Source organism: Pseudopodoces humilis, chromosome 2, assembly GCF_049639895.1.
Source record: "Pseudopodoces humilis isolate 2021_Gansu_Grassland_sample_001 chromosome 2, ASM4963989v1, whole genome shotgun sequence".
Lineage (NCBI taxonomy): Eukaryota > Metazoa > Chordata > Aves > Passeriformes > Paridae > Pseudopodoces > Pseudopodoces humilis.
Window position 1 is genome coordinate 60,385,295 of NC_142201.1, and position 287,559 is coordinate 60,672,853.

A 287,559-nucleotide genomic window follows, 5' to 3' on the forward strand; every position below is an offset into this window, starting at 1 on the left:
GAGGGAGAAATAAGGAGAACTGCAATCTTACACGGGGATCGTCGTATGAGGATTGGGAAGCACTCAAACGGTTTGGAGGCACAATCTGCCTGCGAGCTCAGCGTGCTCAGCAGCACAACAACACCACCGAGTCACCCCTCCTGAAGCTAATACCTCATGGGGGGATTAACTGCAAGCAAGCAGGCAACAATCAGGGGCTCATTGAAATTCAGGGAGAGCTCTGTTTGACCCACACTGAAATACCCCTTCTCCATTTCGAGCTTCTCTCCCCGCTGCAGGAGTAGGTGCCCTGCCTGCGTGGCACAGGCCAGAGCCCCCCTTGTGTGCCAGTTGTCACCTGCATCGTGCCTGCACACAGGGTCACAGAGCGATGGGAGACTGTGGGACAATGGCAGGGGAGTCCCCAGGCCATCACAAAGTTGGGGCAGGAAAAGGAGAGCGGGGAGGAAGTGTGAAACTGGCAGCAGGTGGCAAGGCGGGATGCAATTCCCAGCAGAGAAGAGTCTGACGGACACGGTGCGAAGAGGGGATTTATCCCCCCCGCCTCCTCCTCCTCCCCGCAGGCCCCGGAGTAAGTTAAACAAGGCGTCAGATGTTTCTATTTTAAGAATAACCAGGAAGGCTGGCAACTACAAAAGGAAAAGGAGGGGAGGGCAGGAGTTGTCTAGTAAAATTAGCAACACATTTTCCTGCCTGCCTTCCAGAGAGCGTGCCCCCTTCCAGCAAGCCAGGGTCTGCACAGCATAAATTAATGCTGTCTAAATTTGAGCCTGTGCTGTTGTTTCTGCCAAGTGTTGACTCCTGAATGCTGTATTTTTTCAGCTGCGGATGACACTGGGTGACATGTGTCATTTCAGTACGTGCCCCTGAAAAGCAGGCGCTGTGAAATTGCTCTGACATTCTCCAAGACGGGCTGCTCACGTGTGCAGGGACAGGAGTCAGAAGGTCCTGGTGAAGAGACGAGTCTGTCCCACTGTGGCTAAACGGGACAATGGGCTGGGGAAGATCCCCGTTGCACGTGGCACCGAGTTCATGGGTCATCACTGAACTCTGCTTGGACAGATAAGATTTCTGGGCACCTGCTGCTTCAGATGGCTCTGCACTGCTGCTTGCCCCTTGAATGAGACCTGTCCTCCTCATGGCAGTGAGTAAAGCCACAACTTCATCATCTGTCACAGGCTCCATAATAACCAGAAGCTGCATCAGACACAGCACAGTCATCGTGCACCACTAGCAGTGGCTGCAAGGATGAAAGAGATGCTGGAAAAATATTTGACAGCTATTTTCATCCTCCCAAAACCATGTTACCGTTAATTCTTTTTGGCCACATGTCACCTCCCGGCAGCAAGTCCAGAGCTCTTTGAACAGATGGGATGATCCCTTTTTGGTCATATTCAAAATATTGAAAGCCCAGATCTGTGCAGTGTGATTGACAAACCAAACCAGTCAAATAGTCTGTTTTTGTTGTGTCAGGCAATAGATTTTTATGGCTGTGGATGCAGTGGCTGTATTCTGCCATTGAAACAAAGACCTCTGGCCTTGGCATGCTCACCTGGCTCCTAATCAGCTTTGGCCTCCACTTACTCGCTAGGTTTCTGTTCAACCTAAAGCACACAGATTAAAACAAACCACACATTTAAAGAGAAGGCTTTATAACCCCAGTTAGGGAAAAAAGTTTTACGTTGGTATCTTAAGCCCTGGCACGTCAAGGTTAGAAACGCTCTTGTTTCATTGCTCTGACAACATATGGCCAAAGTCAACAAGAGGCCGATGTGAGCACTTGATATATGGCAGCCCAGCATGATCTCATCCTCGGCAGGTCACGGGAACAGAGCACAAAACAGACAGATACGATCAAAGTTCGGTGCTGTATCTGCGTGAAGATGTACAGGTCTGTCACTGCGATTACGGATAGAAAGCCAAAGCTGGATGAAGGTCAGGCTGTTTGGACAAAGCCTGTGGAATCCCACCCTGTGTGGCGCCACTGGAGGAGGAAAGCCACTCATCCCAAAATGCCTCTCACTGCCATCAGCATTACTGTGCTTTGCAGCTCAGGCTCACCCAGCACACCTGTCTGCTCGAAGAGCACGCAGCAAATGGAGCAGGACATCTGTGCCAGGGAATTGGCTTCTGCCATCTTCTGCTATTTTTACATGGTGGCTGTGAAAGCTTCCAAAACGAGACGCATTGCCACAATTAAACTGAACGCGTTTAATAGCAAACTCTATCACAAATTGCAGAGTAAAGCCACTTCATATTTCCATGGGGCTTGCTAGAAAAATAGCTCCAATTAATGAGGCACATTGTAGACTTGTTTATATTCAGCTGACTCTGTTCAAGCACCAAATTATCTGTGTGTGATTATGAGGCCAAATTCACCCTGTAATTTTTCATTTAGCAGTATTTTACTGCCTGGCCTGTTCTGCTGAGCCGAGGAGTTACTCATGGAGCAAAACCTCCCTGTCCTCACTCCCAAGCTTCAGGGGACTTTACAGGTGTTGCACAAAGTCACAACCTCCTGTAAATAGCCACCACTTGGTAGTATCATCTTCCAGGCTCAGAGGCAGCAGGCAGAGGGCCGGGTCACTCTTCTGGCTTGATTTGCTTCCCCCTGGACTCCGTAACCAGAAACTAAGCAATGAGGATATTCTGGAGTCAGCTTGGATTGGTAAAATTAATTTCACAAGCATGAACCAGCTCCAGGCAGAATTTGGGCTTTGACATTTGGAGGGAAAGGGACTGATTTGCTTTATGACCTGCCCCATGACATTCCTGGTGCAGCACATCCCTGGTGTGCTCAGGCCATCAGGATCACAGTGCTGTAAGTGAAACCACCATGCCATGAAAAGCAGCAGAGGCTTCATTTCACCCCTAATCTGGCAGTTTTACTCACAGCAACAAGTAGTGTTCCCAGTGAGAGAGGCATAGGCAAATTTTCGTGTCCCTTGTGCAGCCACCTGGGAGGAGCTCTGGGCAGAAGCTTGTCCAGTCTTGAGTATTCTGGAGCAATTCAGGCCTTGTGATGATGTTTCACTACACTTTTTAGAACAGGCCATGTCCCAGCCACTCATTGCCATGGGCACACTGAGATTTCTGTGCAAGCCATGATGGAGCAAGGATGAAGAGAGACAGAACAGCCCTGTATTGCAATTCCAGATTAGGAATTGTCTTCACTTGTGCTACACAAGCAGCACCAACCTCAAAGCATCAAACTTCTCTTTTCCCTCCTCTAAGCTGCTGGAAGGCAGAGCCCAGCAGTGAAGCCCTCCATGAGGGCACCAGCACCCAGTGCATACCACAGGTCCCAAGCACAGGGACACGGGACCACTCATTTCTACAGTTACAATTGCACAGGCTGTATGTTAACAGCCTCCCACAAGTGTTCTGAAGAGGAAAAGATCACATAAAAGTGCCAACCACAGGCTGCATCTGTGTGATTCCACTTGTTGCTCAGATGCCTTTTATTTTTGGTGCCTATCCTAGCAAGCAATCTCCCCTATCCTATTTCTACCCAACCCTTCAGGCACAAACTGTGAGGACAGAGTCAGGCCATGAGTACAAACAAGCCTGTACTTATAATCTGAGATGTGAGTGGGGCCGGGTCACTGGAGCAGGCTACACTTTCCTGAAAAACTAAACGATACTTCAGTGGTCCCTGGGGCAATCAGGAATTGCCAGTCCAGTCCTGTGGGGCTGGGTCTGCAGGCTGGCACCTCACAGAAGAGCTGGGTGGGAGACACTGGCACACTCACTGCCGCAGGGCACACCTCACCCCCTCCTTGGGCAAGCCTGGGCCTCTCAGCAGGGCTCAGCAGGGGACAGGCAACACTGCCTAGTGCTAAATTCAGGTCAGACCTCCAGTCTTTGCTGTTTCAGTTTTCATGGAAATACCCCCATTTTGTTATACTGGTAAAATCATGCCAGATAACATTCATCGTTGTTACTTCCACAGGATTCAAGCGTGGGTACTTTTTTTATGTAAGACTTTCCCCTATATTACAATTTGTACAGTTTATCCATTTCTCTTCAGCAATAAAGTAAAACACAGGCAGATATTAGCAGGACATACCAGGAGCAAACTTACTCAGGAGCATTTCTGCTGGCAAAGCACACACAAGTGCTTCCTTTAAATAAATTTATCTTAGAGACATTTTAATGTGTGGGGGAAAATCCACCTCTTAACCTCTTAGGTTCAACAGGTTCTGTCCATCTCTCACTTGGAGCCATAATCCTTTCCAGTGGCAACTAGTTGGGATGTTACAAATAAAGGATTATACCTTCAGGTGAGGCAGAGCTTCTTATGAGCTTAGGGCTTAGCTATTATAGATCCTGTTCTCATGCAGAAATTACACACACATAAGGACGTGTGCATTATTTAAGATGGAGCAGCAAGACTGCAGATGGATGGGTTTTCTAGCTCAGGAAATTCAAATTATTGTTCCTCTTGAGTAGCCATCCTGTGCTGAGGTGGGGGAAACGATGCATGGGGCATTAGATGATTCCACAGACACACTTCTAAAACATATTCTTCAGCAGGGAAGCTGAAGTTATTATCAGGATATGTTTCTCATAGTCAAGTGACCAATGCTGTTTTTAGGTTGATGTTTTGACAGGTTGCAGTTGTTAACCCCACAGCTGGGCTAATCCAATTGGATATTTCTGGCATGTTGCAAGATTTCAAAAAGTGCACTTACATATTTAATGCACATCCTGCTGACACCCCACCTTTCCCTGTGGAAGAAGCAGTGCTTGAGGAGGGAAGACTAAGAAAGAAAAGTAATTCCTCTCAGTTGGATAATTCATTGATTTCATGTGCACAAGGCTAAAAAAAAAAAAATTGAAGTCATTGTTGCAATGTGTTTATTAGTTCAGTGAGTAGCAAAATGTCATTCTAAAAATAATATCAATTTACCATGGGAAGCCACACCATTTTTATCAGGATAATTGGTAAATCAGACCTCTGTCTAATGTTCCCCCTCATAGAAAATTACAGCCTTGGAGAAGAACATTTATTGCAGAGAAAGGGTATGTACTGAAGAGCTGACAGCCCAGGCTGGAGATAGAGATCGCTTTTCCTTGACAAAACAATGTTTTACCAGCACTAAACTGATTTGGACTGCATGAAAATCAAAGTAACAGCATCTACAGAGCTCAATCTGCTCTACAAGCCAAAGAGTTACAACAATTTTACATTTTCACACTTACCATTGAAACATGTAAAAAAAAAATATATATATATAAAACCACAAACTTAGAGGAAGTCCCCAATAATGCCTTGTTTTCCATCCTCTCTCCCCTGGATAAGAAGGATCTGTCACTCTGACACCAGATGAAGCCATTCCTGGCTCCTGTTTTCTTGCATCACCTGGGCACGAAGCCCACTGTGGCTTGTCTGCAACTGCTCCCGACAGCCTCGGTCATGGCTCCTGTTTTCCATTCCCTCCCTCCAAAAGGAAAGACAGGCAGCTGTTTAGGGAGCCTTGAATAAAATCTTGTGCAAGAATTTCAAAGAAGAAGGGGATGGTGTGAGAATGAGTGTGTGTGTGTTTATCCAGGTGTTGGCCCATCTCCAGCTGGCTGATGGTATGGCGCTGGCTTTCTTCTTTGTTTCCAAGATGCAACGATAACCATAAAACCCCCAAAACATAAATAATGCATTAATGGCTTGATTAATTTGACTTTTGTTCATGTATCCCAGTATGAGGGCAGCCCCAGAGATGTTTCACCGTGTAACTCTAAATGAAGGAGTTCTGTAACTGTGGAAGAGGACAGAAGCCCTGGTAGGAGTTCAAAACAGCAAATAACACCCTGCTCTTCTACACCTAAAACCTGTAAAAAAAAAAAAAAAAATTAAAAATAAAATAAAAAATAGAGATATTTCATTTCAAGGAGAATTAAATGTTCTCTGGAATTTTTTTTCCTGAGTGCCTGAGAGCAAAATAAAAAGCAAATAAACATTTCCAGGAACACTTAAGAAAATGGGTATATGCCGCCTTGGGTTCCTAAGCACACTCCTGTTTCTTCATGGCCCTGGGTGCTGCACAGTAGAAAAAGATGGATTTGTACTGTTCCTGTTGATCTTAGGACGGTCATTCTGAAGGCCAGGACTGCTCTTGAGAAACTATTTTCTTAAGAAAGCAAGTCCCAAAGAAGGCAGTAGGGAATAGTTTTTGTTTTGCTCCATTGCTTAGCTGAATTCTGGTTAATATTTAAAAAGATCAATCCAGAATCACTCAAAATTAATGTTGCTGTTCAGCTCTTCATAAGGCAGCACAAATATTGCATCTTGTCCTTGACCTGCCACTTTGTAAATTCCCCATAAATTTACAAAACTAAACTAAATTTAATTCTGTGGAGGTCTTAGCTCTGTGTCCAGCAGAACACGCACAAGCATGCACACGGCATTTTCAGGGACACAAGAAGCCACGGCTGTGATAGGCACCACAGGCAAATATCTTTCAATGATGCTTTTATTTCTCCTGCTTGCAAATGATTGCTTCTCATGGTGCATTCCCCAAATCTTACTCATATCCTGTCACCAAGCTGCAAGAAGTCATCTGTCTTCTTTCAGAAGAAATCTGCAAAGGAAGACAACCTAAATCCTGACTCTGGTCCTCGCACAGAGAGTGGCTGTGTTAAAGAAGCGTGGTTTGACATAGCCTAACATCCAGCTGCATTTTGTGCTTTGCTGGCTCTATTGGTAGTGAAATGTCCCTCCAAAGCTAAAACACCCTCCCAGGTGCCTCATTTGCTTTTCTGTGAGTTTTTTATTCTGCAGAAGACCAAATGTAGAGCAATGCTAGACAAGGTACCCAGCCTTTCTCAAGACATATTCCTAGCGCTTTCAGAGTTCGCAAGAGCAGCATGATGCTCTTGCCTTTTAATTAGTTTAAGCCAGAGGGAGCAAAGATCTGAAGTCTGAGGCTATACCAGAGAGACTGAGAGCTGAAAAGCTGAGGCAGAGCTGCTGCCACATGCCATAACCACGCCCCCCCCCCATCAAGTCCCCATCAGTGTGAAAATCAATGTGTTTACTTCCCATCATTGTGTGAAATCAGAACCCTCGTGCAATTTCTATCAACAACTACCTGATCACCCTATTTTTGTGCAGGTCTGCTGATTGCAGTGCTGTCAGGGGACGGGTGAGAGGCTGGAAGGGATCAGCCCCATTGCTTTAAAACAGAGTGCAACAGCTAGAAGAACTGCATTTTTGCAGAGCTTTTTTATTCACAGACTAAAATTGTTTCACGTTAAACAAGCTAGGCTAATAGACGTGGCAAATTAAATGCTAAGTCAAGCCTGCCTTCACCCACCACTGCAGCTGTGAATCTGATTTTTGCAGCCACCAGCTTGCTGGGCAGTATGAACACAGTTTGCTGGATGCTCTCATGGCTGGTGGTGCAATGTAAGCACAACACTTGGAATACAATCCAGCAGTGTCTCCACGCCAGTTCCCAAAACCTACTTCCTAGGCCTGCTGCCAGTGTTGTGCTATGAGTCACGAAGAGAAACAAACACAAGGAATGTCAAATTAAATAGGACGCAACGCTTTCGCAGGATTTAAAAACGGAGCAGTTGTGCTGTGGAGTACAAACCTCCCCGGACTCCTCTTGGACTGCTTCTCATCTTGGTAATAAGAAACATCCCTTTAATTAGTTCCACCTAATGAAATTCATAAGTCAGGGAGTGGGAGTTTTGCTCCTGGGTAGAAACCGAAAACTTCTCTTCACTTGATCTGCCCATTTTCTGCAGCAGTCATTAGCAAATTTTATCAAATCTCTGCATTAAACAGTAACAACTATTGTTCACTCAGAACACAAGTCCATTTATGAGCTGCAATATGACACATCTTGGAAACCCCAGACTGAAAGGCACTTCTAAAAAAAAAAAAAACAAAACAGATTAGGACTGGCAAGAAAAAGTAGTTTCAAATTGTCAAGAAGAAACAATAGAGAAACTTCTACCTGATCTTTCTGGCTGCTGATATCAGAGAAGTTTCTTTACCTTTCTGGGCTTTGGGTAAAATAATTTACAAAATTTGTCTTTCCTTACAGTTAAGGGGTACCCATTACCTCTCCAGCTGAACCTCTGAGTGCTTCATTCTCCTTGCATTAGTGACAAGTAAAATAATAGTAGGAAGCTTCAAGCCATGCATTTGCTCCTATGGAAATACTGACCCACAAACATCTGTTTAAATTCATTTTGGTTATGTGTCTCTCAAGACAAAGCAATATCCATGACAACAAACAATTTCACTGCAGAAGAGGGAGCACATCCAGAAGGAGCATGTAATCGCTCTGTTCATCGATGACTGAAAGCTTAAAAGCACAAAGTTTGGGATCTCAGGCACAACACCAGTACTCAGCAGCAGACCTGGGCCTTTATCAAGACACTTTTGCAAATGTCTGTCATAGAGGACAAAGAGGGAAACTGAAGCCTTGCCTGCTGTTTTATTTTCCAATCTTTTTTGCAAAGAGACGTGGCTCACTGTGCAGTTGTTGTTGCAATTGCCTTTTGAGAAGTTTTACAGAGGAGAATGGGACAGAGGAAGATGATGCTCTCCTACATTTGGAGACAGCAAAAGCACGAATCACCACAATAAAACAAACTGTTAGGACAGTCTGGATTTTGGTACAAACTGTTTTTAGCACCTACGGGGGCCTTTTGGTGTATCTGCATGTTTCTCTCGAAGTGGCTGCTGACCAACATGTTCATCCTGTTACTCCACACTGGGCCCCATAATTACAGAGCTGATTTGCAGGGTTGGTTATAGCTGCTATTATGGGAAGGTACAGTGTTGGACACTGCTGACTGCAGTGCTGATGGGGGAAGGAGGGAGGAAGGTGGTACGTGGCAGCTCTTGCATGAATACTTGCTGCACTGAAAAGTGTCGGCAAAGGAGGAGGAAGCTACAGCCCTCCTAGAGTCTTCCCAAGAATCCTTCCCACTTATAAAGCTATCTTGGGCTGCATGGAGTGATTTTCCAGTTTAACACTCAGGGGCAATAGCTTGAACCACTTCTGCTCTCAGACCCTCCAAGAGAAAGGTGTTGGTTGCAGGGCACACCTTGCGGGAGCTAATGGACTGCTTGGCAGGCTCCGTGCTTTCTAAGCCAGGAGTGTCTTTTGCTGCCCTGAAACCCTTCCCCTCCAAACCTGGCTGCCAGATAAGCATTTGCTCTGTTCTCCAGTCTCCACTGCCTTGAGACAAAAAACTCCCACCAGCTTTGATCAAAGCCTTCAAGACAATTTCCTGAGCTTTTGGGATCCTGCTACCTGCAAACCAGACCTAGCACTTAGTTTTAGCCTTAAACATCTGTGGAGGGCAATATGAACCTGCCTGACAGACACTGCTGTGGAGACACCCAGAAAGAGACCCAGGGATAGATTTTCCAAGCAATGTCTCGGTCACATAATCCATGTAAACGCTACACAGTCACTTGCAAATGATGTGATTGATTACAAATTACATCAGCACCATTCCATCAGACCTTCTTGTCTACAGTGGTGCTGACAGAGCACTCACCAGCTTAATTTCTGAGAACCCATAAATGCAAGAGCTCTAAGGTCGTAACACAGGCAAAAGAAGGAAGCCTTGTTTTGAGAGCCAAAGTAGCTCTATTAGGAATTCAAGGTCAAGGTACTCAAAGGGGCACACACTGTCCCCTGAAGGTGTATCCGAGCTGAGCATACCACCCATGGAAAACACAAAGAATGACACTTGATCTGTCAGGGAGAAAGGCTAATGGTTTCTTTCAGGGAGTTTGCTTCCTACACTGGGGCTTCCTGTCCCAAAGAGAAACAGATCCTACTTCTGGAGGCCAAACCTCATCCACTGAGGGCAGCAAGTTATTTGAAGATCTATACTGAATTTAGTGTCTGTAGCTGAGATCAGGAGGCGATTTTAGGGATTAGCTTCACATGAATGAAAAAACTGCAGAGGCACTGCCTCCCCTACCCATGCACTTGCAAGTACCTACAACTGACCCTCCCATATCCACCTCCCCCCACCACCATCCCTGGGAGAAACCCTGTTACTGCAGGGGTTTCCATTTCAGCTGCAATAGAGGATGGCCTCTCTCTCTCTGCAGCAGTGGTGATGTATTACCCACCCAGGTACTGACCAGGCTCCGCACATCAGCTTATCTGCCAAGGTCTGCTTCCATGACCTTTTGTCCCTGCTGGCCTGCTGAATTTATGCTCCTCCTCTGATGTACTGCTACATGTAGCTGAAGCAGTGATGAAGGTGGTGCAGCTAAAACCATGGAGGAAAAAGCAAAACTGTCTCACTTTACCAAGATCAGGTGGGATGAAGCCTTACTCTCTTTTTCTGAATGCAGCAAACATCAGTTGATCAAAATGGCTTCAGGGAAAGCATTTTTAACACAAATTTGAAAAAGCTATAAGAAAGCACACACTCTGTCTAGGGAGGATGCTGGCCTGAATTTAAAGAGCCCTCCAAGTGAAATGAACTCAACTACATGCTCCAGAGTGAAACTCTCTCCTTCAGTGGCTCGCAGTGGAAAGATACAGTGCCAAGCTAGGGTTTTATTATAGTTAACCTTTTTGATGCTTACTGCTGGAGCTATGGATTCAGATGCATATTTAGAGACTGCTGGTGTAAACAGCATCTTCTTGAGTGCAGAAACTGATGGCTGGTCACACAACTGTGCCTTGGGTCTTTTCTCCCAAGATATACTGGGTATTTATAAGTCATTGCTCTCTCATTCACTTGCCCTTAATAGGGCAACGCATCCCCAAAGCCATCTATCAGAGCTGGGCTGGCTCTGGAGACTGTGCCCTCTCCTTATCTTCCCTCCCCTCCTTTTCCACATCATGCCCTATAATGCTTCTCTTAGTGGTGGCCAAGATGCTGCTGAAGGTGACCGAATTTCAGACTACTCAGCAATCCCAGCTCCCAGGGGAGCACAAGGCACAGGCTGGAGAAGCCTCTTCTGTCATTGCTCCCCGGAGCTGTTAACAGCCAAGGAGTGCTTTTGCTGGATCCCAGCTCCTCTCCAGTTACAGCCCCACCACCCGTGACCCTACGCAGAAATCCCAGGCTTATAAAATTAAACAGGCCTTTCCCATGAGTCACTCTGGGACTCCATGCTTGGAAGGGATCAGGGAAAAGAGCAGAGACATGTCTGCTCTGGGAGCAGTGCAGAAAAAGCGGTGTACAAATACGGGCTCCAAGACTCCCTTGTCCCACTTTTTCTCATAGCTGCTAGTCAAACTGGACACAGATATAGCACAGTAACCTATTGAACCAGATCTTGTTAGCTAACTACAGAGAAAGTCTAGCAGACCATTAAAATTAAACTAAATATAGGCACACATCAAAAAAAAAAATAGTGACTCTAAATCTCTGTGCCTAATTCATCAGGGAGCAGAAAATCCCAACACATGGGATGTTCTTCAGACGGTGGAACTGCAGCTCTAGTGAGACAGGAAGCTTTAACCAGATCTCCCAGAACTGCAGGGAGGATGCTGTACCTCTGCTTTGCTGCCAAGAAGATCCAGCTTCCTGCATGCCTGGTTATTTTCCACGCTCAGACATGTGCAAGTTCACACAGCATCCTAGGGATGTTCTACCCTTTCCTTTTTCTGGAGGCTCACTTTCATTTCTGCTTTCATGGCTGGCTTTGGTAGCCCAAAGGACAGAACATTTAATTTCCCCAAGACCAGGAGTGTTGGTGGCAGTCAGTGGTGAGTAGGACAGGCAGCCATGGACAGCTTTTGAACAGCTGATGTCACCAGGACAACCTCCTGGTCTAACCCTGTGAAGCCACTGATGTCACTCCTGCTTTTGGCTCTCACTGAGGCAGTAAGGACACCTGACTAACAGTGCAAAGAAAGCATCTTTTAACTGAGACAGTGTCATGCAGTGGTCTAAGCACAGGGCTTGGCAGCAAGAGCTGTCCCCACCTACAGCCTTTGGCTTTTATCAGGCTCTCATGGGGGCAGAATGAAGGAAGGAGACTGTGGAGAGACTACCAGAAATAAAACAGGACCTTCATAGAGGTCCCACGAGGTTAAATTAGTTTGTGTGAAGACTTCAGAATCGCAGATAATCTCCTGGTTTAAATCTCCAACATTACATGAGGCATGGTGCTTTGATAAGGGCTGAATTACTCCAGGAAACTTCAAAGCCATCAAAGAATTGTGCTCGGTGACGTTTGTGTGCAGTGCTTTGAGTGAGTTTTCTCTGCTTTCCCCAGTCACCGCGCAACAGTCAATTAAAAGCGCTGCTCTCTTTGTAGCCTTCACTGCAGTACCAGGTTTATTGTCCTATTTATCACCATTGAACTGCCTTGGGCTGAATTATTTATAGCACTGGAGAAGATGAATTAAGTGGTAAATTCAAAGTGGGTCAGAGGGATGTTGACTTGGCCTTGAGACACAGATGGGTCAGTGGGCTGATGTCTTGGCCCGCTTTGCTTAATGGGATGGAGCATCATCATCTGCACTCCCACCAAAACCCTGGGCTGCCTGCATGCAGCCAGTGCTCCTGTTCCTTTGAACCAGAAGGCCTGGAGGCAGGTACCAGTAGCCTGCATTTTCCTCCACAAGTGACTGGCCCACACTTTTTTCATCTGTGCATGCTGGGGTGCTTTAATTAAGAACAGCATTGCAGCACCCTCATCAAAAAACTCCAATACAGAGCTGCATTTTTAGCATTTGTTGTGGCACGTCGGTACATCACACTGCTATTGATGTGATGCAGGGTGTGCCAAAACACCCCAAAAATTCAGAAAAAGGCCCACTAGCCCGAGGTTTTCAGTTTTTAGTGTAGCAACAAAACAGCTACTCAAGCACAGGGCTTTTTAAAGGAAATCCTGCATGTATTTCCGTCCTTAAATCCCAACAGAATCTTGTAATCCTCCAGCAAGAACAGCCTGTGCTCCACATTGCCTCTAGCTTTAATGATGACAATGAATCAGTTGTTTCCCAAAGAGGAGACTCACTTTCCACATTACTGCTGTTTTTATGCCACATCTGACTGCATAGCAAAGGCTCCAGCAAGATGCTTATGTCAGGGTTCCCCCAATATTTTCCATGGTGGAAAGTGAGGAGCAGTCCCACAGGCAAAGGGGATGGGGGTTCCTGTCTGGCGTGGCCCGGGAACCACCAATATGAGACATTAATCTCATAAATATTACAAATTTACATTATTTTACCAATATCTATGTTCAAATACGTTACCCAAACACTATTTATATCCACTTTAAAATACAGCTACATACAGGAAGCGAAAGGATGCTCCCTCCACACAGCCTTGTTCTTGGGCAACACCAGATATTGATTCTGGTCATCTTGGACTATTCTCAGGGCATGTCACAGAAGCTCAGACACCAGCTCTGAGCTCCCATGTGTGGATGGAAGTCATGGGCTCACAGACACCATGTTCTCTGAAAGGGTCATCTGAAACTGAGATGGAAATTGTGCTCCTGGCCATGAAACCAAAGGGCAATAAAAGACGCTTTTTTCCGTATTGTTATTTTCTCTCCATGGTGCAAGGGAAGACAAATTTCATTCTCTCCTGTGAGAAAATATCTATAAAGAGTATCACCTAATGACTCAAAAAAACAGGCACCAAAATTCATAATGAATTTTAGAAGGGTGGGGAGAACACCTCTACTTTTGAAAACCTGCAATAACATTTTTCCACTATATGATGCAATCAGCTTCCCTCCAATATTGCCTGGTACAATACTGACATCTTGCCCTTGAAAGTCAAAATCTCTTTGCTAAGGGACCAAAAGAAAATAAAGAGGGTTTAGATTTAAGTACAGCAGAATTAAGAGTTTTACAAACCACAAACTTGCTGAGGAATGTGTTTTTAAGTAATCCCACTGCTATTTTCCAATTCAGGTTGGGTTTACTTAGTAGCTCCAGCAAATGAGAGAGAGCGTGAACTACACACTCCATCCCTGGCAGAGGAGGAGCAGGAGCAGGTGAAGGTGAAGGTGAAGGTGAAGGTGAAGGTGAAGGAAGCATACAGCTTTGATTAACAAGAAAATAAACAAAAGTACTTGCTTGGGAGATGGGCACCCCAATGACAGGAAGCCTTCGTGTGTCCCTGACCAGGAATACTCCAAGCCTCACCTTGCCTCTCTCCAGCATCCAGTGAAATTATAGGTTTCACCTAAAACAAATGTTCCACGCATGTTATACTCTGGACAAACATAAGAAAGAAATCTCTTCTGAAATCATTACAAACAGGTGTACTTTGGCATGTTTCAGGCCATTTCTGGAACTGAAAAAATATCCTTTTTGCCCAGATCCATCCGTAAGTCAGTCCAGTGGGAAATCTAGTTATTTTACCCCAACTGTTTGCCAAGGAAACAGAGTTCAAAAGGCACCCAGCTCTGAACATATCCACTAGTCAAGAGAGCGTGGATCAGTATAGGCAGATATTGGTGCAATTCTCTTTCAGCTTTCCCAAAGCCAGCGATACACTTCCACCATTCAAGCACATCAGCCCATGTTTAGAAAGCAAGATGGTGAGACTGGAGTGGGGGAAGCAGGTTTAACAACTCAGTACATGGCTTGCTGTGACAAATAGAAAACAAACTTGTTTCCCTCCAACTGCACATTGCACTTGTTCCAATTTCTTGTTTCCTTTTCCCCAACAAGAACCCACATCAGTGTTTTCATTAAGACTTTAGTCAGCCTGAAAGAAAATTAAATCCACACTGGATTTCCCCTCACCCAAAACAGCTGCTCCTATAACCGCTTAGGAGTTTTGATGTGTCAGATACTCCTCAGCACAAGTTTTATTTTACTGAGCTGGTATCGCCTTCATACAAGAGCCCATGCTCACACACAGTCTATACAGCTTCCTTTAGGTATACAAAAAAAGATGGAAAAATTATGCCCTGCCAAGAAAGCTGTCTTGCCAAACAAGAGCCACCCCCTGAAGAGTATATTTAGAAATCAGAGGACAATTTAGGAAGAGAGTCACACAACATAAGCCAGAAGAGTAATGAAAAGTACGGAGAGTGGGAGTTTCTTTCAGGTATTGAGCATTCCCAGACTACGCCAGTGAATACCCAGACCGACACGACTCTTTTTCACCTCACCAAGTAAAAGCAAAACCCAACACTTACACAGCATTTTTCATTCATCCATCTCAAATTGCACCGCAAGGAGAGTTAAAGTGTTGGATTTAGCATCCTTCTCTGCAAATTGATGCACAGAGCTGAAGTTCAAGGTTGCACAAGGGCAAACACTAGGGACAAATGTAGGCCATGGAGTCATGTCAGCTGTCGTGGGTGATGAGTTTGGACCTTCCCTTCAATACCTGATGCAGTCCATCAGCCTTGTGCAGGCAGGCCAGCCCACAGGGTCTGTCTGCCCTGTCATTTCATCAAGGACTACCTTCACAGCAAGGGATTTGCACCAACAAGCAAATCTGAGCAGCACATCCACTTCAGCCTGCAGAGTCCCAGCGCAGCTGAAGCTGGTGAGCAGCTCTGGAGATCATCCCTCCCAATTTTCACTCACAGCAGCCTGCTCAGGGCTGCATCCTGCATCCTGTCAGGTTTTGAATATCCCCAAGGATGGACACTCCACATCTCTGGGAAATCTGTGTCAGTGTTTGATCCCTCTCATAGTAAAAACGTTTCTTCTGATATTTAAAAGAAATTTCCCGTATTTCCATTAGGGGTGCTTTTCTCACATCTTGTCCATGGGCACTACTGAGGAAAGCCTGTCTTTCTCTACACCTTTATTTCCCCCATCAGGTGTCTATCCACATGGATAAAAGCCCCCTGAACCTTCTCTTTTCCAGGCACTCTCAGCTTCTCCCCATAATGAAGATGCTCCAATCCCTTCATCACCTTTGTGGCCCTGCACTGGACTTGCAGTACGTCCATGTCTCTCCTAAACTGGGCAGCCCAGCACTGGACCCAGCACTCCAGATGGACATCACCAGCGCTGAACAGAGAGAAAGGATCACTTCTTTCAACCTGCTGGTGGCTGATCACAACCCTTTGAGCCTGGCACTTCAGCAAGTGTTCAATCTACCTCATCATCCACCTACCCAACCCATACCTCACCAATAAGGATTTTATAGGACACAGCATCTAAAGTCTCACCAAATCTACAATGAGCTCCTAATATCCACTGCTCTAGCCTCAGACAATCACGCAAGTAATCTCTCTGTTGTCGCCCTGAAAACTCAGCTTTTTGAGCTTGCTGACATAGTTTCTAAAGACTTTCCCAGGACAGTAACTGTAAACATAGATATGTATACATTCTTCCTGATACACATCTTTTGATGGACATCTCTCACGGCCAGTGTGGTTGAAAAGGTGTTAACCCGACTATCCAATCCCTAGCCGTGGTCAGAAACTTATAAATACTGAGAAAAGAAAATAAAGGTCTCTTTCTTTCACCACACCTTGAGCTGCATCTGTGTGACTCATTTCGTGTCCAACAGCGACACTCTGTAAAAGCCTAGCTGGTTGATAAAGTATAAAACTTCATAAAACACTGCTGACTAAACCCAAATGCCTTCTTGTGTGTTAGATATTAGGAAGAAATTCTTTACTGTGAGGGTGGTGTGAATTAGAATATTTTGCACTGAAGACCTGTGGATGCTTCATCCCTGGAAATGCTCAAGGCCAGGTTGGATGGTGCTTTGAGCAGCCTGGTCTAGTGGAAGGTGTCCCTGCCCATGTTAGGGGGTTCAAACCAGTATAAAGCACCTTCCAACCCTTTACAATGTCTGGAAATAGTTTCTAGGTTCTGCTAGTATCTACTCCACCTTCTGTGAGGTCAAGGTGAAGCTGATGAAGCTGTAGGGCCTGAGATCCTCCTGAACTGATCCTTATTTTCTTTCCAGTCCTCATGAACTTTCTCTTTCTCTCTTGTGCTTTCGCAGATGGTCAGAATGATGCAGTATGCCAGATAGACACCTTGAGGATGTGTCCTCATTCCATGCACATTCCATTCCATGCATACTTCTGCCTTTGACAGAACCACCAGCCCAGAGCCTGTATTTATTCCTCAACATTTTTCAAACATCTAAGATCTGCTAGGACTGCATGACTGTCATTCTGAATAATGACTGCACCACATGACTTGGATTAGCAGTCACAGGAACAAGGGGAACCACGAGGGACACCCAGTTGTGACACAGAGGACCAGAGCGTTGGCAGCAGGGACAGCACCCCACTTTGGTGCAGGGCTAATCAAACCACTCCCTCTCCTGTGCTTTCAGTGCCAAGGACTGCAACATCGACATGTAAAATCAGTTGCAAAAGCCCTCGCTGACCAAGGAGTCACACAGATTAGAAATGCCCACCACTCGTTTCCCTTACCCTCCCAGGAGCAGCTGTGTTGTAGCACAAATGATTTTCTTCACAGACAAGCCTAAATTGACTAAGCTGCACCTCCACAAATGAGTAGTCTTGATTTTTTCTTCCCTCTCTCAACTCTTCTAGCTCAGTAGGTGAGATGGGTTTAAAACAAACAAAAAAACAGCAAAGCCCAAGGGAACTGTATTTAAACTAGACGCCTACAACTACATTTTCAGTAGCTAAGTTACAAAAGAAGAAAGATAAAAAATAAAATTTCAGAAGTGTGAAGGTTGTCACTGGAATATTTTTATCTAAAGTGAGTCACAAAGACTGAGCAGTAGGATTCTTTTTTTCTTAATAACGCTGCAAAAAAAACTTAAACTACCACCCCAAATCAAGACAATGAGAAAGCTAAAAGCTACACAAAGCTTACTAAAGGCACAGGCTTCAGCAGCATGCTAGAAACAACAGGCTCTTCTTACAGACACAGAGAGGTATTTTATTTGAGTGAAAACCCACCTCTGCTAACCCAAAGCAGATAAACTGCAGGGACCAGAAAAGCCTGCAGGCATTTGACAGTACCAGAAGGTCATTATGGCACCTTTCCAATACAAAGGCTGAATCCAAAGTACTAAGAAAGCACATCCTTGATGAGCAGGAAAGGGTACGTGAAGTCTGAAGTATGTGGTCTGGAAGAACAGGAAAAGAAAAGTGCAGGAGAGGAAGGGACAGAGACCTCCCACCATGGACCAAGACCGCAGTTCAGGGTTTGACATCACTGCACTGTCTGCCTCCACATGGCTGCTATATTAGTTGGCAAAAATGGCTTGCTATGAGAAAAACAGCAGTTCTTCATGTATGCAATAAGTCTTGGGTTAAAACCTCTGGTTTATGCCTATAAAGAAACCTACTTCTTTCTATCTATATGAAACAGACTTAAAAATATTTTTTTCTGACAGTTTTTGGTTTTGTGCAAAAGTTTAATATTCTTAAGTGATAATGACAACAGTATAAAGAATTCACGGTAAAGGTTCTGTCTTTTTAAACACAACATCAAAGGGTACAGTCAAAGAAAGCTCTGCCATCACCTTGATAGGACACAGGATTGTTTAAAGTGCAATTTAATAGCAAATTCAAGACATCAATTTATTTTCCTGCAGCTGCTACTTATGCTTTCAACAGCACTCGTACCACTCCACTCTGAAACCAGGTTCTGCTCGAGTGCCAGATCTCCGTGGCTGAGTGTTCTTCATTGGTATTTTCATTGCAGTAAAACTGTAAGAGCCAGAGGCAAGTCAGTGAGATTGAGATGGCTCGTGAGATCATCATGGGAAGAATGAATCATCTGCCTTGGAAATATAAATGTTTATGATCGCTGCTTCTATTCTGCACATATATCCTTGAGACACACGACTTTTATAAGGGTGTTGGTATTTATATAATTCCATAAATTTAGACAGTGCATTGCAAACACAATATGCAGTTGTAGTTATAAATAGTGGAGCAGCAGGATAGAATTTTCAACTACTTCTTGTTTCCTATACTCCACAAATGAGATGTGTGGCACAAGTTAAGCAACTAAAGGAAAGAAAATACAGCTATTAGGCAATAAAAAAATGCTGTGTGAGTCTCCCTATTTCAGATGGTGGAATGGAAGGCCAGACTTCTACCAAAGAAAAAGAAAATGAAGCCAGTCCCTGAGAGCCAAGTGCAACATTTAACCATGGCTAAAAGACAAAGAGCAGATTCTGAAGCAGAGACTTTGAGAACAGATTATTTTTGTGGCATGTTTTCAGTGTCAATGTAACAAACTAACACCTGCCCTTGATAAGAAGCATTCTGGCAAACAAATGCACAATATATATAATCAAAAGACTAAATTTGTCTCTAAACCTTGGCTGATGCATTTTTTAGTGCTCGTAACAGTATGGATGTATGCACAAACCCATGAAAAAAAACCAATCACTGGGTGCTGTAGGAGCATCTTAACAATGTACCAAGGCATTCTTCCAGGCCAACTAATAAATTCCCAACCTATATGCAAAAGGCAACCAGTAACTCTTGGTAAGCTTTCTAAACTTTGATAATGATATTGAGGGCTTGCTTCAGGGGTTAATTTGTCAGGCAATAACTGTAACAGCAGGTAAAGCTCAATATTGGGCACCATAGGTCAACTAGCAACCCAGCACTGATGCAAGCAGTTAATAGTATCTTTATTTTTTTATCTTTTTAAATAAATAAAACCTGCATCCTAGTTTCAATTTCTCTGCTCCATGAACAACTTAATTCAGGGAGGAAGAGGCTCCTGGTACAAGCAGTACTTTTTGAGCCAGGTCAGTTTTATCTTCCATATTTTACACTGTATTAGATTTATTAGATTGTATAGGATGTATTAGATTTATATTGGATATATCTTATAATAGCTGAAGTAAAATAATGTGTGCACTGAATTGCCATTTTGAAACTACGCTGAAATATTTCTGGATGCTCAAGATACTCCACACACACCAGACCATGACTTCACATAAGGAAGATGTATCCTGCTTTGCTCTGGGGATGGGCTCACACACATTTCCTAAGAAGGTAAGAACTCTAAAGCTCTTATCAGCACCTGCTCTAGGGAAGGTCATACTCTGTGCCACTGCTGCCTTTGTGCCATGTGGGAATGGAATTACTTGACATGTTTTCCAAGGAAATGGCCACCTAGGGCAGAACAGATCAGGAAAGTGGTTTTAACAGCTCTCAGTATGTACTTTAATGATTCTTTTTTATACTGATGTCCTTCAAAAAGTATCAGTTGGATAGAAAATGTAAGCTTTTGCTTCACTGTCCGTAAGAGACATTCTCTATGGAGCTCCTTCACACTGAATTGATGGGGTTTCCCACGTGTCCTCATCTGCCAACTGAGCCATCTGTGAAGTCTGATCCACAGGTTCTTTCTCACCCTGGGCTATTAATAATACATCTTCTTCTCCTCCTTCTAACTGAAGGTCAGAGCTACAAAAACAATTAGATTCATCAGGTTTGTCCATAGAAGGCTCTGCTGTAGGTGTAGAGGACTGTTCAGTTTCTGCTTCAGCCTGTGGTTCTGTTTTAAGATGAAGTCCAAACATGTTATTTCTGATGAGGTATCGAACACACTGCAAAATCACATTCCTTTCATGTCGGATGTCCTGGGCCAGTAACTGGAAATCAAAAAAAAAGAGAAGATGATGCACATTTCCCTCTATTGCTCTGTAGCTGAAAAAAGCATAGTGCAATATACTGATCTACTCAGTAATTTCCAACACCTCTCAAGTTAAACAGCTGGCTCTCTCACACAGGTCCTGGACACATGGGGCTGGAGATTGCCATACCAGAGACAATGATGTTCTCGTATCATGAACTGTATCCCTAACAGTATGTAATACCAGGCCATGCATTCCAGTACATCAGGGTAGCAGGTCTATTATAATTTTTCACACTTTGAGTTATACTGTATCTGCAATTTAATATCCCATGCATTTTTAATTTAAACCCCCTACGAGTAAAAGATAAATACAAGGAAAGGGCATCCTTCATCAAGTACCAGACCATGGATTTAAGCAGCAGTAACTGGCTCGGGCTATAATACATACACCAACCTAATTCTAGTAATCAAAGTGCTGGAGGCCTTCCTCATTGACTTTAACCTCATTGAAATTCACTTTGGTAGTAGGAAAAAGAAACCTATCAGCCAGAGAACTAAATGAACCTTTTTCATTGTGAGTGTCAGCAGAACTCATAGCATGAACAAACAAAATCTGAGCTAAGTGGCTCAACCTGTAACTACCTGATCATTTGCAGGAGAGCCGTATTACACACTGCAGATTTGGATATGTTTGGCTTGTAATGTCACCAAGAAGCTTTTTTCATTGTTACAAGTTTGAACAGTGGTTTAACTGGCCACTTTTAAGTCTGAATATTTCTACTTAGATCAGTTGCTAAGAGGTGTTACAAGCAGCTGACACCTAAAACGAACCTTCAGGAACCCTCTATCTGAACTAAATGTACTTCAGGGCAGACAAGGGACAGCATAGCTATTTCTCATAGCAAGTTCTCTTTGTTCAACTGGGAGAAACTGGTTAATTCCCAAATGGCCAAATTAGGGCCCAGTTGGGCTGCAGCAATCACCTTATCAAAGACTGTATCTTTGTATTTAGTTTTTTAATACAGGGATGGGTATCTCTCCACTGATACAAAAGCTTTTGATTTTGTCAGCCTACAGAATGACTAAATACACATCAGTGTTTGCATGTCTACAATAAACATGTTTCAGTAGTGCCCAAGCTCACTGCTGAATGACTGCCAAGAGATACCTACAGCTATTCTCCTAATTTCCTTTTTTTCTAAAAAAAAAAGTCATTTCATTGATGCAACAGCCTTTCTTTAGCGTTCTAATGCACCTTCTGGATCGATTTTGTAAAATTTCCACCTTGCTCCCACTCAAGGTTTTTACACACTGGCCATTTCTAATGATAGTGAAACCTACCTGCGAACCTCAGGCCCTGCTCTGTGATTCATAGCCACAGTACACATTCTTTAAAAACAACTCTGAGCAATTTGAAAAGGCCAAAAAACCTCACTAAAGTGCAATTTTAAAAATGGACTATACTGGCAAGCTTCAACTCGGGTTTCCTATGTACTGCCAGCTTCTCTCAGCATGTGGGACTTCATCTTACGTTCTTCCAGAGTCATCACTGCTTTGATCACCAACAACTTTGAAGAGCAAGTGATAAAGGCAACTGCATGCTTAGGGAGCTACACAAAGGACAAACACTTCCTTTTCAGTCACTAGGAGCTTTAATTCTTGGCAGTAACGGTACTATGTGCTAAAAAGACTACTGAGGGATTTCTCCCACATCTGCAGCTTGGGACGTACCTTATCAGGTATCTCTTGCCGAAACTTCCTGTGCTATTTCAGAGCTCTGATGTCAGTGGCACCCTGCTTTCTCCTGTGTTTTGCCCACTGCAAGTCTTCCCTTGATGGAGGAGTTTTATGCTTTTTATGGAATCATAAGAGTAGTACTGCTTTTGAGTAATAAATACAATAAAAGCTCCAAGGTTTTGTTGGAGCTTTCTAAAGAAAGACACCAAACTTTGCAGCCAAATGGGTTGCTTTTCACTGCTACTGGGAATACCCTGGACTCAAGCCTACAAACATCTTTCTACCCTTCTGAGACACCACAACCTGCTGCTCTTCAAGGTGCTGTCCCTCAGATTGATCTAAACATGCCTAGAGAAGAAACCCTTCTGCAAACAGGTTGCAGCTCAACACCACTCTGTAGTTCAAGTCACCAACACACTTCTCAACAAGATCTCTTTGCATGTGGAAAAAGAACTGTGTGCTCCTCCAGCAGAGGAACATGGCTGAACAGCAAAGCTGGGGGCAAAAAGAACAGACCATGGCTGCTGGGATTACACACAAACAAAACCTACTGGATACTGCCACAGGGAAGAAAGAGGAACAAAGGGCTTGCTCCTTGTGCAGCTCATTTCAGACACATGATTCAGTTGTTATCTCTTGCTTACCGGTCAGTCATTACCTGAATGCATGCTAGGGTATTTCTATTTATCCATTAAAGCATCTTCACCTTCTCCAAGTGAAATGTTCCCTTTTACTATTCTTATACTATAGCCCTGTGCTAACTAAGGGTTAAGACTGCTCTAATTTCCTCAAGGGAAGAGAAGAAACACTCACAAATAGTTCTACTCATGCACAGGAGGCATTATTTTAGCCTCTTACCATTTCCAGCAGAGTTGGACGGCGCTTGGGAAGGCGAGGTAATGTTTTCCTGCCCCACTTATCAGGCCTTCTGGGGGGACGCGCTTTTGAATTCGAGCTCCTTAACGTTGTTAACGTTGCACCTGAGCATTCTGGGCGGTTTTGATTTGGTTTCTGACTCTGAGGAGCAGGAGTAGTTTGAGGCGTATTTCTGAGCACAGCCTGGTTTCTCTTAGCTTTTGTTGCAGTCTTGACAGGGATTTCTTAAAGAAAAAGAACACACTTTCATCTCAGACTTAAAAGCCTCTTCAACAAGCTCATATCCCCATGCACTGGCAGTTCGTTAGTATTATTCTTGCTTGCACAACCTGATGCAGAGATGTTAAAGGTTTACTTGGAGGAAGGGAGGGTTTTGTTTGGGTTGGGTTCTCTTTTTAAATAAAAGAATAATCTCTAAACGTTCACAGAAAAGAAAACAAGTTATTTCAATTCTACAGCTCAAAAAGAAAAGTAAAAGGAATAAGACCTGACCAAGATTTTCAAACCTCTGCCTTCTTATCAGTTAAGAAGTACATTGCTTCACATTATAGCTTGCTGCAAATTTGGCTGCTGGGAAAATCATGATACAGTTAGGGCAGAGGATGCCCAAATTCAATTCACTGTCTGCTAGATGGTCTCTTAACTTTGGGTAGGCCACCCAGGGCAAGTAAGGCATAGTAAATATTCACAAAAATAAGCAGCAGCAGCAGCAGCAATTCCTCCCCACACACTGATGCATACAGAGTAGCACAAAATCCAAGTAACAGAGAGTTCAACACCCAGCAGCCTTCTATGGAAAAAGCCCTTAAGGATGTGGAAATTAGTTCACAGAGGGACAATAACAGCTTTTTCCTGGTACTACTCAAACATGATTTGAAGCAAGACTGAAAACAGGTTCCCTATTTTCCCCCAACTTGGGGAGAAAAGGCTTGGGAAATTTGATGACACCCAACCTAATCAAAGACATTTTATGCCTCCTCTCTCAACCCAGGACATGCTGTTCGGAAAAGGAGAGCAAAAAAAGCCACAGTCCTGCTTGCAGTCCCCACCACCACAGTGTGACACAGGGTAGAAGGGGAGAGGAGAAGGGCAGAGGTTGTTCCTACAAACCTTTGGGCTCGCTGTCAGATGAGCTGCTGTAGTTGACCGACAGCGCGGTAAGGGCAGAGGTCACCTGCCGGGGGACAACTGTCATTCCCAGTCTCCCATCTTCCTCAGCTGCCTCATCCTTGTCAGATTCTGCAAGGAAAGAAAAGGAAAGAGGGATTTTTCCCAACAATGCTGCCAACAGCCAGCCTTGCTGCTAAATCCCTGTCTCAGCACCACACACACCTGATGTTGGGCACCACTGCTTAATGCTGCGGACTGATAGAAAACCCCCCACACTTGTCTACTCTCTACAGATAGGTGGTAGTAAACTGGTACCTCAATGGTTTACAGTCCTGCCAGCAAAGTTACTGAAACAAAAAGTTTCCTGAACACAAGCTTGAGCTTTCTGCTTCCTTCTCTGCATACCAAATATAATTGTAGGTTTTGTTATCAAGTGTAGGTAAAAAGAAAGAGAGGATTTCATAGTATGTTTTGAAGTCTTGCTGAATTTAGTTCTGAGATGGAGGAAAAGGATTTAGAAGCCAATCAGGGGGAATTAAAAAAAAAAAAAAAATGAGGAGAACCAAAAATATGTACCTATCCAGTAATATAATGTATTTGGGCTGTTCTGTTTGGTTGCTTGGTTTGGTTTTTTTTTTAATTCTATTTATTTATATTGTGTTTGTTATTATTTGTTTTGGCTATGTTTCTCAATTGTATAAAAGGTTGCAACTAGCTTTAATAATGTGTAATAAGCAAGTACTACATTCCTTCTCTACCTACTATAACAGAAGTCACTAGCTGTACTTTGGCATAATTAGACCTTTTATCATTAAGTAAAACACAGATGCTGCAGGGAAATACAGATATATTTAAGCATACTTAAGTTTCCCAACACACAAAGATTAATGGAATAAACAAATTGCATAGGGATGCTGAGTTCTTGTTCTCACTAATTAAAGATTATGTTTTCAAGAGGAAAAATTCAGCATCAGACATCTTTCCAGGGAATGTCTACCCTTGTTGCTAAAAATAGCCAGAGTACAAGTCAGCTTACATGCCATATTCTAGGAGTACTGCATCACTGCTGACTATATTATAAATAGTTAGATCTGGAGAATTTATATTGCTGCCAGCACAAGGAAATAAGACATGCTCACAAAAAAAACGCAACAAAAAACCAAATCCAAAAAACTAAGCAGCAATACTTCAGAGAACACACACATATGGAGAATATCAAGAGTAATAATACAGCAAAGAATAGAATTAAAAGTAAAATACTGACATTTTAAGTAATTCACTTAACTCATACAAGGAAATCCATTTGTTTTCACTTTCTAAATATTGTCATTTTCAAAACCACAAAGGAATATTTAACAGTCTTTGAGAATAATTTGGCTGTTGAAGTACTTAATTCTTCTTCTAGTTTTATATTTTCTTATCTCAGATGTTAATTCAGCAACCTAAGTTGGTGCTGCATGGCCTTTAGACTACTGTACAATATTTACATCAGAACATGTAAGAACAAATTTCATGTCAGACTTACAAAACGGTGACTAGCAAGCACAAAGTCTCCGCACCTGAACTTAAAACAACTATTTAAAATAAAACCTTTTCAAGCTCCTTCATCTTACCAACATCACTGTTTGCCAGAAGACCAAGAGGGTCCACATCTTTCTCATATGCTTGGCCTGCCAAAGCATTTTGCTTTTCATGTTCCTTTTCACACGTGCTGTTTTCTGGTCCATTGGCTTCATTTTGAGTTGCATGTTCATGATAATCGCTGCCATTTTTCCTAAATTTCTTCCAGAATGGGCGCCATCGTCTTCTCTTGTGTCTTCCTTGATGCCCACGGGCCTCTCCATTTTCTGGAGGTTTCCACATCCCCTTCATTTTGCTGACAAATAGAAACAGAAAGCTCATACAGATGATAAGCTATGAGAATAAAAACAACTGATGTAACCAAATGACTGAGGTCCTTGTTTAAGGTTCAGCAATACAGAACGATGCCAGGACTTACACCAGCTCGGCTAACACGAGGTGACAGACCGCAAAATCAGTCACACCTCATCTCAGGCAGGGCAATGGGACAAAACTGGAACCTGAACAAACAGTTTGAAGTTTGTGACTTTTAGTTTTTAGTTTTCAACAAGGCCAAGTGTATATGGGCTAAGAAAGTTCCTCGATAACCTGCAACATGAGGACATGACGTTTTCATTTCAGATAACACGGTCAACAAATACTAGCTTCACTTAAGCATTAAAGTCATTCAGAACAGTGGCAACAAGAAGTTTAATGGAAAGCATCTACTATAAACATTCTTTCACTGCTGAAGTCTCTTTTTTCTAGTTACAGCTCTGACAATCATCTTGCTGCACCAAATCCATTCAGCCATCTGACACCATCAGCTGCAATGACTACCTACTCCCGCCTCCAACTAACATGCCATTCAACTTTTCTATTCCAAGGAAAAGGAATAAAAGAAATGTCCATCAGGATAATGCATTTTTTAAAACCTGAAACAAAATAACAAGTCCTGAAATACAGGAAGAGCACAGCATGCTGGTTCCACTTATCCTTCATGGCTCCATTATCTTCCTGATTATCCTATAAATACATGTTGATAGGAAGATACCTGGAAAGTTAACAAATTCTGGTCGAATTCTGTAGATAAAAAATAAATGTGACCAAGAGAGAAAAGCGAATACAGAAGGGACAACTGAAGCTTCCTGAAAATATTTATTTCCAAGCAATAGAAACTTAATTCAGCTAAACAAGACTGTAACTAATCATCAGTACATTACAACAGCAATTACTACACAAGATCTCCTGTCCTGAATAAGTCCCATGGTTGATTCTGATCAGCTCTCCCTGCCTCAGTCTCACCTACAGCACGGCTGAGGTCCTATTATCCCATGTCCACCACATGCCTCATGATGCGGGATGCTGTGCTTGTGTCTGGCATCCCTAAAATCTTACAGCGAAGTGTTACTATTTTGTGACAAAGGACTTCTTTTTGTCTTCATTCTGAGGTCTAAACAAGTAATTTAGCACCCCATCCCTCCTGAGTTAAGAGAAACAGTGTATAATCACAATTTATTCACCTCTTCCACCTATGCAATTTTTCTAGGCCTCCATCACACAGCCCTTTCAAGCCGCCCACTACTTTGCCTGTTCAGATTTGTTCCCATTATCAGCATTCCTCTCTTCCATCCTTTTCTGGCCTTATCAAGTCCTTCTTGAGAAGAGAACAAGGCCTGTCATAGCACTCAAAATGACTTTATATCACAACAAAACCTATTTAATGTCATTCTCCAGTCATTTCGCTAACAGTGCCCAACACTGATTGCTCATGCCTGATGGCATCACCCACCACAGTGTTCCTGTGGCACAAGTGGCAAGCCACTGCCTTCCTGTGCATCAGTCTCTCACCCACAAAAGAAGGCTAATATTATCTCCTACGACTCAACTCCAACAAGAGAGAAAACTGCATTTCTGAATTTATACAACCAGGATCTAAATTCAGCATGTTGTACAACCCAGAAGTGTTAAACAACCAAGGGTTAAAAACTCTCTAAATTCCCTGGGGCGTCAAACATCCAGAAATAAACCTCATGGTCAAAAACATGTCCCAACAAACTCAGCCTGGCACCTGCCTTCTGCCATTCCCTCATGGAAAAGACCCTGCTCTTCACTCTCCATTCAGAGGTCAAGGATAGCTGTGCACTATTACTCAGGTGTTGTGAGCAAACAGGCTTCCAAAGAGGTCCTTCTGCACCTCTGATCTCACACGCAGGGATGTTGAGACTTAAGAGCTGCAAAGCACTTCAGAGAACCACAAATGGAAAGCACCATGGAAGTGTTAAGCATCTAATCCTTTCTAAATATTACTTAGCTATTTGCTTGAATAGTACAGCTTGCAGGGAACAAGCTGTATTCTATTTTTTCCTCACACATTAGTAAATTTGCCAGATAAGCACCAATTCCAGAATCTTTACTGCTGACATACATAGCAGAAATGACAGCTTATGGACAGATCACCAAGTCTAGAGTGCTACTAACTCAGGGGAGGGAAAAAAATAAGACATTTCTAGAATCAGCCTGCAATTTTGAGGGCTTTTTTTCTTCCCCCGAACAGTTTTCCAGATATTAAGTTACTAACAAATGTAACAGCATGGAATTGCTGATGGACATTCAAGACTACTTGATTCATCTGACTCAGGGCCACAGAAGTCAGCAAATAAAATGTGTAGACATTAAACAGTTTGTTACTGTGACAAAGAAAATCCACCTTTGCTCCTAAGAATCTCCAAACATAGTATCAGATATGTTTGCTGCTGTAGTTTCAATGCCCAAGTTTGGTTTCTCGGGGGCAAAGCACTCCTGCAACTTTATATCCTTTGAAGGAAGTTTTACTTCAGTCCTCTATAAACCTTTCCGTCAGGAAAGGCAACTGGCTGGGTGGGGGCAGGTAAGTGCCGGATATTCTGAAGCACATGCTGCAACAAGGTAATCTGTACTGTCCACATTTAATAAATTACAGTAACTTATTTTCTTTTTCTCCACTAGCTCTACCATTTTACCATGGCACAAGTTTTGTTTTGTTTGCTGTCATCCCCTATACAAAAAGCTAGGCAAACCCCAGCTTCACTTCCATGCAGCAGAAAATGGCATTTACCAAGAGCTCCTTAGGACTGAGTCTGCTCCTGCCTTCCAGCTCAGTCACTCTAGTTTAAACAAATGATATTTTAGGATTGTGGCTCATTATAACTTTTTTTTTTTTAAAAAAAAATAATCTTCCTACAGGCCCTAAAGCAGAGCTAATAAAGTTAGCTGGTTCCACCTAACAATGAAACTGAGAGAGAACAAAACCATGCTGGAAAATAATTTATAAGGCAGAGAACAGACAAAAAAATCCAAGACAAGTAAGTACTAGCTCAGAACAATGGTAGCAGATAGGTTTAACTTTATTTTCATAGAGTTGTCATTATAGCTTCAGTAGTGCTGCTTCTTTTTTCTACCCTCCATCATCTTTATCATTTTCCCTTCTTCACTTGACTACTGATTTATCATCAGAAAGGAGAAAGAGTAAGAAAAAAATCTCTGCTGGCCATTTTCAGGCAATAAAGGTTTAAACCGTGTGGAATCATTATGTTACATGACTTTTGCCCCTTACTAATTTTTCAGAGACCAAGGTTATGATGATCTAATGAGTGGCCACTAGAAAGTGGATTTCTCAAACAAGCCAGAATACCAGATTTTTAATGTAGTTATTGTTTCATTTAAGTGAAGTGGGCTTTGGAGCACTATGAAGCAAACAAAAGAATATTACATCAGCAGTTTGTCAAATGGCCTGTCCTCTCCTAAAGGGCAGCCAGATGCTGTATGCAGTGGAAGCAGTAAGTACTGGGAGACCACAGTAGGAGAGCACACTTTTGAACTCAGCAAGAGGAAAGCAACAAGCTTGGTTCAAAGCACTTACCCAAATTGCTGGGTAGTCAGCACTTCTCCCCTTTCCTCCTTCTGCATCTGCATTTCCTTCTTCCTTTCAATGTTTGCCAACGTAGGAAAATTTCTAGAAGAAAAAAAAATAGTTTCACTGGCTCCTAAAGGCTACACTGTAGTTTCTCAATCCTCCCTTTACCAAACCAGCTTCCTCTATAAACATTGCAGATTTTTAAAACTTTTCAAGGAAGTTTAACAGACTGCTTCTTTCTTAAAAAGGCATTAGTGTGGAAAAGAAACCTGAGTGCATTTATAGTTACGTATCCAGATGCAATGAACAAAACAATAAAAAATTTTCAAAAAATCTATCACATTAACATTCTTAGATTTACCAAACCATCAAGCAAGGTACAGACAAACAATTTGGTTATAGTCATGGATCCTCTCTTTGACCCAACACATAACAGCATGATTTAGTCCTCCTATTTGATTTCTATGGAGCTTCAACAGGATTGTTTGAATGACATGCCTTCAGTAAACTAACTGCTGAGCTCTTGTAAACTTAAAAAAAAAAAGGTTATATGAACAGCTTCTGGGTGCACAAGATTCCTTTAATGTGACAGGGAAAAGCACACAAGTTTCTTCTTGAGCAATAATCAGCATTGTGTTTGCACACTGACCTCAAGTTCACTGGAATTACTGCCCCTTTTTTATTCCAGGTTCAAGAAAAATTGCCAAATCATGCAGATGAAAAGAAATCTACTGTTACAACCATCTCCCAAACCATCCCATCTCTTCCATTGCCCACCTCCCCTAATGTCCTTCCCTCCAGACAAATGCCTTGCTGGTTCTAACACACAGAGCCTGGGCAGCAGGCTTTTTACCACCAAAGCCAAAAAATGGCTCACTACTTGCTCTGCAAACATTAGTTAGCTAAATGCCAGTGCTTTGAGATAAAGGTGGTAAATGAGAAACACATGCACATGCTCCCCCTACTTCTGGATAGAAACACAGAGTATAAATATTTGATGTCTATTAAAATGGAGTAAAGAGAAACGTAGAACAGCTTCTCACTAAAAATAGCTATCAAAAAAGACACATCTTTCTTTAAATATTTAATCTTATCACATGCATTTCCGCCATATTACAGCATGAATGCTAAGTGTCACATTGATTCAAGACAGCTTCAACCACATACCAAGGGAAAAAGAGCAGCATTTTCTACAAGACAAACCTAAACAAACTACAGAACTTGTCTTCTTTAAGAGGATTTGAACATGAGCTGTCAACATCTATTTTCTTTGGGTTTCTCCCAGAAATCTGCCATACAGCTCAAGTGAGCACAGGGATACCATGTTTTACCTCTGTTCTTCCCTGTTAGCTAGATTTGTTCATCCATGTTACAACACTCCCAGCACACAGCAAATGTGCAATGAACTCTTTAATCTCAAAAGCTTTGCATTGACAAAGACACCTGTGCTCCACAGTTTTAGGAGAAGGTGCTTTCCTTCAAACACAAAGGCTCCCAGGAGGACAGCAAGCTATAAAACAAGTAGTTATGCTCAAAAAATCCCCAAGCTTGTTGTAGAGATTGTGGGGCGGGGTGGGTGTTTTAAATACAAGGGAAGACCCTAAATACAAGAGCAAAGGAGTCTTCAAATGCTCCAGCACTTACGCTGATGAAGGACATATTCAGACATGCTCTCACAACACGATTTGAGACATGAATGCCTCCCACTTTCATTCCTGTGAGTTACCACTCCCTCCACGAGCCACCATAATGGACTGGACCAACACTTTCAGTTCCATTTACTGCCAAGACTGATTTCTCCTAAACCACCCTTCCAGCTGACACAGGCAGTAACTGACAGCTGGCGAGAGCTCAAGTCACAAGTCCCAGTATGCCTGCAGAAGCACATCTGAAGGTATCTATAGTGGCTGTGTTTATTTTCTCCAACTCTTCTCAAATGTTAAATGGCATTTTACTCACTGCCTTTACTGACTGAGTCTCTCTACATAAAAGGCCATATGCTTAAATCCCAAGAGCTGACTTGGATTTGCACCCTTCTAAGATGGCAAGCCCTCCTCCTCTCCTACAAAAATGATGTTTCTAAAATGTTACCTACAAACACCACTGAAGTAGAAGTACCCCAGCACTTATGCCTTGCAAACAACTTGTCAGAGCTTGAATACAAACAGCTTCATCAGTCCCCACAGGGCTTTATAAACCTAAGCAACTTATTGTAAAAGGAAGAGTTAAACTCCATTAAGCTAGTACAGCCTGAGAAGGCAGCCCTCTTTCATAGCAGCTGCAGCTCCCAACTGTACACACTTCTACGGTCCAAAGTTTTTCAAAATAAATTGATAATATCAGAAAACTGCTTTTCAGGCTAAGATGAATATATTAAATATATCCCAGCAAAGGGAGACATGCAGGTAAAGGATACCCTAAAGCTTCTAGAGACAGAGAACAGTGACACTGAGCATAATCAATAACACGTGTGTCTTAGTGAATAGATTTTTTTTACAATAAATGAGCACACTAGCCAGAGCCATGCATTTTTTTATAGGCCAGCATACTTTATCTTGCTCTCATAAACATTGGAGTAAAGCAGCTCTTAGTGAGCAGCGAAGAAACAGAGCTTTGCCAACATCCAGCAGAAAGGAGACCTGTTTCTATGGCAGTTTACACAACGAATTCCTGAGTCAAGAGCTATACAAGTTCATCATTTTAATAGGAATAGCACAGTGAGCAAAATGCCTCAATAATTTCTTGAGCTGGTCTTAATTGCATATGCACAGCCAACAGCAAAGGAGACATGGATAGCCCAAAGGGAACAAAAATGACCCAATAGAGCTGATAAAATCTTGGCTTAACTTTCCCACATCTGATTTAACCATATGTTAGCTGAGGCAGTTTTATTGCTAATCTATCCCAGCAGATCAGAGTAAACTTTATTGTATCTATGTTTACCTTAATCTACCAATACATCCCTTCTACTTTGCTTTGTCTTCTCTACTTTTACCAAGTTATAAGAAATTATTTTCCATATTACATACTTCACTACTATGAAAGCAAGGATTCCAAACTACTCTAGGATTATCATTATGCAACTAGAAAACCACAAATTAATTAAAAGTGGTGTGGTTAACAGTACTGGACTTCAAGCACTAAGCACATGCTCAGCCTGTGAGATGTACTGCAAGGAATTACAACATACAATTCCTATCTGAACAAACCAATGCCACGAGATTAAAGAAAACAGGGCAGAAAGGGGAGAATTTACAAGCAACACACAAGCTCAAGAAAATCCCGCAATGTTATATTAGGAGCTAAGCAAAAGTAGGTTTTAACACTAAAACAGTCTTGCCACATTCTTACTAATAACCATTGCTCAAGAAATGGTGAAAAACAGATGGGCTGGCAGGACCCAGATCTCAGTTGTGGAGTAGGGAAGACAGCAATACCTCATTCTGACACATCAAGGAAATGCATTGCAGATAATTCTCTTTAAGCTCATGTAAGAGAAAAAATATGCTGAAGACAGCACATTTCTCAACACTTGGAAGGGACAGGACAAATCAAAACAAGAAAAGTTGATGTCAGACTTCACAACCATCTGTCTGAAAAACACAGGGAAACCCTGAGATCCCATGGAACTTCATCTCTATTGCTCTTCACTTAATTAGATTTCTTGGCTCAGCAGGTTCAACAGGAAAACAGCATTCTGACCCAGCATGCTTCATCCAGAGATAGTCCTTACCAGCTCTCCTCCCCCTCCTCTTTCCTCTATGAGAGTAAGGCTACACTTTAAACACAAGCCCTTTCTTGAAGATTTTAAGCAGGATACACAATTGAGCAACACAGCAGCTAATTAAAAAGAAAAATCTCAACTCTGCAAGTAATTATTTATAACGGCTGAAAGAACAAGCAAGACAGGATGCAGCATGGAAACACACGTATTAAATCACTGCAACCTAATTAGAAACAAACTATTAATGACCTAAAAAGATTCATTCTTAGCTCTGATTGGAGCTGCTGGAAAGAAAAAGGTTTCTTCCTGTTACCATAAACCAAAACTGCTTAATAGCTCAGACTCCCTCTGGTGTCCCTTTTTCCCATACAATGCAATGTTTACTGTGAGTCAACAACAAACCTTCAGTACTAAACTGATGCTTTGCTGGTGACCCAATTAATGCTGTACAAAAGTTCCAGCTGGATTTCTCTCTCTGCCTGCCTCTCACCCCCTTTTTTTTTCGTTTTAATTAAAAAAAGAAGGACGCTCATAGAGCTTCCTTGCTGTACAAAGAGTAACAAAAGCCACCCAGGTAGTCATTCTACACCCATCCATCACGGCTAAACACGATGCCCACAAAAGGCCTGAAGTAGAGATAAGGCACTACTCCATCTAGTGGCCTTGGCTCAGGCAGTCCTAAACCCATTCAGCCTTTTCTGGCTGGTGGCTGTGACCACTCGACTTTATTTCCTTTGATTTTACTGTGGTGCAGCAAGCAAAGGCTTTCAGCAATGCTGAATCACAGACAAATTACATTAATCTGTAAAAGCAACATGAGACCCTTCAGAAGCTCAGAAAAACCATCTCAGGCAGAGCATCACCCTTACAACTAAGTCTAGATAAAGGCTGCTGTGATTTGCAGCACCCACTCCCCAGACAAACAATATCTTATCCATAATTTTACGTTATATTCCCACTTCTCTAATGTTCTAGTAGAGCACATACTGACATATACACCTTAAACATCATTTCAACACTTAAACCTCAGCATCAACTCCTAGACAGGAACTCTCCCGAACACCTCCCAAAACAGAGAAGTGTACGAAAAGTTGAAAATTAGTAGCAAAAACACTCTCAGAGACTGCATATGAGCATGGATCTTCTTCCTTGGAGCTACCATTAGAAAATTAGGTCACCAAAAAACCACAACAGCAATATGTAGACTGAAAACAAATAAAAACCAAGCCCTCAAGCATCTTTTGAATAAAAAGAAACCTTGGAATGAAAACTAATCTAGCACCAAAACTTGCCTAATCTAACTCCAAACTCTTGCACTGATCACAACCAATTTTTATCTGGTTAATGATGGCATTTTAAAAATGGGAGAAAATAATCTCTTGTTTCTGTATCAAATAAAGCTGCTTTTTTTTTTTTTAAGAACCTATGGATTATTTCCATTTGTAAAAAGTGAACAGCAGGTACGATACTTGACTGCTGTGATGTGCTGACACAGTGGTAAGATTCCCCTTTGCCCTCCTGAAATTTGCAGAAAAAGCTGAAAACACGTCCAAAAAAAATTTTAAATCTCCAAGAATGAACTCACATGGGGAGAAATTTTGCCTCTCCATACAGGAAAAAATGGATGAGAGTCAGTTAAAAAATTTTACAATCAATTCCATTCATTTCTCTTTTTCAACAAAAACAGTGTAAAGAAGTATTAAGTGAAGTGAAGTTCAAAGCAGGAATGCATTAACACTGCCTTCTGACATGGATGCAAGGTGGATACATCAGTAAGATTCCATCAGACCACTGAGTTTATTTCACTAAAAAACCCACATGTGACTAGTACACTGCCCTAGTGCATCACCACTGATCTCAAAATTACATTTATATCACTTCGCATTCTGCATGTAGCACTCTTGCTCATGGAAACAAAACTCATGCACTGGTCACTTGCAAGACCATGTTCTAAATTATTAAGAGAATTGAGGAAAGCCTGCAGAATCTTTCTCCTGCTGGGAAACCATAGATTTTAACCTGTTGAATTTACTTTTTTCTCTGAAGGAAAAAAGTAAATCTGGAACATAAATACTTCAATCCCAGTAAACAAAGAAAAGTTATACCCTGTTACATCACAGGGTAAGAAATAGTGAGAAATACTGCTTATAGGAGAATTTTACCTTGCACCCTGCATACAATGTAAGTTAGACTACCTGAGAACTTATCATTCATGGTTTCTGTTCTCTTTCACTAGAAAAGCATCAAGCAACCTGGAAAGCCCTTAAAAAATTAGGAAAACTCCCTGGTGTGGTCTACTGGGACAACTTAAGCTGGTGAGATCAGCACACAGTATTACAATTATAGTCAGTACAATAGTTCCAGATTTTTAAGCTATTAAAAACCACCACACAAACATTTCTGACCTAAAATGTGATCAGTGACCAGGCTAAAAAGAATGAGACATTCACCTAACTTAGGGTACCACATCAAGCATCTGGGAAAGCTGTTTCCTTTTCTCAGCTGATACCTTGCTTGGTATTATAAATTATTATAGTCTCTGCAGCTCAAATTCTTCTGCCTCAGGCATTCTGACACAGATCACTGCTGCAAGTTTTGCAGGGTCAATGGAACAGCAGAAAATACAAGTTATGTGCTGCTTCTGCCCTTCAGCTAATACCATCTAATGCTCCCAACAGGGAAAATACAGTAAAATAAATCCATCTGCTACAAGTCTTACCTTTTTCTTTCTTCTCTCCATCTAGCAATCTCTTCTGGACTATCTAATTTTATTCTTTTAGCATGAGGTGCATGTGCCTAAGGAAAAAGTATTTCACAGGTGTTTAAAAGAGGAAGGAAAAAAACCCACAAGTTAAAAAAGAAAACATCATTACATCAACTACAGTGGTTGGTATCACACTGTTTTCATCTCCAAAACTGACGAGACTGTACATGGAGATGATAAAATGGATCCATTAAGAAACCCGCATAATATTTAATGTATTTTCATCTACAACATTGTCTTGAAACAGATTCTCCTCAGAGGTGATATATTTTCTTTACAGATGCATAAAAGGAAACCACTGAAGAATGAGAAAAGGGGCTATAGCAAAGATGGCACAGACTCCGATTTTGGACCCAGGGGATTACCTACATTCTTCCAGTGTATCTGAATGATCTTCTCATGTGCACTGAAATTGCAACCTTCTTCTGAGCACTGCAAGACAAGAGGGTGAACTTTCAACATACCAGTTTACACAATGTGCAAACAAGCTTTTGAGCACAATTCAAATAAACTCAGTGCCTGCACAGTTTGTGGCACAGGCTGTGTAAGCTACCCAATTTGCTAACAAAGGTGATTGTAAAAACAGCAAGCAGGATAATGTACTTTTAAATTTCATCTGGTTTTTAGAATAACCAGTGTATGCAATGTATGTGATAACTGAAGAGAAAGTGAAGTTTACCTAAGATAAAAATTTGCATCACTCTTCAACTTAGTACTTGCAAATTTTGGAAATCTTCAACAAAGGAAATTTTTTAAGTGTTTCCACACAAAAACTGTACATACTATAGTGGTGTCAATGAATTAATTCCTCTGACTTAGTAATACTTTACAAGGAAAACAATTTAAAAGGCTTCAGTAATAAAACAAAAAATACAACTGAAGCCTTTCCTACATACAGTATCCACTAACACCTGATATACTCTGGAATCTCTTTCCTATGTCTTCTGATCAAATAGTGACTACAACTAACTGCTTGTCAGGCACAAAGGAAAAAAGTGTGAAAAAAAGCCAAACTCATTAACCTGTTTATGCTGTGAAATGTGCTCATCATACTTCTCCTGGTTTTTATAGCCACGGTCACAGGTATCACAGTAATGAGAGAAAACTGGTTCTTTTTTCTTTTTGGTCTGAAAAAAAGAAAAAAAAAAAAGAAGAAATAATGTCAGGATTGCAGTTCCAAGATGTTCCTGTACTTAGTCATGAAACACTATTAGTATTTTTTGTTAATAAAGCAGTTATATGTTTCAAAAGTTTCAAAGATAAGCTAACAACATGAAAGTTCAAATTACTTATCTTCTAAACAAAGAGTCCTGCACTCAGCTCTTCCCACTATCACCTTTCAATCAACTATTGCTTCTGCAAACACACCAGTCTGCTGGCATGGACTTCCCAAGGGCTCTGAGCTTTAGGCTAAAGCCCCACGTCTCTTCCCTACCAAGACAGACCATGACTGTTCTCCCACAACATGTACAAGTTCAGAGGGCAGCACAGACCCTGCCTTCTCCCACTAGACACATCAGTGTCATCTGGCTGTCTGGTCACATAACAGAGCATTAATTTAGGCAGTTCAGCATCGCCACAATAAGGTCACATACACCTGTGTAAGAATTTGGTTGTCATGGATCTTTCAAGAGTTACAGACTCTCGTGTTTGCTCTCTTCTAAAGACAAGCATGTTAGACAGGAGAATGGGATCCCTATAGTGCCTTGGACCAAGTCCCATAAGACTGACACCGTCACAGAATGGTTTGGGTGGGGAGACCTTCCAAGGTCGGCTGGTTCCAACCCACCCCATCACAGGCAGGGACAATCCATGACTAGGTCAGGCTGCTCAAAGCCCCAATCAATCTGGCTTTCAACACTTCCAGGGACGAGCCATTCACAGCTTCTCTGGGCAATCTGTGCCACTATCTCGTTCCCTTCAGAGTAAAAGAAGCCTTCCTTATGTCCAATCTAAATCTACTATGATTCAGTCTAAAACAATGCATTACTCCTTGTTCCATCACTACAGGCCATACTATAAAGTCTGTCCCTGTCTTTTTCCTAAGTTCCCTGAAAGTACTGCACGGGTGTTGCAGGGCTCTACCTGAACCCTTCTCTTCTCCAGGCTGAACAACCCCAGCTCTCTCAGCCTTCACAGGAGAAGTGCCCACCCCAATCATTTCCGTGGCCTTTCCCTGAACCCACTCCAACACTTATATGTCCCTCTTGCACTGGGGACCCCACTCCATACCTTTGGCTTTTTTCCTTCTGGACAGTGTTTATTAAATGCAGGCACTTGCTTGCTTTGCCATTTCTGGGAGAAATCACCATTTCCACCTTCAGAACAGAGAAAAAAAAAGATGAGCCATTCACAGATACAGCTGGTAAAACACACACAACACACACACACACACACACACAAACCTCGGTGGGCAACAGTGAGGGATCTAGGGAAGAGATAAGAGAGGGCTGCATGTCCAACATGCTTGGAGGAGAGTCCTGCAGCCCCAAGGGTTCAGGACAGCCCCGAGGCCCCTGCCTGTGTGGAATGGGAAGGAGCCCACGGGCCCAAGAGACGGCTTTCCCCCGACCCTGCTCCTCACCAGCGTGCGGGCCCTGCGGTCGCGCTCCGTAGGCGGGCGGGAACCAGCCGGCAGGCGAGGCGTAGCTGTGAGGGGGAAGGAAGCTCTCGGGCTGCGGGTAGCCCGGAGCCGGCGGGTAGCTCTCGGCAGGCTGGGGATAGCTCTCGGCGGGAGGGGTGCCCTGGGCGGGATCCGAGCTGCTCTCAGCGGGCGGGTAGCTGTCGGCGGGTTGCGAGTAGGACTCGGCGGGCTGGGAGTAGCTCTTGGGCCGCGAGTAGGTGTCGGCGGACGCGTAGGTGCTGTAGGGCGGCGGGTAGGGCACGGGGGCACCCCAGCAGCTCGTGTCCCAGGGGGGCGGCGGGAAGAAGAAGGGTGGGGGGATGCCCGGCGGAGGCAGCCCCGGCGGGGGCGGCGGGTACCAGGCGAAGGAGTTCACGTCGGGCCCGGAGAGGCCGCTCGGATGCACTCCCCGCTCCGCCATGCTCTCGCACTACCACGTGGGGCCCTCCGGCGGCGGCCGCTGAACGCGTCACGTCCGGGCTGGGAAAGGCGAACCCTCCCTCCCTCCTTCCTTCCCGGCGGGCGCGGCGTCATCCGGGAGCGCCGCAGGGGCGGGAGCAGCGGAGCGGAGCGGGACGGGGAGGCTGCCCCCGCAGCCGGTCTCGCCATGGCCCGCCAGCTGATCGGCCCCGCGCTGCCGCCCGGCTTCCCGCGCCGCGCCGAGGCCGAGCCGGGCGAGGACTTCAGCCAGGGTGAGAGCACGGGGACGCGGCGGCGGTGGGATAGCGGGGCTCTGCGGCCCTTACGCCACAGCGCGGGATGCTCCGTGGGGGGGAAAGCGGGGCCTGCAGCCGGTGTTGTGTAGCGTGAGATGCTCTGTGAGTGGGCTAGAGCGGCTCTGCCGCCCCTGCTGCCCAGCGCGGGATGCTCCGTGGGTGGGAGAGCGCGGCTCCGGTGTGTCACAGCGCGGGGTGCGCACCGATAGTGCGGCACCTGGATGGAGCGACACTTCCCGCGAGGGTTACTGCAGTGACTTTTCCAGAAGGAAAAAAAAAGAAAAAGAAAGTCGCCACATGCAATGGGATGCTACAGATATGAAACGCTCTAAAACTCGATTTAGAAAAATTGTGCTTTGAGTCGCTTACTTTTGCCCGCTCGAGTGTGGCGTGCGCTTTGAAGCCTGTGCTCTTCAGCAGCTCCAAGTGTGAAATTAGCGGGTAGAAAAGGAGGAGGCTGGGCCTGTGCAGCGTGCTTTCCTCTGCCAAGCCAAACCACTTCTTCAGCTGTGGCTTTCCATGCAGTGTACCTCGGGATGTGGAGCAGACTGCCGGCCAGTAGAGCTGTGCTGCCTCGCCTGCCAGGGTCTCTCAGGCTGAGAGCCTTCACATCAGAAGTGGGATCCCACTGAGACCAGCTGACTGCCAGGCTGGCTCTTCTGCCCTGGAGCTCAGTTCCCCCACTAAAATTCTTGAACCTTCTCTGTCAGTAATATCTCTGGAAGCAGCACTTTGAGTGTTTACACTCCTTTCCCTTAAAACAGGTTCAAGGCACTAGTACATATATTCAGTTTCTAGCAGTCAGTGACCATTTGGTTACTCCAAAGGAAGTCTTTCTGGCTCCTTTCTGACGAGAAAGGTTTGTTGTGCTTGTCTGCTCTCTAATTTTTTAATCCAGAAGAGGGAGCACTAGCAAGAGGGACAGAGCTGCTGCATTAGCTGACACCATGGCAACATCAAGCTCTGGGTGCAGATCTCGGCTTTGTGCAGAAACCTTGACTACGCGAGCTGGTGCCATTCCTGGCCGTATCTGTGTTAGTGGCTTATTCACTTTCCATCAACACACTGATGCATGCTGCAAGTATCTGTATCGTGTATGAGCAAAGCAAGTCAAACTTATCCTTAGGCCATGGGTTTGTGACACTCGGTGTTTCGACAGTGTCTAGTCTAGGTTACTGAGCTGAATTTGTCCTCTCTTTGTCCCAGTGTAGATTGGTTCCGTGGTATTACACTTGCACTGGCGACTGATCCAAGATCTGCTTGGAAATTTCTGTGTGAAGTGGGTGAAAGAGTTTATTTGCCTTTGAAAACTAACAAACAAAAACCCCAAACTCCAGCTACTGGCAGGTTGTTTGTTTTTATAATTTTCACAAACTTTTCCTGACTCTGACTTACAGCAGCTAAGTGTCCCTGCTCACCTCTTGAGGGAGACTGCTGCAGTGCAAAGGAAGAAAGGAGAGCAAGTACTTTGGCATAACGTGCTTTGCTGTACAGAACTACAGCTCCATCTGGAGCCCTGCACCTGGAGTGACAGAAATCACACGGTGGGGCTGCCACCAGCACCTTCTGTGCTGCAACACTTGCTGGCTCTTGAGTCAAATGGGCCTAGAATTTGTTCTGTAACAATTTCCCTTGTGTTTTCTAACTATTTTAAGAGATGCTTCACCTTCTAAAGCTGAACAGCTTTTCCAATGATTTTCCTGTTGTAATAGTCTCGCTGATATTTGAGCTTCTCATTGAAGCTTTTCTTGAAGAGCACTTGTCTTTTTAGTCTACTTTCATAGTTTCTGTCTCCCAACAGCAACAGAATAGGACTTTGAGCAGCCTGTGGCAGGGAAGACTCTCAGGCACAATAGAACGCTCTCAGACACAAGAAATGGGAGAGTGATTACGTATAATTATGATTAGATTTATTGCTAATATATTCCTTCTGGAGGCAATCCACCTGTGAGCTGTCTGCAGCCTTATGAGGCTAGTTGGCCCAGTTTCCAGCAGCTAGTTCTCTAGTGCAGGCTGATGTGTGCCACAGTCAGTAGCAAATATCTCAGCCCCCTTGAGCCCCACTCCCACGCCCCCTCTGGATACGAGTGTCCAAACACGTTCTCCTGCAATACCCACTGGTGTTCTTACTATGGGATAAACCCCATTGCCCATGGACTACCTCTGGTGTCAGAGAAGTGATGCTGGTAATACTTCTGTGACCCTTAATCAGGAACAGGATGGAAGCAAATGGTAGCTGGACAGACCCGAAAGCTCATCCCTGGTAAATCCTTTACCTTCTTCAGCTTGTCCAGCCCATGGGACGCACTCATTTCCTGATTCTTCACTTCAGTGAAGTGCTTTGAAGCTGGACTAACTGTGCTCCTGCTGGAAGAATCATACTTCCTTTGGCCATTTGTCCCTGCCTCGGGGCTGTCCTTGTACCAGCAGGAGAGATGTGCTAGGGAAAGGCTAAAAATAACCAGAGACGCAGAAGGGAGTTTTGTCTGTTTCAGCATTGAGGCCACATTTGCTACAATGTGCATGCATGTGTTGATATGCTGGAGCTGAAAGGCCTTTTCTGTCCTTGAGAGCTTCCCAATATGTGTCTGATGGTGTGGTAGATTGCTTAGAATCCTCAAATAAAGCAGAAATAACCCTAGCAAAACAAAACAAAAAGTAGCTTTTAATTTGGTTCCTGAATTGAATTGACTTAATTTTCAGGCAGATAGCCACCAGAGCCAGCTCATTAGTAGGATGGTCACTTCTAGTAATGGTGAAACATTCGCTTCAGTCTCACTTGGTCCTGTTCCTCCCCTCACTATCCCCAAAATTTCCTTCTCATACTTTTTTATCGTACTATTTTATTTTATTATTATATTTTCCATTGTCCTGCTCTGGATTGTTCCAAGCTCTGGTTACTTCATCACTTTCCTGTTGCCCTGCCATTGCTACCTGCATTTATTCTCCTCATTAGGTTTGGTTTCCTGACTCTTTGAGCTCTCCTCTGTTCCTCCTTTCATCTGTATTTTTCCACTTTTCTGTGGCTTCTGGGGAATTTCACAGACTTCTGATTAGATCTTTGCCTCCGTCCTCACCCTTTTCTTTCTTTGCTCCCAGAATTTTTGCTTAGCAATTTCCATTCCTGCCTTTCTGCTCTTTCTTGTGGCTCCCCAAACCATTCTGATCCATAGCTGTATCTTTGCCTGTGCTGATTGTTAGTCTCAGTGCCATGGTCATATTAATTTTTAATCTCAAGTCTCTTTCCCCTCCATTTCTTTTCACCATGTCCAATGACTTTTTCTTCCTCAGGCTTTAAATGCCATTTTCCTTTCATTAGTCACTCTCTGTCTTTATTTAATTTCTGATTGTCCTGCTTAGGCTGCAGTTCCACGAACAAACAGTTCTTTCAGGGAAGTGCTGTGGTTTGCAGTGTTATTTTTATGCCTTTTAAGTTCCTTGATCCAGCTTATTGCACAGCCCATGCAAACCATTTTGCCAACATAACAGAGAGGAACTGGGATAAAAATATGTGTTATCCCTGTTGTTGAACAACATGCCAGTGGGACCAGACTCCTTCCTTAAGTTGTTTCGGTTTTACTAGTTTTGTGCGGCTCACAAAGCTACTCCTAATTTCTCTCTTCCTCTCTATTTTCAGAGTCATCAAATTATATCTGAGTTTGTTCCTTCCACTCCAAGTCTTTTCTTTTACATTTAGAGCAAATGAAGTCTGCTTGCGTGATGTCAGGGCACCAAGTGGATGGAGAAAGCAGTTGTGCAGGATTTGTCTGGGTTTTAAGTGCTTTTATTCAAGTGGTGCTTTTTGTACCAAAAGAGGACACTTCTTGATAGCAGATTTTATTCCTGCTAATCGTTCATCTGTTTCTTTCCTTTCATCTTGAACTTATTTCACCTTTATAGGCTAAGGTGTTATGTTTGGGGTTTTTTGGAGTGAGAGAAGTGGTTTGTTGATTGGTTTTTTTTCCTTCCTAGTGCTGAGATGGATTTGTATGTCCCAGTTGAAGTCTTTTCCATTAAAACAGGAAACAAAGAAGTGGCAGATCTGCCTGGATGCTTTGTAACTAGTGGACTGTCCTTGTGTCTTGCGCTAAAGATGATTAAAAGCTTCGTGATTTCTGCCTAGGCTTTGTCAGCTAACAATGGAACCATAATATGTATCAGGTTGTATTTTGTACTATCAAAAAGTTGTAGTTCTTCAGCTGGAGATCTAATTTCCTGGTACTATTTATCTTTTCATCTGACCCTTGACTATTCATAAGGGGAACAATGTCTTTTCCTCACCAGAGCACCTCTCTGTCCTGCAAGTCTTGTACTCAGTGCTTGAGGTATTAAGAGGAGGAATGGTGTCTGTGTCTCAGGCTGCTAAATCATCAGTAGAATCAAATCTCCGTTACATGGGAACGTGAGCTGTTTGTACTGTGTTTGTGTAAATAGGGGCCTTGTCCTGGAGTGGGAAGGCCCCTTACCTTGGGACTGGTTTTTGCTTGCTCCAGCTGACTCCTTGTTGATTGAGCCTGTGAGGGTAACAGTGTTAAGGGTCTTGTTTGGGGGGCTGGTAGTATCAATGGCTAAGCTGCTTCTGGACCCACTGCACATGGTACTATAGCCAAATAAATCTATAAAAAGCAGTATCTGCTGGTGAGTGCCAGCTCAGGCCTGTTAGCAGTGTTAGTGTCTGAATTTTAATTTTGCTGAGATATTACCCCAGAGGGTGAAGGTTTGAGTGGAGCATAAGAGCTCCATCCAATACCCTGGCCTTCTGACAGCAACAATTCTTTGAATTCATTCTCTGAATGCCTAAGTCATCCCTTTTTCAGCAGAGTACTTAAATCTGTCCCTGCTATTCACATTTAGTTGAACTGAGAATAACCTTAATCATTAAACCATTCCTAAAGCAGGCTGGGAATTAATTTAATACTTTATGGTTACAAATGCTCCCATTGAAGAATTTATGGTCTCCCACGCTGTGTATGTGCAGATGATGTGTTTCTTTAATAGTAAGCTTCAAATGCTTTATTAAAGATGGTAGTTTCTTTTAAGTATACTGGTTTACGCCACATTCATTGTATATTTGTTGTTATATAAGACAGGGGTTTCTAGTCCTGTTCCAGAACACGCTTATATAGTAATGTCCTAAGTCAGAACAGTTCAGAGTAGGTTGTTGAGGGAAATAAGGTACTGAAAGAAGTAACTTCTAGAAGGCTGTTTAGATAGATATCTTCTAAATGCTAGAGACAGCAGTGATTGAGTAAGCTTAATTCCAAGTAAATATGTTTTGGAAATGCCACCATGGATCATACTTATTTGAAACATTTAGCAGGTATCCTTATTAAATCTGGTCTAGTAGAAGGTTTCCTGCCCATGGCAGGGAGATTGGAGCTAGATAATCTTTAAGGTCCCTTCCAGTCAAAACCATTCTGTGATTTTATGATCCCATATAACTCTGGATATTAAGTTGCAGGACCAGCACTGCCTCCAGACTACAAAAGCAGCTGTAGCTCAGAAACTCCTGACAGTGATGATGACTCAGAATCTCTTCCTCTACCCAGAGACGCAAACAGAGATTCTGAAGAGGAGACAGAAGGAGATCCAGCACCCAAGTGAGTATGGTTTTGGATTATTTTTGTATTTTCAACTTGTATTGCAAATGTAATGTGTCTAAGTTTGGAAAAAGGGACATTACATGACAAAGTTGTGTAAAAAAAGGTGAACTCTCTACCTGTGTAAAACTTCTGATTACATGTTCTTCATGGCCAAGAATGTTCATCTGACATGTCTGACACCCTGTAGTGGAATTAAATTATTTGGGGCAGTCAGATCTCTGCATTTATATGTTTTATTTTAGTTCTGCAAATCTGCATGTTTTTGCTAGGGACAGACACCACTTACCATGTAGATAAGTATTTGGTACTTGAGTTTTGCCCTGGTCTTGGAATACTAGCTCTCTTTGAGAGGCTGTAAGACCTGTTTATGGACATGGATTTAGGCATTCAGTTAAGTCAATTCTAATGAAAAAAACCTGAATTGTTAAACAAGTAACAGGAGTCTGCAGATACTGTCATTTGTTGGGTTGGTTACTCACAGTTGCTGTGTTAAGAATTTGTGTGTGTTTGCTCTAAGGCTTGTATAAGAGACTTGAAGGCCATTATGGCATCTTAATGAGTGCTAGAGTAATTATTATTCAATTTTTTTCTTGTTTTCTTAGTCAATAGTTTTTCAGCTAATTAGAATTGAACAAGAAAAATACTACTCAAAATGCAGACAGTGTATAAAAATGGAGAAAGAAGTGTACTGAATTTTAAAGTAATTTGTGACTAGAAAATGGTGTTTCAACATTATACTAAACTTCTTTCTCCAGCAAAAGCATTCTTAATGTTGTTTTTTAATTTTTTTCTTTTTTTAAATGTCAGAACATTTTTGAAGTGAATCTTATACTCTCAATTTTTTAATTGCTTCAAATAATTTTGGATCCTTTTGCACCGTTTCCTTGGTAACAGCAGGATATTTAGTACAGAAGACCCTATGAAATAATTTTATGTGATTCTTTTCCTTTTTGAAATGTAGATAATTGCTATGCATGTCAAGGTAATTATTAAGTGAAATCTGTATTTGCAGGAAGCCAAAAAGAATTCATGAAGACGATGATGATGATGGCTTTTTTGGGCCAGCTCTTCCTCCTGGATTTAAAAAACAGGATGATTCTCCAGAGAGGTAATTAAAATGGAATTATATTCAGATTCTTTTCCTTAAAACACAATTATTTTTAGATTAAATATTTTGTGTCACTATTACAGAACATTTCAGTTGTGCACTTGATATTCAGATGATTAGAGGTAATGCTTTCTCCATGTTCTGAGAACAAGAACAGCATTCCCTTGACACAGAGCACACAGCCCTCCTAGACCAGGTTGGAAGGAGAGTAAAAGAACTAATGTAAATTTTCTGAGATGTATTTTGAATGTCAAATTTCCTCCATTTCTTTTGATAGGCTACAGATCAGTGGATAAAAACAAATTACAAGTACGAGGACCCATAGTTCTCTACTCCATTCTGATCTGTGAGGGACTGGGACAGTTACCTTGTGTGTGGTGCAATACCATGTCTTTTGCTAATGCATCAAGGATTGTTGTTTGCATGTCTCTAGGTACAAAACTACTCTGAACACTCTAGGTTTCTACAAAAGAGGCTGTTAGGTCTACACAAATAAGCATTATTTATGGTCTCTGTCATGAGGCTTTGAAGCTTTGAAGAATTTGATTGCTTACAGTTATAAAATACTTCCCCCCCAAAATATTACATGGATTTTCTGTACAGAACTGAAATGCGTCTCACAGCCTTTTAGTCTTTACATCAATCTGTGCACTTCGTTCTACAATTTGAAGTTATAATTCATAGTGGAATTGGTGTTTCCAAAGGGATACTTGCTAATGAGAAGTACAGTGGTCCCTTGATCACTTTTATCTACCTCAGAGTAATAGGGAGTTGGTGGATAGAATAATACTTGCCTGTCAGGTATGAGTTTTCAGTTCCAGGAAAGTGACTCAATTTACTGTTGAGCTGTGTGTGTAATATACCATCTCAAATGAAATATCAAAGTTTTTTTTTTAGTTTGCATAAATTTTTATGATGCTTGGCAGCATAAAATTTATGTAACTAAGCAAGAATTTATGTAACTAAGGTTATTTGGAAGTATCTTTCTCATGTACATTTGGTTACACTTTGCTGTAATCAAAAAACTTTTGTAGCTGTGGGTATCATGCTCAGTGGGATCATTTGGTGCTTTGATGGTCCCACAAATAGCTAATTTTTTTTTCTTTTTCTTGTGTTCTGTATGCACAAAGTATTATTTTAATTAAAATTTTCAGCAGGTAGGTAAAAATAATGTATTCTCTATTAAAAAAAAAAAAAAGCTTGTAACTTCTAATATCAGCAGAGATAGCCTTCTTGCTTTCTTGATTTTTGACATGAATCCTTGTGGTAAAATGGAAGAGGAGGGGGCCATTCACTCAAGAGTTGGACTTGATGATCCTTGTGGGTCCCTTCTAACTCAGAACGTTCTGTGACACAGAAGAGGAGTCTGTGACAGGCAGGAGTCTGCTCTGTGTCTGTGGTAGATTAAAGCAGTAGAAGGCACTTGGCACTCACTCTATTGTTTTTTCCTGCCTCACCATACAATTGCTCCTAGCACGCACTGAGAAAGCAGATTGAGGAGAGCTGTTTTGCACCCAGCCTGGTTCCCTGAATAGGTGGGAACCGTGTGATGTGTGGGAAGATCCTTGTCTATCTTCCACCCCCCGCACACCTGGGAGTCTGGGAGGCGTGTGAGCTGTGCAGGGCACAGACACCGTGCTGCTGTCTGCCTGCTGCATTGCCCTTAAGCCTTGAGCAGATTGCCAGCTGCCAACTGAGCCATGAATAATTGAAACAAATGCAGGTCGTTTGTTTCAGTGTATGGACAGGCTGTTTATCAGTTCTGTGTGACATACTCGTTCTTTTATAAAGCTTTTATTCTCTTACATCTTTTCCAGACTTGTGAAAGCAACATGGTCATGATTAGGGGCAGCTCGTGTGGCAATCTGCAGCTTGTTGAAAATGGTTTGAATCATTCCAGCATAAAATATATATGTGAAAAGATTTCCTTCAGTTTTGAAGATTTTATTATTGTTTATCAATGTTAGACAGAAGTGCAGCACTCATAAATATTTCTGAAGTGTTCACACATCAAGGTAAACAGTGAAGGTGATCATAAAAAAATTTATGTTATAGATCAGAAGAATGCTGAAACACCCATCTTGAAATTAGCATTAGCAATGACTTCCAAGTCCAACAGCAGGAGAAAGTTCTTTGCCATATATGAAATGCAGTAGTCCCTAAATTAAAGCTTAGTCCATAAGTTTGGGGGATATTTCTGAACATGTATAGGTACTGAAGTTGCCTATAACAGTAAAATGTGTTTACCAGTTATTTACTAGTAGTTAGTATATTATTCGAGTAAATATATTATCAGAGTTAAAATATTATTAGTATTTAGATTCAATTCACCTGTTCAGAGACCCTTTGGACAGCCAGGAAACTGTTAGGGATCATGTCACCTGTGTACTGCTGAGGAATGACTGAAGAGATGTTCATGTGGGGGAGAAAAAAAGCATAAGAAGTGGAAAGCATGGGAAGGATGAATATGAGAACTACTTTTCTAATTCCTAAAGAGCCTTTGAGCTGTAACAAAATCAAGACAAGAGCATTTGAGATTCGTTCTTTTTCACAGATACAGCCTACAACAGAGATATTCATATATATTTTAGTAGAGAGCTTTTTTTATAGTTTGGTTTATCTGTCTCTCCATGCAGAATAAAAATACTTGCATGCTAAAATAAAAGATTTTTTTTGGCTGTATCTGTGTAAGCTTAAACTCTTTACATTACATTAGGAATTTAAAACATGGTCTTAACAAGAAAGTAGTCAGGAAGGAAAGAAGGAAGATAAAACTGCAGCAGCTAGGTGGGGGTGGAACTTCAAAATTAACCCAGACTTCTTGCCTGCATTTAAAATCTCACCAGTGCCCTTGTCCTGGCCTGAGCTCATATTTATTGCTCATGTATGTGTATCTGTGGTTGGTTCTTCAGTGAGAATTTGTGTCTTTTATTTCCCCTCTTTAAACACTGACAATAATATCACTAGAGCAGGTCTGTACTGATTAGATTACATGGGATTGAGTAAAGGCCATAATTAGCAAATTCAGTTTAGGTGTTGTTACTTTTACTAACCTAAAGCTCACAACTGAAGGTCAAAATAAACAAAGTCTCCTGTTACCTTGGGAGGATACAGGTGACAGGTGTTTGGGTTTGTAATTAGCTTTAAAGAATATTATGGTGGATTATTAAGAGGAACCTGCATTCAAAAGGCTTTCAATAGAGTAAGCACAGTTTCTTTGAGCAGAGTTTGCAGTATTCCTTTCACTGAAAAGAGATTCTCACCTTTCTGTGTTTGTGGAGACAACTGAGTTACATTGCTTGCAGAGCTGCTGCTTAAAAACAAATCAGTGAAGTTACCTGGAATCACAAAACTTTTCTATTTCCAACTCCAAGGTAAAATAAAATCTGAGCAGTTCACTGTTTCTGCTTACCAAAGGACAGTGAAACTGAGATGCAAAACAAGAAGAATGAAATTGGGTTGGTTGAGTAAGAAAGAGTATATATTTGTCTTACCACCTTCCATTGCTCTTGAATCTGGTGAAGGAAGCTAGGGAAGAAAAAAGTGGCTTTTCTTGACTAAATGTTGTAGCTGTTTTGTTTTTTTTTTGCATCAAAACTGTCTGTACAGGATCTGCTAGAAAATGGAGACACTCAGTTATTTCTACAGTATGTGTTCACAGGGGCACACTTGGCATGGGGAGAAAGTCACACTTCTCATCAATGTTTGATTTTTATTTTTATATTGACCTGCTACATTTTTTTCCCCTCAACTGAAAAATCAAGATTTTTTTTTTCTTTCTTTTTTTCCCTGCTGTCAAGGCCCATTATAGGTCCTGCATTACCACCTGGCTTTAGGAAACCTTTAGAGGACACCAGGAGTAGCAGATGTCTCATAGGACCGTCCGTTTCATCAGAATCCCGTCCCCAGGTTTGTGAAAAGAGAAACCTTTTGTTTTAGCACAAACTATCTGAAATGGTTAAACAAGTTGCAGCCTGAAAGAGACTACCAGACATCTCAGGATGACAGTTTAATTTTGGACCAGAAAGTGTCTGGCATGTTTTTGCTAGAGTCAAATACTGGAGCATAAATAAGCCTTAAGAAAAAACAAAAACCAACCAAAAAAACCCAAGAAGACTGGTCTGGTTTGTTGTGCTTTTGCTGTTGAATAGATGCTGCACTCACTGAACACAAGCAATCTTGACATCCTAAATTGCAGGTAGAAAACACATCTTCACCTCCTTAAAGATGTTTACTAGCAGCTACAACCTTTAAATAAGTTTGTCCAAAAGAATACCATCAAGAATGGCATTACAGTGTCACTAAATTGTTCTGAAAAATTGCAGGATGGTACCTGTAATGGGGAGTGAGGTGCAGGACAGTGACACTGACACACCTTTTTGGTTCATGTTTTCTGACTTTTCTGGTCATCTTAGGTAAAAGCTAGGTAGAAGTCCTGTAGTCTGCCATCCCTAGTTGCAAAATAATGCATATGCTACTAAAGAACATTCAGGAACAAGATGTGGGGTAATATACAGCCATGGGGAAGATTGAATTCCCTAAACATGGGCTTCCAGTACTGTTCTGAGGAATCCAAATTGCCTATGGAAGGGCCTGGCAGGCAGGGAGCAGCACTTTCAGAGAAGGTTGTGCACTTCTTGAGCAGCACCTTTTAAGCCAGGCAGGAGACCCTAAAACACCAAAAATCATGCTGGATACCAGCGCTTAAGCAAGTGAATCTTTCTCATGCTATGATAAACTAAATATTAGTTCTTTGGGAGAATTGATGGTTATTCTGCTTACTTTTAAAATACTTACATTTTCACATTTAACTCCTAGACACTATGGGAGATGCTAGACACTCTAGGAAGGAAGGATGCAAAGGCTGCTCTGAAATTTCACTTTCTTGGTTAGTAGTTGCAAAGCATATAATTCTCCAGCCTCCTACAGTGAGTGGTGTTGTAATTCATCATGCAGAAAGATTATCTGACATTTCTGAGGTACTCATAGTCTTATAACTCCAAATAACGATTAAGCAATTTATCATAGTGACAAATCTCTTGAGGCAGAGATGTCAAAACTGGTCTGCTTTTATATTTTGCAAACAAAAAAGTCTCTTTTTTCATAAAAACATCTTCTAGCATCAGCTTTTTTTACAGGTATTACAGAACTTACCATTTTTCCCTTCCTAATAATTACGTTTTTATTACCTCTTCCTAATAATATTCTTTTTCTTATTTTTGAATTAGTAATTTCTTGTTGGCTTTTTTAAAAAATAATTTAATTATTTTGTATTCAAGTACATCTTTAGAGGCATGCTGACTCTTCACTTTGCTTTAGTGAACCTAATGACTCACCACCTTGTGTATTCTCAAGTAATGCTTCGTGCTTCCTGGCTACACAGCCTTGTCATCCTACTCCCATTGCTTTATCACGCACAGTCAGACTGTAACAAAATTTTTACACTTCTGTAGATATTGGGCACCTTAGCTTTGCTCCTGAGGCACTGTGGCATCAGCATTTTCTGTCTAGTTTTGCTTCCGTCCACACCTGTGTTGTTTGAACTTGGAGGGAGGCACCAGTGAGCTTTCTGTACAACCCCTGGCAAATAGGAAGATTTTTATTGACATCTAGTCCCTAACAAATTTATTTTTTTAGCCCTTCTCAAAAAAATTGCTTAGAATGTGATGTTAGAATCATTAAGCTGGAAAAGACTTCCAGGATCATTGAGTCCAACCTTTGACTCATCACCACCTTGTTAACTAGACCGTGGTACTAAGGGCCACACCCAGTCATTTTCTGAACATTTCCAGGAATGGTGACTCCATGGCAGCCTGTTCCAGTGCTTGATAACCCTTTCAGTGAAGAAGTTCTTCCTGAAGGGATCCATGAGGGATCAAAGAAGTGAATGACAGAGCCAAGGGATTTGTTGGAGATGCTGTACATACAGGGGCATAGTACCATGTGTGCCACTGGTACCCTACCCTGCACTTTAATCTTTCTGGCATCCTTACAGAATCTGAGCTTGAGACAGTTCTTGCAGTGTGAAATTGTGATCCTTACTAGGGAAAGACATCCAAATATTGATAGTGATGGTAAAGCCCAAAATATGAAAGCTGTATGCTTGTGTGTTCCAAATTTACCCACGGCCAGAGAGGCTGTGTGGCTGTATGCAGAGCAATGCAAAGTAGCAGGGCTTTGTGTGCTGCCACTGCCTTTATCAGCAGTCTTGCCTCAGACAAGAGATGCTGCTTTTGGCAAAATGGAGATGAGGTATCCATGTTCAAGTGCTAGAAAAGGTCTAATCTGGAGTTCTAATCCAGGTTTTTGTTGTCTGGGAGAGACGTTGCATTGGGTTTATATGCTCTTCTAGATAAAGTCATTCTAATTCTATAAAGCTAAAGTGTTTCTTGATGCTCTTGACACTATGTTTGAAAGAAATGTTTTATTTTTGGAAGCTAACAGATAGTAGTGAGGACGAAGACAATTTTATAGGCCCAATGCCTGCAAAAGGACCAGTCGAATCTGATGTGGCTCAGGATTTTGAACGCAGAGCTCAGAGAATGAAAGAAAAGCTTACTTCAGCAGACAATGTAAGTTGGATTTCTTTTTTCTAGCGTTTTGTTTCTGGAGTGTATTTGTCTTTCTCTTCACCTGTTTCTTTGTAAACCTGGTTGCAGTTCCACTTGGGATGCTATGTGTGTGCAGGTGTCAACACAAAGGAAAAAAAAGTCTGTGATTTCTGCTGGAAGCCAAGAGATTCAGACAGTAATTTTTTATTATGTTTTTTTCACTCTTCCCTCTACCCCTACTTCTTTTGCAAAGGATGAGCCCAAACAACTTGCCAGGGAATCATGGATGACAGAGCTTCCACCTGAATTGAAAAGCTTTGGATTTGGCCCAAGAACATTCAAGAGACGAGCTGATGACAAATCAGGTGATAGATCTATTTGGACAGATACTCCAGCTGACAGAGAGAGAAAAGCCAAGGTGAACATTTATTTATTCATTCATATGCACTTGCAGGCAGTAAGTGTTACTGATGTTCTGTGAAAACAAAGTAAAGATACTGTGGCATGTTCAGTGAAATTTTCTTTTGCAGATTTTTCTTTGTTATCAAGATTTACTGATTCAGGCTTTACTAATAAAGGCAATGAAGTAACAATATTAAATATCATTGATATGCATTTATTTATCCTCCCTTTTTGCAGTAGTCAGATACTCTGTATCAGCTCATTGACTTTCCAATTAGCATGTCCAGTTTCTTCTATCAAGCTGAGCAGAAAGTACCTGATGGCTTCTATCATGGTGTTTACCCTCCAGATTTAATTAAAGTAGATATAGATTTGCTTATTTTTTACTTCAGACATTCTGAATACTATAGCATGTGATTTTCTTCTACTCATCAGGAAAGAGAAGAGACAAAAATGTCAAGCAGCAAGGATAATGAAGAAATAGTATTATCTGGAAGGGACAAGAGGCTTATTGAGCAGGTGACTTCATACAATGTAAGTGTAATCACAAAATACTTTATTTCCTTTAGTTCTTCACTCTTATTCTGGTTCTCATTTCCAGTGCTGCTGGTTTCCATGGTGATGCCACTACAATTTTCCCTTTTAGTGCCCAAACCTACTGCTGTTTTAAGGCATTAGAACACTTGGCATTAATGCCAACAAGAGCAGGATTGGGTACTCTCCAAAGTGACAGAATTTGGGTCTGTGTATATTGCCTCAGTTTTCGATGGTGCTTCCCTTCAATCATCCTCATGTCAGGACATGGTTGCTGGGACTTTAGATCAAATATTACCTTGCTTCACCCAATTACTGACATCCCAAGAATAAAACAATAGTGCAGGTATGACTTTTAGGCTAACATACGCACTAACCTAAAAGAGGTCTGATGGGGTAAGCAGGTCACTGCATTAATTACCCTCTGTCATTAATTACATTAACTACTTATTACAGTAACTTCATAACGTGTAGGTTTTTTTCAGTCTCTACAGGAGCAGATAATGTTCACAGACTGATGTTGATTACTAGAAATCTGAACTCCATGTCAAATTTCCTCTCACTTTTCTCTCTGTCTGCCCTGTCCCTCAGAGTGTGTAGACCACTGCCTGCCTTACAGCTCTTACTTCCTTGATGTATGGCCTGAACTCTTATGGAAAGCAGTCTTGTTTCTTGAGAGGACAATTAACTTGAGAATCACATCTTTGGCTTATTTTATGTGTTTATCTGGCACTTCTGATAATTTATTTGTGGTTCATTAAATCATGTTTCTCCCAACTTAGAGACTTGCAAATCCAGAGCTATTAGCATTCTGTCTTAAGGTTCTTCTTTAGTGTCTGTTTCTACTGTCACTATGAATACAGTAGAATAATTTTCATGTAAAACTATGGTTTTGTTCTCTGCCATTGCTGGAATAAAACATACCCAGGCCTTTGCTGTTCCTAAGATTCATGGAGTTGTCTCAAAGTTTAAAAACAATGTTTCTTGGGTTGTTTTGTTGTTTGTTTTTAATTTTTGTTAAATCGGCTCTTTTTTTGATTTTCAGGTGGTTGTTGTGGGTATTTTTCTTTTAAAATTTTTTTCCTCTATTCTTTCCTATTTCTTTCTTCACTGACATTTACCAAGGATACTTCACTAGAACAGGTTTCATTCTTAAAGTAGTTTCTCCTTTGGATGCTGATGCGACATACATTCTCTGGTGCAATTTTGTCAACACTGACAGAGTTACATCATGAATAAATATTGTCTTATTCTCCATGAGAATCTTTTCTTAACTCATGCCTAAGCTATTATTTGCATGTGTGATGTAGTGTTTGCACAAGAAGTGAAGGGAAATCATGAGAAAACAGAGCTGCTCAACTTTCACGCTTTCTGATGAGAGAATTAGTTTAGATACACAAATGCACTGTACCTGAGTAAATGAGGGGCCTTATGGTCTTGTGAGAGCTAATACTGCTCCTGTGTGAAATCGGCAGTAGTTTTAGGTTGTGTTTGAGTTAGAGCAAGCTCTCTAAGAAATGCAGCTAAAGCCCTTGAGCTGGCAAAACACATGCTCCAGCTCAAACCCATGACTTCATCCTGTGGGCTTTCTACAGATGATTCAAAGTTAGGAGCACACATTTAAAAACCCAGCGTAGTGCATAAAAGATTAAAAGGGTGTCTAGCTTGTCCCTGCCCCTACCAGTGACCAAATCCAGGTGTTTAGGGAAAGTTTATAGGAAGCTAGGTCTGTACTTAGAGATATTTCTTTTGACATGGTGTTTTCATTCTGCCAATAATGTCAGAGCAACTTTTGTATTTCTTCTGCGTTATGTATATAATTTATCTGCATTGTCTGCAGTGATTCAACAGCATCATAGCTATCTACAACGTTATGGCCATCTACATCAGTGAGTTATTAGTATTTTAGCCTAGACAAGATTGCACACACTTTCTATTCCATGTATGCTAAATTTGTCATTCTGTATCCAGTTACTAAGCTGTCTTCTTTTTCTGGAATTTTTAGCCTTCCTGACTTCAGTCTTTCCATTTGGATTTCCTGTATGTTGTTGATATTTTTTAAGACTTTTCTTCCTCTTCCTCCTCATTTTTTCCAGGAGTCAAAAAGGTCAGAGTCTCTCATGGACATACACCAGAAAAAGCTGAAGAGCAAAGCATCTGAAGAAATGAGCAAACCTCAGGAAAGAAGGCCATTTGACCGAGAGCAGGATCTCAAAGTCAATCGCTTTGATGAAGCACAAAAGAAAGCTCTTATAAGAAAATCCAGAGATCTGAACAGTAAATTTGAGCACAGTAAAGGCAACATGTTTTTATAAGATGAAAGCATTAAGCTTTTTTTGAAGTGAAGTCAATTAAAATTTGAATAGTTAATTTTTGTAAGTATTTTTCTGTAAATATTTGTATGCAAAATAAATATCCAGATGTTTAACTATTTTTTCTTGTCTGTAAATACCCTCTTAGATCTGTAAGTACCCTCTGTATTAAAACTAAACTGTTGAAGGAAAGTCCTGGTATAAAAAACAAAAATATGAATTTGCTACTTTAAAACTTTGATACGATATTTTTTTTTTCTTGTTAGCATAAAAAAATTAATTAAAATAGGTGGGTTTTTAAGGAACTCTAGATTTAATCTTGCAAGGGAGTTGGCAGTTTTCCCTTTTCTCCTGCCATGCTGAAGATGCTCTTTCTGAGCCTGACCTGAAGGCCATGAAAAAATCACCTTTATGTGCAGAACATTGCCTGACTGGAATTCCTGCTGGGGAGTATAAACTCAAATGGCAGCTTTTACATTTGCCCAGTGCTTTTGTTTCTGTGATTCTATGTCTGTACATAAATACAGGTTTATATGTATGCAGTATAGTTTCTGTACTATAGCAGAAAGAGCAGGAGTAGTAAAACCTCAAGGTTTTCAGAGTTAGTTGTAAAATGGTAGTATATGAGAAGAGAAAATCTAATTTGAGTTTCAATCTGTAGGGATTGTCATCAGAAATACATCTTTTTTTAAGCACATACAAGGTGAATATCAAAAGAAGGCTTATTTTGTCCATTAATTTGCAGACCAGAACAGCTCTTCTGTAAGGAAGGAAATAAATCTGACATTTGAAAAAGTGTACATTCATGTTTAGATTTCTTTACCTCTTCTGTGGGTGAGCAGCAGAAAGGGTTGTTAAACCTTGCAGTGGGCTGCTCAGAGAGGTGGTGGAGTCAGCATCCCTGAAGGTGCTCAAGAAACTACTGGATGTGGCACTTGATGCTTTGGTCTACAAGGTGGTCATTGGTCAAAGGTTGGACTCGATGATTTAGAAGTCTTTTCCAACCTAAATGATTCTGTGTTAATTATTTAAAATTAGACCTGTGTTTTTGCCCTTTGTCTCAAATGTTTAGGATCTTTCTTAAGCAGTTTCTGAAAGTATCTATACATGGAAACAATTTTATATATGAGATGCTGGCAATTTGTTTGGAAATATAAATACTGTGGGGTTTGCTGTAATTTGAAAAACATTCCTGTAATTTGGAAAAAGGCTACCCTGAGAGATGGTGTCTGGGTTACTTCATGTTTAATAGAGCGGTGACCTAACAAGCTCCAGAAATGAATAGTTAAAAACTTGGTGTTATTTTATTACATTTGTGTGTGAGCTGGAGACACAGGCTTCATGTGCTGAGAAGTCTTGGAGAGTTTCCAATATTGCAAATGAGTGCTTATGTGGAATGTATTTAGATACCTTTTTTTTTTTTTTTTAATGGACAATTTATTTTGCCAGCTGAAAAATCTGCTGCCTTCAGGAGAAAGAGAGACTGATTTTGTATTGTCTTCACTTTTTATCAGTTTTCAGTTTCTGAGCCTTCTGTTTTGAGGTGAAAGGAGGGTTTAAATAGGGGCTATTTATTTTTCTTCTCCTGATACAGACTTCTATTGCCTCATGCTTTTTTAATTCAGCAAGGCCTCGTTAAGATTCTACTTTCTGAGCTAATGTACATTTCTTTATTGGAAAAGCAGTATTAGAAATGTCTGGGATTTTTTTAGGCAACTGGAGCGATGACAGGGTGAGCATAACATGACTAGCTAAATCTTCACAGCTGAGAAAAAAATTACTTGATGAGCACATCATGCAGTCCTTGCTCATTCAAAGTCTGGAGCAAGGATGAGGTCTGCTTTTATAAAAATTCTGTTGTTGTTGTTCTGTGCTGTTTTGATTTTTCTTCTTGGATCCGGTGGCCAGCTCCAGTTGGCTTCCTGCTGTTTGCTCTCTGCCCTGCCTGGCCCCATCATGATTTCCTGCCCTGTCCAAGGCAGTGTTTGAGAGGAGGCTCTGCAGTGTTGCTCAAGAGGAGAGCTCTCATAACGGGGGTGCAGCAGCCCCTTTGCCATTGTGCACTACTCTTCCATCTGTGGGACACGTGGTTCTAATTAATGAAGCCTTGGTGTGAAAACTTGGTTTTGACTCTTCTTTTTTTTCCCCCCACCCTGCGGCAGCTTCTTAGAGATTTGATGATATCAGTGTTATGAACTTGAGGTGGGAAAGTGGAATTGTTGGGAGTTCAAGTTAAGCTTTTCATTACTTTGTGTAAATTGCATGAACTTCTGCTCTGACTTAATACACAAACTCATCTCTTACTCATGCCAAGCCATTCCCTCAAATAGTCATTAGAACAAACAGTAACTCAGTAAATTACAAGCTCTGTAAGCTTTTATAGGAAAAGATGAGACATCTTCTACAATTTGGACAAGTTGTAAAGTATTTCTGCTGAAATGTTAGGAGGTGTTTTTTCAGAATCTCATTTGAAAAACCAGAATCTATTTCACAGAGAATCTTCACCATAATTACTATGCAGTGTTTCTGGTAACCAGCTCCCAACACAGATCTAATGTATGCTATTGCTATTCTGCAGTGCCAGCCCATGTCACAGCATACTGACTCCAGGCATATCAGGAAATCCTGTTTTGTAAAACAATAATGTCAGGGAGGTTTTCCTGGATGGGAAAAGTCTACCAGCCTAGATTTTAGTGTGCTTGCCTTTGATTTGTGCTGGTGTAGACATCCTTTATCTATACTGGTGTTGAACATTCCTGGTCGAGAGAGAGGTCTCCTGCCTTCTGAAATGTTAAACAGGTGTGTAATTCATAGTATAGTCAATAAAAAGCAGGTTTTGTAGTAGGTGTATGATAAATTGGGTGTTTAAAAGGAATTTTAAGGAACATTTTATGTTAATAAAAAAAAGGGAAGAGAACCAAAAAACAATTGTTGAGTTTGCTGTTACCAAGGAACAATTAAAAGCAATAAAGACATTTCAAGAAAGCTTACCAATTTTTTTTTTATGTGTCTTCAGGAAAAATATATTGAGCTACCATGCTGTCTGAGATGGAAAATTTTGTTAGAATATGATACAGTAATACCTGGCTAAAATCTCTGTCTATGCTCTTCCAATTCAAACACCTATTTGTGGTGTTATTTTTTGCTTTTCCTGTTGTAGAACGGATATTTGTGGATCCCCTGTGCGTGTTGGCTTTCCTGGAATGACTGCATTACCCAAATAATCAACATCAATAGAAATGTCTTTTATTTAGGGCTTTGATGGCATCATATTGGTAGCACCAAAATGGCACTGTAAAAATATCTTTCTTCCGGAAAGAAATATTGAGATGAAATATTGACATATTTCTGTCCAATAGGAAAGGGGGTTTTCTGCAGAATGCTCCAGAAGATTCTGAGAGTCCAGGACTAACTGAGCTTGAAACGTAAATTTGTTGTTATTTCTGTCCAGCCGATTGTAAATCACATGTTGATTTAAGAGTCATATAGCATTAAAAATCAGAATCTGAAAACTTTCTGTGCATGCATCCTCAACTCCTGCCACCCACCTTGTGTACAGTGCATATAGTTTCTAACTACATAATCACCTAATTCTCAAATAAAAAATGTGCATGTGTTTTCCTGTCCTTATGAATTGTGTGCAGTGCAGTTTATATGCTGGGAGTGGAAAAACCCAACAAGTTATGCAGTGTCTTTCAGACAACCTCTTCAGATTTTTCTCATGTGCTCACAAAGATGGTTGAGGAACACAATTGCAGTTCCCTGTCGTTGTGCACCTCTGAAATGCATCTTTCTGATGTTTCCAGCTCTGGCAGATGTATGGGAAGTGGTGGCCCACAACAGTAACTCACACAAATGTGGCATTTCTGTTCTTTTCAAACATGACATGAAGGCTGCAGCATTACCCATGCAGAGCTGATTTTTTCATAGCAGCCACTTCTGGTTGCTCAGAAAGTGGTTGTCACTTGCAACAGCCACTGGCTTAGTGCATCTGTTCTCTTAAAATGGTCCTTAAACCTCTAATAAGTCCCACTGCTCTTTGAAATTACACCCATTTTGGATCAGCATGGAAATCAAGCCTTAGTTTTAAAAACAAAGTCTTTCTTTCATGGTAGTAGGAATTTAAGGTCTCTCGGAGACAGCAGTACAGATTGTCACTTCAGCAGGAGCAGATGCAGCTGTGACTTCTTCCAAATAACTATTCCAAACATAAATATTAAAAAACAACTCGCATAAACAAAATTAGAGGAAGGAGAAAAAAATAAGTGTCTGACCCAGGCTCTCAGCTGCTTAACATTGCAACCACTTGCTTCACTTCACAGGGCTGTAAGCCACTTGTCCTTGCACATGTGACACCTGGCCAGGAGTTTGAGAACTTGGGGCAAATTACATCTTCTTTCTGTCCTTACCTGTCTCTCTCAGAGAGCCTTGCTAGTACCTGGACATGCAAGCCCCCAGCTCACAGCCCTGCTGCAGCTGCACCACTCAGCCCTCTTACGCTGCTCGCCAACCAGTCCAGCATCACATTGGCTGTGCTCACACACACCCACTCAGATCAGAAAGAACACACTGGTTTAAACCAGATAAAAATAGGTTTTAATGAGAATACAGAACAGATTGGAGTATTCAAGTGCAGGCAGGGCTCAGGCAAGCACACTGACCTGCTCTTTTTATACTTTTTCTCTCCCACACTTTCTCCTTTCCAATCCACCTGAATTCCTTCCTTTTCCCACTTTTGATCCATCCCCAACATCCTGAACTAAGTCTTGTACATTCCCTTGGCCCTCCCAAAACAAGTTGTAGGCAATCCCAAAAATGTTTTTCCCACCACATCCCTTAGTGAGCCTTATACCCATCATCTTACTGTAAATACCTCTAGGTGTCTCTCCATGAACCACAAGAGGTTCATGAGTCTGCTCTGCAGGGCCTCACACACCACTGGCACTGAGGCCATGGAAGCTGAATGATCCTTTCCACTGCCTGGGGTTCCCCTTTTTTCTGTTCAGCTGCTTTGCACCTCTCCTGTCAGGGCAATGAAGGGTTGGCCTGGCCTAGAGGGACATCTGAGCTGAGTGAAAGCAATCAAACCAAGCTCCTGCTGCTGCTTCCCAGGGCTGCACCACTCCCCATCTGATGCCCCACAGCACCAGGAGATGGTAAATCGAAGAGGTTGATTCCCATCAAGACAGAAAAGGCACAATGGAAAATCAGCAACTTCAGGAAAAGGAGACCAGCTGGCTGCTGGTGTGGTACAAAGCCTGTAGCCAGGGGGAAGCTGTCTAGAATCCATAAAGGTGTTCCTGCTGTTTCCAAGGTAACTTCCATCTTCTGCCACCCAGGTGAGGCTCAGCCTTTATCATCATGTGAGCAGAATACAAATAATGGGTCTGATGTGGAAAACAAAGTGCACACAAAATGCCATGTGTTACCCCAGCTGCTCTGATAGTGGTTTCTCACCTTCCAGCCTTCCACATCAGCCTACTGAGGCAAAGTGGTAGGAACAAGAAATTCATCCACTGCAGCTGAACCTTCCTGACTCGCTGCCAGATGGAAGTCAGCTAATTCAAAATTATCATAGGTGGCTTTCCAACTGGAGTTACAACTCAAGAGCCCAGGAACCTCATCAATGCACAGCTCTTTTGTGCCCATGCCACATGGATCTGACCTCCTCTGCATGCTCATCTGAGAGGATCCATGAGTTCTCCACCTTGCATTGGCACCAGCTAAGCTTGGCTGTTGCCTAAAAGGCCATCCTGGGATCATCTAGGGATATAATGGTGTGAGAGCTTCTCACACTGCATCTCTCTGGCATGAGAGAGCTGAGCTGCTGTCACCAAACCAAGTGGCACTTCTTGTATGGAGTCACACGGGTCAGGTGCTATTGACCTCTGCACCACCTGTGACAAAAGTCACTGGGTTTTAATTGCCTCTTCAAAACCAGCATGAGAGAGGAAAAGAAGAGTGAGAGTATGTGCCCACAGCCACGTACTGAGTGCGATACTTTAACCCTTTGATGTCATCATTGTCCACAAAGGGAGTTTCCAAGAGCAGAGAAATCACTGAAGACTTTGTGTAGTTCTTCATGTCATTATTATGCTGTGCACTGGCAGGGAGCCCACACCAAAAATGCCAGCCTCTCACAGAGCCCTCCCAGGACATAATCCCAGGCTGTGGCCCTGCTGCTGCCCCTGGTCCAACATCTTCTCTCCAATGCCTTTTCAGAACAGAGACCTCAGCGGGGAGAGGGACACAAGTGCCAGGCTGAGCTGTTAGGGCAGAATCTAGCACCAGACCATCACCACAGTGCTGAGGGCTATGTAGGATAGTCTTGAGGAGGTTTCCACTCAGTATTGATACTCTAGCAGGACAAGCGCATGGCCAGGAACCAGAAGGGGATCTGCAGTGACACTAAATTCAAACATTAACTGAAAAACTTGGCAGCAGGAAGCCCTCCTCTCCAGGTATTTGCTGCTTTCCTGGAAGCCGGCATTATCTACTCCAGGTGTCAGCTCTGATTCACCCACAAGACTCTGTGTCACAAAATGTCATATCAATGTGACTCTTTTAGAGTATTTCAGAGCATAAACCTCAGAACTGCCAATATTGAAGAGTTCCTAGCACTGTGTGCTAAAATGCTCTGGTTTGGAATATGGAATTAAATTTGGGATTTTTTTTTTTTTTTTACCAAATATACCCCCACCTACAAGCCTTTGACCTTCTCAGATCAAAAAAGCTGAGAAGAAATGTGTTGGTGCCTAAGAAGCAGCTCCCCAAGACCTGCTCTGGCAATGCTGTACCCCAGGCAAGGAGGCTGGCTGAGGTCCGCTTCCCCATGCAGGAGCTGCAGCAATGCCAGGATGAGCAGATCTGTGAGCAGGGAACCTGCCCATGCCAGAGGATCAGACTTTTCCATCTGTCTGACTGACCTGACCAGGAGGAATCTTGTGTCGTTCTCTCTTATAGGACGTGGAGAGACCCACCTTGCCTTGTCAACTTCTGGGATGAAATGAGGTATCACAACCAGCAGCTGAGGCAACCAGTGACACTTCCGTGTCCCACACCTATTTGTCAAATCCTTCTCATCAGGGTCCTGAAAAATTGAGTGTGGAAGGACCTGAGTGGTCACCTACCAGCTGGTGGTGATTTTCTCTAGCACTCAGAGGTGGGCATTGCCCAACAAACTGGTATCTCCTGGCACATGGACAAGAGAGCTTGTAACCTCTCATCTAGGCTTAAGCACACAGAAAAAGCAGGAATCTCAACCAATATCCAAATAGCAATAGCAAGTGAGATGATAAAGGCAGCTGAGGCATCATCCTATTTTGACTGCTGTACCCCCTCAATTAGCAATTGAGTAATCTTGGTTACAAAGTCATATTAAAAACTCTTCACCAGGAGGAATTCTTGGTTTAGCAGCTAATATGAGACAGTGAAAATCTGCCAAATGCTTGGGAATTTGAAATGCACTAGGCACAACTTTGCAAAGGCAAGAGAAAGCTTCTTTCTCAGCCTGTCAAAAGATAGTCTTCAGCTCTTCAAAAGCATCAGCTGGGATGAAGTGCTTCCAACAGGCAACATTTCTTACAGTGTAGTTGTTCCATTTCTGATCTTCCAGCCCTTATTCTCAAAGAAAATCCTACAATATCTTTGTGAGGTAAATCTGGGAACTGTATCTCATTACTTTCCTGAATACTAATGTTTTAGAATACATTACCTCCTCTCTGCACCTTTCCCAATTATCAATCTCCCAGTGCTCTACATCATGCTACTATTATTCTACAAATTACCTGCACCTCTTTTCCCCCTAGGATATAACCACCAATATAGTCTTTATATTCCACAGGTGCTGTCAGATGTCTAGCTCAGACACAGGTTTAATTAAACCCAGAACAATTGTTCCCAAGATGCAGTTAGTTTGAAATTCACCTCATCTTTCCTGAGGAGCGTACACGCCCCAAAACTCATCTGCTCTCTTCAGAGATACTAGCTGGCTCCAGAAAAGCAATTACACCTACATAAAAATCTTTATCTTGAAACCTTTGGCTCTTACAATACTGGCATGCCAAAAGGCTTCACAGACTGCAAATGGGAGGGGCAGAATGTGACAGGGTCTGGTTTCTAAAAAATAGAGGTGTGACATTATGACATGCTCCACAGAAGATCTTAAATTCTGTTTCACAGGACACAGTGGGGTTTGAGCACTAATTTAATATAGGTGCTCACTTTTGAATAGCAACAATGATCCATAGCTACAAACTCCTGTAAAGCTCAAACTCCACTCCTTCAGCCCCTACTTGGAAGAAACACCTCTGCACTCCTTCAAGAGGCTCCTCTCCATAAGGGAAGCAACATTTGAGCTGCCCTTTCATGGAGCCTCAGTTTCCCATCTGTAGAATAAGGAAGGGGGACAGGCTCAGACTTAGCCACTGCAGGCTGCCATCTCCCCACTGCTTTTCCATTGCTGCTTGAGTTTGCTCCTGGCTGTGGCCAGTCTCTCTCCAGACATGCCCCCAAGGGAAGTGCTGACAGTGTGGGAGTGAGTCGTGCAGAAGAGCAAGTAGCTCTAGGACCAGCAGGAACCCAGCCTGCAGGGTGACCTTTTGAAGGAGAATCACCACAATACATATTTATCCCATTTAGAGAACAGAGGAGGTAAACTTTGACTGTGGCCAAGGTTTTTATAAAGCATGAGACCAGCTGAGGCCTTTCTCATACCTGTAGTATTTTAAGCATTCACCTCCCTCAGGTTGCTCTGTTAGCTCTTAATGTCTGGGTTTACACTGCTCTTGTTCTCTCTCACTGCATCTCTAACAGCATCTCTTTCCTCAGTTGGGTCTCTAATTTTCATAGATTTATGGCAGTATATTACCTTTAGGCTTTGTTTGAAACTGATGGATGGTTTCAAAATTTTAGGGATGAAGCCACTTTCAAGCAGACACCTACAGAGACAACGTAACCCCAAGAGCTTCCTTCCTGCAGAAAAACAAACTAAATGCTATGTAGTTATGACGTTCAAAGCTCTATTATAATGCATAAACATAGAAGTACAGAAATAATGGGGTGAGAGCAGCCTAAACTTTGGCCTTCTTTAATGTTTGGATACTTGACTTTGCAATTTTAATGACTCTTTCAAGGAGTTACTTTTATATTCAATGCAGCACTTTGTGCGATCGCATGTTAACTTTGATGGACTCTGTTTAAGTGGGGGAAGATGCCTTGTAATTTTCTGTTGATTTTCACCTTTTTTGCATTTTTTCCTCACACACTCTCGCCCACTGAGAGTAGATTCACAAATCTATGCACAAATATGCAGGGGATCAGCAATGCAAAAGCCATCCACGTCCTTGTCCCCATGCCATGGATGACAGGAGGCCGATGAATATGATCCTGAAGCCTTGCACAGACAGGCTTACTGAACTTGAGAGTGCCACTTGTGTGCAGGGAGATGATTCACTTGAGCAAAGGCTGTGGGATCTGCCCCTACTTGTTGAGACACTTTCTTCATAGCAAATGCTGGCTGTTCAAACAACACTCACGTTTCTATTTTGAGTCACTGTTTACAAGTACAGACTAACAACAGTTGGAGAATGGAAATCTGCTACCAGCCAGCACTCTCCTGGCACTCTCAAAAGCAGTTTACAGAAACTACATTATTGGAGAGGATCAGAATGGACAATTGCTCTAAATACATTAAAAAGATGTTATTATCTGCCAGAGACTTCACATTTCCTAAGAGGAAGGTGAGTATCTGGCACTTTCACTAACAGGTTAGAGGAGTAATTACTAGTGCAGAGACTTAGACTCTTATCTTTGACAAGTTGTCAAGGATTTCTGAGACCAGTGAAGTATCACAATGTTTTCAAAATACCATCAAATTTTCTAGTGAAGAGCTGTAGGTTTATGGGTGCTTGACTGAAGCACCTCTTAAAGGCTGTCAGAAGCAATTTGCACTGTCGCTCAGCAGAGGCAATGGATGGTTTAATATCCAAGCCTTTTGCTCTGCACAGGCATGTCACCTAAGTACATATTGTACCCCAAGGAAATTGCTACCCATTCTTTGTACATTTGCTCCTCTTTGTGCGAAATCGGCTGCTACTCCAACAGTTCAAAGACCCTCATCAAAACCATAATTTGGGTTCAGTCAACAGGGTTTTACAAGAGGGAAAATTTCCTTACTAGAAGTGTTCAAAACAGATGTCATGCCAAACTTACAACTCATCAAGGTGCGAGGACGCTTCACGTGACGTGCCTTCATTTTCAAAAGCTGACTTTTATTGAGCAGTAATCTCAATGATTTTGTGTTGCTCTCCTTTCTAATATAGCAGTGGGTTCCTTTCTGTGAAGGATTCTGTATGCCTTGAATGCCCATGATGAGCTGGCAAGCACAAGTGGCTTCTTATGTCTGGGTTTTCTTCAGCAGAAGCATGGCTGATATGTCACTGAGATCAGAACAAAAGGTCAAGGAAAGCATTACTAAGAAATTTAATCTTGAGTCTCCTGCTCATCTCTCTACATGGTGAGAAAATTGGTATTTCCCTTTTTCAGTTTCAGCCCTCTACATGTTGAAAAGTATTATACATCTGCTAACATAGTATTAATACCTAAGACTAATAATGAGGGAAAAGCCTATCTCAGCTGAAACAAGGACTCAAAGTCAGTCTAATGAGATTCCAGTGGAAGAGAAATCAGACTTCGTCATTCCTAGCATTGTTAGAAAGATACCTCCTCTTTCACCCCAGAAGTTCTCCGTGTGAGCAAAGAAAGTTCAGGTAATTTAACAAAGAGATTAGCATTCAGCTTTGTTAGAAAGAGCTTTAGTGACTCATCCTCAAGAGTATATGAAATGAAGAGTTGACCTGATCATGTGGGGAGTCCAAAAATGGCAAGTGTGTGTGAAGCAGGGGGTGAGCTTCGGGAGGGAGGTAGACATATCCTACAAGCTGTAAGTGCTGATTTGAGGACTGCTGCTACCAAATGCTCAGTCTCCAAAAGAAAGTGTTCTCAGTGGTAAATCTGCAGTTTTCAACAAGAAGCAGGCTATCAAGAAATGGTCTCTGATAACAAATAATCCTAGAATCCTTGTGTTTCTTCCCCCAGCCCCATGTGCCATTTGCTAGAAGATAAAATGAAACAACAGGAGGCCATCAGGACTTGCTCTGTTCTCTGCCCCTCTCATGACCATTTGGCCCCCAGGTTTTCATTGGATCTTCTTAATCTCTTTGGATTTATTTTCTGTTTTCCTTGGTTCCTTTTCTGATAATTTTCCCCCCATTTGACTGAAATGTCATTTCTGTTCTTTTTTTTTTCATGTTCAAGCCATAATTATTAGCTAGAAGGCAAAATTTCAAACCTTATTTCTCCTCACCCATCAATAGAAATCCAGTAAAATGTTATCCAATTGCAGATGTCTTACCCTGTCTACTCATTCCAGTTTATTTATTTCAGTTTGGTGGGAAAGCTGTTCTTTGTGGCAAAGAGAATGTATTTTACTCTGGTCTGTAATAACATGGTTAGCTTATGCTGAAAGGAGACACACCACTCTTGCATAATCATATTTATCAGATCGTTAGCACTGTTTTAGAGAAGTGCCAACAAGCGACACATAAGGAAAAAATCGAGTTATCAGCAAAGGCCATTAGGTGGAAAAACTTTGGAAGGAACCTGCAGGCAGCACGCAGCAGTAATGAAGCAGACATCTCTGATGTCTCTAGTTAATTATCTCAGTGAGAGTTTGTTGTGAGACGCTGCTGTGGCTAAGCTGCAGCTAGGTACAAGGGTGGGACACAAAGCTGGATGTAAATGCATGTGATTTGTTTCCTTTAATGACAGCACTGACACATGTGCCACTGAAGGGTCCCAGAGTGATCACTTCTGAAGCTGTGACACCCACAAACTAGATGCCTTTGTTGCATTTATATATACACACGATCTCAAAATTATATACACCTCCCTATGCTTTCAGGCTGGCAGGCTTCCCAACAGAAGTGTCCTGTTTTTCTTTAGGAGACTTGTAGATTTGTTCTTCTGGTCACTAATGTTGTTTTTGTTCAGTTTAGTCACACAGCCTTCTAGTCTCATTGGGAAGCTCCCTCTGCAAAAGAATAGTTCATTAGGAGATAATTTATGCATCAATAACATACCTAGGTGACTGTGCATTGTCTATACCTACAAAATAAGGGGAATGAATATCAGTGACATAGAACCAAGTTTGTTAAATTATAACACAAGGGAAATAAATCCATTGAAAGCAATTTTTTGGTAGCTGAACAGAAAATGTCTTGCTCTTCACCAACTCATTAGTGGAAAGTCCAGGAGATGAGTGACTGTAGATGCTGCTGACCTTTTGTGCTGAGGTAGTACATTACCAGAGAAGAGGATCAGAAAAAATGTCAAGGAGTGCAGGAGAACAGGTAAAACTCAGTTCTATGCAACATTTTCTATACACCTACAATGAAAAGGCACTTTAGAAAACGACAAGTTGCTGAGACCTCACATTACCTTTGTACTATTACTAGGTTGAAAATATTGCATGCTTAAAGCTCCTTCTTGAGAGACACTGGTGAAAAAGGCTAGATAATACTTTTTCTATGTCTGAGAGGCACAAAAAGTACCTTGAGTTAAAGAGACAATGCCAATTTTACGGTCATTTAAAAAGAAATTATTTTAAATTAGGTTCAAACTAAGGATCTGAAATTCTCTGACAAGTGTTTTCTTCCTTTGAAAAAAAAAATAATTTCCAGTTGTGTCTTTCAATTCTCTCTCTTCCCCCACTCCTGCTTCTTCCTTGATATGGTGAAAATCCTAGCAAGCAAGAGTCCAAGCTGCCTACAGTCAAATTTACTGCACACTGTTAATATGATGGAAGACCTGGTATGGGTTGGAACTGTAAGCAGAGGTGTAGTACCATGAAAACTAAGTGTTCTCCAATACACAGCATAGATAAAAAATGTGTGGCTGTAAATGTATAGAAATAATTAAAAACTATTAACTAATGAATGAAGGCTGCCCTCTGGTCAGAACTGCCTTCTTGTGTTGTGTTTTGCAGCAGAAGTGCCATGAAGATTTCATACTGTCTAGGATTGTACTGAAATAGGAGCTCAGCCCTGTGCTTGATGTTTTCCAACTCTTTGCCACAGAACAGATTGGAGTAAACAAGTCTGTTATTACAGTTATTTGCTCAAAAGCAGTTTGAAAACACAAAAGCTCCAACATATATGTTTTTGTCTTAGAAAGACACACTGAGAATTCTTTGCTGCCTCGGAAAATAGTTATGCAGCTTGATGGGGCATGCCCTGTTTTGGGAATAAGTTACACAGAATTTCTTTTCTCTCACTACAAAATAAATGATCATGATCTGCCCAGATGTGCTGTCTGTCTTTGCGGATTATTTCTTCTCTTTTTCCAGTTTACACAGACCTACTGCACTACAGATAAGGGAATAAAGCATTACAGTTGAAGATGTCAAAAGTTTGCCTTCCTCTTACTCAAGCAGTTCAATAATGGTAGTTTTGAGATTTTATTTTTGCATCTTTTTAAGTCCATGAGGCTTTTGCTGGCTGAAAATTCAGGCATTCAGAATACAGGAGAGGTGCTTGCTTGCTGGCAGAGCTCTGCTGTTGTTGTGCTGTACTTGTTACAGAGTACGACAAGCAATGCTGTAACAATTACCCTCCATTAGTTTTCCTCTTCCAACATGAGTATCTCGCTCACCTTAATCTGTAGATGAGGAGGTTGGCAGGCATGAATGAGTGAAGGTAGAGCATCAGCTGTTGGTGGAATAGTCTTCCTGGCTCTATGCTCCCAAATCAAAATCAGCTTCTGCAGGAGATTCTCTCTGTGCCTTGCAGTGGATCTCAGCTCTGGCTCCAGACCCAAATATTTAGACCCCATGGAGGCTCAGCACAGCTCTGCTGTACAGAGCTGAACTCAGGGACCATCCAGATGTGGGCAGCACTCAGTTCCTCCAGCACATGGAAATCTCTCTGATGGTGTCCATCACTGATATCTTCTGGGACCACCAGCTCCCAGAAGCACATCATCCCTAGTTCTTGCTGGGCTTTGAAGAAAGTACATGGGCTCCTAAATGCAAAACTCCCATCAGCTTCAACAGGGCAGCATAACGCCTTTTGCATCTTCTGCTGCACTAGTTTTCACCCAGCACCACCAGGCTGCATCAATTAGACTGTTCCTAAAATGGATGAAGAGAAATTTTGTGTGGCTGCTGATGACACTGCCAACTCTTCATCTCACCTAGTTGAACAAGGGGAAAATAAAGAGAGAAAGGCTGTACAAGTCTGAATTTGGCCATCTCTCTTCTCAGACACATCTATTTCCATGCAAGCAGGAAGAAAATGGGTGACTAACACACAGCTTTGTGGCTCAGCAGCTGGCCCCTGGATCCTCCTCCATGGCACTAAATGTGTCCCTGGCAAACACAAGGTTGAAGATTTTAAATGAGGAATTAATGAAAATGCACTCTTTTTCCTGCTTGTTGTCCCTTTAAATTCAGTTTCCATGGAAACGAATGTGGAAAGGCTGCCTGGAGGAAGCCAGGAGAGATCTCTGCCTGGCCGCCTTCCCCTCTGGGCTGCCAGCTGAGCCACCCTAATTGTCAGGCTTTTACAGAGGTTTTCGCTATTGTCATTTACACTTGGACTATGAGTGGTGACTCCTCATGGATTCCCTCTCTAGAGGAGTCCTGAGGTGGTCAGCCATGCTCCTGTCGCCTGCTGCTGGGCTCTTTGCAAGTGGAGCTCCTCTCCTTCCATCCGGTGGAGCACAGGCTCGTCTGAACTCCCTCAATGCTGCTTTGCTGCAAATGTCACCCCTGTTAGAGATATCCATTCCACTGCTTTTTTCTTTTTGAAAAGTGCTGGTGCATGTGATCTGAGTACACAGACTGAGCTGGGAGCAGTGGCAGAGGGACAGTTTTGCTGTTAATTCAGTGTTTATCCTGGGGGAACATTTGTGATCCCTCCTGGCATACTGCATCCAGTTCAGTGGATGCCAGCACAAGGCATACATGGACCTGTCGGATAAGGTCCAGGGGAAAGAAACTAAAATAGTTAGAGGGCTGCAGCACCTCTCCAATGAAGACAGGCTAAGAGATTTGGGCATGTTCAGCCTAGAGAAGCAGAAGTCCCAGGGAGACCTTTCAGTATATTAAAGTGGCTTACAAGAAAGAAAGAAAGAGAGACAATTTTTATTCAGGGAAAGGACAAGGTGTGATGGTTTTAAAGAGAGTAGGTTTAGATTTGACATCAGAAAGAAATATTTCTAAATGTTTCTAGTGAAACATTGGAACAAATCGTCCAGAGAAACTGTGCAGTGGATGCCTTATGCCTAGAAGTGTTCAAGGCCATGTTGGATGGAACACTGAGCAACCTGATCTAGTGGAAAGTGTCTCTGCCCAGGACAGGGGGTTTGGAATTAGATGGTCTTTAAAGTCCGTTTCAACCCAAACTGTTCTGTGACCCTATGAGCAGGATCTAAAGCAGACTGTAAAGTGATGGTGTTTCTCTGTGCAGATCCACTCTTTTTCCAGGTGAACAAAACAAAAGGGTCTTAGACCTGCAATATCTGGTGGTGACATAGTCCCAGAAAATGGGGCTGGTCTTACAACTGTTGAGATGCATCCACTTCCATTTTTATTAGCATTTGAGGAGCCTCTAATGCTTTGCCTCTGTGTCTATGTAAGGTAGTCTTAAAGAAAACTGAATTTTCAGTGGAAATTGACTAAATGTATAAGATCTATCCACCCTCTCAGCTGAGTTCTGCAGACAAACACAGTTCCAATGTAAAAATAAAAGGAATTTTTAAATGTAATTAATTTTAAATGTAAGTAATCCTAATCATCCTAATAGTTCAGTGTTAGCTGTTATTGCTTCAGATACATATAAAAACATTGTCCTCCTTGGTTACCTAGATGCTTGCCTATAATTAGAAAGGCAGACTATCATATCTGGGATGTAGTACCGAGATAATTTTTTTGTGAGCCAGATGAGCAATTTCTTGCATATTGTACCAGAAAAAATCCTCTGCTTGCTGCTAGTACAGTCTCAGATGGAATATAACCTTCACCGTTGAGCAACCAGACTTCAAAGAGGATATAAACTTGTACTGGGGGGAATTCAGAGAGCAACAGACATAACCAGAGGTCTGGAAAATAGACCTGAGAGACATAATTGAACAAAGTGAAATTATTTAGTATGAGAGGAGGCAAATCAAAGGGCTAGATCTCAGTAAAAGGACAAAGTAAGGAAGAGAGGAAGATAATAAAATGCTTTCCGTGCCATAGAATCATAGAGGGGTTTGGATTGGAAAGGACCTTAAAGATCATCTAGTTCAAACCCCCTGCAGTGGAGAGGGACACCATTAGACCAGGTTGCTCAGAGCTCTGGCCAACCTGCCCTTGAGCACTGCCAGGGATGGGGCATCCACAGCTTCTCTGGGAAACCTATGCCAGTGTCTTCAGCATGTCCGTGTCTTTCTTGTGGACAAACAGTGGATAGAAGAGATAACAAGGTTAAATTGTAAAGGGGAAAAACTTCTCCAGGGATAGAAACAGCCATAAAATAAGGACTTAGGTTTTCCTAAGCCAAATACCCCCATCTCAAAGTAGGATGGGCAGGCACTTTCTCTCTCCTGACACAGGATATCTTCAGTGTTTGAGATGCACTCCTATCTTCAGACAGCCTGTTCCAACACTCCCTCGTGAGCTCCCCTTCTGGGAAGTTAAGCTTAATTCTTTAATTTTTATTCCCAGTAAACAATTCCCCAGCTGTGTTTTCCTCAGTTTGGTGGCCTTTGGGCACACCATGATGCTCAGATCCCTTTCACAGGAGCTGCTCCTCTAGCCACCATTTCCCTCCCAGACAGAAGGGCACCATCATGGTAGTGCCTCCTCTCTCCAGGCTGCTCCTCCAGTTCCGCTTGATCATTTGCATATGCCTTTCTTCAGCATACTGGGATAACTCTTCTGGTACAGGGAGGGAATAACTTCCCTCTCTGCTCTGGTGCTGCCTCACCTTGAGCCCTGTGTGCAGTTTTGAGTGCCACAGTATAAAAAAGACATTAAGCCGTTAGAGAGCATCCTAAGGAGAGCAATGAAGATGGTGAAGGGTCTTGAGGGGAAGCCGTCTGAGGAGCGACTGAGGTCCCTTGGTCTGATCAGCCTGGAGGAGACTGAGCGGAGACCTCACTGCAGTTACAGCTACCTCGTGAGGGGACCCGAGGGAATGGCCTGAGGTTGTGTCAGGCGAGGTTTGGGCTGGATATCAGGAAAATGTTCTTCACCCAGAGGGTGGGTGGGCCCTGGAACAGGCTCCCCACGGGAGCGGTCACAGCACTGACACAGCTCAAGAAGCATTTGGACAATGCTCTCAGGCACGTAGCGTGACGCTTGGGGATGTCCTGTGCAGGGTCGGGAGCTGGACGCGATGATCCTTACGGATGCCTTCGAATCCAGGATATTCTGCGGTACCGGAGCTTTCTGAAGCAACCACCGATTCCCGCCCCTCCCCACAGTCCTGCCAGGGCGGGGACCCGAACGCGCGGCCCCGACGCAGAGAGGGCCCGCCCCACCGCGCAGTGCGAGCGGAAGAAGTTTGTCCCTCACGGGCCGCCGTGTCCCGGTGCGCTCCGCTGCCGCGCTCGCTGCTTGCTCGTCTCGTCCGCCGCCGGCCCGGCCCGGCCGCTGCCCCGCCATGAGCGACAAGGGCGAGCTGGACCTCACCGGGGCCAAGCAGAACACGGGCATGTGGCTGGTGAAGGTGAGGAGCCGCGGCCCCGGGCCCGACCCAGCGCGGCCTGTGGCAGCCGGGCCCCTCCGTTCGTCCCCGCCCCGCCGTGCCTGGGGTGGGCGCCGTGAGACCGGGGCTGCCCGCGTCAGGCTCGCCCTGTGGCCCGGGACAGCCGCTGTGCCTGTTCCCCTTCTCGGGGACAGCGCCGTGTTGGGCCCGGATCCCTGCTGAGTAAAGGAGACAGCCCTGGGAAAGTTGGGCTACCGGGGAGCTATCCCAGAATCAGAATGTTGAGGGGTTGGAATGAACCTTGAAGATTATTCAGTCCCAACCTCCCTTGCGGTGGGCAGGGACATCTCCCATTTGACCAGGTTGCTTTATGCGGCCTGGCTTTGAATATTTCCAGGGATGAGACATTCACAGCTTCTCTCGGCAGCCCGTGTCAGTGTCTCACCACCCTCACAGTAAAATATCTCTTCCTTGTCCTTGCTTGTGGTGTGTGATGTACAACAAACATGGCAGTATAACTTTTACTTCCCCAAAACCTTGAGAGTTGGAAAAAGTTTTGAGTGTGACTGTCCACATCCAATAAGGAAAGTGAGCGCCAATGTCTTATCATTACAGCTGCCTTTGGTGCTAGTGAAATACAGCTGTAATGGGGGGGGCTGTGAAAAGGTAGTGAGGGTGTCAAATAAAACCTGTTTGGTGCAGGGCCACACTCCAGTCTGGTTCCACCACTAACAGGCTGGCACTGCTCTGTTCCCTGGAGTGTCTTGCCGTCAAGACATTTCGTTGACAATACCAAGCATTGTTTCAGAAAGAGGAGCTTGAAGATGATGGGGGAGCATGTACCCTGCTTGCTTCGAGTCCCGTCTGGGTGTGCTACTCTTTTTCTAGACCTGCATTTATTCTGTCTTGGGAGAAACAGTTCCTTCCTCCCCTTCCTTCTTTAGGAATAGGTTCAGACCATCAACTTGAAAGAACCTGTGGGGACATGGTGGTACACAAATACTAGTCCTGGGTGGTGAGGTGGGTGTAACACCATCATACTTCAACCACCAGAACTTCTTACTGTGACCCTTTAAAGTGGTTGGGGATTTCAGACTTGCTTTGCTGTGCAGAATTTTTGGTGGGCAAGTTTCTGCATCTGGCTTTCTTTTCCGTACTGACACCTGAGTGTGTGGTACAAAGGCACAACGAGCACTGTGCAAGTGCTCTAATTGTAGTAGCTTTTCCTGGGCACTGTCAATGAATGCTGGCAGAAGAAAGCTACAGAAGGATATCATGACACGCTCAGTGACAGGATGATAAAATGGCAGATGAAATTAAGAGTTGAAAGATCTAATCTGACATGCATAGAGAAAAACTATCCTAGTTATATATATGCAGAAGCTGGGTTTCTACTGCTTCTTGTTCAGGAGTATGTTTTTTCTATACATGGGGATAATGTTATAAGAACATATCCAATGAGCAGAGTCAACATCAGACATGATTGAAAAAGACACAGAAAACAAAAGAGAAAATATTATTGTACCATCATGTTGCTTCGATCTGGAATGCTCTGTGTACTGTGGTGTCAGTGGTCCCATCCCCCTTGCTGTGGAAAGTGTACAATGGACCTGGGAACAGTACAGAGGAGAGAACCAGGTGTGGTCTTGGCAACAAGGAATGATGGCTGTGGAGGGAACTCATAAATACATTGTTACCTTTTAGGCTGGCAAGAGGATTAATTTGGAAATCTGATAGAGATCTGAAGCAATGAGTAATGCCATATGTGGATAGGGAAGTAGTGAATAGGCAAAGGTGAACAGGAAAGAATCAGTTCAAACACAAGAATTAGAGGTGCGTCATTCATTGATGAGACTCAGCGCATGCAAAGGAGGTGCTGTTTTGCACAATGTGTAGTTAAATTTTGTAACTTCTTGCAGTTAGAAGTTCTGAGTGTCAAAACTTCGCAGAAACTCAAACGTATTTAGTCAAATTCAGGCAAGAAAATGAAATTGAGAGATTAAAAAGTAATATGATGCCAAGTCCCACGTCTGCGAAAACACCCTAGAAATTAGAAGAGCATGCTGGGGAAATATGTTTTCTTTGTATGTTCCTCCTGAAGTAACTGTCATTGGCTGCATTTGGAGACAGGATACTGAAGTTGCTTGTCCTTTAGTCTGATGCAGTTTGGTGTTTCCTGAAGCAAGGAATCTTCAGGCCCATGTGTACTTACATACAGTTGGTACCACTGTTTAATGAGAAAACAGGACTGAAAGGAAAGCTGGAGTATTACTCTTCTAAGTAAACGTTGATGTAGTCCTTCATGCATGTGTTCTGAACTTACATCTGTCTTCTTGTATATTAATGGTAGTAAAAAATATTGAAAACATACTAACACTGATAGACCATAACATGGGGTATGCAGGATTTTATCCTTTGATTTCCTTCAGACTTGAACTTGGAAACAACCACATCTGTTAGTAGGACTTCCAACTCAGAGGCATAGTAACTGTACTTTTTATCTTCACTGGATAGGACAACAAGGCTGAATTTATTCGTCCTTTGAGGGAGAGAGCATTGAGTTCTGCTGGAATAAAAACCTGGCTTATTTGATTTCCTTTTAGCCTGCATTGTGTTAGCACAGGAAGTATTCCAGAGAGATTACTTAACAGGCAATAAAAAAATGTAGTGATGAGTATTTTAGAAGCATGAGCAGCAAAAGGAGGTACCATAAAGAGAGTGAGTTGCTTTAGTACAGGTCCAGAGAGCAACTGGATTTTTATTTCTGTGTTTTCAGTGAAAGCTAAGGTAGAGAAATAGTAAGAATATTTGGTTGTGTAGTTGTGGTAAAGTGAAGTCCATTTAGTGTTAGCCATTGGAATGTGAAGTTCTTGTTCCTGAGTGTGTTGGTCTATTTTTTTTATTTAATCTGCTGCATTGTTCTATATGATATATGAAATATGATATATTTATTTAATTATTTTTTGTATGTTCAAAGAAAAATTGAAACACAGAATCTGGAATCAACCTTAATTTCTGTTGTATGCACTGTGTATGGCTTGCTATATAGAGAAAGAGCTAATTTAATTTTTTGCAGAAAAGTGGAAGTAGTTTGTTACAGAGAGATGCTGCTTATGTGTTCCCTTCCAAAAGGGGGTAGGAGGCTGTGCCCAAGCTGAAAGATGAGTGGAGCAGGGACCCTTGTGTCCTACACTGCCTGCAGCGTGCCTTGTGTACTGCAGCCTGGGCAGCTGTGTGATGTGAGTAGCAGGAGGAGAACAGCAGTGGGAAGAGCTCTTGAAGTGATGCTCCTTAGTACGTCAGATTTGTTCTAGTGATTAAATTGTATTTTTTCTTTTTTGGAGAGAAGAATGTTCTTACCTGCAAATCCCAGAATAAACTTGTCCTGTTGGGCAGGCACTCTGTCCACAGGTCACTCTTTCTGTGGATATGTATTTTTCAAAATCCTTTTGTGGGATCTGTGAAAATTCTGGCCTATAAAAAACAGGTTGCTCTTGTTCTCTGTGTGTTCTTTAAAGGATTGTTAAGATTTTGAAATCTGGCTCTTTACCATAATTATGATGTTAATGTTAAAAGAAAGGTGGAAAACAAGATGTCTATGGCATTTAAGACTTTGTTTAGTCTTTCCAAATTGTTTACGTCATTAGCATGTGGGTTTGTGAGTACGCCTGGTTTTATCTGAAGTACCTATGGATAGCTGGAAGTAACCCTTTGATCACAGCCCTTCATAACCCTTTGTCTTTCTCTGTATAGCCCTTGACTGCAGTGGGCCAGCAGAAAGATGATTAAATGAAATCTTTGAGACTTTCCCATGCAACTGAAAGGAGTATAATTGATGTGGAACCTCTTAATCTGACTAAGTTCCCAGTCTGAATGTATTATATAGCAAGTCAGTGACTTTAACACCATGAGAGCCCTTCACTCCTTGTTCACTCATACTGAACGTGCATCTACCTTTATTAGGTGGCAGTATAAATAGAGATTAGGTGCAAACACGTAATAATATTTCTGTTGAGTCAGCTGGAGCATGTCATAGCAATTATCTTGACTTCAGAAAGAAAGCTAAAACTGGAATCTACTGTAGAAAGTTACCACTTTGAAAACTGAAAAAATATATATCAATAGATTGTGCCAATTCATGACTTTCTGTTGTGCTTTGGTTGTATTTTTTACCAAAGTTGTCTGAACTTTATGGGAACCTGGAGTGCCATTTAGTTTGTCTGAGTAGTTGGAGGCATCTGGATTTTGTAGTTATTCTACATGTATTTTATGGGGTGCCGTGAGTATAATGGTGTTAACTAAGCACCAGTTCCAAGGTATCTTCTTGAGTTCTTGAAGAACTGATAAACTAATAAATGCAAAGTTAGTGTTAATTTAATGTAAACTTTAGGAAGTTAGGAGGTTGTTCTTTGTCAACAAGTTATTGGAACAGGCTCTTTTTCTCCCCAGCTTCGCTTAGTTTTACTCTATGCAAGACAAAAATTAGGCTTCAAAGTGCTTCTTTGCTGCTTGAAACAGAAAACGCCCCAGGCATAGCTTAGTGCATTTATCTTTCTTCCTGGCTGTGTCTCACAACATTTTTCCACAGGGACACAGGTGTTTTCAGTAGCTGTGGACTGTGTGAGCCAGGACAAACATTGCTGTGCCAGTAAAGAATATGGCTGTAAAGTTCTGAGGAGTGTGCTGCTTGCCAGAGGCCTTTACTGTCCGTTTTGAGTCCAGGTCACCCAATGCTGTAGTTACCACAGCCTTTGCAACCAGAGGAATTAGTGTGTAGGTGAGGTAGCAGCACTGCAGCAGCTTTTAATCCTCACTTTATGCAGGTCTTGCTCCTGTCCCTGGACTAATCACTACTTTGTGCAGCTGCTCTGGAAAATGGGTTGGGGAGCTGCTTTGGTTGTTCCACCTGCTAAACATAAAATCAGCACAGCTAAAACACAAAAGTCACTCGCTCCTCCTAGCTAGATCAGTCTGCTCTTTCCATATACTGACCAGCTGCACAAAGACTTTGCCCAATGCAGTGAAGAGCTGGGAATGAGTGATGAGAGGCAGATTTGCCTAGGGTTGTTTTGCTATTGGAGGAGTGGCAATAGTCTGTGGTCTGCTGCTCAATATTTCTGTGGTTCCCAGACTCTTAAGCCTTAAGACTCCTTCCCTTCACACCAGAAATTGCTTAATTTCTCATCACTGTGATTGGTTGGTTGACTTTTCTTTCCCAGAGAAACGATAATTTCTAATGAATATTTAAAAGTATAATTTTACCGGATAAAATATTAAGACTCCTTAGTTTAAGAGTATGATGCTGATCTTTTTCTGCCTTTTGTGATTGGATAGTAGTATTTGAGACTGAAGTTACTAAGATTTTTCTCTCATTTGAGACTCTATGTTGGTTTTCTTTTTGTGCTGTTATTCTCCTTGCTCTCTCTAACACAAATGTGTATATATGTATGTATATGTGCATGTGTATAACAGCTCAGGAAGTGAGCTTGCATGAGCTTCATAAAGTTCAACAAGGCCAAGCACAAGGTCCTGCACCTGCGTTGGGACAACCCCCAGTACCAATGCAAGGTGAGGGAGGGAAGGACTGAGAGCAGCTCTGAGGACAAGGACTTGGGGGTGCTGGTAGATGAGAGGCTGGACGTGATCTGGCAATGTGCACTTGCAGCCCAGAAAGGCAAATGTGCCCAGAGCTGCAACAAAGGCAGCATGGGCAGTAAGTCAAGGGAGGGGATTCTATCCCTCTGCTCTGCTCTGATGAGGTCCCCCCTGGATTGCTGTGTCCTGCTTTGGGGCCCCCAGCATATGAAGGACGTGGACTTGCTTCTGCAGGTGCAAAGGAGGCCACAAAGATGATCAGAGAGCTGGAACACCTCTTCTGTGAAGACTGATTGATAGAGCTGGGTCTGCTCAGCCTGGAGAGGAAAAGGCTCCAGGGAGACCTTCCAGTGCCTCAAGGGGGCTGATGAGAAAGATGGGGACAGACATTTTAGTAGAGCCTATAGTAGCTGGACAAGGAGTGATGGTTTTAAGTGAAAGGAGAGTGGATTTAGACTAGATGTAAAGAGGAAATGTTTTATGATGAGGGTGGAGAGGCACTGACACAGGTTGCCCAGACAAGTTGTGGGTGTGGCATTCCTGGAAGCATTCAAGGTCAGGTTGGAGCTCTGAGCAAACCGATCTAGTTACAGATTCCCTTGCTCATTGCAGGGGATTTGGACTAGATGTCCATTAAGGCCCCTGCCAACCATAACCATTGATGGCTCTCTATTGTCTACTATGTTTAGCTCAGACTTTATTCTGAAGTGGTCAGGGTAAAACCATTTAAAGTATTTACACATACACAATTTATATAGAATTTTAAAATCTGCTTTTGAAATCTGTTGTCTTTTCCTAGGTCCCCAAGTACTTGTCACAACAATGGAGTAAAGCTTCAGGAAGAGGTGAAGTGGGAAAACTAAGGATTGTCAAGTAAGCCTTTACTCTACATTTACTGGGTGTGTTTCTTAGAAGTTACCTGCGTAAAATAAGAATATGTTGCACCTGTTCTAAGACATAATCCTGTTTCTTGCCAACAGTGTGCATATTTGTCTGATCTTTGAACATTATTTGCTTGTGTAGTGATTAGGAATATAAGTTGTACAAAATTATACTGGGGAGTCACTCTGTCTCGTTACATGAGGTTTGATTTCCTAGGTTTAGGGAAAACTAACTACTGAATTTGCTTTTATTTACATGTGTTATTTTGCTGCTTCTGTTCTCACAGGCTGACTTTTCCTATTTATTCTTGGGCATCGGCATAACAAAAAATTGAACAGTTCAGGAGTGAAGATGAATAACGAAACTAGAATTTGAATTTGCTTTTTTATCAGGAAAGTCGAACTTGAGGAATTAGTTTATGGTTACATTATTAAATATTTTTTAATATTTATATATTTATTAAATATTAAATATTTTCTTTTTCAGAAATCAAGGAAGAACAGAGGTAAGTAATTGCTAAAGTTTATGTTTTGAATTCTAAAAACTGTTTAGAATGTCCTGGTTTCTAATGTCACATATTTTTTGCTATACCTCTAGTGAAGTGTTGTACCACAGAATCAGGAAGGGAGAATTCTGTTAGTAGCTCTGCCCATAGATGCCTTTGGGACTTGCATCAGGTCTCTCTGTTCCCTCACTTTGTTTACTTTCTCTTCAAACATCTTGAGATGAGTTAGTACAAAAGGCTAAGGAGGATGCACAGGAAAAGCATGTGGTGCTGGTGTGAAGTATTCCTCTTTGAGTTCCTGGCTGTGGTCTGTAGCTAGAGATTCTGGTTATCCAGTCCCTCCTTCCTTAGCTTCTGTATTGAGCATACAATGTGAACATGGCAAAGGAGCTGTGGTTAAACCTCTTCTGGGCTGTTTGCAATTCAGGAGTCCCAGGCTAGTAGCACTTGTTGTGGTACTTCAGCACTTTTTCTGGAACGCATCTGGCTGTGCAAAACATTTTTCAGCACTCACACTGAGCAATGGCTGAAAACTTATTATTGCTGTATGTTTTAATAAGTAAAATCAAATTGTTCTCTGACTTCAGGAGGAAGTAATTTACAATTTTTTGAAACTGAGTAAATTTTATCAAGTACATGAAAGCTTTGAATTCTGTATTTTAACAAGAGATCAGTGTGGAAGGACTCTTATATCACCCTTTATTTTTGAAATAGGAATGTGCTATACTACTTGTGTTTTCTCTCTTTTTGTTTCCCCATAACTTGTGAAACAGTGTAATTGAGTCTGTTTAGTAACACTGTGGCAATTGTGACTGTTAGGTGTCATTTACTTTGAATGAAGAGCTTGCAAGCATCAATGATATTGGAGGAAAGCCTGCTTCAGTCAGTGCACCCAGGGAACATCCATTTCTTCTGCAAAGTGTGGGAGGACAGACCTTAACAGTGTTCACAGAAACTTCAGTAGGTAAGTTAGAATTAAAGTTGTTATGACTCCAGTATGTCTGCTTTCAATAAACTCAGTACTGTAAGAGATAGAAGACTTGGAAGTCAGATTTTGGCTGTTTTGTTGTTTTCTGCATAGATAACACCGTTGTAGTTTTTTTGTGTCTGTCCATTTACTTGGTGTGATCGAGTAACTGATTTAAGTTCTCAGGGATTATCATGTACATTTCACCTCTGAGTCTGCCAGAGAGAGCAGAGGGAATGTGGAATGCAATAGAGAGTGCAGGACATTGTGTACATTCTCCTTTAGGGTTTTGACTGAAAAAATATATTTTTGTGTTCCCATGTGTTATTTGTATGAACTAGTATTTGGTTTTTTCTCCTTGAATTGGTCTCTGTTGTGAATATGATTTTATAAAAACACTGATTTTTCCTCTGCCCATTTTTTTTATTTAATAAATTGAAATTTTTGCATTTCCTAGCAACTAGAAAAAGTTATTTGAGGACTGTGGATTTACTGAGTAGAAATTTTTGTATTAACTGGGAGCAAAGGGTAGACAGTAACATGAGAAATGATTGGGATGAAGCACTGAATAAGCATAGACCCTGTCAAAAATATTTGTATTTGAGATTAGCAAGCATAACATGCAGTCAATGAGTTTTCCTGAAACTGATTTAAATGCAAAATGGCTAAAATATTTTGCTGTTGGATTTAAGTTGGTACAGTGACAGTACAATCAAATATATACTTTATTGTGCTTTTCTTGCTTGACTGTTATTTGCTTTTAAAAATGAACGTGACACAAACATTCCAAGTTCCTGTCAGATTCCTTACAGGTACCATGTTTCTGAAGATACACTCATGTGCTTTAATGTGTAGGCATATTTTGAGTTCCAAGTCCATTTTCAGCAAATTTCCAAGTGAATTATGGCTAGTAGGAAAACAAGTGCCTGAAGAGTGGACTGTAGAGATGTCCCAGTTGAAAGAAGGGCTGCTACTGTATTAGCAGAAAATCCCCATGGAAAAACCCACTATATTGACCATGGAAAAGCACTCAATAAAAATTTACATATCTTTGCACATCAATCTACAGTAAGGCAGTAATAGGAAATTGAAATTCATTCAGTCCTAGGTTCACAGACTAGTTTTAGTCTTCATATCATAATTAGCATATTTTTTTTATGAAAAGCATCTTGTTCCTTTTCTTTTTTAATATTGCACCATGTAACACAAGCAATATGTCAGTTTGAACCACAGGCCAAAGATTAAACTGGTATGGAACTGCAGATGTTATCTTGAAGGGTGCAATTGAGGAATTAGGAAAATGAAATATGGATAAAAAAGTGCTTCTTGCACTATTGTTCTCAGTCAATACCCTTACTGAGGACAGACTTAAATCAACCTGAGCAAATGGCGTAAAGCAATTGGGTTTGTATTATACAGGGTGTGGTTTTTTTTGATTGTGGGTTTGTGGTTTGTTCCCCACTCTGCCCTTCTTTTTGAGCACACTGAATGCCCTGAGATCTGTTCTCTGTGTAGTCCTTTTACCCTGGGATCCTTATGTTGTAGTGGCTGTGTTTTGATGGCTTTCCTGAAATATGCTGTGGTCTTGGAAGATGCTGTAGGCAGTTTATATATTCTGGATAATTCAGCACTTCACAGTGACTCATCAGGTCATTTAGAGCAAGCAAAAAAGATCAAATTTGACAAGTAATTTAATATTTTCTGCATGATATAATTTCTAATCTTCTGAATGGATTTTCTGTGAATTTTGTTTTGCTTTGTCTTAACTGAACTTGCTTAACTGAACTTCCTACTTGTAGTGTTGAAAGAAATCCTTTAGTTCTTTCATTGTAAATGTCTGCATGTCTGGTGGTCCCATATTTGTTAAGGGACATCAGTAGGCTCGTCTGAGGTGCAATTTATTGTGTCCAAAATGTAATGAATTGCAGTTTCTTGCTCTTCTGCAGTATGTATCTGAGCTAATAGGAAGCTTGGTAAAGTGGCTCCCATCCCAGATACTGTTAAAAATCTGGCCTGTACTGGCTTTCACATGTGCTGCATCTTCTGTTTGGATTAGCTCTGAGATTTCTCCCATTTATGTTTTCTTTTCCTTTTTCTGTGTTTTGAAATAGCCCCAGAGAATAATACTGACTCTGAATGTGGTAGTTACAAATTATCTCCCTAGTTCCTTTGCAAGGTTGTTGCACATGAGGACTTCCTGTTGCTTCATGGCTGGGCAGATCACTGAGGCCTGTGGTGGTGTTCCTGAGCAAGAGTGTAGCAGAGCTGGTGGGAAGCATGGCTCCTGTCATGTCTGCAGAGGGATCCAAAGCACACTTGTCTCTTGCTGTCTAGGTCTTGCTGTCTAGTCTGGTTTTGGTATTATTTCTGCATTAAATATGAACTACATTCTGTTCCATAAACATCACCATATGTACATCAACAGTTGCTATGCAACAATGCTATTTGTGCTTCCAGTCATGTTATCTTATCTTTGTCATCAGCTATCATAGCTGTGGTTTTTTGGCGGGTGAAAAGCAGAAGATTTTGCATATATTTTAATGTGTCTTATTGAACAAAATTAATTCTTCTTATGTGCATATAGCTAGAAACTACTGAGGGGCAATTTATGGGCCTGGTACATAGGGTATATTTGGTTAAAATTGTTTTCTGAGCTTCCCACTGGCAGACGCTCTAGCATAAGATAAAGCTGTAATTTAACAGTTTCTTTCTTGGTTGAAGGAATGGGAAAACACTTTCGTTAAACATTTAACTGCAAACTTTTCTGATTATGATTATACATTACTTCCCTTAGTGCTTTAATTGCTCAGTGCTTAATTTTTCTACCCGTATGTAGATTAGGTTTGCTGGTTCTTAATATAAGTTAAATTGCAGCTTTGTTGGAGATAATAATGAAAGTTTCTTATTGAACTGGTTTTTGGAAAAATGTGCTACTAATATGACTTGTGAGAACACAGACCTTGGCAGGCAATTGCATCCCAGACTGTAAAGGACTGATGGGTGGAGGAGAAGATTTTACACTGTAGACACAAATAAAGTATAAGATATTTCTGTAAAGCTGGATGACATGATTCATTTTATTTAAATTTTGAATATGTCTTCACAACTCCCCCTTTATAAGTGGGATAGCCGTAATGTCTATTTTTGCATCTTTAAATTCTTTCATGATCTTTCCATCTTAGTGAAAGTAAAAAATGTTCAGAGAATTCCATTGACAGAACACAAACCAGAGCTTTGGTTCTGAGCAGCATTCATGCATGGATTGTCTCACTGTTTCATGCTTCACAGAACATTGCTGGCTTTTAATATTTTGTTTTTCTTCAGTTTCCTGAACCTTCTCTCCTTCAGAAATTCAGTTAATGGCACTCAATTATTTTTTGTGTTCTTGTTCAATAATACACGTAACTCAACCTATATACCCAAGAACAGCTCCTTTATTCCCACATTCCTTGAAAATTCTCCCATTGTTTTGAATTGTTGGGGTTTTTTTTCCTCTATACAGCTTTTCATATATGAAAAGACCTTTTCTGAGTTTGCACATGAATCACACGTACCATATAACATAGAATGTGTGTTTGTATTCCAGTGAAAATGAATATTCAGAGGTTTTTATTCTCTATTTTGTATATATGTATTTTTAAATACAAGCTATATCCAGCATTAAAAAAATGTGAAGGGAACAAACCCTAATAAAAACCTTTCATTAAAGCACTTCTTTAATTACACTTAATTATTCTCAGTAAAATGCTATGTGCTCAGAATCTTGATGCCTTGTAATACTGTTTCCAATTCTATTAGATAAGTGTTTGAATTCTGAAATTTCTCATCAAACTGTTATTTAGGAAATAAACACCCTCACTGTTCTGCCATCTTAGTGCAGCCTGATGAGTAGTTTTGACGTGTATCTGTCTATGTTAACAGTACTTTCCAATTGTTTCTGTTCAGACTGTCACTTAACCACATATTCCAGTCTCCAGAAGGTTTTGGGATCTAACCTACTCCTTCTTTGTTCTGTTGTGTACTTCAGTCTTTTCTGGACTGTTAACAGAAGCAGAAAACCTATCAGCAGCCTCAAAATCAAAAGAAATAGAAGCAACACCAGCCTTTCAAATCTATGGCATTTATGCAAATTTCCAAATGTTTTTGAAAATCATAAAGATGAAGCCCTTGATCAGAAAAGGAGAATTTGTGGCTCAAGCTAGTTTAATTACAGAAGTAATTTTGATGGCTCAAAATTTTGTGTGTATTATTGAGACATACAGTCCATTTAGAAAGTAATTGCAGTTGCTTACATCATACCCCTTCTCCATCTCAAAAAAATGGAAATTATATTTATTTAATTACTTCATATGCTTGTTAGAGGATTGGAAAAGCACTGTAAAGCAGCTTCAGCTGGCTGGCAGTGATAGTTAATTTTATTTTCATTTCTGTTATTAAAACTATAGATTGTTAATTCCTGTACAAATTTAAACAATTGAGGATATAACACACAAAATATACAGTCTGTTAGAATGGGCTCAGTGTAATGGGAATAGTCTTTTTGCATACTTCATTGATTTAAAATCCCTTTTGTTTTCAGTCTCACTGATGTATGTATAAGAAGCCAACACCCTACCACCACCGGCTACCATAATGACAGCAAAAAACCCACTAACAACAAAAAACTCCAATCTGTTGATGTTTATCAGTGATGTTTATCAACTCTTGCATGTTGTAGAGGAGGCTGAGCAGCTGTAGTCTGCATTAATGAAATACACTAAGTAGACATAGTACAACTTCCTTTACCTTCTTCATTATATTAATGCTGAGAAGATTTTTAAAGCAGAACTTATGACCTAATCATAACAAAACAGAGTTGTCTAATGACGAGGAAGAAAAATGCCACTTTTTTGCAAGATTTGAATTTTGCCTCGTTTTTTGTCTTTGCTGTTGAGGGCAGATACACACACACATTCCCTGCAGACGTGAGGTACCTTTAATGCTATTTGAATCAGAGATGCTCTTAGTAATGTTCAAGTGTGAGGTCTTTGGCAATGGTGTGGTGAGCTTAAAGTCCAGTTGCATCTCACTTCTCGCTTCAGGCAGGTGTTCGTATGTTTGTATGTTCTTCATTTTGTCCTCTCTGCTTCTTGCGTGTGTACTGAATGTTTCCTTCACTGAGCTACAACTGAGTCAGGGTATTGGTTGGGCATTTGTTTTATGCCATGCTGTAAATGTGCCAAATATGCACAAAAAGTAAAGTCAACAAGAAAATACTTGGTTTTCTGCGAACAGGCTATCCTGAATGTATGTCTGAAAGTTGATAGGGATCTTTACTCACTTGGTGGATACTCGTGGCTGGGAAGGGGCCATATTATGACTGTTTCTGATAGAAGTGCCTTCAGCTGCTAAGACTAATGACAGGCACCTGGTGTAAAGAAAGAAGGAGCTGTAAGATACTGGTTTTTATGCTTGTATTTAGTCCTCAGGCTCTCAAGCCATCTCAAGGAGAAAAGAGGGACAGAAGCCTTCAAAGAAAGCAAAAATCAGTGGCAAGAAAAAGGTTTTCTAAAATATTTTATATTTTCAGTTCTTTTAATACCCAGCCTGTAAATGGCAGAAATTATCAACCTAACTGAACTCAAAAATTACTCTCTGAGTTAGAGTTAGTAATTCACTCTTGCCTGTAAGTAAATAGCCTGTAATGACAGCTGTAACTTGTCTCAGTTGAAAGCAAAGGACAAGTATGTTTTACCATTTCTAACTGTGTTCTAGGGAAGTGAAAATGTTCTTTTTGTTCTCTGCATCAGAGGATGCATAAAAAGGAGAAATATAGGAGGAACTGTCAAATATAATGCTGACAAATTAATGGAGGGGTTTAATCTTGTAGGACTTGGTAGGGGTTACAATTCAGGTTACCACAATAAATCTACTGGCAGCCATTCCTTGAAATGAGGGATTGGAATTTCTTGCAGAAAGCTGTTTCTGAATCTGACTCTGCCATTCACCAGAGTGATAATTTTTTTAGCAAGTCACTTTGCAAAACTGTGTCTGTTTCATACATACTTACGATTCTCTGCTATATGGAACAGGAGATGTTTCTGATTATATGTATTTGTTATACTTGACAAGTACAATTACTTGACAAAAAAATACTAATGGACTGTAGTACCAATTGAGGACAAATAATCAGAGAGGAAAAAGCTCGAAGAAATAAATTCTTCCATGGCCTGTAGAAAGGGTAGAGAAGAGGTTGATCAAGGTAGAAAATTTACCTAATACCAATTAAGAAAATTCTTTTGCAGAACCCTGATTATTTTTGTACTATATAAAAATATTCATTTGTCTAGACTGACCAGTGAGATAAATGAATAATGTACATTGCTTGAGCATAATCCTACTATTCATTTTATATAAATGATGTGTAACTTTGTTCTCACAGAGTTCAGTCATAGGTGCAATAGAATTCTCTCATTTAAGTTGTGAGTTTGGGCACTAAAGGAATTTATTTTTTTGTTGCTCCTGGTAACAAATTATTCCTCAGAAGGTATATTTATAAATATTAATCAGACCTGGTGATTTTGATTATATCATCATTTATCATTATTTACTTTGCAACCCAGTTATTAGATGTAATTTCAAATAATCAACACAGAAACATTATGATTACTTTTCTGTTTATTTTTTTCCCAGAAAACCAATCAGAAGAAAAATCAGAGAGTGGCAGTGCTGGTGAGTACATTATTACTGCAGATTTTGAGGTTTGCTTCTTAAGAAATTGGTAGATTAAAAAAAAGGTGTCTTTTTTGTTATATTTTGTAGAATATCACAACATTAAAAAATATCTTCATAAACTTTATCTGCTGTGCCAGAAAGTTTAAATTATTATTTTTTATTTAAGATAAGGGCAATAAAATGATGAGGCAGAGGTTTAGAAATGTAATGTTCTTTGCTATGTTGTTCTAGATTTTTTAATTTATTTTTCAATTTTTATTTTTTTTTTTGTTGTTGTTGTTTCAGTTTATTGCTTGCCTACATTTTAGTTTGAATTCTTTTCTTTTGGTTGGAAGATTTGTAATGCATTTCTGCATCTTTTGTTATTTGATTCCAGTTCCATAAACTAAGCAGTCATAAAAATAGTCCATTAGAAGTAGGGTTATCTCTGATGTGCATGGGTTAAATAGTACTGGGACTGGAGTGGCACTTGTTAAGTGGTAATGGCACAGATAGGAGATGGCTCATGTGAAAGAGTTTCAAATTCCTACTTTTCTTAAAAGCGTTTCCTAAACATAAGTCTAGTGCTAGTGGGTGTTTGAAATATCCTCTTGAAAGTACTTTTTGGACACTTAAACATGGAGACGTCTGCTTTTTCTCATGTCTGACTTTGAATTGCATTTCAGCATCAAATATTGTCAAAAGTATATAGTTTGTGTCTGGCCAGAAGTAGGGTTTGGTTTGTGTTTTCTGTAGCAGGGAATTTTTTGTAAAATGGGGATTCCTTCCGTTACACTGGCCTAAGCATGTCAGAAGACTGGTGTTAGGAATGTTATAGTCTGCAGACTTGCATGGAATCCAAGGTGTGTTTTATAGCTTGCAATTCTTCTCAATTAATTGGTAAAACCTGTTCACTCTGATTCTGTGTGAATCATGGTGCAGTTTTAAGATAAGAAGGGCTACTTCCTAGAGATTGGTATCTTATACCACTTGAAAACTGAGATTCACTGCTGTGCAGTGTCTCGTGTAAATCAGGTATTGAGATTTTAACTGCTAAAATTAATCAGATTTTTGATACTTCCATTTAGTTGTTATTTTAGTTGTAAGGACACACTCTTGGTTTTGCTTGGCTTTTGTGATTTATTTTGTTTCGTTTTGTGTTTGAATGGTTGAATTGTTTGCTCTTCACTCTGGGTGCCTCCTCCTTGTTCTGCCAATGTTGTGTAAGATGTCCACGTGCTTAGTTGTTTGTGTTTTTGCTTCGGCCAGAAGAATGAATTACTGTATGGTGAGAGATGTTTAAATATGCTGACGAGTTCTAAATCCATTTCATGGAATCAAACTGGTTATGGATTAACTCTCTCAGTGATGGTAGTAGGTTACCCTGGGGCAAGGGTCCTTACTAAGGACCTTACCAACCTTCTTACCAAGGAGGACTCTCAGCCATCAGTTACACTATTTGTTTATTCACTTTTTTCTCAAAATCATTGTGGAACTCAGATGACCTTTTCCAAACTACCTCTCAAGTAATTCAGGTTATGTAGTACTCAACTTTTCTGTTAATCTACTGTTTCTTGGCCTACATCAAGTACTTTAGAGGCAAAGATGATGATGTTTTTATGTATTTATTTAGGATGTTATCATAACAATATCCTTTGGGGTATTACTGTAATAAAAATATGTAAGGTTTATTAGTAAGTAAAGAAAGTAAAAGAGGTATGACATTCAGAAACCATTTGATTTACATCCTTAAAAAACTTTTACATTGGTAAGGTGCTGTCAAACTTTAGAGCTTGTGTCATAAATCCTTGACAATTTTAATCAGATTTATTGTTAGGATAGTTGTAAACCACCTAGAAAAGCCATGGTAGTGTTGTGACTCTGCATGATGCTGTTTGAGAGAGACTGTGGGTGATACTGGATCAGACCAGAGGTCATCTGGCTGGTGTCCTGTCCTCAGTGGTGGTCAGCAGCAGATACCTTGAGATGAGTGTAAGACCTGTGCAGAAGCACAATGATATCTCCCCAAGACACTTCTCATAGAATCATAGAACAGCTTGGTTTGAAAGGGACCTTTCAAGCTCACCTAGTCCAACACCCCTGCAATGAGCAGGGGCATCTTCACGTAAAACAGGTTGCTCAGACTCCTGTCCAACCTAACTTTTAATCTTTCCAGAACTGAGCATCCACCTCCTCTCTGGGCAACCTGTTCAGCTTCTTCCAGCCTTTAATGATTCACAGCTCAGGGAGTTCCAGAGCCAGAGTGGTGGTGTTTTACTTAACAGGATCTCATGGATTTTTCTTCTATGAAGTGTCAGTGTTGGTTGAGCCCATGTAAAATCTTTAGTATCCATAATATCTCAAATGAAGTTTACAGTCAAAATATTCAGGAATCGAGACACACATGTGAGACAAGTTTCCTTAAACTAAATTTGAGTTCCTTTTGCATTTTATCATTTTAAATCAGTTTTTCCATACAGAAATCCTATTTATTTAGAGCTTGTGATAAACAGTGCTTGGTGATTCAACTAGTGTTGTTTAGTGCCTGAAGGCTGGTTTATGCTAGAAGTGAAAGGAGCATAGCAAATGACACACTAAGCTGAAGGAAAAAAGAAATGAGGATTGGCTTTGCTTGGTCCTATATGAGGATGAGCAAGTGATTTAAACCCAAATATGTGTATGTGGCTCTTGTTTGTTTATGGCGTTGCTTGCACCTACCTGAAAGTGCTGTCAGTGGTAACAGAAGCTGTGAAAATCGAGCATTTGTGCCAGTATAAAGTGTTACCTGCTCCCCCCCCAGTAAAAATACTCAGAAGCTGCTGCTCTGAGCCTGTGTAGTCTGCTGAGAATGATACAGTAAAGAAATGCATTCTCATGTAAGAGCAAATGCAATTAGGTGCTGTCCTTGTGGAAGTGCATTATATGGAAGCTGCATGGGCAGCAGCTGAGTATATAGTGTTGCCCAAGCTTTTGAGCATGTAGACAGACAATATAGAGTGAATTTAGTGTTAAAATTTTACCAATTGTGAGTGTATGAGTATGACTGCAGACACAAATATACAACACTCAAACTGTTTGTAGATTCCACTTCCTTAATTTCTTGATATTGTAGTAAAATAAAAGGATTCACATGTTGATTATATATATGTTGGAATATTTGAAATTCATAGTAAGTGTGATGATAATCACTAAACTCCATGTGATAAAATCAGCAATTTTTTGTTAAAGGCAGAGACTTCTTATGGTATAACATGGGATGGTATAAAGCTGCTAAATGCACATTTGATTTTATCCTCTTTCAAGCAGTTAATATATATTAACTAAAATTAAAAAGTGAAACTCTTAACTGAAAAATTGTCTGGAGGAATAAAACAGTAACTTTTAATTTAAAAACTAGCTTACAACTCAGTGTTGAAGATAATTTAGGTGCGGATTCTGCCATTTTCAAGACACCGAAACAGTTTTTGTCTTGGAAATATAACTGGGTTTGTTGGCAGATAGATACAACACAACTTAAAATACAAGCTTCCCAGTTGCTTTCCAGGAGCTATAATCATTGTGAGTCTCCACTGGTAGCTGTTGAAACACACAAGGAAGCAATGATTCCTGCTTTATGGAATATGTAGTCAAGGGCTATGGTACTGGTTATAATAAATATTGTGGAAGAACAGGGAAGGTGCAGTGGTAGAATTACAAAAAGATACAGATTTAACGTAGGTCAGCACCAACTGGAATTAAATTTTTTGAGAATTTGCATAAATGTCCGTGGTGTCCTTTAAGTCTGGCTATTTCAGTATGTTGTATGAGTAGTCTAACATGTATGTCTGAGCAAAATAATGTTCTTATTGTAATACAGTTTCTCACCTGAGAACAGAACCTGATACAAAACAATGGGAGTTAATCCCAAGAGTGTATTTTGTCCTTCTATGATGCTCACATCTAACTTGCAGAAGTAGTAAACTAAACAGAAGTGTACTTTTGGCTTGTACCAGAGATCTTGGTTTTCCTTGTGACTCTTGAGGAATGCCAGGAATCTTAGCCATGCCAGGCATTGCAGATCATGACTTCACAAATTGTGTTTGTTTTCTATGAGGTATTTTGCTGATTATTGCAGTTTACCCACTTACCAGCATGATCACATTTGATGGGTTCAGACTTCTGTAGTATTGCAAATTCAGAGCCTTGAATGATGGACCAAGGGGGCAGAGGAAAATCAAATGTCTTCTGTCTTGGCCAGTACAAGACTGACATGTAACAGATGTAAGGCTTGCAGGAGTCAGTTTCAAAGTAAATAAAATGAGGTGGTTCTGCACTCAGAATGTAATTGAATTCCTTGACAGAAAATGTGGACATAAAGGTGGTATTTGCTAAAGGCTAACATGACCTTAGAGGAGAGCAAAGGGATATGAAAGACTGTAGAATGATACAATAGTTTGGATTACCTTAAAGGCTTTAAAGACCATCTGGTTCCAGCTGCCCTGCCATGGGCAGGGATATCTTCCACTAGACCAGATTGCTCAGGGCCCCATCCAGCCTGGCCTGAAAGACTTCCATGGATGGGGCATCCACAACTTTTCTATGCATCCTCTTCCAGTGTCTCACCATCCTCACAGTAAAGGATTTCTTCCTAATACATAATCTAATCCAGCCCTTTTTTTTCTTTTGAGAAGCCTTTGTCCCTTGTCCTATTGTTACATTTCCTTGTCAAAAGTCTCTCTCCCGTAGTCTCCTTTAGGTACTGGAAGGACTCCTCTAAGGTCACCCTGGAACCTTTTCTCCTGGCCAAACAACCCCAGCTCTCTCAGCCTGTGCTCATAGGAGAGGTACTCCACCACCTCTGATCACCTTTGTGGCCCTTCTCTGGACCTGTCCAACAGGACTGTGTCCTTCTTATGCTGGAGACAAAGGTGGAAGCAGTATTCCACATGGGGTTTCAGGAGAGGTGAGAGGGACAGAGTCGCCTCCCTTGACCTGATGGCCACTCCTCTTTTGAAACAGCTCAGAATACAATTGACTTTCTGGGCTATGTTGACCTTCTCATCAACCAAAATCCACCTAAGGGGGCATCTGATTTGAGAGACCCCAAGCCCCAAAGCCAGGTGGACACTGGGATGCACACCCAGTAGGATAAACATACATAGCTGCACTGTCCTTAGGTTTCTTCATAGATGTCTGTTTGTGACCTCTTTACTGGAGTCATGATGATGAGCAAAGCAGAACTTTAGTCTGATCCAATACTGTTACGCTCAGGCTTTATTTCCCTCTTTCTCCTGCCTGCCTTTTTTTTTTCCCTCTGTTCTATGCTGCTGTTACACAGCGTCTACCAGGGATATTTAGTTAAAACTTTCTTCTTTTTAACCACGAAAATAACTCTTTTTGGGGAAAACAATTAAAGCAAAGGCAAGATCAGCTCTTCCAAGATTGTGTGTAGTCATTTATCTTTGGCTTTGGTAACTGCAGCTTCAAGAACACTGGAGGCACTAGTGCAGTTGGAGGACCTGAACTTTCTGTGTACTTGAGTCTGGAAACAGTCTAGCAAAACTCATTTTGTGCTCTTCCTGAGCTGTCAGGCTTTTCCTGCCCCAGCATCTTGCCAATAGCGGTGGTGATGCAGGAGCAGCGTGTATCTATGCTACAGCATATTGTCCTACTCATGCAGGTTGTCTGAGGAAACTCTGTGGGCAAACCCAGAAATCATAATCTTGGTGTGGCAAGAAAAGTTATAGAAGTGGACTTTTATCATCATATGGGAAGGCATGAGATAGCCTACATGTTAGATTTCCACCCTGTTGGGAAAGAACTTTATTTGCTGTTCATTTTAGAAAATGTGTTGCAAATGTCACAAGACCTGGCAGTGCTGCAGGCCTTAGATAATGTTAGTATTGATAGGACTTCTAACCTCAAGAGTACCTTTTCTTCTCTTCAGCTGATTCTTATCAACCTGGCTGGCAGGACCTTTAATTTGTCTCCTCTGAGATTACCAGTTTCAGCACTGAGAAAATGTACTGCTTTATCTCTAATACTTGCCAAAGGCCTTAAGTAGAGAGGCAATAAATGACTGGGTTTGGTGTTACAGTTGCTTGTTCTGTTTACATTTTTTCTTGCTTAGCCCGTTCATTGCTAGTTTGTTTGCTTATTTTTTCTTCCTAATTGAGAGAGTCTGTATCCACCTCTGACCTGTTCTTTTTTTTTTTTTTTCACTTCATCTGCTCACTATGGTACAAAATCAGGAACCTCCTAGGAGTTAACAAATAGCTTTCTGTGGAGCTGCAGCAGGAGATTTGTAGCTTGAAGTTTTCTATTAACATTTTTTTAAAAAAGTTAATTCCTCTGACTTTGGCTACAATAAAGAAAATTGCCTCTTTGAAAGCTGGCATATGAAAAGCAGAAAGAGAATTTGGTAAGATTTTTTCCCCCATTATTTGTTTATTAATTTCAGGATTATTAGACATTACTTGTATTGTATAGCCTCAGTGTTGCATTGTGTGGGCATCTGTCTTCATCATAAAACCAAGACCCTCAGCTGACACCGAGTCCCTTTCTCTTCATCTCATAGTGCTCATAGGCTCTCTCACCACACTTCTTCCTCCCCACTCTCACAGCTGGGGGAGTTCAGCACTGCAGACTTCCCTGAGCATCAGACTCCAGACTGTAGCAAGACCCTTGGAACTTCATCTTCCTTAGGCAATTCCCCAGCAAGCAGCCTTGGGTTTTTAAATCTGAATTCTCATCTCCTTGATGTGTTCCTGTTGCTGGTACAGTGCCATGCCCTTACACAGGATGCCAAATCTCTCTTCAGGAGCTGTGAGCAAGACTTTGAGCTTTGGTTAGGGCAGGTTTTCCATACCTGGAAAAAAGCTGCCACTGAAAGTTTGGTGGTGTCAAAGGGGAAAAAAAAAGATGTAAAAAAAGTGTAGAAATCAAACTTTTCACAAAACTGAAATAATTCCTGGGGTGGAACTAGTGGAATCTCCCTTTAAAGCCCAGAAAATTATGGCTTTCGTGAACTGTGTGTAAACCAAGGTTATGTCCCCCAAAGTCACACCACCAGCGAACAAGGCAATGTTGTGGTAATTTTTAGCATTATCAGGAGAAGCTTACATACATTCAGAATGACTCAATTTATAGGAGTCATCTTCTAATGACTTGGTTTTGGAATCCTAGCATGTTAAGCTTGCATATCATCATGTCGTAATAGTGTTTTAAACGAGTAGCTGCTGTTTACAGCTATAATTATTGTACCAGCTTTGAACAGCACAGATAGGCTTCCTTGGGAGACTGTTGCATTAGCTGTGTGTGGTACTCCTACTATGAACATTTTTGGGAAAAGAAATCAACTGTCTAGTTCTACAGAACATTACGCAATTTCAGAAGGAAAGGCAACTGCAGTTTCTTTTTCGGAGTGCTTGCTCATCCACGTTCCTCAGGTGTCATCATACATCTTCCTCCTACCTTCCCCAGTCCATGCCATGCTGCTTGTTTTCTGGCTTTTTATTGGGAATGATGATGATTTACAGAGGCAGTGTTTTGAGACAATGTTCTCTGTGATACACCAATACATAGGAGTTACAGAATGCCTATTTCAAATGTAAATAAAACCCAAAATGTTATTTTTTCTGATCCTAAATTTCTTGTGCCTTACTTACTGCATTTGTTTCAACACAGTAAATTATGCAAGCCTCTCTCTTCAGATAAGGATTCCTTCTTTTTTTTAACTAGTAGTCACTTTCCTGTCAATCTACCCTGTGTTGCAGGGCAGCAGACAATGTTGGGTTTATGTAATAGTTATTTAGCAAAGATGATCCAGCCTAGGAAAATAGTATTTATTTTGTCACAGACCCAAGTGAAAATAGTATTTATTTTGTCACAGACCCAAGTGAACTTGTGCTCTTCATCCCCAATCCTGATTTATCAGTCAGCAGCATTAGGGCAACATGACCCTTCTACACAAATAAAGGAATGGATTAGACACTGCTCTTACTAAATTTTATTATTTGTTGCCTGCCCTTATTCTGCTTGTATACTAATGAGGAGTGGAGGAAGAAGATAATTTTCTTAACATCTTCTTGTCTTACTGAGTGGAAACCTTTTAATGCTTTTAAGAGGCAAAATAACAATGCCACCGATTTTCTGCAAATGATGATGTAATTTTTACTTACTGTAGAAAAGAAGTGACCTGTTGTCACTTAAACAGTTGTAGTAGGTACAAATGCAAAAAAATAAATAAGACATGAGTGTTTGAAAATATCAATAGTGCAATTATGAGGCTGTGAAACACTAATCAGTGAGTGAGTCAGTACTGAAGGTACAGGATTGGAGCTGCAATTTGACCTTGTTGTGCAGCCTCTGTATTTCACACCATCAAGACTAACTCCAGAAATCACATTTGACTCTAGAAGTCATTGTGCAGTAGGTTGTTAGAGACTGAAGAAATACTTTAAGCAGGTATTGTATATGTTTTTCCCAGTGTTTATTCTTTCCCAGGCATCCCTGACAAAGCCCCACAGCTGGCCTGGTGAAAGGAAGGGGTGCGGTGAAACACAAATGAAAAATAATTAATTGCATGATGGGAGAAGAGAACAAGCCAAAGGAAAAGATGTGAGGGTCAAGGATCAAAAATGGGGATTCTCCCAGACATGTGAAGTCTCTGAGTTTAGAAACATTTCCCAGTCACCAGGGAAAACAGGGCTAAAACTGGCCTTAGTCTGACATAGTGCAGCCACTTGTAGGTTTCATTTTCATATAGAAATCCATATAGTTGGTACCTATGCCTGTGTACGGCCAAGTGTGATAGTCCTTGGCTTCTCCTCCACCACTGGGGAAAGATGGGCATCTAAATGTCAGTATTTTGGTCAGTTTGTCAGCTATTTATATTTTTCCATGAGCAGTCATTCAACAAATTAATAGGGGCAAGGACTTTTTTTTGTAGACTATGGAATTTAGTCCTGCTTCAGTTGCCTCTGTCCTTTCTACTTGGTGACACCTTTTCTCACCTGACAAAACAGGCAGGGAGGCAAGTGGAGCTGACCAAGCCATGTAGCTCGTTAAGTGCCTCCTTGGGGAAATGAGAGGAAGTTCCTTCTTACTCCTACCAGAGCAGTTGAAGATCATCAGAGAAATTATTGGTATTGATTATTGATAATTATTGATAGAGAGTAATTGTCATTCCTTCCTGATAGTTGTAGGACAGTTCTGATAAGCTTTTTGTGATCCAAGTTTGAATGAGAGAAAGGAGAATATAAATACTTTGCATTAAGTAATGTTAATGTTGTTAGAACAACTGTGGGTATTTCTGACTTAAGCACTTGATTTTGCAGCTTTCATATTGCCATAGTAGTTACTGAATATGAATTTCCAACTTTAAAGAAAAGACAGAAAAGGTAGCTCATGCATAACTGGGTATTTTTTCTGGCTCATCCTACTGTGATGGAACTCAAGTATCCACCTGACTGACTGAACATATGCAAAATATATTTGTTACAACGTTTAGTGTGTTTATGGAGTAAAAAGGAAGCATCATTCACAGTATTGAGGCTTTATGTGATCTTTTTGTTTATGTACCAAAGCAAGACACTTCCACTTTGAAAAATTGCTCAAGTTTATATCTAGTTTGAGGTCTCTAATTGTAGCTGATATGGCATGATTCAAGACAGTTATGGATTTGTTTAGTCTGAATAGGGAAGGGAATTAATTTTTTTACCTCCATGTTCCTCTCTGCTGTGTAATTCAGTGCTGACTGAGGTCCCTTTGATCAGAGGTAGCATGTAAAAATTTCAGACCCTGACACTTGGAGAAATGCATCACTGCTCATGAAAAATGGAAAAGAAACAAGATTGTGGTTAGTGTTGCAGCTGATGACTTTACATGTGTGCCATAGATGTCAGTGTTACTTACACAGAAATACACAAAAAATACAGTAAAAATTATATAAGGTAATGAATCATTGAATTTTAAACAAACAAACAAATCAACCCACAATAAACCAACCAAACAACACAGGTATTTATTTTAATAATGATTAAGTGGTACATTCTTCACTTAAAAAAATCTTTTCAAGTTCTCTTTCGTAGGTTGAGATACTCTGAACCAAAAGCCTGGCAAATAAATCTTTCATGAATAGCTGTAGAATATTCTTAGAAGATGCTTCAGGTGGTTTCCATGTTACCTGTGATTATCAGCTTATGAATAACTTATATTCTGAAAGTATTTTCTACAATAAATGCAAACCCATCAAATTCTCTACTGATTTTTCCTGAAAGTCAGGCTCCAGTACTGCCTTCTGATAGGGATGTGCTAACAATTGATTTCTTGGTGTTTGGCATCCTAAGAGCGCAACTGAAAGGCGAACAACCACAACATATTTTATTTAACATATATTAATTGTTTGAAATAAAAATTGGGTTTTGCTTTCCTTCTTTTCAGCTGCAATTACATTTTAATCTCAGCCAAAGACCCAGGACAAGTGAAGGTTATAATCAAAAGCATTTAAGTGCAAATGGATGATTTGACATCCCAGGAGCAACAGCCTCCTCCAGACTTTGTGCTGATGCAGGCTGTGTATTTGACAGCACTGTAAGCATGCTGCTTTAAAACTTGTGGATTCTTTATGGAGCTTTTTTAGATTGCCTTGTCACTTTATCTTGCTCATGTAGACAATTATGTCTGCAAAGGGCTTTTCATGTAATTGTTCCGTGTAATTGTCTTTTGAGTTCTTGTCCTAGATCAACAGGATTTTGTATTTCTTTTAGGGAAGCTTTCATATTTGCTTTTCACAGAAGTCCTACAGGTTCTTATAAGCACAAGATTAGTGGTTAATAAGGATTTTTTAAATACATCAATTTGAAAATAGCTTGGAGGGGGAGGAGAGAAGATGACACATGCTGGTGGCATATGTAAACAATAGTATTTTACTATGTATCTTTTGTGTGTATATAATTAATGCATTTGGACAAATTCACAGAAGTTTTGGGATATATGAACAGTTCTTCAGCTTGTATGCCTGAAATGTAAAGTGATCTGATTTTTAAACATTAGTCTAGAATAGTTTGACTTAGAACCATATCTTTTATAGAACTACATTTTTTATGAACTGTAAGTCTGTAACATGAAGATAGAAAACTTCATGGTTTCTAGACAGTGGATTCATTCTGATGGAGTGTTCTGGAGAGATTGAATTCCCCCATTTGATAAAATTGTATTGGAATATGTTTCAGTCACTGCTGCCTGGTCTGGAGGCGTAGCACCACTGTATTAATTCATCTCTAGCAAGGGACCTACTTAACAACACCTGTTGTATGTTAAAAGTGAAAAGAGAGTTTCATGTTGAGGGATAAGTGGACCTTGCATTTGTACTCTCAGCCTTGATACTAAGGATTGATTTGTTCCCCCTAAAGTCCAAACCACAACTGTTCTCAGCCTGTCTTGTGTTAGCTGTTTTCCTTGGCTGTCACTTCTAGTATGGATTGTACTGCCTTTTGTTGACATTATTTATTTCCTGTACAAATTCTATGTTTTGGGAGAACTACTTAGTTGGTTTTCTTCTTTATAAGCATTTTACTTGAATTTTGGGTTCATGTGAGCTGTGAATGATGATTGGTTTCAGTGACAAACAAAGCTCAGAGTTAGTGCTGCTTCTTCTTGCCTTTTGTGATGATTTTTCAGTTTGCTTTTGTGAAGTGGCTGGTTTGTAATACTTGTATTTAAATCAGTTACAGTTGTTCTATAGAAACTGTTAAAACTTTGTTTAAAATATAAATTAAAAGATTTGATAAATAGTGGAGATGAGGAGAATGAAGGTATTTATTCCATTACTTAGAGTAAATCGTCTTTAATGCCAGCAGGTGGTCTGTTCAGAACTGATAGTACTCATTGCCTTAGTAAGCCACTGTGGAAAGCAAGGGCTCTGTTCATTGCCTGTCCTTACGAGCACAAATGATTGCTAGGAAGTACTGATTGTGGCATTGTAGGATGTCATAACTGGAAACCTGTTATGCTAAACTTAGTGTCAAATACTTTTGTTACCTATTTGAGATGTATGTATGATTAGAAAATTTAACATTCAGATTGGACCCAATTCCTAAAATAAAATTAATCTCCCCCCAGCATTATTTTGTTGGCTTATGTGTTTCTGGCAATTGCTATTAGTGTAGCAATATGGTATAAATTTGGGGTGAAGTGAGTCAAGAAACCATTTAACTTAATTTTTAAGTTGGTTATTTTAAACTCTCTTGCAATCTTGTTTTTTGTAAATTCAGTAGAATAGATTACCATGAACAGTAACGAACAGTCAAAATCATTTATTCCAGTTAAAATCCATTCTGAATTTGTTACAAGCAAAACATACTTTAAGCCTGCTTATTATATGAAAATACTCTCACTGCTGTTCAGCAGGGCAGTTAGGTATATGCACGTTCATCACACAGGTACACAAAAATTCAGCTAGACTCTCTGGTTGAAAGACAGCATTGAGAAAACATATTACAAAGAGCATAAAGCATTCCATCTGTGTTTACAATGTTAGCAGATAATTCTTGTTAAATTCAGGCATAAAATTTTCATTCAGCTTAAGTAAGCCAGAGATAGATGTCATTATGAGATTTACATACCATTAGCTCACATCAGTTGATTAGCAGCTGAGCTCTGTGTGGTACAGGGCTAGTTAGATGCATTATTTGTGATGCCAGGAGGCTGCAGCTCAAGGAGGTTTACTGGCTGCGTGCTCGTTTCCTTTGCCTTTGTGATTACTTGATAAAATGCAGTGCATCACTGTGAACAATCGACCCTCTTGAACAATCCAGACTGGTCAGCAGTCTAAATCCACATTTTAAAGCTGTCATTATAGCCTCAAATTTAAGAGTTTCCAGGGTGCAGACAAAGGTGTTGTCCTCCTTCAGTACCAATCGTGTACCATTTTCAGACTTTATGAAGTACTTGAATTGAATGATATTTGAAGATACTGAGAACTCCTCTGGAAATCCATCCAGCCTGCTTTTGGATACCAGTACAATTCTGGATTTTATTTTTGCAATGAATTCAGGAGCATTACAAAAGATTCTAAGTCCTTGTGAACGGTCGTGGCTGTCAGTTATTTCCAGGAAAGTAGTCTCTCGAGATGCTAGCTGTTCCTTCTCCCACCTTGATTTCACTGCCTCTGAGAGTACCTTAAGCTGGAAAAATTCAGCTTCTTGTGCCAAAAGTTGATTTTCTCGAAACCCCTCTGGTAGAAGAAGTTCTCCATTCCGTAGGAAGTTGAGGATGTGTCTGAAAAGGAGTCCATCTCTGTCTATGAAATAATGACCATCTGCATCAAATGGGCACATTATTCTTCCATTTATGATCCCCTCCAGAAAAGAATCTGGATACTTGGTTAGTGTCTGTTTTTGTGTGATATATAGATAACCACCGACATTCAGAGTAATCAGAGACGTTTTATAGTCCTTGTCTAGCTCGGAGCTTTCAGAGTTGCTGTTTTTTTCTTCGCATTCGTTTTCTCTCCTGCTTGCTTTTCTCTCCATTATTGAAGCTAGGACAACAGTACAGCTATCCTGCTTTGCTCTTGTCAGCTTGCAGAGAGGATGCTTCTTGTTAAAAAGCACCTCTATTCAGCTCCAGCTCGATGTTGGAATGGAAATGCTGCTCGCATTGCTCCGACTGTCAGCTTTGGTTTGCAGTAGGTGGCGTATCAGCTGTGTGTGCAGGGAGATAGCAGGAATATGACTGTAAGAGAGAATTTGCATTTAACTGTGTAAGGGAAGAAGTGTTTAGCAACTGTTTGTTTTGATTCTTTCCTTAAAGTAGTTTGCATAGCTTAAGGAGTTCTGCACAGAAATACATACTGATATACTAAATGGCAACTTATTTTTAATATTCAAAGACGTATTTGTAGTGTCAGCTGGCCAAATCACATTTTATGGTGTTAAACAGCTTCATTTGTGTTTCAAGGATTTTTATTTTCACAAAGCCTGTTTTTTCACATTGTTTTTTAGTACTGATTACAGTACCTGATGCATACAGCAGGACAACACAGAAACAAAAGGTGTCCCTGTGTGTATAAGAGGGGTGTCATCTGTGGAATGTGCACATGCATGTCACTCATTTATCAGGCACATGTGCAAGCAGTAAGATGTTTCCACAGAAGATACTCTGGAAGTGGTGCTAAGGACTTGTTGGTCTGACTATTTTAAGTTTGTGGCAAAAGCTTTTATTTGCAGTCAAAGGAACTATCCTCACCACCACAAGAACAGCAGCCTGATTAGGTTTTGCTTTTTGCTTTCCTGTGTGCCATAGACAAAAACAGTTTTACAGGGAGGATTTACCATTTATATTGAAGGCTTTTAAGTCACCAAGACTGTCTAGCATCAGTTTGTTCTTTCTCGATAGAAAAACTCAGCTGCCCTGTGGAACAAAGGGCTTGTGTGCTTACAGATAGCTTTGAACATCACATAACACCATAGCTTAGCAACACTGGGGTACAGGGAGGCAGAAACATCGGCACAGCACACTGGAATATCTTCTCTGCTGTACTTTAAGCCTCCCAGCTGGGTCTTAGAAAAAGATTTCCCCTTTAAACATTTGCAGTTTGGAGAAGGAAAGGGAAAGCTCTCCACACATCTCTATGGGCGTTTCCTTGGGGAGTGGACAGATGGGAGCCACTGCGTGCATTCCCCAGCACGGGTGGGAGCAAAGGCTTTCCTTGGGTTAGACCAGGAGAGATGTATTTGTCACTTTACAGGTAGATGTATCCTGCTTTGTCTGACTAGCAGTGGAAAGGCAGATTATTTTTCTGAAAATTCTTCTGCTCTAAGTATCTTATTCCTACTGTTCTCACTGTCTGTAAGGTTGTTTATTGATACCACAGAATAATCACTATAATATTTTATTATTTGGTAACTGACTAGTGGAAGTAAATGTTTTTCTCTCATTCTTCTCCTTGCCAGGGTATCCTATCCCTAGCACTGATACGCTAAATTTTTCTGCTACTGTATGTGATATATTAAGCAGGTATTCTTAATTAGGTTTGATTTACCAGGAATTGGTAATGGTTTTATTTTTAACATTTTGATGTCATGGATATGTTTAACATAACTTCAGTCAAAGAGATTTCAATCAGTTTATAATTTTTAAACATTTGGACTTTTTTTCAAGATTAACTCCTTTCACTGATTACTAAGTTATTCAAGTTCAACTTACTGAATTAGTAATTGAGAAAATGCAAATGCAAATTAGTTTCAAGTAAGTTTTTTTTTTCCATTACAGGAGCCGTCCATTCAAATATATTTTATTGTCAAGTGATGGAAAATTCATGTAATGTGCTTAGATCGTGCATAGCTAAAATATTGAGCCATGGTATTGTCTGTTAAACCTTAAAAGAATGATTGGTGGTGCTTTCATCTCACACAGTGAACTTGAAATATTTTGAAGCTGAGCTAGGAACAACTGGTATAAGTGAGTAGGGATTTCCTAGGAGAGAAGAGATTTATAAAAGATAAGAAATTTTCCATGTCCAGTTAAGCTGTCTGCATTTTAACAGACAGAATTTACAGAACAGTGTGTGTTCTCTTTTCATCATCTTCTCAATGTTCTAATACTTTCAGCTGATATTTTCCACTTCAGTGAACAAGTAAGTATTCTTTGAAAGATCATGCAAAATCATTTTAGTGGTTTGTATGATAAAATATTCAAAATGGATTTGGTGTGGAAAATATACTCTGTGGAGTTCATGAATATTTGCACTTAAACCTTTGAGACTTGAAAAATTTGGAGCTGCTGTAAAATTTTCATCCCCACAAACCCATGTAGCTTTATTTCACTTCTGCTGACAGTCATCTCTAACACAAAATTAAAACCTGGCATTTCTCGGCGAAAGTTTTCCACTTTCTGTGCCATATTACAAGACTTTCCCAAAAAGCTCTCATTCTTCCTGTGCACTTGGTGATACATACAGTATGGTACTGCATGTAATTTTATTGGGATGATTTCATATAACTTACTGTTTTTTGAAGGTGTAGCTATGCTGGATTTCCTTTTTCTGTGCTTTTGTCCATGCACTGACAGAACATTCAAAAGTTCATTTTGCCAAGATATGAAAGTATTTATTGTGATCAAGTTAGAGACTTCGACCATTTTTGTGCTCTGACAGTCTTTTGTGTTGTGTACCAGTGTGATAGCTGAGACATGCCAAGTGCATCCCAGATCTTCTTGCTTCTCACGTGGATTGAAAAAGAGTAACGTGCTGCTGGGTGCTTTCCCATGTTGCTAGTGAACTGTCTCTGCCCTATCCAGCTGAAGTGTCCTGCTTGCCAATATGAGTTAGCAATCCTGAAGTGACTGCTGCTTCACAAATTATTAGCGTCACCTGTATGCTGGGATTGCCATTGAAGTGGTGGAATTGCCATTGAATAGTGCTGGAATCCAGCAATTGAAAGGACATTGTTTTGGTTTCAGATTAAGTCAGAAAATACACCGACCACCCTTGTGCACACTTAGGAGAGTGGCTATAGTGTAGTACTCCCTTCCCAAGTTACACTTTGGGTTGCACCAGAAGGGCAATCCACAGAGATTTCCAGGTTCTCGCTCAGACAAGCTGTCCTGGAGACAGTGAAAATTCAGTGCTGGTGTCTAGCAGCTACACAGAAAAACAAAACATAGGAGGAGGGGGCTAGGCATCTACCCCTCCTTCTGCCCTACATGTTTCATTTTGGAAAATAACCTCACTCCCACTCACCTTCCACCCTCTTCCTGAAACTCCTGGTCATGAGCATGCCATAGAGCTGAGAGTTCAGGACCAGAACACACTCTGGAAAAGTTGATGTTTTACCAGTGGTTCAGCTTACTTGCCTATCCAAAGAACATCAGCTTTACCGACAGTCTGCTGTCAGTGAAAACAACCTGGTTACAGAAACCAGCTAGATTTTTTTATTAGAGTACAAAAGAATATGAGGAAAATTCTCAGCTACAAAGAGGGAGAGAAATTTAGAAGTGTGTTAGGAAGCTATGCTAATGCAATCTGTTAGGGTTATTGAGGCAGTTTGCTAGTCATTTAATGTCATAATACAGAAAATTGGCCAGGTTGTTGGACAATTAGATCACTCAATAGCTCCTGTCTCACAGTGTTGGTTGCATAGAAATTCTCATTTCAATAATATTTCCAGATGCTGATTAAAAGCTATTGAAGCCAAGCTCTACATTGTAATTAAAATAAAAGTTTTTCAAATCAGCAAGTCTGAAAAATTTGCATTCAAGAGTTTCTAAAGGGCTGTCTAAGAAACTGTCAAAGTTGCTGTTGATATTTTTAATAATTTTTGAGCACTGCAATTCTACAAGACTGGAAAAGCAAATGCGGTGCCAGTATCTGAAAGATTAATTGGATGAGCCAGGTATTTAAATATGAAAAGGTTCTGTATGAAAAATTATAAAATATCTGGCTTGGAAATCAATCAGTTAAAAATTAAGGGAGAGTAATATAATACCAATCAATGTGGATGGAGAGAAAATGGGTGGTGCAAATTTGTTTTGCCCTTTTTTTTTTTAATTAGAATTTGTTCAGAAAAGCTGGTAATGCTTTTTTCTGTTAAATCCTTCAGTATGTTTCATTTGTCATTTTGTAGTAGAATATATACCACCTTAGTTTCCCTATCATTTAGCTATACAGAACTTAACCTGCAGGCTTCAAACTGGCAAGTGTGAAGCAGAAAGTTGTCACTCACAGGTTGCTGTGATTTGGTTCATGGTCCAATTTTTTTCCAGTGAGTAATCAAGGAGGTAGTTGCTGATGGTTTTGGAGATGATACACATGAGAATACAGTTAGTAAGGCAATACATTGCTGATGCAGAACCATTTGGATAGCTGGTTTGGATAACGTTTCATTATCACCAAATACAGAGTTTATATGCCCAGGAATACACTGTAGAGAGAGCTTGCAGTACTTATGTTTGCAGGAGAGTTAGGGCAGAGGCTCTGAACTATGTATAATACATCATTGACAGCTCAGCATGAGGTCATTGTTCTGTGCAGTGGTCAGTAAAACAAGCATAGAATGTATCCCTGGATGCCTTAATAAGGGAATGCTAAGTGAAGACCTGAAGAATCCTGTTCCTTAGTTGCGTAACTACCAGGGAAGGATGGTCTGAGAAGGGCACCAGCTTTGAGGCAAGAGAGGTGCCACAAAATGCCTTTGGTCTGTAAGAGTAGAGCTGAGGTCTAGTGAAGGAAAGGACTGTTCCTTCTCCAGCCAACACATACAAAACATGCAACACATGCAGCTGGGAAGGTTAAGTGAGCAGTGTGAGCTTACCAGGGCTTCTGACTTGGATGCTGGTATGCTGATTTTGGCTGGGGTAGAGTTAATTTTCTTCACAGCGGCTGGTATGAGGCTGTGTTTTGGATTTGTGCTGAACACAGGGTTAAAAATACAGAGATGTTTTTGTTATTGCTGAGCAGGGATTACACAGAGCCAAGGCCTTTTCTGCTTTTTGTACTGACACACCAGTGAGGAAGTTAGGGGTGCATGGGAGGTTGGGAGGAGACACTGCCAGGAGAGGTGACCCAAACTGACCAAATGTTCCAGACCGTGTGACATCATGCACAGTATATTAAGTGGGGGAAGGGGGGGGACATCTGGAGTGATGGCACTTGTCTTCCTGAGGAACTGTTATATGTGATATGGCCCTGTCTTTATCCCAGCCCATGAGTTTTCCAGCTTTTACCTTTCTGATTCTATCCCTGATCCTGCTAGTGGGGCAGTGAGTGGTTGTGTGGGGCTTCGTTGCTGGCTGGGGTTAAACCATGACAGCTGGGTAGCAACAGCCCATGTTCTAACAGCTGAGGAGCTGGAGGCACATGTGCCCACAGCCTGTCCTTACTGCACTGTTATCTCCTTTTTCCTGCTGCCTGGGAACCATGCATCCTGAATGTGGTTGTCTTCTCCTTTTTCCCTTGGCGCTGCTCACAAGGCAGAGGAGTTGGTAAGCTCCAGAACCTGACCCACGTGGTAGCAAGTCTGCCTGTGAGAGACAGTATCTCAGGAGAAACATATATGAACTGGACTTTCTCAGGCCAATAAGAACGATTAAGAAGCTGAAGAATTGGCATAATGGAAGGTTCAAGAAAACCTTGATTTTATTTTTATTAGGCTTGATGAAGGTGGAGACTACGTAAGTACTTGGATGGGCAGAAATGCTTTCCCAGCAGGCTCTTCAGCTTAGCAGTCAATGGTCCAACAAGACAGTGGCTGGAAATCAAAGCTGAGTGCAGTCAGACTAGAAGAGTAATACATTAAAATCTCTAAGCCAGTCCATCTCTCTCTATAAAAACTACAACAATCCAACCCCTATCAGACCATCTACTGCACAATTCCAGTAAATTTCTCTCCTGCCTATTAACATTGGCTTAAATGTTTCTTCTGTATTCTGTTCTTTGATAATGATTGTCAGCAGGATTCCAAGTTGAAACTGTGTCTGCCCAGCATATCTATCATCTCACTGAGACAATAATTGAAATTGCTTTATGAATTGGCACTCAGGCAGGGAGGTCAGGGTGAGCATGCATTTGGCAGCTAATGATGAACCTATGGATTCTCTGGAGGAGCCTGTCTGGAGCTGCACCAAAGAGGGCACTTTGTACCTGCCAACACAAGATGGGCAACTGAGAGCGTGAGACTCTTGGGAAAATGTCTTATTTTCCCTTCTCATCACTTATCTTAGCTAGTCTTTCAGACCTATTTATTTATTTTGTACTGTCTACTTTGAGTAGGTGTTTTTAGCAGGGAACTACCACTTTAATGCCTAATTCATCCGTAACCTTCTAGGCTGATGTGACTATGGAAACATCAAGGCAGATGTGTAGCATTTTGGATATCTTTTCATTGCATCTCTGGTCCTGCAACAGTTGAAGACCGACCCAAGTCTCTGAACTTGAATTTGGTGAATGTGGTCCAATTAGGTTGCAGAAGAAATAAAAACTGTGTTCCCTCACTAAAGTCTTGCGTCCGGAGGTTTGTGTGTGTGTTTGTGTATTCTGCTAGACTCTGAGGTTGTGTTAAAATCTCTAAGAGGGTCCAGGGAAAGTGGGACATAAGCCTTGGCTTTTGCACTGTGAGTGTTCTTAGACAGCAGACAAGCTTAGCTGCAAGGCGGTGTTTGGGAGAGCATGCACAGCCTTGTACAGGAAGTGATTGGAACATTTTGTCTGGACTTAACCGCAAAAGTCAAAAACGTCATTTCGATATTGAACAAGATGCAAATAAGAAATCCAAGACTGATTTAAGTATGGCAAAAATGTCTTGTGATGAGATAATGCATGAGCTTAAATTGGTTCATTTATTGAAAAGATGATTGAGAAGCAACTTGATTACAGTTTATAAGTACTTTCAAAGGGAGAAAACACCAGGTACTGAAAGGCTCTTTGCTATAGTATAGAAAGTCATAAGAAGAACCAACTGCTAGAAGCTGAAGCCAAATTCTTATTAGAAATTAAGCAGCAATATTAGTACCACTTTATCCACAAATAAGTTACTAGGTTCTGTAAAGAGGAAAGACCATAAAATTTTTCTGTTCGTGATACGTAGGAAGTCAGGCAAATTAGCCAAGTTGTCTCTTCTGACCATTAACCAGGGAATCCACAAAATCACAAGTATTTTAAAACAAATTTTCTCTGTTTAATTCAAACCTATCTGAAAAAATATGGCATTCTTGCTGCTATCAATGATTTAGTTGGAATCAATCCAAGAAATTTTTGTTTAAATCATTTTAAAATACATTATATCTATGCAATTGCTTCTGGCATTATTCAGGGATAACAGATGTGCAGATGTAGTAATATTTCAGCCTATAACGTGATAGGAAACCCACAGGTGTCTCAGAGTGCGTTGGGTTACTTGGGCATCAGTACTTTGTCATCTTGCGTGACATTGCCAGCAGAAGGTAACAATGACAGTGTAGTGCCCTTGGAAGGACATTTTAATACTGAGAGCTAACCAAGTCTTTAAAACTCATCCTTTCTTTTAATGCAAGGCTGATCCAGAGGTGTTTGTTTAACACATATTTCACTGGCTGTGCCCAAAACAGATGGATAAATTGACATGTGCTCCTCTCACATACACACAATATGCGCTAGTACATCATAGTAAAGTGAAGAAGTTTGCCCACCATCACTTCTCTCTTCATTTCTGCATTAAGTGGCTCTTAATCTTTGGGTTTACCTACCTTTATGGTGTAGGCTGGTACTCTGTTAGTTATTGTTGCTTTAGGCAAAAGGTAACAAAGTGACTGTGTCACAGAGGTGAATATACGGAGGAGTATTACCTAAATACATGTATGTGGTGTCCTAGATTGCTAACTGAAAGCTTTTGCGTCTTTTCCCTGACTGTTACCATATGTTGTATTATTACTTTTTTGCATTGTGTTCCTTTAGTGTACTAAAAAATTATAACAAGAGAAAATGTGGTACTCTTTTTCCTGAGAATAAAAATAAAATTAGCTTTTGTTTTATCTTCCACTAATTTTGGATACTTTGATTATCAGGTTCTCTTTGTAGATTATTTTTTCACTGTCACTGATTGTATTAACTGCCCATTTACAGAAAACTTCCTAGATAATTATCTGGCTGCAACATCTAGAGAAAGGAGTTGCAATCTCTTATTTAAAATTTGATCTCTGTGATTCATTCTTAGTATGTAAAACACCTGAAGAGAAAACAAGGATGTGTAGGGTACACCAGCTATGTAAATATGCTTTTCCTGCTTATTTCTTTGCTTTTCTAAATAACAGAGATTTTAGAACTTGATTTGAGAACTTAGAATTATGTTATATTTAGTAAATTCTCAATTAGTAAAAAGTAGTTCAAATGTTGACCATCTTGGTGGATCTTATTTTAACATCCAGTTTTACTTTGTTTTCTTTTCATTCTAGATAAACTTGCCCTGGAAGGAATAGTGGTGCAACGTGCCGAATGCAGACCTGCAGCTAGTGAAAATTATATGAAGCTGAAAAGGTAGGCGTCCTTCATGACAAATGATATGTGATATCTGACTTTGGTGCTTTTATTATTACCTTACTAGGGAAGGATGATTTCAGTATTATCATGGTCTTACACCAGATTTACACAGAATCAGAACTGATCTTGCTTTTGGAGTTGATTTACTGGGAGGGAATGGAGGCTACTGTGGGAGTTGTATCTCCCTCTGGTTTTGTCTGGTATGATGTATGATGTCTCCCACTGTATTTGTCTGGGATGATGCAGACTTCTGCATCCCATCATAAGCAAATTTCTTACTAGAGCACATGTACCGTTTCATATCTGAACATATGACTGTATTCAAATGTGATTGAAGCTGAATTTCCTGGGGACTTAAGGAATTACATTGTTCTGCTTGGGATGCACTTCTTGAGTGTGGGTTTCTGTGGATCACCCAAGTTTAATTTCACTTTACACTGTGCCATGCTAGACAAAAAGGATTTCTGAAAAGATATTTAAAATGTCCAAAATAGGAGAGAGTTTCTGGAGAAGTGCTGTACCTAAACTGGCATGCTTCTTAGAAAAGGTAGTTACTGAAAATACCAGACTTGACATGGAAATCACAACACACACATTTAACAGGATCATTTAGCAACTTCTGAAAATTAAAGCTAATACCTCTAGAATTTACCATGTGATTCATATATCTTATGGGTAATTAACTTGTTGATGTTCTCTAGTAAACAGATTTTGGATTGCATTGTGCCTGACATTAAGTGCATCTTTATATATTTTAAGCACGTGAGTTTTCATTAAATCACCTTTTTGTACTGTGAGTTTGTTGTAAATAGAGAAATTCAAAGCAGGAAATTTCAGGAAGAGAATTGTCCATGACTGCTTTCAGAATTATAAAAAGAAACACAGAAAATGCAGTGATGTTTTTCTCCAATGCTTGATCTGATTTCTGTGTATCATATATATTTTCAGTATCTTGTATTTTATTAATCTTCTCTGTCACCTAAATTGCTCCAGTATTTCCTGAGTGAATTCATTCAGTTTTGACATTTTATGTTCTAGCTGTTGGCAAATTAGTACCATAAGCTTGTTCCTGTACAGTGAACTACTTCATTTCAGATGGAATTCTGTGATTGCTGTCATGGCTTTTGTCGTCAGTAGGAAATGGAGAATGAGGCAACTATAATGTTATAGAAAAGGACTCATTTCAATCTGGCAATTTTAAATATGCATGAATATAGACTGTAAGATGTATTTGCTTCATAATTGTTCTAGTCACAGGTTTCCTGATCCAAGTGCTTTTTTTGCATTTTGTACATAGTTGATCAGATAAGCTTCTTCTGGTAAGGCCCCAGGAGACTGAGAGAGAGCTGATAGCTTTAATTAAGTATTACCCAAACTTTGAATTTTTCAGCATTCTACTTTCTGTCATGCATGCATGAATGCAGCCCCTCCTGGTCTTCAGTTTTGTCATGTTTTACTCCTGTAGGAGCAACAGAAGTACAAAAGCAGATTTTTGTCTCTGAAAACACTGACAGGTGAAAACAATGGTACTGTTGTTTTTTCCTTCCTCTAGAAAAATTGTCAGGCTGCGTATTCCTACTTTCTAAGTTTCCATGTTGTTAAAGATTTTTTGCCTTCTACCAAGAAGTTAAAAAAAAATAGTCTGATCTGTTGAGAATCAGCATGAGATTTAGCACATCTAGCAGTCACAGCTTCAGAAGGAATTGGTTTATATCCAAATACTGTATCTGGTATTTGAGTAGTAGGATCTAACTTTTCTTTTCACTCCCTTTATGCTCTCCCACCCTCAACATGCTACAGTCTGTATATAAAAAAAGGTGATAGCATTAAAGTTAAAACACATACAGAACATAGAGAACTGTGTTACATTAAACCATTTTTTTCATTTTTCTATTTACTGTTGTGCTTTATATGAGAGACTCTTCAAAGGTGGAATTTATAATGTTGATAAAACAGTAAGTCTATTGTGTAGGCTTTGAGTGTTATAATACTAAGTTGAGTTGGGGAAGAAATAAAATTAAAAGATAAATGCAGTTGCTTCAAATGTTTAAGATCTAGAAAATGAAGCTGCACACTCTCAAAATCTGTAATCTTTTTTTTTTTCTGAGAGATGGCTGTAACCAAAAAGGATTATATACTTCCTGGTATTAAATGCAGGTACGGATCCTGTCTATTTTGCCGTGTGCATCTGGGTCAAGGAGATCAGCTGATGGATGCGTGGCGTGGCATTGGTTTCCTTGCTGCTCTGTAGAGTTTCAGTGTGAGGATGAATTGATGGTCTTGTGATGGGCTTGCCAGCATTTAAGTGGGAGATAAGTGTGACATGTGGGTTTAAGGATGGATGAGAAAACTCCAGAAACTGATGACATGTGTGAGTGAAAGCATTACCAAATGTACTAGTCAGGAGTGCTTTTTCTTCCAGCTTTTGATTTGATTACAGAAAGGATGGAGATGACTGATGTTTGTAACATGTTGAATACAAGGCACAAATGTGTGTCTAGGGATAACTACTCCCTCACTGTAATGTAAAACAGAGGTTGTATGACTTGGTATTCCATTTTTCAGGTTTGTAGTGGGCATATTTATTTAAATTTTTTCAGTTTTCCTTTCCAATCTAGAAGAGGGACAAATGCCATGAAAATCCCACTATCCTGCACTAGTAAAGTTTTGTGCTATTGAACTTCCCACAAAATTTTTATTAGCAGTGTATTTCTTCTTCATAGCACCTTAATGATTTGGTTTACATTTGCAGTTATTGAGGCTAGCTGGAAAATACGTGGTTTCCAAGCACCTGTCATGGTTTCTGTCTTGTGGGAGTGGATCTCATGATCCCATTTAAAAATATTTGGACTGTGTGTGGGAAAAAAAGTAGGTAGACCATTTCTAACTGCAGACAGCTTTGCTGTGCAGTGTCAAAGAAAATACTGTGCCTACACTACTCTATGATAGTTGCCTTCTTGCCCCATGGAGCCTGTCAGACAGTGGGGGCACATGTGAACTGTGGTAGCAGTGTGTGTGTCACAGGTGGGATCACACACATGGCTCACTGTGCAGCACACTCTGTATTTGCACCAGGCTTGTGCCCGCACCATCCCACCATCCATGTATTCCAGACTGCCTTTCCCTTCTGTCAGGCTGCCTTAGGCAGGCTTCACATCCTCTCTAGCCAGTCCCACATGAACTCAACTATTTTCTTACTGTAGTCAACTTTCCACTATGAAGATGCATTATCTGTACCTTGATTTTGTCTTTCCGAGGCTTAAGAGATTTTAATTTCATGATCCCAGTGTTTAACCACCTTGGATTAATGACCCTCCCAAAGACGGAGATCTTCCAAGCAGGTTGTCTATGCTGGGAAACATAGGGCACAGGAAGAGAGGAGTTCCTCAGACATTCAGGATCCCTTCAGGCTCCAGATGACTTGAGAGAAGATGAGAATAAGATTTTGATACTCCTAAGGGGTGTTTGCTATTCACAAAAGAGGGAAAATGGAGAGCTGGGGTTGTGCAGGGGGGGAAAAAAAGAGGCATAAAGATTCCTTTCTTCTTTTTTTTCTTTAATACACTTTCTGGCATATGAATTATATTGGTTATGGGAATTGAAACTTTCTTAAATTTTGGGAGAGACCATTGATCTGACCACTGGATCTCAGCTTCCTTCTTTCTTTTGTAAATGCCTGGAGACAGAGGATAAAAAAATAAGGCTTTGCTGGTTGTTTTACTATTCTCCTTTTGTTTTACCTTCAAATGGCTTCATTACAGCCTGGCATGAAATTTGCCTTCTTTCAGTATTTTAAATATCATTACACCAGTTGTAGCCATCTCAGATTCTTTTCTGCCACATTACCTGTTTCCTTGCACTGGTCCTCACATCTATTCTCTTTATCCCTCTGATCATAGCAAACTCTCTTCTTCCCCAATACTTTCTCAGACCCCCTTTCCCATTTCTCTTCTCCATTTCCTCACAGAAAAAAAAACATTTTCAAAAGTATGTGGAGCACATCAGTATCTTATATATTTCATTTTAAGATAAAGTTAAGAAGAAAAAAAATCTCTGAGAGTGACTTCTGCAAAGCTCCGATTCAGATTGACATTGTCAAGTTGAGTAGCTACAGAAAAGTCTCCAGGGCTGCTCAGGTCCTCTTTACTGGGGTGGCTGGGCACCAGGCTCACAGTTCTCGGAGGAGGTTTTGAAGGCACAAGGGGCGTGCAGCTCAAGCAGTTGATGAATAGTGTGAAGTATTGGTTAGCACTTCTGCAGCCGTGGAGAGTGGCGGGCAAAAAAGGATTGATTCAGTTCCCTTGTTTCATTCATCAAACGTGATGCTGAAATGCTGCTCACCTTTCACAATGGCTTTTGGAATGCTCTGATTTGACTCTACCTAATCTGAATTACTGAGGTCTCACAAACCTTACCACAAGTGAAGAATAAGAAGATGTCCTAGGATTACCAAAGCCTAGAAGAGCCAATGTTTAACAGTGCAACAAGGCTGGTAATCCCTATAGCTCTCTTAAGTAGTTTTAAAATACACCTTGAAGTGTCATTAGTGAAAATAGTGATTGCCAGTATGACAGCTTGTAACAAGGCTGCAAGAATTCTGTGTATCTTCTTGCTTTTTCTTATAAGAGTTTTCTACAGAAAATATAACAAAAGTCCTTAGAAAAAAGCTGCTGGAAGAAACGTGCATAATACACTTTTAGAAGTAATGGGTTGTAAAATATTGTAGAATAATTAATGAACTTCCACATTTGAAAAGTCACATTTCTTTACAACCATATAATGGAGGCCTCTAGAAGTCCTGAAGCTTGGTGTTCTAGGTCAAGCAAGTAATATTAAATTAGTGCAGATGAGTTGCTCACCTTTCCTAAAGTACCGACTGACTGACAGTTCAGAATATTGCTGAAAATGAGCATTATGCCAGGGTTTGTGTGGTTTTTCTTGGTTTTTTTTTTTAATTGGGGTTGTTTTGGTTTTTTCCCTTTTTTTCCCCCCCACAAATACTTCCTACTAGCAGAAGAAAATGAGTCATTTGACCACCATGCCACTTATATATTCTTGTAGATAGGCTTGGCTATGAATTCCTTTCCAAAATATGTATGTATGCATACATTTGTGCGTTTTCCACAAAGGCTGACATGCTGCACAAATGCTGCTCAGTTTGTTTGAGGTGAGAAGCCATTTTTATGCAGGGCTGAGATTGCATCTGCCTGTCAGTCAATGCGACCTTGATTTTTCAAGTATAAAAGATCCGTTTCTCTGGCTTGAAGCAAGATTCAGCATAGTACAGAAACACATTCCTGGGATGTTTTGAGTTGTTCATCAAGTACAAAAAATATTTTTCTCTTTATATGCTAGAGTATGTCCAATTCACAGTTTTTCCTGAGGAGTTAAGTGTAGTTTGTAGAAAATTAAGGTTAATCATGTTCATACAGCTTATGCTGTACTGTTATTTTATGTATTTTATATTATTCATTTGTTCCTGGACACCCACCAGTTTTTAACAAATCAAGCAAATAACACTAATTGTGAACAATTGGAGTGCAAAGTAACAGACATACTAGTACTTCAGTATCTGTGTCCATTTTTGATCCATTTTTCACATTTTAGTAACAGAGTAGTGGAGAGAAGCAAGTAAGAAAAACAAGGTTTAAGTGAGATGAACTCAGCAGCACAGAGAAGTCGTTATTCTCCATTGCAGAGGTCAGGAGTGTTGCTTTTGTTCGTTTGCTATATATATTTTTTTTGTGATCTTAGACTCTTTTCACTGTCTCTTGTCCTTTTCATTTTGTCTGTCATTTTTTGTTGTTCTTACAAGTGGTGTTCTGAGGCTGGATTTTAATAGGTCTTTTATATTACCATGCTTTTTTGTTCAGTGATATGAAAAAGGTTGTAATTTTGATCGCTGCTTCCAGGCATTATAATGATGCTAATAAATAAGGCATAGCCTACTGTTGGTAATGCAGCAGGTATTTTATTATGTTTCTCTTAAATCTGCAGCTGGATGCAGAATGTTAATATGTTCTTTTTACCCCATTGTTGTCTTCAGCTTCTAGTAGCCAAATGTATATGGGCTAATCTGAGAGGGTTGTTGGTGGGGAGGGGGGAAGACATTCCTTTCTTTTTTTTGAATAGAATATAATAATAGAATTATATTGGTTATGGGAACTGATACTTTCTTAAATTTTGGGAGAGACTGTTGATCTGACCACTGGATCTCAGCTTCCTTCTTTCTTTTGTAAATGCCTGGAGACAGAGGATAAAAAAATTGGGCTTTGCTGGTTGCCTTACTATTCTCCTTTTGTTTTACCTTCAAATGGCTTCATTACAGCCTGGCATGAAATTTGTCTTCTTTCTTTTTTTAAATATCATCATTTCCAGGTGAGAGTCACAGAATCACAGAATTGTTGAGGTGGGAAGAAACCTCTGGAAGTCATCTTCCAAACATCCAAACATCCCTGCTCAATTAGGGCCACCTAGAGCTGGTTGCCCAGGATTATGTCCAGATTCCTCTGCATTTCTCTGGAACTGAAATAGCTCCTGAATACAGAGCATAGTGAATGTGTTCTGTGTCTTTTTAGAAAGGTATATTGTTGATAGAAGCCTAGCATGAAGGTCATTTTCAGAAAGAAGAGAGCTGCTTTGGGATGCGTATTTTAGAAGAGTTTATGGCTAACACTCCATGAATTTTTCCTTATACCTTGGGGAAGGAAATCAATAGTTGTAATTGGAGGGTTCTCATTGTCCTGGGTTGTTTTTTTTTTTTTGACACAAAGTTCATGAAACAGCGGCCCTGCATTTAAGAACATATCTAGTTTGCCTTTATGGTAATTAGCAAAATAGCATCCATTTCCTTTCTATCTGCTGAAAGCAGTGAGGCTAAAAATAATCACCATGGAGTATGTTCAGACTTCAGTCGTAGCCAGTTTCCTCAGACTGGAAAAAAGCTTCACTCACTACCAGTGCTCAGCACCAAAAGTTCTGGATATTTATACTTCTGGTAAACCTTCATGTCAGTGGCACTGATTCTTTCTCATGCAACCAGAGTCCTTGGTGTTGTACAACGCTGGAGGTCTTTTAACCTTACTGTTTACCAGGGCAACAAAAATGTCTCTGCGGTTAACGTGCTTTCCAGATTTCAGTGAGGGACTTGTTCAGTATGTAGGAACATCCTTCCTCTTCCCAGTGTAGCACATTCATTTTCATCCTCTTTTCCATCTGTAATATGAAAGTGGGTGAAAATGTGAGAGTTCAGTTTTAACTACCATGACTGATCTAGTGTTACTGATGTAAATAAAAAAGCTCATTTCTTCATTGGTGTCAGCATTTCCTCTGTTGCAGAGCTCACCAAAGCTCACAGATCTCTTACTGGCCACCATTCCAAATGCTGTAGTCATGTTAGGTACTGCCAGTGTTTTTTGGGTTCTCCAAAACTGCTTTGGCAACTACCAGCCTGACAAATGCAAATTTTCACAATATGTAAAATGTCAACACCATACCACATCTACTCTTTTTTAGCCACTTTGTTCACACCATACTGCTGATATTTAGACTTTGTAACAGATCAGTAGACAGGCATTGTCCAATAGTTCCCTGCTGCAAAGGAGCTCCAAAAATTCTGTGATATCGTTGAGTATTAAAAATTACCTAGTGCAGAATCAAAGATTTGAATCATCAGGTGGCAAGTTCTGTTGCTGATGTATTGATTTCCTGGCTTATCAAAACGTTCCTGAAATTTATGAAGCTACAGGAAGGCACTGAAACAATGGTCTGAAAGGTGGCAGGGTGCACGTGTCCCTCCAAATAGCACCTGTTACTTGGGATGTCATCAACTGCAAGGAAATTTATAGATAACAAACAGTCCATTCTCTGTTTCTGGTTCTTTTTTGAAGGAATGTCTGTCTGTAGGACTCCAGTGCTTATCAAACTGGATTTCCCTGTGATTTGTAGGTGATTTAATTCCTGAAGACATGGCAAAATTCCAGTGGGAGCTTAAGCCCTAGAGTGCCATAGGACCAGCTACACTGTGGGGGAAAGCAGTGGAGGCACCTCCTGTGCTCCTCAAAGGCTCTGTGGGTGGAAAAGATGCCAACTTTAGAAATTAATCACAGCATTGCATTTTATGGAAGACTTTCATTCTCTAAATGCTTCAGATACAAATACAAGATACTGAGGCACTGCAACAATCAGTTAGTACTCAGGCACAATCCTGGAATGTTTTCCAAAAGAGAGGATGTTGTGCAGCCACCTGCTAATGCTTGAGTCTGGGATGTTTTTAAAAAGGCTTAGGACTTGAATTCAAATTAATGCCATTAAATGGAAAAGAACAGTAAATTGCTTTATTTTGCTTTAAGCAAGAGATATAATGTGAAATTCTTTGAAATTCACTCATCTAGTCTACTTAAAATCACTTCTTTTTCTCTTGAATCATCTGGATAGAAAAAATGGGATTGCCAGTATCAAAGGCCAACAAATTATACTTAAGCTGCAAATACTGTGAAGGAACTTTAAAGTCATAGGAGGTTTACTTACACTTCAAATCAAGTGCAAATCATTTTCAGTAATATTTTTCACAAAAGCTTTTCTACAGACTGTTACTTCCCATAGCTTGAAAGCAGCAGAAATTAATACGAAGGGCCACTGTCTGAAATATTTCTTATGTCCATTCATGTGCTTGCACAAATTTAACAATTTCATATAAAAACAATGGCTTGCAAATTCTTTGTTCTTTCCATGCCTTCATTTAAATACAGATATGTCTGCTTATGGCCTTAAGGAAAACATATGCTGCTATTTTAATTCAGTTATCCTTGCAAGACTGACATGACTGTGAGAGAATGAGGTGGTTTCTCTTTGAAATGGTATTTTATCAACATAATATGACTTAAATGTCAGTTCAAGTGATGTGTAAATCCTGAATGTATTCCTTCCTTTCAAGTCTACATTGAGTTTGAAATTTGCAAGTTGCTTTGTGCTTTTTAATGAAATACATTTTTTAACTGAACCTTGTATACAGTAATTGCACCATTCCTGAAGTCTGTTATGATGCTTTTGCTAGACTGTTGCCTCCTTTGTTTGCAGTCAGTAGATTTGCTGGGCTTTTAATAATTGTCATTTCGGTATCTGTGATACTTCAGTGAAAATTTTGTACTGTACACTAAGCCACTGCCACTGTAAGGACTCAACACAAATGCCTCTGTGCTAATAGGAAGAGTATTACAACTCAAACCTGCCTGTGTATTTGTTGAATAGTACAGTGAAACTCTTGTAAGGCTGATGTGCTTTATCCATACCTGAGACTGAAATGAGGAGTTTTTTCTGAGCTAACCTTGTACCTTGAATGTTGTGATGACCCCAAAAGGAAGAGTGCTTATGGACTTTGCTGCTTAGATCCTTCCCTGCTGGTCCTGGCAGAAAGCTGGAACTGAGGCACCTTTGTGACAACTACCAGTGATCATTAAGATTTAGGGTCAGTGTTACTTTAGTTTGCAATTTTGTATAAGTTTGTTCTGTAGTATGTCTTCTGTAGAGCACATAAATGTATGATAGCATGCACGGTCTCAGTCCCCAGTATCAGTGCAAACAAGGTGATTGGGAGCAGTCTGGTGGAGAAGGACTTGAGAATATTGGCCGGTGAAAAATTGGACATGAGCTGGCAGTGTGGGCTCACAGCCCAGAAAGCCTCTCGCACAGGAGTTGTAAAGATCTGTTTTGCCTCGGAGTACCATGTTCCAGGTGACTGCTCTGTGCTTTCCCAGTGCCTCACAAGAAGACTGAAATGTTCAAACCCAGAGTTAAAATGGATAGTGCATCACTTGAGGGCTGTTAGCTTCTCCTGTTTAAGGTGCTTGCAAGCCACAAATTGAAAGCAAGGTGTAGCATAAAGTAGTGAAACTTAGATTATATGCTGCTACTTGAAATTAAAGTTTCCAACAGAGTGTAATTAATATAGCAAAGCCACTAAATGGAAATTATTTTTAAAATATTCTCATCTTCACCCGAGTTGCTGACAACCCTCAAGGCTGATAATGTTCTGCACTAAAAGTGATTCTGCATGCCTGAATTAATATCCTATTGATATTCAAGCATATCCTGTTGGTAGGTATTGATATATGTTACCTGCCCTATCAAAGTTACTTAATTTTCTTTTCTTTGGGATCTGTTGTCTCTACTAGTGTGTACCATAAGCTATCTAAAACCATTTCAAGTTGAGCCATCTCTGAACAGTTTAGAAACCGCTGTGTGTGCACTCCAGAACTTAGGTTTAGAAGGTGAAGAAGTGCAATAGTGAAACCTGTAGCATCAGACTGATGGGATTTGGGGTGTTTTGGAGGATAGGCTGACTTTTTTTTTCAGTTGATCACTCTGTGTGTCTTCTTTTATCCTCTACCTTCCCTTCCCTCATCCAGAGTACTTTTCTCACTCAAATTTTATGTAAGCTGGATGCTTCTGGCATTGTCAAGCACTCAAATACTTGCTGGTAGAAGTTTAGGGTGGCCCTTTCTGACTAAGGTGAAGTTGCAGGTTTATCCAGGTGTTATTTTCAGCAGCAGTTTTAAAATATAAAGAAATTTAAATCTGTGCTCAACTCATACAGTGCATTCTATTGATAACTTTATGTTTGATTTTCCAAATGCCAAACCTCCCACCTTATCAATGTATTAGTCCATCCTGACAAACAGTTCTGAGAATTAATTCTGCAATTCCAAAAATACCTGCCAGAAACTAACAGGTACAGCACTGCCTTGCAGGTCTTGGACACACTGAAACAGTAACTGAGAAAAATGTGAACAGACTGGGTCCTAACCAAAGTTAATGGCAATGAAGTCTTTATGTTAGGTCTTTGAACAGGTCCATATTTTCTCAGAAATATCTGACTAACCTCTTTCTTAATGATAGTGGCAAAATCAGGAGAACTGTACCCTGTAGCTTGTAATATAAATTTGAATTACTGCCCTGCTGTTCCCTCAGATTATGTGTGTTGTTGAGTGCTGAGACCTTGCCAAAGAGGAAGATAAAGAAGAAATAGTAATGAATTAGACAAAGAAACAGCTCACCAAAGAGCTTTCCTCTGTTCCTTCTGCTCTTGGTTGTATTCACTTCTGAGGCTTTGTGCTGCATTCGCAACAATAGGAATGGGAAATTTGGGGATTTTACAGGGTTCCTTTTTGTTTATGACATAAGGTTCTTGACTTAATGATTCCAGTCTGCCGACAGTTGAGATACTCAGGCTTCTGTCCTTCTTCAGAACTGGTTGACTTCAGAACAGTGTTAACTCAGGGTAGAGATAGTCAGGAACGTGACAACACCTTTAAGTTGACAAATCTAAGTGTAAAAAAACAGCTTAACATGAGACCTTATCTTCCCATGAACTCAGGCACTTGTTAGCCCTTAGACCATCATGCCTGTGATAGTGCAACCACTTCAGATCTAAAACCAAAAGGAGGTGAAAAAAATCACTTTCAGAATGGTTCAGATTTTTTAAAAAGGTGTTTAATTTGGCCTAGAAGTACTGAGACACACATTCTGTCTGCTAAGCTTATTTTTGAAAGCTCCTGTGTCATATCTGAAAAGATCCTAGCTCTCCAGCAGTGTTAACTATAGCTGTTTCTGAGGTTAAAGAAAGCCCTGTGTTCAAAACATTTTACAAGGTTGAATATTATCTCTATCATACTCGACTCCATTTTTTTTTTTCTAACTGGAAAACAGACAGGAGATACAGGAGCACAAAAATATCCATGGCCAGATTTGTTTTTGTGAAAAAAGAGAAGAAAATCCCTGCATTCTGGGATATATTCTGAATTGTGAAGTCATCTTGAAAGAGAAATTTCACTGTATGTGAGTGTAGGCGGGAGTAGAAAAATATGTGGTAAAAATAGCAGACTACGTGGAAATTAACACCAATATGTGCATGCATACCTGAAGATGTTAAATGATAATATCTGAGAGAGAATTACGCTTTAGATGTATATTTATATAATACATTTCAAACTAAAATTAAAAAAACACAAACCAAACCACCTGTATATAATTTTCAAATTGCATTTCAAATAATTTCTTTATTTTGAATTCTAATTTCAGCTTAGATATTGGCTTCTGTTTTGACTTTGGGAACTGCTTAGAAAAATCAAAATAATTTTAATTATTCTGCAGGTGGTGGCTCATGTTGACAAAGAACTTTTCAGCGAAATCCATGAAAACTAAGTACTCTTTCTCTGAAGTGAAATTCAAGGAATAAGTACTACATCCTGAAAGCATGAAACTATGATCAAAATGCTTAGAGCATTAAGAAATCACTGAAGTGCAGGAAGGAAAGACTCGGTTAATAAGAGGTTAATTAGTCAAAACTATGATTTTCAAAACAAGAGAATGTTTTTGTAGGCTCTCATGAAGCACATTATGGGTACAGCAAACAGAATTTTTTCATATGCCATGTTTATGGTATCAGAAGCAAAAGATACATCTTGTAGATTGACAAAATATAGAACTTCATGAGGTTAATTTGTACTGTATAAAATAAACTGCCTTCTAAGTCAGTATGGTAAAGCAAATGGGAAAACCACTGATATATTGAGCTCTGTTTTTATTCTCTTACTGTACATAATGTCGTCAGAAAACCACACTTCAGATGTGCTCTTAAGTGTCAATTGGACTTTGTTATTATCAGCAGGAAGCAGGAGCAGCATATGTCTATGGGAATGCAATTTATGATAAAATACACCTAATTAAATCTCTTGAGGGTTTATATTCACGCATGCTGTGAAACTGAATCATATTAATGTTTCCTAATAAATTGTAGCAGAATTAAAGCATCTGTTTTAAATTTCTAACTGTGCACCTAAATCTCATTTCCCAGTCTTTATACCACAAATTTACACTAACATGAAATGCACTTTATTACTGCCATATCGACCATGAGAGGTACTCAGGGCAACTTGGAGAGAAACACCTACAGCGTAGTTATGCTGCCACATATTAGAGTAGGAGTAATGGTGTAGGTTTTATAAATTGATGCCTAAATCACCCAACTGGAGTAGATTATTAAAGCTGTTTTTATTGCTGTTTCTCCTTTTAACTCTTTTTAGCCCTTTTTCATATTAGTAGACAAATACCTGATGTAGTAGCCACTCTAGGGGTAAAAGGTGCTTCTCACAATTTGTGAGATCTTAGCAAGGACAAAGCTAGCAAATAGATCTGCCAGATTTAAGACATTTCATTGCAGTATTACACAGTATTTTTTCCCTCTTTTCCATCCTGTACTCTCAGATTTGCATGGTCTGTTATATAAAGAATTAACAATTAATACATCCTTTTGCTGCTTTAAAAAATGAAAAACTAACTTTAAATGTCACTTGGATATTAGTCTGTACTCTGGAGGTGGTTTATTATATAGCATTTAGATTTTTTTATTCTTTCATTAAGCTGTACACAAGTGAAATGCTCCGTGAGTAAATGATAGATGAGCACGCACAGTCGCATGTAGGTTTTTGTTCCTGACATGCCTAAGAACCAATGCTTATGGAAGGTGAGCTATTGTTCTGTGTATTCAGTGAAGTATATTAGCTGCTGCATAGTCTGTGCTTATGTTACAAAATCTGGCAGAACATAGACTGGAACATGGCGGTTATTTGTTTAATTGCCTTATAGGCTCTTAAAAATCTAGGAGGTTTTCTGTTACACTCTACTTCATGTTTGTAAGTGTGCATAATACAGCTGAAAGAAATATTTCACATGTTTCAATTACCTAAGCATAGCATTTGTGGAAGTCTAGAAACTGGCTAAACAGAGGACAATAAATAGTATTGTACTTTTGTCTTCTGTGTATATAATGAGACTTCAGCTGTATGAAGGAAAGTAAGACTTGTGAAAGCTGCTTGAAAAGCAGCTGCTTGGTCTAAACAGACACAGTCATTCATCTGAATTAATGAAAAAAGAGCAAACAAATGATAAATGGATCTATTGTTACTATTTTCTGACAAGGATTTCAAACTGTAATTTCTTTTAATATAATTTTTAAATAAATACTTCAAAATTATATATAAGGAATCACAGGTACAGCGTTACCAGCTTTAGTGAACCCAGGCTCTCATGTTTTAGCTATAGATACACAAGTTAGGAAATAAAATGGCAGACATATTTTAGTTGTGGTTTTATTTCTCTGAAAGGGTCAGTAAATTCCAATGAGTTTATACACCTCAGGGACTTTATGGTCCCTGAACATCTGTGTATGAGCCTGGAACATGGCCCTTGAAAACCATAACCTCACTTGTAGAGGAATAGAACCAAATGAAATGTATGTAATTAGTGGTGTGTTCCAATCTGTACATGGGCAGTTGTATGATTGGTGCTGTGTAAATACTGCAGCGATGAACATGAGTAATGAAAATCAGGAACTGCCTAATTATGCATGAAGTAATTTGAAGATTATGGGCAGATCCATTTCAGAAGCTGATGAGTGAAACACAAGTGTCCTATATATCATCAGAGAAGATGAAGAAGAGTTATAAGCCTATTTTCCCACGTGTCACATGTGCCACGATTTTAATAAAAGAATAAACACAGAATTCAAGTCTAGGATTTAGGAAGTCTGGCGAGTGCAAAATAGAAGTAATACTTGGTATAGATATCTGAAACTTGCTAAAAAGCAAGTGCACAAGCTCTTATTAAGTTCAGAAAGAGCAGTGTTCTTTTTGGAAGCAATGGAAGCATCGTATGGTCACGTTTGGAAGCACCATGGTCAGCTTTGGTGTTTACCGGGGTCTTTTGATGTATTTCTGTACCTGTGTAAGAAGTGACTGATGCACAAGGCATTTATTTAGCAAAATTTAAAAGGCAGAAATCAGACAATGTTGTGAATCCATGTCATGCTGCACTAACAAGGTAGTTACTAGGAGCTTTTAGGGCCTGATCCTTAAATCCTATCAAATCGAGGAAGACTTCCATCAGGTGCAGCAGTTATTAAACCACCTCATTAATGGCGGTGCGGAATCCCAAGTGTTAGCTATGTTTTGTGATCATATAGTATTTGGTTTGCTTTTTCAATTTTTTTTTCCTTTTCTCATGGGTCTGCTCCCACTGTGTAAGCAAAGACGATACTTCCATAAAAGTGAAGGATTTTTCCCTGAAATAAAATGCAATGTGGAGGCCACCTATTCTGCAGCACTGCCTTCAGAGTGATTAAGTGTTGTTCTGTCTCCCAGGTGCTCTTCAGATAACCTGGCTTCTCACACTGGCTTGACAGTTACATCTCCTCTCTTTATTAATCACTATGAACACAAGCAAGTGCTCTGGACTAAGTTAATGTCAGAATAAAATAAATTTAACCTGGCCTTCTCTTCAGTTTTGTGTGAATTGAAAGTCCCCTGTGAAAAGAATTGAGGCTAAAAAAGTCATCTGCTCTGAGCTGTCAGGGACCAGGCAATTAGTGCACCCTGCGTTTTTGCCTTCTATTAAGGTAAATCAGTAGCTTCATTCACAGTATAAGCATTTTCCTTACTTTTAAAAACATAATGTTTTGCTTTGGTTTTGTTCAGAATTTTTCTGAAGTTAAAGGAAAAGATTGTTGAAGTTTTGGAAAAATGTAGAAATACTTTCAGTTCATTACAACATTAATAAAGAAGGGAAAGAAAAATCTGCTTTAGAGGATTTAAAAGCTAGATGACAAAATTATTCTTGTTCAGATACAGCTTCTTGATGCAGCAAATAGAAGCCTTTTAGAACCAACTCTCTCAAAGTAACTCAAACCAGACAGTACCCTGTCTTCAAGGAAGATGAAGCTCTAGATATTAAAGAAAAAATAACAACCCATAAAACACCCCTCAAGATTACAAGAAAGATAAACTTGAATCCATCCATAGTTTCTATTCCTTGTTGAATTATCCTTGAGGATTCCCTATTTTGACATCTGGATGGAGATTAGAGTGCAGTAGTAGTTTCATTCCATCCACCAACAAATTAATGTGTTTATCTAAGAACCCCAAGTAGAGAAAATTCTATCTTATGTCCCTCTCCTAAGTGTATCACAAGTACAGGAAATTAATATTTTAGGAAGGCTGTTCAGGGGCCTCTCCTTTTTATTTGCTGGGTTTCTTCCTCCCTGTTTTGCCTTTATTGCTTTTTGAAGAAATCCTTTTTATTTATGTAATTCTGACTTCTAGGTTATTAAAAAAAAAACCTCTTCCAAAACCTTCCAATTTTGTCATGTGTTTCTGTCTACATTTTCATTCTTCATTTTCTCTAGCTTTAGGAGGTGGGCCTATCTGAATGTCTGTTTGGATGCATAGGGTTCCCTGCCTGAGACTATCTTCATCAAGTCATGACTATGTTACCTCATTCTAAATAATACACTAGCTCACAAACTTTAGGGTTTTTTAACTCTGTTTTTGTTCTTGTTATTCTTTTCTATCATGGGTGTAAATATCCATATTTGTCATGCGTGTCCATCTTGAAGAAGTAATTTAATTTCTTTGCAGTTTCATTGTCCAGCAGGAACAAATGATCCACATTTTTCCTCTTCTGACTGGGTTTGGCTTAACTGTTTAGCTTGCACTTTATTCCAAAGTGGTACCTCTGTGTTTATTCACATGGTCGTGCATGGCCCACTGGGGTTTCTTAATACTTTCTATAATATGCCTGTACGCAAGGGTCATTAAAGGCTTTGCACTTTGAGTGGTCAATTTTATGCTGTGATTTGGAGTAGGGAAGCTGACTAGTCCTGCTTTGGCAAGTGAACTGATGGTGCTCTTCTGCATGGCCTGACAGAAATTCTGTGGCATGTTCACTTCCCAGTTTCAGACAAAGACCAGGTTCATCTTATTTTCCTTTATCTGTATAGATAATATGAGATTCTTCTTCCCCTGCATAACTCTGAAGTCAAAAGCCTTGGTTTTGAAATAATACATACTCACGATCACATACTTCCTTTCAGTTTTCTTCTATACCTTAGATTTACTTCCACCAACAGGATTGCAACAATATAATGCCTTTGTGTCCTTGTATTGGATCCCATCCTTCTCTTAGGAGGTATCTTTGAGCAGAAACTAAGTATACACACATTTAGCATGACTTTAAAATTATTTTTTTTTTTTCCTTATCTGCAGCAGTTGTTTATGAAACATGATTACTGTCCCAGTAATTAGTATTTCTCAGGACTGTGAGAAGAAAATCACAACAGTGTCTGATGTGTTTTTCTTTATGGAATCTCAATTTTATTGAGGTGTAGTGAGTGCTTGTCACAGCCAGATCTTCAGACCTGCGTGGAGCTGTGCTTAGTGACACAGAGCAGGCTGTGACTTTGCTTGCCCTTTTCCTTGTGACTTGCTGGACTTTTGTTCACTTTGGATACTGGTGGGGGGGCATGGCTCTGCTCAAGGGAAGGAGAGAGTACTTGTCTTCTCAGTTTTCCTGCTAAATCCAGCACACTGTGCTTGTCCTGTGATACACATATATTTGGGGTGCCCTGGTGTTTAGCAGTCATTAATAAAGTTACTTTTTGGGAACCTATATGCACTTTTAGCATTCGTAATACTCTGCATCAAGAATTTCCGCCATTTATTTACAAGTTGTGTGAAGAACTGCTTTCCTCAGTTTGCTGTGAATTTTTCTGTGACTTAATGCCTGCTACTTCTGGTATTCACATAATACAATTGTTCCCTATTCCTGCACTGAATGAATTCATACACCTCAGTCATACATTCATATCTTGTTTTCTATTCTTTCTACCTTTTTTTTTTCTTAGAACGTAATTTGTTACATTCCTCTGTGCATTTATACTGGGTAAAATTAGTTCCCCAATAGTTCTTGTTTCTTTTATTGTCCTTTCAAAGAGAAGACCACAATTTATAATGAAATACTGTTTCATTAATTGCAATTGGTATCTTACGCTCCTGGAAATAACCATCCTTGCTACTAAGGATATATAGAATAATAATGGTGAAATCTCACACTGGCTTCTCAAGCATTTTCCTCAGGTTCATTTTTGTGTTGCTGTTCTATCAGTGTGCCACAAAATGTCACACCAGTGTGTCAGCCTGACTTTTCAGGTGCTTATAAGAAGGGTTCTTGTGCGTGAGATGTCAGTGGCTCTAAAGTCACCTGTCTGGCTGTATGGACCGTGGGTGTTGTGGAGAGCCAGCTGGCCTGGGAGTGCAGGGCTCTGGCATTCTGAGCAGCTCACGTGGTTGCACTATCAGAGAGAAGGTCCTGCAGATGCTTCAGCAGCCCCTGAGCTGGAGTCTAAGGTAGATTTTGTCATTGTTGTCACCACAGAAAGCCATAAAAATGACAGTTGTGAAATGAAAAGAATTGCATTGATTTCAATCAGCAGCTGCTGAGGATACTGGTAAAGCATATTTTGTTTTGGGAACATCATGTTTGGATTTCCAAAACAAATTTTTGCAGGATTTCTGTTCCATGAAAACTTCAAATGTTGGCTTACCTCCTGATTCAAATCTGGGTTTTTTCTTGAAAGCACAAAAAAACATGTAATAAGAATTCAGATTTCCAGACAGCCTGACTTAGACTTCAATTGAAAGATTATTTCTTTTTTTTCCTACATGTTATTAGTAAGAAACTTTATTACATCTATGCTTTTTGCATTTGTATTTCTCTCATCACTGCAATGACTGCTAGTGTCCCAGTGTGCTGCTTAAATTTTCTTTTGCCTAATTTCATTTCATTACTTCATTGCACAGCCGTCAATAACCTAAGTGCTTTTCTGTTTACGCCCTTGACATTCTCAGATTATGATGCTTTTCAGCCATTCTGTAGCTAAGCTACACCTATTTGTCTCGTAGGCTTCTGATTACAGTGTAAATATGCAGCTATGGAAAATACACATTCTCTAATGTATATTAGTAGAAGCAGATGGTGCAATCTGTTCATTGATGGAATTCAGTTTCTAAAACTGATTTAATCTGGTTTTCAGCAAATACCATTCCAGTGCCGTCTGTCATGGAACATGTGCAAAGGGAGATGTCCCATTTCAGGTTGTTTGTATTTCATTGCAATAAAGTGTTTACATGGGGTATGGCATAACAGAACACCTCTCGTAAAGACACATTGTTTCAATGCACAATACTATGTTGTTCTTTATTTGGTATTTTTATATGCTAATATTTTTCATTGCCCCATTTTTATTACAACGCAATATGCTGCTGGTCCCCTTTGTAAATGTAATTTTCACACCATTAATAGAATATGCCCTTCAGAAGAAATGATGGATAGTTATTTTCTTCATTTATCAAGTGGAGAGAGATCTTAAATTAATTATAAGAACATTTTGTGTAATTTGGCATTTTTCCCATTGTGAAAAAGAAGTTTCCTTGTTTCTTCAGAATGTAGGATTTTCTGAAATTATGAAGGCCAGATAAACTGTTTGTGTTCTGCTTCTGCTAAGCCAAATGCAGAAGAGAATACAGTGCGTAGTACTTGCCTTCTTTAGCTCAGAGATCCTGTTCAGGAGGAGGTACTTGGCCTGAAGTGCTGAATAGTCACAGAAGTCTTGAGGCTCTGTATAGCTGGAGAAACAGGCTTGCAGAGGCAGTTGTCTTCTCCCCACTTACCACAAAACATTTTCAGCTCTAGCAATAAAGAAAGGAAAGTGGTAGGTAATTTATGTTTCATTTCCTGTTGCAGTGAAGGATGTGTGAATCCTGAAAAATCTTGTGGAGTTATTAAATTAAAGGATATGGTGGAGTAGAGCAAGTAGTCCAAAAAGTATTGTAGAAATAATGTGATATAAAAGCATCTGTTTGGAAAGAAACTGTTTGGCTTCTTACCTTTCTGAGTAATTGCTTGACTGTTCTCTACATTTTAAAAATTAAATATTTGCTACAGCTGTTTTTTTTGGGATTTTTAAGTGAATCTGTTTTCCAGTTCTTTTCTCTAGAATGTCTTCATCTCCTCTAGACTTAGAGCTAGAATCTAAAAACTGATCTCCCGTGGAATTTAAACCAGTTCCAAAGAGCTTTCACAACTTGCACAAAAGATGGTTTGTTTCTCTTTTCCCCTAGAGATGCTTATAACTTTGTTTTTGTATGAAGCCATTAATAATAACAACAAAAATTAATATATGTCTTTCCTGATGACCATGTAAACCAAAAGGAACTTAATAGGAGACCTGTCAGTAGAAAAAAGAACATTTCCTTTTGCATCTAATCAAAGAACAGCTTGGGTTGGAGGGGACCTTAAGTATCACATGATTCCAAACAACTGCCATAAGCAGGGACACTTTCCACTAGAAGATGTAGTAAAATATTAAGTATATGTGATATCTCATGACTGTTCCTGGAAGTATACCATGTATGCCACTGAAGAAAGAGCAGATATCCAGCAGTTCACATCATTCTGAGCTGACCTATGTTGACTACTGTGTGTACTCTGCCAACAGCAGTGCATGTATTGTTGAGTCCAGAGAACTTCTGTTGATGTTAAGTGTTTTTAAAACATTTACAGCACTAAATATCTCCAATACTGAGGTAACATTTGATAAAGTTACAAATTTTTTAGCATTTTTTGAGTGTGATGGGTTAACATTAATCTTGCCTGGTACCAGATGCCCACCCAGCTGCTCTTTCACATTCTCTCCTCATCAGAGCAGTGGAAAAAAGTAATATGGAAAATATTGTGGGTCAAGTTAAAGTCAGTTTAATGAAGGAAAGCAAAGGTTGTGTGTGGAAACAAAGCAAAAATATAGATTTAATCTCTACTTCCCATCAGCAGGTGATGTCCAGCCACTTTATGGAAAGCTGGGCCCCAGTACACATAGCAGATGTTTCAGAAGAGAATGCCATTGTAAGGAATGTCATCTTCCTCCTTTCTCTTAACTTTTATTGCTGAGAATGACACCATATGGTACAGGATATCCCTTTGGTCAGCTGGGGTCAGCTGTCCTGGCTGCATCTCCTCCCAGCCTCTTGCCCACTCCCAGTTTCCTGGCCCCTGGGAGTGTTGGTGCTGTGTGGGTGCTGCTCAGATACTTCAGGGGCTGCTGTGGGGAAGGCTCAGCTTCAGTGCACTGATACACTCTATTTTACACTTCAATTTGAGAAATATACACACACTGAATTAAAAACTACAGAAGTTTTTGGAAAATTGATACTTCTCTCAGTAATAATGATTTCACAGTTTATTAGTATAGTAATAATGGTTTCACAGTTTATTAGTATAGTAATAATGGTTCATGTTACATTTCATGTTTGAATTACTAACAAATTCAGTTCATGACAGAAGAGTGAATTTGGATAGAGCATTTCTCCTTGTATGTATGCATTTTTTGAAATTGAAACCTTAAGTTTAATTAAGAAACACCTTGCAAAGCAAGCTTTAAAATACAATGGTCCTGAAACTTCTTTCATTACTTCCCCCCCCTCCACCTTCCCTGTGGAAGACATACTCAACCAAATTACACATGAATGGAGTCTGCTTTCACCCAGATCTTAAGGAAAACCCAATTATCCAGTTTCCTGTTGGGGAAGCTAGACAATGTTTATGCTTCAGCCACCAACTGTTTTTGGAATTTGTCATGCCAGACAAATCTATAATCAGATTTTTGGGGTTTTTTATTTAATAACAGAATAGGTATGTCTTCACAAAGTCTGGGTGAGTTTCTTTGTGCTCACAAATAAGATGCACTCTTGTGAAAATCTCTAATTAAGAGAATACCAATGTAGCAGACCTCAAAGTACATGGAGCTAAGTTTATTTCTTAAGAAGTAAGCTCTCTTGGGGAGCGTTCCAAAGATGATGTTCTGAACAACTAAACTTATGTTGGTTTCTTCTTCAAAACAAAAGCAGAGTTATTTTTTAAGTTCTATTTTTCAAGTGCAAAATTAAATCTTAGGCTTTCTCAACTCAGTTGCCTTAAAACCTAGTCATGTCTTTGTTGTGCCTTGTGGTTATCAGTGTGCTTTTTAAAGAAAGATATTTTGAAATAACTTTGAGAGTTGCTGGTTTAAAGCTATAGCAGAGCTTGAAGCTGAGTCTTGAGCCACAGTCTCCTGATCCTGAAGGTATTTTCACTTTACTGAGAGTTTTTATCAGGGCTAATGGTGATACAGCTGTGGCTTTGATAACTGCCCTGAAGGTGATGCACAGAAGCCAAGTTAAAGCTTTTAAAGAAAATACATTTTTAAAGAAAAACATTCAGGTTTGCCCTCTGCAGCAGCATTTCAAAGACCAGACCTTGAGAAAGATGACTTGAACCAAATTGAATGATTCAAGGCTGCTATAAAACCTTCTTTCACAACCTGGCGAGCAGGTCGCCTCCTGTGGCAGGTGACCCTTTGATGGCTCTTTGTCCCCACTGTGATCACCTCTCATCTGCAGAGCAGCCCTGCAGCTCCCAGCCCTATTCCTGCTTGCTGGGCGCCCTCCACACAGCTGATTTCTGCCTCTGGCTTTGCTGTAGCTCCATATTCTCTTGCTCTGCTTGTGGGAGCACAGTTCCCACTTGAACAGGTGAGGGACATCCAGCAATGATTTTCCAGTAGAGGCGGGCAGGTATGTAATATATTGGGAGAGGGAGCTGGGGGAGCACTTGTTTTGCAAAATAGGAGGAGGTAAAATGTAATTAAACTACTTGAGCAAATACAGCTGAGCAGTAGTTCTGTACAATTGGCAAAGGAAATACAATTGGCTGAAAGAATGATGATCAAAGTTTAAAAAAATTCTCCAGTTTTCTGGTTTAACTGGTATATCTTTTAGTCTGTGCGGTGTTACTTCTTTTTTTCCTATGGCTTGCAGGAGAAGCTGGTGAAATTTCCACCTGGGAAATGAGCAAGACTGCTTTTTTGCATGGACGGAGGACAAATACAGGTTTCTTTCCTGCATTTGCATTGGTTTTTATAGTGTAGGGTTTCTAGGGTTGCTGAACCTACCAGCTCTTCTTTTTAACTTAATGCTGATTTTGTTTGGATCAAGCATAATTTCAGAGTTCAATTAAAACTAATTTCATTCTTTTTGCTTGTAGGAAAGAGTGTTGGGTGGGTTAATTCAGCAGTTCAGTGTGAGCTAACTGCAGTTTAGTGCAACCATATGTTAAACCCTTGAACAGCAGGTGAACTGTGCCAGCTTCCCCTCTAAGCTATCAAAGGCGGTGTATAGTCATTAACCCATGGGCATGTGCAGTACATTCTCCCAGCAGCTGCCTTTCAGTGCCCTTTGCAGCACTTCCTTGACACTTTTTTCCAAGCGTATTTTAACTGAAGGGAGGGTTGGGCCTCAAAAAGGTGTTCTTGGCTATCCAGCATTTTAGGGTCTGCAGGCTAAGGAAGGAAGAGACAAAAAAATCCCCTGAGGATTTGAGCCAGCTAGGTTTTCTAGGGAAGCAGTTCAAATGTTTTCCAGATTGTCACAAACTGTTAAATTGTTTACAGTCTATTTTAACTGGAAGATCCCCAACTGAGCCAGATGCCGTGGCTGTTTACAGAGAAATGAGGAAAGTGGTGAAGTATTTGGGAACTGGAGTTTTAGAGATGGCAGTGTGTTGTTGGAGGCAGAGTACTGGCAGCTGTAACTTGATACAGACATTTTGCAGGAGAAAGGGAGGAGAGGTTCAGATTGAAGAGATGTAGCTGAGGTGCTGTGGGGATTTTTTTATTTTTGCATTTGAGGACTTGTACCAAGAGTCTACCTCTTTCTTTCCACCTCCTTACCTGTGAGCAGTTTCATTGTAGAGTGAATTGACTGAGCTTGTAAATCATCCACCCTTTTACCAGTAATTCAAAACCTAGGCCTTTCAGGGTATGGTAAAGATGTACCTTTTCTGTCTAACAAACTACTTTTCTTGTCCCCTTTAGCAAAATGTACACAATTTCTGCATCTACAGACTGACAAGAACTATTTGACTTTGTGCTGCCCAGACCTAAAAATCCCTGTTAGTTCTACCATTGGTTTCAAAACAGCTCCAAGCACACCAGATTAGTTTTGGCAGAAAAACCAAGATTATGTCATTTTGAGACAAGTCTACTTGTTTTACTTTTAAAAATAATAGTTCAGAATTTAGAATTCCTTTTCTAAAATCTAAGTTGAAATAGTATCTAGTAAGTAAATCCATTTGTTACGGAGAAATTTGAGGACTCGGGAAAATAGAAGTAGGAAAGGAAATTGCATCTTTGAAAATCGAAGCGAGAAAGGAGAATTTATCTGGCTTTAATTCAGGAGATAATATTCATGTTAAAATTAAAGGGCTGGGCTTTTTCTGTCTTGCTTAGTTTGCTAATGAGTCACTTTTCCTAGATCGCCTTCTCTAGTATTAGTAATGGGCTTGTGAGGCTGCTGGTGCTTCCCCCGGAGCCAGGAACCGCTCCGTGGTTACTCATCCCTACGGTATTTCAGATGCTGGCATCTGCCTGTGCTGTATAGACTGCAATGCCAAAGGGTTGGCTCAGAGGCAGAGGCCTGTGGATCATCACCTATATGTTTTAGGTGAACAAACCCAAAGGCTTTTCAGCCTACATTTTCTCCTTCTTGCTGTTTTTCAAGAGTATGTGCATCAGACTCCTGCCTATCCAGCCATTCCTATTGTGTTGTCCTTCCCTCTCTTTTTCCATGTGGGACTGATGCATGTCATGTACATTTGCAAGGTTTTTTACAGCTCTCTTCCCTGAAATCTCACCTGCATTCTCATTGCTTCTGGCATGTTGTCCAATTTTTTGTTTGGTGTACGTTATCACTCTGCCAGTCTCAAACCTTGTCTCGTGCCTGTGGTCAAGGTACCCTTACATACTCCAGACAACACAAATGGACATCCAGGTTTTACTTTCTCTCACTGGAATAAACCACAAGTACAAGCACCCAGCTATAAAAATCTGCTGTGTTTTATCCACACAGACATTAAGATGAAGTGCCCCATATAGAGCTGCAGCACTTTTACCTTAGTCCTCAGAGAAAGCCACCCCTTTAACTTTGCTTTCACTTGTTCTCAAATTTGATCTTGTCACTTGTACTGGGCAGGAAACTGGGCCGAACAGACATGTTTGTGTTATGTGTATTAATAAGAAAATATTGAAAGTATGGCAATAATGGAGAGTTCTTTTCCTTTTGGGCACTAATAGATTGACTATGATGACCACAGGTTGGAAAGGACTGCAAAATCCTGACATTTTTAACAACTGCAAACTTCTCTTCCAAAATACATGAACTGTAATAAGAAAGTGTTCATTTCTTTGCAATAAATGGTAGGAGAAGAGGAAAAAACCTCATGCTGTACCGAGGGAGGTTTAGATTAGATTTTAGGAAACATTTTTTTCACTGAAGTGAATGTCAAGCATTGGAACAGGCTGCCAGGGGTAGTGATTGAGACACCACCTCTGGAGACATTTAAAAGGCCTTTAGGGACACTTTGGGACATGGTTTAGGGGTGGATTTGGCAGTGCTGGGTTAGTGGTTGAAACTGATGGCCTTTTCCAACTGAAATGATTCTGTGGTTGGTTGTGCAATTTTCTACCAATCAACAGCCTAAATAGTGCTGAAAGGGCCTTCTCACCTTGGGGGCAAGAGGGTGATGCTGTGACCCAAGTCCTGACCTAAGTCCTGAAAGGACAAGGAGGATGCAGAGGCTGCCTTGCTTCACAAAGGTGAATGGGAATGTTTGCCCTTAAAGATACCTGGTCATGGACCCTTTTCACTGCAAAAGAGGGTGGGTGCTGAGTAAAAGGGCAAGGCAACAAGCAAAACATAGAGACCCACACCTGGACGGACAAACCAAATGGAGGCAGGGACAAGAAAAAAGCCTTGTCAGCCACACTAATGGATAGGCTACTTAGAACCTCATTTAATGCAGATGATAGAATGTAATTGTAGAAAATACCTCTGAGGCATGAAACCTTTTTGAACTTAGCCTCAAATAAAACTCTTCTACCTTGTCCCCACTGTGGACCAGGTAGTGCCAGAGCCTGACTTCATTGGTGTCAGAATGCTTCCAGCAGAATTATCTGTTGACACGTGTGAGCTTGATTAAAACTATCTGTGATGTCAAGTAGCTGTTAGAATTTTCCTCATGCTAATTGCATTAGTGCATCATTTAACATGTTTAAAATTGTGCATCAAACAAATAGAGAAAATTATTCAATTATATCACTCCTAGAATGCTAAAATAGGTCTTATTTTTTTATCTTTACATTATTTGTTCACACAAGCTTAGCTGAGGTTTTAGTCATTTGCAATACTAAGGTCAGAGAGGAAAACTTGGATTGGTTTTAATCAATTATTCATTTTTTGTCAATACAGAAAGTAAAATGCATACGAAGTTGTTACTTATTGTTAAATTGACATTTATATCGTCTGATATTTTGTACTGGAGGAAGATATGATATGTAGAATTGGAGTCTTTAGTTGCGCCTATGATGCCTGTCTGAGTATTAGACATGAAATTATCGTATATTCATATGATTCATAGCTTATTCTTCAACATATATAGTTGAAGATGTCAACTTCAGAAAAACCTGATATGTGAACACACAATAATTGCAGCACTTTTCTTGAAATGCCAGGGTTTCAGGACTTAAAATTAGTTATAACTCATATCCTGTATTAATAAGCTGAAACATTTTGTTATTTAATACTGGCAAATGCACTTCTTAGTGCCATTTTCATTCAGCTCAAGCTCTTCTCTGTCTGCCTGTCTAGTCTTCATAAATGGGGACAGGCTCACTTTGCTTTGACTGTGCTGGAGTAACACTGAGTGTCTGAAGAACAGTGGATTCATCTGCAATGGAGGCTGTCATCCGCCTCCATGGAACGTGAGACAGCAGAGTTCCTTGCAATGAAACACAACGTGAAGAATTTGCATGTTGTTCTTATCTTTGAGAATATATGACAGATTGTTTGGTGTAGCAACAGATTGTCATTTTTATTATTAGATAGTTTGTGTTTTTACTGGTGTGGCCATTCTGGTAATTTCCTATGTTGTTTGTGCTTGAGCATTACCATGGGGTTGTATTAGCAGGATGTGCACCACAGGGTCCTGAAGTCCCTTAGTTCTCACAGAATTACAAAAACTTTTTAAGTTTCAGTATCTTACAAGAATGTTCACATCTTGTTGATCATCTGTTTGCTTCTTACATTACTGCTATTCTTTCTTGGAAGGAAACTCAAAAGAGATGCTACCTGAACCTCAGCAAGGTGTACAAGTCCAAATAAATACAACAGGAGATGTGAGGCTATATTGTTACATTAATATTATTTGTTTTGGATGAGATTTTTCAGGATGTACCTACTTCTGGCATGTTTGGGATACTTAGCAAAATAAGGAAGCAAAGAAAAGGCTTCATGACCCATACCGGGTATAATGAAATTTCATGCAGCTGTCAATGCCTGATTCTAGTACAGAATTACTGAGTAAGGGATGATGAGAGCATTAGTCCTTGGCTTTCAGTTCCCTGGTATTGGGCTGGGAACTTCTGTGAGCAATTGGAGAAAAGCTACAAAACTATGCAAAGATGGAGAGTTTGTGTTTCTTCCCTCCAAAGCTTTGGACAACAGGCCTGCTCTTTTCCAGTGCATCTCTGCTGGATGATACTGCAGATAAAGAAGAAACACAACTTTTCTTTTTTGCGACAGTAAAGCTGACTCCTTACTTACTGGTGTCCTGTGTATATATAGGCAAGCACAAGAAGGTATATAAACTATCCTCTCTCATCTGTAAAATAGTTTCTTTAGAAATGCAAAGGATTCAAGCCCTAGCAGTGTTTCTGATTAATACCTTCTTCAAATCTTTGAAACATTTGTTTTGTGACAAAAGATTAATCACAGTAGATTATCAGTTTTAAAGGTCTGCAGTTTATTTTTTTCCTGCTGAAAATTACATGTATTTAAAAAACAATGAATATCTCTTCCTAGGAATGTACATACTGTCTTTATCTGTCTCCTTTTATGAGCTACATGTTGCCAAGTCCTATGGAATTATTTCCAGTCTGTTTGAATGTTTTTTTCCCCTTATTCAACTGTAAGCACAGTGTCAAATCAAAGCTGCAGTATGAAATGTGTTTTGCTGTGAAAATGACCATGATGAATTCAATGCCGTGCTGGTTACTTGCTGTATTTCAAGGTGGAAGAGCTATATTTGATCTTGGGGGTGGAAGAGAAAACCACAGTGTGCAGGCTGGTGGCTGCTCTGTTGCTAATTCATTGGCAGTTTTGGGGAAAAAAATATCGGCATTTTCTCTCTATTTTTTTAGATCAGATATTAGCGTGAATTATGGCTTTAGCTATTTCAGCAAGAGTTCAGGGTAAAATTTAATTCCTTCAAGATTTGTGTATCGTTCAGAGCCATAACTAAGTCTTTTGATTCCTACAAATCGTAATAAAGAGTAATAGGTAAAAAGCCACTGGTCCTTTAAATCAGTGTCACCAGTGACTCAGAATATCTATTGATTTTTTTCTGTATTCCTACCGGCAGTTTCAATTAAGATTCAGCAGGTCCACTCTGAGAAAATCCTACATAAAGTACTGCCTGATTTTCTTGGTTAATACTGCTTTTGAAATTCTGTTTAAGAAATGAACACTTAAAAGTAATTACATCTGTAACATGTTAAAACATCCATCTAAAAGGCTAGTATAATTCCCAGTCTATAGTTTTTGTTATGTATTATTAAGTGTATAATTACTGGAATGTATAAATTTATATATTTCATCAATTTTTTTCAGACAACAGCTATGCAAATTTAAAAAGTCAATTATATTCTCCCAGATGTAGACTTTCTGAATATAACAGAATTGCAGTATCATCTTGTAAAAACCCAAACAACCATTCTGTATTTTCCCTGCAGATAGTGTCTGTATCAACAAACCATCTCTACAAAATTATTATGGGCTATTTGTCTTCACCCTTCGTAATACACTAAGCAAATTTCAGTGCTTCATCCCCACGTGAACCATTTGCTAATTTGATGTTTATACCTTGTTTGTCAGCCCCTTTATTTGTATGTTTTTGGGAGGCCAACTCCAGATGTGCATCAGCTATTATTCCACACAGGATTGTGTGACAATATTATACCTGGAAGCCCGGTGCAAGGAAGGTAAAGGGAATTAAACCTGAGGCTCTGTGAAATCGTGAGAGCTGCAGAAAAATAAATGGGAAGAGCAGCCATTAGGGAGAAGAGCAAGATGCCTGTGTAGAATAAAAGCTATAATAAAAAGGTTTGCCTCTTGAGTCACCATCCTTCCCATATAAATTTCCATATTGGCATGTGGCCACTGGTGTAATTGTTTGCATTAAAAAGTAGTATCAGGAAAGCAGTATATTTTTAGCTCACGTTACAGTAGTAGAAACAAAAATAAAAAAGGTTATTTTACTGTAAGCCAGTTTTCTAAAGATCATCTGAGATCTGTGAGTTCTGTGGTTGTAATTTGGAAACCTTTCACAAGAACTACTGAAGTAGAACACAAGTATGTCTGAAATTTCAGAGAAATACATTTGTAGCTGATGTATTTTTTACTTGCTATGTATAGATCTTTCTGAAGTCTTCTGCCATTTCACAAACAAACTTAGATGATCCCTCTCCATTTTCACTTGGTTGGCTTCCATCCTGTTTCCTATGCAGACAGTAAGTTTTTCTTCGTTTTCAAGATTGTGTGCTGGAGAACTTAACTTGTTAAGTGTACCTTCACTTCCATCAACCTTTGGAGGGAGGCCTCTGAGAAGGGTATTAGCTCTCTTACATGTTTGGTTTTCTACTGGTTTGGAAATTGACAAGTTAATATATGCATATCCTTCTGCATGGTGAGTGAAAAATGTTGTTTTGGTTTGAAAAGATAGGTGTTTGTTAAGGAAGGTAGGAGCTTTTTTTGAAATGGAAAATCTAATTTTTTAAATTATAATTTTGAAATTAAGGGGCTTTTAGGTAAAGATATTGGAATAGAACTAATAGGGTTTTATTAGTATGTAAAAAAAAAGTACAACTTAATAGGAAAATTAAAATAAAATATAGTAATATTAAAAAATACTGATAGAGTTAGAATATAATGACATTTTGTTGGTTAGGGTGTTCGTAGTAGTTTGATTAAGTGGTAGTTGTAGTTTTTCTTGAGTGACAGATGTGGTTTTGTTGGAGCAGTGATCTTATAGAACGATATTGTTTTTTTCTGAAGGTCTAGTGGTGATGTAGAACAGTTTGTTTTTTTTCTGGGAATCCAGTGGAAAAAGGCTGCCTGTGGTGTTCCAAGTCTCAGATTCTATCCAGGTAGGAATGCTTGGCTCCTCCCCCTGGGTGGAGCATCTCACACTGGGATGATGTAATTTTATCAGTCCTGAAGTGAGACTCACTGGCCCATTAACAGAAGATATCCCCCTGGAGGGACGATGGGTCATGGAAGAGGTAAAGAACACTGCCACATGTGGTTTTAATAGTTGGTAATAGAATACATACTTTTGGTTACATCTTGTATTGCAAAACAAGACAAATGTTAAGAAATAAATTGCTGGTGTACTTTAGTGCAAAGAAGAATTCATTTAAGGAAGCTGCACTGAATGGGAGTTGGAATTTTCTCTATTGTAATTTTAAAATGCCAAATTAGGAAGAGGCCTTGAACATGAGTGGTGTCTAAAGTCCATGGCTGACATTTCATCATTGAAGAGCTAATGTTCTTTGGCTGTTTACCTGAAGAAATGGAGGATATTGTAAACTTACATTGTAAAGAGTAATGAATATAAATAAAACCCAGTGCAAGGAGGATTAATCATGAAGAAATGCCACAGTTGAATGCCTGGTGCTCCCTGAAAATGTGACACCATCTGACGTATTTAAGTATTGTTAGGACCCTGTGCCATAGCCATTATGAGGACGACTCTGGAGCAACACTGTAAATCAAATAACTTAATCTGGTGCACATGAAGTTGGTGCAGTGGCCTTGGAGGGGAAGAGAGTGACAAGAATTCCCAGTTTGTCTCAAGGAGCCCCTGTCTCATGAACAGGAGCAGTATCAGTAAATGGGTTGAACAGGAAATCTCCTTTATGAAAAGGAAAAATGGGGGAGAAGTGAGATGAAAAATAGTTAGAATACAGGAGAAGGAGGACTGGAAAACTCCCCAGATCAAATCAATAGGAAACATGATGAACTGGGAAAAAAAATTAAAGAATTAAAGCCAAACTGTTTAAAATTTTAAAAAGTTATTGAGACCAAAAGGAAAAATATTAAGCAATGGAAAAATTGAGAAAAAGACAGATTCGTAGAAAGGATGGTGATTTAGTTTTGGCCTATGCCTCTTTGTGAAACATGAGTTTAGAAGACCTTTGGTAACCAGATAAAAAAAAGATCTTTAAAATAATTTAATTAGATAGAAGGCCAGAAGATAAACTCTTGTGATAAGCAAAAAATATTCACTGTTCATTTAGCTTCCAATTGATTTTCCTTCAAGCTAAGAAGGAAACATGCTACATTTGGACAGAAGGCAGCCTTGATATAAAAATGTAGAATATGAAGCAATGATTGCTTAAGAGTAGTTAAAGCTACAGAAAGAATGACAAGTCTGCAAAGATTTGAGAAGAAGCATGTTTATCTGTGTATGAGAAAAAACCTGTCCCCACCTGTTCTCCAGCAATACCAGCTATGAGGGATGATTTTCTTTCTTTCAAGTTGCTACAACTAGAGAATGTATTTCTTAATTTAATACTTCCTTCAGATGTAATTTATTTTGGTTGTTCAGGTGTTAAATCAGAAACATGCTGAATTTAAATTTTATCTTTTTGTGTGTAAATGATATCTTTACAAAAATAAATCAGTGACGTCACACATTTACAGTTGTTTTTAAAGAACTGTCAATTTTATCATTTTATGTTTTACACTAGTAAACATGCAGTTGTTATTTGCATTAATGTCACCATATTAATTTTTGTTTGGAAAGAAGCAAGCTTCATTGTCCATTTATTGGGCTGTGTTTTACTGTGTTTAGTGGAAATTGACTCTTCTGCCTACAAGATACACCTTTGGAAACAAAACAGCTTCACTGATAATTAACATGTTAATCAGATGTGCCACAAAGCCATTGTGTCTGAAGGGCCGTTGTCCTGTGCTTTTCTAGAGCTTGGTTTCTCGCCTCTTCATTTCAAATAGAAATTCTTGAATGCTAAATCTGAATTAAATGGAATGCTCCCTCTACATCAACATACAGAAGCTTTAAATTACATAGGGATGAGATTGACAAGATGTCCTCAACCTCTGTCCTTCTGAGAGTCTTTCCCAAAGAGAACTGAAGGTCACCTATTGTTATCTGTGTGATAGAGACTTCATTGCACATTGATTTGAAGCTGGGTGGATTTTTCTGTCTTCATGTCTTTATAAGGCTCTTGAAACCGTTATTTGCACTCTTACTATATTGTAATGCCAAAAGAAAGGTCACAGAAATTTATGTTTTTACATTTAAATATCTAAGAGAAGTTCATGAGTTAGCAGAGGTGGATGACAAGCTTTTTCATCCCTCAGTTGAGTAAGCTGTGAGATTTTACATTAGTTTGGGTTTGATCCTTTTTAAGAGAAAGGGCTTTTTTCAATCTGAGCATTAGGCTTTTGCAGTGAAATTGGTGTTCAAACTTTGTTTATAGTATCTCTTCTTCACTTGTTTGATTTCCAGCATTTCAGTATCTTCTGTAGCATAATATAATTAATATAATAGATACAATATAATATAATTTATATATATATACACACATATATATGTATATATATAAAAAATAAATGTAGCACCCTAATAGTTCAGTGTCCTTAAGCAAAAATACAGTAGGAAGAACTTAATTCAGAAGAGTGCATCTGTTTTGCCTTATGGATTGTTTGCAACTGACCTTTGATAATGGCTGGTTCATAACTGCAGATTTTTAGAATTCACTTTTGAGTGTGTGCTTGTCTGAACTTTTTATTCTTGTTTTCTTTTTTTGTAGATTACAGATAGAAGAATCTTCTAAACCTGTGAGGTTATCACAGCAGCTGGACAAAGCTGTAACCACAAACTATAAACCAGTGGCTAATCATCAGTATAATGTAAGTTGCTTTTGGTATTTTCCCTTCTTTTCTCCAGGAGGAATTTGGCTTAGGACTCCAGGACTGCTCTGCTGCTGTCCAGCAGCTCTTTTGCTCACAGTTGGCCACTGTCTTTGGCAATGCTTTATGTCATCTGGTTTCTCCTTGATTTTGTCTTCTCGAGAACTTCTTTCTGTCTCAAGACCGATATCACCCTAGGGGCTAAAGTCTGCTAGTTGTAACTGTCTTGTGTTATCTGATGGAGGGCAGAACACCTTCACCCAACCCTTTTTAGTGGCTTTATTACATTCTTCCTCTAATTTTTTTTTTCTTTTTTAATGTAATTTTGACCTTTGTGGATGAAAGGCAGTTCTGGCTTTGTGCTATGAGATGTGGAAGCACTTTTGAGCCAAATAATTTATCATCTGCAGGAGGGTAAAGGACTTGAAAAGAATCATCAGTTTCCAATCCTTTGGAAGAATTGGCAACAAGTAGAAAAGAGTAACAGCTGATAATTTTTCTCAGTTTCATACCTTCACAGTGCATGTTATTGGCATCATTGGCTTTGTCAATATTACACCCACACTGCTGTTCCAGATCAGTTGATGTACATATAAACTGTAACGTCCTTTTCCTTAAAGATCCTCTTGACTATGTTGAATGTGAGGAACATTAAGTCATACTGAAAATGAATCACTGTTAGTCACTTAAACTTTTACACTTTTTATTAAGATTTTATTTACATGAAACAAGTGACAATATACTGGGTGATATTTTAGCATTATTAAGAACACTAGTCTATTGCCACAGAACCAGAAATAATAATTTCTCTCTCTTGGGGCTGTTTTGTAGTAGTTACTGTTCAAAGTCTTCTCTGTACATGGATGATCATACCAATATAACTATTGCAGCTGAGATAATTTTATTTAACCAAAACAGTCACACTGATGTGTCCTACTATGCAGATGCAGTTTTACGTGGGTATATTGTTTTATGATGCTGCTGGTGTTCTCCTTTTCTAATTCGGGAATAAGCTTTGGTGGGGTACAGCTTCTCTTTTTAGTGTGATGTTGTTCCATTTCCCTAACACCAGCATAATCACAGCAGTATGACTTCAAGCTGGAGATAATCTTTATATCTTTATTCCAGCTGCAAACTGCAGGTCATCATATCATTATGGAAGTTTAAATCTTGTGTGAGATTTCAGGGGGTATAATCAGAACATAACCAGGCCTGTTAAAAGTGGTGATGCTCTTGTGTCCTAATTGTAATGTTTTTATTGGTTACATAGCTGTCCATAGTCATGGAAATCCATCAGCAGTGTGTTTAGTTTTCATGTCTACCTTAAAGGTGTTTTGATGGGAAAAATCTTGTAAGACATACTTGTACTTTAGTCACCTTGATCTTGCCTTGACTCTAAAGACCAAGGCAGGACTACTTTCTACAAAGTCTTTATTTTCACAGAGTCTTTTATTAAGGTTCAGGTTAGATGGCTGAAAGGATATGTAACTAGGAGAAAAAGTCTATGAACTTGTAAAACCTCCTGGTTGAATTTTTCTGCTGTTTTCAAGCAGCAACCGCTTTCTTAGAACCTGCTTTGCCTGTAATCATATGGGTGCTGTGTTGGGGACAGGACTTTCACAAGAAAGAAATAAAAATCTACAAACTGCTTATGCGCTAATACAGCCATCATCTGGGCAGATTTTGAGGGAAGAATGAGGATTTACTAAGTAAGATAGAAAGGGTTAATATTTCTGTAAGGAAAGAATATAAAATGGGGCTTAAGTGTGGCTGCTCCATGTACCTATAAATGAACATACAACAGGAAGGAGGAGGGAAATAAATTACTTGTGGATGGGGAATAGCAATAGCTTGTTTGAGTTCAAGGACTGGGAAAGTGATTAGGTTATTTTTCCAAGAAATTATATTAAGCCCACATTTTTATTTGAAGAAATTGCAATTGCATTACAATATATGCTAAGATTGTAACTTAGATTTTCTTCTTGGGACAAGACCTCCATTATATCTATAAATATTAAATGTGTTTACAAAGTTGCAAGGTTAATATTCTTGCAGCTGGAACCTTTCTGTCACTTAATTACTTTTCATAATACAGCAGAAAAGTGGTTCTGGTTATCCCTTTAGAGGCTTCTTTTAGTGGTTTCTTTGTGGTTCTCTCTTCCCAATATCCTGTACTATAGAGGTTGATACCCGTGCTCCAGGAGACAAGAAAACCTTTAAGACTACTCTAAAGCATTGCTGGATGAAATTTGGATTTATTCTAGCTTCTCTATCACCTTTCTATTTGCTGTTTACCAAAGCAGTTACATCAGTTTCAGTATTAATGATACTTTCAAGAAGGTAATTTTGGCAGCTTTTCAGCAAGCTTAGCAACATCCTGGGAAGGTAAACAAAGAAAAATTGATTTCAGTATAAATTCTTCTGGGGATAAACTCACAGCTTCTGTGCTAAGCAGCTTTTTCTAAAATGCTTCTTCCTTGAAATCAAATTGTATTTGAATGTTTTTTAAATTAAAAAAAGACACAGAACTTTAAAGAAAACTAATTAGTTTACAGTGTAGGTGCATTCTATTACATGGCTATTAAAAAGTGCATTACACGTACATTAAAGATCCTGTTCGCAAAGAAAACAGGAAGGAAAAAAATGAAAGGCTGCATTGTAACTTGCTATGAGCAGTGTATTCACAAGACGAAAAGGAAGAAATCAGCAACAGAAGACACAAGGCTTATTTTTTTTTTTTTTTTAGCTCTTCTCATTATGCTTTGCTTTTAGGCAACAGTGGAAACTGTTGCTGACGTTAGAGGGAAATGCTAGAGTGTTGGTAAATAGAGAGTGGGCAACTGGGGCAGCAGCTGCTAATAACTTTTCAGTAAAAGGGAGGTTTGATATTCAGTTTTCTATGTGAGTTGATTTTTTACATTAATGAATTAAGAATATTGGAATATTCACATGAAATTTTTATAATAATTGTCTGTTGGACTTCCAGAAGAAGCAAATGTTTTGACATGCTATTGTTTAAAGGAAAGCCAGCATCATAAGTTTATGTTCCTCCTCTTGTGTCTGTGGTGCAGCATTTCTGCTGTGGATCATGGCAGCCAATACAATTTACTGTCAAGCTGGTTTGCTTGATGTTACAGTTTGCTTATGTTGCAAAGCCATTACTGTTTTGAAGATTTATTCTTCTTTAAATGCAGTGGCTAAATAGTTAAATAATTACACTAAACTGTTACTGGATAAAAATCCAGCATGATGGGTTTGTGTGGTGAGATTGTAGCTTTTATGACACTACATAGAATTAGAAAAGCAGGCATGCATTCAGTTGCGCACCCGTTTTAGCTTTAAAGCAGAAGTAAGAGACTTCAAGCTACAGGTTGGGAACAATTGCTTTGCATCCAGTTTAATGATGTACATCCATTTCAGGATATGAAGGAGGTAGTTGGCTGGCTGGAGACCTGGGAGCTATGGCAAAGGTGGCAATAGTCTTTAGCCACTTTGGGGCAGCTACCAAGAGACAAGCTATTTTCACTCTGAGAGTAGGAGGGAGTTAGCTGGCAAGGATACATAGGAAAAAAGAAATTGTGCCATAAAACTAATCTTTCTTCTTAAAAATAAGATCTTTAGTATCCAGTAGATCTGTGCATTTTCATTTCTAGGCTTTTCATCTGAAGGTCTTCTTTTTGAGAGTCAGATTTGAGCCATCATAAGCAGAATGAGTCCCGTACAGAATTATCCCATTTACAGCCAGGCATGTGTCCCGTATTGATCACATGCATCTTTTCTGCTGTACATTGTGCCGCTATGGATTCACCCACGCAGTTTGCCTGAAAGCACTTGATGATTACATGACTTACACTACCTTCTGGATCACTTTTGTTGGTTCCAAGGAGCTGGATGGATGTTTTTTTGTTCGAGCGTGGTATTGGGGGTGGATAGGGTGATGTGCTGGCAGGTGTCGCGGTTGCTGCTCTATGGTGATTGGGGTTTGTTTGGGGTGAGTTGGTCTGTGCTTCTGATGATGAATCAGAGGAAGTATTTTTGGAGGTGATAAAAGTTTCTGTGAAAATATATAGTCATCTGGTGCAGATTATAATGGTTAAGTAATTTTTAATGCACAGTTTGAAGTAGGATGATGTGTGGCAAAAAGGGGCCTCTGCCTGCTTAGAAACTTTGGTTTTCTGGGACTAGTGTAACTTAATGTGTGCTACTCTGGTTTCTCCTGAAGAGAAACCATCCGGATTCTCAGTGTGTCTTTGAAGATTGGTTGTATATTGATGGAGCTGATGCCTTGAGTGCTGTTTCTGGAGAAAACGAGGCAGTGTTGAAGGGGCTGTTGGGAGCATCCTTTGGGCAGGTGCTTGTTACGATTGCGGATGTAGCCATGTAGTCTGTGGATATTCCCAAGCATGGCAGTTTGGAGGCTGTTTGACATTTGTCATTGTACCTCAGAAGCTGATACCAGAGAATACTGTCAGTTTGGATTCCTGTGCTCTTTCCTTAATTCTCTTTCCAGGTTTGGGCACCTGCAGGCTCTGTTTCTGCTTTTTTTTTTTTTTTTTAGTTAAAGCAGATGTACTCATCTGAGAAGCTTATTGTGCTGAGGACAAAATGCTTAGTTTATGTTCATGAAAGAATATTTGAATGTTCAAAAGAAAACTTTACAGATGAAAAGCATTGAGTCATTAAACAGTGTTTTATTAAATGGAAGAGGTTTCTTTGTAGCTTAATGTTCAGCACTGAGAATTATACAGCATTACATATGAGTGTCTTTAAAACATGTTTTGTGACAGATTGAATATGAGAAGAAGAAGAAAGAAGATGGAAAACGAGCTCGAGCTGATAAACAACAAGTGTTGGACATGCTTTTTTCAGCCTTTGAGAAACATCAGTATTACAATATTAAAGACCTGGTGGACATAACCAAACAGCCAGTGGTACGTACTGCAAGTCTTGTAAATACAACCATTTTCAGTAGTTACTAGTGTGTGCATTTTATATATCCAGAAAATAGTTTAATGTATATTATATGCCTTAGAAACTCCTCTCTAAATATGTTTACAACAAACTGAAATCACCAAGTTTTAGGTTCAGCAATGTAGGACAGTGGTCCTAAATGGTCTCTTTTTTATTTAGGTTTGCTTTAATACTAGGAACCAAATTCAGTAATGCTCTCGTGTCTCCCCTGCAACTCCTGTCCTCACTGAAACCTAGTTCTCTTGGCAGTAGCAAGCTTGTGTTAATCTATGGTTGGCCCTTCCCTCAGCTTCTGAACTTTATTTTGGCATAGGAACAGGGGTTGCTCTTTTTCTATATTTCGTGGGATTTGTATTAAATGCAGGGATTATCCATGTTAGGAGCTCAGGATTCGTGACAATGGCTCCAAAAATCACTGGATTTCCTTGACAAATAGGGTAATTTTTAGGATAAGAGTTTAGGTGGTTGATATTTAGGATTTATTTGGGGTTTTCTTTTAAACAGTGTTTTGATGCACAGACAAGAGAAAGCACCAAGACATCTGCATATGTGATGGTTTTGTTGTCTTGCAATGTCTGTCAGCCCCTTCATGTGTGAACCATAACTTTCCAGTTCTTTCCCTTCTTTCCATGTTCAAGCTTTCTTTGAGCAGACAAGGATGGAAGGGAGACACTGACAGGCAAAGGACCTTTGGTGGTTTTGATGCTTTTTACTGCCAACTTCAATATCTATCCTCAACCCACCTGCAGATTTCAGAAGACTTTAGGGAACTTAATTATGTTTGAGTCTAAACGGAGCAACAATGTCACAAGTTGTTAGAGCTAAAACAGAAGAAAGAACAGTAACAGCTGGATTATGGAAAAAATACTCTGTTAAAGAAAAGAGGCAGAAATTAAGATGCTTACTAGTTTTGCTCACTTCACATTTAGAATGAAGTGTATCTCTGTCAGCATTTGTGTAAGTGAATAATCTGGTTAGAAGCTGTATGAAGATGTTACCCAAGTCGAATCCATGTAGGTTCACTGTTTTGTAGTGCCTTGAAAGAAACTTGAAAGTTGAGTACCATATCTTCCATTCATTTATCTCAAGAGTCAGGTCCTTATCTCTGTGGCAGTGAAGGTGTGTGGGTCATGGGAGCTGAGAAGGAGGAAGGAATAGGAGGAAGATATGGAGATACGGAGGAAGTGGCAAGAAAATTTTAAGTGGGTTGTTTTGGTTTTTTTTTTTGGTAAGAGAAGTGTGGCAGTCACTATCTTGATCACTTTGAATGCAAGTCAGTACAGATATATCTCATCTACCATGACATCAGCTTGCAGTAGTCACCCACAACTCCCACTTAAGCCACTGGAGAATTTGAAGTTACAAATAAATACAGGTATTTTTCCTACATAATGGTAAAATGTAAATAGTAAATTTAATCATTGCTACAGAATGTGTTACATGTTACACAAGAAGTTGCTGCTATCTTTTTTTGTGTCATGAAATCATAAAACAAGTATTTTCTAAATGTAAATTACTGCTATATTAGGGAAACCTGGATTTGTTTTTCATTCTAACGCAAAATAACAATTTGCAGAAGTAGGCAAATCTTTTGCCACCTACCCAGATATAAGTATTGAATGCTCCCTGGAAATACTGCAGTAATTCCAGACTTGGGCTTTGTGGCTGAGAACATAATACAACTCTCTGTGAGGAATCAAATATTTGTGAAGAATGGAACCAGGATGGAGCCAGTGGTCTAAGATGAACTCTATTTTTTTAAAAAATTGAGTATATTGTTTGGATTTTTTCTTCTATTTTAGCTTTAAGTAATGGTTATCCTAAATACAACGGGGTTTGTTTCCTCCTCAAAGTTTCAGGATTTTCAGAGCTTGTAAATTAACTCCTCAGAAATTTTTATCCCATAATTCCATTCTAACACTTCATGTGGAAAAAAATCATGAGGAAAGGTAGAACAGAGCAGAGAATGCTTTAAATATATGAACAGATCACCTACAGATGAATGTCTGTGCTAGAATTAAATGTACATAAACACACTGCATCCCTTTCTGAGAAAAAATTGTTGCTCCCTGATTAGCAATCACCAGGCTCTAAAATTCAGTATTTGGCATCTCACGGAGTAGTGTGGGGTTTCTCTCCGTGGTACATTATCAGAGCACTATGCTTCAAGATGTATAGGCCAGCCTGGTGCAGTGTAGACCCAGGTGGGGAGTCCTGGTTTCTAGAAGGAGAATTGATCCTGCAGGAAGAATCATAGCATCCCCTGAACTCATCTCTTTAAGCCACTTGCTCTCAGGTACAGTACAGCACAGTGGGATTATCCATGTTTCATAATTGTCTAAAAACTCCAGCAGTTCAGTGTTGTCTGTGCACACACAGTGTTTTGAGGTTAATGCTCTCAGCTGCCCTCCCTAACACCTCTGCTGCCTGGCTGTCCCCTGCAGGACAGATGGGAAACAGGAGTATGTAGCAAATCCTCAGCTGCTGCAGTTCATGGTTCCAGCTTGAAGTGCCATTATCTGTGGCACAGACATTACCTTGCTTTTCAGTTTGGGTGGGTTTTGTTCCATTTCATTACACTCTTGGAAGTCTTTCCCTGAGAGAAGCAGAAGTGCCTGGGTAATTAGGTCTGAAAAGTAGTTGAAATTAAAAATAGCCTTCATGTAGCTGGGTGGATGGGTTTGGGTGAGTGCTGTGGAAAGTTCATTCATGGTGGTTTCACTCTGCCTGAGCCCAGTAGTAGCATCACACATTGTGACCCAGCTTCCCAGGCAGACCAGATCTGCCAGCTCAGGACTGCACATGAATGTACCTCATGGCACTGAGTGCAGTTATGGGGGATTTTCTCCAGTTCTCTGTCCATGTGATCTAGAGCAGAATTTAACCTTGCAGCCAGGTGTTTCTCCCACCCACTCTGCTATGCTTTGAAGTGTCTGTTGATGACACTTCCTCGTGTGCAGGGATTGCAGAGCAGGCAGTGGATATGCAGGTGTGCACATCTGCACACACCCATGCAGAAGTGGCTGTTTCACCTGCTCCCAGCACCTTTTACACGGTGCGTGGTGCATCGCTGTTGTACCCGGGTACCTGACAGGAATAATGACGGCATCTCTTCAACAGACGAGGTGTGTGAGGGGACGTCGGTGATCTCCTGCTGCCACCTGCTGGGGTTTGCATCTGGCACCCCCAAAGGCTGAGGAGCCATCCCTGCACAGTGAACTCCCTGCTCCTGTGCCCAGCTGCTCTCCTCAAAGGAAACGCCCTAAAAAGACCTAAGAAAGTGGTTCATATGCACATCCGTGACAGTCACATTTCTTACATGTTGCGCTGCTTTACATACTTTTGATGTGTACCTGGAGAGGGAGAGGAAGGATAAGTTTCTCTAAAAGACACTTCTTTTACTGTCTGAGAACTTTTTCGTTTATGTATTTCCTTCCTAGCTTTTCCATTTAGCAGAGCGGGGAAGAGTGTAAGGAACAGACTTTAAACAATCAGCCTTTCTTATTTTCCTGTGTCTTCAACATCTGTTTTGTTGTGGTTTTTTTTAATGGAGTATGTTGACATTTGCACTTAGTGGAACTGTAGATGAAGAAAATACAAGCATTCCAACAAATCCAGTTCAACATAAGCACTCCAACAGGATTAAATTGCTCCAACTTGAGGAATTATGAATTAAATGTGGGGATTCTTAAACTGTGGTCTGTGGTTGCTATGACAATCCACTCATCTCAGTCCCAATTAATAATTAAACAAACAAGCAGGCTCTTGTGACTCCTAAGAAAATTACTGGTGTTTATTATAAAGAGTGAAGGAGGGCAATATCAGTGAGTAGTGTTTTGTCAAGGATTATACCACTGGTATAATAGCTCTACTTGTTTTGTGTTTTTTCTTTCTCTTCCAAGCCTTAATTTTAAGGTATTAGAAAATTCTCAGACATCTACTCAGCTTTCCTCTAAAAATGAGACCGTAATAAAATGCTTAAAGCTTTGCAAAATGGCATGAAAACCAACAGCTTGAGGATTTGAAAAAGTGTGAATAAGGCAAGGATTTTCAAGATAATCCCAGCCCAAGCAGGAAGAAAGGTCAAGAGCTTTTAGATCAATTGGAGGAATTCTAGCAGGAGGAAGATGTGTGAGCTAATAGTTCTCAAGAGGTGCTGGTAACTTCATTTCAGCAGCCCCTGGAGTACTTGCCTCTCAGAGGGACTGCCTGGGAGCTGTCACCCCTGGGGCTCGGGTGCTCCCTGCTGCATCCCTGGGGCTTGCACTAATCCCTGCTGGTGCCTGAGGGTCCAAGTCTATCCCAGAGTCCTTCCCACACCAGTTAGTGCTCATCAGCCAGCTGGGCTGTCTGCCCCTTAGGAACTGCATCCATGCAGTTGAGCAGGTATGTAGGAACTGTGGCAATTGTCTGCCTGTTTAATTTGAACTTTCGTTTTCTTTCAGATATACTTGAAAGAAATTTTGAGAGAAATAGGCATCTACAATGTGAAGGGGACCCACAAAAACACATGGGAGCTGAAGCCGGAATACAGACATTACCAAGGAGAGGAAAAGAGTGATTAACAGAAATATTTATGATGTAAGAGAGATTGCACTGAGGAAGCTGTGGTGTTTACAGACAGGACTGAGCACAGTGCAATTCTGTAAGGATAAAGATAAATTAAAGCAGCTGATACTTTGTAATTTTCTGTAGCCTTTTTTCCCCAAGGAATATTTCTTGTATGTTTCTATATATGCTTTGTCTTTTGACAGGAAAAGTTTATAGATTAAACTTGTATTAGAGGTATCTTTATTAGAAATCTTTTGAGTTCTCCTCTTACCTTTTCTTGGTAGTTTTGTGGCTTTTCCAAGCCTCGGTAACTTTGATGGAAAATGTGTCTTAGAGGAACCCATAACTTTGTGGGTTTGCATTCCGGTGTAAGCAGGTTAATAACCTTGGTTCTCCTGGGGTCTGTCAGGGCTTCATCTGGAAGCCTGCAAATGTGCATAACCCTTTGTGCAGTGTTTGTGTGGAATGGACAGGATGCTCCTCTTGGTATCAGGCTTTGGGGAAAAACAGCCACAACCATGGTGCTCATCACAATCCTTAGACTCCCTGGGAACAAACCAATGCAGTTAAAAACCCATAAAATCTGTGGGAAGATGTCAGTCCCCTCCATGTGATTACTGAGAAAAAAAAAATGAAACAGAAATGTCTGTAAGGTACAGCAAGGAATAGTTTTATCTTTTGTTTGATTTTTATGCTGTTACCATACTGTTTAAGTATATCAATAAAAATATTATTTTAATTTGTACCACACAATCTTCTACGTTATTGACTGAACATGTGATTTAGGTGGCATAAGTCTGAAGTTTTTTTTCAAAGCATGTTTTTATTGCTGGCTTTATCACTGTGTTCCTCTGTGGTTTGGGAAAGATTGCTAAATGTGTCTGTCTCTGTTCCCCTGTTTTTGGAATGCACACTGCAAGGGTTGTCCCTTCAACATCCTTTTTAGGAGGGAGCAGGGAGGGAACTATTTAATTATATTCTCAAAGGTTTTATGTTAAAGAGCAAAGAACACAGAGTGGGATAACCTCATTGTTACATCTGTAAATGAAGGTTTAATAGCTCAGCTTTTACATTCTTTCATGTCCTTCAGGTGTACGCATCATTTCGCTCACAGGGAATGACACAGGGAAGGAAACACTCCATTATTGGTGCACTTGGAAGCAATGCAAGGCTCAGGGAGTGTGATCAAATGCTTTCAGAGGTTTGTAAAACAACTCTTATACATAAGTCACACCATTTTGCTCAATTTTTTTCTAGAGCTGTTTGTGTAGGTATCTCTCCACAGCTACACTTCAGGCTGGTGCTCAGTGTCCTGTGGCATTAAATGCCCAGTTCCCAGGAGAGGGACTGCTGAGAGTTTTGAAGAGCAGATCACATTCCAGGGGGGTGTGTGCTTTCATAAATACTGCCACTAACTTGTGTCTCCTTGGGCTCTACAGCAGGACCCAGCTTGCAGATGGCTGCAGGAGCCATCTGAGGATGCCGAGAGGAACACAGGAAGTCAGCCTTTGTGTCTTGCTGTGGAACATGATGTGCTCCCCGGCAGTAGCCAGGGCCTGCTCACAACTGCTGTCCTCATCGTACTGCTCAAGTCCTGTGTGGATTTGTGTTCAGGGGTGTGGGTGTGTAGGATGAGAGCTCCTGCCTTTCATGAGCTGGGCTCCTTGGTGGGATCCATGTCCTGTTTCAGAAACTGAAGCACCCAGCAAGTCTAGGTCAGCTTCTCCCTTGTGTTGCTCCTTGCAACCATGCAGGGGGGTGCCATGCAATCCTGATTAAGCAGTAATTAAGTAGTAAGTGTAATTCAGGTAAAAATGACTGTGCCATTTCAGAGGGCAATGGTTACCTTGAGTGAGATCCCCAGCAGGATTTAGTTTAGCAGGAAAGCTTTATATATGCTTATATTTCTGGTTTTATGTGAGCTGCTTCAGTTTGTCTTCGGTCAAGAGGGACATAGTCAGCATGAAATGCCTGAACATGTAACTAAAGGAAGCATTTCATTGATCTGCAGTGCCCTTGGACAGGGTGAATAAGTTCTGCTCAGGAACAATGGAAAATGTGCAGAGCACTCTATTTTTCATGGGGTTTATGGTTTTTGCAAAGGGCTGATTTTTTTATGGGTGTCATTAAAAACATGTAGTGTTAGAAGTAAACAGAAAAATGAAGCAGTGAGTTTTCAAGCTGCAAGCAACCAGGAAGTTTGAGGAATGCCAAGGTGTAGTGGTTTGCTTGCAGCCTTCTGTGGAGTAGCACCAGTTATATTGAGGAGCAGGACAGTGCTCAAAAATGGACTTAGGAAATGCTGTATCAGAGTAAACTAAGAGAAGATAACCAGCAGGTCTAGAAGCCAGGCAGCTTCTGAACTGCTTTTTTTACCTGCTTCCTGCATGATTTTGAAGTTTTTCTAGCATGTTAAGTGCAATTGGAATTTTAACCTCAAAAGCTGCCACAAAATCCAAGTGGCATGAGAGAAGGGAACAGTAAGCCCACAGAGGTGCTGATCGAGAGCATGAAAGATGCTCTCCCATGCTGGCAGCAGAACCTGTGTCATGCATTCAAGGGCGCTGCTGGCTCCTGCCTGGTGGGAGCACATGATAAAGGTGAAGGTGGAGTTTTTAAATGCCCTTGGCAGGTCATCATCCAGCCTCCAGCCCAGCTATGGGATCTTGCAATATAAACCATCATAGAGACAGAAGCATCAAGATAAAGATGCTGCTATGGGTCCCATATGGTACCTTCTGCAGTAACCCAGGGCACTGCAGGACTAGTCTAAATTCATACAAGGCTGGGATAATGATTGAGAATTTGGTAGAGCCTCGTTTGGATCCATCCCTTAATAAGCAGGAAAACCTCTCCTGCTCCACTGTGCTGGTTCTGCACGTGGCCCTTACACAAGTGCTGTTGGCAGGATTTCCATCTGCCAGAAGAGACGAGGCTCAGAGGTGCTCAGGTCTGATTCCCTGGCCCCCACTTTTGGATTAATTTAAACTCTGGACTTGCAGCAGTGATGAACAATTCTCTGCTGGTCTTCCCAAGTGCTGCTGTCTCTGCTTGATGCTGAGCTTTGTTCAAGCAGATGTTCTTGAATATTAATGATCAAAATGCTGCCGGACGAGCAGGTCCCAGAGGCATGAGCAGAAGTTTCTGTGTGCTAAATGCCACTAAATGAGATTAAAAGCATGTCCACTCTCCAGCACTGCTTGTCCAGAATGACCAGTTTGAATCATTGGAAATTTCATACTTGGTAAGCTCAGGCAGTACCAGCAGGGACCTGAGCAGACACAAGGTGACAGCCACCCCTTTAGAGACCCCTGCTCACTCAACCCCCCTTCTCTTTCTCCCCACCCCAGGGCAATGAGGAGAATCCAAGCAAAATTTGTACGTTGAGAAAATTAGTAAAATATAGTAGTAATGGTGAAAGATTAAAAAAAATGACCATAGAAAAACAAATGATGGACAATACAAGTGGTCACCACCCTCTGACTGATGGCAGGCCCCCCTTGTGGGTAAGCCTGCCCCATTTATATACTGGGCATGGCATTCTGTGGTATGGAATATCCCTACTGAGCACAGGCCACCTATCCCAGCTGTGCTCCCCCATTTCTTTTGCATCCCTTCTCACAGGCAGAGCATGAGACAGCAGAAAAACGTCCTTGACTTAGGGTAAACACTGCTTAGCAGAAAAACAGAACATTAGTGTGTTATCAACACTGCTTGGATTCCCAATCCAAAACACAGCACTGTAACAGCTACTGAGAAGAAAATAACTCAGAAATGAGCACAGCTGAGTCAGGACACAGGGGGATCAGGATGGCACCTGCTGCCAGGGGTGAGCTGGGGCAGCTGCAGCTGGTGGGTGAAGGGCAGAGTTCACTCCCTGAAACACCTTTTTGTGGGCAGCATGAGGAAGCACCAGAAGCTGCAGGCAGTTCTGTGGCTGCAGCAGAAATCATCCCTCCCTGCTGCCACAGGAGGAGCCAAGGGCACCGGGCTCGAGTGCAGGCACAGCTGGAGGTAGAGCAGCTAAACCTCAGTCCTTGAACCAGATTATTCCAGTAGCAGTAGTGGGGTTTTGTTAGCTGAGGTCCATTGTGAGGAGGGCAGGAGTATTCAGCTTTACATGGCCATTTCTTGACTACTCTGTTACAAAGAATTTGGGAACCTAATATCTAAAAAACTTTTTGGACATCTACGTTTGTGGGCATCCCCTGCTAAAAAGAATCACAGCTGGTCTGCTTTGTGCCAGCACACCTGCACCTTGCTGAGGAAAAGAAGAAAGAGGCTTGCTCTCTGACATGCCAGCAGTGCTTCCTTCCTGTTGCTGGTGGTTACAGATGAGAAGGTGAATCCCAGCTGTTAGCTCCCAGGATAAAGTGTGGGCTGCAGAGAAACAGTGGTTCACCATTTTTATCAGTGTGTCCAGCTGCTGCCACATTGGCATCACACAACCAAAATGGTCTTTAAAAGGTCTGAGGGTGTTTGGCTCCTTTCTGCCTGAAGTAGAAGGTAATGAATGCAGCTCCAGTGGATTAAAATGCCCAGCAGCCATGTGCATCAACAACAACCCACCCACTCCTGCAGAATACACTTGCAGGGTTGCTAGCATCCAAAAAAAAGCTCCCTCAAGCCACCAGCCCTGGCCACAGGCACTTGGCTGTGATCTTTGCTCAGCAGCTTCCAGCTGCAGCTTCAACCAAAAGGCAGCCAAGACACAGGGACTGCAAGCCAGCAAGATTGTGCTCTTGGGAATAGATTTGGTACTGTTTAGGCCAAAAACTTTCAGGCTTGGTTAGCCTTTTTTTCCTCCTACCAAAACATTTATCCCTGAGTTAATGAACATGGTGTTCACCTGCTGCACACTCCCACTGCCAGCTACAGAGATTTCCTGGTCCAGAGCAAAACACCCCAGCTCACAATGGCAGTGACACCCCAGGGAAGTGGCTATAGAACTAAATCACAGATGGAAGTTCACAAGAGCAGAAGGAAATATCCTATCTGCTCCAAGTGAGCAGCAGAGTGTGAGAAAGCAGAAGTATCTCAATGTAGATACCACTGCTCTTTAATGAATGCATCCTCTCTGAACGGCTGTCATTGAAAACACTGCCAAGGTTGCAGTGGGCTGACCTGTGCCAGCTCAACAGCCAGAGACTTGCTTAGGGAAGAAAGCAAATTGCTGTTTTACCATGTTTTTTCCACATTTGAAAAAAAATTAGTCTTATTTTATTTGGCAACAACCGTGCCCTAAGCTTATCATAACTGCCTGCTGGCTGTGAGCTAAACTGAGTTAAAAAATAAATTCACAAAAAAAACCCACCAACACCAATCAAACCCAACTGTGTTTCCTGCATACTTTCATTTAGAATATTCCCTTTGCAGGTTCTTCCTCCTTGTGGCAAAGTTGAGGGCTGCACAAGGCTCCAAGACCATCACCCACTCGGGCTCTGGCATCCACCCCCAGCCCATGCTCAGTGGGCAAAACTCAGGGCTGGGCACCCCAGAGGGGACAGCAGTACCTCTCCCAGCACACCAGATGTTCCCTGCACTGCGTGAACAGCCCCAGATCTGCACCCTTCCTCCTCAAAGCAGCTGGCCAAGCAGCAAAACGCTGCTGTAGCACCATTCAGACATTAACATCAGCCACTGGCACACAGAAAGTGTTTGCAGTTTTTTGTTTGCTTCCAGAGGGGAAAAATAGAGTGGATTTGTGGGTGGGGTAGCAAAACTAACACAAAAAGCAGGCATTGAGGGGCAACAGTGGGGTGGGAGGGCAGAAGGTCAAGGGGACCATAGGACATCTGCCCAGCACAGCAGCTGCTTCCCTCAGCCCCAAGGCATCACTCCTTGAACCACAGAAGTATGAAACTGAAAAGGCTGGTTTTTCCTCTCCATAAGCAAATCAGCCTTCCTTCCCATGTCAGCATCCAGCTTACAGCGGGTGCAGGAGCAGCCTCCTGGCCCCACAGAGCCTGAGACTTGAGCCAGCATAAGGAAGGTTTCTACCCAGCTGCTTAACCTGCTCCACAGGGCGCAGGGAAAATGCAGTTTGGATCCTTCCCAAATCCACTGAGAGTATCCTTCCAGGAATGCAAGATACAAGCCTGATAAGCACATTTTAAAACAAGACAGGGCTAAGAATTTAGTAACTCCAAAGCTGTTGTCTGAAGTATGAAGTCTTTCCTTTCCAAATCACTTCAGCTTTTCAGGCCCAGGAAAGAAACAGCTGCTTGAGATGAAGATGGGCCAGAAGAGGAGGAATTACGCTATGAGGAACTACGCCGACTTCCTTCCCAATGCAGAACTGCGTCATGGGCTGTGGACAAGTGCATTTACCAGCACCAGGCCTCCCCCTTCACAGCATGTAGTGACTCCCACCTCTCCCTCACCCTGACTCCACAGCAGGCAGCTACCACAGCAGTGCAGCTGCAACAACTGCTTGTCACTGCTGCAGTCCTTCCCTGCCACACCCTCCCTGGTGCTTCTGACAGAATTGATGCTGCAGAGCAGCAAGACTTATCCTCTTCTCTGAGAAACTGAAGGTAGCAATGCATTTTTGGGAAGTGCAGTGAGGGCAGCAAGAACACTACTCTTGCAGCTCACTGAAGAAACAAAATCCAGCATCTCCGGAGCCTTTGAACTTGATACTTCATTGCAGCAGGCTGAAAGGAGCCTTCCCATCAGAGGCTGTATGGTGCAGAAAAGCACACCTGCTTGGAGCACAGATCTCCCTAGTTAGGAATGTTTGCACACAGCAATTAAGTAGCCCAATGACCCTGGTGTACAGACAGGATGACACACAATTTGCCATTCAACCAAGCAGCAAGGCTGTGCTCATCATGCTTTGAAACACCTGCTTTTCAAAGCAGCACTGCAACTGTACACAGGTGCAACGTGGCAATTTGCTCCAGGCTGGTGCCCAGGGCTCCCAGCCTTGGCAGGACCAGCCAGGCAGGGGGAGGAGCCATTTCCACTCCCACATACCAGCTACATGGAGTTTTAAACTTTGACTCATAGGAGGTGGGAGCCAGACTGAGGGGCAGCACAGCTATACCAGCACTGCCCTGCCCACACTAACTTTACTCAACTGAGAAGTAAAATTCTCAGCTGTATCCCTCTCCTTTAATGCTCCCATTTTTAATGAAGATGCAACAGGGAAGGGAAGACAACATCCTTACCTGGCCCAAATAAACACATCATCTGCAAGAAAAGCTAGACTTTAGGCTTTGCACCTGCCTCCCTGCCTTTCAGCCCCGCTGGCTACACCAAAATTGTACCTCATCCAGAAGAGAACTAAAATAGGGTTTATTTAACCAGACAGGAACCTGAGAGATAACTAAGGCACACTCCACTCCCTTCTCCAGTCTCTCACTCCTCCCAGCCTGCTGCCACATCTATCTCACCCCTGCAGAAACCCTCCTGCACCTCCACCCTCCAGCACCAGGGGCCAAACACTGACACAAAGACAGCAAAGATGTGAAAAGTCTGAAGGAGATAAACAGTTGGCAAGAGGGCCATGCCCTCCCCTTTTTGGCACCTTAACCTCCCTATCCCTCTGCCATCACTGCAGCAGGAAAAAAGTTAATGATTAGCAGTCCAAGGTAACATCCCTGGTCAGGAACATGGTCAGCAGCAACAGACACTCCCTTGCTCCAGGTGGGGCTCTGAAGGAATTTGTGTTCCTTTATTCAATCCAAACTGCCATGAGGTCAGACAGGTAGAAAGCGCAAGGAACTCATTACTGTTGCATCTCAAGAGAGAACCTAGGAAGCAACAGTGTTTGCTCCAGGTCTGTCAAACAGATGCATTCCCCAGCAAGGCACACAGCAGGAACTATGTTACAAACACTGCAAGTCTCACACACAGGCAATCACCCGGTTTAGAAGAAGTCTAGAGCAGGGCTAGGCTGCTCTAGAAATTCCAACATTTCTCTCCAAGAGGCCAAGTACAGAAAACCCCCAAATCCTGCAGCTTGACTGAATTCTAGTTCATATGTTCCTCAACAGCTGTCAAATACAAGGTACCACAGCCAGGCTGTGTTGGAAAACTCAGCCGTTTTACCTTCTCTCCCCAGTATTCCCCATCCAGCTTCCTGCCTTGATCTTGGAGACTACAGCTCAGAAGAGGCTCAAGTACTCATGTGACAAAGCAGCTCAGCCAGCACTCCACCTGAATAGCACATATTCCATTCTGGGATGTTTTTATTATTCATTTCTTACCTCTTCCAGAGATAAGTCTCTTCACAGCCACAGAAGATGAAGGTGGTCCATTCCATTATGACAATTCTTGGACTTTGCCTTACTGACCTCAACCTGCTTCTGAACTCCAGTGCCACAGGCAAACTGAAATCTGTCTGGAAACAGTCCAGTTGTAATGCACTGGCACCAGCTGTGCTACTGACAGCACCCAATCCATGGCGCAACCTGTCCTTTGAGTGACCTTGAGAGACACATCAGACCAAACAACACCACCTAGAATGAGTTTAAATGAGTTTTATTTTAGACAACCTACATGATAGATGTTTTTTTGTTTTTTTAAAACAATGCCTCCACTCCAAATCAGGGTCAAAATAAGTGAATAAAGCTCAAGATGACATCAGTCCAGTTGTTAGACATTGCTGATTCCTGGTGTTGTGCCGATGAAGAAACAGCAGCCAGCTATGAAGACAAGTGATCCAAAACCATTCGGTTTGATTTGTTACTGAAACAAGAGTAGCAAGTGTTAGTTGAAGCTCATGACAGTAACAGCAAGTTTCTGTAACTTGTTTGTGTATTCCCTAATTCAATCTGAGCTGCCACAGTCAGGCAGGCAGAAAGCGCAAGGAAGTTATTTTTGCATCTTAGTGCAAACCAGGGAGCAACAGGAAAAGTGCTCATGGTCTATCAGAGGATGCTGATCATTTTTACCATTGTACAGAGCAACTGGCACCCACCAGCTGCTGAACAAGCCAGGTGGAACACTCATTCACACCCTTCCTGCTTGACACACCAAGGTTCAGATTTCCTCTCATCAAGTAAGAGCATATCCTGAACAAGTACCAGAGCTTACAATGTACCTGCTGTCTCTGAAAACAGCTGCACCAAGAAGCTGAAGCAGGTTTTACTGCACATGGGAACACCCTGCTACTGTTCCTTTACTCCACCTTAAAGTAGACAGAGTTATCCAAACAACATATCCAAAAGATGTGCTCCCATAGAAGAGATGCACAGAAGGTTCTCACAGGAGGTACCTTCCAGCTGATCCCCTGTTTCAGGGCCAGGACTGACATCAATCCCCCCTCCATCAGGCTGTGGGAGGTGCTGAGTTTGTCTGGCCAATTAAGAGGACTCCTTTCATTAGGCAACTGCTCCACACCAGAATCTGGCTCATCTTTACATGACTTGCATACCAGAAAGACTCTGAGAGGCTTTACAGATAAATTTAGCTGTCTATATACAGACTTCACAAGTCCACAATGACTGGGCAGAGCAACTGGTGATTGATCCCACACTGCAGTGAATTCCACAGGTCTCCAAACCAAAAACCCACAAGTGTTGGGATCCAAATACTGTCCTGTGGCAACCACATTCCAATACAGAGTAGTTAAAGCAGACCACAGGAGCTGTCCTGAGCTCAGGTAGAGTTGGAGATTCTAAATAGAATAAGGTTAAGTACCTTTTATTCAAATATTACTATGTTTCCAAATTTAGGGCAACATTTAAACTGACAGTTCTTGTACAAGGACATCAGATTAAGTGAAAGATGGAACATGACCATGCAAGGTACTTCACAATTAACCCCCAGAAAAGGGATCAAAAGAAGTGTTCCACTTCAGAGGACCTGCTCTTGAATCCAATGGTTTAAGCCCATTCCCAATTATACACATCTCACCAGGGCCATTCCTTCTGCATTTCTTAGCCATTAAGTCACTATGAATCACTGCAGTGACACTATATCCCTTTAATACAACTGAATAGTACTCAAAGAAAGTTTCAGTCACTTTGTATAACATGAAAGCACCAATCAGGCTGTACTTACACAAAATTTAAAAGTTTTCAAACCAGCAGCTACTGTTCAACTTTAACAGGGATACAGGAGAACAAGAGATGAAGGAGCTCACCGTGTAATTTGACTCATTCACCCACTTCAGTTCAGTACTTACACATTTCTCAATTTCTAAGCCATCCTTAAAGAAAATCATATATGGGGTCACACCGTCCTCACGGAAATCCAGGAGAGCCACCATTCCATCTGGATTCATGTTCTCCCCTACAAAGAACTTCAGAAGAATGTGCCACTAAGACATTTGCTAATGCCAGGAGAAAAATGACTTTTTATACACAAACGATGCAACATCACCAAGTTCAGTTTAAAGGTATCCCTGAACAGCCATGGGGATTTTTCCTTTTCTGCAGCTTGTCCATCTTAGTGCCACCATGGTTAACACACCAGAAGAAAGGGATGCCATCCAGAGGGACCTTGACAGGCTAGAGAGGTGGATCCATGGGAACCATGTGAAGTTCAGCTGGCCAAGTGAAATGCCCTACACCTAGGTCAGGGCAACCCCAAGCAAAAGTAAGAGGCTGGTCTCGAGAACAGATTGACAGCAGCTCTCAGGAGAAAGACCTGGGGTATTGGATGACAAATAACTGTAACACAGTGAGCTTGCACCCCAGAAACTCAAATGTATCAAGAGGAGTGACCAGCAGGTCAGGGGAGGCGATTTTGTTCCTCTACTCTGCTAAGACCTCACCTGGAGTTCTGCATCCAGCTCTGGAGCTGGGATCCCAACACAAGAAGGACGTGGACCTGCTGGACCAAGCCAGGTGGGCCATTAAGATGGTCAGAGGCCTGAAGCACCTCTCCTATGAGGACACACAGAGAGTTGGGCTTGTTCACCCCTAGAGGCTCCAGGGAGACCCTACAGCACTTTCCAGTATCTAAAGGGGGCTACAAAAAGTCTTGAGAGGGACTTTTGACAGCGGCACGTTGCAATAGGACAACAGGGAACAACTTTGAAACTCAAAAGAGGATAGATTTAGATTATATATTAGGAAAAAATTATTTGCTATGGTGGTGAGACACTGGCACAGGCTGACCAAAGAAGCTGTGGATATTCCATCCCTGGAAGTGTTTGAAGCCAGGTTGGATGGGGCTCTGAGCAACTGGGTCTGGTACAAGGTGTCCCTGTCCATGGCAGGGGATTGGAACTTGATGATGCTTTTCAACCCAAAGCATTCTGCGATTCAGTAATTTTACCATGCTGCTATGAACAGAGTAAGAGATAGCAAGGGCCAAAGTGATCCACCTTCCAAGTCTAACTGCACAGTCTCTGAATCGCCACAACAACAAATGTAGCTAACTACAAGCATTACCAGCTGAAACTAGATCCCCAAAGTGTTAACAGACATTGACTGTTTCTCCTCCCTGACTCTCAGGGCCCCTAATACTCTCAGAGAGGGTCAGGTTAGCACCCTCACAACAGGAGCCCTCAAAATTCTCAACAAGCTGTTCAGCAAATGAACCAATTACAGCATATCAATACTGCTATAAGGAGACAACTTAAACTTACCTGGTAGTTTTTGAAGTTGGCAAGGATGTGTTTGATTTGTTCTGCAGCCCCAGTCATGAAAGGCTTTACTCTCTCTGGCTTGTGTTCCTCAAGTCTGGCTTTGATTCTGGAAGGAGAAAGAAAAAATGTCCTGAAAACATATTCTAGTTTAATAACATCACTGTCTGGCAGGATCTCATAGCAGAAAGAGTAGCTACCTGTCAAACTTAGATTTTGCTGCTTTTTCCCCCCACGTTCCTCTCAAAGCCCACAAATTTTAACTTAATTTTCCAAGTAAAAGCACAGAACAGCACCTGCCACTCCTACCAAGGTCATTTTATGACCAGGCTAGTGATAGGCAAAAATCAGTAAGCCCTTTCCACAGCAGCAAGAGTTATCACCCACCCATGTCACAAAGCTTCTTCACTTTCAGTAGTAACCCCACTGAACACCAACCAACAGAAATTACACTGTGAACTAGTAAAAAGACCCATTCACACACATTTTGTAGCTGTTTACACTGTCATGCCAGAAAAGCTTCAGAAGCTTTTCTTTACCACCTCAGTCCCTTCCACACGAAGGTTTGGCAGGGAGAAATACAAAAGAAAAGAGCAAGGTTACAAGTAAGATCCAAAGCACGTGATCAGGTCCTCTACCTCAGCCAAGATAAACATAGAATATTCCAGCACCCATTCTTTGGGACTCCAGTTCTGCCAAGCACTAAGACATCACTGACGCTCACAGCCAGTTTCACACCTGTATGGGAACTAACGCCTACCAAGAATAAATCCAATGTTTTTATAAATCTCAAGCACATAAAACCACAGCAATCCAACTGAAAGGAAATGTCTACCAACACTTACGCTTTCATGTAATCCTTGATGTACTTCTTGTAGGATTCTTTTGTGAAGCTGGTCTCCTGAAGGTGGTGGTTAATTACTATGTCAACACCAGTTATGACCGTGGCTTCTGTTCCATCTCCCTCAGGACCTTCAGCAGAGGCATTGCCACCAATTAGAGAGTCATCAATTTGACCCTCTGTCCTGGTGACCATCTAGATTTAGAGACATCAAAAAACTTAACGGCTCTGCAAAAAACCTTAACGCTACCGCTCTTACACACCTATGACCTGACAGCAGGGCACAACTCCAAAGACACAGTGCAGTGCAAGGAACCTGGCAGCAGCTTGAGCACTAATTTCCCAGTGACAGGAGAAGGGGGAATGGGTTCAAATTGAAAGACAGTAGGTTTAGATTAGGTATTAAGAAGAAATTCTTTACATGGGAGGCACAGGCTGCCCAGAGAATCTGTGGATGCCCCATCTCTAGAATTGTTCAAGGCCAGGCTGGATAGGGCTTTGAGCAACCTGGTCTGATGGAAGGTGTCACTGCCCAAGGCAAGAAGGTTGGAACTAGATGATCTGCAAGGTCCATTCCAACCCAAAGCATTCTATCATTCTATGACTCCCAAGCATGACTCCCCCCACGGTGCCTAAGCCAAATTCCATTACACTCAGCCTAGCTGACCCGGGCTCTCTCAGGTACCACCCACGGCAGCACCAGGCACTGGGCCGAGGTGGGTCTTCCCTTCTCTCCCTCCCACCTCGGGCCCTTCGCAGGGACGCCACCCGCCCTCCCCACCGGCCGTGAGTCACCGCGGCAACCCTTCCTCCCTCCCTCCTTCGGGGCGGGCGGGCACTCACCTTCCCCTCCACTTCGAGGCACAGGCCGTCCGCCACCTCCCGGATCTTGTAGATGTCTGAGAACATCTCATCCTCTGCGGGGGACACACAAACACACACACACACCCCCAGGCGCGTCAGCCTCCGCCTCCCGGCACCCACCACTTTCCCCCATCGCTCCCGCCCCCGGGCCCCGCGCCCCCCCCGCCCCGGCCCAGTCCCGCACATGCGCGGCGGCACCACCGGGCCCAGCGCCCGGGCCCGGCCCGCGCTTACCCCCCCCCAGCTCCGAGCGCCACCCCAGCCGCCCCTCCCGGCCGCGGCGCCCCCCCCCGCGGCCTTACGGCTGATACAGTCCCGGTAGATGATCATGGCGGCGGCGGGGGCGGCGGGGTCTCAGCGCAGCGACCCGGGCGCGGGGCGGGAGCGGGGCGGAAAGGGCCGAGTCAGCGCCTGCCGGGGCTCATATAGCGGGCACGGCCCCGCGCGTCACCGCGCACGCGCACTGCGCGCCGCCCCGCCCCTCCGCCAGCGGCGCCCCCGCGCGGCCGCGCCCGGAACCGCCGCGCGAGGGGGGCGCGAGCGCGGGGCTCCCGCAGCGCAGGCCGAGGCAGCGCCTCAGCGGAACCTGTACCCGTACCTCGTACGGCTTCCCCTGAAGGCCCCTTCGCCATCGTCATTGCCCTCCTTTGGACTCTCTAATAGCTCCATGCCTTTCTTACATTGGTGGCACGCAGAGCTGCCCCCAGCGCTTGATGTGAGGCTGCCCCAGCTCAGAGCACAGCGGGACAATCCCCTCCCTTGCCCGGCTGGCCGTGCTGTGCCTGATGCCCCCCAGGACAGGGCTGGCTCTCCTGGCTGCCAGGGCACTGCTCAGATTCAGCTTGCAAAACGGGGAACAGCGTTTCATCCTTCCCGAGTCAGAGGGGGTCAGGGATGGCAGGGAACTCTGGAGAGCAACCAGTCCTGTCCCGTGCCAGAGCAGGGCTGGTGCCTCTCCCTCATTGCCTGTGGTTGCATTTAATGGGTTTCAACACCAATTTTCCTCTTCTAATCTTTTAATCTCTCAGTAACACTTTTCTTCTTGTCTAACTTCTTAAGAGGTGTCTGGGATGTGTGATGACTGGCCCTTTCCTGATTACCCAGAGTCACCGAGCTGGGATGATGACATTTTTCACTTTCTTTTTTGACAGCTGGTGCAAGATGGTACAGCTTTTGGGCACATCTATGCATCCTTTATTTTTCCTCAGTTTTGTTTTGTTTTTTTTCAGGGAGGCAATAATATATATCCACTCTCTTTTCCTTGTGTTGTATTTGGAAGCATCTTTGCACACACATTTTCCAAACTAGCCTCCCATTTAACACAGGCAGCCTCATAAATCCACACACTGACTTTCCCAGGAGAAATGCTCCCAGCTTTTCCCAAGCACACTGGGGAAGCACTGCTGTCAGGGTGTCCCTTCTGTGGGCAGCCTGGCAGGTGTGTGTCTGTCTGAGCTCTCCTGGCCACTTCCAGCTGCTGCCTCCTTGATCCCCTTGTGTGATCCCCACACACTGCTGAGGGGCTCTGGACCTTGCAAGAGCTGTGACATGGGGACAGAGAAAGTCATTCACCCTACTGGGTGTACATGGACGTACATTTGCTCTACTGGGTGCTGCACCTCCTCCAAGTGAGTGATGTTTTCAAAACAGGGAAATAATTAGGAAGCTGTTGGACTCTTCCTGTTATTACTCCCTCAGGGAAATTGAGTTGGGTATGTTCAGAGACACTGCTTATGTACTTGAGTAAGGGCTGGCTGGGGCAGGTATATTTTTCTTATTTTTCTATGGATAAGTGAGATTTAGCCCAGTAGTCAGGGTCGAGATGAAAGACAGAAGGACAGTTATGCCTAGACCTCTTTTTCCCCCTTTGGACATACTTTTCTGCAGCAGCCTGTCACAGCTGAAACAAATCTAGACCTCACTTGAACTCTGATTCATGAGAGACATTGATAAAATGCCTTCAAAAGACATCATGGGACCTGAAATGCTTAATGTTGCTAATGATCCTGGACTTGGGAGAGACATCAGGGCACAGGACACAATTCCCTGTCCCTCACCTTCCTTAGGCAGTAAATTACTCATTGCTTTCTATGTGAGTGCCAGTAGAGCTCCCTTTTTATCTCCTCCTCCCTTGCTCTTCCTTCCTTTGCTCCAGATATCAGTGTCCTTTTTTTTTTTTTCAGATAGTCTAGCTGCTTACATAATCTGATTAAATTTATAAGTTGTTCTCTGCTGGTTTTCACCTTCAAGACTACTGCTTCTATTTCAGACCTCAAGAAGGGGCTTTTGCCCAAAAGCTTATCCTGTTTTTTTCTCAGTGGCAGCTGGCCTGATAAAAGATAGCCCCTCTTTTTACAAGCCACAGTAGAAAAAGAGCAACTTACATCTTTAGCAGTGTGTTGAGTGACAGGGGAACATTTGGCTCCTTCTATGTAGTGTAATATGCAGCTAAAAACATCCAGTTAGTAGGTGTGCTTCAATTTGGTTTTATTTTTGAGAGACTGTTCTAGAAAATGGATATTTCTGCAGTAGTCTGGAAGCCTCTTACAAATTCATCAGTTGACTCAATTTGCTGAAGTCAGGCTAGAAAGCCTTTAGCACAGTGTGAAGGTAGATGGACCTTCAGGTTTATTTGCCTTGCCTGTAGGTCTGTATTAAGAGTTGCAGGTGTAAAATGTGAGATGTCATTGTAAAATGCGTCTGTTAAATGGGTCAAGGCTCCTGTGTGAGCACCAGTTTGATGTAGAGTTAAGTTAAATCAGTATCAAGCTGAAGTTAGCAGTGTTTTAATTGGCATAGGCTTCACTGAGGTACCAGTTTTCCTGTGATGCCATATAAAAAGAGAATTACATCATGTGCTGATAATTTGTGAAATAGATTTGAAAATGCACTTTTTTCCCTTTTTTCAGAAGCCAGTGACATTTGAGAAAACCTTAGTGTTCCTCACCTGCTTTCTGTCCAAGCAGCCTCTTCAAGCACTTCTCACATCTAGCCAGAATTGGATTCACATTTCAGAGCGGTAAGTTAAAAATGTGGTCCCTCCCTCCCTCCACCTTTTTAGTTGCCGATTGACAGCCAAAATGATGTGACAGGTTTTCCTGTTAGTGCACCTCACCTTTGGTGTTGTGTAAATCCCGAAGGACTGATGGGAATACAGATGACTCTTCTAATAGTATCTGAGGAGGATTTTCTATGCAGGTGTCTGAAGAGTCTCACAAGAAGACTTTTTCATGGAAAGCCACACCTCAGAGAGTTGTGAATTACTGCAGTATTACTTCCATCAAGTATTAGCATCTGGATATGGCTGTGCTCAACTAATTGTGTCTTGGATTAAATTACGAGATGACAGCTGATACTACACCATTCTTTCCCTAAATACAGTACATTTTCAGCCCATTGTGTCAACTCCCATTGAGCTGTAAGAAAAGGGAGGAGATCCTGCCTTCAGCTATGTCTCCTTCGGGGTGCAATCAGTGGAAATAAAGCAGAGGTGAGGCTGGAGGAAGGGAGGTGATACTGGGCTATGACATAAGGGATGGCACCAGTGTATTCTAACCTTTGTAAACGGCTGTGAAAGTCACATAATAGTTTGTGATGTTTTACATCATTTGCTGGCTGTGGGGGAGAGGATCCTCCACACACAGACACATACATATCTCTTGGCAGAAAGAAACTGGAAAAATGAAGATTAAAGGATTGAGCAAGCCCTGGCACTGCAGAGAGGCTGTCAGGACAGTCTGTGCCCAGTGCCCAGTGCTCCCTTCCTCAGTGCATCTCCCAGCACAAAGGCTTTGGGAGAGGGGATGCACGTGATCAGCTCATGTCTTCACAGATCTATCTGAAATTTAGAACTGAGACAAAGAGCTGTGACTTTGTAGCTCCTCTTTCGACACACACAGATGGAAACTTTTAGTAGTTTCCTTCAATTTCTTTCCCCGGCACATTTCCAGGTAATAAAGATTTGACCACTATATTTTACCTCTTCTTATTAATTGGGAATTGATCTTACAAAGATCAGACTATCAGTTTGATTCTTTCAGGTGAATTATGTTATGAATATAGTCAGTCTTCCAGTGCTTGGCAATTCTTCGACTGTTTTGGATCTCGAGCCAAAATTCCTAATTTAGATTTACATTGGCAGTGTACTAAGCCAGAATCCCAGATCCCAAGATTACTATTTGAAGGAGTTGAGCTTTGATCATTAGTGTAGCTTATCAACACAGATCTATTAACAAATGATAGATCATGTTAGATTGGACTAGATAAATGAAGGCATTCCAGACAAAGGCATCACTTTTTAGAATACAAGGAAAGTCGTCGGTTGAGCAACAATCCCTCTTGCGCTCAGAACAGACGCAGGTGTTCTTATCTTGGCATTTTCAGTATTTACAGTTCCTCTGGCTGCAGCCGGGACCCTGAGCGCTCTGTTTCTTTCGCTGGCTGCTGCACTTCTGCGAACAGACACAGAGGTCACTGCGCAGCCATAAACCCCTTATATCTGTGGCACAGTTTGGCCAGTTCACTCAAACTCTGCCCCGGGGCGTGTGAGGCTGTCAGCCGGCACTGCAACAGCTGCATTTTTAGGAAAAACTATGAAGCAAATTGCTGCCCACCTGGAACTTTATACTTACTAACCTTATAAACATCCCTGTGACTGAAAGGTCTGTGGTAGAAAGGCCTGCACCTGATCCTTGGGTCAGTGTGTCCCACTGATGTGCTGAATGATGGAATAGAGGAATAGAGGGTGCATTCATTAAAGTGGCAGTAACATTACATTGGGAAGGACCACAAGTGTATTGGAAATTAACATTGGAATTAAAAAGTGATCTTGGCACATTGGACAAGTGGCCTGAATTGTTAGAAGGCATTTGGAGAAGGCCAGCATGTCAATGAGCAGTCAAACATTTACTAAAGGAAAAACTGACCAAAGGCTTTTGAACACAAAGATGCATCATAACATTCATTCTGAGCCACACATTACTAGAAACTGAAAGAGTGCATAGGGAAAGTGCTGCCTTTTCCTGGCCCTGGCCCTCTGTTCTGTTGTAGGCTTCTACTGCTGGCAACTGCCTGGGAATGCTGAGATGATGATGTGCTCCGTATGGGTGCTCTGATGTCATGCTCCTGAGTACAGAGCAAAATGATCAGCCATGGACACAGGACAGGGAACTGGGCAGCAGTTGTACAGAAAAGATTTGGGATACTGCTGGATTCAAAGCTGAACCAGAATCACGGAGTCATAGAAACATTTAATATGGAAAAGACCTCTGAGTTCATCGAGTCCAATTATTAACCCAACAATGCCAAGTCTATCATGAAACCATGTCCCTAAGTGCCACATCTACTTGTCTTTTAAATAGTTCCAGGGCTGGTGACTCAACTACGTCCTTGGGCAGCCTGTTCTGATGCTTGATCAGCCTTTCAGTGGTAGAAAAAATCCTAATGTCTATTTCACATGTTCTGATAAAAGCCCACACCATATTAGGGTAGATAAGTGGTAATGTTATGTGTAAGAAACTTGTGCTGTCATAGATATGAGGGGCTGAGCTCTGTTTGTTGGTGCTGGTATTTCCTGGAGCACTGACTCCAGCTTAGCAACACACTTTGAAAAAGGTATGGACTGATCAGCAAGGGTTCACAAGAGCAGAGGGAAAGAGTAGAAGAAATATGGGTAAGTATGTTTTGCTGCGAGGAAGATTTAGATTAGCCATTGGAAATGCTTTGCAGTACAGCCAATAGAGAAGCAAAGAATAGTCTGTCTACCTGGTTCTCTGTCCTGGCAGATTTTTGAGAACAATCTAGAAACCTGCTCATGGGAGATCAGAAAGCATGTTAGATCTGTTATTATTGACACAGGTAATGGCTGACTCTGCCCCACAGCAAAGGGACAGGCTGCCTCTAGGTCCTTTTTAACCCTGTTCATCACCAAGTGATTCTTAGATGAACTGTGTGCTGTTATTCATACCTGTTTAGAGTGGTTACACAATTAGGATAAAAATAATATCTTCAAATCCCTATTCAGAATGGACAAGAGGGTTTGGAAAAGGGACATTATGAGAGAGGAATGTTGCCCTGCGTGGCAAGATGGATCTGCATGGAAATCACTTGTACACAGAAGGAGAAACATTCAGCTTCTGCAGTGCCCAGAGCTTTAATCCTAGCGAGTGCCTATTTTAATCCTATTTAAATACAATGTGGTACAGTCCTTTGACTCAGATTAGAGGTATGCTGCAGAAAGGGCTCCTTCCATGCCAAACCTAAGGCAAAGGTGAGCAGGGATCTAATTTCTTGTGTTGGCTGGAACTCTCCTTAGTCCATGGGCAGTAAACAGCAGAGCGGAGGTTTTATAAAGTCATCCACAAAAAAAAAAAATAAATAAATAATAATAAAAAAAAATTATCAGTGCATACCTGACCAGTTCAATTGTTTTGCAAAGAATGGGAATGGAATGTAGCCTATTTTACCTCCACAACACAGATAGCTCATGAGTAGATCCCTTTGTTAGGAGAGCTCAAGCTGACTTCTCACAGAGCAGCCAGGCTGGCTACATAAGGGAAGGGGAGCTGGAACTGCGGGCAGGGGAGGTGTCCTCCCCAGCAAGGGCTCAGTCCCAGGGTGCCCCAGCCGGGCCAGCAGTGTGGGACCTATGTGTAAAGGCACACCACGGCTGGGATGAGCCACACATGGGGCCGGACACAGCATGGCTGCGGCACAGCGCAGGTGTGGAGTGAGGGACAGGCCTGAGCACAAACACCTGCTGAGCCCTGGGGAAGAGGGTCCAAGCAAGGCAGCTCACAGCTCTATCCATGGAGCTGGTTTTAATGCAACCTGAGCCAAGGTTACGATTTCTATCCACAGGCACCACTTCAAAGTTAGCCAGTGCTTCTAATGCAGACATCTCTGCTCAGTTCTTCACCCTGAAGACATTTTCAATTAACTTAGTGATCCCTGTTGAGAAGACTCAAAGAAGATGTCCTCCCACGAGCTCTCTATTTTCGTGCCAGACTTAAGGCTTTCTGAACGCCTGTGCCATGTGGAGACACCCCACTAGATGGCGGGACAGGAGCCGATGGATGGCAAGCAGGGCTCTCCTACCTTGGTAGGAGGCCGGAGCTTTTCCCACTGCTGTTGGTACGGTTCCCATGTCACCTAAAATGCCCCAGGACCAGCACAAGTAAAAGTCGATCTTGGGTCTGTAACTGATACAGCCGCTCTGGGCTCCTGGCCAGCTGGATGCTGCACACAGATACTATTCACTCCAGATAATTAGCATCCACTCGTGATAAGCTGGGGTCTGCTGAGTTCTTAACCATTACAGAGGATAATCCTGCCATGCCAAACTCACTCAGCTGACATTTTTCAAAATGGCATTTGCTTCAGAAATCTTATGAAGTCTGAAATTGAGTTCTGCCATTTTATTCCATCCCAGTGTGCTTTTTAGGTCATTGTTACACAGTGTGAGCCCTCAGTCTTGTCAATAGGGAAATAACCATCAGAGCACTCAGCATATTAATGGTGTTATCCCTAGAATTCTGACACTACCCGTGGGTAACACAATTACATTTAGAATGCAAACTTTGCTGCAGATGCTCCAGGAGAACAGCAGGATTTAATACCCATTATAAGGAAATGGGTAGATGAACCTTTCGGTCTCTCAAAGCATCACTTTAATATACTGTAGGGGACAGCAGGCAACAGAACTAAAAGATTACATTTTGGAAAACAGCTTCTCAAATGGCAATCCAGTAACTTGAGGTCATAACACATGTCAGCTGGAAATACAAAGCTGCTGTCATTTTCAAAGATCTCAAGACAGATATTTATTATTTTCTGATAAGAATTTTGTGTCCACTACATTCTGCCCTTCTGTGAAAATCAAAAAGGTACCTGGGTGACCAAGGATATGTTGGACACTTAGGAGGTATCTCCCAGCTTCTGAGTGATTTTGAATTGCTCTGTTGTTTCAGAAAGGTATGGCAGCACTGTTGGAGCTATTCAGAAAGGGGAATTTTAAGAGAAGGATGAGAGAGGAAGGTGTTTTCAGATTTTATCCCCAAACATGCTCTGGGGAAATAGGGACCAATCTGTTTAACAATCTGTGAGAGGGCTGATAATCTGAGGCACTTCAAGATAAGGGTAGAGAAGGACCTTGAGAGTTCAGTCAGCCAGTCTTCCTTCATCAGGGGGATTAGTTAGACATGCACTTCTCTGGGGAGATGTTTGCTTACCTTATTTTTTGGATTTTCTGATGCTGGAGATTTCCATCATCCCCTGCAGAACAAACGCTTACTGAAATGGGGTCTGGGCCCTACCATTCCCCTGTGAGTGTTGCAAATATATGATGGATCATAGCCTGTATTAATGTGGATTTAGAGGTCTGTCTGATGCTCAGATCCTTATGGAGCTCAGTGTGCCCCATTCTACACAGACACTTGGCTACATAATTTCTGAATTTATTTAAAACACCAACTATATTATTTGTGAGTACTTTCACACATGAATGAACAAGGATGAACAAGAGTGTTTCTTACTGTTTGGTTCCTTCACTGGTCAGTGGGCACATGGAAGTCTCTCTCCACAGCTGTGATACTGTAGGTAGAGAGGAAAAATGGAAGAAGCAGCTCATCTCATGTATTTCTTCAGGCACTTTACATAAAAAAAAGCAGTTTAGCTAATGAATACAATTTAGGGCAGAGTTACCTGAAGTGATAAATAGATACTTCCATGAAAACATAAGAGCATCTCTCAGTGCTGATCACAAGACTAAACTGTTAATGAAATTTTAAGAAGGAAATAGAGAATAAAACCAGGAACGTCCCTGCCATATGATGTCTGTATACACACACACAGTAAATACACACATACACACACACACACACACACATTTTGTATATAATTGTTGTATGCCCAAATGTCAAGTGTCATGTGCAGGACTGGCTTCCCAGTGTCAAAAAATATGATAAAAGTGGGACCAGTACCAAGAAGAGAGGCAAGGAGCAAAATATTAATCTGGAATAGGACACATCAACTTTAAAAAGAGATAGCTGGGATGGTGGGTATGATGGCAATCTTTGAAATCAGCAGCAGAGCTAAGAAAATTAAAAGAGACCAACTGTTCACAGTCTATCAGCACACAGGAAATATGGGAACATCAAGAAAATGATAAGGTGAAAAGTTCAGAAGGGTTGAAAGAAGGCTCCTTTTAATACCCTGTATACAGTTACCTTATGAAACTTATTGCTTGAGGATGCCGTGGATACCAAAAGTTTAAATTATTGCAAAATCAATTAAAAAAAATTGCAGAAAGGGCTACTAAGAACTTCTGGCTCATGAAGAAGCCCTACAGCCAAGGAGTTCTGGAGGTCAGGAAATCTAACACTGAGAAGTTTTCTTCCTCTGCAAAGATTTGTATGTTCTTCAGGTAGGAGTTTGGAAGATATTTCTGTATCCTTAAATGTCCTTTATTAACTTGTCAATCATATGCAGCCTTAGGGGAGAACATTTCTAGAAACACTGAGGGGGAAAGAAAGTCATAAGGAGACTAGGGAACCATCTCTGTCTGCTTCTCTGCCCTGAAATAACCCTTGGCAAACCGTGGGGCCATGCTGAGGTGAGGGAGGACTGCTGCCCATTCTACCTCACCAGCTCCCAGCTATGCCAATTACATTAGCTGCTGCCCTGAGCATTTCTCCTCGTGTGACTCTGCTGTCTTATAGTTCTGACCTGGTTTTGACATTTGAAAGAGCAAGCAAAAACTTCCTCACATGTGACTGGTGTTTTAGCTGCCACCAGCTTCCTTACAGTTTAATGACTGTGCTCAAATGCCCAGCCAAGGCAGTGTTGGATATCCCTGAGTAAGCGAAGGATTACAGAGGTTCTGTGAGGTCAGGCTGCCTCATTTCAGCAGTGCCAAGATATCACATCCACCCTCTGCACTCTTTTGTACAGCCACAGGCCTCCTCTGTGTGTCTCCTTTTTAAGTTGTTCTGCAATGTGGTCTAGTCCTGTGTTCCTCCAGCTGTAGCTCATCAGGCATTAAATCACAGCAAATTTCCTGTTTGGGACATCCTGCCACATGTGATTATCTCAACCCACAAACATGGACATGTGTACAAGCAAAGTGCATCAGGACATAGACAGCACATTTATGCACATCCAAAGTTGAGCACACATATTTTTCTCCTGTAAATAACAACCAGTGTGGCCATGATGCACACAGTGTCTGTTAAGTTTGGGTTTGTTTTTTCTAAAAGGTTCTATCCTTCAGTTTTGAGAAGCTCAAGAGTGTGGGTGGGAGCACAGTACACACCTGTGAGCCAACAGAGAAATTCCTGTGTCAAAACTGGCGCTTACTGCCCCTCCTCTCTGCGATGGCAGTCTGTGCATAGCCTTCTTGTCTCAGACTCTCCATGCATGAGATAAGGCCAGTAATGTTTATGCACCTACTGCAAGGCTTCATAGAACATATTACTACTCTATGGGGAAGAAATGCCACTGAAAAAGTTGATACATATGGGAGCAAGTGAATGCAGAGAAATGAGGGAGGCGTGGAGGCGTAGCTCTTATAGCACAAAGCAAATGATTCTCCTCTGAGAACAGCATGAATATGGAAACCATGCAACAGATGCACTATGCTGAACATCAAATATATGCAAATTATTCTGATCATCTTTTTGGTGCATTTTCTCCCTATTCACGGATGGGTTTTTCTGAACATCCTAGAGAGAAGCTGCTTTTGGGGAGAGTGGATGTTGCAGACACGGTGAGAACGTGCAGGGTTTGATGTGCTCGTGGTGCCCAGAGCTGTGCTGGGCCCCTAAACAGCAGGATTGAAACTGGCTTCTGCTTCAGAATCCTCTGGGGCAAGGCAAAGGGGTGAGCTCCAGCCAGGCATGTAAGATCAATGCCATGAAAATGGGGATAGTTTTCTTTCTTTCTGTTAATCTGAGTTTACTCTCCACTGCTTTGGATTTCTGCTGGTAGCCAGTGCTATTTAAAGATTTGGCTTTCATCCAAGGCCCTCAGTCACATGCTTCACACAAAAAAACACAGACAGAAAAATAGCAATTTCTCCATTAGTTTATTGAACAGATCTCCTGCTGCTGAACACAAAAGGCACCATTTCAGTTTCTGCGTGCAGTCCTGTTTATTATAAGCAAGCTGCTTCCCTGAGAGTCAGCTTTTCCAGAGGATCATTTGTGGGTGTCTTTACTACCTGGAGTCTGACCTAGGCAGACAGAGGCTCAGGGCATGATTTTTATTTGCAAGGTGGTTTTTTTTGGTGTTTTTTGTTTGTTTGTTTGTTTTTTGTTGTTGTTGTTTGTGGGTTTTTTTTGTGTGTGTGGGTTTTTTTTAGCATTTCACATGAGAAGTACAAATATAAAGGCAAAGTCTTCTGATTTTTGTAGCCCATTGAAAATTAAGGACCAGGAAAATTCTTTTTCATAATTTCCTTGATTTCTGATTATATTCTCCATTCTTGAACACAGCCATGATGGCTGGTAGTTATATTGGCCAAATGTGTTTCTTCATTCATAGCTTCTCTTCTGGTGTAATGCAGTTGTAACAAATTATTGCTTATTTCCATAGGTAGGGAAACAAAACTGTGGAGATCATAGATATTCAGGATAGCTAGTGAGAACCTGACATCTTGCCATGATAATAATATTTCAGTGGTGCTAATGCTGAAGTTTGGCCTACAGAGAGGTACAAGGTTGGTTTTCACAGTGTGGCATTTGGCCCAAGTTACAAAATGTTAATCTTAAAAGAGAAGCATGAAAAAGGGCTGAGTTTTGGACTGACAGTGGGGAACTCCTATGTCCCAGCCCTGTTGTAGCCATGCTGATTTCTAGGATGTTCAGGCTTAAGCCTGTAAGTATGTTTTTCAGAATCAAAGTACTTTTCTGCTTCCCAGCAGAGGCAGGAGCTTCCTGTGATACTCAGGTCTTGTTCTTGGCACAATTTGGATTTCCACTTTTTGGTTTCAGTCCCTTTATTCATGATGCGTACATGTGGGTAGTAACAGGCCACAAAGAAATACCCTGAAGAGTCACTGCTAACAGCTCACAAGTGCAGCCTATGGGATGAGATCCCTTTAAGGCCTTGAGGAAGGAGACTGAGTATTACAAAGCATGTAAGAATTGCACCCTCTTGTTCAAGCCCAGTTGCAGAGATGTGAACAACATCAGGCACTGTTACAGCCTTTTTTCACAGTCCATGCAATTTCAGTCATTCAGAGTTCTGAAGTCCTTTATTAGGTTTTTTATACCATTAATGTGAAGGGCCCACTAGTTTAAAAACTGCAACTAAGAATAGCTATGAAATTACCAGAAAGGCACAAAGAGGAGAAAGACAGACTTGTATTATCTCCACAACATTTAAACAATATATTATCATCTATATATCTATCCCAAAGATTAAAAATTATGTAAAAATGCACACCATGGTAACTACTGTTAGCTTATATAAAAACAATTTTTATGTGAAAAATATGAAAGCTACAGACAGTATATACTGCACACCTGGACTTGCATATTGAACTCATGGAGAAAGTACTTTATTCTTTTAACACAAATGTCCAGTAGACATCTGAGAGCTAAAGACTGTTGAATACATGAGTTCTGGTTTTGCCTAGTCTGTAATATTGTAATAACAGTAGTAATATCGAGCTGGCTGTACTTGGTATATTTTTTAATCAAGTAGTTTGCAAGACGAGAGCTGTGATTTTCAATGCAATGTTTTCTTTTCCATGCTCTGGCAAGTGACACCATGGCTTTGTTTTAACTTAGTTCAAACACCAATTCTTATATTAATAGTGTATAGTAAGAGGAAGTGAAACGTTCATGGAATTGCAGAAGTGAAAGGCAAAAAAAGAAAATAATTATTTTTTAATACATGGTCACAGAGTAACCCCACAGTAAGGTCACGCTGCCTGCTCTGGCTCCTGCCCATGGTCTCTGGAAAGGTCTCTGGGAGCTGATTTTGGAACCTGGCACAAACTGGCTCTCTCATGTGCTATTTGGGGGAAAGTTCAGATGTTCAATTCTGGGCTTAAAAACAGAGGCAGTGAGAACTAAGATGCAGTTCTGACAGAAGAGATGTAATATAATCTTTTTACCTGTCCCACAGAGCTCCTGAATGCCCTTTTGTCTGTACTTTTTAAGGTTCATGTTTGCCTGAACTTCTTCAAATATGAAGTTGGGAGTGGGTGGAGAGTATCTCTATTCGTGTGTGTGTTCTGTGATGCAAATGGAAATGGAAATGGAAAGCATTTCAGTTTGTGGTCCAGAAGATTTTAAAAATGAGACATACTGGAGCCAAGCTGGACCAACCTTTAAGTATAAATAAAACCAGCCAATCTCAGTCATCAAAAATGCAGAGTGACTACAACTGTGCCTTGTACCATTGACTCTTCACCCCAATGGCCACAGTCAACTCAAATCAGCAGAGCAGAGCCTCTGTGAGCTCAGAGCACTGTTGGAACACACATATCTATATTTACAGTGCAATACTGACTGCCAGTGTCACAGGATGTCTCTAGGTATAATGTACTCTAGGCAGGATCATCTGTTTCATAAATTCAGCCACATATTTTAAGTGCTGGTGCACATGGAGTATTTTGACATGTCTGTGTTTGACCTAATATTGGAAGATCAGACCGTTGATTCAGGATGAGCAGTCAATCTCCTTGCAAGAGTATTTTGCTCTTGATTTTCATTCAAGGCTTCTTCCCCCATTTTTACTACAACAAAAGTTATGGTCTGTGCACATTACAAAATAATAATCAGCCTCCCACCACCACCCACTGAAACTAAACTGGCTTTTCAAGAATTTTCATAGTACATTGCTCACAAGGCTGAGAGAGATCAGCTAAAACTTGGAGGCAAACCCAGGTCCGATTAATGAGCCTGTAATTCATTAACATTTATATGGCCATTCGTTTCAGTGCGCTTGAAGTAAACAAAACAGGGAAAAAAAAGGAGAAAGAGCTGAATGTCAGAAACTCCAGGGCCTGATGCTATTGCCACTTGTCAGCAAACGGCAAATGCGTCCAAACCTTGCAAATGCACTCTGGGGTTGCTGGAGCTGTTGAGAGAGTGGATGGGAGCAATAATGCTGTGGCCTGCCTGAACAATTGTTTTCCAGAGAACTAATGTATTTTGCAGTGGATTTAGAAGATTTAATAGGAAAAAACCAAAATGCTATTCAGTTGAGCTTTCTGGGTAAAATGATTTTGACCAAGAATGTTAATTAATTCAAATGCAAAAATGTTGCTCATTGTTTCTAATGCAAAACAGCAAAACAAAACATCTGTGGCACAGGCAAAACAGTTTTGATTGTAAGAGTCCCAATTCTGATTTTCCTGCTGCAAGAAGTGCTGCCCTTCTGGCAGCACGCCAAGAATTCATTCCTAATGCTGTCCTCCTGCAACACATAAAGGAAGTTTTGAAAGTCTCATGCTACTGCTGCTCTGTCTCCTGTCACAATTGTTAGGGGATTACAGCACAGTGCAGAATTTAAGAAAATTCTTGGAACTGTTTCTGGGCTGGTATCCAGAAGCCTGTGTTTGGCTGTTCAGAGGGCTTTTGGGACACAACTAATCTGATACTTGAAACCCGTGAAGTCAGGTGTGTTAACTTTTACATGGAAAAGACAGACACATAACTATGTGCTAACTTGGTCAGATGAGCTTGGTTTGGGACCTAATTCCTTCTGCACTGGTGACGTGGGCAATGGTTAAACTAAGATCTTTTTTGCTGATTAGAGACTTGCTGAGCTAACTGAATGAGCTCTGTTCAGATAAACCAGATAAAGCTGCAGGAGTTTGCACACCACTGTTATTTTCCCCACCTAGTCTTTAACCACACCATTTAAATGCCTCTATCATGTACTGGATTGTATGGAGTGAGTAAGATCATCTATACTGTACATTTCATTGCTCACACTTTCACCTCTCCCATTACTTTCAGATGCTGTATAATTACTGATCAAAAGACATTTTCTGGGATTCCTCTATTTCTGGAACCACTTTTGTTCTTCAAGGTTTTAGAAATAGAGAACAGCCTGTTTATCATCTCCAAAATTCAATGTTGCAATGGAGTCTGCAGTGAAAATCAACATAAGAAAAAAGTGCTGTCATTTACATATTGCTGAGATACATTTGGAGAAAACAGTTGTGTAGCTTCTATAGTTACCTCATTGTCATACACACAAAATTACCTCCATTATAGAAGACTTTCAGGTAGGGAGTGTCATTTAAGATATAAAAATACATAAGATATAAAAATAATAAAAACAGCGGATCCTTTGGAATCACATAACATCTGGGATATGTAAGAACTACAAGAGTTGGGCTAGTTTCCTATTAAATTTACAGATATTACAAATCCACAAAGTTTAACTCCTTCAAGGGGGGAGTACATAATCTGTTGCTAAGTCCTGCACTCCAAGCAGCCTGGAAGGATGGCCATGCTGGGTACCCTGAGGTGTGACTGCGTAGTGCTGTGACCTTCCAGGATCCCTTAACACTTCCTCCAGGAGTTGGAGACAATCACTCAATCCCTAGACACCTTCCTTAGAATATTTCTTCTCTCAGAATCCTGCAAGTGTCTGAAGTAGCTTTCACCTGTAGTGCTTTCCTCTGGAGCAAGCTATCTAGATGTCTTAGTCCTCATGGTAACTATCACTGAACTGGCAAACCATCTGTTTTCAAAGCATCACATATTCTTTTCACTTACAAAAACCTCTCTTGTCATTTCAGACAGTCTAGCACCCTAGTAAAACCTTCTGCACAATTTATACAGGCCTGTTCTACTCATATCTCTTGTCTCAATGTTCATTTACACTATCTTCTCTTGTTCACCTTTGTTATTCTTAATTGCATTTTTGTCTCTCTTCTCCCTGTCTTCTTGCTGACTTTGTATTTGAAATGAAAAGCAAGGAAGTTTGTAGGCTGGTTCTTTGATTAGGCAGGACTGGATTCCCCATGGTGTTAGAGCTGAAGCAGGGCCAACCCATCTTTGGCATGAATTAGACTCTGCATTTTTAGCTGTGTTGTAGGAGGCCATCCAAAGTTCTTCAATGAGGTTTTACACATAATCCAGCCGGCAGTCTGCAGGCTGCAGGGTGGCTCTGCCTTGCCTCTGTTCTCTGGCCTTGAAGGTCAGGAAAAGTTGTTAGCACACTGTGTAAAGTCCAGACATTAATGCCACCTCCTGTTCTTACTGCAAGCCAGACAGAAGGCCAGAGGTATTAGGATGGGGTGTTAAAGGGCAGGGTGCATATTGTCACCCCTCAAGAGGTTTTTACTCTGCCAGGTACTTATGGCTAAGTCCTGTGAGATGTTGAGACAGTCTAATATTTCAATGCTTCCAACAGGATGAACCTACTTCAAGCCATGCACTGCTACTGCTGTTTCTTCTGTTACGCTGGTGCTGTTGCCAGTGTGAAGCCAGTTCAGCTCCCTCAGCTGACAGAAACCTGGGGCTTGATGGGTGCATTCTGTAATTAGTGAGTTGAACCCACTCGGGTCAGATGAGGTCAATCACCAGCTTGAGCAAAAGGCCAGAACTGTGTCTGGGAACAGGAGGGGAATATGGAAAGGTAAGGAAGCATCTGCCTTTTTGGCAGTGAGCTACTACATCAGTGCTGCCTTGTTGCAGAGCAAGGACTCTTTTTACAGCTGTGAGGCACATCACTCTGCTCCCTGGTGCTGCCTCCTAAGGCATGAACACAACCAAAAGTTGACATCCACTGAACCAAGTGTAGGGAAGGATAACTGTGGGAAATGGTGGGACATGAGCATGTCAGCTTCCATGTTTCATGGAAACCCAGGATGTCTATCACTGTAGTCTGTGCTTCTCCAGCCTCTGAAGCTGAAGAAAACAAGACAGTTGTTTTCCCACTCTGCCAGACTTTGTTATTAGGAGCAGTAGAAACGAGAGTTCCTATCCATGACTGCTGCTTTGCAGTATCAGCAAGGAATCCCACTGCACATTAAAGATCCTGAGGGACTTGTTCAGGATGTGGTTTTTGTGACAGAAAACTACTACAAGGACAAAATCCTACAGCTGTTTTTCCCTGCTGTGCAGAATAACCTGTCTTGATCAAGGTTAACAGCAATCAGCTCATCTCAGCCAAACACTCTGTTAGTTCTGATGCTATTATCCTGTGGATCAGCAGGCCTGTGAAACAGGAGATTATTACTTCAGAAAGCATCCTGCCTTTTCAGACCTTTTTATTAAAAAAAAAAGTTACTTCAATGCTTTATTTGACAAAATTTTATATAGTGCATTTTTCAATTTAAAAGGAAGGTTATGGTATTCAGATGCTGAATAAGCTAGCGAAAGCTAGGTTACCCAAAGCCAGACTGAGGTTACCAGAAGAAAAGCTGTACTATTTGAATAATGATTTAATGAAATTCTGTAAACACTAGAGGAAAACCATCAAAACTTGAGAATTGGGAAAGAGAATATTGAGGCTCCTTTAAGAAGTAATAGTACTGAAAGCTTGAAATTTTCCTACATAGGTAGTTCTTTGTTCTAATCAACCTTAATCCTGTGAAGGACATGGCTTGGGGTCACTTGCCAGCACATTTCCCTGACCACTGTCTTGTTTGAGTCATGTTTCTTTTACTGTAGAAGTACTTCAACTGCAACTCTGCTTTTACAGGATAGTGCAAATATGTATTTCCCCCAGCAGATGCTTCCACAAATATATGTTTCCCCCAACAGATGCTCCCTACTATCCCTGGATATTGAGTACTGCCAGCAAGGGGTGTACTGAAAGTGGCAGAAAACGTACCATATGTGAGATGTTATTTGGTGTCGCATCAACCTCTCTGTCATTCATTCAAAGTTGAATCATCTCCCTTGGGGAAAAGGTTAGGCTGTATCTTACACCATATTTTGTCTGGTTTTTAGTAGGACATAGAAAAATGTTTGCCTTTCCTTGTGTTGCATCTACGAGCATTTAAATTGGCATTGTTCCTTCCAGTTGCCACTGCTTTAGTGCAGTGCAATATTGGACAAAAGCCTCTGTGAAGCAACTGTGACTGATCTTTATTTAGCAAGGATCTGGAGGATCACCTGTTGAGGTTGGAAAGTATTTCGTAGCAGTGAAAAGCCTCCTGTAGTGCCTTCCTACATGAGCAACTCCAGTAGCTTTTCATTTGCTCATTCAAATAACATCAAGCCCAACACTATGACGTACATAGGAGTTATTATCTCTGTATGGAGTCTCAGAAAAGAAGGCAAATCACTTTCCCAGGACCTGCCGCAAGATTGCAACACTTTCAGAAAAATTTTTTTGGTTTACAAGTTTACATTTACTAGAACTGCCTTGCTGGGACCCGTACGCTGTGTGACTCTCGTCCACTCAAAGCCTGGAACTGCCCTCTGTTCCTTCACCCTTCACCCATTAAAAACAAATAATGTGACCCTTTTATATGCACAAAACAATGACACAGTAAAGACCTTTGGCTCCTGCCAATGCCAGAGCCCCAGTCAGATTATAAAAAAATATTTATTAAAAAAAAGATGACAAAATAACATTTACTATTACTCCTGATTTCACTTTCCTTTCTCCTCGACTTCTCCTCAGAAGATTCCGTTACTAAGTTAGAAACTTCAGTTGTCTTGTCGTTGTACCTGACATATGCTAGCAGCTGGAGGAAGAAATGTCATTGAATAATTACAGGAAAAAAAGGGCTGGAAAGACCTTTGAGAGTCCATCCCAATGCTTGGACTGGGTAATCCAGATTGTAATTATGTCTCAAAAACAGCTGTTTAACAGTTTTTAAAAGTTTGTGATGATGAAAATACTGCAAACTCCACAGTCAGTCTCATCTAGCACTGTCCACACCATTAGAAAGCCTGTTGTATGTCTAATGTAAGTGGTGGACAACAGATAATTAAGTTCCTCTTTATGGATAACTTTCAGTCTTGAAGATTATGATATCCTAATCTTTTTTTTTAAGACTATTTCTTTCCATTTCTTCTTACAGACTGTGTTTTGTATTCCTAGCCTTTATTTTCCTAGCTCTTCTCTACAGCCCTCCTGAAGTGCACCACACATAGCTGGATGTGTGCTCCAGGCTGAGGCTTTGCCCCTGGCAAGCACAGTGGAAGTACTATTATAAAGTCCTACATTTTTACACATGCCAGTAGCACACTGAGTGTCTATTTTTTCCAACAAAGTCATCTGTATAATTGATGGTCAGATGAAATGCTCTTCAGAGAGAAAGTGCAAACAACTGAAGGTGAGGAGGCTGTGCCAGGGCAGGGAGCTCTTGACTCCCGTGTCCTGGACTTACTTTCAGCACGCAGCCAATGAAACACGAAAAATGCAGATCAATTATGTAACAAATAACTGCAGAAGTTTCCAAGGGAAAAAGGCAACTCTCCAGTGGTTACAGCTACCAACAAAACAACAAGACAGTGTGAACAATACCTTTAGCCATCTGTGTCTCTCCACTAACCATTCATTTAAGCAGTAGCAGAAATGGCAAAACTGTCTTCACCACTGCAGAGACCAGAAGTGAAATGATTTTCCATTTTAAGCAGCAGGGGAAACAGCAAAACAAGAATGAATGCACAAAAAGCAGAGCTCCCTGGTAAAATGGTTTGAGGGCTGTCTTCTTTGCTTAAAAAAAAGAAACAAAAAATGTATGAGGAAATTTAGGAGCAGTAATTTTAGGGGTCTGGGAATTAATTAATTAAACTGTAGCCCTACACAGCCTATTGGGAAAGAACTGGCACTTGGATAAAGCTGTTGTAAGAGTGTGTAATCAGTAGCACATGTGGAAAGATGCTGAGCACCTAAGTCAATGCTGGTATGACGCAGATGCCAGGCTCAAGGCAGCTTGCCAAAAGTAGTCCACTGTCTGTGGACAAAAGCATTACATACCTCATATGTAGTATGAATTGGGTTGAGACTACAACAAAAGACATTTGTAAGAGGACCCATGCAAAAGCCACTAATGGTAACAAAAGTTAACCTGAATTCTTCTATATTCAGAAGTACACAGAACAAGCAACTAGGTACTTAAGAAATGTGATTGGGTGCAAGATATAACATGTGAACAGGAACTGATTTTCATAAGAGGTAATGAAACCCATCTGCCTGAAGAAGGAGCTACCCAACTCAAGATCAGAGTAGAGCAAGTCCTCCTTAAAAGGAGGCCGAAATTCTAGAAGTCAGAAAACCAAAGCAGCAGCACCGAAGTGAAAAATGACTCAAGGCTGGAAGCAGTGTCTCTGTGCAAAAAGAAAGAAAGGAGCCATTCAAAGTTTATCTCAAGTAAGATTGTACTACTACTTGCTGTAGGTATAAGGCCTGTGAAGTACTAGCCAGTTGCTATGAGTTTCAGGAGGGGATTATAGCTTGAATACCAGTTCTGAGGTTGGAGTTTGTAGCAACATTCTGTGAAGTGCACCTGCAAAGACAACTTTGCAACACTGTGGTTAGAGCATGAGTTCTGCAGGCTACTCATCCTTTAACAACTGAAATGTAAAAATTGTGTGAAGTCTGTAATAGACTTGGATTGCTTTAGAGAACTGTTTTCATTGTATGAAGCACTTACAGAATACCAGAACCCGAATTCTGGATTCCTTTATCGAGGATTGCATGCAAAGCCACGTCGAACTTCTTAATCAGGGCTGAGCAGGTGTTACCCCCTTTCTCCACCAGCCAGTAAATTTAAATAAAGATTCTCAGCCTCCAGCCTTGCCCCGAGATTGGCGCGGGGAGGAATCTCGCAGGATGTTTTGCGTTTTCCGGGGAAACGCGTGGCATCCGCCTGCAAGGCAGCGGACTGAGCGGCAGCAGGGGTAGGTCCTTACAAGCACTCCTGGCAGCTCTTCAGTCAGAAACAGAAAGCACCGAATTGCCAGAACACTCTGCCTTTAGGGGCAGCAAAAGAGCTGATTCCAACTACTTCACAGGGAGTCCTGGGCTTTGGAGCAGACTGATACTGGTCGTCATCCAGTCTTCACGGACTGGTCACTGCCACCTGGTACAGCGGCTGAGACCTGCCCTTTTGGAGAGCTCCTTTCCTGGACAGGCGCTGGATATGTATTAGCAAAGCAACGTAAAGCTTATGTACTGAATCCATAATTTCTGCCCTAGTAATGCAATGAAACATAGTGAACTATGTAATACTACTACTACTATTACTGAGCCATCCTGTGTAACCCTTCTGCCAAAAATATTCAAGAGGGTATTTTAAAGAACAAAGTAGCTATTTAAGCCCACCCTGCTGATTCTGGTAGATAAAGGTTCCTGAGCCGCCTCAGGAAAGCTCAGCCCGGGGACTGCTGAGTTGTCTCTGGTGGCACAGGCGCCCCTATGATCGTAAAGCGAGGGGGAAAATCAATGCCCTTACAGGTAATGAATGATGTGGAGAAACCCTGCGGGGCGAGCGAGCTGCTCGTTAACCGGGGAGCGCTGAAACACCCGACACAGCCGCTCCAGAAATGCTGATGGAAAATGCCAGCCTGCCCCGCCAGCCCAGCAGCCTCCCAAGGCCAGCGGCGAGGGGAGACCTTTGACTGAAAGGTCAGCGTGGTTAATCTTTTCCCCGAGTAATTACAGCCGGCTCAGCGGGCCCTTCAAAACAACTGCGGCTTTGCAGCCACCCCTTGCACACCCCGCTCCAAGCTCGGCCCCTCGGGCCAGCCCGCCCCGGGGCGGAACCCCGCCTTCCCCAAAAGCCGCCGCGGCCGCGGGGAGCGGCGCTGGGATTTGGGAGCGGTCAGGTCGGTACGGCGGGACGGGCGGTCGGGCACGGCTCGGCTCGGCTCGGCACGGCTCGGCTCGGCGGTGAGTGCGGAGGCTGCTGCTGCTGCCCTCAGGTCTTGGAGGGTGGGAGACCATTTTTCGTGTGAAGTTTATACAATCGTTGCCTCCCTAGACACAAGTCCGTTTAAAATAGTTAAAACTACTAAAAGCTCGAGTATAGTATGTGCTTAGTAGGCTAGCTAGTTTTCAACCAGTATATAATTCGGTGCGTGGCTTCTCAAGCCTGTACCCCGCCGAGGAAATATCGAGCTATTTAAGTGATTTGTTCTTTTACGGAACTCGGACTTTTGGGTTTAGTCCAGTTACGCTGTGGTTAAAAGAAAGAAGATTCTCTTCTGACCTCTGCAGAAAGTGTGTGGCTGAATCTCTGTATTAATTCAACCCAACGTCCTTTAGTGTTGAGTATCCCCTCTGACATCATTGATACTCAGGGTACGGCAATGTATATTTTTGTAAAGACAGTATCTTTCTAGTAAAAGTAGAGACCTTAATATTTTCAATAATGATAGCTTGATTCTCTGTTTAACTAGTTTGCCACTCACTCAGCTGATACAGAATTCTTCTGAGTAGACACTTACTATTTTTATTGATTTAGGGAAGAAGTTCTGACTAAGAAGCAAACCAAGAATTTGGAATATAAGCGGGAAATAAGACACCTGAGGTCATGGGGCGAAATTACTGGCTGGTGTGTCTGTTTTATTTTTTATTTTCTGATAAAAACTCTTCCTCTTTGCTCTATTTCTTTCTTCTTCTTCATACTTCTTTCTAAAGTATGGAAATCTAGAAGAAGGGGGCTGGAGGTTAGAAGTTGAATGGTTCATATGGTTAGTTTAGCATACTGGCAGGAGATGAGACTTGAAAGCCTTTCAGATGTACCCACCTTGACCTTCACCTTTGGATCTGTCAAAGGAAGAGTGTGCTATAAAATTTATGCATTAGGGTATCCTATTTCTATATTGAAGCTTCAACTAATATTTGTAAGTCTGCATGCAAATTGAAAGCTTATTTGACTGTGCTCAGAATTACATAGAAAAAGTGAGTAGCCTTCATTGCCTAGGCAGAGTGAAATATGGAACAAATAGAAAAAGGATCTATCGTAGTTTTATTAGTGTTATGGTTTTTGTGATAGATGAAAACTTGTTTTAGTATGTTGGGGTGGCTTAACTATCAGTTTTGATAAGTTTCTCAGGACTTAAAATCAGGTGTGTAGTGGATAGTGGGCAAACTGAGCTTGGTTTTGTCTCTGTTAATTGAATGATCTGCCATTAATCATGGTAGAACAGGATTATGAGGAACTTGGCTGGAATTGGCCTCCCTCTGATACAATGTCATACCCGTGTGGCTCTGCCTCCTTCATATTGAAAAGCTGGCATGGTCTAAGCCTGTGTGTCTAGACCTCTGTAGTGCCCTCTTTTTGGCAGTATTGGTGGGGTGACCTTAGATGCCTTTTCCTTAGTTTTTGTTTTGTGGTGTTTTTTGTTTGTTTGCTTTTGTTTGTTTGTTTCATTTTTTTTCCTTCATCACTGGTGTTCTTTGCAGCAGTCTAAAGAGTAAGATGAATTTCTGTGCATGTAGCTGTTGAGTATGTGAAATTGTGTTATTTTAGCTTCTTTCTTTTCCTCCTGTGTCAGAAGGCCCAGGTACCCATCATGAAGTAAAGATGATTTAAGGAAAACTAGAGCTGCAGAAACTGTTCAGGCCTGCTGAGTGTCTGCAACTCTGAAAATTCATTTAGTTGCTGGGTTATTGGTATTTCTAGAGGAAGTGACTAAAGAAGGTTCAGCTGTACAAAACGCAGGTCTAAGTAACTGGTCTAATTGTGATGTTTTCCAGTTGGGCACTATGGGTGATTAAAGAGGGGATAATAATAGGGAGTGTAAGTGCCAAGGGAAGTATTTTCAAGTACAATTTTCTCATAAAATTAATTGGCAAAAATAACTGTAGGATGCAATGTTTAGGGGGATATTATAGAAAATGGGGAAGAAAAGCTATTTATATTGTGAGGAAAGGGGAAAATAAGATGTTGAGACACGTGCTTGCTTTTGGGAAGGGCAATCTTGTATTGGCTGGACTAGTTTGGTTTTAACATTCTTATCTCTTTTCTAATACAATTGGATTACATTAATATCTTGCAAAGCATATGCTATAGTTAATTATGAATTGCAGTCACTTTGTCAAATTCTCTTAATTGACACAATATTCATGTAACGTTCACAAGAATGAATGTTATGAACACTGGTAGCAGAAATAGGTCTGATAGCAGAAATAGGTCTGAATGGAAGCAAAATGGTGCATGCACCTCTATTTTCTGTCCAGGTGTACCAGCTTAGCTCATGCTAAATAATGTTGGTAACTGAAAAAAAGGAAGTTCTGTAATGACTGCAGGATGTAGTCAAACTAGTTCGGCCTAGGAAAAAATTCTTGGAGACTATTCACTGCAGTGCTTCTTAACATTGTGCCTGGGAGACAAACTGTTTTAACCTTTCATGGTGAGGGGAGTGGTGTCCCAAATACATAGAGGGTACTGATTTGAACCCAGCTGCCTTTCTAGGATATTCCGGTCTTTCTTCTGATTGTCAAAGGTATTAAATGTTTTTTGGTTTTTTTTGGTTTTTTTTTGGTTTTTTTAATCTTTACTCATGTTTGAAAGGTCCATTTTAAATGGACCAGGCATAAAGTTTCTAAGTGTTGGCATGTATATTTATGGCATGTACTTACAGTAGCGTTAAATCTTCCTCTTTCACAGAAAGAGGAACCAATAATGCCAGCACTGAACTGGAAGCCCTTTATCTATGGAGGTTTAGCATCAATCACTGCAGAATGTGGTAAGCTTTTGCTTTAACTCTTGACATGATTTCCTTTACTTGGATAGTCTCTATGTAAAGCAAGTTTGGTTCCATGCTGCCAGTGACACAGCAGTATATGGTGGTCTGCAGCATAAAGCTTTTTGCTTAATGATGACTGAAGAGTTGCTCTGATCTTTGTCGCAATGTCAGAACACTTGTACCTGTAAACTCTCATCCCTGGTGAGTTTATTTTTATACATATTTTATCTTGGTACTTTATTATTTGGTGTTTGTTTGATCTGTTCCTATACGGTAGTCATAAGTAAATACAGCTTCTGCTTTGCTGCAGTAGAAAAGTTGCACCCTTAACTTGTAAACTTTTCTTTTAGCTTTGCTGAGTATCTGTGTTGCAGTTTAAAGTTTAAATAATCTTTTCTTGAATGTAAGTGGCTGCTTAGATTTGAACACTTAAATTCAATAGTGAGCAACACAGACTAATTGCTGTAGTGAGACAGTGCATCTGATGTTTTAGGCCTGCTCTAAAGGGAAACCTAAAATATCGACATCTTTGTAAAGTTGTATCTGAAATGCATGTACATGAAAATAAAGGAAATCTGGATTTTCATTGTAGCAGGACATGATTTGGCCATGTGGTGGGCTTGCATGCAAGGTCTGTCTAGAAAAGTAGATGCAGTGTAAAATTACACTTCAAACTACTATTTTGTTTTCATAGAGTAATTTGGGTTGAAAGGTCATCTGGTCCACCCCCCCTGCTTTGAGCAAGAACATTTTCAATTAGATCAGGTTGCTCAAAATCTTGTCCAATCTGACTTTGAATGATTCCAGGGATGGGAAGGATTTCTACCTAGGAAATCTTTGCAAACTTGAGTTCAAAACCTGTCATTATTTGACTTGACTGAATATGGCAAATAATGCCAGAAGCTTTTAAGGAAGACAAAATTCATGAAAGCTTTGCTTGTTTGGTAGGCCTCATTTGAAGAGAGGTAGTTAATCCTGACTCCTGTTAGTGCTTAGGTGAGTATGGAATATTGAGGTGGTCCTTTTTCTGGATGGATACAATTTCTGAATCCTTTCCTAAGGGGAGCATAGAGAATATGAATTGAACATAACATAGCAGAAGGCTACAGGAAGGCAGTAACAGAAGTAGGTACTGCTGCTATTGCTTTTTCAGATACTAGGCCAGAATCTGTGGAGCATATCCTGTGGCATTTCTTTGCCTCCAGTGATGTCCTCTTCACAGGTGTTGATAGAATACACGTTGCAAACTCAGTGCTTGATTGGGATTGCAGAGTCCTCTTCAATGTGGCTGTTTACAACCAGGCAGTGCTGTGTTGCCTGACAATATAGTGAATACAGAATGTAAACACAGGAGGTAGGCAGGGCCACTGACAGGCTTCAGAAGAAGGTGAAGGTGATAGAATGTGAATCACTTCTTTAAAAGAAAGTCTTGGTAAGGAAGGCTTCTTTCCCATGGGAGTACTTTTATATATTGTGATATATAACAAATGTTGCTGTTTCCTATATGATGTTCTTTGTTGTCTTTGGTTAGTAGGTACTTCATTAATTTTCTCATTGACTTTCCTTTAAGGTACTTTCCCCATTGATCTGACGAAAACACGTCTCCAAGTTCAGGGTCAAGTTAATGATGCCAAATATAAAGAGATCCGCTACCGTGGAATGATGCATGCCCTGGTCAGAATATGCAGAGAAGAAGGACTGAAAGCCTTATACTCTGGGTAAGATTAACTGGGTTGCAGCAATGGCTTATGAACTGTCTATTGTTATAAGAATAAGCCCATTGTATGTGAATTTTTTGGTTTCAGGATTACAAGATATTTGGCTGGTCTTAATCTGGAAGCTGGAAGACCCAGCTTTGATACTTTCAGTGCTGCACACTGCCAGAGCATTTCATGTGTTAAAAAAAAACAAACCAGAAAACCCTCAAACAACAAAACCTACATGAAACAAAATAGCTAAACATAAGGTTATTCTCTACAGTGCTGCTATGGTTGTTCCATCTCTCAGTATTAAAATTGAATTTACCTTTGTCTATAAATGAGCACGCTTTTTTCTTCTTTCATGCAGGATGGTGGGGGAGCTACATTTCAGAAATGACTGCCAGCTGTTTTATAGATTACAAGTTGGAGCATGGTCTAATAGTAATAATCCCTTCACAGTTCTTTCATGTTTTTGCAGGCTCTATTTTAAAAAAACAACCAAAACCCAAAATCTAAAAAAGCTCCAAAGCTTGTTTTGTTTATAGTGAGTTTAAATTGTTGATTTAAATGTAGAAACTTTTGTCAGCTAGATATCTCTGCACTAGGAAAAATTTTCTGATGCATTTTTGAGATCTGGAGCATAAACATTATTGCTGCTTGTTTTTACAGGATTGCACCTGCAATGCTACGGCAAGCTTCATATGGAACTATAAAAATAGGCACTTACCAGAGCTTAAAAAGAATGTTCGTAGAGAATCCAGAAGGTGAGTAGTTATTTTCTGTTTAATTGAGGACTGATTTGCTTGAAGCTGATTGTTTCCATTTGGTGTCTTACTGTAGCATTTGAACAGGTCTACTGAGAAAACGTTCCTTATACCAGTTACAACAAAGTTAGCAAGGGTAACTCGTCAGAGCAGGTTTTATGGCTTCTGTAACTGGCACTTTCTGGTTAAATGAGGGGAAGTGAATCCTGTCCTAATGCATCTTAAGCTTTGTAAATCTGCAGCTAAAATATTTTTTTGTGAAATAGATGAAACCCTCATGATGAATGTTCTGTGTGGCATTCTTTCGGGAGTCATCTCGTCATCTATTGCCAACCCTACAGATGTCTTAAAGGTAATTATGAAGAGCTTGTCTTTTTAGTTTTTGTTCTCTCCTGAGGTAAAAACAGTGTCCTGATCAATATAGGATTTGTTTTGTAACCCTATTTATTCTCATCTCTTAACTTTTAAAAAATCAGTAACATCCTGAATTCTTGGAACCTCTTTCTGGTCCATAATAATCATTTGGAAGTATGCATGAGGAAGGTGAAGGCTGGGGAGGTAGTTAGATCCACATTATTGAGGGGGGGTGGGAAATAACTTTGATGCTGTAGTGTTTGTGTGGAAGCCATGATGCATATTTCATCTGTACTTCTTGGTAACACTGTTACACTTCGATGTTTCTAGAGCTCAAAATAGGTGGTGTCAATTAAGAGGCAAGAGTTCCACGGAATGCTGTTTGCTACTCTATGATTCCTTAACACTGTAGAGAGGCTTTGCAAACCTGTGTTCCAAGGAAATGGTGTTCCAGCATCAGTCATTTAAAGTGAATTAATAAAACAACCACCTCTTTAAGAAATCTGTTAGCTTTGTCACAGTCAGTTACTTGAAAGGGTTGATGGTATTTATCTTATAAAACTGGAGCTTGTGACTTACACAGCTGCTCCTAATGAAAATGAAGTCAAGAAAACTCTCTATGTTCTTCTGAAACTACTAAAAACCTTAATTAATCCTTCATAGTGCTAGTGTGGTTTTGTAGTGGCATTTCAAACATAAGCTTGTACTGCAATTAGCTACTTCCTAAAATTATGTACACTTACCAAGTCACTTGTTGACAACTTGTATTTGGAAGTTACCGTGGTAGGTTTCTAAAGATGTTCTTATAAATCATGGTTGAAGACCATGGCTCTCAGTGGCTGAAACATGAATCCTTTTAACCTTTAATTTCAAAATATTCTGTGAGAGCACTGTAAAGGACATCCTACAGAACCCATCTGCCAGTCTTATCTAAATGGAGCCATGTACCCATACAGAAATAGAAGTGACCTAATGCAGCTAAGAATTCTACCACATACTTGTTCAAAATTAGCAGCTGCATTTGGATATAGTTAAGGCAAAAGATTGCACTACTGTTGTGATCATGTCAGCTCTTGGTTTTATACCCAAAGAGAAATTGACTTTACTACTTGCAATTGTAACTTAATACTTTAATCTAGTTTTACAATTTTATTGGTTATATTTATCTTTTAATTGTATCTTCAAATGAATCTCAGATCAGAATGCAAGCTCAAGGTAGAATGATTCAAGGAGGAATGATGGGAAACTTCATACAGATCTACCAAAAGGAAGGCACTAAAGGATTATGGAAGGCAAGTCTGTTTTTAACGGTATCTTACACTTCAACTACACTTTTTTGCTTAGCTGAATGTCATGTATTCCTACAGTGTTCTCAGCTCAAATATGGAGGATGTAATGTCTATCATTTGTCACGACTGTGTCACTGCTGGTGTCTGTGCTTTTTGGTGAAGGGTTACAGCCAGTCTTGTGTGCAAGGATTAGCTGCTACTTAGGAAAGACAAATGTAGGATTCAATTTGGGTGACGGGCTCTAGGAATAGTTCAACAACCCTTTGAATGACACCTCTCAATCTGTATGCTCTGCCTGTTCTAAAACATATGCTAAAGAACATTTGGAAGCAAAGGAACTGCTGAACATCCCCTCTAGCTCAGGAATTTTCGTTTTCAATCTTACAGGTCTTACAGTCTTACAACCTTGGGCCGGTTATAGTCAGTGACAGTATAACAACTGAAGAGCCAAATGAAAAACTGTTTTGAAACAGCTGGAAAATAGGAATGTTTTTCTATTTGTGTGCTTTTTCTCACAGTTTCTTGATCTACAGTTTTCTGTTCATCTTCATCAGTTTTTCAGCTAGCAGCAAAGGAATACTGGTTTTGAGGTTTTAGCTGACTGTTGTTGAAAGAATTGAGGTGTTCAGCAGAGATAGAAAATTGACTTAAAGGACCTGAAGTTGCCATTCTGTGTGGAGAAGTGATTTAGCTGTTATTTCAAATTTGTGTTTTTGGAGCACATACATCTAAGACTTGTACTAATTAGCCTAATTTGAATTTTCAGTGTTCTTAGTAGCTCCTTGTAGTGTTTTGCTTTGTATTATAAGAACTTGGCTTTTCTAACAGTGCACAAAGGTTGACTTTAAATTTCAGCTATATCCTTTCTTTTCCCAGGGAGTATCATTGACAGCACAGAGAGCTGCTATTGTTGTTGGAGTGGAGCTGCCAGTGTATGACCTTACCAAGAAGCACATAATTATGTCTGGATATATGGGAGATACAGTATATACTCACTTCCTGTAAGTCTGTGTAATTGGTTGTACTCATGTAGCTCATGATTTGTTAGGTCCTGCTACAGGGGAGATGAGTCTTTTGATTTTTCTATCATCTGTGTAGTTGTAAATATACTTCTGATGCGTGCATAACTTTTAATGTAATAGCACCTCAAATGGTTGTGTGGAAGCTAATTTTATTTAGCATTTGGATTTAGCTTTCTTTTGAAATGCGGAAATTTGTTTTGTGGGTGGTCTGAATCATTCAACTGTGTAAATTGAGGTTAGAAGAAATTTATAGTCAAATATTACTCCTAGGGGCACAAACATCTTTTCAAGCATACTGTATGTAAGGGCTGTATATCAAATCTTCAGAATTACACTTTTATAGTAAATGAAGGTAACTTTTCAGAGATTTAATTTTTAACTAAAAACATCAGTTATTATTATTGTTTCCTGGGAAGGGAAAATTCTTGTACATCTGTGTGGTAGATAAGATTTCATTAAATCCTTCTTTTATTAGTTCCAGTTTTCTTTGTGGGTTAGCTGGAGCCCTTGCATCCAACCCAGTTGATGTTGTAAGAACACGCATGATGAATCAGAAAAGCCAACAACATGGGGGGCACTCAACCTACAAGGGCACTTTGGATTGCTTGTTACAGGTAAGTAGTTTGTGTATCATCATAAATAGAAACTGCTGCCACCAAGCAATGATTTTTGCTGGTGAGCTCAGAATTGTTCTGTTTTCCATAATAACTTAGATATGCATTTTGCCATAATGTTTAAAAGGACTATGCTGTCAGTAATGCACTCAAGTGTGAAAAGTATCTACTGTCTTGACAGAAAGGCAGGAAGAAAGTTAGTGTCTGCTGCAGAACCCTATTTCATTTGGGTGCTTGGATGAGGAGAGGAAGGCTCTCAGCAGCACTCTCTCTTGTTCAACTTCACACTGTATCAGGCTGACAGGAAATTATCATTTCATACGTCAGTCCTTGAATAAGATCTTCAAGAGCAGATGGTTTTCCATATTTCTTGCTGTATAATGGAAAGTCTAGTACAGCCAGAGGCAAGGTCAACCTCTGATTTTGAGTACTTTGATTTGGCTTCTTAAGTCTCTAACTTTGTATGAGGTGAGACCATGATGGCCTTTTACATGGAGAAGAATGGATAGTAAGCTGTTGCTGTCTACCTGTTGACTGAACAGTCCAAGTCACATTGTCCACTAAAGTTTTTTGAGGTCCATAAAGCAAACTGAAATATATCAAGGGACTGCCAAATGTTAGCTACCAGTTTACAGATGGCAAATTTCAAGGGGCTGGCAAATGTGAACTGCAAGTTTACATCTAATTAAATGTATTTCTTTGTCCTGTCAGACAATAAATTTAAATGAAGGCTACAGGACTAAGCCACCCCCTTGTCTGGTACAGTTTTGTTTGCTGAGATGCTGTCTGGATTTCTCACTAAAAAAGAATTACAGAAGTGTGTTCTCATGTCTTTTGTTTTTCCCTAGACATGGAAGAATGAAGGCTTTTTTGCTCTGTATAAAGGGTTTTGGCCAAACTGGTTAAGACTTGGTCCTTGGAATATCATTGTATCCTTTCCACAGGTGTGCAAAAACTAAGCCATATAACAGCAAGTATTGTTTTTTACAGAATTTCTCAGTGTGAGAAGGAAGTGTCATATCAGCACAGATATTCCCTTTTTTTAATGAATGGAAAATTGTGCAGTTGACAGGGCTTTTTTTAGTCAGCAGCTTCCAGTCAGATTGAATTTTTGATTCACACAGAGTCAGTACTGAAGTATGAGCTTGCAAAATAATTTTCTGTTCTTCCAATTTCACACCTGTCCATTCCCCTTTGTTATGAGCCTAGTATTAATCAAAGTTGACCAGGTGAATTAGGAATGGGGGCTATTTCCAGAACTGGGGAAATTGTTGAAAGTTACTGATACAATCTTTTTGTTTATCTTAGTCTCACAATTTTGGTTTCAAGAGCCAGCTGATCAGAGCCCTGGGAAGTTGGGTTGGTAGAAATGTTTTTTACAGTAAACAAACCTTCTTTAGCCCATCAAAGATAAGTAAAGACTCTTAAGAGCTTTAGCAGTATTGTCCTGCCTCCTCAGTCCTGGGTTTAAGATCCTGAGGAGGAGGGATAGGAAAGTAATTTGTATGACCAGCCTTAAAGCAAGTTCCATTGTTCTGCCTAGTATTGTGTAAAAAAGTGGCCAGCCTGCAGCATGGCATAGGAAGGAACAAGGAGTGGAGCACAGTTGCACACAGATGCAGCTGACCAGTTTTCACTGCATGAACATTAAAGTTTTCCTTAATCAGCTGTGCCAGTTCTTTCTGACATATGAACAGCTGAAGAAATTGGATGTCTGACATGCTGAGCTGTGTACAGAATTCTGTTAATGTACTGTCTGAGTTCAGAGCAATGTGCAAGTTGTCTTGAGTGTTTGCTCTTTATTGTCTGAGTTGCTGGCCAAAGGAAGAGGTCACTGCAAGACTGACTGAGAGGAATCTGGAAGTGATTTCAAGGCAAACTGGCTCCTGTAACCATGGTTTGTGCACGTGATTCAGTGGATGTGTGCACTGTTTTTCAGACTGAACTTAACATGGTGGAATACCTTCTGTCAACTCTGTTTCAGTGTCCTGATGCAACTTTGTGCATCTGAGTCTCAAAGCATAGTGTTTTATAAGAGTCAAAGAACAGGTTTTTTTCTTCTGTATTTCCATAAAGGAAGGAAAAGAAAAATATTTCTGTAACGGAAAAAAGTATTTCTGTAAGGGAAGAAAAGCAGAACCAAGGAGCTGGACTTTTCCTGCATTCAGAAATGTATACAATTTGTATATATATTTGTAATAGCTTAAAGCTTCCAGTTAACTGGAAGTGTCACAAGACATCTCTGCTGACTTTCAGGTTGGCAAAATAACTACTGCAATATAAAATCTGTTTCTGCTTTTGAAGCTTTCCTGTGTTCTAAGTCCTGAAATGTCTGCATAATTTTCTGGGAATAATCCAGCTTCATTAGCAAGTGTGGTTGCTAGAGTTGACAGTTTTTCATAGCTTGAAGAAAGTTGGTTTTTTTTCTTCCAGTGTATAATTCTTGATTTCAGCATAAGTGATTCTTCAACATATTCATATGGAAATTGCAAGGAGGAATGAAGTTCAAACGAGTTCATGCCCATCTGCTGATCTTGCAGAGAAACTTCCCATGCCTCTTCCATTCTTGGGAAGAACTATTGGTTACTGTCTATTTGACACGGAGCAGTCAGGCTCTGTCATGTGGGTGCCTATGTGACAAGAACCAACCCCTCCAAAAGTGAATCTAATAGACTGCTTTCCTTCTTTAAAAAGGCACCCAAGTCCAGAACTAGTGAACACTTTCTTACACCAAAGAGGCTTAAGTTGCTGTTACATGCAAGGAAACACTTGATGTAGAAATCAACCTCCAGCTTCTATAAATGTTATCTTTAGGCTTAAAAGTATATCAAAACTTCAGGGCCATTAACTCAACAGTTATATCAAGCTTCTTAAGTGCTGTTGTTCAATTCCAGGAAGAAGGAGGATGTGAGATGCAAGTCATAGGATGGATATTCTGTGTTTGCAGAGTGCAGCAAAGCAGGATCCATAGCTTTGGATTTTTGTGGCCTTGTGTTAATATTTTACACGCTTTTCATAGACTCGTGCATTCCACTTAAAGAAGTTTCATTGAGATATCAAAATTGCTATAATCACTTAAAATTACTAATTTTGAATTCACAAATAGATTTTTTTAAATGCACAAGGCACTTTCTTTCCTAAGGTTGCACATTTTCTATATAGAGGGATATGCTGATGTACAGTGTTTTCCCTTAGAGTTGTTTCTGTGCTTTAATAAAAAAAAATGTAAATATTTTTGTATGCTATGTAAGTGAAGTATATGTTTTACATTTTCAAGCCTATTAAAAGCATTAAAATGTAAAGTGTGATGACTTTAAACTGCTTTCAGTTTTGAAATTTCAAATACTTCAATCTACTTAACAAAGGAAAGCTGCTGCTGGCATTGAACTGTTCCATGTTATTGGTTATTTAGCCAAGGCATACTAAAGTTGCTTGTAGTTAAAAGCTTGTGTTCCTGGGCCTTGTGGCTGAACAACATGTGCCGTCACCACAGGTTTTTGCTGTTATTTGGTATATCTCAACAGCAGGACCATTTCCCCCTCTGTTACAGAAACTGGTTGGTCTGAAACAGGTCAATCAGCTTAGCAACAGAGTAAGTTTATCACCTTTGTAGCCAGACTGGATTTTTTGAGATTGTGTGTGGGTAGGACAAAGGTCATGGACTAACTCGGAGGGGGATGAGGAGTCTGCCACTTTGGAGTGATGGTGACTACACTGTACCAGTTAATCTGTGGGGAAGCTGAAGAGGGCTAGCTGGACAAGATGGACTGGAATTGACTGCTAAGCCCCAAAGACAACAAAACAGTCTAGTTCAGACTATGAACCAGCTGTTCCCAGGTGCCCAAGAAGGAAAATGGCATCCTGGCCTGTGTTGGCACTAGTGTGGCCAGCAGGAGCAGGACAGGGATTGTCCCCCTGTACTCAGCACTGGTGAAGCTGCATTTCAAGTGTTCTGTCCAGTTCTGGGCCCCACAGTTCCGTGAAGTTTATTGCGTTGCTGGAGTGTGACTAGGAGAGGGAAGCAGATCTGGTGAAGGGTCTGGAGCACAAGGCCTGTAAGGAGGAGCTGGGAGGCCTGGCGCTGTTCGGCCTGGAGAAAAGGAGGCTCAGGTGCAACTTCTCTTCTAAAACAGCCTGAGCCTAAAAAACAGCGACAGGATCAGAGGACAACGCCTCCAGTTCTGCACCAGGAAAGGTTTAGGTTGGGCACCAGGGGCACTTTCTTCTCAGAAAGGGTCAGTCGACAATGGACTGGGCCGCCCAGGGATGGGATGGAGTCACCGTCCCTGGAGGTGTTTAAAGAACGACTGGACGTGGCACTCAGTGCCATGGTCTAGCGGACACGCTGACGTTCGGTCACGGGCTGATCTCGACGATGCGAGCCCTTTTCCCGACGGGTCCGTGATCCTGTGGGCACACCTGAGGACGCGGCGGCGCCGCCGCCCGCGCTCCTCCCAGGCGCCGGGGGGCGCCATCCCGCCCGGCCGTCCCTCATGACGCACTTCTCTGCCCCGTGCCCGTGACGCTGCTGCCACGCGACGCGGCGCGGCGCGCTCCGAGCCTCCCCCGGAAGCGCCGCCCCGCTCCCCGCGTTCCGCCGCGCTCCCGGCGCCGCTCCCGGCCCGGCCGCCCGTCCCGCTGCCGGCAGCATGCTGGAGCCGCCGCCCGCGGAGCCGCCGCCCGCGGGCAGGGACGTGCGGGACCGCCTCAGTCTCTGGGACCGCCGCCCGCAGCCCACCGCGCCGCTCAGCGACCGCCAGACCGACTCGGTGCTGGAGCTGAAGGCGGCGGCCGAGAACCTGCCGGTGCCTGCCGAGGTGAGGCGGCGGCGCTGCCCGGCCCGGAGGGGCGGAAGGCGGGAGCGAGGGCGGGACCGGTCGCGGTGCCACGTCGCCAGGCGGACGGGGATGACGGCCCGGACCGGCTGGGCCTGCGGGGCCGCGGCCGCTCCCGGTCTTCGGGGGGTTAAGCAGCGTTTTGTGTTCTGGGTCGCGCCCACAGCCGCGTCCCCAGCCTGCCGCCCTCCCTCGGGAGAGCTCGCTCTTTCGGGAGCCTGCCCCAGGAGCCTCACGCCGCCCGCCCTGGCTGGCAGAGGTTTGTGGGCAGCGGTGGGAGCTTTCCCCTGAGAATCCACGGGCTTTATCTGCCTGCCCTCGCTGCTTCCCTCAGTCCGCCTGCATTTGTCCTCTTGAAGTTGGGACCTTTAGTCGTGGAGTTAATTCTTTTGGCCCTCTTAAGTTGATTCTTACCAATGCATAGCTGCTAGCGCCAACGTTATTTCCTGGTACGACCTGTTTCCTCGAACGGACTGAGGAAAGCCAGGAATAGTGGTAAAATGCTTAATAATTTGTCAGCACCATAGGGGACATGGTCTTCCACTGTATAAAATTCCAAACACTGACAAGGTGATTATTTATGAACACTTCCTTGTCTGCAAAGGGAGGTGGAACAGAATGCTTGCATTCCTAACTTCACTTTTCAGGAGGGCGTTTGTATTTAAACAGGATGGTAGTGCAAGATACAGTGCCATAAAATCAACAAAGCTTGCTTCAGCAGGAGTGTGAAAGCTCAGAACTGCAAAAGGGAGAGTGTAGAGCAATTCTTTCCTCAAATGCACCTGTTTCATTTAATCCTTCCTGGTTTGTTTTTTTGTGTAAGCAGTATACAGAAAGTAAATAGTGGCAAGCATCCAAAGTGATTGTAGAAGGATGTCCTGTTATCAGAGGATGTTCTTAAGGATCTAAACCAGCTTTGCAGTAAGGCAGATACTCTGTTTTCCAGTGGGGACAACAACAAAGCCAAGACATGGAGTTCTTCAGGGAACTGAGACAGTGGTGTCCCAGCTGTCCTGAAACAGCAGGCTCTGATAGATTCACCTTACCCTCTGTATCAGATATGAGAGAAGCCCTGTTTTGGGGAGCCCTGGCTCCCCTGCTGGGCTCAGCCCTGTTTTGGAGGGGCAGGGTAGAGAGGTGTGTGGAAGTTGGACAATGTATGGCAGTGTCTTTTTTTCTCAAATAGTTGAAATCCTGATGGTTCTTTTTATTATTAATGGTTCTTTTTATTATTAATATTACCAGGCAGGGGATATTTTACTGAGTTGTTTTCTAGAGAGATACCAATTTGTAGTTAAGCAGAGTTTTCTGGTTTTGCCTTACTGATGTTCTCAGAAAACATACAGTTCATCATCATGTAATTACAGAGGATATTATATTAGTTAAGTGTATATAACATTATTTGTCTTCTTGAATTAATTTCTTCCATATAGGCTAATTAAGAGTCTCTGGACATACTTAAATAGAATTTATCTCAAGTTAATTTTTTCCATGTTTTTCTCACTTAAACAAAATAATTGTGGCTAAAAAATAATTCCTGTTCAGCAGAGCTATTCTTTATCTTCTGAATAAATTATGTTAGCAGTCTTGAATTTTCCTTAAATGTCTGGCAAAAAATCTTGACGGTTCCTGTGTGGTGTTTCTAAATGTATGGATCTGTAGTTGTTGGTGTAATGGCTGGACTCAGTGATCTCAGTGGTTTTTCTAAACTTCATGATTCTGTGATTATCATGTTGATAGATACAATGTCCGTTGCACTTTTTCTTCAGAAGTAGATGCCTGTAATTTTCTCATCTGACTGCTTTGGATTGCTTTGCAGTTGGGCTGCACATATGAATTCTCAGTGAGTTATCTGACCCAAGTTTGTGGTGTTTTGTGAGCAGCTTCCCATTGAGGACTTGTGCAGCCTAACTTCCCAGTCGCTGCCTGTTCTGCTGACAGCTGCGGTGCCAGAATCCACAGAGGATGTCCTTTTGAAGGGATTTGCAACACTAGGGATGGAGGATGAAAGGATTGAAACAGCACAGCAGGTAAGTGAATGACCTCCAAGATGCAGTAATCTTCAGAGAATTCTGTTAGTTTCTGTGTGTCTTGCCTAGCTTTTGGTGGGTTTGCTAAATCTTTTGGACTGTTTTCAAGATGCATTAGGGACAACTTGGGGGGGAAAACATCAATGGAGTCTTAGCTTTGAAGTGACAGGTACTTTTTACATTTGGAATGGAATCTAATGTGAGAATAAGGTACACCTTCAGTAAAGTGGTGTTGGTCTTGATGTAGAACAACCCCCACTATCTAATGTGATACCCTTGTTCTTGTGCAAATAAAGCCCGATGAAATTCAGTCTTTCCCATTTTAACTCAGTGAAGGAATAGAATGGAGTATTTTACTTGGAAGAGACCCACAGTGAGGAATTTGTTTCCTAGATCAATAACTGAATTCTGAAACAGAAGCTCATCTTCATTTCATAGATCATAGATTTGATTTTTTTTTAAATTGATTGCATGTGATATCTCTATTGTTCACACCATAAAATCTCTTCTAGTTCTTCTCCTGGTTTGCTCAGGTGCAAACACAGATGGATCAAGATGAAGGTGCCAAGTATAGGTACGTGCTCTTCCTCAGTTCTTTTCACTATAAGGAGTTCCACCCTTGAAGGACTTCATCTTGTCCATTAATATTAGCACATGTTCACATTCAGCTGGTGGGGAGTGGGAAATGTGTTGGGGCAGCTGAAGCTTTCCAAAGCTGTGTGCCTGACTCCCAAAGGCCATTGCCCAGGTGACAGAGCAGTTAAAGGGGGATGCAGATTTCATTCTGAACTGCCCAGTATATTTAGACAGATGGAAATTAGTTTTGGCTTACAGAAGGGGTGTAGACAAAGGCAATCTGAGAGCTTTCCTATGATTTTTCAGTTACTGCTGCTGTTGCAATGGCATCCTCTGAGGGCGAGACTGTGTAAGATGAGGCTGGTGGTCATTTCTGTCCTCACCATTTGGCTCACCAGTGACTATGTTTGTCATTCTGTACCTGCATTCCCTGCATTCCTTGACACTTTGCTCAACTTCAGTTTTAAGTCTTGCCATTCTCATCTGTTTTTGTGTAACTGACTTTCCCATCGGGCTCAGAAGAATCCCTTCCCACTGACTTTGACAGTTACTCCTTGGGAGTCTGAAATACAGCTGAAAGGCTTAGCCAGATCAGCTGGTGGCTTTTATGGAAACTGGCTTCTGTTTTGAAACTTCACAAACTTGCCCTTGGCCACAGAGAGATGCTGCTGTATTCTCACTTCTGTTTTTCCTCTGCTTTTCTTTGGGCTGCTTCTTTCTCTTTTGCTCTGACATATGCAGTCGTGAATTTTCTTAAAAGCAGAGGGTGAGGCATATACTGATCCCGTGATCTGATCATTAGGAACCTAAAAGGAGTAGCAGGCTTGCACTTTGTCACTTGACATGTTCATAATGGTGCACACAGGTGCTCAAGTGTGCCAGGGATGCACAGTGGTTTCACTACTAGTCAGTAGACTACTGTCTGCAGGAGGCCAAAGGTGCAGGAGGAAAATAAATAAGTTCTTTGCCTGTTGCATGTGGATACAGGGAATTGTTTTATTTGCAGCTTTTTAAATGGTAAAGTAGAATTCAGAAGTTTTAGCTGACATCCAAGAGTAATTAATTTTTAATATGCTTTAGATAAACTGAATGCTTGACATAACAGCTATCATTTAGAGATTTGGTCTGCATTGAGCCTTAGGCAAATCTGGTGACAGCAAACACCAGATCTGTTTCTAAGCCTCTTTCAGTCCTCACAGTAAGTTTTGAATCCTCTAGATAATTTCAGCTGCTTCAGGAGAGAAAAATAATTTCTAAATGGAAACTGAAAATTATATAGAAGAGACACAAATTTACACCCCAGTCAGGAGCAAGGCATTAAGGAATTTGGCTGCTTGCAGAAGTCACTGTGTTTGTGCTGCCCATTTAGACAGAATTCACATGCTCCAGACCAGCTGTGGTGCAAGCTGCTCCTTTCTAGGTAGGCTTGCTATGAGGAATGTCAGGGAAATGGAGTGACCATTCCAGACCCTTCAGCTCTGTTATTTCTGAGGTGATGAAACATCTGGTTGTTGTGCAGTCTTGCTTGATGCAAGTGATCTCATTCCTAGAGAGAGAAAAGTGGTGGCAGTGTCCCTGCAGGCAGCTGGGTTTGCAAATACAGAAAGGGAAGTTTTACTTCTGTTTTCTGTTGATTCTCTTTTTTTCTAGACAGATGAGGGATTACTTATCTGGCTTTCAGGATCAGTGTGATGCTATCTTGAATGATGTGAATAGTGCCCTTCAGCACCTGGAGTCACTGCAAAAACAGTATCTTTTTGTGTCCACAAAGACAGGAACGCTGCATGAGGCCTGTGAACAGCTTTTGAAAGAGCAGGTAATCTTTGATGGAAGGATTGCTGGCAACTGCTAAGACATCTTAAATGAAAGTTTCTTTTTCTTGGGCTGGGAAAGCATGTGAGTTGTGGTAACAATCTGTCCATTTGCTTTGGACCTAATTTCTTGGGTGTGTTTCACCTGCAACTGGGGTGTCAAGCTTTGCAGTATAAAGTTCAGGATATGCTTTAATGAAGAAAGCTAGCTGAGGGCAGCTTTTGTAACTGAGTCCTGACAAGTGCAAACTGTACTGGAATTAATAATTCATATCGCTTGCAGAGGTATTTTGAGCTGGTTACTGCAAGATCCTTAAAGTTGAGAGCTTATTTCCCAGATACTTTCTTTTTCCTGATGAACTGCTGCAGCAGTGATAGAATGAACATATTGTTTTTATAGTCAGACTGGACAAGTGAGAACTTTTTAAGACTCCATTCCTGAGATACAGGATTTCTGCAATTCTTCATAATACTGGTGGCAGCTCTACTGTTTGTGTGCAGGATTGTGGGATACTGACAAACCTGGAGTACATATTATTTTAAATACACTACTGAAAATAATGTGTCTGGTAAGAGAGCAAGAGACCACTGCTGTATTCTGCATCTTTTGTTGTACTTAATTAGTTGCAAGTCACTTGGAGCTGTTTAACAATGGTGTGTGCTGAGAACTGGAAGGGAGGCTTAATGATATACGTGTGTGTGTATATATATATATATATATTAAGCTACTTGCTAGGTTGATGATTTTCTTTTATTTATTGTTTTTTTAATAGTCAGAACTTGTTGACCTGGCTGAAAACATCCAGCAGAAACTTTCATACTTTAATGAGCTGGAAAACATCAACACTGTAAGTATTGTTTTGTTGTTAGTAGTCTTAGAAAATGAAAGTGTTCCAGTCTTTTAAACTTAGTCACCAACACTAATGTACTTAGGTTCCTTACAATGATGCTTTGTCTTGTTTTCCAAAGAAATTGAATTCCCCTACGCTATCTGTGAACAGTGAAGGATTCATTCCCATGCTGGCTAAGCTTGATGATTGTATTGCATATATTTCATCACATGTAAGTCATTCTGTATTAATTTAAATTGTCACAACTATGTGTTCATACTTTTTAATGTTTTTTTTTTTCCATGAAAAAAATTTCTCTGCCAAATACAGAAAGAAGTTAAAGATGGTGCTTTATAGACTTAGGAAATTTTGATTGAATATGCTTGTTATTCTGCTTAATTTTTGTAAAACATTGCTTTTTGTTTTGTAGGTAGTTATGTATTTTAAGTTTTGATAAACTTTTGATATACTATTTCTATTTAAAATGGATTTTCTCTCTTTCTTTCAGCCAAATTTTAAAGACTATCCTGTATATTTAACTAAGTTTAAACAATGCCTTTCTAAAGCTATGCACCTTATCAAGACATACACTGTGAACACACTACAGAACCTCACAACCCAGTTAATGAAAAGGGTAAGGTGAATCAGTAAGTGGGAAGTGGAGCTGTACTGAAATGTCTATTATAACATCACACAGTTCTCTTTATTTTTTGAGGGTGGGATGTGTCAGAAGTTTTTTGTGAAAATAGGTCAGTGTGTTTGTGTAGGTTGTCCAATACTCAGCCAAATGTGACAGAGACCTAGTGATCCAAAAGATTTAAAAGCAGTAATAATTAAAAAATGATGTAAATTGCAGGAGGCAAAGTTGGAGAATTGAAGTAGGTGAGCAGTAAACAAGTGAAGGCCAGGGATGGATGAAGGATTGTGTTAGAGACACCAGATGGCCAGACAGTTTGCTTTCCTGAGCCAGAGCGTGCACTGGAGCTCTGAACTGGCTGTTGGTCTGTTGCCAAATGGGGAAGATACACAAGAGAAATAGAGGTACTGTGGTGTTTTGTTTTGGAGATGGTTTGCTTTGGAGACAGAGAGATTGAAGGGAATCCTTGAAAAAAATATACAGGAACTGGGTGTTACAGGATGGTAATTGTAAAGCACAACTCTGAGTTCAAGCCATGATCATTTTATTATTATGTTCCAGTAAATTTTCTTGGGTGCTCTTGGTCATGTAAATGTTCATTTATTCTGCAGTGGTTTGTGTAGCTGCAGACAACAGCTGTGCCAGGTTCCTATTTAGTTTTGCCAGTACTTCTTGTTTAATTTAAAAATGTTGTTACAATGATGCTAGAGTGTCCCAGGGAAGAGACACCCTGTCCCAGGTGTTCACTCCCCCTCACTCCAGTGAGATTTAGGCATAAATGTGAGCAGGAAGGTTTTTTGGTCTCATTATAATGTTGGTAGTCTCATGCTGCAATATTCTGGCAGAGCAGAAGGGAGATGGGAATGTATCTTCCTACGCACTTTGATTCTTGCTCCAATAATTGTTGTGCACCTTGTGCTCAGTTCTATTACAGGCAAACTTGGTGTCCTGAGGGATAATCGGTGAAACTGAAAGATGCTAGAATTGAGAACTGGCACACCTAAAAGAAGGGAATTCTAGGCAGTGTTCATGGAAGCTTATGAAAGGGTAATCCTGCAGTGAAGATCTTGGTTAAGTGGCATTGAACATCTTTTGTGTTTGGATATAAAACTAGGTTTTGTGAAAAAGAAAAGCTATCGTAACTTGGTTTGATGCCAGTTGATTGCCCTGACTGAGCTGAATTTAAACAAAACTGAACATCTCTGATAATCAGCATGTCTACAGAAAGAAGTGTGTAACCTAATTTCTGGATTTGAATTGCTGCTTAGGAGTTTTAAGTCAGGAAGGATATGTGTTTTAAGAGTCAGATGACCCTTTCCTTTCCATGTACATGGGGGTTTTGTGGATATTTTATATACTTTGGAAAATCAAATGGCTCCTTCTGCTGGAAGTGCAGTACTGGACCAGTGTTTTTCAGTTGTGATCAAGTGTCGAGTTTTCCTATTGTAACAGAGCAAGACTGTCAGGACTGGAAAGGGACAGAGATCTGGATGTTCTTTGGTGATGCACACACGTGAGTGGAGGTTTTGATGTATGTTTGTAACAGAAGGATGATGAGGTTGCTCACAGGGATGAAAATAGAAGGTGGGGATGGTGGATTTGCTGTCCCCATCATGTTTCTAAAGAAGACCATCTCTTCTGTCTTGCTTCAGTAGAGATAAGGGGAAAAAAGCTTGGTGTGTACATTGGGTCTCTGCTGTGCTTTGTTAGTGCTAGTATTTATCCAAGTTCAAGCTGTCTGGCCTGCTGGGCTGGGGAGCCATAGGGGAAGCTGCCTCAAGACTTGATATTCTGCTTGGAGCTTGAATACAAGCTGGAACTTAGCTTCTCTGCCTTGGGACCGGCAGATAAAAGAGAAATTTGTTCCATTTTTGTACTAAATATTACAGACCAACAATCAGTACTACTCTGGCAGGTCTAGAGAAAATCGTTGTCTTTAATTGAGAATGTAATAATTACATGAAAATGTTCCTTTTCCTGTAGAGGCTCTTGGATGAAGCTTTTGGGTTGGGTTTTATTCTTCCATCTGACTTTGAGTTCTCAAACTAGCATGCCTTTGTTAGTGAAAAGTGGCAAAGACCTGTTCCACTGGAAGCGTAAGAATAAAGAACCAATACCCTGTTTTAGAGTCTAATTATCTCAGCCATTATATACTAGAAGCCAAGTATAGTATTTTGCTTTTTAATCAATTACTCATCTCTTCTTTCAGGATCCTTCAGCTGTGCCAAATTCTGACAATGCCTTCACGTTGTTTTATGTGAAATTCCGAGCAGCTGCTCCCAAAGTCAGGGTAAGTAGCTGGTAACTAACTTTTAAAAATGAAGTCATGAAAATGAGGTTTGAATTTATTAGTGCGAATGGAAGAATTGCATATTGTGCAAGTGTGAATGTCCAAAGATTGCATATTGTATCCATGGAAAAATACTACAAACTCTTTTCCAATTACAACAAAAAAGTAATTTATTGTTTATACTTCTTTCTCTTTTTTTTTTTTTTTTTGAGTAGACTCTTATTGAACAAGTAGAGCAAAGATCTGAGAAAATGCCAGAGTGAGTATGTCTACATAATTTATCTTCAACTGTTTTAAGTTTTAAAAATGCTTTTGTTTAAGTACTGTTAAACACATTATTTGTTTAAAAGAAAGTTTTAAAAATTGAAATTGCATAGACCTAAAGAGGGTGTTAGAATGCATTTAATGTGTGCCAGAAAATGATCCTAAGGATGCAGTTACTGTTTTAATTTCTTGGTTAGGTATCAGCAAGTTCTCAATGAAATCCATCAATGTTACCTTGACCAGCGGGAGCTTTTACTTGGTCCAAGTATCGCTAGCACTGTTACAGAATTAACCAGTCAGAATAACAGAGATCATTGTGCTCTGGTAGGTAAAGTTTTGTGCGGGTTTTGTTATGTTTTAATTTCCTCTCCCCCAGGCAAAATTAACTTACTTCATTCAGTCATTTACATGGAGAATTGTTACTGTTGTCTGTGAGTTTGAATCATCAACGTTCTACTAATATTTTCAAGCCACACATGTTTTGTTTCTGTAAAAACTCCACTTTGTTACATATCTCACAGGGGGGGGGAAGATAAAAAAGAAGCATAAAATATGGTTACTTAAATTTCAAAAACAAAAAAGAGACAGAAGTTGGCAGTGAGCTTTTATTTGGCTTTTTTATTTGGCTAGTAACTTCTTTTCAGCTCATAGTCTTAGAGTTCATCTCGTTACTTTTGAATTTTACAAAGCTTCAGTTTAATCATAGCTGTTATCATCACAACACAATACATAATATATAGTAATAATACCTGTAATATCTCTTGTGATACTGATGCAAGGAAAAGAATTTAATAATCAAGTATTTGTATTTCTGTGAATACAGGTACGAAGTGGTTGTGCCTTTATGGTCCATGTATGCCAGGATGAACACCAGCTTTACAATGAGTTCTTCACAAAACCAACACCAAAACTGGAGTAGGTGGTACATGCTGGTTTTGTTTTACTGCATGTTGTGTTTAGTGTGTTGTGATGTAGCAGACTATACTATATGGCAAGCAGGGCTGTGTTCAAGTGGTTTGGTAAGAACTAGTAAGATAAAAAAACAGCTTATTCACTTTAAGCATCAGAAATTGTTATTCTTGTGTTTTCTTTTTTGTTCAAGCAAAAGCTTGATAGCTCCCATTCTCCATAAATAATCGTTAAAATGCTCTGTAGATAGTCTGAAAGACTTAAAGATACTCAGGTTCTTTGAAAATAGCTATAGAAGTTTACAGCTCTCAGCTGTTTTTGTACAGCCTCTTTTGCACAGCCTGTTGAACAAGTACTTTCATTTACCTCAGTCCAAAATTAGGCTGCTGAACTCCAGCTGTTTTTCCAGAAGGATTTAATGACTTGCCCTTACTGTCAAGGAATACTTGTATGTTGCCTGTATTTCGGCTGAACAGAAGGCAGGGTAGTGGATGCCTGATGAGAACAGTGTCCCAGTTTCCTCTGCCTAAACTTAAAAGAGGGACAGGTTGTTGCTTCACACAGTAATTGCATTGTAAAAGTATTGTTAAGTTTTTTTGCAACAGGCCTGTAATACTAATGCAGTTGAATAGATTATGCCCCTCCTCCAGTTTTCTGGTATGTTTTAGTAATGGTACTTGATTTTGAAATTTGGGTAGGTCATGTTCCCGTGCTAGAAAGTTCCTAACTAAAATGTATTCCTATTAATATAACTGAGACACTGGTTTTAAGTGTTGCAATGTCTTACATTGAGTGCAGCTTGAGCTTGACAAATGTGTAACCTGAAAAAAAGACTGCCTGCAACCCTCCGCATCCTTCAAAGCTAAAGGAAAACCAAAACTGCATAAAGCCTCACTAGAGATAAACCACAGTGCCAGAGTAAGCCCAGTCTTTTCTGAGGAATTGTGGCCTCAATTACCTGAGTTATGGGCATGCTCAGAATTTGAGGAGACCGAAAAAAATTTGGATAAGAATCAGTTCAACTATCTCGGTGCAATTCTGGAGTAAATATCCCTGCTTGAAATCAGTGTAAAATGTTGTTCAGCCAGAAATTTTGTCACTAGGGCTATTCACACCAAGAATGAGAATAGACTTCCGATTTTTTTTTTAACTTTGATGGAATGTAACCACCTAATTTCCTAAGAACTTGTTTCCCTTTTTTTTTTTTGCCTACGTCTAAATAAACATGAATACATATAAATATATATATTTATATTAAAATATATAAATATATATTTATATAAATAAAAATATTTTAAGAGAAATGTTTCAGATAGTAGCTACTTTACTAGGTTTCTCTTAGCATAATACATAGCCACATTTTCTTTTCTGCAATGGTAAGCTGCTCTGAAGAAATTACAGCCGGGTGTCTATGTAGAGATAACAGTTTACCAAAATTCTACCTATTCTTACCTAAGAGTAGAGATCTTACATTGAGTATTGTATTAAATAATAATTATTGTATAGTAATTGTATTTAATAATAAGGCTGGTGAAACTTTCTCTTTTGTTTCTGCTTTTAACATGGAGAGTTACTGTTTTAGCAAGTTGCTTATAGTGCTATAGGATGCAAAGGAAGAGGCATTCAAAATGTTTCTTCTGAGTATTCTTTCATGAGCATTTTTGTTCCCTATCTGAGGAACTGAAGTATCCTTGTCCTATTGACAGACATTCTTAGTGAATAAAAAAAAATAAATTGTGCAATAAATTCAGTATCCTTATCACGTGCAATTACTTCAGTGTTCTTGATGTTTATATTTCCAGCTCTAACTGGGAAATTACTTGAATTTTCAGGTACTGGCAATAGCATTAGTGCCTAATATATGATTAGTGAAGGGAGCATTGAGAATGGCAAAAATGTCTAGAGTGAGTGCTGTTGGTGTCTTTAAACAATATATGCATCACTTTGAACATGAAAGAAAAAAGAAATTGAAATGGGATATCTGGTGTGTCACTGCATTGATATTGTAACTTCTGTTAGATTGGAAGGTGTGCTCTGAGGTGTTGGTAGCTATTACAGAAAACATTACCAAGCTTCTTCTCCTGTGTCCCTCTTTGTGTGTTTCTGATTCTAATACACTGTTGAGTACTTGGTATCAGATGAATCTTTTCTCAAGGGAAAATTTGGATTATGATTCTGAGCTCAGCAGGAGCATTTTTTGACACAGAAGCCAAGTAAACCACTTTGCAGCATCTTCCCTTTGTGACAGGTTGAGTTGGTGTGTGTAGGTTTTTTGTTTAGTCTATCTGGGTTTTTAAAATTTTATTTTAAAATTAATTAAAAGTTGTAACACCATTTTTAAGCAATTGGTATGCCACATCTTTTAAAATGAAAACCTTTCCTACTTTGTAGGAAATAGTGGGCTTATGTTTTAAACAGTCTTGTCTGAAGTCTTCTGTGACACTTGTTTTCTCACCCTCCTTTCAAAAATCTTTGCCACAAAATAATCTATGTTTGTGATAAAATTTTCTTTTGCCTTTGGGGGATCCTGAAAGTATTTTGCTTTATTTTTCCTTCATAGTGAACTATTGGAGAAGTTGTGTCTTTCATTGTATGACGTCCTGAGGCCAATGATCATCCATGTCATTCACTTAGAGACACTTTCTGAGCTCTGTGGGATTCTCAAAAATGAGATGCTTGAGGATCATGTACAGAACAATGGTAACTCATAGATTTAAGATGATTGTTTTTAAGTGTTTTCTTAACTGACAAAATTACTTAATTGCATAGAAATTCTAGATGCTTATTTCTTTCTAGTGAATCTCAGCCTAACCTCATCTTTGACACGTTTGTGTAAAATTATGTTTTCATTTATAGTGAAGGTCTGTATATTTGGGTCTGTTCATAGCATCATTTAAAGTAACATACTGATATTAGTCATATTTTCTCTAGACTGTACAAATGCTAGCAAGCATCCAGCCAGTGCGTATGCATGCACCAGGGTTGATTCAAATTAACTTTTCAAATGAGCAAATTGTTTCACCTGGCCCTGCTAACGCATCATCCATGTAGAGCTTTCTGCATAATGAGGATAAAACAAAGGAATGCAAACTGATTTTTTTTTCAATTCTCCTTAATGTCATGTTTCCCAGACTAGAAATTGTAACTTCAGCAGAGGAGTTAAGTAACAGTGTATATTTTGGAGTTTTGTAAATATGGAGAGCTCAAAGTCTCATGGGAGTGAGCAGATCTGGTGCCTCATTTTGTAGTATGACCAGTGCATAATGGAATCCTTTCACAGTCTTTATTGCACCAGGCAATAAACAGAAATCATCCTTGGTAGCTGGTATATCACCCAGTGTAGCTCTTTGTCGCTGAAGCTGTGCCAATAATCATGAAGAATTGTTCACTTTCCTGGAAGTATAATTGCAACACTGTTGGGAATGAGCAAAAACTTGCTGACTTAATCTTTTGGCTTATCATAAGAAGTGTCTTCCTACTACTTAAATTTGGGCTGATACAATAATTCTTATGTCTGATGTGAGCTTTATTTCTGAAGTTTGATGCTTTGGTTCATCTGTTTTTATCAACTTCCAACAGCCGCACAACAGTTATTGGTTGTGATAGAACCAAAGCCACCTTGCTTTGTTGTTCCCACCAAAATTCCACTTAATGTGCTCAGATCTGAAATAAGTAGAACCCTTAATTTTAACAAGGCATCTGATGTCATCAGTGTGAGGTTACATTTTCGTGGCTAATGAAAATCTGGGGAGCCAAACCAACTGCAGTATGGAGTAAATTCCTTGTTTGTCACAAATTTGTCTGCATGCCACTGTTCCAAAAACAGCCTGACTCCCTCTACAGCAAGCCAGGTTCTTATAGTCCTGTATGTGATACTTCAAACGTGTGTTTCTGTAAGCTTGTTTTGTAATTAACAAGTTTGTGCCTTGTCTTGCCTTTGTCAGCTGAACAACTGGGTGCATTTGCGGCTGGTGTCAAGCAGATGTTGGAAGATGTACAAGAGCGCCTTGTCTATAGGACACATATTTACATTCAGACTGACATCACCGGCTACAAGCCTGCGCCGGGAGATCTCGCCTATCCTGACAAACTGGAAATGATGGAGGTACAGCCTCAGCTTTTTCATTCTCCCTGACTTTGTACATGCAGTGTATGCAGTTGTGCAGTATGGTGCTTTGCAGCTTGGGTTTTCCTGCTCTTAGGTGTATTTAGTGTTACTGGCATTTTTAAATTGACACCTGCTGATTAAGTTATGACTCTAAACTAGATGTCAAAGTTTTTTGTCAAACTTAGTGACAGTGGCAATAGTTCACAGTTAACAGTTTTATCAAAACTTGAAGCTTCTGAACTTTTATTTACATTAATAAGTTATAGGTATTACCCAGTGTATTTTCTAGTTGAGCTGGAATTGAAGAGATGCTTTAGACAGTCACAGTTAGCTGCAAGTTTGTTTTCAGAATTACTGGTCAACTAGCTTTTGGTAGGCATGTGTGTACCCTGTGCTCAGGCAGTGTGAGAGGAGACTTGCTTTAAATGATTTAACATGTTAGCAATGGCTTCCAGAAGCCTTTTTCAAGTTCTTATCACTATTAGCCATTATTTTAGTCATTCCAAGCCCTTTGAGTCAATGTTCCTGTTGAAATGGATCAAACTAATTCTACTTACTTTAAAAGGTTAATATTATACTGATGAAAGTTTCAGAATGAAACAACTCACAGGAATAAAAAAATGCCCAGTGAGAAACCTTTAATGAGTTTTTGATTAGAACAAGCTGCAACTGCATGAGGACTGCATGGAAGCAGTAAAACATAGTTAAGATCCCGCTCCAAATAACTATTGCCATTCACTTTATAATGGCAGGCCCAAGCTGTCAAAGTACTGAGGTGACTGAGACTGGCCTTTGCAACATGGACTGGCAAATCCAAATTTTATTGCTATATTCTGCTTTGCACCTAGCTGCCAGAATAGCTGGGGCTGCTTAGAAAATTGTAGGACTTAGTTCCACCTGGTACCAATTGGTAGAGAAACTGCTGTTTGACTTCAGAATCAGAACATTCCTTATAAAAAATACAGAAGCTATCTGTCTGTCTGTCTGTCTATTAATCTATCTATCTATTTATCTCTGTCTGTCTGTCTTATCTATCTTCTCTCTTTCTCTCTCTTCTCTCTGCCTTCCTAAAAAAATATGTACTTTGCTGTGGGCTGAAAGAAGTTAACATTGTATAACTGTACCTGTGCTCAATTCTTGCCTGCCAACAGACAAAACACTGTGAGAAAATTATCAGTAGTGAACCCACGTTGCTATGATATTGTCTTTATAGACATCTAAAGCTTTTATTGTGCTATAGTTTGTACTTCGGCAGTTTTGTGGGATATCCATAGGGTTTTAAACCCTGAAGCTAGTGAGTTTGTTGAGTATATGCTGTTTGTACTGAAAGTTTAAGGAGTAATAAACATCTTCAGGCAAGTGATTCTGATGTTAGATCTGTATGAGGCCTTACTTTCTAACAGTGGTCCTATGGCCTTTCAGCTAAGCAAGCGAAAGTTCATGCCAAATTGAGAAATGATGCTGCTCTTCATATGTCCTCGTAAGACATCAGTTTTTGCCTCTTTTGAGATTAATTTTTCTACTGATTGCTTTTAAACCTCAAAACCTTGCTATTTAGAGAGACCTTCTGTCTTAGTAAATGAATTATTAAAATGTTAAAAGCACAGGGCAGAAGTGTTTCTTGTGCTGTTCTGCTCAGATATTAATGCAGTTCTTTGCCCATTCTTGCTGCCTCTTGTTGCTTTGAAGCAGACCAAGTAGTGGAAAAGGTTGAAGCGTGGAAATGTTGAGTAATGTTTGGAGAAAGCTTTTGGTTGAACTCTTGCAGGGAATAAACTAGAGAGTACTTCTGGGCCATTTGCATATATCATTTATGGAAATAAAGCCATCAAAAATGATCTGGTTAAAATCCAAGTAAGTGTGGAACTGGGTTACCCTATTTTGACCTTTCCTTTCTAGATGGCTTTATAGGTCATTATTGAGAGATCAGTAAAACAGGCAAAATGAAAGAACAGTGCTTTACACAGATAGGTATTTGTGAATCTTTATTGTATTGCAATATTTCTGCTACTATTTTGGAAACATCTGCCTTTTTCTTCTAAATGTGTTTGAAACACTGGAAGCTGAGTGTAGCTGATTTCTTTTGCAATTCATTATGCTTCTATCTGTAAAGTAGTGTTATGTGATATTAAAATATTATTGTGTATCTTTCTTTGCAGCAAATTGCACAGAGTTTGAAAGAGGAACAGAAGAAGCTGCCATCTGAAGCTTCATTTTCAGATGTCCGGCTAGAAGATCCCGAGTCCTGCAGCTTAGTTAAATCTGGTATGAAGTACATCTCATAATGTCAATTTAATGCATAAAGCTCATGGGATGTGAGCATTAACTTAAACCATCTGTGAGAAACTTGCATGTATCTTAAAGGGTTATTTTGCTAGACAAATTCATAAGCGATTTTGAGAAGTGAACTTTGTCTCAAAGTTTTAGTTTTGTATTTTTTATGAGAAACAGCCTAATCTTGTTCTTTTGGTGCCATTTCTTTGTGCTTCCAGTGCAGTCCATTATGTGAAGCAACTACTTTTGCAGCCAACAGCATTTGCTGTACTTAGTATAAACCTGAGCTTTGTATTCTCCACTGGAAAGTATCCCTGCTATCAAGATGCATAGTTGGGGATGCTTCTGTTTGTCAGCTGTGCTGAGAAAGGTGATTTGATGTGTCAGTTACATCTCTTAAATTATAGGTATTTACAATAATTCAGAATTTAGGACTTGACATTTTAAGCATGTGACCTATGTGTCTGTAAATTACAGCAAACTGCAAAAAAAATTTCATCAAATGTGGCTGTTCTGATGCCAGTCATTTGAATGTTACAAATTTTTAAATTGCTGTTGAAGATCCATAAAGAATTTCTCCTTTTATTTTATCATTGTTCAGAGTGGTACAGTATTATTTCCCCAGCAGCATCTTTCTCAGCTCTTTATCACTTGTTTCTTGTATTCCTTTTGATTACATGGTGGTTTCTTGCTTTTGGCTTGGAAGGTCTGCAGAGGTGTTTCTAGCTGGCCTCCACAAATCCCATTGAGTTCATCATACTTCACCCCAGGTGTATGAAACTTGCAAGTCTTGTAAATCTCACCTGCACTCAGGAAATGGAGGGAACCTATATGGAACAATTTGAAGATATGTGTCAGAGATAATTGGTATTATTTGCCCTTCAGAGGTGCCTCTCTCATTTCAGTACCTGCAGGAGTAGCTGGAGTGACTAATAAATGGCCTAGGAACCTCAAACTGATAGCATAAGATTTTACAGGCTTTCTAATTACTGTGACGATAAATTTATAGTTGCAAAAGGTAGAAAGATATTACTGGATTATTTCAGATGATTTCTGTGCTGATCACATAAACACAAGTGCATTTTCCATCAGTAGGTAAAACTATAGAAATTTTACTTTTTTTAAATGGTTGGTATTTGATGCTATTGGTTGGTTCTGATGCTATTGACTCAGCTGTTTCCCAGCTTGATTTAGGGACAATGAAAATGTAAACAGACTTCTGTCTGTTACGTGTTGTGAAAATCCATTTTGAGCATACAGAATTACTAAGAAGGTTACCCAGGAGGAGAACTTTTTTATGTTTACAACAAGCTCATGACAAAATTGGTTTTGATGTTATTTTTACAGTTATTAAAATTAAGTTTAAACCCTATATTTTCTGCAACTGTATAATCTATGTAGGACTATCCCCAGCAGAACGAAAAGCATGAAGAAATAAAATAGAATTTTTTTTTCCTTTTTTTGACTAAGCATTTCCTGTAATTCTGTGATCTCTAACCATTTATTTTTCCTCTTTTCTCCTATGCTATTCTTTTTTCGTTAACTGTTTGATCATTTCCGCTTTTTAGTTGAGTGAGAGGTGTGTGCGTGCCATTGGAGACCTGCCTGTAAAACAAACTCATTAAAAAAGGTCGAGCTGGTTCACCCCTGAAAGCAAATTCATGTCTTTCACAGGCTTGTGCTTTCTTCACATCAGAAATCTAGTACTGACCTGCTCAGAAAGGAAAAATAATTAACCTGTTTGGGTAAAATAAAATGTCATATTTCAGTGTAGAGAGTATAAAATGCGGTTGATATTACAGTCTCCTTTAGCTGAAAGGACAGATGGGCAAGTTTTTCATGTGTGTATTTACTTTTAAACAGGTTCAGCGGAATCCTTTAATCCCAGGCATCAGAGCACGATTTCACCTGCAGATCTGCATGGAATGTGGTATCCTACTGTCAGAAGGACTCTAGTGTGTCTCTCAAAACTCTACAGATGTATAGATGTATGCAAAAATTTCTTTTTCTAATTTATTTAGGTGAAGTTATAAGGTGTGGGGAGCACCATGTCTAAATATTTTAATATAAGCTAGGAGTGGACAATTACTGGCCTCTAACCCCTGGGTCTTTCTGCTGCTATCTTTGTGTAAGACAAGGGAACTGACAAATTTAGGTCATCATTTTCAAGACAGTTTTATATTTGTAGAACTAGAAAAATGACACTGATTTATACAATACATCTATTGCTTTTGCTGTTAGAGAAATAATTTAGTGTCTGATGTTCAAGATGCTGGTCTCACCAAAGCTGAGGAGTGAATAGGACAAGAAAAAATAGAAAGTTCTGGGTCAATTACAGGGACTGATGTTATTGCTGAAATTACTGAGTGAATGTGTTTGTGTGATGTCTCTGGTCTTAAAAATGGTGTCTCTACTACATTTTGAAAACATTCTGAAATTTTTTTTGTGGTACACCTCTTCATGTTCCAAAACAGGAACCCATTTCTAAAGTTTAGAACAGTGGAAATCTTCATGTCTAGCAGAAACAAAAGCAGTGCTTATTTAACACATATTTTAAGGCTTTCCCATTAGAATCTGTTTTGTGTTGCTCACTTAACAGCATATAAAGCTGATAAGTCACTTAGGAAACTAATGCAAGTATTTCTGCTTTTCTGCATGTGTTGTATCTTTATTAGATACATTTAATGGACTTAAAAATATCTTTGGTGGGTGTTACATGAAATTCCTGCCAAGATGCTATTGCTAAAAAAGAAGCTGGAAAATGCTAATACTTTATTGCTTAAAATGTCAATCCCGCTAAAGATAGATGAATATTTCCCCTTGTTTTCAGCTAGACCTTTGTAAATGAGGTGATTTCTGCATTGTTCACAAGGCTCATTTACTGTGTGTCTGCACAGAGGTTAATTTAGTTTTCCTCTGAGACACTGTAGCAAGAACTGGTAGCCCTTGCCTGCGCCCTGTAGGTAGGGAAGACATGAATTCAGTGGAGCTGGCGAGTCTGGGGCAGTCAGGGCTCTCCTGTGCTCTGTTGCAGTGCTGGTGGAGGCAAGCTGTGTTCCTATGACTGGCTCAGCCGTAGGATCATATTGCTGCCACTTAAGGACTTGCTCCGTGTCCCCTGGGCCATGGCAGCTGTCATGTTTGTTTACTAAGCTGTCACAAATGTGAGGTAATTTGAGTCTGCCTGAGGTTAAGCTCACTCGAATGATCTCGTGTCTATTGCAGATGAGGCTTGCACGCACAGGTAGTTGCCCTGACATACAAAGAGGTGTCTGGTCAGGTTACCCAGCACACACCATTCATGCTGTTGGCTCTGAATGTGTGAGGTGTCACTGACCATGTTGCTACCCAGGTGCCAATTCAGAGCTGCAGGGTGAGCAGGGCATGCTTGTGTGGGTAGCTGCATACACCCTGAGTGCTTGTAGCAAGCTTTTGTATGTGAATGTTCCGTCCTGCGTCACTGCATTTAGCCAACATGTATGTAGCTAGTTAATATGGAGTTTTATAAACTGGTAAACATATTGCTCACAAAGTGCAACTCTTAAAATTCTGCCTAAGCTTTGCTAAAACCTCTTTTGTTGGTCTGATTTCCTCTTCCCTGCAGAGGGCAGTGTTTCAGGGATTATCGCAAGAAGCCTTATCTGCCTGCATTCAGTCGCTGCTGGGAGCTGCTGATTCCATCAGCAAAAATAAGGTCAGAATCTGTGCTTTGGGTATGATTCCCACAGCCTCCAGCCCCTTGTATATCTAAAGTCACGAAGCAGTGGTTCAGAATTCTGTTAAAATCTCAGTCACAGCATGTTGCTCCGCCCTCAGAGACTTGATGGATTTGCCAGTTCTTAGTTATGGTTAATGTATTGCAGGGCAAAGATAATGATTCACATGCTAGCCTGTCTGAAAAGGTGGAATACAGATCATAGCAATCGTGTTTACAGGCTGCTCTAGCTCATGGGAATTCAGTAAAGTGATGCCTAAAGAGAAATTTCTGAAAGAGGACTTTGCTCTCTGTATTTATTTTCACTGCCTGTTACTCTTTTCTCTTTTTCTCTGCCTTCATTATTTGCATTTTCAAAAATCTTTCTGAATTATATTTGCTGGGAAGAAATTTTAAGTATTCTCTGCTCAGAATTGTATTATGAAAAGTTTTGATCTCATGTGTTGCTCAGAATTCAATGCATCAAGTAATTTAAACTTTAATTATGTTTAAGTAGTTGGAGTAAACTTTCTTTTTCCTGTCACAATTCATTTAAATCCTGTAGTAATTTGCTAATTCCTAACAGCCAGGAAGTGAATTAAAAAAAATAAAAAATCTTAGTAGGCTAAAACTGTTGGATTTTTATAAGTGGTAAATATTTAGTAATGAAAAAGGTTCTGGTTGTGATTGGAAATGAACAAACAAACCCAAACAACTCAATAAGCCCTTTCCACCACTCATTTTTAGTGAAATTTCTGTTTCTTGAAATTGCAGCTTTAAATCTGGTTTCTTCTTTTCTCTTTTTATTTAACATCATATCAAGGAAAGGTCTCTTCCAGCTTGCAAAAGCGAATTTGAATTCTAGAGTCCTTGCTTTGCATCAATGAGCCATGAACTTTAAAGATTAAAACCTGCACACAGTGTAAAGCATGTAGCTAAAATAACAAGCAGTGCAAAGACGATCATTTCGATGGTGTGATCTTGGCCTTCTTTTACTCTTTGTATCTTTGCTGTACTGTTTAGAAATTAACTAAGCTTTGTGTTTAATGACATGAGAAAAATGTGTTGTAAGACCTTTGCAGAAAAGCACAGTTAATCAAGGTTATTACAGGAACATTAGCTTTTTTTAGTCATTGTCATGATGAAAACAAATTTAGAACCTCATGTTTTTCAACTTTATATGAATTACATGAAATAATTCCTCTCTCTGAAGAAGAATAAATTTTTATCTTTCAAATAGTGGATACCTTTACTTAATGAGGACATTTAGTAATATGGCTGTGTAATCTAATTCTTCTAAGAAATGGGAATAAAATCTGCTTCCATAGTGCAGTGTATTAGGAATAGTACAGAAGTGGGATTTGTTGATCTCAGAGTGTAATTAATGACACTACAGACTAATGGAAAAAGCTTGTTAACTAATAAAAGTGGAAATGTTGAAACTTTGCTCTTCATTTAACTGTTTGGGGTTTATTTTTTACATGTAATGCATATTCTTTTTTTTGTGCTGTAGACCCATGTTGATGGACAGCTTTTCTTAATAAAACACCTTCTGATTCTTCGTGAACAAATTGCTCCTTTCCACACAGATTTCACCATTAAGGAAATTTCCCTGGACCTTAAGAAAACTAGAGGTACTAAACAGTTGCTGGCTACAGAATGGGATGGGATTGTCCTCCCTTTGTGCCAGCAAAAGTTTTGGGTTTATTTTATGTTCACTTGCAATGACCTGTGTGCTTTTTCTAATCTCTTGCTTTGTTTCTAGCTTCTCTGAAAAAACCCCAAACCATTCTCCTACTCAAGGCAATTCAAGATGTGTCTAATAAATTCTTTATTTTTGTATGAAATGTGTTTGCCTGCTTTCACTACTGACCTAACTCATTTGTCCAGTCTTTTTTAAGAACAGCTAAGTAGTCTACATTTCTATTGCACAGAGATGTCTTTCCTCTTTTCTGACTTGTTAAAGGACTATCTTTCCTTACTGCTGCTTACCAGGTGAATCTAACAATACGTAGCCAACTTAGCTAAAGGAAATTAAGATTTCCTGGACCTTTCTGTGATGTTTTTGATTAGAGAAGGATTTCTTATTTTGCAAGTTCAGTAAACAATATTGGTATTATGTAGGAATCATCTCTCTTGTAAGAAAATAGAAGTAGTGGCCATGTTCATGGTTTTTTGAAATTGTACTATTGTTCCTTTGTAAAATTCAGGAAAAAAGCTCTCAATACAAAATTGAACTGTCATACACTTTCCAAGTTGTAAGGATAATGGGAAAAATTGTTGGAAGCATGTCAAGTTTCTCTCCTTTCATTCCAGAAGTAAGAGCTGAAGAAATAACTTCCCTTTCCTGCTAATATGCCGCAGTCTTTACTCTGAAGCAAGCATTTCTTACACTAACCATTTCACTTGTTGCATTTGAACATCAATGAAACCTCCTACCTGTTGAGTGGTTTCTAGTTGACTGGAGGGTAAAGGGCAAATACATCCTTTTGGTGTCTTGCCCTGGCTGACACACAAGTTTGTTCTCCATCTCCATTTAATGGAATAAATTTTTGTGCCAGCCAGTGCTTTGCAGGTGATAGTGGTAAGTAATGAAAAACTCTTTATATTGGGTGGTGGTGGCAGTGGTATTGAAAAGATGTATGTTGTGCTTAATACTTACTGTGGTTTAGCATAGGCCAGTAGGGCTTTTATATTTGGGATGAGTTGTAGAAGAAGAATAACACGGCTAATAGTGTTTCTGTGTTCTAGCCAAACTTGCTGCACACAGGTTTAAGATTTAATTTGGTATTTACAGATGAAGTGATACTGCTTACTGTAAAAGTCATGTGTTTGCCCAATTTCTTTGGAGTAGTATAATGTTAAGGTTCATGGAATTGAAATATTTGGTGAGAAAAAGGACTAGCTCATAGTCTTCTAATCAAGAATTTGTGAAATTTTGGAATTTCTCAAATTGCTGGTAAAAAATTCAGAGAACAGAAATAGTCTTGCTCTGTGTTCACCTTTCACTGCATAGGAGTGCAGATTCTTAGTTCAGTGCAATAACTACAAGCCTGTATATTTGGTATTCTCTGTTTATTTAATGCCTCAAAGAGCACTTCTTTTTCTCTTATGTCTTTTTTTCCTCCCCCTGTTTTATATAGAGTGCAGAATTTCTTTTGAAATTAAAAAAACCAGATGGATGTGTAGGATGATAAATGGCTGACAGTAGGGTAAAAAGCTATACTGCAACTAATAATTTTCTTTTTCCCAATTTGGCTCGATTTCATCTTGACAGCAACCTGTTAGGACTGTAGGTGTTATTTCAGTATCTTGTGTTAATTACAGACATTGTTGCTTTTCATTCTTGAGACTTCTGTAGAGAATATAAACATGAATGTATTTCAACCTTGTTGCTTTGTTGTTTAGTCCTAACTATAACAGCTAAGCACAGAGGAAAAAAGTGCCAATTCAAAGTTATTTCATGCAACTGTAGTTGGTTTTCCCAGGCAATGTGTGCAAAATTTTGTATATTGTTTGTAAATACTTAACTAGCTTCCACATGTAAAGGTCTTCCACTAAAAGATACAGTAACAAGAAGAGGAGAGCTCACACAATTTTCATGCTGCACAATTTTCAACTGCAGTTAATATCAGCGACTTGTTAGTTTCCTGTAACGTGTTTATCTGTTAAGACTGTGCAACTGTTAGGTCTAGGTGTATCATAGGTGCCATTGAAAAGGAGTGAATTAAGCCTTGTGTGCTATTCTGTGCTTGTGCATCCACCCCCAGCGGTGCTAGAATCATTAATGTTACAGTCATAATCATTCATGGCCCGTTTTTTATGCATAAGTAAGTGATTAGAGTTTGTAGATTCTGGAGCTGAGTGGCATTGACTTACAGTGTGAGTGACTTTCTGATTCACAGATGCAGCATTTAAAATCCTGAATCCTAAGGCAGTTTCAAGATTTTTTAGACTAAACAGCAACAACGCCTTGATACAGTTCTTACTGGAGGTAATGCAGTCTCATTGCATTAAGAAAAATTGGGTCATGTAAGTGTGTGATGATCTCTGGCAAGTAAAAAGAAGAGAATTGTCATTCTCTGTTCAAGGGTACTCCAGAAATCAGAGAACATTATATCGACTCCAAGAAAGACGTAGATCGTCATCTGAAATCAGCTTGTGAGCAGTTTATTCAGCAGCAAACCAAACAGTTTATAGAACAGCTGGAGGAGTTCATGACAAAGGTACAAATGTGTGTATGTTTGCTAACCTAACTGAAATACTGGTAGGATAAGGGAACTGGTATTTAAATTTGATATATGACAAGCTGCTAGTGCTATGTGATTAGCTGAAGATAATGTGCTTTCCTTTAAGTTCCAACAGCAATTTTCTAGGCATTTTTGAGATTAATGAGTTAAAGGAACATGTCATTGTTTTTAAAAGCAACCCTTGTGTTCTTTAATCAAGAAGCTTTAATTTTTCCTTGAATTTTAACAGGTGTGTGGTAGGAGCTTTTCTTTTTGCAGAAAGTACTTTTGACTGCATTTGTAAGTCTTCAAAAACACCCTTGGGTCGTGTGTGTTCTTGAGGGAGGTCTTAGAGCATTAGATATTTTGTCACAACACATTTCTTTCTAGAACCTGCTCTAGGGGTCAGGATTTCTAGGTACCTTGAAAAAGCCTCACAACAGGATCTATTCTGAACCTTAGGTCCTGAGAATAAGTGACATGACCTCTCAGAAACTGGGGCTACAGCATTGCATGGACTGCAGATATCCCAGCTTCTGTTTTTTTCAGAATTCAGAAGATTAAAGTATTAAATTTACTCATGCCCATCATGCTGGGGTAGGGGTCAGTGGCACGTGTAAAGTATAGATGGGTAACTGGTGAGATTGATAGATTGTCTGAGTGATCTCAATGATTCATTTGGAATCTGGGGAGTTTCACTAAGCTGCTTAAGGATAAATCTCTTTTGAGGTTTTGTATCCTTAGGTGCCTAAGCATCTTTGTAAATTTAATCCCATTTTGAATTTTACTTTCAAGAATTGATCAGGGTTGTAATTTTGAATTGCATTTCTGTCAAGCTGCTTCCCCTGTGTGTTGTTAAGTCAGGTCATAGAGGAGACAGAGCAGTGAAGATTCTGTACACAGTGGTATCTAAGAGAGTTGTGCAATTTTTACTTGGTCATTTTGTTGTGAACTCAACTGAAAGAAAAATGATTTTGTTGATTTTACTTGTTTTAGGTAGCTGCTTTAAAAACAATGGCCACTCAAGGAGGTCCCAATTACAGCCTTTCACAGCAACCTTGGGCACAACCAGGTATTTACTTTGGTTTATATTCATGTTACTGTTAGGACTGAAGAGGTGGTCAGAATAACTTGGACTGAGAGACTGATTGATTTTGAAAAACTCTACATATAAGAACTGTCTACCTTTTTCTTGCAAATCCTGACTTCCATTTTAGCCTCTGTGCTGTTTGAAATGTCTTAAGCCAGCTCTAAAAACCTGAAAAACTTCAGAATATATATTTAATTGGTGCAGTAGATGAATGCCTCGAGTATTTCTCAAGCTGTGATTGTTCTTGCATGTAAACAGCATTTCTGCAAATGCGTACAGAATGTGCTTAAGGAATTAGTTGATTACGTTATGAAAAAGCTTTTGTTTTTGTAGGAAAGAATGAATGCCCATTGAAGCCCTTATTGTCTGTACATTTGGTATTTACTTTGTTTTCAGTTTTCCTGTCACCGCAGAATTGGAATCTGGGTTTCTTTCCCTCATTTTAAAAATTCAAACATGAACACTTAATGAGAACATTTGGAGCAGTTTTAGATGCTCCTTGGTTATTTTGCTCTTCACATGGCAAAGTTATGCTTCTGGGTGAAAAAATCTGATTATTCCAAATCATACATTGGAACCTTCTGTTGCATCATTTTCTTAAGATGCAAAGCCAGCCAGCTATGTTCATACATAATTCAGTGCTGTTCCATGGGTCAGACACTCTCAAGGGCTAACTCGAGTTTCTACTTAACATCTCCTGCTTCTTCAGGAGTATTTTTAATGTTTGTTTGGAGATAATTATGTGTGTGGAAGCAGATTGAAGCAGAGCTTCTGCTGTTTCCTGGAGTCATTTGTCTGGGCAGTGGGACTAGGCAGAAAATTTAGATGTGGCAGAAGCTGAGGGAGGGAAAACCCACATAGGATATTAACTTCAGTACTTTGAAACTACAAATATATTTTTCCCCTGGCCTTTAAGCAATGATCTTGTAAAATCATTAAAATTCCTAACAATAAAGAAAGAAGGTCTTGTCTGACAGAGGATTCCTGTCTGGTTAATTCAAAATCCAGATTTCTGTGCAGCCTTTCCTCTCACAGACATGGCCTATAATCAGTAAGGAACATTTGTGATATTCTGTTCTCTTTACTAGCACTGTTTCCCAGCAGTTTCTTTTCCAGGTAAGTTTTCTGGGTGGTAGCCTATGTAAAACTTCATTGCTGTTGGAGGGCTGTGATTTCAGAAACCTCAGGAGGATGTGGTAGCTTTCAGAAATGGGGTGGGTGCATTTTCTGCAGGGAAAGACAGCAGTGTCTGGCAGGCTGTGTCCTGTGATGGGTTTGACACTGCACAGCCCAGCACCCCCTCTCTTCCTTCCACTCAAATCTGTGGTAATGATCTGCCCCAGGAGAGCAGAGGTGATTTTCTGGAGCGTAGGTTTCAGCAAGCAGAACTCCATTTTAGCCTGTTAAATATATTTTCTTTTACTTTCAGCAAAGATCAACGATCTGGTCTCTTCCACTTACAAGACAATAAAAACAAAGTTGCCATCAACTTTACGAAGCATGTCCTTATACTTGTCCAATAAAGATACAGAATTAATTCTGTTTAAGCCAGTCAGGGTGAGTATTGCTGCCATGTTTTCCTGCAGATGTTTCATGGTGATACCATCAGCTTAAAAATGCCAAATCCAAACAGCTGTACTGCTCTTCACTTGTTCCACACAACACACACGTATTACAGGGAAGTAACTGCTGCTCTTTGCTGTGTACATCTTCCACTTGGCACCAAATGAGCTACCATAAGGAAAATTAACTCTGTCCCACACCAAACCAGTCAGTTTTGGTCAGTTATGCATGGGCAGGAACACCAGTGGCAGAGAGGATGATACAGATTCAGTGGAAAACCTGCTGTAAACCACCTGAAGAGCCAAGCTTGAGTTTTAAGCTTCCAGGTTAAGTCTTTAGGACTCAGTGTTTCACATCTTACCTGAAGTTTTTATCGCAGGACTAATGTGGATTCGTTGTAGCTGTTTTGGGGCTTGTTTTAGAAGAGTTCTTGAGGTTTGACTGCATCTCCCCACTGGGTCATTTCAGTAGCTATTGTGTGTACATCGTGTTTGTTCTGCTTCATGTTTAAGTTGGGTGTTGTGTTTTTTAATACTGATTTTTCATTTCCTTTAAAAGAATAACATTCAGCAAATGTTCCAGAAACTCCATGCTCTGTTAAAGGAAGAATTTAGTAATGAAGACCTCCAGATCATAGCTTGTCCTTCAATGGAACAGGTATATATTGAAGCTCCCTATTTTATCAGTTACTCTTTCATGTGACTGGCTTTTATAAACATTGATTTTTTTTCATTTTTCGTATTTCTAGTTTTCAGAATCATTATTTATTTCTTATCCCCCTTAATCCTGGATGATTAAACTTTGGGCTTTATCTGATCTTAAGACTCTCAGCTAGGAGAGGACTTTGGTTGGGGTTTTTTAATGAATGTCTAATAGATTTTCTTAAACCAAGGTGGTGATTGATGTTGCTGGGGATTGAGTTGTACAGCATTGTAGAAGAGTCTTGCCATTTCCTGGCATTGTTGTCTTGGAAAGGTATCAAGCCAGTGAATATGCCTTTAAAAAAACCTGTGCATTTGACAAATACAGAAAGCAGCAACTTTTACATTTAGGAAGCATGAGAATGAATTACTAGAGTGCATTTAAAGTGAATTGTATTGAGAAAGTGTGCAGATGTTTATGGAAGTGTAACCCTACGTGGTCTTTAGTCTCAGAGATAATTTGGGTTAAGAATTCCCTGTATTTGGATTCTCTGTCAGAAACCAAGTAGGCTTTTAAAGATGTCACTTTGACCTTAGTAGTCTAGGGGATGTGGGTAGAATCTTGATTATCACAGGATGCCAGTATTTAAAAAGGTAATCTAGTTTATGGATTAGAGGATGTTGCTTGCAGTGTGTGCGGCCACAGCAATGTGTGATAACTGTCCTGGAGCACTGAGTGGGAATGATGCACCATAAGGAGTTGGGCTTATCCTGGGGGAGATGGCCTTCTCTAATTGTTTATCTGATGAACCTTAGGATCACTTACTCTACAAAGTGAAGTGTGTGGGAAACCGTATTGTAATCTGTGGGAAACGAGTACTATGAAGGATCCCAAATGTGTTTCAAATATTTGAGGTGAATGGTAACATTTTTTGCCAGCCTGCCTGTGTTTTGGAATTTCTTGACAACATGTGAAGTTATCTTAGGAAGTTTATCACAGTAGTTTGTGACTGCTGAAATAAGTGGTCAGCATGGTCAACAGTTGCATTTTATAAAGCCTGTGAGTAGGCATTTGACTGAAATTATGGCTGTTGCTTTGTAACTGTCTTCTGATTAATGTGCTTCCTAGGAATCCTATTTAAATGTTAAAATATGACACATCAGTTCTGAAACTTGGCTGCTCTGTCTAACATAGGCTTTCTTTTTGTCTTTCAGGTGAACTTACTCTTGTCGATGTCCAAGTAGCCCAGCAGTGAGGCTGCTTGGAATAAGCTTCAGCCAAATGCTAGGCAGTGAAGGGAATGCAGAGACATTTGCTTGAAGTAAATGAAGGATCCCACTGTGCAGTCTGGTCTGCATCAAAACTGTCCAGGCTGCTTAACCCTGTTTTAGGGAAAAAACCCAAAATGAACGGGTTTGTTGATTTGGCAAAGGTCTTCCTGTTCACTGGGTTGAGCAGTGGACAGAAGAAAATGAAGCAAAAACCCCTTTGCTGATCACTCACATGAAAGCTCAATTACTGCCTTTTCCAGATATTTTCAAAACTGAAAACCTTTTTTATTTGTTTTTTTAATGTAAAAACCATTGTTGCTTTCCCTTAATGAGCTGATACATGCAGTGGGAAGCCACACTTTCAAAGAGACGCTGGAAATACAGTGCAGGGAATCAAATGAGAGCAATAGATATATGTGAGACTTGGGAGATGACCACATTGGTATGACAATTTGACTTAAGCAGGCATACTCTGAATTTTTCTTTAACTTCCCTGAAACTCCTAGTAATCCACCATGTGCTTGAAAGTAATTCAGAGGTTCTTGCTTGGGAAAACCTAATTTCCCACATGTGAAGTGTTTCTTGAAACATAGGATGGGCTGTCTTTCTTACACTCTTGTGACTGGGAGCTGTGAGGTCTGACCTGAAGTGTCATACTCTAGCCTTTCTCCGTGTGAAGAGTCTCAGGTCCTTGGGATTTGCAGTGGAAAGCTGTGCAACATAATTTCTGTTTTTTCTGAGGGAACCACATGTTTTCAGCTGCTTGACAGCAGTGCTTAACATTGAGGTTTTCAGCTACCAAATTTTAGGGCAGAGTTGTTTTTTTTGCCTTTTCCAAGATCAAATGGTGATGTCACATAACTTAAAGTGGGAACGAGGTCTGGAATTGCACAGCCTTTGTGCCGTGGAGAAAGTGCTAATCAGGGGTTGTGGGGACCTGAAACTTACGTGCAAGGCTGTCAAATCTGCATTGTAAAGAGAGGATAAATACTCGGTAACTTGTAAACAGTGCACCTGTTGAGTGAACATTAATTGGACATTAGTGTGGAAAGCTGGATGCTAAATGCCTGGCTCTTAATGGAATGAACACTTCAGGGTGTCTCAGTGTGTAAATCTTCGTTGTGCAGCACTGAAAAATGAAAATGTAGTGGGTGATGTGGCAGATTTTTAACTTATTTGTAAAGCCTGCTCTGTATACATTTGAATATGAAGAAATTTCCTTGCACATTGGTGGTATTTCGATTTAATAATTTTCCTGTTATAAATAACAAGGCTGGAGTATAAGATGGTGGGATTGAAAGGTACCACAAGAAGTGTTACAGCAGGAGTGCTGAGATACATAAATGGTACTTATAGGACCTTATATGACTCCTTAAAAATTAAGTAAAGGAACTAACAAGGAGAAAATCTTGCCCTCTCCCTTTACTTATGTAGAAATACAGGCTGTAAAATAATGTCCAGTGCATTGTAATATATGTATATTTGTTTTTTATAAAGTTTTTCAGAAGGACTGCATGGTCACTGTACAGAGTTATGACTGACTTAATACAGACATTGTACAGAAGAGACGTGAAGGGTAGACCATGGCAGCAGTCGCTCTTGTGCTTGGGATCTTTTTCTCTCTTAGAGTGCCCAAACAGCTCTAGGACAGCTGGTGGAAGGATTAGAAGAGCAATCAGTTTATACAGCCTGTTTGCTAAATGAACATTTGTTTAAACATGTACAGTTTCAGATATTTACGTTTACAAATAGTGTAAGTACTTTCAAAAGATTAATTTAAGATGCTTTATATTATCTGACTAGAAACTTGCCATTTTTAATTTTTTAAATAAAAATGTTGCCTCCTATTTTGGTCCAAGAGTAAAGCTTTATTCTGTATCCTGAGGCTTGTCTGTCAAGATAACTGTAATACAGAGACAATAAACATCTTGTAAGCACAAGTTGTGCATTGCTGAGAAGTGTTCTTTTTTTAGCAGTAAGAGGATTGAGTCTGTTTGTCACAGATACATACCTGAGTGCTGAATGTACAGCTAATTGTTAAATTAATGCCTCTTTATGGTTATAATAAAAGTAAATTTGTATTTTATTTACTGACAAGCAGTCTTGTGTGACTAAATGGTCTCTTTCCTTGCAGTTTAGTTAGGAGGAAGAAACCACAAGTTTGAACCACAACTGTAATACAAGAACATATTTTAACTAAGTTGGCTTTTACTAAGAGAGCTTGAGAGCTGGTGGCAGAAAACAAAAATACTACTGTGTTTGATGACTGTTCTTGCTTGGTTACTCACAGACTCAACTACCCAGAGTTCCTCATTACCCTGTGGTGCTCTTCTGGCCCTTGGTGGTGTACACATCATGCAGGAGCTTGTGGTTTGTCCCCTGTAATGTCAGCATGAGGCTTCCCTTCACCCTTTGGCTTTCACAGTGTCATTTGAATGAACTATCGATGTAAAAGTTCCTTCCCGGTGGAATTTGGCTTCTGTCTGAGAGGTATGGGGCAGTGATGTGTGACTAGAGCTTCCTGGTCACTTGCAGCCTCCTCTAGGGGTCTGGCCCTTTGGATTGCATCTTGTAAATGAGGTGAATGCTTGGCCAGCTTTTGGACAACAGCAAAATCTTAACACTGTGCCATGTGTTTTCCAAGCAAAACTTAATAGCCCTTTTCTCAAAATGCGTATTTGATATTGACAAAGTGATGTGGGTGTGAAAAGGGGGAAAAGTCTGTGCTGCTGAAGCAAATCCTGGTGACAGCAGGTAGATCCAGCTCTCTTCACAAATGATGTTATCTACTCTTATGCATTTTAATTCTCATTGAGCCCTAAAACCAAGCCAATGTGTGGAGCAAGTCAGGTCTTTGATATAAAGACCTCTAAATAGAGCAAAAGGAAAAAAGAATCAGTTGATCCCTTTCAGTGGTGGCCAACATGCCACTAAGCCATGGGTATTGTCATCAGCTGGAGCCTGAAAACTTGAGACACCTCATGGCTTCCCTCTCTTGGATTGTCCCTGGTCCCTGTGCACAGGCTGCTCTTTGCCATCCCCTCTGCACCAGCCCAGGTGTCTCTGGCCGAGAGCCAAAGCGAGCTGGTCGGTCACACTTGGCACAACCAGTTCCCAAATTTCCAGTTCCGCTGCAGTATGGAAGCCATGTGCTTCAAGGCACTGTGGGTTTGGTGTGTAACCCTGCTGATCCATCACATACTGTCAGCTGAGGCAATCCTGCTTACAAGGACCTGGTGTACAGATGGGCATTGTGAGCTTGAAGAAAGGAGCTTTGTTTTTATTGCAAAGTGACTGTTACCACCCTGATAAGGGGAAAGTTGGTCTGAAATGCTGATGTAGCTGCTTGCTGTGAGCACTGATTTCTTGCGTTTCAGTTATTTAATGCAGGTAGAAGATAAGAAAATGCAAAGCGTGATATCACTGAGAAAGAGATTGCCAAAAGTATTGCAGCACTGATTATTGGAGAGCAGGCTCATGAGCTGAATGTTTTTAGACTGAAGGAGGAGCTCTTCTTTGCTTTCTGGCCACCTAAGTGGCCAGATCCTTTCTCTATCTTTCAGCTGCAAAGAGAGGCCGTGCAGAGTGAAGGATGTTAATGCTAGATTCTCTGAGGGGGCTGAGAGGGAGAATATCCTGCATCTCTTGTAACCCAGCCTTTCACCATGCAATGTGCCCTTTCCCTTCATGCCCGCTGAGCACACTACCTACAGCTTCCCCTGGGAGCTGATCCTCTTCCAGCACATGTACCAGGGGACTGAGGAGCAAAGAACTCACGGCTTGAGCCAGCTTGGGTGGGAGTGGGCTGCCCAGAAGTAGTGGGACAAGGAAGATGACTTCCTTACCTAACAAAGCAGATGGTCCTGAGAAGAAGTCTGGATTTTGGGGGTCAAAGAGCAGTAGCCAGAGCTTTATGGTTCTGCACACCTGGGGCCTTGGCTCGCTGCCACCCTCCTGAGCAGCCACTGCAGAGTTTGTTTCCATTAACGATGTGCCTATGACCACATACAGAGCATTGCTGTGAGGGCTGACAACATTTGGTCTATGCCTGCACCAGGGAAGACAACTTGAATCCTTCCCCCTGAGGCCTCAGCCCCCAGCCAAGTGTGGACAATATGTGATTTCAGTGCTGACCAGTTGTGCTTGCCTCTAGTAAGGGACAGGGTTACACACCAGTAGTCTGGGACAGTCACACTGGCACAGAACAGCATTTCCACCTCTAAGGGTCAGAGGTGGGAAACCTGAGTGGGTGACAACAAATAACAAAGGACTTTGGTGTTCTTCTCCCCACGTGCTTGTTTCATGTTAAGTGAAATGCTGTTTAGATAAAATCAGAAGCTTTGTGCTTATATTGACATTTAATATTAATGCTTTGAAAAGAAACCATGTTTCAAAATGGATTTGTGAGTTTTGTTCTTACCCTTCAGTGACAGCATCTCAGCTTCTCTTAATGCTTTCCTAGGAAGGAATTTCATTAAGAATCATATAGGCAGGAAATCTGGTTTTGAATGAAACAGCGATTTTTCTGCATGAAAATTTGTGACCAGTCCCATGCAGCAGTCCCAGGTTTATCTCCACTGGTGGTTTCCTTGCTGCTCTCCAAGGAGCTGGTAGGCAGGAGCTGGCCAAGCAGGGATGTCACAGCAAGTGCTCACCAGGAGCTGGGACCCCACATTGAAACAGACAGGATTGTTGTGCCTGAGGAAAAGTAAGTCAGTTTGATCCTGAATCTGGGATTTAATGGTGATGTGGCCTTTCTGTTCCATGGTGATGGACTGGAAAGGAGAACTGTGAGAGTGCTGGCTGAAGTCAGGCCAGATCAGTGCTTCTGCTGGCCCTTTCCCACCCTAAGTAGATCCCAGTATGTGGGTCTGGGGTGGCTCTGGGGAGAAATACACAGCTGAGTGAATTTAGTCCCAACAACTTCCAGGTCCCAGGTCCCACATTTGGTCTGCAATTGGACCAAAATTCCATTTTTCCATTCAAGAGTTGCTTCTGGGACCTGATGTGTCAAGTCAGAGGCTGGTTTTTGGTAAGTTTTTGTCCTTTGGTAAATGCATGCTACAGAAATGGGATGGCCTCTTGGAGAACCATGAGTCCCTGAAGGGCAGAAAAACCCCGTGGGTGGAGTATGGGCTCTGTGTGTAAATCCCTGTCATGTGGAAAGGGGAGATTAACTCAAACCCTTCGTGTTTGATTGGCCTGCCAACACCCTGAGAAAGCTAGGACCTCCGTGATGGGGACATGTGCCAGTCCAAGGAGAGTGATTTCACCAGTGTTGCTGATTCAACAGCAGGACATCTTCCTTTATCTCCCTTGGTTTTCAGCTGCTGTGGGGCTTATCAGCTGGAAAACAGCACTGAGTTCCCTCCTCTGTGAGGGTTTCAACAGAGCCTGGCCATGGTACCTCCACTCCACCCTGCCTTAGTCCCCCTTAGATGGTGCTGTGTTGTGTGTGGAAGGTTGGGTATGCTCACCAGGTTCCATCCAGGGAGTAGCAGCTGTGCTTTCCTCAGCAACTTCCACACTGTTATCTTTTTTACCCTGGTCATTTTTCTACAGTCTGTCTCTCCCTATTGCACATCTACAGCTGAAAGTCCCTAAAAAGAGGTCTTCCATGCATGTGTGTATGGTTGTGTGTGTGGCTGGGTGTGGGAAATGGCCCTCTCCAGTCACCAAACTACAGAGGAGAGGGAAAGGCAGCATTAGAGGGAAAGCAGCCCATATTTACACATACAGGTACAAACTGGTGCTCCCCATCTCATGACAGCCTGGGTAGATGGCTCCAGGTGCTGGAGCATCCCCCAGCTGTGGCACACAGGGAACTTTTATCACTCACAGCATGTGTTGCATTGAGTTTTTCCTGCCCAGGCTTGAAGAAGTGGATTCCCACCAGGCTGCAAAAGTGGCTTGGTCTCCCTCGGTGTTTCCTTGTGCTGCAGCTCAGAAGAATCAACAGGAAGGAAAAAAATCTAACTTTGCATCTGTGATGTGTTACAGCACCGGCCGTGGGCAAGGCTGAGCCTGTCTGTCAGCAGGACAAGCTGTCAGTTTTCTCTTTTCCTCCCATCCCAACTCTCACATTCTATTCACAAGTATCTATCAGAGTGGCCACTTAGCCCTGCCCTTAATTTGCAGGTGCTGGGTGAGGCTGGGTGTGCTGCAGCAGCCAGCCCCAGCTCGGAGGTGAGGCAGCAGCTGGAACGTGGCTGGCACCGATGGGCAGCGTGCGGTCCTGCGAGGTCGGGAGAGACTCGTGGTAAGTCAGCGGTGCTTTAGTGCTGCTCAGGATCTCCTCGGTGTCAGGCTGTAAAACCTGGCTGCTGAGTGATGGATGGAACACCAACATGTCTGCAGGCAAACGGCAGGACTGCAGCAGTCTGATGGAAGCATCATTGCAAAAGCTATTTAAAATGATTTGTTATAGCTGGTTAGACATTTAAGATGCCCATTAATTAGCCTCAGCACAGGGAGGACTTGTAAAATTGAGATGGGATTTAGTGATTCCCCCACATACGAGCTTTCTGAAGGGAAACTTTGGAGACTGGGAATGGGATGTCAAAAATTATTATTTGATGGCTCAGATGCTTGCAGCTTTTACTAAAGTCATCACTCACCTCATATAACAACTTAGACTGCGAGAAATTGGACACCTAAGTCATTCTTTAGCGAGGAGCACTCACTGGAGATGAGAAACAATCCAGCAGCAACGTTGACCTAAAGGTAACCAACTCTTGCAGCTTCCCCTCACCCGTGCTGGTAACAAGCCCACAATTTTCCATTCTGGTCTCCTGGGGCTCCACGTGGAAATGTGTTGGGGATGCTTGCCTGGACAGAGGGGATGGGAATGTGATGCCCCAGGCCTTCTTCCCCCCTCCACTGGCACCAACCTCAGAGCTCTGCCAGACCGTCACACTGTGCTTTCTACCCCACCTTGGTAGAAGGTTTTTGTTTGTTTGCTTACTGTTTATTAAACCCTTTCAAATAACTGAGGAAAACTCATCCTTCACTTCTGTGTTTTCACATTTCATATACAAAGATAACTCTTTTTATTCTATGTTATTAGCTGCTCTCTGATGATATAACTTGCTGAGGGCCCCCTTTTCATCAGACACAAAAGTAATTTATCCTGCAAGGTACTGACAAGGAACATAGAAACATTTATTCACTAAGGGCTTAGCTCCCAGCATTACAAGGGAGCAGGGTTTAATACTTTCTAATAGAAATAAGCAGCATTAGCACCTGCTTCTCTGGGAAGAATGGGGAGCAGCTAGGAGAGGGGGAAGCAGAGAGGTCATTGTTAATGCAGCAGCCAATTCTCACTTGTAGAAAGGGACCGTGCTTGGGCTGTGTCTGTGGCAGGGACTTGAGGGACTGGTCCTCAGCAACTGCCATGGGGAGGCATTTTGTATGCTTGAAGTGGGTGACTCCAGCCATAGCTCTGGCCTCAATTTAATAACCTGAAGGTGCTGCCTTTGGCTCTGCAGAATAGAATTCCTTCCTGCTTGTAAGGGATAGAGTGGAACAAAAAAGTAACAAACTGAGGATTTTGTTCCTGCTTTCATTTTTCAGGCTTTTTATGAGGCTAAAAAGACAGTCCCAGACAGGCAGATTTGCTACCCCTATATTTCAGTGTGGGAGAGCAGTATAATATGCTTCTATGTCCAGAATAAAAAAGCCAACAAAATCATTGATTGTGTGATAAATCACAGGTAATTTTCTTGCATGCTGGCAGAAACTGCAATGCTGTCTGGCTGGGGAAGGGAGAGGAGAATCAGGCAGGGAGGAGAGGAGCCATGCTGCAGGGGCCTGAGCTGTCAGGGAGATCCCTTCCAGCCCCTGGTTCACTGGGCAGAGCTCCAGTCCTTGCTTGTCCTTCCAGGGTCACAGAAGCTGGACAACAGGGGCTGGGGAGCTGCTTCTCTTGGAAGCTTGGTTGGAGGGGATGTCCTAGGATACCCATCCCTTGCTGGACTCAGTGGTGGTGTCCTTGCTTAGGAATTCAAGGTAGCCTGAGCCCTGGAAAGCTTTTGCCTGTCTTATTAAATTGTTGACCTGGGACCAGGAGCACTTCTCCTTGTGACTCCTAGCTGAGGAGCCTGGGTAGTTTGAATGGAGCAGCCTGGTTTGGAGGGCAGGAGAGGTGAATGGTGTGGAAGTGTGGAGAGTCTGTTTCCCTGCCACTGCCTTGGGATGGTCACTGTCCCTTTTTGCCAAGGAGAAACTTGTGCTACAGCCATGCTCACACAGTATGGATAGATCCACATTTTCCTAGGCCTGTTCCTTCTGATCAACCATGGTAGATCTAGACTGTGTTCATGAAGGCATATATATATATATATGTGTGTGTGTGTGTGTGTGTGTATATATATATGTATATATATATATATATATATATATATATAATGTCAGGAAATGTAGGTTATATTTAATTATCTGTGCTCCTACATAAAGACAGTTGGCATGTTTACACTTCCTTAAGAGCTCAATGGAAAGTTGTAGCTGTTTTTCATATGAAAATGTGGACAACTTGGGAATTTGGCCTTCTTTTAACATCCTGTGAAGCACTGAGAAAGTGGGAAGAAAAAAGCTTTATGCCTTTTTAAAAGGCTTAAAACTTTAAAATAATTTTTTTTAAAAAAAAAGCTCCTGTCTCTTCTTTAAAAATAAAACCCTGAGAAACTACATTACAAGTCAAGACACACTCAGTTTTTAAGACAATATTAATATGAAGAATCTTCAAGGGAAGTTAGAAAATTTGCATTTTGGAAAGTAAAATAGCCTGCGCTTGCAAAGCATTTGCAATGGAAACAGTCATGGTCAGCTCTTCTCCTTCCTGACTGGGGATTTCCAAAGCAGAGAATGGATTGTGAGCAGCCCTAGGGGAGAAGTACCTGGGGGTGCTGGCTGACAAGAAGCTCAACATAGCCCAGCAATGTGCCCTTGCTTCCCAGAGAGCCAAACCTGTCCTGGGCTGCATCCAAAGCAGTGGGGGCAGCAGGATGAGGGAGGGGATTCTGTCCCTCTGCTCTGCTCTGCTCTGCTCTGCTCTGCTCTGCTCTGCTCTGCTCTGCTCTGCTCTGCTGAGACCCCACCTGCAGTGCTGCATCAGCTCTGGGGGCCTCAGAGCAGGGAAGGTATGGACCTGTTCCAGAGAAGGGCCACAAAGATGGTCAGAAGGCTGGAGAACCTCTTCTATGAAGACAGGCTGAGAGAGCCTGTCTCCAGCCTGTCATTCAGCCTGGGGAAGAGAAGGCTCCAGGGACACCTTTTAGAACATTCCAGCACCTAAAGGGAGCTCAGGAGAGCTGGAAAGGAACTTTTGACAAAGGCATGCAGTGATACAACAAGGGGGAATGGCTTTAAGCTGTCAGAGAGTGAATTTAGATTAGGTGTTAGGAAGCAATTCTTTATTGCGAGGGGGATGAAGCACTTGGAACAGATTTCCCAGAGAAGCTGTGGATGCCCCGTTGCTTGAAGTGTTGAAGGCCAAGCTGGGATGGGGCCTGGAGCCACCTGGTCTAGTGGAAGGTGTCCCTGCCCATGGTGAAGGGATTGGAACAAGATGATTGGAATTTCATGATTGGAATTACATTATTAATGTCCCTTCCAACCCAAACCATGCTGCCCTTCTGTGATTGTATGATAATGGCTCAAAAGCAGTGAGGGCCTTTTTCCTCTCTGTAGTATTTATAGTACTGGTATAGTACTGGCCATTCTGGTGCCTTCTACTGTGATCAGTCCTGTCACCTAAACACAGCCTGTCTTTCCCCAGGACTCTTTCCAGATGGGTTTTCCTTATCTGTCAGCCAGCTGTGGTCCAGAGCTGGGTGAGCTGGCTGGCAGCACAAACCCTGGTGCCACCAGGACCAATGGATGGCACCTGCGCATTTTGCATCTTCCTCTGGCTTTATTTGCGGGCATGGTGGGTCTGTGCTGGCTGAGTTACACAGGCTGCTGCCACCGCTGCTCATACAAAACCTGTGCTCTGTGTATGATCCACAGCCGCCTTTCTGGTGGTGAGAAGAGCTGTTACTTATTCATTCCTCCCCAAATCCTCCCATTGAGAGAGACAGGCAAACCCTCCAGTTCTGACCTGAATGAAGAGCAAAGTTTGTAGCAGGAGCCAAAGGGGCTGATTTTATACCTGTTTATACCTGTTGTCAGTACAGACGGTACAGGGCTGTGCAGATGTGTGAGCCGTGCTGGTGTGGTTCACAGGTGCTGGGCTGGCACTGGGCACACCACACAGTTCCCATCCCAAAGCTTACCCTTAAGCCAGAGGTGAAGGTAATGCTGGAATCCTCAGCCACTCTGGAGGAGCCCTGGTGATGTTCTGATCCTCAGCTTCAGTCCCTGGAGTGGGCAGGGATATGGCCAGAGCAGAAAGGCTGGGATGGAAAGCAGGACTTGTGCCTCGGTAGCTGAGCACCTTCCCCACTCAGATGAGCAGGGGGTTGGTGGCTGCAATATTGGTGAGTCTGCCACTGACTTTCTTTTGGATTTCTGTTTTTCCCCCTGAATCTGTGAAACCACTCTGTCTTTTTTTTGATGTGCACACACATCTTTTTGCTAGGAGACTAAAGTGTTCCCACAGCACGAGAAACACTTTGTGCTTGAGTCACTGATGCCTGCTCTTTTCTTTTGTTAGCAAAAGGGTTCTGGTGCTCTGATGGTCAAGCTTAATTCTCTTAAAAGGGGAGAACCTCTGCCCTTTGAAGCAATTTTTGCTCTATCATCATAGAAGAGGCACTTCCTTCTTCCCTTTGCAGGTGTGGGAGCATCAAATCACTTCCACAGAGCATTTTTCTGAAAGCCACGTGTCTTTTCTGAAAGGCATCTCACCAAAGAGCTGGAAAATCCTGCACTGCCTGGCTCAAGAGGCTACAATATGCATTTACTAGGACCAGAGATCAGAAGGAAACATATTCTGTGTGACCCTGTGGCTCTGAGTAGTGCCACTGGACAGGGATGAGGAACTCTGTCCTGTTTTTTCCCTTTAGGTGAATTAATTTCATGCTCCCCTGCGGTGCTGGAGAGATGCTCAGTCTGTCTCCTTTTGCCTGCAAATGGAAGTGGCAACTGTCCAGCCTCTTCCCCCAAACAAGGACGCCCCCAGAAGAGAGTTGTTGCTGCTATCCGACTCTGATCCCCTGCCAGGCACTGCTGCAAGGTGCTGCTTCCCAGGGAAAACACACCGCTGGGAAAGCGCCCCTCACTGCTCATTTCTGGTTTTATGTCACCAGACAACTAGGGCTGGGTCTCAGCTTGCCTGGGCAGAGGGCAGTGACTGTGCCATCATCCCACGGAGAGAGGCTCCTTGTCTGTCTCTGGCCTTGGGCTCCCTTGGGCAAGCTTAACAGGCTCCCAGATTGCTTTTTGTGAGGAAGAGCTCCCCATTAGCTCCTGTTTGTTCAACACAACTTTGGGTGCAGGGGTTTTCCCAGAGAAAGGCTTTGCCATCCCTTGCTTCCACCCTGCGCCCTTTCCTGGGGCCCCAGGGCTTCTGCTCACCTCCTTTGCTTGGGCCCATCTTAGGCTGGTTTGGTACAGGGCAAACACATCCCAGCAAGTGCCATCACCCCCCATCCTACCTGAGCAAGGGGAGAGGTAGAAGTGCTGCTTAGGCACAATGCCATTTATCCTCAGCTGCTCTCCAGTGACACCCCAAGAGCTCAGGAAGTGGCATTTCTCCCCTCTCCCTAGGAGCTGGCACTTCAAATCTGAGAGAGGAAGCTGTTAAATTAGCCAAAAAATTGTCCCATGCTTTCAAAATATTCAGAAATAATCCCTGTAGCAAGCAGGGAGAGGAGAAGTTTGCTGATGATTTTAAGGGTGTTTGAGGCAAAAGGCTGATTGTGAATAGTTTCAGAAAGATCCTTGTGGCTCTGAATGAAAGGGTAATAAAATCACAGATAAAATCTGATGAAGATAAATGTAAAGTGATGTGCATGGGAAAAGACAATCCTACCTTTACTTCCAAAATAATGTGCTCCAAACTGGCTACTTCCACTTGGGAGCAAAAACCTCAGGTTATAATAGATAACTCTATGCAAATGTCAGCTCAAGACCCAGTAGCAATCAAAAAAAGCAAACAGAAAACTAGGAGTTATTAGGAAAGGAGGAGAGAGCAAAACAGGGGAAATCATTATGCTGCTGTATAACTCCATGGACTCCCTCCCTTTGAATGCCATTGTGCAGTCCTGTTTCACTGATCTCAAATGTGATACAGAAGAAATAGAAAAGTTACAGAGGAAGGAAATTGAAGATGATCAAAAGCACAAAAGGGCCTCCATTCAGGGAATGACTGAATAGATTAAGACTATTTATCTTGGAGGAAAAAATGACTGAAGAAGAAATATGACCAAGTTTTGTGAAAGGGAGAGCGATGTGACTGGGGAACAGCTGTTCATATTATTCAGTGCTCTTCAAAGGAAGAGAGTGAATATCAAAGAAAACTATCAAGTGACAAGTTCAAAATAAACAAAGGAGATTTTTAGCTGTGGCACTCCTTGCCATGGGGTACAGTGGATGTTTAAAGTTTGTGTTGGTTCAATAGGGTGTAAGCTGATCGATAGAAGAGGAATGCATCAAGAGCTATTAAGTGCAGAGATGGCATCTACAGCTCAGAAAGTTCCTGAGTCACAGACCACTGGGGAAATAGAAAGTATTCTGGGAAGTAAAAACAAATATTTGCTCTATTTTTGTATTATTTCCTGAGCATCTGCTGGGTCTCACTCAGGGCAGAATGCTGGGCCAGGTGTATTTTGGGGTCTGGCTATTTTCAGTCATCCCTCTGTCCTGCATTTCACACCAGGGCATGTATCTCACTAAGGGGAAGGGCTGAAATGAAGCCTGGGGTGTCTGGTGCTCTTGCCGGTTACTGTTCCCATATGAGGCACAATTTTCACTTTAAAAAGTCTTTCCACCAAGACCCAAAGGCAGGTGCATCCTGTTTTTCTTTAGCTCCCAAAGAAGAAGTCTTCACCTGCACAGACAAGCTTCTCAGCTGGAGGGCAAGTTGTTCTGGAATGCAGCAGGTAACCAAGGGCTGCAGCCTTGTTCTCCATGCAGACCTCTCATGTGCATCTCACTTTGTCTGGCCTGGGTCACCCTGGGTTTATTGTTCCAAGGCACTGTTGAAAGAGAATGCCTGGGTATGAGCAACAAGTGATGGAGGAGAAAAAAAGCAGTGGTTCTAATGGTCAATCCAAATCTGAGTGATTTGCTAAATTTTCCCCAGTCAATTAAAAACAAACACTTGAATGCTGCACTGACACAATATGCAAGTGACCCTTCTGGTTGAAATCTCACTGCCCTAGTGACAGAGACATTTGTGCTCCTGTGCACTTTCCCAAGGTTACCTTTAAAGCCATGCCTTGGCAGTTTACAAATTGGTGGATACAAACCAGCAAACTCACACTGCACCTCCTTCCCAGCTAGAAATGAGAATGAGGGATAGTGGCTATTTCAAGATAATCACACCCAGGGAGAAATTCCTGAGCTCAAGTATCCCTGTTCCCCAGATCAGGGTAATCTCATTGCACTTGGCTAGCCATTGGCAAAGTTCATCGAGCCAGGCTGGCTTGACACTCACAGATTTTAGGAGCCTGCCCTGTTTCTGGAGGCTGCTGCATCACCCAAGCAGCCTTGTGTTGACGTGCTCAGTAATGTGAAGGTGAGGCTTATTTTCTGAAAACCTACCATTTTCACCTATAAAGCCTAAATGAAAGTAAATGAAAGTCCAAATTCTATTTTTATTGACACCTGTGCTATTTTGCAGCAGCTCCAAAAGGAGTAATGATGATATACATTGGAACAGGAGGACAATCAGACATCTGTCCTGTTGATTGATCTTCAGCAGAGGGAACACAAAAAGGTCCATTACACACACTGAAGCAACTACTCTGATAATGACTGCTACAGGAATAAAATCCCCACCCACATTTCTTGCTCCCAGATTTCTGCTAGGAAGGAGACCCTGCTCTGTTTGGCTCTGGATGGAAAACAAAAGTCTTGGATTTCAGTGTGAGCTGCAAATGGGCAAGGGTAGGAAACCCCAGATTTTGACTGTAACCTGGGGAAACCAGGCAGTTTCCTCTTCCTCCTCCCCTTTCTTCTCATCTCTGGTTGTTTATATCCTCTCAGCTAATCCTCCTCTTCAGATCTCCCCATGGATCACTGTTGGGGTTCTGCCACCCCAGATGCCCCCTGGCACCAGAGCCAAGCCAATGATCTGGGGCAAACCCCAGCCCAGTTCCCATCACAGTGGCTGGCACTATCCTGCCTGTGCTGCAGGGAGTTTTTAGCCCCAGAAAAGCCAAGCCCTGGCGTCCCACAGTCACACACCTCATGCATGGGCTGGTGGTGTGGCATCTGTGACTCCTGTGGCTCCTGTGACAGCGTTATTTTAATATATTTGTGCTAAATAAAACACATTTCCTGTGAAGGAAGGTGGGTATGTCTGTGTAGAGGGAACTTGGCATCTCTGAACACTGAGCAGCCATTTCCTCAAAGCTGTAGTATTCAACCCAGTAATCAACCCTATTAGCACTAAAAGGAGCTGTCTAAATGCCAAGCCAGGTTCAATAAATAAGCACTAACGCATTTAGAAACGGCTTAGAAAGGAGAATTAAAAGTTTTGCTGCTAATTATGTTTCTTATTTTAGATTTTCTGCCAGTTCTAGCTCTTCCATTCAAATGAGACAATCGTTTGCTGCCAAGATGAGGGAAATGAGATGACCTGAAAGTGGGTGAAACTGTTCATCCATAATAGAAAGCTAACAGGGGCTTCAGCTCCTCTTGCAAGCCTCTGGAAACACCAGGAGGATGGCACCAGCAGACCTGTAAGTAAAGGTGCCTCCCTGCCTTCTGTTGCAGTGAGTCCCAGGTCCACCGATAGCCCAGCAGTGATCCCAGCAGAGCCAGGAAACCCCAGGAGGCAAAGGAGGGGAGGAAGGTGTGCGGCCCAGGAGGCAGGCAGGCAGCAGCAGGGAGCTCGGCTTGCTGGAGGCACATCTTTTAAACAGCTCCAAAATCTGTGTCGGGTTTGACAACCAGCCCTGCTCCTCGAGACCCAGCTGCCTTCCACTGCCTGAGTGGGAGCGGGCTGCTGCTTTGATGTGGTAATGACATCTAACTGATACTGATGGCAAAGGCTAATCCACTCTGCCCTGTAATGTTCCCAGTCAATCACTCAATATTCTGTTATTGGAAAAACTCATTTTTGCCCCTCTGATGGTAATCAGTGTATGCCCTGAAGCACGAGCCTTGATAGCCTGTGTAATTTGCAACCTAGCTAACTGTAGCTGTGGATGTTAATCCTATTTATTCAAATGCCTGGCAAGCAAAAGTGGGGCTGCTGGGACAAGCTGCAGGGCAGGGCAAGGCATAGAGCCAGACTTCCAGGAATTCTACCTCTGCGGATTTCAAGCTGTTGCACCCCAGTGGTGGGAGACTGAGAGGTTTGGGGTGGGCAAAAAAAGCGGCACAGGCAGTGACTCTGCAGCTGTGTCACTCCTGCTGCCTGGTATTTATTCTGGAATATGCTGGAGCAGACTTCACCACAGTGCACGTCCTCTGCTTTGGACAACCACTCTCTGCCTGACAAATGCCATCCAGAGGGATCTTGACAGGTGTGAGATGTGGGTCCATGTGAAACTCATCAAGTTCAGCAAGGCCAGCGCAAGGTCCCACACATGGGACAGGGCAGCCCTAAGGACAAACACAGGCTGGGCAGAGAGTGGACTGAGAGAGGCCCTGAGGACAAGGACTTGGGGTGTTGGTTGAGAGGAGAAGCTCAACACAACCCAGCAATGTGTACTCATAGCTCAGAGAGGCAAACACATCCTGTGTGAGCTGAACCAGGGCCCAAGGTCAACACCCAAAGTGAAGCTTAACCTGAATTAGAAGCCTAATATTGTCAACAGCAAGGAACAGACAACTCCAGCAAGCAAGTCAGAGTGGAAGGCAGTCAGCCTGGGGAGAAAGAGATGCAGACACAGCTCTCTAGTTACCTACCCTAAAAGGGCAGCAAAAGACATTTCCTCACCTTACCAGGGTGCAATGAGACCTAGACATGTTAAATGGCATGTTCTGGAGGGACCAAGCCCTGAAGTAGTGCTCAGCTTCTCTACCTGGCTGCTCAGTACTGAAAACATTCCCCTAGATGCCTGGAGTGGGACTAAACTGGGAGTCGAGGTTATGTATTTAGACAGGCACCAATTCCCTCCCATCACAGGTGGGTGCTCAGGACAGACTTGCACTGGTGATGGGTACCTGTGCCTGCGATCACTCACTCCACCTATTTCACCAAGGGCAGGGAGAGAGGGAGGTCACTCTTTTCCAACTGCAGGGGAGCCCCAGTTCCCAGGAATTCATGGCTTCAGGTGAAAACTCACCAAAGAAGGCTCCCAGGCCTCTGAGAAAGGTGTAATGCCACTGAGCCTGGGCCTTGCAGGAGCTGTTACCTGACAATGACAATGGTCCCATCAGTGCAGTGGGACCCAGTGACACAGGGACCCAGCCATCCAGCAGCATTTCTGGACATGGACTTCCCTGAGCTTGTTCCTTTCACAACAGCCCTGCAACACCCAGCACCTGCACCCCGATGTGTTACTGCTGACACCAGCCCTTGTCCTGCAGGATTAAAGAAAAAGCAGCACTTCCATGGTCTTATTTCAGGTTTAGCTAACATCAACTGAAACCCAAAACCTCCCCAAATCCAAACCAAGGAAAGCTGAGCTTCATGACAGTTTCATTAGGAATGATACCTCTGGGAAACACAGAATTTGCTGTGCCTTGTTTTCCTGCTGTTCTTCTCTAGGAATGTCTCCTCCATGGGCAAGAAACACCAGGCACACTAAAAGCACACACTTGTGGGTGCATGCAGCACTTACTACACCAGCACATCCTCTCTGTTCTGTGACATCCATCTGGTTTGGTTTTTGGAGCAAGGCTGTGACAACTTGGCCCTGCCACACATTCTATAGCTGCAGGGACCCTGAGAGTGGCCAAGAGACCCTACTTGTGGTTCCAGCTGCAGGTCTGAGGTCAGCAGCAAGGATAGGCTGGCAGAGGATGGAAATATATTTAATTGTATCCATTAACGTAGATGGAAAAGAACAGAGACTTGTTTAGGCTCATTTGTTTTCTCTCAGACCTGAGAAAGAGTTGGTACAGACAAGAACACATTTTCCTACCCAACCGCACACTACAACTGGTCTAATAAAAGTGTATTTCATTTGCCTACAAAAATCACCCTTCTGGGCACATTATAGCCATAAAGGGTGTTGTTTTCTATTCCTGGCTTCTTTTGAAAGGCCAAGTCTTGCTGCTGTATTATTGAATTCACCAGACTCAAGGTACAGCCCAGTGATCACTGCTGTAGGAGTCTTCACATTATAGTTCTCTAGGCTTGATCCTTCACGCACATAAATGGATTTTACACTCAGGGTGCTCCTGGGACACCCAGGCAGCTGCTTCAGGTTTTTACCAGTTTAAGTAAGATTATTATCGGGCCCAGGAGCTTATGTGCCCTGCAACAGCCTACATGTCGTGGGCACTTTTACCTCAGTGAACTTGTATCTGTGACAAAGAGTAGGAGTGGGATACACAACTGGTGTGATGCATGCAAAACTGATGTGTAACCGTGGGCGTGGATAATCCAATCTAGATGAAAACAGGCAAAATTGGTCCAGGATCTGGTTGTGATGCACATGCCAGCAAGTAACTTCCAGTCCTTTTGTCATCCCTGAGACCATGGGAAGAGGATGGTTTGGTCAAAGTGATGTATTAAAACCAGAACCTTATATGCCCTCCCTTGGTATTTTGTGGGCTTAAGGCGGCTCCTGCCACCCACTGCCTCTGAGCTCTTATTCTCCTGTGCTATTACTGAAACAGCCTAAACATCATGTTTTAGTTATAAAGTGAGTTTAGTGGATGGAAAGGCGGGAGGAAAGGGGGATTAAATTTACTGCTTCAGTGACTACAGATCTGAAATAAATCTCCAATTCAATGATAGATCAATAACATCAAGATTGGGTTTAAATTATTAATAAACTATGAGAAACAAGGATAATTATTCTATGAGTCACAGCTCTCTAATGCACTGCACATTTTTTCCCTGAGACATCTGCATTGAAGCACGACCTGCCTATCTTTTGGCAGAAAGCTTTAGCCGAGAAGTTAATGCTTTTTGTTTTGCAAGCTAAGCATTTCATAAACCCTCGTGGGCTGAGACAGCCTGGTGACTATGTTGTGCTTCACTCCTGGAGAAACCCTTAGGCCAGGAGCCCCTAAAACACTGGGTCATCTAATGAGCCCCTGGAAATCAATGTGATTGATTTGAATCACATTTGTGAATGGTTCAGAAGGCCCTCAGATGTCCTTTGAAACCTGGATGTCAGGAGTTGTGCTAGCCTAAAAGAAGATGCTGGCCTTGAAGCCCACCTTACCTGGTGGCAAGGAGGAGGCACAACCTGAGGACTGGGTAAGCCAGGGAGGAGAGGAGCACGTTGATGGATGGGCTGACAGCACCATCAAACTGCTGGTGAATTTCAAATGAATTAACTTCCCCTTTACAGGCAAAAAGTGAGGGAACCATCAGGCTGAGGAGGCCTGTTAAAAACAAGAACCTGAAGACTGGAATATTCTTCCTCCATTCTGGGTCACAGTCAGCCATCTCTGCTGGCTGAAACAGCCCACGCTGTCTCAGGCTGGATGAGCACCTCTGGGCATCCTCCCACTTCAGCAGCTGTCATCCCTCAGCTGTGGCCTCATGGCTTGGGGTGGTGATGGAGAGCAGCCTCCAGGAGCATCTCACAGCAAAATCAACTAGTCCCTGCTCTTTGACAAAGTGGACTGGGGTCACATTTCCTCAGAGCCCTCTTGATGATGCTCTTCAGCTGCTGGGCTATCAGGCTTAGTATTGCCCTGGCTGACCAGGACAGTACTCTGCTTAAGAGGAGAGGAACAGAACTCAGTATATAGGTCATGAATAACATTTATCCTTGTGAAATTAGCTCTGCAGCAAACAGAGGAGAGAATTGCCCTCACAAAGCTAAGGACAGCACACCAGAATGGTGGAGGATGTATTGGTAGCAGCTGGGCAGACTCTGTGGTCTTACTGCTTTCCTTGCCATTGGACAAAACAACATTTTATCAGTGCTAAAATCACCCTCCTGCCAGTCTCAGCTTACACAGTTTTGCAAATGGCAGTAGGTGTCCCCCATTCTGCTGACAGTATGGTAGCCCTCTGCATGCACTTGGACTGGGACTCTGCTGGGACACCCCTTTTTACCACAGCATGTTCAGCAGCAACTGAGGCTTTCCATACACCCTTTCACTCTCACCTGAAGCTGTCAGTCACGCTACAAGATCATTCTGAGCCTACAACACAGAACTAACAAGGTGTCAGGCCACTACTCTCTGTGTTATGTAGGGGTAATTTTTTTACAGATCCTGTTATATACTAATTTAAAGATACCTGTGGCCTTGTCAAATGAAAAAAACAAATTGCAAAATCATGAAAATAACATACTGGGCAAACTGTGTTTGGGGCTTGACTGTGATCTAATTCAAGGTAAGGAGTGAAGCATGTTTTAAATATTTATTAAAAATCTATAACATATTTACAATTTATATGAATGCAACTTATAAGATACAATGAAAAAAAACACCTTGCAGTCTGCTCATGTAACACTGTAACAGCTTTCCCAAAAACAGCTGCTTATATCCATTTCTCTTGGTGCCAAGGGAAGAAAGAAGTTTGAAAAAAATCATTTGGATATTTCTATAAAGATTGTTATTAATGAACTGAGTGCTGCTTAAAGTCACTGCAAAGAAGAATGTGGTCTTTGTTTTTTTATTGTTTATTATTAAATTGCATCGGCTGTCTTTTCAATGTTCTTTCTCTGCCCTCTCTCTGCAGGGAGGATTAGATACGTCTGTATGTTTATATCGGGCAGATGGGAGGAGGGAGCTACGTCTCCAAGATGGTGTAAATCCGCCTTTCTGCAGCAGCATTGGTGGTGGGATGGGTGGTATTATGGTGATTTACTGTGGCTGGGGAATCAGACCTATTTTTTTTCCTCAGCTGGAAGAGTAGCCTGTAAAATAAAAATCACACATCTCAGTTGATTTGAGAGATGCTGCGTAGGATTTATTTGTCTAGCAAAATAAAATAAAAAATTAAAAAACCCTTCTGCAGAGGCTGGCAGCATCCCTTTTAAAACAACTGATGCTGAGGGGCACAAAGACAGCCCCTTGGACAGACATAATTTCCAGTTTATTAATAGCAAGGGCACAGCAGAGGATGCCAGGCTGTGAGTGTCTCAGGCACACTGTAAATTTCCAGTTGTTCGGTGTTCCTCCTGTGTATGGCATAAATACAGCTTAACGTGACTGAATTATATAGAAAAATGTTAACAATTACTCTGCTTACCTGGATTTCTTTGGCACAAGTCTTGTGGGCTGAGTGGACTGAGAATACAGTGCTGGAGGGGAGAGAAAGGGCTTTCTTTAAAAATTAAAAAAAAAAAAAATCCTCTTTTTGTGTAGAACAGTGGGTTGGTTGGGTTTTTTTCCTGCCTTGAGATTTCTTGCCATTTCATTATTTTGTATTTCAGTTAAAACCCTCTCACCTTAACGAGGAACATTTTTCTCCATCGGTTTTAATGGTATAATAAATTGAGGGAGAGCAAAGAAAAAGGTCCTGAAAATGAACTGTAAAAAAGGTTGCTGGAGACTGAGGGCAGGTTTTGCAGTGGAAGGAGCAAGAGTAACAGGCTAATTTACTTTGCCTTTCTGTTCAGGTTTCATCTGTAAACAGCTTGGATCTCCTTATTTTAGAGACTCTTTGGAAGGGCACATTCCCATGGGTATTTTACCTTCCCTGTGGCTGCATAGGGGCAATGGGGTGAAGGAGGCTGGGGGTGCCCCTCTGTGGGAAAGTCACGATGCTGTCAGAATGGAAAGTGAACCCAAATGGGTGATTTTGGCCCAAACATGTTGTACAACCACGTGTGGTGCCATAAGGGATTTGCTGCCAGAGCAGCACCTTTCTCCTCCAGGTTTGCCTTGATTCTGTGGCCACAGGCTGCACATTTCCCTCTTTGTGCTGAGCGTCTGTTACACCTTCTGGGTCAGCTGAAGGCTTGTCTCACATGCTCTGTCAGGTCATACAGCTCTCGTGCAACCTACCTCAGTGTCTCCATAGCAAGTGGTCTTATTTCCAAAAAAATCAGAGGGGACGGAGGGAAGAGATGTAGGGCAGGCATATGCAGAAGGAGATGGGAGAGAGGGGAAGTGCCTGTGGACATGAAGAGGAAAGAGGGTGGACAAAGAAGCATTTGACAAGGGCAGCAGGGGGGCAGAGGAGATGGTAGAAAAGAAAATGTAGAAGAGTAAGACGCATGGCAAAAAAGAGAGGTATAGATAGCTCTGATGGGGAGCCAGAAAAAGCATCAAAATGCAGGTTACTGCTCAGATTACATAAGCCACTCTTATGAAAGACAAAAAACAATGAAAAGAGATCAAAAGAAGCCAAAAAAGCCCTGTGAACCACTGTAGTGTACAAATTCTTGAAGACATATTAAATGTTGACACTGGGTCCCTAATGAGGCATTCCCATATTTGATTTTCCTTGGTAAATCTTCCTGTGTCTACATACTAACTCTCTACTGAAACAAACTTCATATATCATCTGAATTTTAATTGTGATGTGCAAATCCAAGAAATGACTGCCTAGGATAGCACTGAGAGAGGTTTCTGCATGCATTTGCTTCCTGTCTTTTGTGGTAGTTTCTGACTCTCAGCCTCTTGCCAGGATAGATTTGTCCTCAAGGATGCAGCTCACATGTATCCCTGATAAGAATACTTGATTTCCATGTGGAAAGCTCTTTAAAACATTAACCTTACGTGTGTGAACAGTTTAAATTTCTCATTCTCTGGAGCTGGAAAATTTGAATTGAGAAAAATGCAGAAGTGAGCAGAAAACACTTCTGTTGATAACCCCCAAGGAGGACCAATGCATGAATTCCTTAGGAAATAGGTAACCCTTTACTTCAAGGAATAGCATGACTCTTTCATGCTGGCTGTGCATTTCTGACTGTACCAAAGCAAACTGTGCCAGGGGCTCTCCTATAGCAGGTGGGATCCCTGCTCATACTATGTTCAAAGAAGAATTAATGGAAAAAGTCCAATTTTTCCTCCAAAAACATGGTTTAGACTCAGACTAAGGCCAAGCTGTCCCACCTGGATCCCAGTTTGTTATCCAGTCTGTGTTGCAGAAGGCCAGACTCTCTCTGTGTAGGCAATCAGCTGTGGTTCCCCAGGGCTGCTGTGTTGTCCCCTTCCCGGGGTTTTAGATGGAGCCCCTTGTCCCTTCCTCACCCACTCGCAGGGGACAGCTGTGACCTTGTCTTGGCTGGATTACTGAATGAGCTGTAAAATGTCATTAAAAGCAGGATATCTACCTATATCCACCTACCTGTCTATCCATTTATCTATCTATCTATCTGAAGTAAACAGAGCTTGAAGAGTCTTATAAGAGAGATAACTGTCTATTTGCTGTCATTTGCATGCAACAGAGCAACTCTGATACAAACAAAATTAAAAAGGATGCTCCTAAAATGGATGGGTGGGTTTTGTGTTTAAATTATTTCTTGGTTGAATTCTGGTTTTCCTCTCTTTACAGATTCATACTTCACATTTGTGATATCGGCTGCGATTAAGGTCTGGATACTGGTGTGCCTTACCATGCTCTCACAGGTCGGTGTTTTTTGCCCAGAACATGGTACAAACCAGCCCAGCAGTCCACACAAATGCAGCCCCCACTTTCAGGCAGGGAAGGGCAGGCATGTGTTGCTCCTCACAACCCATCACCAGGTTAGGTGTCCAGGCACTCATATTTCACCATATGATGGAACGACTGCAACACTCAACAAGGAGAGACAGACTGAGGCCTTTGACACAGATAACATTCTTCTCTCCAATTTGGAGAAACATGGATTTGAAGGGTAAACTATTCAGTGGATAAGGCATTGACTGGGGGATGCAGCCAGAGTTGTAAATGGCTCTGAGTCCAGACGGAGGCTGGTGACAAGTGGAGTCCCTCAGGGCTCTGTCTTGGGACTGGTGCTCTTTACCATATTCATCAATGATATAGTGAGATGGAATGCAGTCTCAGCAGGTTTGCAGATGGAAACGAAGCTGAGCAGTGCAGCTGACACAACTCAAGGGTGGGATAACATCCAGAAGAACCCAATCTTGAGAAGTGGGCCCATGAGAGCTTCCTGAAGTTTACGTTCAAGTACAAGGTGATCCAACTGGGTTCCAGAGGCAATCCAAATAATGAGTACAGATAGGGGGAAGAACTCATTGAGAGCAGCCCATGTGGAAGAGAACTTGGAGGTTCTGGTGGATGCAAATCTAGACATGACCTGGTTGATGTTCTCCTGTTCTCCTGAAAGCCAAACGCATCCTGGGCTGCACCAAAAGGCATGGTTGCACCAAGTAAAGAATTTCCTCCTAACTGATGGATTTTGACCCTCTGTCCCTGTGAGACCCCACCTGAAGTTCTGTGTCCAGCTCTGGGGGCCTTAATACAAGAAAGACATGGACTTGCTGGATTGAAGCCAGAAGAGGGCCATGAAGATAATCAGAATGGTGGAGCACCTCTCCTATGAGGACATGCTGAAAGAGCTGGCATTGTTCAGCTCAGAAAACAGAAGGCTCCAGGGAGTCTTCTCTAGAAGTCTTTCAGTGCTTAAAGGAGGCTTATAAAAAAGCAGGAGAATGACTTTTTAAATAGTCAGATAGGACGGGGGGAATGGTTTTAAATTGCAAGCGGGGAGATTTATATTAGGTGTTAGGAGGAAATTCTTTACTGTGAGCATGGCGAGACACTGGCACAGGTTGTCCAGAAAAATTGTTAATGTCCCATCCCTGGAATTGTTCAAGGTTGGATGGAGCTTTGAGCAACCTGGTCTAGTGGAAGGTGTCCCTGCCCATGACAGGGATGTTGGAACGAGATGATCTTTAAGGTCCATTCCAACTCAAACCATTCTATGATGGTTCATTCTATGATTCTATGGTATGCAGAGAAAAACGTAGGAAAGCTCCAGAACAGATGACTTCTCTCTCCTTCCTTGTAACAGATTGCTAAAAATACCTGTCAATCTCTCTTCTTTCTTCAGAGGTCTTTGAGAAAACTCAATTGCAATGTTTGCTTGTTTTGCAGGAAGAGATGATGAGGCTCCTTCAGGCTCTGCATCACAGACAAAATCTCTGCTGGTTGTCCTAGTTGTCTCTTTGTTGAAGAGAGCAAGATTAACCTGCTCAATATAATCTTGCATTCTCTGCATTTTGAAGTCTTTTTTAGAAGCTGCATATTCCTCCTCCAACCTTTTCAAGTTTTCCACTGTGAGAACAGATCTGGGGTATAATGGCAAAATCCGAAAGGGAAATATTTTTGGTTGGGACTGGTTACTGCGAGACTCTGACAGCTTGTGTCCATGAAACATATCTGCAATGCATTAAGGAGATGAGAATCTTTAGCAACAGGCAAAGTCAATTCATCATTCTTGTAACAAAGAAAGAAAGAAAAGAGAAATCCCATTAGTCACTTACTCCTGATGGGCATATTGATTGATGTAGTTAAAATGTTCACACTAAGATAACCTTATTAGATTGAAAATCACTTTCTTTTCAAGAGGATCTACTAGGCTCCAATTCAACAAAGCACTTAAACAAATACCTGATATTAAGGGCATGCTCAGGTCCTATTGGTGGGATTTTCTTAAATTGTTCCCACCTAACACTTATGGCCAAAGCTTAAGATAGCTACAAAGGATGACATAATGCCTGTCTGTGTTTCAGATATGCCCAAAGTTGAGCAAATCAAAATATCTCATATCATAGCACACTGTGTTGCCCTCTTCCTCACTAAGGCTGTACTAAAGATTGCATCAGTGATTTCATTATTAACCCAGTTTGCTTTGGCTGTAAAATGCTGTACAGCTGAAACTTACTGTGTGCAAGCTGGAATAGAGTGCACTTTATATTCATTACTAGTACTCAGACAAATTATTTTGGACAGTTTTTGCTACACACTGATGAGGAAAAAGAATAAAAATGTACAGTGGAATCTATTGAATCTGTTTAATTGGACCTGCTGGTGGCCATCTGACCATGCCAATTAAATAAAGACAAACAAAAGCAGTTCTCAGAGGACCTGCAGTGAATAAACCCAGGGTAAATACTGCATGTTTTTTCTTATTGCATTATTCTGTATAGTTGTGTGTCTGAAACATAAACTAGCCATAAAGAGCAACTCACCCTCCTGTTTGCAATATCTGCTTAATTGTGTCTGCATCTTCCATTCACCCACTCAGTCTGTTTAATGTCAAAAGATAAAGGAGGGAAAATAATAAGGTTAGTTTGGCAGAACTAGTGCTTTGCAACCTCCTCTTTCCTGGCCTGCCCCTCCCTGTCAATTACCATCAGGAAAGATGCTCCTCTGCTCTGTCTGTCTGCAAACTGAGATGGCTGTTTCCAGGTGTTTTATCAATGCAGAAGACCCAAAACTTTCCATTGCCTGGGCAGAGGGGTCTCTGCCAGCACTGTGGGAGCCCACAGACACACACACTCAGGCACTGCAGGTGCCCTTAGGATCCCTCAGTGGGACATGCTCCTCACCCCTAGGCTGGGCTTCCCCAGTCGAGTAATTTCTGAGAAGGGAGTAGGCAAGGGCCAAGCAGGACCAGCACAGCACTGTCCAAGGGGAAGACCCTGCCCAGGCAAGGTCCCAGCCAGGGCTGTTTCTGAGGTACTCTGGCAATACTCCTCTGTCACCATTTCTTGTGTACTGAAGGCTGCAAGTCTGAGACACAGTGCTTAGCATGTTTGAATCCACAGGGCTAAACTGGTCTACTTGTGTAATACAAGTGCCTGACAATGAACTCAAGCACTATGGAGAAACACATATATGGAGTATCAGTATTTTCACCTTTGTCAATCAAATTTATACCATATCTCATTAAAAGCAATCACTGAGTTAATTGGTCTGGCAAAAGCCATATTCCCTAACTCAGTGTTGAATTCACATTAAGGATGACATTTAATTCTCCTCTTATCCTTCTCTTGGGATAATTTTCTTTTCAGTTTTCTGAAACTTTCCTTCTGATCCAGGTAATGGTGAAAACTGATTGCAAAGGACCCAGAAATATCCTCAAAGGTTTCGCTTACTACTGTTTGGTCTAAATTAGCTGGCAACACCTGACTGTGAAGAACCTAGCTTTACACTGCATCCCTCATTGCTGGGACATAAAGCATGTTGTTATCATGTAATCTAGTTATGTTTCTTAATTTTAATCTCCTTAGGGAACTAGTTTTGGAAAAGTCTGTAATTTCTGCCTTTCATGAACAATTCTGTAATTTCTCTTGTAACAGTCTTTTAAGAACCCTTTGCTTTTTAATCAGACTTTAAGATATCTCTGTGTAATTTGCTCTGCTCATCTTTGTACTGCTGTCATTCTAACTTTCCCTGTCAAGTTTTTGTGGTCACAGAGCTGTAGAACAAGCAGGGCTGGAAGGTGCCTCTGGGGTGTCACCAGGGTCCAGGACTCTCCTCAAAGCAAGTCTACTAGATCAGTCCTTGGGTTTTTGCCTAGGCAAGTTCTAAGTATTTCCAAAAGCTAAGATTCTACAACCTTTCCAACTCCAATATTTAACCACCCTTATGCTGAAAATATTTTTGCTAATATTTAATTGGAATTTCCCATACTCCAGTGTGTGTCTGTTGCCCCTTATACCACCACAGTGCAGCTCTGTGAAGTCTGTTTCGCCCCCACCCTCTGATTTGGCAGCTTCAGGCAGCAATGAGAGGAAACAGTGTTTTCTCCCCCAAGCTGAACAGACCCATTTCTCTCAACCTCCTCTTGTGTACATAAGCTTCAGCCTCTACCTGTCTTGGTGACCTTTTGCTCCAGTATGTAGTCTCTCACGCTGGGGAGCCCCAGACAAGACACAGCATTCCAGATGTGCCTCTCCGGTGCCAAGCAGAGGGTAATAACTGTGTTTCCCCACCTTGTGTTTGGAAGTCAAATCTAACCCAGCTGTTTTGGCTGCAGCTTTCTTCAACTCAGGACCGCCCGTGTGCCTGCTGCAATGCCCTGTAATTGCCATTTGCCTGGGATTGCAGTGCATGGATCTGGGCAAGCTCAGAGTCTGCTTTGGGGCAAGCTGGTGCCCCTTTCACAGTGTCTGTGTGCAAGGGCTGTCCTGGCCTTGTGTCTGTGCACAGTTTCACTGACGTGCATCCCTGCACACCACCATCGCTTATCACTGACTGCTCTCCTTGAACTCTTCCTCCTCATGAATGTTTTAAAGGATGCTTTATAATGTATTATTAGTAAGGCTTTTAAAATATTTTCTCTCGCAACCTTGAAAATGGGAAATTGGAATAAATGAAAACACAACTGAGCTGAGCATTTCTCAAACCCAATGGAAGAGCACGAGCCGTGAACCTGGGGGTTTAGCTCCCTGCCTGGCCCCATGCAGCAGCAGCAGCGGGACAGGATCTGTCCTTTATAGGTTGCCTTGTCACCCTTCCTATCCTGACTTTCCCCAAAACAAAAGAGAAAAATCACCTCATACAAGAGGTACTCTTCCAGTGGTGGAAAAATGTTTTGAATGGATTATCTCATTCTCTCTGTGTCACTCCACACAAAAACAGATACCTGACCCTATGGAAATCGTAGATCAGGAGGGTAAAGCCCCCAGCACAAAAAATTTCTGTCTCTGTTCTTGTACTGTGCCTGCCAGACTGAGGTTCCCCCCCCCTCCTCAGGACAGTCCCACTGAATAATCTGAATTACAGCAGCTTTTAGAGTACCCTCTCTTGGCATTTGGCACATGAAAGCTGCACAACACCCGGATCAGCAGTTTCCGCACAGTTTGAAGGAATGCAGCACTTGAGTGTTCATGTTGAACTTTTCAAAGAAACTGAAGAGGATCAAATGAAGTATTTTATTGAATTCTAAATGTGGAGTGTTTTTTTTTTTTTGTTTCTATGCTTCTTTTCATCAGAAGAAATGTTTGAAACAAAAAGCCCATGGCAAATTAGAGGGACAGAATGCCACATTTTGAAAGTGCCAAAATTAAATATTCCTACTTTGGAAGTTTGCCTCACCCTCTCCATCATGAGCCATTCTGGGATTTTGATATCAAACCGTCACATTTTTCACTTGACCCGATGCATATTTTTCTTACAAAGTCCAATATTTTTGCAAAATGCAAATAGAACATTTTGCTAATCTGGCCAGATAGGATTGCTGCACAAAGAAGAGTGCTTTTGCTTTTGTAAGCTCATAGTTCATGGGGACTGGCATTAAATAGAAGAATCAGTTACATCCAAATGGCAGGCTTAAAAATCTCATAGATGACGGTAAGCTGCCTATTGCAATGTCACAGGAGATTGTCACTAAGTATTCACATCTGCAGCACTGCAACACATCTTCTCCAAAGCCCTATCTGTTCCTGACATTAGAGTTTGCCAGAAAAAGCAAGAGAATTCAAAGCAACATTTACTGGCTATTTCCTCTGTGAAGCTTCACTTTCTCTATAGCTCTTCTGTTCTCTTAATAATATGCTGAGATCTAGTCAGAATATTTGAATCTTAGAGAAACAAAACACAGCTGAAGTAGCTGGAAGGCGAAGGGCTCTGGAGGCAATTTCCTCTGATTCATCAGGAGACAAAGGCAGAGCAATGGATGTGTTTGTGTGAATAACAGTGGAATTGCCTCTCTGGTGCCGTTTCCAAGGTATTTCTTTAGCTCTTGTTGTCATGCTTCATCTCACAGCTCCCCACTCCTGTGCTCTCAGACACAGCCAGGCTGGATATGTCCAGGAGAGGCCACAGCAGCACCTCCTGCCATCCCCATCCTGTGGCACTTCCCTGAACAAAGTGAGGCTGGCAATCTGAGCTGGCCAGCCCCACGTGGGTATTCCCATCACGGCGGCCAGCCTCACCATCAAAGCCTTGTTTTCCTTACTCTGAGCTCTCCCATCATCCCCCATTAAGAATCGAGCTGACTTGACCCTTTCTATGACCACATCCCTTGGGTTGAGGCCCCCCATTGTGGGGAAGGATGGCCAGGAAAACATTGGCAAGCTCTTTCACTGGCAGCACCTGGTGGGACCCAGTATCCCAGGCAGGCCCTGCAGGGTGCTGCAAAAGAGAGCACACCTTCCCTGTGGGATCATCTCAGGGGAAATGGTTTTATTTGTGTGTCTGTAACTCCCCAGGCAGAGGCAGAAGACAGAGAGTGCAATGCCATCAAATGAGAGTTAAGCTCTGTCATACTTCAAAATGTCAATTAAATTAATTCCGATTGTAAGATGCCTGCACATATCCCAAAAGGTAGAGGAGTGGTGTGTACACAGGACTAGAGACACATCCGTAGACAGACATTGCAATGGAATTTCTGTGCCACAGCAGGTCTGGAGAGAATACTGTGTAAATAGGAGTTTATTCAGCCTCTGCTTTCCACCGCAATCTTCAAGATATTTGTGCTTGTAGAGGGAAACTTGCCCTCTGAGCAATGCCTGCTTGATCCTATGGGATTTACAATCTCCCAGTTTATAGTCCACTGCAATGAAAGGCATCTGACGGTGCCTCGACTTTGTTTAGATGTGACTTTCTGGCAGGACTTTCCAATGCAATAGCTGATGTCAGGAGGTGCCAGACCCACAGTCCAGCAGGGACTGGGGTCTCCAGTAAAGCGTCACTGCAGTCTCCCCGTTTTGTTGGGACAGAGGGACCTGCTGGCACCACGGGTGCTGCGATGCTCAGAGCTACAGCTTAGCACCACCCACTGAGGGCAGCTTGGGCTGGGGGGACTCCACACTTCCTTAAGTGCCAAAGAGGCAGATATGTTTGTGTATTTATACATACAAGTGTGCATTTATTACAGACTGAAAGAGAGTAGTGTGCACATTATGCACACTGTACTGTTGTTGTTATTACACACATTATATACATAATATACATAAATATACATATACATAAACATGACATAATGCAATAGAATATATATCTCTCTAAAAAACCCCAACACATTTATGGACTTCAATTGCCAAACAAACCTATTAAAAACAAGCAGGTTGTTTCATCTACTTCTGCCATTGCAGCTGTGTCCAGAGTAGGTCTCCAAATTCTGAGTTATAACCACAACTCTTGTAGAGAAAACGACCTCCTAAAATAACTCTGTTTCTGTACTTTACACTTTGAAAGATGTTTGGAAAGCAATTGGTTGCTGTAAATCACCCAGAAGACCCTTGAGTGGTCTCCTGTTGTGCAGCTCTTGTGCCTGTTGCATCCTACCAGTCCTATAAGCACCAGCAGAGCCAGCAATACTCATCTCAGCAGTCTTTCCTTTTGAAGAGCTGCATCCAAAAGCCTGGGTCTCACCATGGAAGTGACATTGGCTCCAACTCAGTGGCTGATTACCTCTCTGTAACATGCAGTGGCCATTAGTAGACTTACAGAAATATAGAGATATATGGCAAATTTGTGATGACCCAGGCCTCAGAAAATTCACTCAGCCTCAAGGTTTTAAAGATCATGCGAGTTCTGCAGGTGCAGGGATGAGAACCAGCTGCCTCTGCTTGCAACCAGCAGCACCCACAATTAAGAATGGAACCCATTTTTTCTGGTAAGTCAGAAAAAATTACATTTGTAACGTGTAAGCATAAACGGCTTAAGAGGGGTATGCGGAATCAGACTACGCATCCCTTCTGCTGGGATTTAAAACCTGACTTTGGCAGATGCCATTGCCTGGGCCACAGAGCAGGCAGAGCACACAGCTGAGGAGCTGGAGTCCATGAACGCTCTTCAGAAAGCCTGGCACTTCAAGAGCACAGCAATTACACTACACAGAAAAGCAAAGCAGCTCCAGCCATAAATCATGGTTGTTTGTGTGTGCACTGGGACTTGTGGCGTGAGACACAAGAAGTGGTCTGAAGTTAGCCTGTCTGACAGCGCAGAAATCCCCGATTAACTGCCAGTGGTTCCGTCTGTTTCATGCTCTGGAAGAATAAAGGACTCATCTGACAGCAACGCCAAGGGATTTATTTGGTTTGGCTCTGGGTAACACAGAGCTGAGGTTACTGCTGGCTGTGGTTTTGATTTCTAACACTGCAGTGAACTGCAGGTAGAAACATTTTTCCTCATTTTGGCTTGCAGGACCTGATCCTCTCATGCACACAAAGGACTTTCGGCAGGACAGTCTCTCCTGCTTCATGTCTTGCAAAAAGGGAGCCCCAGCTCCGCTGCCTTTTGTCCTGCCCTCTTTAGCTGCCAAATATTTTAGTGGAGATGAGAACAACATTTCTAAGAGGTGGCAAATAATACATAACTAATCCATTGGTCCCTGAACATAGAACTAAAGTTCATAGTCACAATGCACCCAAGTCAAACACCAGTGGTATAAATTTGCAGTGGTTCTGAATAACTAAAATTGCTTAGGTTTAGAGCAGCAAAATCACAGTTATTTTGAGCCAGTTGTACTGAGAGAGAGCTGAGAAGCTCTCTGGCGATTCAACAGAGCCTCTTATTTATGCTGCACATCCAGATATCTTAATGTTATGTTATGTTATGTCAAAGGTAAAAATATATACAGGGGGAAAAATAATAAAGCAGCATCTGATAGCCACAAAAAAAGCTTTGTCTCCATCAAACACTGCACAGGTGTCAGAGAGCAGGCTTACCTCTTAGGGCAGGAATATCCAGGAGGCTTCTCGCCACAAGGACCAGGAAAAGGTCTGCTGGCTGGGAGAGGCCTGAGGCACCCTCTTTGTTCTCTGTGTCCCCGGGTGTTGTTGGAACTCTTCTTGTCACTGTTTTGCTGGGCTGTTGGCCCCCCACCCCCACACATTCCATTGGGGTTCCATTGGGGTTCTGTTGGGATTCTATGTGGGTTCTGTTGCCACAGATCCCACATTGACACATTTCTCAGTCAAGGAGGTGGGGGCTCCTGCCAGCTTGCAGACCTACCTGGATATTTGGGTGGGGCTGTGGGAGATTGGCCAGGGCTGGGGGATGGAGGGGGCAGTGACTTGCAGTGGTGGAGGACGTGTGAGATCACATCCAGAGATGTCACACTTGCCTGGCATGCTGGAAGCGGGACGCCAGCCTGCGAGCTTGTCTGGAGGAGGGATCATACTGCTGGCACCTGAGGCAGCCTGGCCCTGGCAAGCCCTGAGGGGAGGTGGGTGAACTGCCCTTCTGTGCTTCCCCTAAAGGAGAGCCTGGGTGTCTCATCAACTCAGTCATGGTGGGCAGGTTCCACCCAAGGGTGCTTTGCTGTTCTTTTTTGCTGTGTGCTGCATCTTGAGCTTCTCTGGCATGAGCTGCCCCCGTGGGCCGCAGCACACCAACATCCTCACCCTCTCTCACTCAACATCCTCACACCTCTGGAGTGTGTCAGTAACCCCTGCTGTCCTCAAATAGGGCTCTCCAGCTTGTTGGGTTTAGGTCTTTTGTATATGTGTCTTTTTTTTTCCTACCATCCAGAGGTGAAATAAGGCTGCTGCTTATTCTGGCAGCTGAGTGTCTGAGCTGAAAGGGCCTGGGGAAGTTGCAAAGGCCAATGACTTGGGCAAAAACTGCTTCTACATTTCTCCCGGAGAGGAGAGGAGACTCGAGGAGAGGAGACTCGAGGAGAGGAGACTCGAGGAGAGGAGAGGAGAGGAGAGGAGAGGAGAGGAGAGGAGAGGAGAGGAGAGGAGAGGAGAGGAGAGGAGAGGAGAGGAGAGGAGAGGAGAGGAGAGGAGAGGAGAGACAGGGAACTTTAAAGGTTTGCCTGAGTCCAGGTGTGAGAGGTACTGGGGCTGTCAGGAAGTTGTGGCTCTGTCTCTGCTTCCTCCTGCTCTGCTGTACCCTCTGCAGTCAGTTCCTTTAAGTCCCTCCATCTGACTCTGGGGTATTTTCCAGTCTGGCAATGAACTGTGTTCATTGTGGACCCAGGGGTTGGTCTCACAAGACTCAGAGAGAGGAATTTGTCTTCTGCTCAGCAGTGTTTTGGTGTTTTAAAAAAATGTTTTAGGGAACAAATGAAAATGGGTGAAACAAAAAAACACTTAACCAGGTCAGCAGTCACACAGCTGGGCTGCCTGTTGAGCCCTCTGCTTTCTGTGTCCTTTTTCAGCTGAATGCCACAGCCTGATTTTCCTCACCATGGGACAAGCCATAAAAATTGAACCAAAATGCCAATGTGTTTGATGTGTAGTCCTAGATGTAATAATTGTTCTGGTGGGGCTGGAGGAGCTCTCCTCCTCCTGGATCCTGCTGCAAAGGGTAGAGAGAAAACACCAGATGACGTCCAAAGCTGATGTTTGGGTCCAGGTGCAGTGCACACTTCCTACTCAGAGAGCTGTGATGTTAACTTTCACCTTGTGTCCCCAATATTTCCTTAAGAGCATGGAAGTATCTTATGCAATAGTGCTGTCCTACACGGGCTGGGGCACAGAATTCCATTGCAAAACAAGAAGTGTGGAGGCAGGGGACATTTCTTAATACACAGTTATTTAAATTAAAATAATTTATTTCACAGAACATACCTGTAATACACTATAGATTTTACAATTCACTTTAATTTCTCATCAGGAAAAAGTCAATTCCTGCATGGCAGGGAGGCCAGAGGTAAGAATACTTTAGTCTGCTCAGCAAACAAGGACCTATTTTTAATCCAAAGGCCCTCTGTTAGCTCTTGCCTATTTAGTGTAAAAGCAGGATTTACTATACATACAACTTAATCTCCCTTTTATATTTGCATAGGGATCCCACAGCATGTGTATGAACAGTTTTTGAGATAAGAGAGGGAAGGCCTTGGGAGTCAAAGTCATTGTTTTTGCATGAAGTATTTAATGCTAAACATAAACATTGAGAGGACTGAATTCCCGTGCACTTGCAGACTTCACTCTTGTGCTCCTGAGGATTTTCACTTTATATCCAATTATTAAGAGCCTGGTTGTAAGTGAATGCAGGAAAAATATAGGAAGCCTTTACAGACACTTACTGGGCTTCATTTTCCCATTAAAAGGAGACACTAGACAAAACAGAAGCAAAGGTGCTCAAAAGAGTGTGGCTAAGGAGGGAGTGTGCCCAGCAGTAGAAATCAAGCCCGGGGGAAGGGACTTTCTTCAGTGGTGACCTCGAGAGGGATTGGAGCTCCTGCGGTGCACGTTCATCAGCTATGCTCATTGTAATTCGCATGATTTACGTTCTCACAACCATGATTAGGTGATTAAAAAAAAAATTATCTACATGCAGGATGACTTCAGAAAGTGACATTCTTTGTCCAAACCCAATCAAGCCCCGCAGCATGTGGTCCTTTGGATTTAGCATTAATTTTAATATTTGTGTCCCTGAAAATAACCCTCCTGGCTTTGGAAACCTCAGAGATGAAGAGACTCTCGAGCAAGTGCTGGGCAGAAAATTATGTCTGAGACCTGTCCTTGCTTTCTCCGAAGGCAGTTTTGCTGGAGTGAAGAATGGGATGCACTGGCATTAAATTTATTTTTAAAATGTAGTCAGAGACAACTTGGTGAGGAAACTTACTTCTCCAGACAAAAAAAGAGGTCCAGAGGAACCACCAGAATGGCTTGTGGAGTTGCTGTGATCTCAAGTGCAATGCAGTGAGCAGCAGACTTTTGCCTTACTGTAGGCAGTGTAATCAGATTAATTTTCTCTCTTTTGCTTCTAATGGCTGTGATAAGAGTGGCAAAATGTCTCTACCTTTAGGTGTAAAATCCCTCACACATTTGATGTCGTTGTGACTTCAACAGGCCAAGGTTTTACACTGAAGCCTACTTGTTGCTACCTCTCAAATCTTTACAAGATAGTCAAGTAACAGTCTGATTTTTACCTGCTGACATACTTGGGCTCTTCTTTTTGAGCCAAAGAACAGAAACCAGCAAACTGCACAGGCAAAATAAAAAACAGGGTAAAATAGGAGAGTAAATCCCTAGGCAGCATCTCTCCATCATGCCTTTCCACATCATCTTGCAGTATCAAACCTCAAGAGCAAATCTTGCCTAATGAGCAGGAACAGTCTGTGGCCAGTCATCCAGGCAAATGGCTCATGGGTACGGGGAGCAGAAAATCAGAAGAAATCTGTTACTTAACTGGAGTCTGAGAAAATGAGCTTGCACCCAAAACTTCTGTGGGCTCAATCAGACAGACAAATGAGCAAGAACATTTTTATTAGCATGCTACATACCTAATAACATTTTTAACCATTAGCCAGCCACAGTACGCCAGTGGATTCCTATGCTCTTGAGTGGTTCTCCCACCCTACAATTTCTCTCCTATGAACAGAAAGCTGTAGTGCTAATTGCAAAGGACAGATACCTAATTATAGGGCTTGTTATTAGCAGAGTCTGGGAAATCACAAGTCTGCAGCTCATATGATGTAGAGAATGATGGAGCATCTCAAATCACTAATGTGATTCAAATTAGGGTCTTGGAATCTGCACATTTATTTTCCCCATTAAATCTGTGGGAAAGCCTATTTGCAACAAGATTTGGAAGGCTTTCAACTTCTTTTTCTCCACTTCTGCCAAAAGTAAATTTTGAATGTTTTCCTGACATCTTTAGCCCATCAGTCTATCAGTCAGTCTCGCAATGCCCTTCATGCAAACCTACCAGGGCACTCTATAATCTAGTGTTCAGTGAACGTCTTGGAGGAAAACAGTGTTTGACAACACCTCAAAGACTTGAAATCCTGCTGTGTTGCAAGCACAACCCAGCAAGCTACTGGGACATGCTGTCTCTTTGCTACCCTTGGAGCACGTTCTTGGCTGATCACAGCACTGCAGGCTTGTTGTCCTCAGGTGTGGCTGGTGGGGAACGACCTTGGGAAAGGATGGGAGCGGAGCCGTCTCCAGTTGGCACACACCTCTGTCCCTGCTAAGAGTCTGCTTTATAGTCACACTCAAACCAGATATATTGTTTAGATTAAAATGGAGAGAGAGACAGAGAGAATAGAAAGCATTCAACAGGAAAGATGTGAAATGGGGGAAAACAGGCACTTCTTACTCTGTTGCTGAAGGCTTCGCATAGATAACAAGCCATTAAACTTTATGACCCAATTCTTGGAGTAGTAGTGTTTGGTTGTTTTTATGCTGCTGTTGCCTGCACAGGTTTTGGACTGTTTCTGACCCCTCTCCCCTCCTGCATTTTTGTCCCTTCCCCCTGTCCAGTTTTGTGAGATATTTGGTCCTTTGAATAAATCACACATCTTCATTTTTCATGGGCTGGTTGTCAAGTCCAGTGTCTGTCTCTTAAAGACAGTCCATCAGCACTGTCCATCAGTCATCAGGAGGAGTTGATCTCATTTGGAGATGGTGTAAAGCACATCTGAGCTTTTATCTTTCCAGTGCACCTTGCTAGAAATTTCCTATGCTGGTACTCACTAACTTAGTGAGTGTTGTGTCTTCATGGCTTGAAATACTTGACTCCAAAATCCCTGTTTTATTACATGTGGTATACATGGAGAGAAAACTTGGTATTTCTTCATCATTTTCATCTGGGGGAAAAATGTAGAAGCAAGGGTCATTTCTAATTCCAGGGTTCTAAATTTTCCCAAGAAAAAATTTAGATCCTCCAACCCTTCTTCCTTCTCACACCCTCTTTTGGGACTAATATATCTTAGACTAGTTCTAAACTTTGAACAAACCCCAGAGGAGACACAGCTTGCAGTCAACAGCCAGACATGAAGTCATTAAGTACAAAAGTAAAAAAAAAAAAAAAGAGGACCATGGAGAAAAAAGAATAACAGTACATTTTTGAACTAGGATGGAAGAAACTAGATAGTGAGGTGCAGATGCATGAAGGAATACCAAAGCAATTTAATTCAGAAGGATGTGGTAGTTGAACCTACCTAAATATTGTGAATCATAGTCCTATTAAGTTTTGGGGGAAACCCAGGGCAGGCTCTCAGAAGAGGAATAATGTGGTCTTGATGTTGTTAATAAGCTGGTGACAGTGGAATTCTGAAGCAGCTGCAAAAGATATAAAGAGTTTACCAGAAAAATTGAATATGGGAAGAAAGCTGTGAGTAGAGAGAGAGGGAGAGTGCTATAAAATTAAGTTTCAAGGATTCTGGTTCACTTTGATATAATATGTCAAAAGCTTGAAATATCCAGTCATAGGCTGTAAACAGCTTTGACAATCTGATTGATGCGTGCATTAACTGAATTCATGACATAAAATATATGATCCTTCAAGTGCTTATTTTTCCCCATGAAAATGATTACCACGAGCACTTTGCACAGTGCCATGTATGTGAACTTGTACCCCTGATTTCTCAGACACAGTACAAAAGGTGTCAGTATAAAGAAGAGCCTCAGTCATTTATTTTAAATGTATTTGCAAATGACAAAGCATTTAAAAGAACTATCTTTTTAATAAACTTCTTGTGCCAACCGTATTTTAGTTCTTCTGTTAACCACATCTGCTTTTCTTAGGAAGTTTTGCAGTGATTCTCTTGTTTGGGGGAAAGAAAAGGTTGTGGGATGTCACTTCTCAGATACTGATGTTTCACATGCATAATATGGAGTGCTGCTTCAGATTTCTGCAAGTGCCTGTGCTACCAGTTCTGTGTTTTCCTCATGAAGAACACAGGTTTCCCACAGAACAAGAGCAGTTTCACTTGGCATTACCATTCACCTAAATCTCAGAAGCAGTTTCCTTAGCAGGCCTCCCAGGAGATCTGCAGCTCAGCCCTTGCCATCACCCAGCTATGGCTGTGCACTGGTGGCAGCTGTGCATCAAGGATGATGGGAGTCGACAATGAGGCAAGCAATTACTGATCCCATTTGCTCAAGTGTGTTTATTGCATCTGAATTTTTGCCTTTAAACAGTACTGTCTGGGGCTTCCCCAGAAGAGGAAATATGGGGGCTATGTGTGGATGTAAATGGAGATTCCTGGCTATGGTTTCTAAAGGCTCTGTGTTTGGTGTGGTGGAGCTGATGCAAAGAAAAGGAAAAAACAAAGACAAGTAAGTAGGCAGATGTCTCAACATTTGCAAGAGATCATCCACTGTCATCAGAAAGAAAGTGACTTCTCTGAGGGGTGGGAAGGAAATTTGACCTCTATAAAGATCCAGAATCCAGTCAAAAAAAAGAAGGCCCCTTTCTTTTTTTTTTAAAACTTTATTTTTAGCAAGCTTTATGATCGTTGAAGGCTAGAAGTTAGCAAGGCTGAACCTAGTCAATGAGATTGCAGAGTACAGCAGATAATGGTATCTCTGGTCAATCAGGCAAAGCAGATAAAGATGCACTGCAAAAACTGGCCTGTGAGTCACAGAAATATCTCTTTTTCTGTCATTCAGCAATTCTTGGGATGAGACTTGGAGAAATTAATCAGCATTGAGGTGGGAGGTGAGGGAGATATGGGCTGATGGCATGTACCTTGTCTGTAAGGCTTTGGTTTAGTAATTTCAGATGAGGCTTCCCAGTTCACTGGAGTGCCCCTTTCTGCCTCAAAAAGGTGGTGTTGGGATGCTGTCTTCTTATTAGTGTCAGGTAGAAATCTTTGCTAGAAATAGATGGACGGTCTCCAGGTACCTTGTTAGATACAGAAGTAGTGACAATCCTGGCAGAAAATAATACAAAACATTTCATGACTCTGGAAAGACTTGGCTGTCTCATAAAAGGAGGGCTGACAGAGACTCGGCAGCCAGAACAACTGCACTTTTCTGTGCAGTTCAAACTGGTGAATAAACATGCAAACAGGCACTCTTTTAGAGGAGCAATTGTGCAGCTTTCTACAAGCTACTAGTGGCAACTTGGATTAAGTCAGAAACCAGTTGCACATTGCTGTTTTTCTATTCTAAATACAGGAACCAGCATCCTTGGTGTTTGTCCATTCATCAATGATACCTGGTCTGTGATCACCTGCAATGCACTGACAGGCAAAGCCAGTAAATCATATTCCTGGTAAAAACAGCAAATCATATTCCTGTCTATGCAGAAAGTGACTTTGGTAAGATAGAAAGGGTAACACAAGCACAATGTGTAATCTCAGTGTTTGTGTTATGCCAAACAGCACTCCAGTTAATGGGCTGGCTGCCATGTACTGTATGTTTATGTTGTACAGACAGCTCAGATGGATTATGGTTTCTGCCAAAATGCTCAGGTTAAAAACCATGCAAAATATTTTAATAGGCATTGCATATATCTGCCACCCCATCACTGCATACAGGTGGAAAGGGAAGAGCTGCTCTTTCCCTAAGCAGAACAGGGTTAGCTTTGCTTCTAGTACAGCCAACTCTGCTCAGACCAGGAGTGCTCAGACCTGGTGGTGTCTGCTCTGACAGGGCTGGCAGCTCAGCCACAGAACATGAAATAGGCTGTGAGAGACACCTTGCAGAAGAGACAGTGACCTTCACACTGCAAATCAGAGATAAAAAGTTTGTGTATACGTCAGTATTCTCACTGGACACCGTATCAGAAACTTTGCACAAGGGGTGGCTGCATTGCTTGAGTGCACTGGGGAAGAGCTGATCCTAAAAGGAGCCTGGAGGAAATCCAAGGGCCTGTGAAAGCTGGTAGCACCCAGTACCTTACACCTCCCCACAGAGGAAGGATCACGCCCACCTTCACTCTTGCCATCAGCAGTCTGACTGCAGTTCACATTTAGCAGTGCAGAACAGTTACAGGTTTTTTTGGGGTGTGTCTCTGCACATCTCAGCACACGACTTGCCACACCTAAGCCCTTTTCTTGGACTTTGCTCACTGAATCATTGACATTACCATAATATGAATTATTTGTGGAATTTGTGCCTTTACCTAGGTGGGAATTGTGCTTTGACTGAGATGTGTGGGGTTTTTTTCTTTCTGGATGGTTAGGAGTGAAATCTCTACAAGTAAGGAACAACAATAGTAGTAAAAAGCAGTGTAATATTTTTAAAGCCCAATAACTCTGCACTTGCTCCTGCTGAGATGCACCTTGCTATGAAGCTTATGTCACTAATGGGACTGTTCATTTCAGCGAGGCAAAGCAGCAGGGACATTATAATTAATAATGCTTAACAGGAAACAAGTTACTGTGCTTGGGGCAGAAGGGCAAAAACTGTTCTCTATTATTTTTTGAAGAGTTAATTGGTAGTAGGCAAAGATGTGCTGCATTGAGCCAGCAGGTGCTGCTTTATGATTACATTAATGTTAATGATATCCTCTGGACACATATGAAGACAGGTTAACCTATTTCTTTCTCATTGCATATCTCTGGGTGGATGTGTGTTCTGGTTCCAGCTATTTTTTGAGTGCCACTGCAGAGCACAGTGACCCTAAATTTGCACAGAGATTTGCAGGTGATTTTGGAAAACCATGTAACTTTTGTAACCTCCATTCACCTCAGGACAGACTTTGCAGGTTTACAGATGAGGGAAATGGGTAAAAGGGGCTGCTTTTCTGGCATAAAATCATTCCTAGGGGTTACATAATATTTCTAAAATTACCTGTTTAATTGTTCCTAGGTGTGCTTAAGAGTATTACCTGGGTTCTAACTGTTTATTCTCTTATTTCATTTCTGAAACCTCTCTTCTTCTGGCATACCATTAAAAGAGTACTCTGGCACCAATTTAAACCCTCGAATGAGCAGGTGTTAAAATTGTGTTCCTCTAAGCAAAGTGTGCCGTGGCCCATCAAAACTTGATACGTGCTAGAAAAGGTAAACCAGTGCTCCACAGAGCTTGAAATTATCTCGTTTCAGTACCACTCCACATTTAATTTTAGTTATGAGCTTATATTATCTTTTTTTAATGTGTTTTTTTGCATTTCTAGCTTGGCAAAATTACACTGTCTAGCGCTAAGCTTCAGACATCCTTCAAGATATTTATATCTTTCATAAGATGCTTGCTTCGCACAAGCCCATCAGCTCCAGTAAAATTCTGTGTGCCATTGTAACAAGCAAAAATGCTGTGGAAGGATAGCTGTGGGAGCTGAGTGCAAAGATCTTTGCAAAAACCAGGTGACAGTGGTTTTTTGACCATTTGAGAAGCTCACTGGGTAAAGATTGATTCTGAAAGCCAAATCTGATTTATAATGAGATTACCAGATGGGTCTGGTGCCTTGTTAGAAGCCTGCTCCTGCAGATATAGTGATAAAAAAATTGGGAGAACAAATCTTGCATGCCTGTAAGGACTGAGAGAGTTGTACTCAGCTGTGTTTGCCCATTAGAACATGGGTACAGCTCTGAGTAAGCTATTTCAAAATTTCTTGGAACATGACACATGAGTAATCAGAAAGGGCAGAGGGGGAAGAGTCCATATAAAATCTTAGGATGGTTATAGCACAGGTGCCGCAACCAGAGGTTCAGCTACTTAGGTCATGGGATTCTCTTTGAGAAACCTGAACTCCTGAGGGCTGATGGGTTTTATCTGCCAGAGAAGGGCAAGAGCGTCTTTGCCCATAGACTTGCCGGGCTGGTGGAGAGGGCTTCAAACTAATGTTTCCAGGGGAAGGAAACTTAAATCCATCCCACTCCTACCAGTGTGATGCCAGTTCCAGCCAGAGATGCTCAGAGCCTGGAGAGACGTCACAGGTCAGCAGGAGAGCACCTGAAGAGCAGCACAGGGTGATTCCAGCCACTCCAGGCAGCAAGTCGGCTTAATGGGGGTCCAGCTTAAACATCTCTATCGAATGCAAGCAGAATGGGGAGTAACGCAGAGGAATTAGAGAACCTGTGCATGCAGGGCTGTGATGGGTGGGTTCTGTGACTGGAGAGTTGGAACGAAGGGATACAGGCTCTTAAGGAAGGACTGGGTGCTGAGACAAAGAGGAAGTGTCACCCTCCATGTCAACGACCAGCAGGAGCGCATGGAGCTCAGCCTGGAGATGGACCAGGTGCCACCTTGGAGCTTATGGATCTGGATTAAAGGGAGAGCAGGGACAGGTGACATTATAGTAGGGGTCTGCTGTGGGCTGCCTGGCCAGGAAGACTGAGTGGATTAGTTCCTCTGTAGACAGGTAGGAGTGATCTCATGTTCACAAGCCCTGGTCCTTATAGGGAACTTCAGCCACCCTGGTGTCTCCTGGGGGAACAACACAACGGGGCATAAACCATCCAGGGCATTCCTGGAACGTGCTGATAATAACTTCCTTCTCCAAGTGATAGAGGAGCTAATGAGGAGAGGTGCTAGTGTTGGACCTTGTTTTCCAACAAGAGTATCTGATGAGGAATGTGAAGCTCATAGGGCAGCCTTGGAAGCAGTGACCACAAAATTACAGAGTTAGAATACTTAGGAGATTGAGGAGAGCACACAAGAAGCTCATCTGGACTTTGGGAAAGCAGACTGTGATCTCTTCAGGAATCTGCTTGGTAGAATACTCTGGAAAGATGATGGGCCCAGAAAAACCGGTTAATAATCAAGGATCACCTCCTTCAGGCTCAGGGGTGATGCATCCCAACAAAGACGAAGTTGAGCTAAAATGCTGGAAGGCCTGTGTGCATGAACAAGGACTGGACAAACTTAAACACAAGATCTGGGTTTCCAGGTTCCTAAATAGTTTCTTGGATTTTTTATGTTGGTTTTGTGATTCTTCATGTAGTGTTGTTTACAGTAAAGGGACTAGAAAGTCCTAACGGAATTCTATTTTTTTGAGGTGATTGCTTCCTCTTCTGTAGAGCTTTTAAAATAAAATGAAATGGTTAGACTACAGTTAAACAGATCCTTATTAAAGTAGGAGCTAGTCTGATAATGACTTAAATTGGTGCTACGTGGCTATCACATGTTATTTGATAAGCATTCCATTATAATTAAGAAGTGGCTAATAGACAATTAATATACAGGATTACACACTTAGCTAATTAGATGATTTAAATTTTTTTTTGTTAGATTAAAATGTACAGGACCCCATAAATCACTATTAGAGTCTGTTTAATAAGCCTGAACCCTTAATTTTATCCCTGTCAGTCATGAATGGAGCCACTGACTTTTCCTCTCACCAAGAGACACTTGTCACATGGAAGAGCTGCTCTGTATTCAGTCAGCTGAAATGCCCCCAACTCCCAAACACTGCACCTGTTTGCAGGATCTCAGAGTTCAAATGAAGTCAGCAGAGACCTGCCTATTGCTCTTTGGAGTTTGTGGATCTCAGAGATCAGGGGCAGAATGTCCAGCACAGCCTGCACTTGGGGTGTCCCAGGGAGGCCGTATGGGGTACCCCGTGCTCACACATGGCACACTGAGCTGACTGTGCCCTTCCAAATTGTCCCTGTGTACAGAAAGGCAATGTCAGCTCTGCCCCTCTGCCCTCAGAACAGAAACAAGTGCACCAGTGACCATTTCTTCTAGTATTTACTCAGCAGTGAACAAAGGGCTGTTTCAGCAGCATGGAGTGCTCTGTAAATTTTGATCTGGTCAGACAGAACTAGGAGAGTGACATGGTAATTGGGCTGGTTTTTGTGGGCAAGGCTCACAGAGGCTCAACACATAGCAACAGCATTGACAGGAAATGGCTTTCAGTTGACCAAGAGACTGTACATGAGTTTTGATGATTTTTTTTTTTTTAATATTCATAGCTAAAGTACAAAGCAAGCAAAGTGAGAATGAGATCTAAGGTGGAGCAACACAAAGCCTGTCATGTCTGCAAGACGTCACTTACTAGCAATAGTAAAACATTTTGCTTCACCCTGTAAACCATATGTGTATTACAATCAGGGGAATAAATAAGAGTGGTGTGTAGGGTTTCTTTGCTGCCATGCTTTCATGTTCAAAGCACTTTACAAGGAAGAACTAAATTCTCTTGACAGCTTGCATCAGAAAATCAGCATCCCAAACTCATTGGGAACCTGAGAAAATGATGACTTACCCAATGTCTACAGTAAAATTAGGATCAGAGGGAAGTTATGAAAGTAGATATTTCCACCTTTCATTTCAGCTCTCAGCTGACCTAGTGCTGACAGGTGAATACAGGGCTGGTGATTTGCACAACATTGTATGAGCCACACTGGCAGCAGCACTGTGATAGTGTCCCTGGAAGGACAATTAGTCCAAATAGGTGATGACATAGGTGTGTCACTCAGGCCATTTATCTGCCTGAAAAAAAAAATCATCTGGAGTTTTTCATTACTGATTTTCACAGTGCTGACCGTCTCTTCCTGGGCAGAATACAAATGCTGAGATATCGTCACCTCTCCCTTCAGACACTTCACTGCCTCAGAAACTGAGAAAACATAATTTTTACTCTCTAGCTAGTTGTTGAAGTCAGGAAATTATTCAAGAGCACTCAGATATGCAAGAATCTTTTTAGTGACTAGGTGGGATTCACATCCAGGCTTATGTCCTGGAGAACAGTGGATGAATGTGGGGTGAGACCAGCCTACACTGACAAGAACAGAGGCTGGCATTTCAAAAGCACAAATGTGTTTGGCATGGTAGAAAGTGGCAGCAGATGCTTTTGGCTTTATCAAATAAACATTTGGGACTATAGCATGCTTTTTACTAGAACCCCTCCCCCGCCCAAATTATTTTGACTTCAGACACTTTACCAGGCCTTCTAAACCAAAAGCAAAGGATGGAAAGGGCTGACATTTACTGCAGGTACGTGCCACTATCTAATAGAAAGGAGGCTGGTGTGGGGTCTTCAGGGTTCTGCTTGCAAAATCTTCGTGGCAGCAGTTCCTACCTTGCTCTTCCCCCTGGCTTTCAGCCCATCACTGGATGGTGACTTCTTTCACCCCAGCACGGAGCATTCAGAATATTATATGAGTGTGTCTGGGACCACACGCTCCTTCCCACTGCATCCTTTCTAGAACCAGACAATCTCCAAGAAGAAGGACAGCAAAGTCAGCTGAGCAGCCTGGTATAAAGTGTGCAGGTAGGATGGGGAAAAAAGCTTGGGTTCCAATTAATATTTGATTCTTTGTACAGTGAAACATCTCTGAGAAACTGAACAGACTGAAGCCGTGGACAAAACACTCAGCTGGCAAGTTAGTTCAAAACCTTCTTACAGAGCAGGGATTACTTGTCTCTTGGCAGAAATTGGAACACACTCAGCATTATTTCTGCCTTTGTAATCTTGTGAATGACACCTCAGTCGTTTTGAGAGCCCAGCTCAGAAATCAGTGTAGCTGCTATTAAAAATTCTGCTATGAGCTCTTGCAGCATTTCCAGTTCTGATGTGTGTGTAAACGTATCTGATGATATTCACTAAATTTGATCCAAATGTATTGGCACTCAAATTCATAATTTTCAGAAAAAAAATGACTTGGCAGAAGAACTTTACAAAACTTTGAGGAAAATACTGCATAAGAAAAGCAAAGGTACACTCCCTACCAAGTTAGTTCTCTGTGGTTCTGGATCAAGCAGCTGCACTTCTCTCTATTCATTCAGTTTCTAGTCAGTTCTTAGATCCTAAAATGTTCATCAAAGATCACTTTTGGTGTCCATAACCCCAGTTCTGCAGAAGTTCAGACTGGACATTTCCTGAAAAGTGTCTGCTCTGGGTAGCGCCCTTAAATTCTCATCTAATGGCAGGCCAAACACAAAGAGCCCATGATAAAATATTTTCTCTTTTGAGGACATTTTTCTGTTTTCCTGTACATGATATTGGAGTTCAAATAAAGAAGGATACCCGCTGGGGAGTTGCCTGAGTAACCTGTGATGTGTTTTTGTTGTCTAAGATTAAATATAAGCAAGGGAGCAATCACAGAGAAGGATTTTATACCTGAGTTTATAATTTTCATATAACAGCAAAGTTGAACTATGCCCCCAAGTTCCTAAAGCAAAAGCAGTCACCTTGAGGGTGATGTCAACTTGGTAATTTTCACTGAAAAATAAATTAAATGCTATATTTATTATTCAAGAACCTCGATTAAAAAAAAAAAAAATCTGAAAGATGTAGCAAATAAGACAGACTTCATTAGAAATGTAAAGACATGGAAGTGGAAATAGCTGCTACAAATAATATCTAAACCTGCAATGTGCGCATCCCTTATATATTCTATTTTCTTCTTAATAGAGTTCAGCTATAGTCTGCTCTTAAGCTTACAGTCAAAAAGAATTTCTTGTTGTCCTTGGAAAATTACTTCAACTCTCACAGCGCATACGAGGAAGTGATTTATGAACGTATCAATATCAGTTCAACAGACAGAATTTAAAGATTCAGAATAAAAGCAAAATTTGTTTTAAGAGGGTGTGATGGAGAAAGAATCTGTCCAAACTGTCCTCAGTTATGAGCATCAAAGGGAGATCAGGAAGTCTGGGTTCAGGAAAGGGCGTGGGAGCCGAGCTAGCAGAAAGGTCATTTCCATGAGAAATAACCCAGCAGAGCAATGCTGGGAAAAGTCAAAGCCAGTCTTGAGGGGAAGGAGCGCAGAAGTGAGCTGTGCAAGGAGGGTGTGCAGGACCTCCCAGGCCCTGGAGGGTCGGGGGCAGGTGGCTGCTTCTGGGGCAAGGTCGCTGCCAGTGCTCACATCAGCCCCAGTCCCCTGTCCCTGGCTGTGCATCCACCACCTCTGGACACCCCAGGAGCAGCGAGACCTCAGACCGGGCTGCTTCACCAGGCTCTGGAGAGAGGGAACACCGCTGGCCTCGCTGAGAAGGTGAGCATGTGCTGGGTGTGTCACATTGTGCTCCTAAACTGCCCAGCCTGTCTTGGTTTGGTGTGGCTTCCCCGCAGCTGGCTGCCTTGCCCATCCACCCAGCTGCCCAGCATTTCCTGGGATTATTCAGAGATGAGGGAAAAACATTTGATGGGAAGCGTTGGAAACTTGAAGTATCTCTCTAAACCTTGGGTCAATATATCCCTGGCAGTGCAAAAGAGCTGACAGAGCCACTGTCAAGTTTAATTGTCCCCTAGATAACGTCCTTCAAAGTCGTATATATTATACATTTCTGTTTATCCTGAAAATGTGCAATCTAAACACTTTATCCAAAAGTGACTTTAAGAACTGTAGCTGCTTGTCCATGATAGGCACGTGGGTCTGGGCTTCTGATGCTGGACGTGTTCTGCATCTTCCCTGGATAATTAGGGGTCTAATTATTAAAAATTAAATAAATTAAATATTAAGAATTACCTCTGTGGCTGATTTGCTCTCTGCCCCTTCATGTCTCACCACGCCCCCATTTTGGGACTTTTAGGGGAAAAAAAATGGTACTGGGCACCCAAACGGAATGGGATGTGTTGGAAAGGCTGCAGGGTTTAAGAGAGGGAGCAATGCACAGCTCTGGACATAGTGTAAGTGGAAAAGAAATGTCCAAAACAGAGTTTTTGGGGAATACTTTTTCAGCAGAAGCATGATATTATGAAAACACAAGTCTGATGTGAGATAAAGCAGCAGATGAATGTGGAAGACAGCCCTGAAATCCAGAGAGGAAACAGGTTGCAATAAAATCAAATGTTATTGCAAACAGACATATATTGCAGTAGCCTTCTCCTAAATGAAGGAATTTTGGATTTTAAATGAAACACTACTTTCATGGGTGTTTGGACAGCCTTGGGAAGGGGATGCAGGATGCATGTGTGGATGTTGGCTCTCAACTTGGAGAAGCCTGGACATGCAGTGTTGTTTGGTGGAAATGACAGGGAAAGGGACAGCAACAGGTTTTGAAAAGGAGAGGGCAACAATAGGACAGGGGGTGAACAGTGTGATGGCAGAGCGGGAGGATATGAGGGGCTTGTGTGTTGTGATCATTCTCTGCTTAGTGCTTGGGGTAGAGATATGAGGGCAAGATTCAGGAAGGTAAAACTCACCTCACAGACAGAAAGGCAGAACTGGGCTTTCCAAGGGACAGCAGGGAAGCTGGGAGGCCTCAGCAGGGGGAGAAGAATACACCTGAGTGAAATTTGGCAAGTAACTGCTTTATTTTTTCTTTTTAGCTAGAAAAAGTCACATTTGTGCTGTTAGAAACTCTGTGCAGAAAGCCAGAGGATTCCAACAATTTGGTTATAAAAAATAGTTTAACCTCTGATCCAATAACTTCATCATGAAAATCACATAAATTAAATTTTGGTTAAAGCTGCAGAAAACAAGGGGTTTTTTTGCACAAAACAACAATTTTTGATTGTCTGATTGGTCTTTTTTTTTTTTTCTATGTAAAAAACTGAAATCCTTCATTTGCTCCAGTTCACTTATGGTTAGGTGATTTAAGCTGCAATATTTTGGGTAAGGGAAAGGAGGGGAGACTGTTCAACAGATAAGTCTGAGGTTTCTGTGTCTGAAATGAGAAGCATTAGAGGCTTGGCCCTGCAGTATGGATTTTAGAGATGAGTTTTCTGATGATGTGAAAAAGAGGCAGATGGACTGTAGGAAAAAGATAAGCAATCACTATTGCAGGGCTAGAAAGCAAGAAAAATAACAGAGCTATCAAAAGATATAAAGAGGAAGAGTGATGGGAGAAATGAGAATGAAAGGTGGAGAATTATCTATGGGTTGTGACAGTTTTTGGACCATGGTGATGGGAGCTTGTCAAAAAAACACGCAAAGAGCAACAAAGCTGTCTTGGTTGTGATGTCCCAAAGCTTTGGTTTGGAGTTTCAAATGATCTGTGCATATTGTGGATTTTAAGATCAAAAAGCAAAACTGTCACTGCATTTTTGTGGCATCCTGTTAACACAGGCTACTCAGCATCAGCAACAGAAACCTGCTTTCAAGGCCAGATTTTTTATATGAACCTTTAAAAATGCTTTATTTTGAAAATTTTGTTTCAGCCTCATAACAATTTTTAATGTGTTTGTGCATCTGTCATTTGGGAGCAGGCTATTCTGAGGCAGAAAATATTCTCTCATTTTAGTCCACTGCAGGTCTGTAAAGATGAGGTAGAGAGATAAAGGGAAAGTCCAGGTTTTTATAAGAAAGCTTTTAATGCTGCCATTGTGCCTCTTTATCTACCAATGCCAGTTTTCTCAGCTTTTATCAGCTAGGTGTCTGGTGGATTCCTTACCTTTCAGCATCAAAGGGGCAACATAGTTACCTGTGAGAACTGATTTATTTGCTTGTTCCTGTCATTAATGTAGTTTAATTCTGATTTGGAATTTTGGCAGTAAATCTACGCATTTGTGTTCCCTGTTCTTTCAGTCCTAATCTCCAGCCCCACTGTGCCACCTCCTCCCTGACAGTGGTCAGTAGCCTCTTGCAGAAGCCCTGGAAGAAGCCTTTTCCCACAGTCCCCCTATTTGCTAAAGAAAGCCATGTCTGCCATTGACCAGAGGAACCAGAGCAGGCAGCACACAGAGCCTGAGACAGGCTACATCGCCCCTGGGGTGAAGCCAAGGGGCGAGATGTTCGTCTTTATTGATGGGAAATGGGTGAATGACATCTGCTGCCAGCCACCCTGTCCTTCCCACCAGAGACTCTTTTGCAAGAAGGCACAGAATGAGTGGAGCATCTGGGAGGAGAATAGAGCACTCTGGCAGGAAAACCAAGTCCTCTGGATCAAAAACAGGATGCTCTGGGAAGAAAACAAGGCCTTACAGTATCTCCAGTCACGGAACAAATCTGTCCAGGTAATTTACTCTGATGTTCTTCAGCAAAGCCTCAAGAGCAAAAATAAACCATTTCCACTCTTCCAAGAGAGGAGCACAGGCTTTCAGTTCAGCCTGGACAACAAAGCTCTCCAGTCAGTCCAGAAAAAGAATAAATTATTTGAGGATTTCCAGCAGGAGAATAAAGCACTCCCTGTTACCTGGAAGGGCCAAAAAGCCATCACTGTCCATGAAGAGAGTGAAGATGCCAGCTCAGACCTTCAGAAGAACGCTGACACCACTGCAGCTGTGGAAAAAGGTAACCCCAGCCCAGTCCCCCAGCAGGAACATGAAGGTAGAAGGAAGAACATTACTCCAACTCAGAATAAGATTGAGTCTGCCCCAAGTATGCTGGGAGAGCATGAAATCCTCCGAGTTCTTCAGGATCTGTGTGAGCTCCTCCACACCTTCCTAAAAATGAGCCATCCTTCTGGGGAGAAAGAGTGTTGTCACAATGTCTGTGATGTGAACAGATCCTTCCAAGAAGATTACAATAAACTGAAGCTGCAGCTGAAAGCTGTGAAAAACACTGTGTCAGACATTACAGCTCAAATGGATATACTGGAAAAGGAGATCATTGCTGTCACTTCCCCAGTGTATGAAGAATCAGGGCAAAAGCTGGCAACTGAGCATCAGCTTGGACACGTGTGAAGCTTGGGGCTAAGAACTGCTAGCTCAGTTCCCAGAAAGCTTCCCTCCTATTTTCAGGAACCTAATAAAATCCCAATAGAGCCTGAAGACATCTGAGGAACCTTGGTTCTTTCTGAAACTTTCTTGCAGTACTTAGAAATATTTCACCTCCTGGTTAAATGGTGTAGGTGACTGTAATGAATTTGCCTAGCCTCAGGAATCATGTTTTTCAGCATTTTTTTTTTTTCAAAGTTTCTTACAGTAAAGTCTAGATTTTCAGAAGGCTATTGCTTGAGGATCTTAACTCTGATTACAGTGTGCCAGCTTGTAGTCCAAGGACATACTCACAGTCTCTGCTAAAAAAGCGTTGATTAATAAAGGAGGATGACTCCTCCCAGACATTATGGTGGGGGCCACAGGAAGAAATGGAGCTGGCAGCAGGACTTCTCCTGCACAGAGCAGTGAGATCGCTCTTGATTTCTTGGCTAGTCAGATAAAGCAGGTTTTTAGCTGCCCCAGAGTAAGAAAGTAGGTTGCCAAAAGCAGCATTTTGATGGCTGTTCCATGGCTTAAGCCAGTATTTAGAAGGGCATCTACTCACACTATAATGGACAAGTCAATCTCCAGTGATCTGCTGACACAGAAATTAGAGCCTTTTGATATGCTCAGGTTTGAAATTCTGCTCTAGTCTCAGTTGTGTGGCCAGAGTGGCTGGAAATGCATTTCCTCTGTCCTGGACAGTCTGGATGCAGTGCACTTTGTCACAATCTTTCAGGCAGAATATGGGAGCCTTTAAGTAATCTGACAAGACAGATGCAGTGAGACTTCTGCAGAGCAATTGTAGGGGCATTACTGTAAAGCAAAGGAGAGGTTACAGTGAGGTTTATCTGTTTCAACAGGACCCCAAAAGCAGGTTTTCACTCTAGTTTAAAAATCTCTAAGTGATTTGGCACTGAATTACCTAAAGCATGAGTTATCTTTCACCTTGTATTTCACTCAGACAAGACCATGCCAAGTACAAGTGATGACTGTTTACTTCAGAGGCTTAAAACAACAGGTATTTTCTTTTGCTGCTTTGGTTTTGGGATGCTGAGGCCAATCTCTCACGCATGAAGTTAAATGGCTGGCTCTCAGTGGTGTGGGTAGGGCTGCATCTGTAAAGATCAGGTGAGAAGAAGAGGAGCGATGTTCATTAATAGGTGATGTGCAGACAGCAAGTTGCTTTTGCTTAATGACTGGGTCACAGCTATTAAAAGATAAATACCTCAGCACTGTGCTGGAGAACATTTTTTGTGCCTTCAGACAGGTTGCTTTTTTCTTCGCCATCTGCATCACCAGGTTTGAACACATAGTTTGGTAAGAGAGAGAAACTGGACTATGGAGACCCTAATGAAGAGGTTCAGAGGAAGGTAACAGTAGTAAAAAGCTCTGATCATGTGTTCATATCTTAACAAACTAATTTGTGTCCCATTAGAAGAAATAAACTGCTCTTTTGCCAGTGGTCAGAATACTGGCTCCTGCCATGTCCCTCTACACGGGCAAGAAAGACATTTGGGAGTGTATCTTTCTACCAGGTGTTTGGGAGGAGTCATCTCATCTAATGTCAGGTGTCCATCCAGGCAGGACATCCAGATCTCAGCTAGTCTCCCTGGGCTTCCTTTCTGTCCTGTGGGAAGGAATGGGCATGTTCAGGCTCTGATTAATCTGTCTCTTATTAGACTAAAAGTAGGCTCTGTCACCAGCTGGAGTCCCTTGTTTCTCTCTGTTGCCTCTATAATTAATTCAAGGACAATTAACTCCAACATAGACATTTGGTTTGGAGCTCTCTGAGTGAGAAAGTTGGCAGTTCCAAGCAGAGGAGATGTTTCATCTAATGGTGAAGTGGCACAGGCTTGGGAGTGTGTCCCAGTCCCTGGCTTTGCTTTCCGTGAGATGCCTTCATTAAGCAGCTGATTCAGATCTCTCTATTGTGTAGAGAAATTATTACTTTGTGAATAAAATTGAGTTAGTTTGGGCAGAGCTTAAATATCATGCAGACACATGTAGGATCCTGAGGGGAGCACACTACTTCTCCTGAATACTAATGATGTTTTTGGAAGAAATTAGGTTTTGTGAGTCCTTTGCACTCTGATCACTTCTTTGGATCTTCGACCATCATGGTTATAAAAAAGTCTATACCTAGTATATGTTTTTGGCATCTTTCACAGAGAAGTTGAATTTCCCATCCCTTCAAGTTTTCTCAAGTCCGTCAAGTGAGATGACAATGTCCCTAAAAGATTGCCCAGCACTTAATCTTGCGGAGGACTCTGTGCTGTTCAAACTCTCTGTCCTGTCTTAGGGCAAGTTTGGGAGGAAACCTCCAAAGGTGTCCCTCTAGAAAACAAATTCAAGCAACCCCTCCCCACACCAGTTCAGGAGACATAAATGTCCTTTGAGAAAAGTGGAAAAACCTGTTTATTTAACAAGCGAAGTACTCACAATCATGGAAAAATGAATAATATTAAACAATGGAATTGTTTAATTCACTGCTCTGAAGAGATGGCAAATTCAGAGAGAGAGAGAGAGAGTCCTTGCCATGGGGTGTAGTTCAGCTCGCTCAGTCTCTCATCAGTCCCTCCTGCACTGGAAAATGCCGCATCCTGAGCCCTGGTGGGCCACAGGTGTGAGCTCCTGGTGTTTGTTTCAGTCCAGAGCAGGACTGAACAGTTCCAAGGAAGAGAAAAGACACAGTCCAGGGAAGTTCTCTGCTTCAGCTGGCTAAAAACCTAAAAAGCAGAGAGCTCTCTCTCACTGTCCGTGCTGCAGACAGCACAGTCCAGAGAAGGAATGTGGAGGAGCAAGTGCTGCTTCTGCAAACAAACTGCGGCTTCTTCTCCCCCCTCTTTGCTCTCAGAACCAGTCTTAAATGTACAGAACTTAAATGAAGCATAACGGAACAGACAACTGGGGATACAAGCATCATAAAGTCACCCCAGGACATTCTCATAATCCCAGAAGGTGAAAAATCTCCAGTCTGTGCTTCAGTGACAACAGTGGAGGATCATTTCTGGGTGCTGCTGGAAAGGCAGATGATCACGAGTATTACTTGATTTGTTAATGCTAAGGGCACAGACAGTGACATCTGACTGAGTGGCCTGCAGAGTGCCACAGGACTGCATGGGAAGAGCCCTAAGCACTGCCCACTTTCTGCGTTGTTCCATGTCCCCAGCCAGTGCCACTTTCCAGTTCAGTGGGAGCCAACCTACAGGTCTCCATCTCTAGAGCGTGTGCTGGTGAGAATGGTTGGACTGACAGCTTTTGTACACTTCCAGGTACAAATGGAAGAAAGCAGGCATTCACAGGAAGATCTTATTAATTATCATAAAATTTAGGCAAGTTTAGGAAAAAATGGACTAAGTTTAATACATTTTTCTAGTCTGCTCACTGGTTTACAAGTCCCTGGAAATTGGTAGCTTTTCTGGCTTGGAATGGATGGATGTCATTCTTCTAGTGCATAATTTACCTTTTGCAGGATGACAAACTTTCTGTTTCTCTCCTTATTGTTGCTGATTAGGTCCTTATTTTTTACTACTCGTTTATCAGTACTATTTTTGGAAAACTGGATTTTTGGCAAGGTCACCAGCAGCTTCTTACTTCCCTGTAAGTTTGATTATTGCCTCTAGCTGGGCTCTGTGGAAATGCTGACTTTCCTCTTCTCATTTCTTACTGGACAGTCCAATATATCTGGGTTTGTATTGTCTTCACAGAATACCCACCATGGCCTTTTGTGCTCATCTCAGCAGCTCCACTATATCTTCTCAACCCTAAATTGCAATTTTGATTTTTTTTTCAAAGTGTTATGAGCTTCCTTGAGCCCTGGTTTGCTCCTGTTAACTGCTGAAGATAATTTTCCCAGAGTTTTGCTTGTGATTTCATGAAGTTGAGGACATACTATCAGCAGCCCAGTTTGTTCTTCCCTGGCCAGTTCCCAGCCAATTCCAGTTTAGCTCAGAATTAGACATAATTGTACATTTAAATGCAGGATATATTGGAATTCTTTCACCCAGCCTTTGTGCTGAACTAGTCATTGTCTTTTTTTGACATCCAATTTGAGCATAGGCTACTCAAAATATTCCTGCAGTGAAATGAAAAGATATGGGGGAGTAATTCCTCAGATAAGTTTCATAAAGGAATTCTTTCTTCCAGTGGCTGTTGGCTGGCTTTAAAGCAGAAAGCTTTAAAACTCTACTACATCTTCCAAAGCAGTATTCATCTCACCTAGGTGGAAACACTTAAATGAAATCAGTAACTGTGACCCATGGCCACCCGAGGTCACTTCTCCAATTAGTGGGGGTAGGAAGGATTGCCAGAGGGTACAGATCTTTCCCTGCTGACTGCAGAGAGCCTGGAGGGGCCAAGATTAGGTGGGGAGAGTTGAGTCCTGGAGATGGCCACATCACTTGATGAATGGCTGACAGAGAGCTTTGGATGGAGCTAAGGAAAAAAAAAAATAAGTGAGTTTACGACAGTAAGGGGCAGGCAACTTAGGAGGAACACTGGGATGTTGTGTTGTGATACAGGGAGAAAATTAAAAGGGTCAAATCCCAAATCAAACTTAATGTGCTTACTGTTGTAAAAAATGTTTCTATAAATTCGTCAGCAAGAAAAGGAAGACTAAGGAGCATCTTGACCCTTAAGTGGATGTGGGAGGAAACATTGTGACAAAGGATGAAGAAAAGACTTCAGGTACTCAATGCTCTCTTTGCCTCAGGCTTTCACAGTAAGATCAGCTGTTCTCTGGGCACCCAGCCCTCTGAGGTGGAAGACAGGAGCAGGGAGCAGAATGAAGCCTCCATTGTCCGAGGGTGGATGGTCAGTGCCTCATCACTTAGACACACACAGGCGTATGAGGCTGATTGGGATCCACCCAAGGATACTGTGGGACCTTGTGGAAGTGCTCACCAAGGCACTCCTCATCATTCCCCATCAGTCCTGGCTAACTGTGAGTCAACTCTCCAACCTCCAGTCAATTGGAAGGAGAGTCAAACTGGGAAACTACAGGCCTGCCAACCTGACCTCGGTACTGGAAAAGGTTATGGAGCAGATCCTCTTGCATGTCCTCACATGACACATCCAGAACAACCAGGGGTCTGGCCCAGCCAGGACAGGCTTGTGAAAAGCATGTCCTGCTTGACCAGCCTGATCTCCTTCTGTGACAAGGTGACCTGCTTAACAGCTGAGGGAAAGGCTGCTGTCTGTGTTGACTTTAGTAAAGCCTTTGGCACGGTTTTTCCCAGCATTCACCTTGAGAAACTGGCTGTTCACAGCTTGGATGGGTGCTAGGTTATAAACTGGTTGGGTGGCCAGGCCCAGAGAGTTGTGGTGAAAGAGGTACATCCAGTTGGTGGCCAGTCACTAGTGATGTCCCCAGGGCTCAGAACTGGGGCAGGCCCTGGTTAATTATCTACTGATGATCTGGGTGAGGAGACAGAGTGCACCCTCTGTCAGTTTGCAGATGATATCGAGTTGAGTGGGAGAGTTGATCTGTTGGAAGGCAGGAAGGCTCTCCAGAAGGATCTCAACAGGCTGCATCAGTGGGCTGAGGCCGGTTGTGTGAGGTTCAACAAGGAAAAATTTTGGGTCCTACACTTGGGTCAGAACAACCCCATGCAGCCCTACAGCCATTCACACAGCCTCAGAGTTAGGGAGTAGCAAGTTTTTAGCATTACATCTGAGGCTTCTGTCCTGTGCCTCTTGAAGCCTGTGCCAAAACTCCAGCTGAGCTGAGCATTATCAGGACAGAGGGTTATATATAGGTCGCACAAATAGCATGAGCAAATTTCTCATAATTTGTTGCAAGTACATACCTTTTGGTTTTTCAGACTTTCTATGCTTCTGATTTTATAGATCTTTTTAATGCTTTTGGTGCAAAAGGTAAAAATCATAAAACTTTCAAATTATCAGAAAAATATAATTGGTCGAAATATTTTCTAAATGTAAATTGAACATCTTCCTTTTGATTGTGGGCTATGCCAAAGCTTTAACATACATCTTTGATCTTATAGCAGTGTCTGGAGAAATTATGAGATTCTAATATGGAATAATAGATTCTCATCAAGACTTCTAGCTTCAGGAAATTGTTTAATCTCCATTCTCAGTGGCTGTTTCTTTGATGCAGCTGTGACTGAAAGGTCCCAAGTGCTGGAAAAACAGCTCACCAGCTCAGAACAAAGCTGATTATGTAAATTGTGCATTAAGATTCAGTTTCAATTTAATTTTATTCTGTAAATAAATATCCCATTAACATCCATCTGTTAAAAGTCAGGTAAAACATTTTCAAAACCTCCATTGCTATGGCAGATGTGACTGTACCATAAATAGCAATGGTGTGGTGGTATGAGGATGTCAAAGTATAAACTGTGAAGCACGTTTTAAAAAGTAATGAAGGTGCTAATATTTAATTATTAAAAAAGAGACCGTGTCTGATTGAGACAGACGGGGCTTCCATTTGTGTTGTTCTGTTTGCATTATGCAAAATGCTTTCTCTGATCACCATCTCCAAGACCACTAATAATTACAGCTCATTAATTCACTTAAAACACAAAAACATTTCAGCTGATGAAGGTCATTACTGAATTATGTCCAAGCCTTTTGCTTAATATATTTTTATTTCAACAGCTTACTTGAGAGCAGTCATTTTCCCTTGGTCTAGCTGGTACTTCACTGCCAACGCTGCTAATAGATTGTACTGATCAGGAGCAGAATGATGAACCCTGTCAGGTTCCTAAATTAGTCTTCAAAGAGTATGAGAAGGTTCAAGTGCTCTTAACCCATAGCTATTTTTAGCTATTTTAAAAGTCAGAGATTTCATACGCACTGCAAAAGAGCACTTGACAAGGAAGCAACCAGGAGATTGGAGCAAATTTCACTTATACTGGAAGTATAAAACTGTGTGTGTGAGTCAGCTGATTAGAAACAGGTTCCTTATATATTCTTAAACGTCCTGAAGGAGGAATTGCAACAGTGTTACTTTAATTCCATAATGAGAATGGGAAATTATTTTCTATGTCACACACTGTAGGGAATGGTTAGGGGTAGTGCATTGCTGTACCAAGATGGAACAAGCAAGGAGAAATTACAATTCTTCATGGTACATTCAGACTTGAGCACAATCTTCCAGTGCTTTGCTATTCTACCTAAGCTCCTTGTTTATAGAAATCTGCACCATATGTGCAAATCTTCCCTGCTTGGCAGAAGCTGGCCTTAGGCATAAAATGACATGCTTGTAAATACTGAATTGTTGATACAACAAAATGCCATATGCCATGCAAAAGCTGGCATTCTAATTCCTGGCAAAACCAGCACTACACTGAAATCTTTTTATTAGAGCAAAAAAGCAGAGTCTGGTACCAAGTTTCAAGAATGGTTAACTGCTCAGTTTAAGTGTGTTTGCAAATCCAAGACAGGTCCTCCAGGTATCAGATATCATGAGGTATGTCCTCATTCCTGTCCAGTTTTCCAAAGAAATTGTGAGGTCGTGAGGACTGTAGCTGCAACTGAAGAATATGGCTGATATCACAGGCTCTTCTCGTGCACCACTACACAGAAATTCTGTTTTGACTGTACATTTTTCAGCTATTTCAGGCTTTTATCATCAACTGGATTTTACAGTGGTGTGGGTGTTGGGCAGGGAGCAGAGGGCCATGCAGATTTGATCACCTCCCACAGGTGGAGCTGGATTAGAAAAAAGAGGTTGTCCCACCATGCCACAGCTAGAGTTTTGATTTGGCATAAAGACCTCCAAATGGCCCTGAGATTTGCTGTATTTCAGTTCAGGAAGTTGTTGGATAAGAGCAATGAACCATAGAATCGTTTGGGCTG

The 287,559-nt window shown here is 41.5% G+C and overlaps 8 protein-coding genes and 2 non-coding genes across 12 annotated transcripts; 5 read left to right on the forward strand and 5 right to left on the reverse strand.

Annotated features, from left to right (window-relative positions):
- Window positions 1–18,267: 18,267 nt before the first annotated feature.
- On the reverse strand, window positions 18,268–39,241 carry NUFIP1 (nuclear FMR1 interacting protein 1). Its single transcript, XM_005516781.3, has 10 exons — window positions 38,728–39,241; window positions 38,376–38,461; window positions 37,166–37,270; window positions 36,513–36,575; window positions 36,099–36,175; window positions 29,662–29,754; window positions 25,814–26,076; window positions 24,201–24,329; window positions 23,073–23,314; window positions 18,268–20,493 (listed from the first exon to the last, which is right to left on the reverse strand). The coding sequence occupies exons 1-10, from the start codon at window positions 39,185–39,187 to the stop codon at window positions 20,155–20,157; spliced, it is 1,857 nt and encodes a 618-aa protein (XP_005516838.2). The 5' UTR covers window positions 39,188–39,241; the 3' UTR covers window positions 18,268–20,154.
- A 49-nt stretch (window positions 39,242–39,290) lies between these two features.
- GPALPP1 (GPALPP motifs containing 1) lies at window positions 39,291–59,622 on the forward strand. Of its 2 annotated transcripts, none has more exons than XM_005516384.2 (8): window positions 39,291–39,458; window positions 44,938–45,082; window positions 46,098–46,193; window positions 49,994–50,102; window positions 52,631–52,765; window positions 52,998–53,162; window positions 53,582–53,680; window positions 55,777–59,622. In XM_005516384.2, the coding sequence occupies exons 1-8, from the start codon at window positions 39,374–39,376 to the stop codon at window positions 55,993–55,995; spliced, it is 1,053 nt and encodes a 350-aa protein (XP_005516441.2). In that variant the 5' UTR covers window positions 39,291–39,373; the 3' UTR covers window positions 55,996–59,622. The 2 variants fall into 2 exon arrangements, with proteins under 2 accessions (XP_005516441.2, XP_087907591.1); XM_088051465.1 differs by having other exon boundaries at window positions 44,944–45,082.
- Window positions 59,623–73,606: 13,984 nt separating this feature from the next.
- Window positions 73,607–153,000, forward strand: GTF2F2 (general transcription factor IIF subunit 2). Its single transcript, XM_005516382.3, has 9 exons — window positions 73,607–73,763; window positions 80,137–80,210; window positions 80,706–80,724; window positions 81,544–81,688; window positions 88,364–88,402; window positions 110,291–110,372; window positions 143,245–143,344; window positions 148,132–148,275; window positions 152,761–153,000. The coding sequence occupies exons 1-9, from the start codon at window positions 73,698–73,700 to the stop codon at window positions 152,878–152,880; spliced, it is 789 nt and encodes a 262-aa protein (XP_005516439.1). The 5' UTR covers window positions 73,607–73,697; the 3' UTR covers window positions 152,881–153,000.
- KCTD4 (potassium channel tetramerization domain containing 4) lies at window positions 100,564–102,026 on the reverse strand. Its single transcript, XM_005516381.2, has one exon. The coding sequence runs from the start codon at window positions 101,896–101,898 to the stop codon at window positions 101,125–101,127; it is 774 nt and encodes a 257-aa protein (XP_005516438.1). The 5' UTR covers window positions 101,899–102,026; the 3' UTR covers window positions 100,564–101,124.
- Window positions 153,001–160,532: 7,532 nt separating the features above from the next.
- LOC148184855 (small nucleolar RNA SNORA31) lies at window positions 160,533–160,668 on the reverse strand. The gene has a single exon (XR_015772073.1). It is a non-coding gene; the product is annotated as a small nucleolar RNA SNORA31 (small nucleolar RNA).
- A 669-nt stretch (window positions 160,669–161,337) lies between these two features.
- On the reverse strand, window positions 161,338–166,560 carry TPT1 (tumor protein, translationally-controlled 1). 2 transcript variants are annotated; one of them, XM_005516380.3, is made up of 6 exons: window positions 166,416–166,560; window positions 166,093–166,166; window positions 165,254–165,444; window positions 164,412–164,517; window positions 163,002–163,118; window positions 161,338–161,560 (listed from the first exon to the last, which is right to left on the reverse strand). In XM_005516380.3, the coding sequence occupies exons 1-6, from the start codon at window positions 166,441–166,443 to the stop codon at window positions 161,558–161,560; spliced, it is 519 nt and encodes a 172-aa protein (XP_005516437.1). In that variant the 5' UTR covers window positions 166,444–166,560; the 3' UTR covers window positions 161,338–161,557. The 2 variants fall into 2 exon arrangements, with proteins under 2 accessions (XP_005516437.1, XP_014104597.1); XM_014249122.2 differs by lacking the exons at window positions 161,338–161,560; window positions 163,002–163,118 and adding exons at window positions 163,374–163,465; window positions 163,593–163,704.
- LOC148184856 (small nucleolar RNA SNORA31) lies at window positions 161,626–161,755 on the reverse strand. The gene has a single exon (XR_015772072.1). It is a non-coding gene; the product is annotated as a small nucleolar RNA SNORA31 (small nucleolar RNA).
- Window positions 166,561–187,802: 21,242 nt separating the features above from the next.
- SLC25A30 (solute carrier family 25 member 30) lies at window positions 187,803–199,748 on the forward strand. Its single transcript, XM_088051085.1, has 11 exons — window positions 187,803–187,932; window positions 188,507–188,596; window positions 190,658–190,736; window positions 192,307–192,454; window positions 193,106–193,200; window positions 193,467–193,552; window positions 194,751–194,850; window positions 195,724–195,844; window positions 196,341–196,479; window positions 197,328–197,408; window positions 198,156–199,748. The coding sequence occupies exons 2-11, from the start codon at window positions 188,576–188,578 to the stop codon at window positions 198,195–198,197; spliced, it is 912 nt and encodes a 303-aa protein (XP_087907211.1). The 5' UTR covers window positions 187,803–187,932; window positions 188,507–188,575; the 3' UTR covers window positions 198,198–199,748.
- A 1,365-nt stretch (window positions 199,749–201,113) lies between these two features.
- COG3 (component of oligomeric golgi complex 3) lies at window positions 201,114–231,629 on the forward strand. The gene is made up of 23 exons (XM_005516377.3): window positions 201,114–201,296; window positions 203,198–203,344; window positions 203,857–203,918; window positions 205,571–205,736; window positions 206,505–206,579; window positions 206,701–206,793; window positions 207,070–207,195; window positions 209,408–209,488; window positions 209,704–209,747; window positions 209,950–210,076; window positions 210,576–210,667; window positions 213,222–213,361; window positions 214,606–214,766; window positions 216,929–217,034; window positions 218,907–219,031; window positions 220,648–220,737; window positions 222,251–222,371; window positions 224,643–224,731; window positions 224,829–224,963; window positions 225,963–226,038; window positions 227,486–227,613; window positions 228,178–228,276; window positions 229,476–231,629. Exons 1-23 carry the CDS (start codon window positions 201,129–201,131, stop codon window positions 229,503–229,505), a joined length of 2,481 nt encoding a protein of 826 aa, XP_005516434.1. The 5' UTR covers window positions 201,114–201,128; the 3' UTR covers window positions 229,506–231,629.
- A 44,363-nt stretch (window positions 231,630–275,992) lies between these two features.
- On the forward strand, window positions 275,993–279,722 carry CBY2 (chibby family member 2). Its single transcript, XM_005516376.3, has 2 exons — window positions 275,993–276,148; window positions 278,624–279,722. Exon 2 carries the CDS (start codon window positions 278,737–278,739, stop codon window positions 279,718–279,720), a length of 984 nt encoding a protein of 327 aa, XP_005516433.2. The 5' UTR covers window positions 275,993–276,148; window positions 278,624–278,736; the 3' UTR covers window positions 279,721–279,722.
- The last annotated feature ends 7,837 nt before the right edge of the window (window positions 279,723–287,559 follow it).

Coding starts and splice junctions, on each gene's coding strand:
- NUFIP1 (XM_005516781.3), bottom strand. CDS start 39,187: ATGGCGGAGCGGGGAGTGCATCCGAGCGGCCTCTCCGGGCCCGACGTG. Junction 38,462..38,727: donor ACCGCAGGGCCCGCACGCTG/GTGAGGAGCAGG, acceptor TCTGTTCTGAAG/GTGGAAATGGTGATTTCTCC. Junction 36,176..36,512: donor TTCAGATACACTGGAAGAAT/GTAGGTAATCCC, acceptor CTTTTTCCTTAG/GCACATGCACCTCATGCTAA.
- GPALPP1 (XM_005516384.2), top strand. CDS start 39,374: ATGGCCCGCCAGCTGATCGGCCCCGCGCTGCCGCCCGGCTTCCCGCGC. Junction 45,083..46,097: donor GAAGGAGATCCAGCACCCAA/GTGAGTATGGTT, acceptor CTGTATTTGCAG/GAAGCCAAAAAGAATTCATG. Junction 53,163..53,581: donor ACAGAGAGAGAAAAGCCAAG/GTGAACATTTAT, acceptor TCTACTCATCAG/GAAAGAGAAGAGACAAAAAT.
- GTF2F2 (XM_005516382.3), top strand. CDS start 73,698: ATGAGCGACAAGGGCGAGCTGGACCTCACCGGGGCCAAGCAGAACACG. Junction 110,373..143,244: donor AATTATATGAAGCTGAAAAG/GTAGGCGTCCTT, acceptor CTTTTTTTGTAG/ATTACAGATAGAAGAATCTT. Junction 148,276..152,760: donor ACATAACCAAACAGCCAGTG/GTACGTACTGCA, acceptor GTTTTCTTTCAG/ATATACTTGAAAGAAATTTT.
- KCTD4 (XM_005516381.2), bottom strand. CDS start 101,898: ATGGAGAGAAAAGCAAGCAGGAGAGAAAACGAATGCGAAGAAAAAAAC.
- TPT1 (XM_014249122.2), bottom strand. CDS start 166,443: ATGATCATCTACCGGGACTGTATCAGCC. Junction 166,167..166,415: donor CTACCGGGACTGTATCAGCC/GTAAGGCCGCGG, acceptor TGTCCCCCGCAG/AGGATGAGATGTTCTCAGAC. Junction 165,445..166,092: donor GCCTCGAAGTGGAGGGGAAG/GTGAGTGCCCGC, acceptor CTCTAAATCTAG/ATGGTCACCAGGACAGAGGG.
- SLC25A30 (XM_088051085.1), top strand. CDS start 188,576: ATGGGGCGAAATTACTGGCTG. Junction 193,201..193,466: donor GTTCGTAGAGAATCCAGAAG/GTGAGTAGTTAT, acceptor TTTGTGAAATAG/ATGAAACCCTCATGATGAAT. Junction 197,409..198,155: donor TTGGTCCTTGGAATATCATT/GTATCCTTTCCA, acceptor CAGCTGTGCCAG/TTCTTTCTGACATATGAACA.
- COG3 (XM_005516377.3), top strand. CDS start 201,129: ATGCTGGAGCCGCCGCCCGCGGAGCCGCCGCCCGCGGGCAGGGACGTG. Junction 210,668..213,221: donor AAACCAACACCAAAACTGGA/GTAGGTGGTACA, acceptor TTTCCTTCATAG/TGAACTATTGGAGAAGTTGT. Junction 226,039..227,485: donor GCAACCTTGGGCACAACCAG/GTATTTACTTTG, acceptor TTTTACTTTCAG/CAAAGATCAACGATCTGGTC.
- CBY2 (XM_005516376.3), top strand. CDS start 278,737: ATGTCTGCCATTGACCAGAGGAACCAGAGCAGGCAGCACACAGAGCCT.